At 46.2% G+C, this 288,358-nt stretch overlaps 3 protein-coding genes and 1 pseudogene across 5 annotated transcripts; 2 read left to right on the top strand and 2 right to left on the bottom strand.

The window, feature by feature from the left end:
* Nucleotides 1–14,676: 14,676 nt before the first annotated feature.
* On the bottom strand, nt 14,677–34,277 carry WNT9B (Wnt family member 9B; the record flags this gene model as incomplete). The annotated part of the gene is made up of 4 exons (XM_081110194.1): nt 34,192–34,277; nt 17,191–17,447; nt 15,939–16,204; nt 14,677–15,150 (listed from the first exon to the last, which is right to left on the bottom strand). The coding sequence occupies exons 1-4, from the start codon at nt 34,269–34,271 to the stop codon at nt 14,677–14,679; spliced, it is 1,077 nt and encodes a 358-aa protein (XP_080966320.1). The 5' UTR covers nt 34,272–34,277.
* Nucleotides 34,278–57,136: 22,859 nt separating this feature from the next.
* Nucleotides 57,137–98,097, top strand: WNT3 (Wnt family member 3). Its single transcript, XM_081108828.1, has 5 exons — nt 57,137–57,335; nt 89,155–89,396; nt 92,757–93,022; nt 93,644–94,131; nt 96,060–98,097. Exons 1-4 carry the CDS (start codon nt 57,256–57,258, stop codon nt 94,121–94,123), a joined length of 1,068 nt encoding a protein of 355 aa, XP_080964954.1. The 5' UTR covers nt 57,137–57,255; the 3' UTR covers nt 94,124–94,131; nt 96,060–98,097.
* A 3,507-nt stretch (nt 98,098–101,604) lies between these two features.
* NSF (N-ethylmaleimide sensitive factor, vesicle fusing ATPase) lies at nt 101,605–227,826 on the bottom strand. 2 transcript variants are annotated; one of them, XM_081109411.1, is made up of 22 exons: nt 227,738–227,826; nt 214,226–214,311; nt 212,250–212,349; nt 210,113–210,152; nt 208,847–209,013; nt 205,365–205,472; nt 203,662–203,737; nt 201,232–201,387; nt 172,889–173,088; nt 160,393–160,558; nt 159,439–159,513; nt 159,051–159,238; nt 150,934–151,029; nt 145,672–145,828; nt 143,562–143,695; nt 132,138–132,204; nt 129,837–129,916; nt 107,935–108,069; nt 106,755–106,868; nt 103,653–103,708; nt 103,145–103,195; nt 101,605–102,150 (listed from the first exon to the last, which is right to left on the bottom strand). In XM_081109411.1, exons 1-21 carry the CDS (start codon nt 227,747–227,749, stop codon nt 103,153–103,155), a joined length of 2,256 nt encoding a protein of 751 aa, XP_080965537.1. In that variant the 5' UTR covers nt 227,750–227,826; the 3' UTR covers nt 101,605–102,150; nt 103,145–103,152. The 2 variants fall into 2 exon arrangements, with proteins under 2 accessions (XP_080965537.1, XP_080965536.1); XM_081109410.1 differs by having other exon boundaries at nt 101,605–103,195.
* On the top strand, nt 204,474–204,959 carry LOC308532139 (transcription factor BTF3-like; annotated as a pseudogene). The gene has a single exon. The product of its transcript is annotated as a transcription factor BTF3-like (transcript).
* Nucleotides 227,827–288,358: the final 60,532 nt, after the last annotated feature.

Consider the following 288,358-nt stretch of genomic DNA (forward strand, 5'->3'; position numbering starts at 1 on the left):
AATACATTATTTGTAGGTTTAGTTCTTTATTATCTACCTCCCCTTACTAGAATGGAAGCCCATGAGGGCCAGACCCTGGGCTGTCTTGGTCTCCACTCTATCCTAGGGTACAGAGCTTGGCCTGTGGATGGTGTTCGGTAATGAGTGAATTAATGATCTCTCCAGCTTGGACTACTTTTCTGGGATGAAATGAAAACAAACTAAAATCTGCTGCAAGAGTGCTGATAGAGATTAGCTATAATTAGTGGCTCAAGAGTCTCCATGACAGCTCATTGTCAAGCAGAGTCAGCGAAGGAAAATACACTAGTACAGTGGTTCTCAACCTTGGCTGCACATTAGAATCACCTGGGAATCTTTTTAAAATCCTGATTTCTGGGCCTCATCCTCCAGAAATTCGGTTTCTTTGTTATGGGGTGGGGCCACAACATTAGTAACAAAGAAACCGAATTTCCGGAGGATGAGGCCCAGAAATCAGGATTTTAAAAAGATTCCCAGGTGATTCTAATGTGCAGCCAAGGTTGAGAACCACTGCACTAGAGCATACATGAGGAAAGCCCGTCATTAAGTGCCAGCGCGACCTTACTACAAAGTCCCTCAGTCCAATACAGGTCCAAGGTTGGACTAGACATCAGTGACTCTGTGGCTCACCTTTCTGGCTCATGATGACTCTAGAGTTCTAGTCCATGGAAGTCCTGGATGGGCTCTTCTGGGGTTTTTGGTGCCTGTGTCCTGTGGGTCTAGGGCGGTTCCAGGTGTCAACAGCACCTGGTGAAGGTGGCCCTGGGTTTCTAGGTGAAGGTGGCCCTGGCTAGTAGTAACCTCTGATTCTCAGCATCAATGGCTCTGGTTCTGCCTCTTGGAGGCAGTAGCTCTAGACTTGGGTAGCCCTGTGCAATCTGTGATATTAGTGACAGAGGCCCCAAGGTTCTGGGTGCTGGTAGCCTCTGGCACTAGGTGACCAATGAGTCTGTGAGTATTGGCTGGAGCTGGTCAGAGAAGAAGGGAGGAGGAGCTAGGCCAGAATTGTCCCATGCTCCTGAGGCACAGCTTAAGCCCTGGGCTGCAGCAACTTCTGAGCTGAGCCATCAGGAAGCACTGGGGACAGGCACCATGCACAAGTTAGCTGCTGTAAGTCACTAGGGGGCGGGGTTGGGGGGATTCCAGCCAGCAGTCTCCGCACTGACCGGTGGCTGAACCCAGCTGGGCTCCCTGCCCTGGAAGCAAGGGCGATGCCTGGGACGGATGGCCCTGTGTCCTCTCAGCACGGCCCCATGGGGACCTAGGGCCACCTCCCAGCGGGCTCTGCTGAGGTGCAGGAAGGGGCCGTCACTGAGGAAGGTGGGATCCAGCAGGTCTGGGCAGGTCTGCTCTGCAGAGGCTGGGCTCTCTCCCGGGTGGCTGGGGCACCCAGAGCAGGCAGGAGAGCACGTCCCAAGCACTGGCCCCTGCCCGGGGGCCCGGCTAATGACCCTGCGCACATTCCGGCCTGCATCAGCGGGGAATTGGCTAAGGGCAGGCCCATTAGTTGGAATTCGCCCAATGCTCACACATCAGAGTGGAGGGGGGAGAAGTGAAAAGTTGAAAAAGAGCTAATTATCGCTTTTATCAGAGCGGGTGGGTTGATGGGTCCTGCCCGAGGGCAGCTGGGCCTGCATTAAAGATTAAACACCAGGTAGGGGGGAGCGGGGCTGTCATTCCACAGGAGGGAGGCCAGCAGGCTGCCCTACGGAGACCTGGTGGCAGGCGGCAGCCTTAGATCTGTCAGGCAAGCCCTCTGTCCCAGGGCCCACCATGGCCACATTCCACCAGGGGACCCCCGACGACGATGGGGCCCCGGCACTTCCGCCTGCCTCTGTGGGGAGGGCAGCTGAGGTCCATGTCTGCTCCCTCAAGGGATGAGGGGTCGGGGCAAGCCTAATTATCCAATTGGTAGGCTTCCTGGCACCTGTCTTAAGGGGACTTAAGTTATTCCTGCACATCACCCAGTGACCGTCTGTGTGGAACCTACATTGGAATTATAGGAGGCCTGGCAAGCACCCAAGGTCAGGGAGTCTGACCCTTTTGTTATTACAGAGCAGGAGCCAGAGGCCCAGGGAAGGAAAGGGACTCGGTCAATCACATTGCTGTGTGGTTAGTCCCAGGAGGTTGTAAGGCCCCTTGAGGATGGTGGCTGCATCTCCAAATTTTGTCTTTGAACCTAAAGTACTGAGGTCAAAGGAGCTCAGACGATGAGCAGTCAAGGCCAGGTGACCTCATTATTGTACCCCAACAGCGTTTTGGATACACTGGGTGTCCAGTAAGTATTTGTTCATTGGTTGTATGGATGATAAAAGGGTGGCACCTAAGAGGGCGGCACCTAAGAGGGCATGCTGGTCATCTGGATCATTCTCCAAATCTTGTGAGCTAATGCATTGGTCATGAAAAATGGATGTAGGTGAGTATCATGGTCTTGAGTCACCAGGACAAACCAAGGCACAAGTGGGGACTGGGTTGCTGCGTGCAACAGGCAGCTGTGCCAATCCAGCTATACTAGTCTTCACTGTGTGTGTCTTGACATCAAGACATCTCTACTCCCGGAGAGACCCTGGAAGCATGATGTCCATTCTCTGGCCCCACTGCCCTGTGTGGCCAGCTCAGCTCTCCTGCGGATATGCCCTTACCCAGGGGAATTAATTACCTTCTTGCTTCTTTTCCTCCTCTCAGCCCTAGAAGCCAGAGCCTTTCCAGTTTGGTTTCTTCAGGCTTCCAACCTCAACTCAGAAGCTGATTCTGTTTTCACCTCTCCTCATGGTGAGAAAATCCCAAAATGACATGTAGATAATGACCTGCCCAAGTCAAGAGGGGCCCTGGCCTTCCCAGTACTTCCCAGGAACAGTCCTACAAGTGGGCACCCTCCAACCCCCACAGCCACCCCAGCCCCATCTCTGATAGGCAGGAGTCCAGGAGGGCCGACCTGGGAAACTCAGACCTGCATTTCTCCTCCCGAAGCTTCCTCCAGCTGGGCAGCCCTTGCCCCTCATGGAGCACTGTAGGCAGAGCTAGGAAACCACAAACATTTTAAGCTGAGATGAAGGAACGTAATGGGCTCTAATCTGAAGTGACAGCAGCATTATTAGCCAGCGAAGAGCTGCAGGAGCAGCAGGACAGCAGGGAGGGAAGGGGAGAGAAGAGGAGGAGGAACGGGGACAAAGAGACAGAGCAGACACGGGAATGAGGCAGGGCTTTGGGGATGGAGACTCAGGCAGGACCCAAGTCGTGGTATGAAAGGGGCTGCCTTGGAGCCCAGGGGACAGAGTGTCACAGTAACAGCAGTGGAAATCATACTAAGAGGAGCAGCTGGTGCTTATTTAGAGCTGCACTGTGCCAAGCACTGTCCTAAGCTCCCGTATTAACAAATGTAATTCTCATGCTGCGGGTGTATCACTATCCTCATTTTACAGATGGTGGAGAAATGATAGCACAGAAAGGGCCATCGATAAGAATGCTGATCCTGTCCGCAAGGCTGGGGTCCGCTGCTCACAGAGGCCTTCTCCACTCTCTAAAGGTCAAAAGTCGAAGGCCTCACTCAGGAGCCAAAGAGATGCAACTCCCATGTTCAAGATAAAGAAGGACTGCATGGATCCCCTCCTTCCAGGATTTGGAAGGGAGGAAAAGACATGAGCTCCAAACCACCTCTCAGGCATGGATGACGGGAGCTAGGTGAGTGCCAGAGGAGGGGGCCAGGAACACAGAGATCGGAGGTCTTGATTAGCCTTTGGGAGCCAGAGGTCAGAGGACTATTTAGCCAACCAGGGGCTGTGGGCTGACCACTGACGGGTGGCTGGGACCCTACCAAGGCCATGATGAAGCTTCGGGTTAAGGTGTGACTTCTGATTTCTTCCAGGAAGGAGAGCGGGAACATGGTCCCCAGCTGGCTAGCCCACAGTGCTCCCAGGGTCAGGGCTCTTCCTCTCTGGCCCTGGCCAACCACATGGGAGACCTGCTGAGTGCCCTCCGGAGGGAAGCACTTCCTGTTGGGGTAAGGCTGTCCCATCCCAGAAGGCCTGATTCCCAGTGGGACACCTTTAAGTGAGCTGCGCACCCCACCCCATCCTGCATCTACATATAGTCAACCCCTGACCATCCGGCCTCCCTGGAAATCAGATATTCAAAGTTTTATTGATGTCACCATGGATTCTAAGTCCAGGACACAAATTAGGTTTTAGGCGCGCTTAGTGGGCTGCTGAGGTGAAGGAAATGGTTCTCTTCCTGTTGCAGGGAAGGGGCGGAGCAGGCACACAGGGGACATTTGAGACATGGGAGCTCTGCTTTGCGCCACTAAGTGGCTAAGGGGCCACCTGGGATCAAAGCTTGACCACGTGACCTCATGAATGTGACCTCATGAAATGACCTCATGCAGATCACTTAACCTTTGCATGCCTCATCTGTAAGACGGGGGTAGTGAGTACAGTTCCTCGCTCCTGGTGGGGTGGCTCTGAGGATGAGGCGTTCATGCATCATTAGTGCTCACAACACTGGGCTTCGTTGCTGTGCCATCCCCTTCAGGGCATTCTGTCCCTTCCCCGGATGAGGAGGGTTCTTGGTTTATGATGTTAGTGACACCACGTGGTCAGCCGTCCCCTGCATCAAAAGTTCGAGGTTGTTTGGGTCCTGTGTCTAAGGGGCTGATTCTAGAAGAGCCCACCCCCAAGAAGGGCACCCTCAGCTTAGGCCTTCTCTCTGCCTTCCTGCACCTAGTGCTGGGTCCGCACCAGCTATAAAATGTTGCAGCAGTGCAGGCGGCTCCTGTCACCTAGAGACACCGAGGCTGGGGAGTTTATCGCAGAGTCAGTGACAGCATGAGGGCCAGTGTTCCTAGCCTCTGCCGATGGCAGCAATTGGGGCCTAAGAATAGCAGTGGTCACCACACATTAAGCACCTCCTGTGTGCCAAGCATTCTCTAGGGACACCCTCGAATCCTCCCAATGATCTTGCAAAGTTGCTTTTATCACCGCACACCGGCACCTGCATCCCCCTCCCCCTCGAACTCTTCACCTGACCAAGGCCCCATGAAGCTTCAGGCTGGAGTTGGGCTGAAGTCACTCCTCTTGGAGGGGGGCGTGGGGGGGATGTCTATCCCTTCCCCTAGGCCAGGTCGGCACCTACACTCCCGAAGTCTTCCGGCAGCACTGTGTACTCACCCCTTGTTAACACTCATCACACCTCATATTTATTCTATTTTGTATTTTCTTTAGTTTGAGGGGTAAGTAATGCGTTCACATGGTTCCTATCCAACAGCAACAACAAGGAACACAGTGAGAAGTCTCCCTGCGCTCCCAGCTCCCAGTTCCCCAGTCGTTGAGTTCAGCTGCCTGGGGCGACCAGGTTGTCAGTTTCATCACCCTCAGTAGTGATGACTTGTTTATCCGTCTTCTGTCCTTTAGGAGCCCTGCCTGCCTTGTTAACTGCTTCCTCCCCAGGGCCTGGCACAGTGCCTGACACACAGTAGGAGTACTTTGTATATAACCAGTCTATCTATCCACCGACTTACCTATGGAGGGATTATCTTAGTGAGGATTTTGTTGTTGGTGTTTGCTCCTTTGCTTGCTTGCTTTAATGAACGAGGCTCAGAGAAGAAAGGTAATTTACCCGCTTGGCTCTTAGCTCCCAAGACAGTACTCACCTGGGGACTCTGTTTATCTGACTTTTAAAGACCACCTGTCCCTTCTTCTTGAACATTTGACCATCCTCTGTGAAACAGATCCTGGTTTCATATTTTTAGTTTAATTTTTAAATTGAAACAGAAGTAGTGCCCCTCAATCAATTATCACCAAGCAGTAAAATGGGAAGGGGCCTGTTCGGTCTGCAGTTCAATCTTTATTTTTACGCCTTCCAGCTGACACTGCTTTCCGCCAGCACTAAAGGAAATGATGGCTGTGAAAGCCTTTTGATTAAAGCCACCACTCAGAACCCATGCAACAAATGCATGAGGTGATTCAGGACAGTGTTCTCCACACCAGCCAATCCGGCCATGTCCCTAGCTCTGGCCAAGGGTCAAGTACACACAGCCGTAGGTCCTCTGAAGAGCTAGAAGGAGAGGCAGGAGGAAGCAGCAGGTGGAGAAGCAGGTGGAGCTGGGAGGTGATGACCACCTTGGAGAGGGTGGGGTGGCCCAGGCACCATCTTTACTAGGGGACCAGAAGGCTGCTGTCTAGGTGCATTAGCTCATTCCTGTCTGGGGCTGCAGGTTCAAGTTCCTGCCTAACTTTGTTCCTGGTGGCAGCCAGGAATTCTGGGAGTTGGGAAGGCGAGGCAAGAGAGAGTGAGGAGAAGGAAAGGGAGGAGAGAGAAGGTCAGGGAGCACGGCCGGTAAGGAGCCAATGTGTCATGGAAAGATGTGGTACCTGCTAACACAGGAAGCCTGCTATGATAGGACACTGCTGGGGAGGGAAATGGGAATGGGGGAACGTTATGGAGAGAAAGATTCATAAATTCATTTGTCTTTTTACTCATCTATCCAATAATGGTGCCAACATTGAGATAACTGCTAATCAAGGTACAGTGGGGCCTTGGCTTATGAGTTTAATTCATTCCGAGACCGAGCTCGTTAACTCAAATTACTCTATCAACTCAATGCAAAAAATCGGCCGAGAGATAGCTGGTATCTCAAAGAACTCCTTAGTCGGGACACTCGTAAGTCAAGGCCCCACTGTATATGCGAAACGCTAAGTAAATGTAAAAGGAGCAAATAACTACTTGATGGGTTGCAGGCGTGGGGAAGTTAGGGGAGCAGGCAAATTTCGCTGAAGACATGTAGGCTGAGCCATGAAGCAAGCAAAGGAGAAGCCAGCCCCCAAGTCCTTCCCAGATCTGTGGCCCATCTCTTCTGGAACCTCTAAACCTTAGCCTGGCTGTTACTCTCATGGGTTGAGTCCTAGCTGTGCCACATACTTACTATGTGACCTCAGGTAAGTGGTCTAACCTCTCTGAGCATCTGTTTTCACCTGTAAGGTCGGGATGACACCAACTTGAAGGGTTGTCACGAGATTCAAATACAGAATTGCATGAGAGGCACTTTGCAGGGTGCCTGGCACCTGTCTAGCACACGCTCCAGACAACCTACCATGGATGTTGTCAGTATCGGCAGCAGCAGCAACTTCATTTACCCTACTCTGGGCCTCTGTCTTTGGTCAGGAGAGGAAGGCTGAGGCTGTTCCCAGCATCCCCCACCCTTGGCCCCCGGCCCTTGGGGAAACATGAGAAGCAGAGCTGGAGGATCTAATGTGTGCCCCCCACGCCCCTTAATCCTTCCTGAACTTGGAGGGGGGGCGGGTGCGGCCCTGCTGCAACACCTGCACGGCTCTGACATCTCCTGCCTCTGGGCAGAGAAAGCAATTTCAGAAATGACATGTTGCCAACAAGCAGAAATCAGCTTCTGAATTAAAATGTGTCGGCATCAGGTGACCCCAGGCTCGGAGGGCTGGCTGCATGAAGACAGCTGAGATTAGGGCCTGTCAGCCACAGGAGGGGCTGTTCGAGAAGGGGTGCAGGCACCCCGGGGGCTACTGTTGGCTGCCCCGGACTTGTTGGGACAGGGGGGCAGGAATTCGGATGCTGGGTCAGGTTCTCCTGTGGCTCGGACCAGCCTCTACCTCTCAACTGTCCGCTCCCTGTGGTGGGGGCAGGGCAGGGCAGGGAGAGTCCGGGGCTGGGGCTCCAGCGTAAACACACTAATGGGTCTGAGGGAGAGTCAGGGAGGAATGTGGGCCCCACAGGCCCTGGGGACTCAGGGTGGGATGGGAAGAAAGGGATAAGAAGCCAAGAAGCCGTGGCCTCAGCTCTGCAGGTCTGCAGGCAGGGGAGAAAGGGAGAGGGAAAGAGAGGAAGACAAGAGGAGGACAAGGAAAGGGAGGAAGATGCCCCCAGCCACACTGAATCCCTGCAGTTCCCCCATGCCGCCTTCTCCCTAGTCCCCAGACCTTTGCACAAGCCATGCCCTACACCATGGGAGGAGAGGCACGGAGAGGCTGTTTCATTTCCAGCTCTGTTATGGACTGTGGGGCTGTGGGCATGGCAGGGAACCTCTCTGAGCTTTAGTTTCCTTACCTATAAAATGGGGATGGTCGATGTATGTACCCTAGGGATGCCATAGTGGTTAAATGAGATGACCAGAGGGAGCGGCACTGGAATTTCGGTGCAGTGAGCCGCCTCTCCCACAGCCTAACACCTAGTGACCTCTTTTCCTGTCTGTGACTCCCTGAAGGCCTGGCCTACGTCTGGTCACTGTGGCGCTCTGGCACATGCCCAGCACACATGTGGCCACTGAGTTTGCTGAGTGATCAGTTGCAAGAAGGCACAGCAGGTGAGAGATGTGAGAAATGATAGGAGAGGGTGGGGGGTAAGCAGAGGACCCTACCCCATGCTCTCCCTCCAGAATGGCCCCACCCCAATCGCAGGTCATTCCTCTGGTCTTTTATAGCCTTCCTTCTAGGGTAGGGCTTGGCAGGCTATGCTTGCTAGCTGGACAGGGAGCATATTTCCCCTCCTGGAAATAGGACATATGGGATCATGCCACGTGTCTCCTGGAGTTGGTAGAGGCAGAGTAATTGACCCCAGGCCCATCTCAGGAGCTCCAGGACTTGAGGTCACTACAGCCATGCTCCATAGAGCCAGGAATCCAGGAAGGACCAGAGCAGGGCTGGTGGGGACAGGGGTCCTCAGGGGTAGCAAAAAGGGAGGCTGAGACACTGCTGAGCCTGTAAGGTTGGAGGTGGACCAGGGAGACAGGAGCAAGGCTGCCTCATGGTTTCAAGAGAGGAATCTCCCTCCTCTCCCCCCACCACTGGCCTACACGTCTTCCACCACTGCTACAGGAATTCCGCTGGAAGATGGCACCACTCCCCTCTCCCCACTTTGAGCTAGTCGTCAGAGAAGAAGCCCAGGCATTGGAGAGGATTCCAGAGGGCAGTGGGTGTGAGCTTAGGCATGAGGAAGGCCCGAGTTTGAATCTCGGCTCTGCCACTCACTTGGCAAATGACTTAAGCTCCCTGAACCTGAGTTTTCTCCTCTGTAAAATGGGATAACGGTTCTTACCCTGCAGATTGTGAGGATTAAAAGAAATACCATGTGGGTAAGGGAGAAGGGAAATCTCTTCTTATGGAAGAATGCACCTAAAAATAGGAATGACGGAATTAGAAACAATCACCATTTGTAATCGGTTTGGGCAAGGATCACCGATGGAGGCTGAAACTATTGGGTAAAATATTATTGGGCCACACGATATTCCCAGTCTCAGAGCATCACTCCATAGATGAGTCATACATCACCTGAACCACAAAGGGGAAAAGGCAACTTTTCCTCAGACAGATCTGGCAGAAACCATGTTAACCGAGTGATGAAATCCAGCATCACCGGGGATGTTGACAACCGGCAGCCCACGGCTCCTGACCACATGCACAGAGAAGGACACCCATCGCCCAAGTAAGCGTCTTGCCGAAGTGTTTAGCCAGAATTTAATCATCAGGACCCAATCAGACACATCTCCACTGAGTAACATTCTGCAAGACATCCAGCTGGAACAATTCAGAAATGGCAATGTCATGAACACAAAGAAGGCGGGGCGAATATTCGTGATTACAGGGGGCTAGAGAGACATGACAACACAATGCAATGCCTGATTCTTGAGTGGACCCTAAATCAGGAAAAAACTTAAAAGGACATTTGGAGGGACAATTGGGGAAGTCTGAGTAAGGACTGTGTAGTAGATAATATTGTGTCAATGTCAGATTTCTTGGATGTGATGATGGCCTTGTGGCTCTTTTGGAGAATGTTCTTTTCTTAGGAGATAAATGGGGACATATTTACGTGTCTTGGTGTCTGCAATGGTCTCATAAATGGCTCAAGAAAATACATGCAGGCAGAGCGAGCAAATGTGGCTAAGTACTTTTAAAGGGGGGGTTCCCCTGGGTAAGTACCCACCTAGCGATTGTCTCAGAAAGCACTGATGGATCCCCAGGAAGAGTGGAGCACCGAGCAGCTAAGGGTGGAGAGGCCAGAGGGTTTGATTGAGAACCAGTTTATGGACAAGAGCAGCGAAGGACCTTCCTACTCTATGTAACTTTCAGCCTCCTCCCACCGGGGGTTGGGGGTGGCTGAAAGTTATGTAGAGTAGAAAGAACATACATGGATTTGGAGGCAAAGACCTGGGTGGGCTTCCTAGCTATGTGGCCTTCAGTGAGTCCCTTAACCATTGTGTGCCTCGGTTTCCCTGTCTGCAAAGGGAAGAAGGATGCCCTTCCTGTGAGGCTCGTGTGGGAAATCCCTCAGTGCCCTGGAACCTGCTGTGTGTGGACACACCTGTCTCCGCTCCAGGCCCGGGAACACTGGGCAGGAAGAGCCCACTAGGACAACCATGCTGGTGGAACTGTCGGTGCCCTTGGGGTTGGACTATGGACCTCCCTCTGCCTCCCTCCCTGGGGACCCCTGTGGATCCCAGCGGGGCTGGAGAGTGGGGGCCGGGCAGTGCCTCTTGTCCCATCAGACCCCCCAGGAGCAGTGGCTGGTTGAGAACCTGCATTTCCCAAAGCATTCTGGGAAGGCAGTGTGGCCAGAGGAGGGACTCTTGGGCTGACACACAAATGACCCAAACAAATGCACAGTCATCCCTCTCATTTCTCCTAACCAATTGTAAGTCCTGAAGGTTCTGGCTTTGACTTATCTTGCCCCCCTCCCCCAAACCTGCATTGCTGGCCATGAAAAGAGGGCTCTAGAAATACTTATCCTGTCTGGGAGGGGGCCAGGGTCCAGCCTGATCTGACATGGCATGCAACCTTGGATGGGTTACCCCCTTCCTTGAGGCCTCAGGTTACCAGAATCCATAAAAGGGGGGGTGATCCACCCCTGAAATACCTACATCTGAGGGGGACAGCCAGTGGAGAGAGGAGGGAATACACACTTTGGAGGTTCTGCAGTTCAATCCTGACACCACTGCTTGCTAGTGGCATTTGGGAGCTTTTCCGTCTCACCACCTTCATCTCCTTAACCATCAGATCGTGGGGGTTGTGCCCAGTGTGTAAGGTGATTGCAATAAATCGAGACAAAATGGGTATAGAAGCTGACATGTAGTTTATTGGTTTATTGTTCCCCTCCCCTCCACTAGAGTGTCAGCCCCACAAGGCAGGGACGTCACGGGCGCCCAGTAGGAACTCCCTAAGCAATTGCTGATTGCATGGATGGGCAGAACAAGGTGCTCAATCCATGACAGCTCCATGGCAATCCTAAATGTGCTAAGACAAAAAGCATTTGAAGTTCATGGTTGTTGAGAAAAATAAAACACCTCTGGAAAGCAAGAAATAACCGTCAGGGTTGGCACAGGTCAGTCGCTCTGTCTGCAGGGCAGCGGAGGACACGAGGGAAGCCGGGTGTGTCTGCACCAGGGGATGGACATGATGTGCCCATGAGGTCCAGGTGGAACATCCATAGTAAAGTGGGCTGAGGCAGCTGGTACTTGGCAAACTGGGGAGCCCCGTGCCTTCTGTCTCTTAGGGCTCCCCCTCTCTAGTGGACTGTGGCCAGGTGGCACTGCAGGCCCAGTCTACAGGTGCAGCTGATTTTACAGGAGAAGCCAGAAATCCAACGGCAACAATTCATTTTTTAAAATAAAAACACAAATAAAAGCAAACCCATCTGTAGTTGGGAGGAGCCCTGTGAAGTCGCCTGACCCTCTCGGGCATCCTGGGCAGGAGGAGGGGGGCCCGATGGTGGAGCCCTTGGAGTGACCCCCATTGGGTCCTTGTCTCTCCAGCCTCCTTGGGCAGTCCTGGCCCCCGAGACACAGGAATCCATTTGGAAAAATGCGGAAGTGCTGTCCTGATCCAAATGGCCCATGCCACCCACCGCCAGGGAAGCAGCCGCTGCCTTGGGTCCTTGGGCTCAGGGCGTATCCAGGCGATAAGTCAGCCCGCACAGTGCCTGGCCCAAGAGAAGTTCAGTAAATATTCATTGAAGGGCCCTCTTCGGTGAGACTTTGAACACAGCCTTCCCATCCTGGGCCACATCTGTATAATGGGCACAGTGACATGGTCCCACCGACCTCACAGGAATAATGGGGAAAGCAGGTGAGATTATGGGGACAAAGGTGTTTCTGAAGATTGAAAGTGCTTTACAGATTCAAGGTGTGGTCATCCTTGTTGTCATTATTATTAGGAGCAGGACAGCATTGCCAGAGCAGAAGAGGGGGCCTGGGACCAGAAGAGCAGAGAAGTTCCAGACTTCGCAAGGAGGATCAGGATCGAGCCACTAGGGCTCATGCAGAAAGGGGGGGGGGGGGGAGAGTCATGCCACAGGTGCTGCCCATAGAATATAGAAACTATATAAATAACATAAATATTTTCTCATATATCTTAGCGATATAAATTATTCTCTTTTTGCCCTAAAATCTATATATGTGAGGTAGACAACAAATACCCTGTGAGTGATTCCCTTAAAGCTCTATAGAATGAGGGGTTAGTGGTAACTGGTCCCCAGGGTCCCAGCAGGACTGAGGTGGACCTTTGTGGGCAACTGGAAGGGAAAGGGTGGGAGCCATAAAAGAGAAGAAAGGGCCGGAGAGAGATGACCCCATAGGCTGAGGGGCCCTCAGAGCCTGCATCCAGGCCATTGGCCTGGGTTGTCTGTGTTGGTGGCCAGCCATGGCCTTGGCCCCTCAGAGTCTGCCCTTTATCCTCCTGCACCCCCGGCACTGCTGGCCTTGGAGGGGGGGGGGTGCAGATGGCGTGTTGGGGGATCATGCTCCTCTTCCTGCTGCCGCAGGCCTCGGGCTGAGCCAGCGTGGGGGCAAGTTAGATCTCAGAGGAGCAAGATGGACGGGGCTGGCAGAGCGTCTCCAGGCAGTGGGCATGTGGAAGAAACGAGAAAACCAGCCCTCTCTCCTTTTTGCTCTTTCTGCCAGGTGTGGGCCAGCTGCTTGGGTCAGTGGTCAGTCCAGAAAGGGGTCTCATCAGAGCCTCCGGGGCCAGAGATCCTTCCAGCAGCCTGCAGGCGGCCCGAGCCACTGAAGAGAGGCAGCACGTCTCACCCTCGGAGGTCTCACCCCGGGGCTCCTTCCTGGGGCTCGCATGGTGCTTCTGAGCATTCAGCTGACTCTGAAGTTTCCTGTTTCAGTGGAGGGTCAGCAACTCTGGGTTCAGGGAGAAAGGAAGCTGACAGAGGGCGCGGCCAGGCCAGCAGAGTGGCCAAGGGCATCCCAGAGGAGGTCACTTCCTCCCGGCTGGCACCGAGCCCTGCTCTGGGGAAGCACAGCCTCCAGCAGTGATCCCTGCGAGGTCTTGGTCCTGAACCAGAGGGTAGTGTGCTGCTCAGTGAGAACCCTCAGCCTGGCAGGCCTGAGGGGCATGTGCGTGTGCAGGCGTGTGTGTGTGCACGCATGTGTGTGTGTGTGTGTGTGTGTGTGTGTGTGTACCAGCCTCTCTCTCCTCCTCCCACACAGGGCCTTGGTAGGTATCACTGAAAATGTCCACAGGATTGGAGGAAATCAGCAAAGTTACTTCTGTTTTTTAGGCAGAGGGCCCATTAGTAAATATAGGGGCCCCCCAAGAAACCAGGCTTATCAAAGACTTTCATGTCCCTATCCCTCCCCAGGGCAAAAACCTTAAGTAGATGAGTAGCCGTAAGAGTAGAAATGTAACCAGAATCAGGACGCATAAGCCAACTCTTCTGTGTCACAAATGTCAACTGTGTTGGGGCCTCACAGCACAGGGGGACCCCAGCCATGGGGACCAAAGCCAGCTCAAGGGGAAGCTGAGACACTGAGCTTGCCTGGCACCACATCCCTGCCTGGCACCAGGGGGCTGTCACCCTCTCCTGGGCTGGGACTAAAGGTTCTGTGTCCCAGAGAAAACCGGGAGGGTCCACTGCCTCCCTGCGCAGCCTCGATGCACTATCAGAGCCCCACCCGGGGCTGCGCTCCCTCTGGGTCTTGCTGAGCAGGGCTGGGTGGGTGCAGGTAACAGCTCTCAAGACAAGAAAGAGGCCTCAGCACAGGCAGATTTTAGAAACATAATCAAGGACGCAGTACCTGACTTGTATCTGACTTGGTCCACGCAAGCCCAGAAAGCTTTCTTTTCTCCAAACCGACAGCTCCCATCCCCTGCCTTGTCCCTCCTCTCTAGGCAGTGATGGTGTGTGGTCCCTGGGTTCGCTGAGACCTGAGCAGGGCCCACGGGAGGGACTGACCCATCCCAGCCAGGCTCCAGCCTTGGCTTCCAGCTGACACTGCCTCCCTGTGCCTTCTTCACGCAGAACCTCAATCCCTGCATCTTCCCGGCTCTAGGCCACTTATCCTAGGAACGGAGACGGCGGAGATTTCTTCCGTCCCCTCTGACACCTCGGGCCTGCCCTCCTCCTGGTCTCTCTCTCTCGTTTCCTTCCACATCTTTCTCACTCCGCCTTCCCGCCCCAAGTCCTCAAAAAAGACTGGGGACCCCGGGGTTCAGGGTGGAGCCTGCGCCTCTCACGGCTGAGTGTTGAGGGACGGGGAGGCTGCCAGGCGCGATGGTGAGAGGAGCACGTGTGCCTGGCACGCACGTCGATGAGCACATGCATGCAGGAGTATCTGCCCTGAGGGGCCAGCTGGGCAGCTGGGCGCTGGGCACTGAGGGAGGTCCTGGCAGTGCCTGGCTGGCACACTGGGCAACAGACCTAGTGCTTACAGGTGTACACGAGCTCCTCCTGCACACACTGCTGGCACTCCACGTAGCAGCACCACTGCACCTGGCAGTGGCAGGAGAAGGCCACCAGGCGGCTCTGGGTGTCATAGCCCCGCCCGCAGCACAGGCTGCTGCAGCTGGCTTCCCGGGAGCACACTCGGCCTGCCGTGCCAGGGGAGTACTTGCTGGGCCGGCAGAAGCTGGGTGAGTCCTCCATGTAGACCAGGTCCCCGGGCCGGGGGGCCAGGCCCTTGGTGGCACTGTCCAGCCTGGTGGGTGCCCACAGCTCCAGGCGGCCCAAGGCCTCGTTGGTGGCACTGGACACCTTGACCGCCGAGTCGTAGCGCAGCTTCAGCACCTGGCCCGTCTCTCGGAACGGGGAGAGCTGCTTCCAGCAGGTGCGCACGGCGCAGGAGCCCGACACGCCGTGGCACTTACACGTGGTCCTGAGGCCACTCTTCACGGCCTGCGAGGAGAGGCAGAATGGAGGCGGGTCAGGGGCCCGGGGCGCCAGCTCTGGCGGGGGAGTAGCAGGAAGATGGGAACGTTAGCCAGGTGGCATCTGTGTGCAAACCGGCCCGAGGCTCCTCTTCCCCTGGCAGAAGCGTCCTGTGCCAACACGCACGCCGTGGTGAGAGCAGTGTGGGCTGGACCGCAGCCGCAGCCCCTTCCCCGGGCCAGAGTCCTGTGGCATGGACGGCGTGCACAACTGAATACAGCAGCCGTGGGTCGCACGACTCAGTGATGAGGGCGCAGAACTCGGTTTCCTAAAGCGTTGGAGCCCCGCCTCTCCCAGCCTTCCCAGCCCCATAGGCCGGGACCCTTCACCCCCTAGTCCTCTCGCTATGTGACCTCGGCCAAGTGCCTTCCCTCGCCTGGGCCTCCTCCTCTTCCCGTGTGTAAAATTGGAGGAGGAGTGGGGGTTGCACCAGATCAAAGCTTTCTCACTTGTTTCTAACTCTGTTGGCTTCTAAGACCTCCAGGAAGGCTATCCTTGGAATGGAGACCCCTTTCCAAACATGCTCCTGCCTCACCATGGCCTGTCCCAACCCTGGCTCCCACCCCTGGCTGGGCTCTGTGACCCCCAGGACCCTTCCCTGTTTCCCGGTCAAGGGCCAAAGTCGATGCCCAAGGAATGTTGGCTGAAGGAAAGAGGCGCCCAGCCTGAGTGTATGCTGGGGGCAGATGGGGGAGGACCTCCTGCGGACCTCGGGCTCTGGCTGGAAGGGCTCGGGCCACCAGGAACCTGCTCACCTTGATGCCCACGTTGGTGTTGTGGGCGTCTGCTCGTGCCCGCAGGTCTTTGCTTCCTCTCTTGGGCCCCAGGAAGTTGCTCAGGAACTTGGTGCTGTACTTGAGGTTGTCACCGCACACGCCCCACTGCCAGGCCTGCCTGCTCTCCAGGCCCGGAGAGTCGTCGCAGGTGCAGCGCTCCATGCGCCCGGCACTGCAGGCCCGGGCCAGAGTGTGGGTGAGGGCGGCCGAGGACACCGCGTACAGGAAGGCCGTCTCCTTGAAACCTGGGCCGGGGAGCAGGAGGAGGGGCATGTGAACCCGAGGACGCAGCTCGGGCAGCCGCCCTGCCACCTGCCCTTCAGCTCAGGCTGCGAGTTGCTATTTAAGATGGGACTTTCCAGTTCACGGTGGGTATATGCCCAGATTCCCCCGGCGGCAGGTCAGGGGGACAGGTGAAAACACCGAGATGCAAAGAGAAGTGACGTAGGCACCTGGTGAGGGACAACGTTGGGCCTGAACCACTGCCCCTGACTCCAAGTCCAAGTGTGAACAAGTCGGACTAACCCACTTCTGAAACATGCCCCCATGAATGGGCCTCATTAATCCAGGACTCGGATCCCTCAGGACTGTGCTGGATTCGCAAGGGCAGTGTGGCCTGACCACAGGGGCCAGGGGTGTGGGAAGGGCAGACTCCCCCCCAGCCCTCCGGCCCCAGCCCTCCCCCTCCCAGCCCTCCTGCCCCCAGCCCTCCTGCCCCAGCCCTCCCCCTCTCTGCCCTCCTGCCCCAGCCCTCCTCCTCTCTGCTCTCCTGCCCCAGCCCTCCCCCTCCCAGCCCTCCTGCCCCCAGCCCTCCCCCTCCCAGCCCTCCTGCCCCCAGCCCTCCCCCTCCCAGCCCTCCTGCCCCCAGCCCTCCTCCTCTCTGCCCTCCTGCCCCAGCCCTCCCCCTCCCAGCCCTCCTGCCCCCAGCCCTCCCCCTCCCAGCCCTCCTGCCCCCAGCCCTCCTGCCCCCAGCCCTCCTGCCCCCAGCCCTCCCCCTCCCAGCCCTCCTGCCCCCAGCCCTCCCCCTCCCAGCCCTCCTGCCCCCAGCCCTCCTGCCCCCAGCCCTCCTCCTCTCTGCCCTCCTGCCCCAGCCCTCCTGCCCCAGCCCTCCCTGTCCCAGCCCTCCTGCCCCAGCCCTCCCTGTCCCAGCCCTCCTGCCCCAGCCCTCCTGCCCCAGCCCTCCCTGTCCCAGCCCTCCTGCCCCAGCCCTCCTCTCTGCCCCCCTCCCTACCTCTCTTGAGCAGGCCCGTCCTCCCCTCCAGGCTGCAATTCCAGCGCTCGTGCCTAAATTGGAACTGGCACTCAAGCAGGCTGAGGTGGGCAGCATCCTGCAAGGTCTCAGCCAGGCCAGGTTCCCGCCGACAGAGCTGCTTCTGCCGCCGGGACAGCTTCAGCATGTCGCACTGCTTCAGGTGGGCCCCGCCCTGAGCTGGGGCCACCGCGGTGCCCAGCCCTGGGAAGGGCGTCAGGACCTCCCGTCCAGTCAGGCTAGAGAGGGCGAGAAGGGAGACCTGTGACCCTTAGGAGTCCCGATGGGGCGGCGGGGTGGGGGTCGGGGAGGGAACTAAAGAAGCCAGTTCTTGAGGACATGGGCAGGTGAGGGGAAGGGGCCTTCTTGGAGGGGTTCGTTATTTCTGGGAGGGAGGCCAGCCCCATGGGGTTACATTTCCTTTTTGCAGAGTAGGAAACCAAGGTGCTTCTAACAAGGGCCAGTACAGGACCCCAAGCGTGTTTTCTAGATGCCAAAGTCTCTGCCCTTCTTACCACCCAATTTCCCAAACTTGCCCAATCAGAACCATCACCCAGGGTCCTTAAAACCCAGGTGTCCAGGATCCACACTTAGCAATTCTGCTTCTGTTGGTCTGGAGTGGGGCCTGGGGCAGCCTCAGTGATCAGGGAAGTTTGGGAAATACTGCATGTAGCACTGGCTGCTGTCCAGAGGGGAGGGCCACTTTCATTCCAAGGCGGGGGGGGGGGGGGGGGGGGCGTGGCCGAGTGCTGTAGACAGTGAACAGACACCCAGCCATTCTCCCCGCTAGCCCTTTCTCCCTTACATATATCACCACCCAAGTAATCCCACGCCAACCTAACTTGTTCCCAGATAGATCTTCAACCATCTGCCCACTCAGTGCCTGTTATAAGAAATGCTTGGGGAATATTCCCGTGGATGGAAGAATGGGTGGAAGGAAAGAAAGGAGGGAGGGAAGGGAAAGAAGGATGGGATGGCGGGTGGATAGACAGACTGACAGATGGGTGAGTGAAGGTGAAGGAGCTGAATTTCCATTAGGCCATCAGCCCCTGACTTCTCGTTCTACAATATCTGAAGTTCGTGGGTTCTGGAATCCGGCTGCCAAGTTCTAAGCCTGCCTGCCACTTCCTAGCTGTATAACCTTGAAGGCTTGGTCTTCTCCTCTGGAAAGTGGGAACAGCGATCCTCTCTATCTCCTGGGGGTGCTGGGGGGATTACATGAAAAGTACCAACCACAGAGCCTGGGACAGGCTAGAGTTTCTCAGAATCCTTTCTTCTTGCAAGATGCAAAGGACTTATATGCATGCATATAAGCATAACCAATGGACATAAGACACTGGGGGGTAGGGGAGGCCAGGGGATTGTCAAGGGCGGGGGGGAAAAAAAGGAGACATATGTAATACTCTTTGTAATACTTTAAGCAATAATAAATAAATAAATAAATAAATTTTTTTTTTTAAAAAAAGATGCTTGACTGTCTTAACTGGGGCAGAATCTTCCCTTTGTCCAGATAAGGAAACAAAGGCTTTTTGAAGAGGCAGTGACGGGCCCGCCCGAGTCGCCCAGCAGATCAGCAGCAAGGTGGGGACTAGGATTAGAGCTCACCTCACCCTCCCCAGGGGTTCGCTGTGAAATGGTTCTACTAGTTCAAAAATTCCCTGTCCCATACCCTGGTGGCCCTCTGCGAGGGTGGAAACTACATCATCCCAGATGCAGGCTGGAGGACGTAGCCCCTTTCTGGAACATGCTGGCCTCATGGTCAAGGTAAAAGAACCAAGGTAGAACCACACGATGGCTTTCAAAGCTCCTGCTTGAACGTGGCCCTGGTCATTCCTGCTCTAAGGCAAGCCCTGGCCAAGCCCTGAGGGGTCAGAAAGGCCCATGTCCCACACACACAAGGGCACAGTTCTCCTGTTTGGAGCCACCTGCCCAGCCAGGACATCTGGCTAGAAGCCATGCCCTCCCTGTCTGGGTGGGTGCCGGTCCTGGCCAGGCCCCAGGTGCCCCCAGAAAGTGCCTGTAGATTCCAAACCCATCAGGTGCAGCCAACCCAGCATGGAGCATATCTCTGAAACCTCTGAGCAGAGACAGATGCTATCAGGCTCCTCCTGGCCCAGCCTGGCCCTGGGTTCCCCTCCCAGACAGGGTGAGGGCAGGGACCCGTTAATCATTAATCTGGGGGCAAATGGGTAAATTTCCAGTCCACCAGGTCTACACCCAAACCCCTCCCTGCAGCCTGGCAGGAAACCCTTGGAGCTTGACCCTTGGCTGGTCCACAGCAGAACCCGATGTCAACTCCAGCTGAGGAGGCCCCACCCTGACTGGCTTGCAGGGTGGAGAGCCACTGGGGGGCTGCAGGGAGCAATGGGGCAGCAGCCATGCTGTCCCTCAAATGTCCTCCCCACACCAGGGACGTGCCTATGTTTCAGAAATTGGTACTTTCCTTGTAGCAGCTGATTGACAGATAGCAGAACAAGCAGGGAGTGATAGCGATTTTGATCAATAGTGTTGCACGTCCTTTAAGGCCTGTCTCAAATGCCATTTTAAGAATAATAGCTATTATTGTTGCATCATTACAGGTATATTATGTTATATGAGATGACATATCTACCACTTTGTGAGTCTTTATTACTAAGCCCTTTCAATTACTATGCAGACACCTGAAGAGGCAGTGACGGGGCCGAGTCGCCCAGCAGATCAGTAGCAAGGTGGGGCTTAGGATTAGAGTGCACCTTACCCTCCCCAGAGGCTCTCAGTGAAACGGTTCTACTAGTTCAAAAGAGTCCTGCACCCTGGTGGCCCTCTACATGGGTTGGCTGCCTTGCTGCTCTGGCCTGTTGATTGAACCAATGAGGGTCACATGACCTAAGCTGGGCCAATCAGTCCTTTCTCTGGGAATTTGGAATTTGAATTATGAGAGCATACAGTTGCTTTCTCTCTCTTTTTTGGTGACTGGGCCTGTAACTCAGGTGATAAAAAAAAAAAAAAAGGAAGGAAGCTGGTCTAAAGAGAGAATGAACCAATGCATCAAGAGAGTGGGAGAGAGGATCTGGGGAGCAGGGTCTTCCTGGGGTCAGCTGTGTTCTTGCTTGAGACGCTCCTACCTATAGTACAGTGTCAAGACTTGGAGTTGGTTTGTCTAACCAAGGGTGCCTGCCGCCCCTGACCTGGTCCTTATGCCAGCTGTGGAGAACCAGCGTGCCCCAGGCTGCACCTGTGAGCCAGGCTCTGCACCCTTTCCCCATCACAGGCACATGTTTTGTTTTGTTTTTGTGTGTGTGCTTTTTTTTAATTTCATGTAATAGACCCTGTGATTGATGGCCCAGGAGTCCAGTATAAAGTCGGTTAATTTTATTAGCGGTAATGACACTAAGTAGCGATTAATGGTGGGGAAAGGCAGCCAACCGCACAGGGACCTCAGGCCACACTGGGCCTTGGGCTACCCAGGGCTGCCCTCAGAGAAGGCTCCCTGGCACTGCCCCTCAGGGCCTAGAAGGAGGACAGCTGGGAGCCCTTCCGGGACCCAGTTTTCCCTTATTTGTTTTCCATGTTGCAGTTTGAGATCATATTTCCTTCGAAGAAATAGGGCCCTGACATCAAATTTAAAAAACACCTGAAGGCATCTCCTTAAACGGTGCTTGTGAACTCTTCTCCACGTGCCCGTCCCAGGGCATCCACTAGGGAAGGCTTCTTCCTGGGCCTCGGAAGAATTCTAGGTGGTGCAGGTTCCAGTCTGTTCCAGGTCAGTGGACATAATCCTCTTCCCTTAAAGAAGCCACATTCTCTGGCACCCCAGGCCTGAGAACCCCACACACCAGGCCCCTCTGCAAAAATCTCAACGGCCCACATATTAGTTGAGCCCCATGGGAGTAAACTGGAGAAGATCAAGTGCCCTTCGTTAGTCTAATAAATCCAGACAAATCTGGGGCTCTAATAAAAACACTGCTCCTCGGTGAGGCCAGACTGTCAGCCAAACAAGTGACCAGCGTTCTGAACCAAAGAGCAGAGGACGAAGAATTTGCAAATTTGCTCGTGGCTCTTCTGGGCTGAGCTCCCAGGCTTCCCTGCCTGACTCGTGCTCCTGAGCCTCCTGGGACCTCATTGGTTGCACCTGCTTTGGCCCAGCTGGTCTCCCCCATTCCTGCATCCAGTCCAGCTTCCACAGGCTGATTTCCAGACTCTCCTCTCCCATTAATAAAGTACATGTGACCATCTCCATTCTCCTCCCTTCTTTGGCCCCAGCCTATATCCTCTGCCCCCTTGGCCCATGACCCTTAGGTTAATAATAAGACAAGAAACCCCCACTCCCATACAATGAGATGCATCTGGCTTTGACCCCAGATCATCCCCAGACACTTCCCTGACCACCTCGTCTCCCCATAGAGTGGGAAAAGACAAGGGTGCCCCTCAGGACTCCATCTCACCCCCCAACCCAAATATCTATTCTGTCCACTCCTGGCCCTTGACACCTCTGCCTCCTTTCACATTCCCCAAGGTCACCCACAGTTTTGGCTGAAGCAGCCCCATCTGGGATGACCTTCAAGTTAGCAAAAGAAGGCTCTCCAGGCTTTGGGGATGGCTTCCCAGGAGACTGCTTTGGTTTACCATCAGCAGGACTCAGGAGCCATCAAACCCCTGATAAGAAGTGGGGTTCATCCTGAAACAATCACCCATCACCTGCTGGAGTGTGGGGACCCAAGGACCTCAGGTCCCCAAGGCAGTTCTGATCTGGGCAGTTGGGTCCCAGGTCTGCCCTCACTGGCTGGTGACCATGAGGACATCCACTCACCCCCTGAGCCGTTCCATCTAACAGGTACACGGTGACTAGTGCGAGAGCATGACCGGGGCCGGACGGCTTGAATTCAAATCCCACCTCCACCTCTTACTAGCCGTGCCACCTTGGAAAAGGGACGCCACCGCTCTGTGTTTCATCTGTAAGATGCAGGCCTCACCGTGCCTGCCGCACAGGGCTGTCCTGGGGTGAAATGAGTTCCCACTGTAAAGCTCTTAGAACACTGCCTGGCCCATAATAAGCTCCAGGTAAGTGTCCTTCTTAAGTACCTACTATGTGCTGGGTGCTGGGACCCCCTCCTGCCCTCAAGGAGCTCACAGTCTAGAGAAAACATAGCTGAATGCAAGAGTACCCCAGACTCTCCTGAGGCCCCAAGGGGCAGGGGAAGGAGAAGGAAGTTTTGAACCAGCCCAGCTCCCCGAGGAACAATCAGTAGCTGCTCAGGGACCCAAATCATCTGGGTGAGAACCTGACCGTGGCCAGTCTCCGTCCTGCCTGTAGTGGGAGGTTGGGGTTGGGGGAGTGGGGGGAGGCAGGAGGAAGCTCCCAGACCTGGCAGGTGGAAAACACTCCCCATCACCTGAGGGTGCCCCAGGCTCTGCTTTTCCACTCCCCCCTCCACACTTGTTTCTGCTTGAGAGGGTCTGATGGGTCCAGAGGAGGCCACCCCCAGGATGTGGTGGGTAAGTGGGGGTTGGCACAGGACAAGGCTGGTGGTTTCCAGGGCATCAGGTCATGCCAGCATGTCTGGACCCTTAGCTGGAGGGGCCAGGAGTTGTGCCTGGCACCAGGGCCCATGCCAACTGCAGGCAGCTGCCTGGGAACCAGGAAAGCCTTGCCCTGCCTGGAGCATTGGCCTTGGCCCTACAAACCCCATTAGATGCTCTGATAACAGGCTTCCGCTGCAGGGCCGTTTACATGGTAAGTGCTCCTTTTGTGCTTTCATCTCAAACATCTCAGCCCACTTTCCCAGCCCTCACTGGACGGTCTCTCTCTCTCTCTCTCTCTCTCTCTCTCTCTCTCTCTCTCTCTCTCTCTTTCTCTCCCTCCAACTTGTTACTCCCCTCTACTCCCCTCCGTGCTCGCTCTCCATTACTCACCTCTTCCCAGAAGGGGAGAGTTAGTGAGGGCAGTGACTAGCCCAGGAAGAGAGCATCCATGGTTCTGAGCAAACAGTCCTTCAGAGAGGGGGCCCCTCAACACCCGCCCCAGGCTTCTCTCCCCTCTTCCTGCCCTCAGCTGTCCTGGGCAGCACATCCTTCCCTCCATCCTCAGACTCCTGCCCCCTCTCCTGGAGTCAGCATCCCCTCACACCTCCCCCAGGAAGAAGTCCTTGATGAGCAGCCTGGCCAGTTCAGCTGTCACATGTCCTAGCTTCACTCCCACTCCCTCCTTTCACTCATCCACTCATTTAAAATCAAGATGGAGGATTTTATTGAGCATCAGCTTCATGCCAGGTTTACCCACAGAAGACTGAAATAAACAGGGACCTTTACTACTTTCCTGTCGGGGTCCCCCAGCCCCTCCTGGGTCCAGCCTTTCTTTGCTCCCCAGCTCTCAACCTCAGAACCCACCTTGAGGACTGCATCTCGTCACCACCTCCCCCCAGGAGCCCACCAGAGCCTCCCACCACCCCCACCCCTCCCCGCCCCGCCCAATCCCTGGCTTAGAGGAAAAGAGCCGGTCCCAGCTGTGGGCTTTGTCTCTCCAAGAACAGCTCTGTTTCCTGTTTCCGCAGACTGGGCTGCCCGCTGAGGCTGGCATCGGGGAGACGTGCTCATGAGCTAAGTGGGCAGCAAGCAGCCCACGCAGCAAACATGTTTTGCATCTCAACGATCTCCAGTATTCACAGCGTAACAAGTGCAACATCTGGGAAGGAAATGCTCCCCCCTTCCTCCCTCCCGTCTCCCGCCCTCTCCCCTCAGGCTCAGGCTGAAGCTGAGGGGAGGAAGCCTTCATCACATGCATGGATCAGGTGGCACAGAGGGTCCCCAAAGTCACTCCTGTGCAGAGAGACATCCCGCGCCTCTACATCTCCCCCAGGTCCCTGGCTGGGTCCAAATGTACACCATTTGAATTATTATCTTTTAGGGCTGAATAAACCCTGCAAGATCACCCAGTCCCAAGGTTTTGCCATGATGGCTCCTGGGGGTATCTCAGAGGCTTCTGGGGGGACGGAGGAGGGCAAGAGGTTTGCCAAGGGTCTGCTTTGAACTGCCTGGTGCCTTGAGAATCCTTGTAAGATTGTCCAAGGTGACCCACTGAGTTCGTGGCAGGGCTAGGACTATGCCCCAGGTCTCCTAACTGTTTCTATCAAGCCGTCTGGTGGTCTCCGCTTTCAGTTTCAATGTAAAGCTTCAGGTAATCAAAATCAGACACCACCACAGCAAATGCCTAGGATGATGGCAGTACAAGACAGGTAGGTCTGAAGGGAAGGAAACCTGGTCAGGACTCCTCTGGCCCCCTGGGCAGCCCAAGGGAGGGAAGGTCCCTTTGTTTAAAAGGCTACTTCGCCCTGGCCTAACACTGACTCTTCTTTCAGCCAAAAGTCAGAAACAGAGCTTCTGACGTGAGAGAAGCAGCCTGCTTATTCACACTAAAGCAAGAGAGTCCGATATGATGCTAGTGCCGAGCACACACTTTGCTAGAAAGAAAAATGGTCAGAGGAGAGCCTCTGGGATTGTGAAGAGAGAAACTGGGGGCCTGGGGCAAGGAGCGGGGGGGGGGGGGGAGTAGATAAAAGGGAGGCCAGGAGCCCTAAAGACACGCTTCCCAAGGTTCTTTGGTCCAGAGGCCCAACCCTGGCCCAGGAGAGGAGCGGAGTAGGAGGCATGGAGTGGGGACGGCAGGGAAAGGCGAGCAGTTGCTGAGGCTGCCTCTTCTCATGGCAAGCAGCACCCCCATCCAGCTCTGCCCCAACCACGGGATGCTGGCTCCTGGACTGGGCGACTCTGGCCAACTTACGAATCATGGTAAGTTGACCGACCAACTATAACTAGTGTGGCGTGCTCTTGAGTGGCCACCCTCTTCCCCATGGACAGGCAGGCTCCGGCTGGGCTGTGGGTCCTGGGAGAGCCAGGCCCCTAGGGAACGTCTCATGTGCTCACTCTGTGACAAGGACAGTTCCATTATTTGCAGATGCTCTAGGCAGAGACGTCCCGTGCTGCAGACTTCATTTGTCCTCCCGCAGGTCCCAGGGATGGCCCACGCCCCTCCTCCCAGCTCCAGAAATAGCAGGGACCTCCTCAGCTGGTCAAGAAGTCACTCCCTGAACGTGCCCAGGGAGGGCCAGAGTGGTCCAGGACAGCCCAAGGGGATGCTCCCTCGGGAACAGAGCGGGGGCCTCCAAGCAGGACCACAATAACGTCCCACCTTGGACCATGCTGGCCTCACAGCGAGCCCAGGCTGCAGCACAGGGCGGCTCCTCAGGCCAGGCCAGTCTCCTCCTTGCTCCCCAGCCATGGCTCTCAGTCCAACCTCCATGCCTTTCCTCATGCTGCACCTCCTACCTGGATGCCTTCCAGTCCAAAACCCCGCGTGGATCCCCTGTACCTATGTATGTATGTGTGTATGTATGTATGTATGTATTTTAAATCTATATATGTATATATATGTATACATATATATATACACACCCACATATACATACATATTATTTATTTCAGAGAGGAAGGGAGAGGGAGAAAAACATCAATGATGAGAGAGAATGATTGATCTGCTGCCTCCTGCATACCCCCTACTGGAATCGTGCCCTTGTCCAGAATCGAACCCGGGACCCTTCAGGCCACAGGCTGATGCTCTATCCACTGAGAAAACCAGCTAAGGCCCCTGTATCCTTTTATAGCCACTGCCTTTTCCAACAATGCAGAGAATGAGAAAAGGGACACAGAGGGCCCGTCCAGCTCTAACATGCTATGATGCTTGTCCATCTCTTCCAGGAAGACCTCCTTACTTGTCAGCCCCGTTCCACTTTACCCACCCCCTTCCCCATCTTCCAGTTTTGCAGATATAGTAGCATTAGTTTCGTGGGGTTGGCACTGTTTTCTCCCTCCTAGGGCCACAAAGACAGTCTCTCCACGTAGCCTGTAAACTCCTTGGCAGAGATCATAGTTTCTTTTCTCCTGAGGTCCTCCTGTCCCCAGCCCAGGTCTTCCATTCTAAGCAAGTGTTCCTCAGACACCTGCTGGCTGCATAAATCCCACAGATGTCCAACCCGAGTGTAGCTCTAGGCTCTCCCTCAGCCTCTCCCAACCCTACTTCCTGGCCTTCCTGCTGTCTGGCTCCCAAGCCCAACCTGGTAGATTCTGGGTGGGCGTGGCTCTGAAGGAGCCCGCCTGTAACCACGCCCTCCCTGGCCCTTAGACTGTGATCACTTGTGCGTGCTCTCCTTGGTGCCAGTGCTCAGGGCCACCTGGCTGTGGTCAGTCAGACCCTGAGTCCTCCAGCCCTCTCAGCCCCTGTGGGGGCAAACTGTGCTCAGGGCAGCCCGAGCCTCCCTTTGATACCCAGTGAGGACCAGCCAAGAACTTGGCCCAAGTCTTTCTTTAACACTCAGCTTGCACAGCCTCTGGTGGTGACACGTGCTGAAAGTTTGCGGTAGGTTCACAAGCCTTTACCCACAATTCCAATTTCAGACAGCTCTGAAAACTGCCGAGCGTTTGTACAGTTGGGAGGAACTCACGTGGCAGAGACCTGATCTGAACCAAAGTGAGAATATTTACGGTCTTGATTTATCCCAACATGTAGATGCTTCTCTGCAAAAATGAAGTGTCTGATGATGGGTGCTGGCCTAGACCTTGCTGGGGATGTCATGTTATACACGATGTACGCATTATATCACCTTTCCTAAATCTGAAAAGTCTTCAATTCTGAGGCGCATCTGGCCTCAAAGGGATTGTAACTGTCAAGAGAGCAGACCTTCTCTGCTCTTGTCCTAAAACCAGTTTCCTTGGAAATTCCAGCGCTGACTGGACATGGGGTCTAAGTATTTCCTGGCCCTTTAAGACTCTTCACCCCCCTTCCCTCCTCAGTCTTCATCTCTCCAGTGAGGGGTCTGGCCTTGAGGCCACTGCCCTCCCCCAAGCGCATCTCGGCTGCCACTGGATCCCCATGGGAGGCCACGTGGGGCTGACTCTGGTGTCTAATCAGGCAAGTCTCTGCTCTCTGCTTGGCTTTTAGCTCCTTCCAGATACAGGCCAGATCCTGGCAAAGCAACGTGTGCTCCAGAGAGCCAAGTGTGAGCAGATGAAAGAACAAATGTGATGAGGTAGAGAGGAGGGTTCTGGGGAAGAGGAAGGACCAGGGAAAGGGAGAGGCGACTGCTCACCCAGGCATTCACTGCAGACCAGGAGCAAAGCTAAGGCCTGCAGGGGGGGGACTCAGACCACAGCAGGGCCCCAAGACCTCTGCTTAAAGAGAGCTATGCATGAATTGGAGACATGAGCACATGAAGAATTGGGTAACAAATTAAGAGTTTAAGACATGAAGTGTGCTCAGCAGTTGAGCATCAACCCAGGAACTAAGAAGTCACAGGTTCGATTCCCGGATGGAGTGTATGCCCGGGTTGTGGGCTCAATCCCTGGCAAGGGACGTGCAGGAAGCAGGCACTTGATGACATTTCTCTCTCTCTCCCATCTCTAAAAATTGATAAAAACATGAATATATATATATATATATATATATATATATATATATCCATGAGAGAGAGAGAGAGAGAGAGAGAGAGAGAGAGAGAGAGAAGAAGTACAAGAGATGCCTATGATAGAAGCCAAGTGAAAGGTTGGGTCTCAGAGGGCCTGAGCTGGCCAGAGGGAGGCAGGCCTCAGCTGAGGCTCAACAGGAGTATGAGGCAGAGATGACTAGGTTGGCTCTGGATTCTGAAGAGTAGAATTTAAATCTTGGTGCTCCCAGCCACTAGCTGTGTGGCTTTGGGCAAGGCACTTGGTCTCTCTGAACTTTCCCCCACTCACCTGCAAATAAAGATAATTGTGTCAGTACCTACCTCCTAGGCTGTCACAATGGTTAAATGAGATGATGTACACATAAAGTGCTGACCACAGAAGGATTCCACTTATACAATGACTGAGCACAATTATACAATGGGCTAAAAACGAAGAGAGGAAGGAGCAAATGTCACTAAAAATGCTCCTTAACTTGGATGCTCTAAGACAGATCATGAAATTTCTCAGACTCCTTATACACAGATCGCATTTCAGCACTTTTATATGCATTTATTTAACCCTCAAAACAACCCCATGAGGTAAGGATGAACCCATTTTATAGATGGGAAAAATGAGCTCAGAATAGCTAAATGACTTGCCTGGGCCACACTTTTGCAAGCAGTTGGATGAAGGATTTGAACTCAATTTGTGTGACTCCAAGACTAGGACCTTGGGCTGCCTCCAATCCTACTCAGGCTGAAGCCGAGGTGGTGTCCCCTCACAGTACCTGGCCCGCCTCCTTTTGAGTCCAACATCTACCTGAGCACATAAGCCTAAAGGTACCAGGACCTCTCTTACTTGGGAGATGCCACTCCAGGAGTCCCCCTGACCTGCTTCCCGCCCCTCCTTTTCCCACTCCACAGCCTCAGAAACTTCACCACCATCCACTGAGGAGGCTGGTTTCACCCTAAACCCAACTTTAGAGCCCAACTCTTGGGGGTGGGGGTAACAAGCCTGGCTGAATTCCTTCCCTAAACACAGTGATTCTTATCAGTGATGTTTGGCTTCCAATCCGCTACCCCAAAGCAGTAAAATTTATTTTACCCTTTCTTCCCTTCAACCCTGGTTTTCTCAGTACCCAATTAATTCCTAAAAATGTTTCCTGATTAAAAATAAATACCATCCTTGCCGAAACCGGTTTGGCTCAGTGGATAGAGCGTCGGCCTGCGGACTGAGAGGTCCCAGGTTCAATTCCGGTCAGGGGCATGTGCCTGGGTTGCGGGCATATCCCCAGTAGGAGATGTGCAGGAGGCAGCTGATCGATGATTCTCTCTCATCGATGTTTCTTTCTTTCTATCTCTCTCCCTTCCTCTCTGTAAAAAATCAATAAAATATATATATATATAAAAAATAAATAAATAAATAAATACCATCCAAATATATAAAACACTTAATGGATTTTTTAAAAAAAGACCTGTACACTGAAAATTACAAAACACTGTTTAAAATGTAAAAGCCCTAAATAGAGAGAGATGGCCTGTTTATAAATCAGGAGACTCACTATTGTTTAAATGCCAATCTCCTATAAATTGATTTATAGATTCATTGCAATTCTAATCAAGATCCCAGCAGGCTTTTCTGTAGATATTGACAAGTTTATACTAAAATGTATGTGGAAATATAAAGAACCTAGAGTAGCCAAAACAGTTTTGGAAAAAAAAAAGGACAGACAATTTATCGTCCTTGGTTTCAAGACTTACTTAACAGCTACAGTAAGCAAGACTGTGTGGTATTGGCGGTATTGGCACAAGGATAAGCATATAAATTAGTGGAATGGAAAAGAGAGTCCAGAAATAGGCCCTCATCTATTGGCTCAATCAATTTGCAACAAAGATGACAATGGAGAAAGGATCATCTTTTTAACAAATGGTGCTGGAACAAGTGGCTATCCACGTGAAAAAACAATGAACTTCAAACCTTACCTCACACCACACACACAAAGTAACTCAAAAAAGAATCATGGACTTAAGTGCAAAAGCTAAACCTATAAAGCTTCTAGAAAAAAACACAGGAGGGAAATCTTCACAACCCCTGGTGGCAGAGGTTTCTTGGACAGGATACCAAAAAAGCACAAACTGTACAAGAACATGTTGAAAAATTTTACTTCATCAAAATTAAAAACTTCTGTTCTTCATAAGATACCAATAAGAAAATGAAAGGGCAAGCCACAGACAGGGATAAAATATTGCCAATAGTTTCTGACAAAGGACTTGTACCCAAAGTAATAAAAACCCTTACAGCTCAACAATGAAAAAGCAAATAAGTCAATGAAATAGATATTCAAATGACCAAAGGTCACATAAAAAATATTCAACACAGCATTCATCAATGGAAAAACGCAAATTAAAACCACAGCAAGATACCAAGACATACCCACTAAAATGGCCAAAATGAAGACTGACAGTAGCTGACAAGAATATGAAATACTTGAAATTCTCACACATTACTGTGTGAAACGGTACAACCACTCTGGAATACTAGTTGACTGTTTCTTATAAAGTTAAACACATACATATCATGTGATCCAACAATCCGGTCTTAGATGTTTATCCAAGAGAAATAAAAACACATGTCCACAAAAAGACATGTACATAGCAACTTTATTTGGAATAGTTCCAAACTGGAAAAAAACCACATGTCTATCAACAGGTGAGTGAATAAACAAATTGAGGAACATCCATACAATGAAATACTATTCAGCACAAAAAGGAATGTGCTACTGATATATGCAACAACATGGATGACTCTCAAGACATTATTTTGAGCAAAAGAATGCGTACAGCAGAAGCTATATACCATCTGATTCCATTTATATGAACTTCTACAATGGGCAGGACTAATCTATAATGACAGAGAGTAGAGAAGTGGTGGCTTGGGGGTGGTGGGGGCGGGTTGACTGCAGAGGAGCACAGGGGATCCTTTGGGATGAAGGAAATGTAATTGTGGCTGTGGTTACATGGGGACGGACATTTGTTAAAACCCAAACTGTGCATTTAGAACACGTGCATTTTATTGTATGTAATGTTGATTGGGGGGAGAAGGCGAGTTAAGGTTGTGTTTTGCTTCCTTACAATGATGACGTCCCCATAACCCAAGAAGATGGCTAGAGCCCCAGCAACCACCAAGAGTACTAAGCACTGTACTGAGCACTTAGTATGTGCTCAGTACATCCTTACTATAACCTACCTTTCATTCATTGGCTCAACTCAGCCTCACACCAGCCTTTAGGATGGCTGTTATCATCACCCAAACTCAGCAAAGTTAAGACATTTGCTTAAAGTCACACAGTTAGCAAGAGGCATGATCTGGATTCTAACTCAGGTCTAGCTGTGCTTTTCATAAACTTCTCTGTATCATCTCCAGAGAGGAAAGAAACCAAATAAGCACAGAGGTCATACATTTAAAAATAACCACGGAAGTCAACTATGACTTTAAAAGTTGCATCCGAAGGAACTATTTCTAGTTACAAAGCCATTGGTATGACTTAATAACTGGATTGGATGACAAGGCCTGTCATGGGTCCAGCTCATCACATATGCAATGCGTGTTCATTTATAAAACATCACATCAGTTAATACTTGCAGAATTCTCACACCAAAACATGAGCTGCTGAATAATCCTAGACTCCGGGCGAGGACCAGCCTGTTAGGAAACCTTACTACCTCCAGGTGCTAAGGATCCTGGAGCAAATGACTTGACCACAGACAACACAGAGAATGGTCCAGAAATAGGGCAAACCTGGGCTCCTGACTTCTGGTCTACCTCCCATCCCACCATCAACGTGCCATCCTTTGAGAGGCCACCTGACACACCAGCAGAGCTCCATGCATCCTGTCTCATTATGGAGGACAGGGGAGAATGTCGTGGTCTTACCCGTTCCACTGCACCCATGAGAGTCGGACAGAATTAACTAAACAGGGGAGGGGGGCACCCTATTTGTAAGCTGTGATACTAGTTATTATGTTCTTACTAGAGGCCCAATACATGAAATTCGTGCAAGAGTAGGCCTTCCTTCCCCCAGCTGGCGGCACCAGCTTCCCTCTGGCACCCGGGACCCAGGACCCAGGCTTCCCTTGCAGCCCCGGCTTCATCTGGAAGGTCGTTCGGCTGTCTGGTCTAATTAGCATATTGCGCTTTTATTATTATAGATTACCATCAACAGAATTAGGCTCCAGGTTCATGCAGAAGCCGTAGCAGCAACTGCCAGCTTACTGTGGTTTGGGAAGGATGGTCGTTTCATCTCAAAACTGGGGCTAATAATACATGACCTGCTTGAAGCAGGGAGTTGGACCAGAGATCCTTTGGGGGCCACGTCCAACTCTTAAGTCTATGATTCTAGGATTTTGATGATCCCAAAAAGATTGGCTTCACTGGCTCTCCTGATGTTTGAATGTTCTTTTATCAAGATGCCAAAGCACTTCACCTTATAATCAGAAATGAGACTTCAAAAGCAAGTGACCTGGAGAAGAGAGAAGCACATTGCCTCACATTCTCACTACAGTGTGGATGACTGATACACATTCCTCCCAGAGAGCAAATTCTGATGGGAAGCTGGGAACCCTGGCCTGACTGGTGAGCAACAGGGCTTCCCCAGGGAGAACTCAGGCTCTATGAGACCAAACACATAACAGCGCGAGGCCCAGTTTTAGCTTATTCTCTTAGTGTTTGTCCTGCTTCCCAGACGTGGTGGTGGTGGCTTAAATGTACGTTGCCAGCTCTGCCCAGCCAGGCTCACAACCTGGAAGAGGTGGCTCCAATACTCACAGGACCCCTCTCACCCTTAACCCAGCCTGAATCATCGCCCCTCTCATTTCCAAGGCTGTGGCCGTGCTCAGTCCTCAAACTCTAATCCCATGCACTGTTTCAAACTCCTCTGCTTTCCTACCACGCCAGCCAGAATGGTCCAGGCTTCCTCTCCATTTCGGCTCAGAAACCCTTGTCAGAGCTAGAATATCATCATCATCATCATCATCATCATCATCATCGGCATTAGTTGAGCATATACTATGTGTTAGACATGTTCTGCTTGCTTCACATGTACTAACTCACACAATCTTCATATGAAATAGGACCTATTATCCTCATTTTACAGATGAGAAACCAAGGCACAGAGAGGTTAAGTGATTTGGCCAAGAACACACAGCTAGCAAGTAGCAAAGTTGGGAACTGAACCCCAAATCTGTGCCCTACCCACTATATCCTGCCTGCTGAGGCAATAAGTGCCTTCAAGCCTGAAATCATCAGAAAAAAAAAACATGTTTGTGCATTGCTCTTGGAGTGGGTAGAGGCTCCATCATACCATCATCCCCTTCTTTGTAAAAGGGGTCATTGTAGCCCTAAAGAATAAGTGAGTGGTCTTCCCACGTCAGCAGCAGCTGAGACTGGAGCTAGGGCTTGAGCTGACAAGCCCTTGCCCCTTCCATCTCTTTTAAAAAGAAGCCATTGCCCACAGCCCAGGAGTGTTTTAACCAGAGGTCATGACCTGGAAATTAGCCCCGAGTCCTTACTCCAGCCTGTGAGGGCATCTCAGACCCTTACTCGCCCCTCCCTGGAAGGCCCTTCAGAGCAATCTCTGCAGGTCACTTGTTTGGTGTTTCCTTGCCCTCCTAGTCAGACTGTAGACCTCACCTTGGAGTGAAGATCATGAAAAGTGGCGCGAGTCAAAGTCACAGACGGCACGCGGTCGGAGCAGGCTTTGGGTGGAGGGCAGGGCAGGGCCTCACACCCACGACCCCGGCTCCCACCCCAAGTGCCTGCAATCCAGCGCCAGAGAAGGGGCTACAATCCATTGCCCTGAAAGTGGCGCTGCAAACACCCCCAGCCCGCCCCGTGCTCTAATTCACCCGACGCTCCGTCTGAGTTTTGGTCGGATCTCCCCAGCTGGCAGTTCCCTCTCGGGTCTGCAGCGGACACTCCTCCCGGTCCCCGGTTTCCTCCGCTCTTCTCGGACCCGCGCGATGCCTTACCCCGGGCCTCCGCGACAGCCCCCCGCCCCCTCTCTCGCCTCCACCCGGCCTCGAGGTCTCCGCTCCGCGGGTCAAAGGCAGAGAGTGGAGAGGGAGCCCGAGGCAAAGACGGTGGCCAGACAGAGCCCACGATGGGGAGACGGGGCCCCGAGTGAGAACCGGAGCGGGCATCAGAGCGCCGACAGGCACCTGGACGCGCTGGGCCAGGGTCCGAGATCGCGCGGAGGGAGCGAGATGAGACAGGGAAGGTGGGAAGAGCGCCTGCGAAGGGGACCCGGGCGTCGGACTCCAGAAGGGGCGATGGGGTCTGAGCCCAGGGAGCGAGAGACGCAGTTGGTGACGCGACCCCCGACCCGGAGGTGGGGCTGGGCGCGGCCAGAGTGAGGTCTGAGTTCGATGTCCAGCCTGGGCCGGGCGCAGCGGGACGGGAAAGCGGGCCCTGCGGCGGCCGGGGAAGGGCAGGCAGGAGGGCGGGGGCGCGGCCGGGGGTTCGGCGGACACTGACCCGAAGTAGGCGGCGGCGGCGGCGGCGGGCAGCGCCAGCAGGCAGAGCGCGGCCAGGGCCAGCGCGGGCGCGGGGCGCATGGTGCCGGCGGCGCGCGCCCAGGCGCATCTCCCAGCGCCGCTCCGCGCTCGCTGCACCGGCGCCCGCAGCCCGCGGCGCTTTAAACCCGGGAGGGGCGGGGCGGGGGCGTGGAGGGACGGGGAGGGCCGACGGCCACCCCCCGGCGGCGAGCCCCCCGTCCCATTGGCGCCGCCGGCCTCGGCCCGCCCCGTCGCGGGTGGGTTCGCCGCCTCGGGCCCGCCCTCGCCCCGCCCCCATGTCGCCCTCCCACCGCCCCAGGTGAGAGCGCACCTGACGCCGTGCCCACCCGGGGACGCGGTGGCGGAACGTGAAGCGCCCCCTGTCCCCTGTCCCCGTCCTCGAGGGGCAGGGGTGGGAGGACTGGGTGGGGATGAGGGGGTTTGTGCTCCTCTCTCGGGGCGGGTAGTGGGACGCGCTGGATTCTCTCCCCCGAGGTACGGGGGTGCCGGTCTAGGAGGGAGGCGCGGGCACGGAGGGAGGAGCCTGGAGGAGGGGAGAAGCGGTGTCGGGTCCTCTCCCCGGGCCCCAGGGCCGGGTCCTGAAGCAGAGCTGGTCTCCTGGAGCCACGGGTGATGGCTGGGGGGTGGGTCCCTGAGTCAACGCGGAGCAGGGGAAAGGGCGCTTTCTTCCTAAACGCGAGGCCGTCAGAGGCGAGGTGCGCAGCGGGGGCCTTGGCGGGCGTCTGACAAAGCGCCGCTGACACACATCCAGACTCTGTCAGGCGGGCGGGCAGAGCCGGGGTGGGGGTGGAGGCTGGGGAGGGCTTGCTTCCAGTGTGCAGATGCCAGGACCTCTGTCAGGCAGGATGGGCATCTCCAGGGCTGAGCCACAGAGCTCTGTCTCGCTTATTCTTTTTTTTTTTTTTTTTAAGTTTAATCCTAATTCCTGAAGCGCAGGTGAGCAGGTGGTACCAGTCTAGGCGGGAAACCCAAGCAACATTTAAAATGCTTTTGAGAGTCGTGAACACTGGGTCAAATCAAGCACAACAAACTATAGCTTGCACGGCATGCCAAGATCTGCAGGTAAACTTTCCAAAAACTCTGCCACGCATGTAGAACATCCGGTGACAGCGACCTCGGCTTCGCTGTGGACCCCGCATGATTGCAGGTGGGGAGACTGGTGGGCAATGGCAGCTGTGGCGTTGGGTGTTAGGTGGTTTTGGCAGCTGTGGCGTTGGGTGTTAGGTGGTATTGGCACAGGAAGCACCCGCCCCCCACCCCGCCCCTCAATAGTGAGGCTCTCTGAGTTCAGTTTTCCTGTCAAATGAGCAGCGATTAGATGGGGGAGATCTTTTGTAACAGCTCTGCCGGCCCTATCAAGTTTCATGGTCCTATTTATTGAGGGGCACAGCCCCATGTGCTGGGCAGAGACCTGAAGTCAAATCATGTCAACATGAGGCCCAGATATGAAATGGGGACAACGGCAAACACCTCCCAGGATTTTTGTGCAGGTAAGGGTGGTGCCGGATGCCTAACAGGTGCTACCACTCAACATCCAGTTGCTGCTGTAACTGCAGGCGGCACCAGAGTTGTGCCGATAAGTGTTTACATGCTTTTTTTGGGGGGGGGGGGTGCGGTGTCTGATGTGTATCATTTGCCGATTTCTGTGCGGGAAATAGTTCAAGCTACCAATGAGGTGTCACCCCTGATCTCTGGAGTTCGGAAGAGATCTGCACCGTCGGCTCTACAAGCCAGTCTGAGCCAGCTCCAGCTCACCACTGGTAAGCGCTTGAAGCAGGCTCAACGAGGAGCACCCGTGTGAGTCAGACGGGAGCCCTAGCCACACCCAGTGAGCACTGAGTGTGGGCCAGTGGGGAGGGAGCAGGTCCAGCTTGGGCTACCCCAACTCCCCATCCTGTCCTCATGCACATAAGCACATACCATACACACAAGCATGCACAAGCATGCACGTGCCTGGAGAAGGGGAGGGTGAGGGGGAGCACATTCTCCCAAAGTGACACATTTTCAACATTTCATAAAAGTTACATGTTGACATCTGATGGTTAAGACTTTGATGCAAAGAGGTTGGAGGAAGCACCAAAGAGTCAACAGAGGCATGCGTGGTTAGACAGAGAGATATGCTTAGAAAATGTCCACATGGCTGGTCATTTCTCTTTGTATCTCCAGAGCCTGGCACAGGTCCCGGCACACAGTAGGTACTCAGGAAATGTGTTGTTGCCAGCTTATAGCCTTGGTCTGTGGTCGTTTTAAGGGGCTTCAGGGATAGAAAGAGTCATATTGACACAATGTATGCTCACAGAAGCACCCCCTCTTATTCTCAGACACATGCTTCATTACACACACACACACACACACACACACACACACACACACACACACTCTTTGACACTCTGCAACGCAAGCCCAGGCATTCAGTGACACACAGACTCCCCCATACCTCCCCCATGGTTGTCTAAATTCCTAGGCAGACCCACAGCTGCTCCTGGACCCACAGGTTCACACAGGTATGCAAGAGAAGCATTCTTAGACATCCACATGCAGCTACCTGTCTCCATTAACCAGCCCAAGGCAGCCACGCTCAGGGATGGAGTCCTCCCCTCCCCCTGTGTGTACACACACACACTCTTTGGAAGTTACAAACATGTGGATGAAAGGCTAGCAAATGGTTGCATCAAATCCAGCTCCAAGGTGTCTCCGGAACTCCCCCGACCCAATTCTGCCCCCAGGTCCAGCCACCCTGCCTGAAGCAAACTCTCAGGATCCATCCATCTTTTTTTTTTTTTTTTTTTTAAATCCTCTCCTGAGGATATTTTCCCATTGATTTTTAGAGAGAGTGGAAGAGAAAGGGAAAGAAATATCAATGTGAGAGAAACACATCGATTGGTTGCCTGGAGGAGCCTGCAACCAAGGTACATGCCCTTGACCAGAAGCAAACCTGGGACCCTTCAGTCCGCAGGCCAACACTCTATCCACTGAGCCAAACAGGCCAGGGCAAGAATCCACCCATCTTTGTCAGGTCCCCCAGGGTTCCAAACCCCAGCCAAGCCCAGGCCCAAGGCAGAGCCAGGCGATCACACAACCCCTCCCAGCTCACCACCAGGCCCTGAGCAGTGGAAATGAGGAATTCCAGGCTGGCTATCTCCCTCTAATCACCGGGAGGCTGCACTGGAAATGCTCTCAGCCCACAGGAAGTGGTGCAGGAGGTGCCCCAGCAGCTCTGAGGGAAGGCACCAGTGCCCAGGCCAGGCCAGGCCTGGCTGCTCAGGAGAGCTGGTTCTGGGGAAGACCATGGCTATGCTTGAAAGCAACAGACAAAGATGGCAAGATGGTAAAAAAAAAAAAAAAAAAAAAAAAAAAAAAGTGGGTGCCTTGGGCTTGGGAGTGTGGGTAAAAAATAGTTAGCCTCTTTGTATTTTCCAAATTTCCTATTATAAGCATATTTAACATTTATGGTTGGAAAAGATTTCTTAAAAGGGAGAAAGGACAAATACTCCAGAATAATTCTTTAGTGATAGAACTTGAAGCACTGGCAGAAAAGCTGTTTGGGAGGGGGTGTGGGGGAGAAGAATTTCTGAACATCCTCCTATGGCACCCACCCATCTAGCTTCTGTGGGAAGGGCCCCGTCCTCCCTGGGGGAGCTCACTCCTGAGTTGGCAGAGCTCCCCCCACCCATGGCAATTCTCATTAGAGGCCTTCTCGCCCTTTCCTGCCTCACCTTCCTCACTCCAGAACTACACTCTGAGTGGAGGTTTTGTTATGTAGAGGGTGGTGTGACCTTCCCTTGCCCCTTGCCTGCTTGAGGCCCTGCTCTGAGCATCTTTGAGCTTAGCCAAGGAAGGCCAAATGCAGAGGGTTGCCCTTTAGCTCCGCCCCTGCCCCCTCCCCCCCCCCCCCCCCCGCCCCCAGCCCTGCTTCCATTGTCAAGGCCAGCAGGTGTCCTGCTGTGGGCACCATCCCAACCTGGAAGCCTGCCTTGACTGACCACTCCTGGTTCTGCTAACTTACCACCTTGGCCCTAGAGACTTCATTAGCACAGCTGAATTTTGAGCTAGTGACTACGGGGGGGGGGGGGGGGGGTGATGTTAGGCACCCCTGCCATGTGTAGACTGCAGATTTCTCAAGAACTAAAACTCTGTCTCCTGTTTCTTTGACATCCCACATCTTTCCCCCTAGTGGTACAGAGCTTTAGCTCCCAGTCAAGTAATCATTAAATCTTTGAATTAATGAATGAATGAACACTGGAGTGTGAATAGGTCAGACCTGACTTATTGATGGCTACGGACCCTGCCCTTGATTTTATAATCTTCATGAGGGACAAGATGTTGAGCCCTCTATCACTGCATGGTTGGAACTAGAGGGGGTTCTGTCTAGTAATAATCATAGATAGGTAGGTAGGTAGCAATCCCAATGTTGAATAGTGACTCCGTGGTGACTCATAAATGTCAGGAGGCATGCGTATGTGTGCTCTGCCTGGGCACCGGGCTCACCATGAATATACCCACCGCCAGGTTCCCACTTCCCAAAGCATTAGAACACAGTGGTAGATGACCGGGCAGGCAGCACTGAGCAACATTCACGTGTTTTCAACTATTGTGAATCCCCGGTAGATCCTTCCCACGGGTCATGCGCCAACTAAACTGTACTGTACGTGGGTGTTTTACAACAGGAAGGTCTCCCACACAAGGCACAGCCACTAATATGACCCAACAGAAAGAAAGAAAAATGAAGGAAGGAAGGAAAGGAAGAGAGCAAGAAAAGCAAGTTCCTTAGGAAATAGAAAGGAAAAATATCCCAGAATTTACTATAAGTAACATTCTCAAGATTTGACTCTGAACAGAGGCATTCTCAACATCATTTTAGCTTGTTTCCTCCAGACTAAGTTCTTGCTCTCTGAAAAGGAAGGCGAGAGGAAAGGGACCCCATCTTGAAGTCCAGAATGCAGCTGGTGCCTGGAGGGACGCAGTTCCCTGCACGCACGGCTGGAGGAGATGGCCACCACAGGCCTTTCCTCCAGGTTGCATTTTCACAACTACAGGTACAACTGAGTTTGCAGGAAGTGCTCATTAGCAACGTCTTGACTAGTAGACAGGTGGGTCAGAGCACGTATTCCTAAACTCAGCCTGGGACTCTCCTGGCCCAGCCAGAGGTCTTTCTTTAAATTGGGGAGAGACTCAAACGTTGCTTTATCTCCAGGAAAAGTAAGACATGAGCACAGATTTAACTCCTCAAAAAAAGTCACTAATTTGCCTGGCCAGCATGGCTCAGTGGTTGAGTGTCAACCTATGAACCAGGAAGTCAGGGTTCGATTCCCAGTCAGAGCACATGCCTGGGTTGCAGGCTCGATTCCCAGTAGGGAGCATGCAGGAGGCAGCCGATCAATGATTCTCTTTCATCAAGGATGTTTCTATTACTATCTCTCTCCCTTCTTCTCTGAAATTAATAAAAATATATTAGAAAATTTTAGTCACTAATTCCATTTTACCTCAAAATGTCCATTTTATACAAAGTATCTATATTCTAGATATATAAAAGGCTAAGTGACTGACTATATGTCCATCTGATCATCTAACCGACTGACCAGATGGTACATATGTATGCACTGGCAGTATATATATATATATATGGCTAATATGCAAAGTGTCCCCTCGGGAGTTCAACTGGAAGACCAGGAGTATGATTGCCCCCCACCAGGGGGCAGCGCAAAATAAAGCAGCCTGCAGCCAGGGAAGGGAGGCCCCACCTGGCAGCTGGAAGGAAGGCCCTGATTTACCCTGATCATTGGCCAGGCCTAGGGGCCCTACCCATGCACAAATTTTGTGCACTGGGCCTCTAGTTTAAAAAATAAATGTTGATTTGTGCATAGGCAATACATATAAAGCTCTCACTGGCCCCAATCGCACATGTGTGTTTCGATCTGTCATTGTCAATCATGAATTTGGTTGTTTTTGTTGACATTTCTATTATAGAGAAAGGGCAAATAGCGATATTAAAATATTTCTTCTAATTAATTTCCTTTCAATGTGCATGAATCTGTGCACTGGGCCACTAGTGATTACATAATATTCAATTTAACAAACTTTGATTGAGCATCTGGTACTCAGCCCTGAGAGTAAGAGATGATTAAGCCAGGCCATGCCTTGAGGAGCACACAATTTGTTGGGAAAGATGTGCAAATACATACATATAGCATTTTGATATTTCTATAGAAGCATAAGCTAGGTATTGAGTGCTTACAAGGTGCCAAGCATTTTTCTAAGTCCTAGAAGAATATTAACTCATTTAATCCTCACAACATTTACAGATGAAAAAAACTCAGGCACAGAGAAGTTAAGTAACTGGCCAGCTAATAAGCTTGGAATTGGGATTAGAACCCAGGGTACTGGACCCAGAAGCATATATATATATCATCACTGTGCTGCAGTAAAGAGAAGAAAGTACCAAATGAGGTGGGAATCCAGGCAAGAGGGCAATCCATTCATTGTTCCAGGGAAGGTGTGTCTAGGGCAGGGGTTCTCAACCTGTGGGTCGCGACCCCTTTGGGGGTCTAAGGACCCTTTCACAGGGGTCGCCTAAGACCATTGGAAAACACACATATAATTACATATTGTCTTTGTGATTAATCACTGCTTTAATTATGTTCAATCTGTAACAATGAAAATACATCCTGCATATCACATATTTATATTACGATTCATAACAGTAGCAAAATTACAGTTATGAAGTAGCAATGAAAATAATTTTATGGTTGGGGGTCACCACAATATGAGGAACTGAATTAAAGGGTAGTGGCATTAGGAAGGTTGAGAACCACTGCTACAGAGCATCCCTTTGCTACACTGTATTGGGTTGAACTTTGGAGTGAGGAGTAGATTGAAATGGGGAGTTGGGGACTTCATAACAGGAAATATCTGAGACTTGCTGAACCTTGCCACTCTGTGTTATTGACTCGGGAATCTTATTTTCACCCCCAGCTCCAATGTCATGGTCTACCCCAGTCACTCCCTCCTCATGACCAGGCATTCAGTGTCTACTATGACCAGTCTGCAATACCACATGTCTCCAATAGGGGCCGCTGACTACAATGGATGGAGAGAGAACCCTGGGTGGGAACTTAACCTTGTTCCTGGCTTCCTCTGTGACCTCAGTTTCCTCATCCGTAAAATGGATATAACACTCCCTGTTTGTCTTCCACACAGAACAGCAGTGAGAAATGTGAGGGTGGATGTGGGCACCGTCCAGATGATTTCAAAAAACCAATCATTTCACAAGTACCTTCTGAGCATCACGCACTGTGCCAGGTGCATATGAAATTCAGAAATTATTCCTACCTTTGCATAAAAAGACTTTGGAGAAAGGCTGTAATGGGGTGGGGGGCTTTACCTCCCTAGTAGATGGTAGAAGCAGTACCCCCTGCCCCGAGAAGGATAATGGGTGTGCAGCAGCAGGACACCTACTTGAGCCTCACACAACGCAGTCTGCTCATGGGGAAACCAAGACCCACAAAAAAAGGAAGTGACCTTGCCCAAGAACCTGGATTCCAGGAACCTTCCAGACAGTTAATCCCAGAACGTGGGGTGGGGAGGGGCCGTGCGGGAAGGCAAGTGACTGGAACAGGCTGGGAAGGACAGAGAAGGGATGACCTTCCTGTCCTGACACCCTGGCCAGGAGGATGATGCTGAGCGGCCGCGGGGGCCAGCCTTCTGCAGGAGCGCCCCCTGCTGGTCACCGGCGTCGCTGCTCACAGCGGCCGGGAGTGGAGGAGGAAACTCGGCGCTACAGGGGCAGGTCCATGGGAGACCGGAGACGCCACAAAGTAGATCAGGAAGAGCCCAGAGGGATCGCTCCCAGCTCCTCCACTTTGCACTCGGCAAACGCGGAGCTCAGCGGAGGACGTGATTTGCTTAAGGGCTCTCAGCGCGTCAGCAGGATGCCCAGTCGTGCTGCCTGCTTCACATTGCAGAGCCCTACATCTCCTATTTGGTACCCTCTTTCCCAAATGTGACCCTCCCCCCTTAATCCTCCTCAATCCCTGCCTCCTGTTGTGAGCAGCACCAGGGAAGGGCCCACACAGTGACTATGTAAGATCGTAGGGAAGGATGATGCTCTCAGTGGACGGAAAAGGCAGAGCGAAGGGGAAATGAAGCCACACTGTCACCAGTGCTCCCTATGGGGTGACTTCCAGGTACTGGCCTGCCTCTCTTGCTTGCTCCCGGTGCTGGCTTCCTCACCCTGCACTCTTTCCGAACATATGTCTGCTCCTGCTTCTTAGAACTTACAGCCTGCATGTGGCCCGACATGGCGGGCCTGGCACCCTCACTGTGTCATGGCCATTGGGCCTTGGGGCCCAGTGACAGCTGTGGACTGGCTGCCCGAGGGTGAGTTACCCACACCTGGCCCAGTTGGCTGTGGCCATGGGGAGAGGGTATGCGCTGCAAAGCATGGCCACATGTGTATTCGCATGTCTGATAGAATAAGCATCCGATGAACAGTTGTAAATACAATGTTTGAGACTTGTGGAAATTCACTTGAAATTCATTAGAACAGGAAACAACCCTGTGAACTGTGGTGAATAATCCCCTCTCCCTGCACCGAGCTCCACGCCAATGCATCTGTTTTGCACACCCAGGTTTTTATAAAGTGCACTGAAGCTTGTTACAACAAATACTGCTCCAGGAAATCATCTCAGGGTCCCCAAACTCGACTGATGGTATTGGGAGAAGGGCTTTCCCCGCCCCCCAAAGGATCTGGGATGTTATTTTTTAAAATGAATCTGAGATGTGAAAAAAAAAATAAGCCAACCCCTGTTCTGCATTTTTCCCTTCCACTCACCACCCACTGGGCTCCGGACTCTTCCTCTCCTCTCCCTCCTTCCTTCCCCTCCCCCAGCCCCAATTATGAGGTTCTGCTCCAGCAGGAAGAGCAGAAGCCTGAATCTTCAGCCAGATCTCTGAGAGGAACCAGCAGGACACTGCCCACCCACACAGCCCCTCAGGTCCCTCCTCTTCCAGGCACTCCATTCAGGCTGTCAGGAAAAAGTCACTGCAGATGTGCCTGAGATGCGAAAGGTGTCCTCCCAGGAGGGGTACCCTTCCTTAGGGCACGACCTGCACGCTGTGCGTGTCCGTCCTGAAGATGTATCCGAGGCCAGTCTTCTGTCCTGTGAGAGGGAAACTGAGTCTCGCTGACCACTAGCTATCCCTCCAAATCTTCCCCAGGCACATTCCCAGCAGGGACACTGCCACCTTCCTGTGTCCCCAGCCTCTGTCCCCTGGAATCACCTCTCACCACCGGCCTCTGAGTGACGTGGGTCTGGGTGCTCATCCCAGTTCCAGCCCTTAGGATGGTGACCTCACTGTCCCCATTCTGTGAAGGGAGAGTGGTGTCAGCTCTCACATGGGGACGCGATGGAAACCTTAATGCACCAGGACCAGGGAGCCTCGGGAGCCTCCACCATCAGTCCCCTCCCCCCAATTTTCCCCACTTATACTCCAAACTCTACCCAGGGAAGGACATAAGCATTTGGCTACATGGGTAGGCTATCTCTCCAGCCCCATCACTGCAGGTGAGGTTGGATTATCCAAGCACAGGGGTGCGAGGGGGAAACAAATGAAATGTGAAATCTTTACGAGACTCCTAGACTGGGTGCTTCCTGAAACAAAGGGTTACTTTATAACCTGGAATCCTTATCCCCGGCTTTCTTTATTCACACATCTGGCTTTTTGTTGATTCCAGGGAGTTACTGAATAGCACAGGGTTAGAAGGACACAGGTCAGCTGGTGGCTTCCAACCAAGACATCACCCTGTGGCCCTGGGCAACTCTGCTTCCCTCTAGGCTGGCTCGCCAGGGAGGCCGACGGCTCTCTTCACCACAGGTTTCATTTACCAGTGAATTGGCCCAACATCCTGAGTATTATCAGGGGTCAGGAACTGGGCTAATTCATTTCATGAATATATATATATATATATATATATATATATATATATATATATATATATATATATATAGATTAATTTCAGAGAGGAAGGGAGAGATAGAAACATCAATCATGAGAGAATCCTTGATCGGCTGCCTCCTGCACGCCCCCTACTGGGGATCAAGCCCACAACCTGGGCACGTGCCCTTGACTGGAATCGAACCCAGGACCCTTCAGCTCGTAGGCTGACTATCCACTAAGCCAGTGGTCGGCAAACTGCGGCCCCGTGAGTGTGGCTCTTCCCCAAAATACCACGTACAGTGTGACTGAAACTTCATGGCCACACTCAAGGGGCCAAAGAGCTGCATGTGGCTCGCGAGCCGCAGTTTGCCGACCACTGCACTAAGCCAAACCAGCTAGGGCTCATTTCATGATCTTATTTATTCCTCCCAATTTCTTCAGAAATTGACATGGACTGTGGTCACCTGGGCCGTTTTTAATCACTGACATTTGCAGTGTCACATATTTTCTTCCTTTTGTTGATGCAATACAACACAAAGGTATACAGAGGGCATACTTATTTATTGCCCTTAAAACTCCATTTCACGTGGAAGGGCAAAGAATAATCTCAGACATACTTCTGGGTATATTCCTAGAAACCAGACTCTGTGAATAGAGTTAAAAAACAAAAAAAACAAAAACCACCAATTCTGAGAAATGCGGCTCTTGTCCCCGGGGCCCTGGCTTTCCCTGGAAGCCCCCGTTGGAATTCCATTTCCCCTGTTCCCTCTGCACCTTTCTGTGCTTCTTCTCTGGAAAGTGGATGAGGGTTTAACATCTGGGGTGAATTCCAAGCTCTGTGGTGCGGTGTTATGAATTGCCCTCCCCACCCCCCAACCCTTGCTAGCATCTCTCCAGCTGGTATTCCTAGAATCCCCAGCAGGTGTCACTGTGACCCTGACCATCCTCACAGGGCCCTGTTTGGGGCCTGTGCACACAATACCCTTGAGGGTTGGAGGGCTCCCAGAGGTGGGACCTCAACTCTAAGGAATCCCACAGGGAAGGGCCTGTCCCAGAGAGAAGGTTGCTGTGTCTGCTTCATTATCTCCCAGGACCCTTTTGGGGAAGGTTCGGCCTCATGGTCAAGGGGCTAGGCACTGCAGAGGGTACAGAGGGTAGAGTGAAGCGGGAAGAGGGCGCCTAGACACTCCTCTCTTCACGCCAAGCTGGCCAGGTCTCTTCTTCCATTGCACTGGGAGAGTGTCTCCCTCACTCCCCTTCAACTCACCTGGCCACCAGCCTTGAGCTTTGGGGACAAATCCTGGTGACTGCTGAGGGCCACTAGAGGTCAGGAATCACTACACTGATGAGGAGTCAGAAGGCACGGGGGGGGGGGGGGGCTGTAAGTCAGGGAGGCTTCCTGGAGGAGGTGACTGTGGACCTAAGAGATTAACTCATGGCCCTGCCTCATCTGAAGAACAAGAGAGAGGGGGAGGCAGCCTAGGGGGTCTGGTACTGTCTGGGAAAGGAATGCTGACAGGTGAATTCATCAATGGCCATTTCTGGGGTTGGGGTGGATATTTCTGGGGTTGGGTTGGGCTTTCAGGAAATCTCTCCCCCCATGAGCCAGGGAAGCAGGAACCACAGACTAAGAGAGTGGGAATAGGGAGGAGCCTTGGGAAGGGGTTAGGAGGGAATAACAGGATGCAGAGTTGGGAGAGGGAGAGGGAGACCGTCCTTCCAGTTAAAATTGGGCATCTGGATGGGGGAGGGGTGTGGCAGCAGAGGGACACGGGAGGCAGGGAGTAAGGACTGAACCTGCGCCGCCTTAAGAACAGGGCTGAGCCCAGCCAGGTGTGTTTGCTTCCTTGAGCCCTTGGCCTTTCTTGGGATGAAAAGTCAGTGACAAGCCAGGGAGCTGGGCTTTTCCAGGGAAGGCACTCAACACCTCCTGTTGTAAAGCCCAACAGGACCTCAGAGGGCCCTGCAGAGCTCCCCCTGCCCCCCTCCTCCCCTCACACATCCCTGCTGCCTCTCCATGTCCTAGCCGGGCTGCCCTCCCCCAGAGACCCTCATGCAATCAGTACCGTCACCACCCACCCCTCCAGCCACTGCCCAGACCACCACTACCCCTCCCCTCCCCCTCCCGCCCCTGTCCCCCCTGAGAGTTGGCAAATTTGCCCTTTTGGTTGTCACCTCATGGAGATTTGGCCTTTCTGGAAGCAAGTGTTGACACCTGGGGTGGGGCCTGGCCCCGGGTGGGGATAGGAAAGGCTTGAGAACTAGTGAAAACACATGCTTCAGCAGGAACAAGCTGCAGAGGAAGGTGGGGGGAAAGCCACCCTTCCCAACAGGAGCCCTGACAGACAGACAGCTCCACAGACAGACAGACAGACAGACAGAGCCGCGAGGGCGGTCTCACCCTACTCCTTCCTTCCGAGTGTGGAAACATCTCCATGCACACGTGTGTGCAGAGTCAGAGATGTCTTCGGGGACACGAGGATTTCTCTGTTTTGTCCAGAACGGGCCTCTCCTGAGCTCTGTCCTGCACACTCCCTGGTTCACTCCGTGGGCTGCCTGAGCAGGAAGCGGGGAGGGGGCGCGGGGGGCAGAAGAGCCTCCGTGGTGCCCCAGTCCACACAGCTGGGGAGTTGTTGGGGAGTTGCTCTCCATTTCTTCCCGAGCTAACGCCCAGCTTCAGAGAGGCTGTCACCCGCCCAGGACCGGAGCGCCGGCCTTAGTGGATGCCAGAGGATCCGAAGGGCCTGCTGGTCTCTAATTAAACTGCTACACGAGCAACAGGAATTGCAGCCCGTTTTCAGCAGGTGCAAGAACAGCACGCTGAAGGAGCCTCGCACCAGGGAGCTCACACTCGGAGTCAAATAAAGTACAAGCGGTCGGACTCCGGCCGGCGTCCGCGCGCGGACTCGGTTACTGATGGCCTCTGTGCGGAGTGCGCTGTGGATGTCTCTTGATGGACAGCCAGGGCCTGGGATGCTTAAGTCTTTGTGCTGCCAACAGTCCTCACCCTCTATTTGCCCTGGTGTCTGTGTGGCAGACTCCTCATGGAAACAGATGCCGCCACCCACTAGGCTGCAAGGACACGGTCCCCAAGTGCCAAGGCCCAGCCTAGGGCAGTGATGGCGAACCTTTTGAGCTCGGCGTGTCAGCATTTTGAAAAACCCTAACTGAACTCTGGTGCCGTGTCACATATAGAAATTTTTTGATATTTGCAACCATAGTAAAACAAAGATTTATTTTTTTGATATTTATTTTATATATTTAAATGCCATTTAACAAAGAAAAATCAACCAAAAAAAATGAGTTCGCGTGTCACCTCTGACACACGTGTCATAGGTGTGCCATCACTGGCCTAGAGCAGCCTGTTCCCACCCTGGGATGGGTGACAAGGACCACGGGGCCAGAGTGCAGGTTGGGGACTGTCAGCTTCCCCGCCCACCCTGCTAAGTCCCCTGTTGAGGATTCCTAGACACCTAGACACCCCCATGTGCCAGTGGCCCGCCCTGAGCCAACAGCATGCTTTTCCACGGGCGTGCCTTGCTGGACTGCCCGGGCCTCCTGTCCCCGCCAGCCCCTGCCAGCTTCCTGGGGCGCCTGGCTGCTGAGTCTCAGCCCAGAGGTGGCTGCGGCCTTTTGGTGGCCAGGGCCAGAGCCTTCCCTGAGTCCTTTTCCGTTGCTCTGTAGCCCAGTCTCATTCATCCATAACCCCCAGGAGCGGGGGCAGGGCTGGGGGCGAGAGGGGCTCTCTCCAGGCAGTGGCAGGGGGCGGGGGCCCGGGGCTCCCCTAACTGCAGAGGCTAGCCTTACACACCCAGCAACACATGTCCCCCTTTATGGCCAGGGCTTTCTCTCGGTGCTTAAAAGCAACTGTGAAAAGAGCAGGGCTGATTCTGGCTGCCTAGCCGTCTCCTGGCAACAGGCCTGGCAGGAGGTCTTTCTTTCTCCCCCCCACCACCTCCCTTCTCTCCTCCACCGCCCCCCTCTCTCTTTCCCCCCCTGTGTCTTGTGTTGTGTATCATTAAAACTTCCCTCCCAGCCACTTCGCAGCCAACAGCCAGGCCCTTCTGGGGCCAGTTCCTTTGGGGCAGCTCAGCCAGCCGGCCCTGGGGGTGGAGGCTCCGAGGGGTCAAGCCCCCAGAGACAGGCTTTGTGCACTGGAACCAAGGCTTAAACTCAATTTGGCAACCTTCTGCCCGTTCTGAGGGGCAGCTACTAGGACCGCCCCCACCCCGCACCTCTTCCGACTCTCCTCCCCTCCCTTTCAGGTCACGGTCGCTCCTGTTAGTGCCAATAGTGCCACTGGGCACTGCCCAGCCCTGCGAGGGCCTTAGGAACAACCCTCACCTGGAGGAAACAACCTCCGCTGAAGGCTGGGACAGTCCCAGCCAGAGGCCTGCAGCCAGCTCTGGCCCAGTGTCCTGGTCTGGCCTGAAAGGGGCAGGGACACAACGCGTGGTGGGACCATCCCATCCGTGAGTGTTGGCACCAGGAAGACTCCGCATTTGGCCACTTCTATCTAGAGAGACACCAAGACCCAGAGAGGGTAAGTGCCTTGCCCAGGGACACACAGCAAGATAGGGACCGCTGGGGCTGGCACCCTTGTTTCTGATCTCCCTCTCCTGTGGCTCCTTATACTTGTTACTGGAGGGAAGCAGGTGACTCTCTGAGCGGATGCACCTTCGGGCCCTGACCTGGCTACCTCTAGTGCAGTGATTAAGGGGTGTCTGAACTTGACCAGGCCACCTGAGGCCCCCCCCCCCGCCCCCACTCAGAAAGCCTCCATCAGGCCTGGACTGGAGGAGTGCCCTGCCCAGCTTCTCTGGACAACTGGGAGACAGTTAAGCTTCCTCCTGCACCTCCCAGGACTATCTGGGTCACAGAGGCCTGGTGCCGGGCCAGCCTGTCATCCAATTCCTAAGGCTGGGTGGGTGGCCCCAAGTCTCCTATCTGACAGGTCAAGGCAAGGATGACTCTCAGCTCGTGGCCAGAGTGCCCTCCAGTTTTGCCATCTGTATGCAGCCTAGCTGGCTCCCAGGACCCCAAGAAGATGCCCTGACCACACAGGCTGGCACTTGCAGGGCACCCTGACGGCAGGCACTCAGCTCAGTTGTCCCCATGCTCCAGTGTCCTCCAGACTCTAAGTATTTCCATGCCACAGTCACACCACATCTGCACACAAACTGTTCTATTTTCTCAACACTTTCCTTCAATTGATTTGCTCCGTTCCCAATGACTTCAACTAAAAAGAAAGCTTTCTATTAATTACTATGACTTTCAACAATGTGATTTCATTCTAACCAGGTACTGTTACCCCCCCTACCCCCCCGCCAAAGGCTCTAAAGGACCTTCTCTTTTTATTAGAAAGGGATCCCATAAGCGTGACATTAGCACCAAACAGAATTCCTCCTTGAGGATTCTCAGGAGGATGGAGGAGAATGGGCTAGGGCAGTGGTTGGCAAACTCATTAGTCAACAGAGCCAAATATCAACAGTACAACGATTGAAATTTCTTTTGAGAGCCAAAATTTTTAAACTTAAACTATATAGGTAGGTACATTGTTATTAACTCAATTAGGGTACTCCTAAGGCTTAGGAAGAGCCACACTCAAGGGGCCAAAGAGCTGCATGTGGCTCGTGAGCCGCAGTTTGCCGACCACTGGGCTAGGGAATACCCATCAATGAGTTTCTCACTGTGTTTAAAGTTATTTAACACCACACTCCATCTTGTGGGGGCAGCCATGGTCCCCTCCAGCCCTGGAAATGCTCTCCAAATTCCAACCTTCGGCCAAATAATATTTCAGGCTTTCTTAATTATTATCACCATTGTCTCTCAACTGTTAGACAGTCTGGTCACGATTCTGCCTTTCTTTCTCTGGTTACAAGTTGTAAGTCTTAAGGTCCCAGCATTTGTTGTCTACTGTATGCCCCCGAGCTCTTTGGGTAAATTATCCATTTGCCCCGTGTGAGCTGTGCAATTAGTATTTGCCAAGTAAGGAAACAGGCACAGACGTCTAAATCACTTGTCCGAAATTCACAGCTGAGCAATGGAGCCAGGATTTGAAGTTGTTCTGTCTGACCACAGAGCCCATACCCGCTCCTGCACCTCCCCTCCCCCCCCCCCCATGCCCCCAGCATTATTCTGATTCCCTCCTTGCAACTTGAGGCTCTTTGGCCATCGGGGGACAGACCTTAGGAAAACCTGGCCCCTCAGGTCAGAGGGTGAGGCACATGCACAGAGGCCTGAAAAGGTGGGTGGAAAGCAGAACACAGCCCTGTGTCTCCAGAAAAACCTTCCACCAGCCCCTGGGAGAAGAAGCAGCCTTAGGAACTACTGTGCGCATGTGTCCAAGGCCACTTCTCCGGCGCTCGGCACTCGGGGAGCCTGAGGAGGCGGCGAGCGAAGGGCTGAGATCACAGGTGGAAGAGAGAGTGTGGGAGGAGGGCAGCTGAGCCGCTGAAGCTGTTTTTAAAAATAGAGATATCATTCACACATCATTAAATGTACCATTTAAAAGTGTACCGCTCCGCGGCTTTTAGAATATTCAATAAGTGGCCCATCTATCACCACTATTGACTCCAATTCTCATCGTCCCCCAAAGACACTGCTGTTGGTGAAGGAAAAGGCAGCACCAGCTGGAGCTACATTCTGGGTCGATGCTGAACCCACCTCCAGCCCACACCCTCTCTTGTGTTGCTTCCTTCTCCCCTCACCCCAAGCTACCTCAGAGCGAGTCTTCAGCTCCAGGTTCCAATGACAACCTTGCCCCCACCCAGACTGAACCCCCAAACCAAGAAAACGAAGCTTACCCAGCCCTTATGAAAGCAACTCAACTTGTACCATGGCATCTAACTGCCCTATCCCAGACTCTGGGCAGGAGGACACAGAATTCCGTTAGGAGGACTGCGGTGGGAAGTCCCGGCCAGAAGTGGCCTAACCAACAAGGGAAATGTATTATTTCACATGATGGCAAGTCCCATAGCAGGGCTGCCCGAGAGTCAGCTAGTGCCTCGGCACTGGTGTCAGAGACCCAGCGACTTCCTCTCCGTTTTTCCTCCACCAGGTAGCCTCAGCCTCAGGCAGCTTCCCTCATGGTCACGGGATGGCTGCTGCAGCTCCAGGCATCCCACCAGACACAACAGTGTCTAAAAGCAGGAGAAACGGTATTTCTCAGTCTCATTTTAAGAGTTCCAAAAAATCTTTCCCCAGAAGGCCTTTTGCACATTCCGGCAGACCTCCCTCATGTCTCATTGGCCAAAACAGGGTCACATGCCTATCCCTAAAGCAATCCTTGGTAAGGGGGAGGGATCTTCATGATTGGCTTAGACCAGCGGTTCGGTCCCGACCCCTTTGGCGGTCCAGCGACCCTTTCACAGGGGTCGCCTAAGACCATCGTGCATATCAGATATTTACATAACGATTCATAACAGTAGCAACATTACAGTTATGAAGTAGCAACAAAAATAAGTTTATGGTTGGGTCACAACATGAGGGACTGTATTTAAAGGGCCAGAAGGTTGAGAACCACTGGCTTAGACCAATTAGGATTGATCTCTGAGCCAGGTTGGGGAGGGGTAGGTAGCAGAACAAACTGGGGTCTCTGCCAGCCTGGAGGAAGGGGCCCCGGGAATGTGAGCTATACTACAGTCTAACAGACGACATTGCCCTTGAGCGGCTTCAGCAAGAGCAGCTGATGTCCATAAAGGCGTGGGAGCCCGTTACCTAGCACTGAAAATGTCTCAGGTGCCATTTCAAACACTGCAGGCATCACTCCACTCCACAGGCAACAGCCCTTTGAGGCAGGTGTTATTATACCTTTTTTTTTTCAGGTGAGAAAACAGACTCAGAGAGAGTGGGTAATGTCACCAGTGTCACAAAGTAAGAGGCAGAGCTGGGGTTCACTAGGGTAGTGGTGGTGGCACAACATCTGGGCTCTAAGACAACCTCTCAGAGAGAGGGTCTCCCCAGCTGGACATTTGGAACCCCATTCAGGCCTCACCCAGAAGCCAAGGCATTGGGGCTTCAGCAGTCCCACAGGGTTGATTTCAGAGTAGAAAATGGACAACATTAAGTGAATAACTAAATAGATATATTGGATGTGTCATATCCTATATAATAAAAGGCTAATATGCAAATTGTCCCCTCAACCAGGAGTTCAACCAGGGGCAGGGCCTGCTGGCCAACCACCTGTGCCCCTCTCCCCAGCCAGTCCAGCCTGATGGACCCTGATCAGGGCGGCCAGCAGGACCCCACCAGACCCCATCTGTGCATGAATTCATGCACCGGGCCTCTAGTAGTAGACAAGACCAGTGTTAAGGGCTATAAAGAAAAATAAATTGGAATAAGAGGCCCAGAGGGACAGAGTTGGGGAGCAGCTAGTGGTATTCAGGGCCTCTCTGAAGAGGAGATTTTGAGATGGGTCTCCCGTGGGTGAATCCTGGAGGACGCCCCTGGGCACCTGAGGACCAGCCGCTTAGCTTAGGCTGACAGGGGCAGAAGGGGCACCCAAGAGAGCCCCTTGTTCCTCAGCTCCTAAGAGAGAAGAAAGAAACCCAATATTTATCATTCACCATTGCGGTCTGGCACCGTTCTCATTTAACGCTGACAACTCCCTATGAGATGTAAAGTATTATCTCCACCTTGCGCAGGGAATAGAGGAGGTTCAGAGACAAATGGCAGCTGGCCAGTCCGCCCCCCCCCCCACCCCCATGCTTTCCATTGCTCCCTCCCTTTTAAAAGACTTTGACCCCAAATCACTTTCCAAAATGCCCTTGGGGTACTGGAGGTGACTAAGGCTGGGGAGTGACTACTGTGACAGGGAAAAGCTCTCAGTTCCCATAGAGGGCACCTATATGATCTTGGGGTGCGGGTGGGCCAGGCCAGACAGGACTCGTGCCACCACCCTGCGGTTTGCAGCCTCCAGTACTTCCACAGACACCTGGCTGCTACAGCCGCAGGGCCCCTTCCTGGCGGCGGTGCCCAGGAGTGCAGGCCCCCCGGGGACCTCACCTCTCCTCTGCCTGCCTTTCCAGGGAGCCACCTAGGTTGGGAGGAGCGGGGATCCCGAGCCACGCACACTTTATCCCCAGCTAAGCTCAGGGATTGCGAAGTAGATTAAGGGCATTCACTGACGAAGACGCCTACTTAACCTGGATCCCCAAAGATCCAGGCTGCACACCCACAGAGGCGCGGGCTCCCGGCCCACCGGGGCAGGGCGGGGCAGGGCCCTCTTCTTCGCTGCAGAATTTCTTGCCTTGTTATCCGCACCGCCACCAGGGGGCGCGCCGGGGCCTGGGGATGGAGAGGCTGGCAGGCTTGGGGCGCCGTGGTGTGTCCCACTGATCTTTGTTGCTCACCAAAGTGCTTACCCTGGGCAGGCTATCGGCATTCCCAGGACGCTATCTCTACGCTGGGCAGTGGAAAGAAATCTTGTTCAATGAACTGGCCTCACCGCCCCACGATCTGGGCCTCCTGCCTCTAGGTTGCCCAGCTTTCTAGTGGCCTCCAGGGACCTCGCTGGAAGCCATCTGCGGCTCCTATGGCTCTTAGCGGAAAGTTCGGAGCCCCTTTCTGCAGGTCAGAGCGTGGGGCCCCCACGCGCCCGCTCCGCGTGGCTCTCCGCGTCCTGTGAGGCCTCTGGCCTTGCGCGCCTGCTGCGGCAGCGTTCCCTCTCCCTCCATCCCCAGGCTGGTCCCGGCCCCCAGCACCCGGCAGCCAGCGGCCTGTCCCCGGTAAAAATGAATGGCACGACGCTTGATGGGAGATCTCCTCCTCCCTCCGCGCGACAGACGGGTAGCCCCCTGCGGGCGAACCGGGGCCAGGCCTCCGGGTTCTTTGTCTCGGCGGTGCCTCCGCCGGGAGCGCGGTGGAGCCGCGCGGAATCCACAGCGGCCGACTGCGCGCCCCTGGGGAGCGCACATCAAAAGGAACCCGGGGCCGCCAGGGAGGTGGAGGTGGGGGTGGGGTGGGGGTGGGGGTGGGCCATCAGCCTGCAGATGGGCGGGTCGGAGGTCCCCGAGATTCACACACACAACACAAAGCGCTTCCCCCTGCCGACCCCTAGCCCCCAGACCCCTGCCCGGCGCGGACTCCTTTGCCCTTTTTCAAGAGCCCCCCCCCCCCCCCCATTCAGGGTCCACCGCAGGGAAGCCTCCACCTCCCCACTCTAGCCGGCCTGGATGTAAATTTAACCCTTTCCCCATCGAGTGCAACCCACCCTGAGGTCCGGGGTGCCTGAGAGAGAAGGTGCTTCCGTCGGTGACACGTGGCGCGGGGGCGCCCTCCCCCTCCCGGCAGGGACCGTTCCTGTGTTCCAACCGGCAGCGCTGGGCAGGCGGGAGGAAGGAAATTAAGCCTGTGTTGAAGGAAGGACACCTGGCAGGGGAGGAGAAAGGGATCAGGAATCCCCTCCTCTGGGGAGCTTTCAAGTGGGGGGGAAATCCCCACACATGCCTCCGCTCTCCAGGGGCCATGCGGGGCCGCACACAAGTTCCCACACCGCCTCCCAGCCCTCTACTCCCTCGGCGGTGCGGCCAGCCCAGGTCTGGGTTACGGCTCCCACCCACTTGTTGGCTGGCCTCCTCTCCATCCCCTCCCCGTGCTCCCAGCGGCCTGGAGGAGGCATCATACATGTGCCCCTACAGGGGATGACCAGTCTCACCTCCATGGCCCAGGGCTACTGGCAGGGCACGGCTCTGCCAATCGCCACCCCACATGCAGCCTCAGAAATCTTCCGTCCCCACTACCCAGGCTGGCACCTCTGGAATCTTGGGGTCCCGAGATGACCCCAAAAGGTCACCTACTCCAGCTCCCACTTCCCAGGCACACTGAGTTTGTAGTGGGGTCTTGGTGGCCAGGGAAGGGAGTGTCGCCCTCGGCTCTGGGGCACCCCACATGGTCAGGTGGATTTGAACTCCAACGGACACCTGATCAGAAAACCAGCTGACAGCCCCTGCTGGGGGGACAGAAGTCCGGTGGGACCTGGAAGGCCATGAGGGGGGTGAGAGCTCCCTACCCCTGGAGCAGGGGCGCTGGGGCTCCGAAGTTAGGGACAGTGGCAAACCCACTGTGACCTCCTTTCAGGTGAATGAGAAATAAGGAACCTAGGTCAGCCCACCACACGGGCATCTCCGCAGGCTACACCCCATCCGCTGTCCCTGGGCAGCTTAGGGCTCTTCCTTTTGCTCATCCTTCCCCTCTCAGCCTCTCCTCTTCCCCTTTCCCCCTTCTTTCGCCTTGGGCTCCCTCTGCTTGCCTCCCCTCCCTCTTTTCTGTCTCCGTTTTTTCTTGGTCTCTCAGCCAGCCTCTCCCTCTCTCTCCGGCACTGTCTCTCCCTTTTCTTTCCTTCCCTCCTCTCTTTCATCTCTCCCCCGACCCCACCCCCTCCAGTCGGGCTAGGAACGCGGCAGGAGCCGTGACAAGCCCAGGCGGCTCTCCCGACCCTTGGTGCCCGGGGGCCAGTTCCCCGAGCTCCCGCGCCCGCAGCAGCCCAGTGCGTAGGGAGCTCTCGGGATGCGCAGGGCCAGCGGGTTCGAGCTGTGGGCATGGGTGGCCCAGATCAAAGGCCAGAAATGTCTGGCCCCTGGCATGAACTCCCTCCAGTCGTGCCCTCCACCTGGAAAAGCCCGAGTTCCAGGCCTCCCCAGGACCTGGGGTTGCCCCTTCTGCTTCGGTTCTCTGAGCAGCGGCCCTTGCCCCCACTCACTGGCTTTGCTTGCTTCACCCCAGGCCCAGGGCTGCTCCAGGGTCCCGAGTGCCTCTGGAGGCCTTGGGTGGCCAGCGAGGGGGGTTGGGGGGCAGGCCACCCAGGTGACAGCAGGCAAGTCCCCCCAAGGTCTGCCCTCCATCTCAGCACCACTCCAGGCTGAGACCTAATTCCTTGACTTTGTGGAGGGAGAGGACAAGAAGCAGCCAGGGGCTCGGAAGGACTTTTTAGCTGCGGGGAGGGGGAGGGGGTATGTGGGTGCACTCGGTGTCCAGGCAGGCGAAAGGGACGTCATCACAAACCCCAGGTCGAAACCAAGGGCAGGGGAGCTGGGGAGGAGGGGTGTGTCTGCAGGGCAGCAGGGTGTTCCGAGGACCCCGGCTGCTCTCTGCGTCCCACCCACCCCCTAACAGTCCATCCGCAAGATCCAAATGGGACTGCGGGTCAGGCTTCCGACCGGAGCCGGAGGCCTGGCCTGAACCCCTCCAAGAGGAGAAAGTGACCCGGCTCCGGAGCAGGAAATGCAACTGGCCGCTGGTGTCAGTTGCAGGAAATGCAAAGGCAGCAGGAGGTCCCGATACCGATCTGATCCCTGACAAAAGACTCAAATGACACGGCTCTGTCCCCGGCGCCGCCCGCAGCCAGACCTTCGAGCCTCCGCAGACGCTTCTGCGCGCCCCTCGGACACCCGGGAAGCGACCTCCCGCGGCCGGGTCGAGCGGCGGGTGGCTTTCGGGCTCGGAGGCTGGAGGCCGGGAGGGGTTGCGTTTCCCAACCCCCTCCGCGACCCTCGGCTCCTGTCCTGCCGGAGCGAGGCTCCTGGGAACATCTCTGTGCTTTCTACTGTCGATTCCCCCAGGGCCCCCGTCCCAGGGGGCACGGGCCCCCCGAGGGAAAAGGAGACACCCTCCATGCCCACGCCGACCCGGCACCACGCGAACGCCCCCGTCAGAGCTCCAGCTCCCGAAAGCTGGCTGGCGGGGAGCCGCGGCGGTCCTGGGCCAGCAAGAGGCTCCAACGGGCCGTGTGTCCCCCCCCCCCCCCCAAGTTCTCCCTGTGTCCGGGGCGCGGGCTTTGCCCAAGTTTGCAGGGCGATGCCCTTCCCCGAGCCCGACTCGTGGGCCGGGCGGGAGGGGCGCGTGATTGACAGGCTGAACTACAGACTCATCTCTTACCTTAGGCCGCGGGCGCTGATTGGCTGCTCGCTGACATCCTCAAACCCGGCTGCTCCGCGCTGGGCTCGGAGGGGGCGGCTGCGGGTGGAGGTGCGCTTCTGACAAGCCCGAAAGTCATTTCCAATCTCAAGTGGACTTTGTTCCAACTATTGGGGGCGTCGCTCCCCCTCTTCATGGTCGGGGGCAAACTTCCTCCTCGGCGCCGCTTCTAATGGAGCCCCACCTGCTCGGGCTGCTCCTCGGCCTCCTGCTCGGTGGCACCAGGGTCCTCGCCGGCTACCCAATTTGGTGGTAAGACTCGCCCCTTGTCTGCCCGCGGCCCGATTTCTTCGCCGAGTCCCGGGGAGGTGGGGGGCGCCGGCTGGGGGGTGGGCTCGGCCCGGGCTGGGGCTCCTTTCTCCTTGCCTCCTTGCAGCCCCCCACCCCCCACCCCCCACCCCTCACCCCTGGATTTTCTGCTGGTGTCGCCTTCAGAATCCAACTCCTGGCTTCCCTGATAATCACCATTTTCCCTGCTACTCGCTGCAGAGGCTGGAGTGGAGGACTTGCCCGGTCTCAGAAGGTCTCCTGATCTTAGATCCTCACCCTCCACCCATCCCGATCTGGGGACCCCCTCCCCAATACCCTCCATTTGCTCGCAGTTGGGTTTGTGGGAATCCAACGCTGACCCTGGGGCCCAGCCACTCCTCTTCTCCATTTTGGGGTCTTCCATGGGCAAAATCCTCCTGTTCCTTCCTTGCCGCCCCCACCTCTGCCGGCGCCTCCATCAAGAGATTTCCCCACAATGACCCCTCTTTGCCTTCCTATTTCAGACCCCAGTGGCTTCAGGGACCCCAGGGGCAGGGGGACGGGGGCATTTCATCAGACTCTCCCCACTCTGCTCTAGATTAATCTTGAGCCTCAGAAGTGAATGTGGTATTTGCTGATCCGAGATGCCATTGAATTCGCGTTTTATTCATTTCTTGCGTGTCCATCCTGGCAAAAGGGGGGCTCGTTGAACATGTAGTTGTTCGGAAGGGGGGTGGGTTTGTTCTCCGACCAAAACCCCAGTTCTCCATGTTAAATTCGTTCGTTTTGGAAAACCGAGGGCCGAGGAGAAAGGGAGAGAGGGAGAGAGAATTCCATCCCTGGGAAATGCGGATACAAAAGACATTTTTAGTAAAGAAGGCTGGGAAACCAGGCGCGGTGTTTGGGGGAGATGTGCGTGGATGGGGGAGCCAACCGAGGAACAAACAGCCCCTGGGAGCCTCAATTCCGGGGAGTCCCCTTGTTTTCCAAGCGGCTTCATCGCCCCCCGGCAGGTCCCGGAGGCCAGAGGGGAGAGACACAGAAACCAGTTCTCTAAATTACACCCGCCTCTCCTCCGTCTCCAGCCCCTGCATCCGGAAAACTTTAATTAAAGCATCTTCCCCTCCTGGACATAGGACAGCCTGGGCCTGGGGGTGGGAGGAGAGGGGTGAGAATTTGGGATCTGGGAATAAGTAGAGGGGCTGTGGTCCCTGGGGTGAAAGTCAGAGAGGAGAGCCACCAGGGTGTGGTGCCACCTGCGTGTCCCCCTTTCCCTGTCTTGCCACCCCTTCTCTAGCCAGGAATAGGGGGAGCAGAGCCAGGAGATTGGGGGCAACAGCCCGAGTCTGCCTCCAGGTGCTTGGGGGTGGCGGTGTTTATTTCTGGGTGTTTGAGGGCTGGGACGGAGGCATGGCCGAGGATCTCTGTTTAGAAGGCGCCGAGAGTTGCTCCCAGGACAGACACCCAAGGGGAAGTCTTTCTTCTGTCCAGCCCCTCCTTCCCTTGGCACTGGGCTGGCCCCAGGCCGCCTGTACATAAAGAAACCTGTGGGGGTGGCCTGGGCGGCCAGAGATTCCAGGCTGGGGGCCGTGCCCATTGCAGGGAAGGCCGCTGCGGAAACCGGTGTCTCTAAGGCCCTTCCCGCCCCCCTCCCGCCCCCCTCCTGTCCCCCTGCTAAGGCCATGCTGTTCTTTGCCTTCACAGGGACCCTGGCCGGGGGAGGGCAGGAGGAGAGGGTGTGGAGCCCCACAGGCTGCAGGGATGAGCTGGAGAGACCAGGTTCTCCTGCTCTAGGAACTGGAGGAGGCACTTCCCTGGGCAGTGCCTGTGGGAGGGCTGGGGTCTGGTGAGTAATGGTGTATGGGTAGCCTCTAGATAGGAACCACCCAATAGAAAGATGTTGGGAAAACCTGGAAAGCCATACTGGACACATGGATTGTTTGGGGGTTGGGGGGACAGGGATGCTGCTTTGTCTGAGCAGAGACCTGTGTGTGTGTGTGTGTGTGTGTGTGTGTGTGTTCTAGGTCTATGACCCAGTGTGTTTCTGTGAATAGGAGTGTCTGTGCCTGTAACTGGGTGATCACGGATGTGAACTCGTGTGAGATATGCCTGGGGGATCCACGGCCCGTGACAGGGTGTGCTGCTGTGTCTGCATACAAGTGCCAGCAAGTGGCTGATTCTATGATATGTGTGGTGTGTGTATGTGTCAGAGGGAGAGAGAGAAAGTCTAGAAGTATCTATGCCCATGTGAAGGTCAGCACCTGTGTCTGCTTATGACACTGCATGACTGTGATCATGACTGGGCATGTGAGTGTTGTGTGCGTGTGTGCGCGCATGTGTGCACATGCCTTCGTGACAGTGTAAGGGGAAAGCCCCACAGATGTCTTTGTGCATGGATATCAGTGCTCACGGCCATGGCCTGATTGTGCTTGAAAATATGAATGTGAGGGTTGTGTCTGGGTCTGCCTATGACCCTGTCTTCGCGTGCCAGGGACCATGGCTGGCCTGTGGCTATGGATATGTTTGCACACATATGACCTATGGGTGTGAGTGACATCCTGAGATTGGGTGCTTGGTGGGCATTCATGGTCCTGGTGGGACAGTTCAGCGGGAGACAAAGGTCTAACAAGGAAGCTGCAAGGGGCATGGCTGACCTGGGATCTGGGCTGGGCGGTGTCGGGTGTGGGGTGCAGAGCCTCCCTCGCCACAAGCTGATCCTGTCTGCCTGAGGACTGTGGTCAGCAGCCTTCCCCTCTTAGGCCGCCTGTCTTTGGTGTTGGAGCTGGGATAGGGGGTGAGTCACCTTCTCAGGGTTGGGGCCAAGGCCAGGGCCCGGGCTGGGACAGGGACAGTGGAGTGGATGGGCCTCAGATTCCTGTTCCCACTCTGCCCCCAGGCTTCAGATTCCAGGCCTTTTAGCATCTCAGCTCATTACGGCTGCCCCTACCCAGCTCCCACATTCCCCAGGAGGGATTTACAGGGGAAACCATTTAGCTGGGCTTCCTACCTGTGCTACCTCGCAGAAGGCACCCCGAGTCCCCACATCCTGTATGGCAGGCCTCAGCCCCGAGAGATGGTAGACCAGAAGGGAGAGCTATGAGGGCCTCAGACAGAGAGGGCTCTGGAAGATGATGGGTTCCAGGGCCCTGCAGCCAAATAGTGGCAGAGCTGGGACAGGAAGAGGTGACAGCAAGCACTGGTTTCTATAATTCTTCTTGTCAGTCGCAGTGAATGCCTGCCTGGTGGAGGAACTTGTCTTTCTTCTCCTTCTTGGGGGAAAATGAACTATCTTATTAGGGCCCGGCCTAGTGCCTACTACATTCCAGAGGCAGAGGCCCTGATTGAGGGGTTCTGTGCTAGCGGTTGGGAGGGCACCTCACTTCTGTGTGACCCACCTCTCTGAGCCTGTTTCCCCCCACCCTTTCACCCAGCGATCACCAGCCTGCACTGCCCCACACATGGGGTTGGGGTGGAAAGTGTCCTGCAGAAGTCAAGGGCAGTGAGCTGGGAAAGACACCTGAATTCTCTTTCCACCATCCTGAGATCCATTACCCCACGCAAGCGCTTGCCCTAAGCCCTGCCTCAGTTTCCCCATCTGTCAGGTATCCCTCTGCCTGCCCTCCCCTCCTCCCCACTCCCACCTCCACCCGCCTTTCAGAGGCTTGTGAACATGTTCAGTCAAACCCCGTGGGGGTCAGTGGGCTGGGCCCAGGGAGGCACCTGGAGACTGCGGGGGAGGAAGGCCCCCGGGCCAGGTGTTAACACTTGTAACAGGCAGGAATTACAGCTGGCTGGGGCTGGGGCTGGCGAGGAGCTGAGCTGGCTGGAGGCTGTTGATCTCACAGACAGACAGACAGACAGATGAGCAGATACCAGATCGAATGGCCAGGCTTTAAGCGGGTGGTCTCCCTTCCAGGGCAGGCCTTTCCCTGGGGGGATGTGGCAGGGAAATTAATCCAGGTCTCTTGGAAGTGAATGAACAGCCCTCCTGACCACCCCACATCCATTGTGGGCGGAGCTTGGTGTCCAAAGGAAGTATATGTGGTGGCTGATTTGTTTGTATTCTTCTGATGGGACCACATTTTGCTTAAAAAACAAAACCCCCCCAAAAAAACACGAAACAGGTCAAACGTTGTAATAATACCAGGAGCATGGTGCTGAGTTATGTCCTAGAAGATCCTGCTTTAATGTGGGGAAGGCATGGGGGAAGGGGCAGCTGTCAGGGAAGGTTCTAGAATTTCGTAGCATTTGGTCAGCAGCTCTGGAGCTAAGAGGTGAGCCATGGATGGAGTCTGGTCCTGACATCATTCCCCCCCCCCCCCCCCACACACACACACCCTGCCCCAGGGATCCTGAGGAACTGGGCGTGTGGGGCACCTGCCCAATGGGAAGACCTTTGTGGGAAAGGTCAAAAGAGGCAGGAGCTAGACCACGTGCCCAGTCCTCCAGCGGGCACTCTCTCCTCCCTCCCTGCAGTTTCCCCAGTGGCAAACCCAGCAGAGCCCGCTGGCACCCACACTCTGGCAGCTGGGTGCACACTCAGTCACTGGTGAAGATAGAAAGGGCCCTCGGTGGAAATCCCCAATGAATAGACTCAGCCAAGCAAGCATCTCCCATCCCAGAGCGGAATGCTGATACACCTGAAGGGCACTTGGGCAGCTGTAGAACTGAAAAGGTGACATGGGCACAGGGGGAGGCGGGGGGAGGGAGCTATGACCCTGGGGCTTTCTCTAGACTTTGAATAGGTCCCTCCTTGGTCTGGGCAAAAGGCAAGGAGACTGAGGCTGGGGAAGGAGAGGTGACTTTCCAAGGAGAAAGCAGCCACAGATCCTTCTGAGGAGAGTGGGGGAAAGGAAGATCTTTCTGGCCTCAGCATGGGGTGAGCCATGCATTGAGGGGGCCTGGTCTTCGAATCTTTTCTACCCACGCTGCTGTGAGCCACAGAATCCTTCTAAAGCCACCACGGAGGGACAGGCACTCTCTACCCCTTGTCCCTGGTTCCGGGAGGAGGTCTGTCCCCTTCAAAGGTTAAGGCCATCCGGATACTCCATTGATACGTTCACGTTAGCGTGTGTGCCAGGAAGTGCTGACAGCCAGGAGTCTGAGTTCTGAGCTTCCCACCCACTGACCGAGGATGGGTCCCTTTCCTTCTCTGCACCTCAAGTCCCTGCCTCCCTCTGGGCTTCCTTTCCCTTGACCACACGGCTGGGTCTCGTCTGCCTCTGGGAGTCCATAGGACTGTGACAGGGACCCAATTCATTGCTGTGAAGCATGGAGCTCCGTGTGTCCCCAGTGCCACTCCCCCAGTGAGTCTGCCTCCCCCACCCTTCCCAGGCCACCCATTCAGACATTCAGAGCCTGGCTTGGGAAGCCCAGCGCTTGACTTCTGCAGCCCCATCTGACCTAAATTCCAAAGCTGGCGGCTCCACCACTGCCGAGCCAGCCTGCCTGCACCTCCAAACCTCACTTCCCCCAAATGCTCACATTCCTCTGGAGCCTTCCCAGGTTCACATCTGGCTTTCTCATGTACTACCTAGGGCAAGTTAACCTCTCCGAGACTCAGTTTCCCCATGTGGAAAATGAGAATAATGACTGCTTCTACCTCAAAGGATGGTTGGGAAGAGCAAATGAATGAATACATGCAAAGCTCTCGGAATAATGCCCGACATACAGGAACTACTATAAGTCCTTTAAGTCTTGGATCTAAATTTGCCTCCTCCAAGAAGCCCTCCCAGATTGGCACTACCCGGCTCAGTTTTCTCCTTATCCTCAGAGCCAGCTTGCCCCATTATACTCCCCACTGGTGACTATGAGCCTGTAGCTTTATTCTTAACTTGAGGGAGCTAGGCCAAGCTACCCCAACTCGGCTCTTTGCCTGCCCAGGAAGGAGAAGGAAAGGGAAAGAGAGCACTGGAGTCTCCCCTGACCCGCCTCCCACCACACAGTTTTCCAGACTCTTGCAGCCATGCCATTTCCAGCAGGGTCCTGGAGCTGGGGGCGGGAGGGGGGAGCGGGAGGAGAGGCAAGCTCGTGAGGGAGGGGGGGAGTGGCACTGGGGCCGCCTGGAGCAGCCCGAGCAGAAGTTGCTCCTCCAGGAGCTGAGAGATGATTCAGAAGGTGATTTATAGACGGAAGGCAGAAAGCTTGGCTCCTGGCAGAGGCCTGCTGCTTAATTACATTCTTCGGGGGGTGGATGTATGAGTGGGGCGGCAGCAGGGGACCCACTGCTACACCCTCTTCCTCCAGGCCCTGTTCCTGTGACTGTCCCAAGTCCAGGCAGGGTCCCTCTTTCTCCTGCTGCTGCAGAGGGCATCCCTGTTCTCAAGGAGAGACTCGGGCTAGGTCGGGAGAGAAGGAAGGTCTGCGGGTGGAGAAAAAGGGGCCAGGTCAGAGTCCTGTCTCCTGGGACGCCTCCTCCTTCAGGGGAGTCTGGGTGGCAGAGGGCGCTGGGACACAGGGCCACCTGGGAAAGATCACTCCTGCTTCTGGGAAGGTCAATAGCTAACGCACCTGGCAGAGTATTTCTAGAATCTTCTGGAGGTTGGCAACCCTACACTTCCCCTCTGTGCCCAATCCAGCTGGTGCTTCTGGGTCCTTCCTTCAAGTATGTGCTTTTCTGTTGTTCAGTCTTAGTGGGACCCCCAGCTGGGTGCTGGGGACCAAGCTCTGTGCTAAGAGTCCAAAGTCTTTTTTTTAAAAAAACACATTTGTATTGATTTCAGAGAGGAAGGGAGAGGGAGAGAGAGATAGAAACATCAATGATGAGTGAGAATCACTGATGGGCTGCCTCCTGCACGCCCCCTACTGGAGATTGAGCCCGCAACCCCGGCACAAATCGAACCCGGGACCCTTCAGTCCACAGGCCGATGCTCTATCCAGTGAGCCAAACCAGCTGGGGCCCAGAGTCAATTCTTTTTTTTAATTTTACTGATTTTTTACAGAGAGGAAGGGAGAGGGATAGTTAGAAACATCGATCAGCTGCCTCCTGCACACCCCCTACTGGGGATGTGCCCGCAACCAAGGTACATGCCCTTGACTAGACTCGAACCTGGGACCCTTCAGTCCACAGGCCGACGCTCTATCTACTGAGCCAAACCAGTTAGGGCCAGAGTCAATTCTTGTTGTTAGGCAACCCGTGGTATGTGGGTACACGGCTGCCTTAGAGCCAGAAGGGTGCTCCAGGCAGGTCAGCCGAGCATGCGAGGGAGAGAAAGCTTCCTGTCCTCATATGAAACTAACGTTTCAAGGAGTCACCACAATTCAACTGCTAAAGCCACAATCACTTCAGCGCTGTTGACAAGCAGCCCGTTCTGTTCGGCTACCTGCCGTGGTGGCATCTGGCTCCCTCTGGCTCACGGGGCAGGCAGCCTGACATCTCTCTACTGCTTCTTGGTTCCCAGGCAGCCTCCGCTGCGGCTTTGAAGCCCTAAGACTCCGCCTCTAGTTCTTGCGGCTAGAAAGGTGTGTGGGGGGCAGGGGTGGGTGGGAACCCGGGCCCATGGAGTCTATTTATCTGCTTGCAGATTGGCATGTGCAGCCGGGGGGAGCTGGCAGGGGTCAGGATGGGGACACTAGACAGTGCTCTGGTTCCCCCTGAGGCGGGCCTTCTCAAAATGGCCTCGTTATGTGTGTGGAGTGAATTCCAGAAATGTCAGGCACACCCATACATCTGGGGGAAGGATGGAGCTGTGAACGATGCTCGGAGACGAGAGGGGGTATTGTGGGGTGTGAGGGGACTTGAGCCCTAGCTCTGCACTAGTTACGGTGTAACATGAGGCAGTCAATAACTAGGCCTGCTCTGGGTCTCACTAACTAGAGGAGCTGGACATGCCGTTGGCTTTGGGCTTCCAGCTCTGAGATCTCAATCTGGATTCTGGTCGCCCAGCTATTAGGGTCACCTGTGCCTGGTGGTGGCAGCGGCAGGGTGGGGCGGGGGGGGTCACTGAGAGCTGCCTCAGAGCAAGGTGGGAGGGCTAAACCTTTACATTCAGTCGAGAGATCATGGATGAGTCTCTACCTTCCCCAGGCCTCTATTTTCTCATCTGCAAAATGGGCGATGATAGTAACAACCATTGGCCCTGCCTACTAGCGGGGCTGCTAAGAGCTTCGGGAGGAATGATCCTTATGAAAGCCCTTTGAGAAGCTGCAAGTTGTTCCTAGAGGAGGTAACACCATCGCTGGTCCCACCAGAAGAGGAGTAAGAGCCAGCCCCTGGCCAGAGGGTGCTCAGAACAGACCCGCCAGGACTCTCTTGAGGAGTTGAGATTTCCAGGAAAGGAGGACGGAAAGAGGCACGGACAGGGGAGTTCTCAGCTCCTCCCTGTGGGGGTTCTGGGGCACAGTGGGTAGTGCCCAGGGGAGGGGGCAGAAGTCTGAGGCCAAGTGGGCAACAGGGCAGCCCAGGGTCCCGGCTCAGGGCATGGGGCTTGGGAGCCCTCCCGACCTCATACAGAGATCACAGGCCTGAGCTGGGCCGAGCCAGACACAGAGTAGGATTTCTAGGCGGGGACATACGGTGGGAGATGTGGGTGGAGGGGACGAGGGTTGAGGGTAAAGGGCTGGAGGCAGACGGGCTCTTCTGAGGTCTGTGGTCATCAGGAAACCCTAGTCACCTGGATAAGGACTCAAACTGGGAGACGCTTCACTTGAGCTAGGCTGGAAAAACCGGGAGGACCGTGTGTGTGTGTGTGTGTGTGTGTGTGTGTGTGTGTGTGTGTGTGTGTTGGGGGTAGAGAGGGGGACGTGAGCAACAGGACCCAACACCCAGGTCTGTGGGGCCCTCTGTGAAGCCTGCCCTGGGCACAGAGTCCCACTTACCTGCCAGGCCCTTTAGGAATGCAAATAGGAGCTGTGGCCACGCACAAACCAGCGTCCTGCCCCTGTCCGGCTCCTGCCCACTTATCTCCCTAACCTGGCTTTCTCAGCGTGTCTCCGCCCTGTTCTAAAACCTCCCATGATGCCCTAGCCGGTTTGGCTCAGTGGATAGAGCGTCAGCCTGTGGACTGAAGGGTCCTGGGTTCGAGTCCAGCCAAGGGCAGGTTTTGAGCCTGATCCCCAATGGGGGGTATGCAGGAGGCAGCCAATCAATGATTCTCTGTCATCATTGATGTTTCTCTCTCTCTCTGCTTCTCCTTTACTTTCTGACATCAAATATGTTTAAATAAATAAATAAATAAATAAAGCCTCCCATGGCTCCCCACTTCTTGTCAGGCACCAAGGGTCCCTAGGATTGGCCTCTACCCACCTGTCAGTGGTATGTTTCATGACCCCGATAAGTCCCCCCATATCCTTCTGTGCCTGTTCATTGAAATACTTCTCCAACCCCTTTCTCCCCTCCCCACACTCAACTACTGAAATTCTATTTTGTCTTCAAGACCCAGATCAAAACCCTTTTCCTTTGGGAGGCCCACCTAGATTTCCGAACCACTGCCCTCTCAGGGAAGGTGTCATCCTCCCTCCTTTCTCCCCCGGGGACAGACCTGCCATATATTCCCACTGCCTTTGACCAGGGGCTTTGCGTGTCTTACTTTCCTCTGCTAGCCTACTAGCTGCCCCCCACCAAGGGAGACCCTGAGCTCTAGTCACCTGGGGGCCCCTTTCCCGGTGCCCAGCACACAGTAGGGCTCGGTAAGTAAGAACACAACCCTGTCAAACCCCTCCAGAGGCGCATGGACAACAGTGGCTTCTGAGAGTGTCAGATGCACATGTGAATCATGACAGTGTCATGAGCAGAGTGAATAAGCAGAATGAATAACTCCCCCCCCCCCCCCGCCCTCCAGGAGTGACTCGAGGCTCAGCACATTGCTTCTGCTGACTTTGAAAGGCCGCTGAAGCTGGTGCCGGCTGCTCAGCTCAGGCCCACGTGGCTCAGGCCCACGTGGCTCAGGCCCACGTGGCTCAGGCCCACGGGCTCAGGCCCACGTGGCTCACAGCCGGAGCTGTGGAGGGGCCTCAGAAGGCTGCGGTCTCCTTAGCCTTCTAAGGTTTCTCCATCCTAGCTCTATTTGCAAATGTACCCTACCTGTCCCCCAGGTTCACCAGCTCACACTATACTCAGGTGTCTGTCCAAGTCTTTGGTGTAAAAATCCTATTTGGCAGGACTTGTTTCTCCACCCAGGAACAGGTCAGCATGTTTGTTGACCGTGGTTATGGGCTGGTCCCTATTCGCACATCATAATCCAGAACCAAACTCTGCCCATTTCACAGATGCGGACTCGGGTCCTGCAGCCTGCTCTCTGAACCCATGTCCTGCTGGGCTCAACGCTTGTTCCTTCTGCCACCAATCAGGCTCAGAAGTGGACTTCTTCTTTGGAGCAAGAATTTGCTTGTTCTACCTTGTTTCTCCAGGGATGGCTTTGTGGCGTGATTACATTTGACCTTCAACTTGAGAGCTGCTGCCTGGGGCTCATTGACACTATGGCTGAACCTCTGAGAGGGCTCTTACTTGGGACCACGTATAAGTCACTGGCACACTACCCACCTGTCCTCAAGCTGGGATTGCACAAAGCCGGCCGCAGTGGCCCGGGGACCGTTTTGTTGCAGGGGAGAGTGGTGGCTTTGGGCAAATCACTGCTTCCCGGGCCTCCACTTCCTCCCCTGTGAAACAGGAGGGATGGAGAGGAAATGGCCCCTCATGGTCCTTCCATCAGTGGTCCTCAACCTTCTGGCCCTTTAAATACAGTTCCTCAGGTTGTGACCCAACCATAAAATTACATTCGTTGCTACTTCATCACTGTCATGTTGCTACTGCTATGAGTCGTCATGTAAATATCTGATATGCAGGATGGTCTTAGGCGACCCCTGTGAAAGGGTCGTTCGACCGCCAAAGGGGTTGCGACCCACAGGTTGAGAACCGCTGCTCTATAGGCTTTGTCGTTCTGCTGTCCTTCTTGCTCCTTGGCATCTGGTCCGTGTCATGCGCATACCAGAGAGCGAGCGCCAGAAAGAGGATTCTGCCCAAACCAATTCTTGTGTTAGTGGCTCTGATAGGGATGAGTTTTTACTGGACCTTTACAATGTAATATTTAGCTTTATTTCTCCCCGGGAACGAGCACGGCTTCTCCTTTCAGATAAAGCTTCCTGGCTGTTAGGGAACCCGGAGTCAAGCTTGAAGCTCAGCGCTTGCATCTGTATTAACCTTGACTTAGCACGTTTGTCTTCTCCTTCGCCTCCATCCTGGCTTCCTATGTCATGTTCTTGTTAGTTAATTCCATGTGTTCCGAGGGCAGGCACTGTCTTGCTGTGTTCTCTGTGCCTGGCAAGTACGTAGTAGACGCTCAATAAATACTTGTTGTCTTTACGCTCCTTCCTTAGCAGGTTGAGTGTCTTCTACGTTAGTAACAGGTAAGCGGCTGTGTAGTCTGTTGTCAACTCTTAACTTCAAGTTTCTATTTGTCAAGCTGGGCCCTTGTCTTACTCACTCTTGGCCTCAGAGGATCTTTCTTTGAGTTTGGTGGGTTTTGTCATTTTTAATTATTTATTTATTTTAAATATATTTTTATTGATTTCAGAGGGGAAGGAAGAGGGAGAGAGAGAGATAGAAACATCCATGATGAGAGAGAATCATGGATCGGCTGCCTCCTGCAAGTCCCCCACTGGGGATCGAGCCCACAACCCGGGCATGTGCCCTTGACTGGAATCGAACCTGGGACCCTTCGGTTTGGAGGCTGACACTCTCTCCACTGAGCCAAACCGGCTAGGGCTTGTCATTTTTTAAATGAATGGCCCAATCAGAAGAGCATTCAGCCGGGAGCTCTGACTGTGTTGTCCACGCTCCTTGGCATGGCCATGGCCCAGAGGCCCTGCTCGATCTACCCCCTTCCTAACTCTCCATCCTAAATCATCTCCCATCCCCACATCCCCACCCTGTGACCAGCTTTCACTTGTCTGGATAGAAGCATGGGCTTCAGGGGGCGTCAGTCCTGGGTTCTAGCTGGTTCTGCCTTTAATACCTGAACCTTACTGAGCCTCAGTTCTCTGTCTGTAAAATGAGGGCTACTGTGAGATTTGGCACAGGGTCTGGTGCCCACACGTTCTGCCATTGTTAATCTCGTTTTACTATTTGTGTTGTTTGTATAGTACCTCCCATCTCCAGACCTTTGCATTTGCCCCTGCCTTCTCTTGGAATGACCTCTATGAACTCCCATTCCTTCTTCAAAGGACAGTTCAGACTCCATTTCCTCTGGGCAGCTTTCCCTCAGCACGTGGCCCGAGCTCCGCCCCCTACTCGGTCTATCTGCTTTATTGACTAAACTGTGAGCCCCCCCCACCCCGACCCCGTGGGCAGGACCAGGTTTCCATTATCTTTGTACCCTCATCACCAAGCAAAGCGCGAGGCACACAGTAGGTCCTCTAAGGTGGGTGGTGGGATGAGGGTCATCTGCCATCTCCCAATAACAGGCTCAGTCTTCCAGTTCCAGCTGGATTCCCATGGCCGCAGTGAGGCCCTCCCAGGAAGACCTACTGGCTCTTGTCACTAGTTTACCTCTTCATGGGCATCTTATCTCCCCAACTAGAGTATCAGTCCATTGAGGGCAGGATTCTGCTTTATATGTCTTCGTATCCCCAGTGAGCCTGGATATTGCAGGAGCGCAGTTGGTCATTCTGTTGGTTGTTGGCCAGTGAACCTGGCTTCTTCCCAAGCTAGCTCATGTCCAGGCTCAGCTGGTCCCTGCTCCCTGGGACCATTTTTATTTCCCTCATTCTGTGATTCCCCATAGGGTCCAGACTTGAGCTTCTCTAGCCTCTGTACTGGGAGGCAGCCTGGTGTTCTGGAAAGCGGGTAGGCTCTGGGCCTAAACTGGCCTTGGGGTAAAACTCAGATGTGCTACTTTATAGCTATGGAACTTCAGATAGTTTCTTTAATATGTCAATTTGTTCATCTGTAAAATGGGGGTAAAAATCCTATTCTCAGGGCAGTTGAAATGTGAGGTTGAAATGAAATAAGAAACAGGAGCTGAGTTAAAGGTGTGTCAGCACTGAATGAAGAATTCTGTAGGTCAGAGAGCACAAAACTAGCCTTAGTAAATTTTAGAAGATTTTTTTATAAAAGAAGAATTCTGTAGGTCAGCCCTAGCCAGTCTGACTCAGTGGATAGAGTGTTGGCCTGAGGACTGAAGGGTTCCAGGTTTGATTCCGGTCAAGGGCACATGCCCAGGTTGTGGAATCAATCCCCAATAGGAGGCAGCCAATCAACGATTCTCTCTCATCATTGATGTTTCTCTCTCTCTCTCCCCCATCTCCCTTCCTCTCTGAAATCAATAAAAACATGTTTTTAAAAAAGATTTTGCAGGTCATTCTAATGTAGCAAGGGTTATAAAAACATTCTATCCCAGGCCAGTTTTTTGTGGAACAAAAAGATCTGGATCCCTTCCCCAACAGAAAAGACCACTCAGGAAAAGCCATGCCCTTTATCTTGGTTTGTCCTGTCTAACTAGCCTGGGTGAAGAAAGAAGTGAGTGATGGGTGTGCGGCAGAATTCTGTGACTCGGTGGACCCCAGAGAACGTGGACTCTGGCCGGACCTTGTGTCCTGTTTGGCCCAAATGCTCATGAGGACTCTGGTTCTCAGGAAGGGAAGGCTGAAGCTTTCCCTCTTACCTGCTCTCCACGGGTGCAGTTATCCAGAGGCAATCGCGGTCTAAAACCACCAAATGGCAAACTTCAGAAATAAATGATTCAAAAGATTTTTGGCATATTGATATTTTGGGGAAAAGACTAATTTACTATTTGTTGTTATCTCTTACTGTGCCTAACTTATAAATTAAACTTTATCACAGATGTGTGTGTATAGGAAAAAGCATAGTATGTATAGGTTTTGGTACTCTAGGCAATTTCAGGCATCCAGTGGGGGTCTTGGCAAGTATCCCCGGTGAATGGTGGGGGGGGGGCTGTTATAGATCAAATGTGGCGTCTGTGAGAGTTCTTACTGGGGTTCCAAGGTCTGTGTGGGCTTACTTATGGTCCTGTAATGGCTTAGACACTGGCCATGACAGCCCCGTGAAACACAGTGAGTAAGGTTGGCTGGGTGAATCTCCCCTCCCACCCCCTCCACCCCCGCTGCCTTCAGCTTCCAGTCCCTCATATTGTCTGCCTAAGAGCCAGAGGGCATCACTGGCCATTTGGTGACGGGCAAACTTAGCTAACAGGCAAACTTAGCTAACGGAGCTCCAGACCCACACGGGTCTCCCCTGCCTCACCTCTCCACCTTCTCCACCTCTTCCCTTTCTGCTCCTCAAATGCACTCTCACGAGCCGTGAACGTCCTGTCCACTATTATCCAGAGATAATGCCACTTTTTTTCTGGGAGGGCCCATCCCACTAGAACCAGGGCAAGTTTCCCTCCCGGCCCAGCTCCTGCCCTTTGTTCCCGTGGCCACCCTGCCAGAGCCACTTCAGGGAAGACCAGAAGGTGAATCTCTACCTTAAAGTTTATCCCAACCCTGGATTCCTTCCCTCTGGGAGGAAGGCGCCCAGCTCCTCCGCCCACATCAGAAAGCAGACGTGGCAGCCTCTCCTGCTGGGTCTTCAGGCCTGGGCCCTGCTCACCCTCCCTTCCTGCCCTGGGGCAAATCTCCACTTCCTTGGGCCTCCACTATAAAACTATGGAAAAACTCTCTCCCATCACTTCTCCACCTGCCCATGACCTTCCCAGGATTTTTCTAAACCCAGCTTAGAGCTGCCACATTCCTGGGAATCCTCCAGCCTAATTTACTCTCTCTCTCTCTCTCTCTCTCTCTCTCTCTCTCTCTCTCTCTCTCTCTCCCTCCCTCCTCCCTCCACTCATCTGTACACCTTTGCAGCCGAGGCAATCCCACGTAATCCTGCTGATGAGAGCTTCTAGGGTCAGATAAATTTGAGAAGTGCCACCTGCTACTTCCGGCCTCTTGGTGTTAAAGGTGCTCATTAGCATATTAGCATCTCATTAGCATATTAGCAACACCCAGAGGCTAGGGATGACCTTCGTTTCCTTTCTTTTTATGACCCTTGTTTTCATTGCTTTAATCTGTTTTCCAAAAGCATTTAACCTCTCAGAGCTGAGCCTCCCTCCCACCTTAAGTAACAGCTATTACCCACTTGGAAAATGGGATCTAGAAGATTCACCTGCCCCTCTCCTATGTCCGTTTATCCCTGTTGTCTTATTCTTCTCAGCAATCTGGCTGTGACTCCACTAACTTTTAAATCATCCTGTGTGAACCAGTGCAGCCCACAGCACCCATCCCAGAGGGGTGTGAGTAGAATGCATGAACGAACCAGCGAGCGAATGAATGAATAGAGCAATCAGCCAACAAGTCAGTCATCCAGCTGCATCTCCTCTGCTGTGGGGCCGTTCGCTGGTCTTTGTACCCCGGGGACTCCGTCTGTCCGGCCAGTGTCAGACCCCTCGACAGTATTTCCACAAAGCCTACCCCCTCGCCTCTGGTAGCATGAATCACTCTTCCACACGAGGCCTCCTGTAATTTTCTTTTTGGGCATCTGTCTCCCTGTGAGACGGGAGCCCCTGCAGGGCAGGCACCATGTCACACTCCCCTCTCTGCACTCGCACAAGCGGAGCCGGTCCCCAGCTGCTGAATGATGGATGGCTCCCGGCTCCGCGCAGAGGCAGGCAGGGCTAAGCCTGCAGGCGCTGGAGCCAGACTGGATGTGTCTAACTACCGGGGTGACCTCGGGCAAATGACTTAATCTCTGCACTTCAATTTCCCTGTCCGAAGGGGGGTGATGATAACAGTATCTCCCTCACAGAGTTGTGGGGAGGATTAGATGAGTTCATATGTGTAAAGCACATGAAACAGTGCCTGGCACCCAGAATGGCATTGGCCTGTGTTAGCACTCACAGCAACAGCAACCACCATTTATGAAGCTGGCAACTGTGATAAGAGCTTTACCTACATCCTTTCAGGGACTCCTCCCTCCAGCCTCTTTGAAGCAGGTGAGGTTTACATTTTCCCAATGAGGAAGCCGAGGCCTCCCAAAGGGACAGGGTAGGTGATAGGCAGCCGATAGGTGATAGGCAGCGGGTGGTAGCACTGGGCCAGGACTCAGGCCAGCAGATGGGCAGCCCTGGCCCGTGAGCACTAATGGCGTTGCTTACCACTGGGGGCTGGGTAGCTCCTCTACTTCTTTTCACCTATAATCACCCCACTGAGGACCAATCCAGGTTTGTGTGTGTGTTGTGTGTTTAATCCTCTCTCCTTCCCCCAAAGATGGAAATCCATGTTGCTGCATGATTGGCTCTTATGTGCATGTGTGCATTAGAGAGAGTGGTGGCAGGTGAGAATGGTTTACTTGAGAGGTCCGGGGTTGCCAGAACCTTCATGGTAGACCCCATAAGGTAGACACTGAGGCGGGACTCCCTTTGAGATACATGGCGGGAGAGTCAGCCGGGAAATCACAGTGCTGCAGACCGGGCCAAGAAGCCCTGGCATTCAGCTTGGCATCACCGCCCCAGCACCTTGCCCAGGGCCCTGTGCATGCCCAGGAAATGCTTGAGGCAGGACACCTGTGGCCAGTTATCCAGGTGAAAGACGGAAAACTTCCTGAGGGCTAGCAACCACAGCTTAGGGATGGGCACAGGGGCCTCAGGATAGGGGGCCATCCCTGACTCCTGAGGTGAGCATGCTGGAATCCCTTCCCCGGGGGCCAGCCGGCCTTCTCGGACTCCACAGGCTGACCCCATTCTTCCCCGCTTGGGCGGAAACCCCAGAAGTCACAGGGCCCAGCGTTCTCCTCTGTCCACACTGGGCAGGGCTGTATTCCTGCACCATCCCGGGTCTGGGCGCACAACAGAGATGTGGGGAAGAGGGGAGAATGTGGTGAACGTAGGAGGCTGTTTTTCTTGGAGCAGAGAAAGTTGGGGGACTTCATTCCGTGCAGGGGAGCAGCTACTCCCTCGGCACCTGAGGACAGACACAGAGTCAACGTGGTGGCTCAGAGGGACAGAGCAGGTGGCTGGGTCAGCCTCCCCACCAGGTGTCACAGGCAGAGGCAGGAGTGGAAGCAGCCGGTGCAGCTGGCAGAGGGAGTGAGCAAAGGGGTCGAGACCTCCCCAGCCTGAAGAGGGGGGTCCCAGGAATGCATAGGCTGCTCTAGCATCCGAGGCTTGCCTAGTGTGAGAGTCTGGGAAGGTGCTGCATTTTAGATTCCTATCCTCTCCACGGTCCGGTCCGAATGTTCTGTGAACAAAGGAGGATCCGAGTTCCAGAAAGACTTGGCAGAGCCCTTGCTCACAGCTGATGGAGGTCTTTGGCTCCTCAGCCCCACGGGATCCCAACTGAACTCCCAACCTGGGGCCCGATGCCGCCGGTGTTCCTTCCAGCTCGGACAGGCCCCTTCCAGGGGGACCGGCCCTGCGGAGGGACCGGGCATCTTTCAGGTTGTCCCCACTTCACTGCATGTGGGATTCCAACTCATCAGCTGGGCCCTCAGGCCCTGCCTCCTTCCCCCTTGGCCCCTTGAATTTTGGTGTTTTGTGTCTCCCCAGTAATCACCCTTCCTCTTCCTTTTCTCTCAGGGCACAAAACCACTGCTGAGGTCTCATGGGCTATCTGTTCCCCATCCCCCTGTGCCCTCCTTCCCTTGGTCTCCCTGTGGCCACCAGGACGGTTTGTGAGCTGGCTGGCCTCCTTGCTTCTGCCTTCTGTCCCTGTGACGCGGCCTGCCCATTAGATTGTACCCTCCACCAGGTGCCCATTCAGGGCAGAGCACCCGGGGGTAGGGTGGAGGGCGCTGAATAAGTACGTTCTGCTGGAATGAACCGAGAGCGAAATAACAGCAGTAGGGATTTGAGTCAGACAGACAGGGAGCAGGGACCCCCCCCCCCTTCCTGGCTGATGGTTCTGTCTGAGCCTCAGTTTCCTCACTGGCGATGAGGATTAGCCACGATGCTCTTTGGGGAAACGCTGTGCAAACTGAAAGGTGCTAGAACGTGTGTCATTTACCCCGACCTCTTGGGAAATCGATGCCCACATTTGTTAGCGTCTGTTGGGTTTGGCTTCTTGGAAGAGGTCCTGAAACCACCTGTCCCGCCTCACACACAAATCCCTCCTCAAGTGGAGGTCTGGCCTCGTATGACATGCAGTGGAACAGACCTCAGGTGGAGAAGGTCCATGACAACATTCAAAAGAAAGAAGATCAATAGGCCAGGCCCTCGTGTTGGAGTTTATGGGACTGTAAACCCAGACGGCAGCCCGGGGAGCAGGACAGACCTGAGTCTCCTTCCCCTCCTCCTTCAGCCCTTCCTCAACCTGCTCCTTAGAGACCTTGTCCTAATAAATGCCTCCCCTTATGGCTTTATTAGCCTGTCAGCACCTCCCTTGCCTCGCTGTGTGACCCCAGACAAGTTCCTTAGCCTCTCTGAACCCATGTCATCGCCTGTCAAATGTGGATAATAACCTCATAGGGTTCTTTGGCAAATTAAAAGATACATTCTGTGTAAAGGGCTTTCCATGGCTCCTGGCACTAGTCGGGGCTCTGTAAATGTTAGCTATTATTATTACTAATGATAACCATTCCCAGTGCCTCGCCACCTTCCTTATAGCAGAGTTCAGAAATTATTTCCTCATAACCTTATTAACCACCCTCTACGAAAATAAATGCACCCCGCATGGTATTATTCACCACCGGGTATGCACCTATAAAAGCATCCCCTTACTTCACTTACAGCTCTCAGGCCCATGACCTCATCTCCCCAGAGACTTGTGGGCCCCTCCTCCTGTCTGTGGTGACTCTGGCCTTCTCTTAGGCCAGGTGATTCCTGAGGGATCCCTACCTGGAGCTCATCTGCCCCTTCATGATGCACACATGTCCTTGTCGTAGAGAAATGATCATTGAAATTCTTTTTACTTTAAATGTTTGCTATTTGTGTGCGTGTACGTGATGGTTTTATCTTTTCTGTCCAATGTGTTTCCCCTCCTGGAAGAAATTCCTTTCTGCTTTTGTAATGGACGTGACTACAGCACAGGATTGAAAATACAGACCTTCCCTGTGGCACTGTGCTCTCCCGGGGACCAGCCTGGTCTGGTGGGATGACAGGGTGCTGGGCACAGTGAGGGGAGGGGAGAGAGCAGGCAGTGAAGACAGCCCAAGAGGAGGTGAGTGGACAGGAGGGCTCTACTATGGACTTGTAGAGAGAAAGTATTTCCAGTGAAGAGAGGAGTGGAGAACCCGGAATCCTACACACACACACACACACACACACACACACACACACACACTACTGTGGACAAGAGCCCAGGAAGATGAGCAATCCCAGGAGGAGAAAGGCCTTGGTACCTTGAACCCCAAGAGTGTTTGTTGGCGGCCTGCGTCTCTGCAGAGAGAACTTCCACTGACTCCCAAACATATTTGCGGATTTTCGGGGCTAAGAAAAGTGAGCTGGCCCCCAGGGAGTCGGGAAATCAGGGCAGAAAACCAGGGGATGCATGGGAGGGTTGACAGCTGGGGCTGGGGGGTCAGGGCGTCACCAGATAAAGCATTAGGTTGTAGGAGGAAATGATTTCTTTTGAAAGAGACTTTTTATCTTGTCTTTTCCAATGCACGGTAGCGTGTTTTGTAGTCACAGAAAACGTGAGTGCGCGGCTGACTGGCATGTGATTTAGACTTAAGCTGTGCAGTGGAGGGGCCCAAACGCTTCACTCCATTGCTGTAAAGATGGAGACTTGCTGAGGGGGCAGGAGAGAGGATGAGGGAACGGACAAAACCTGGGTTGGAAAGGATGGACTGATGCTGCACGCCCCCCCTCCCCACACACCTGAGGAGGCCCCCTGTCTCCTTGCCTCCCCCCCCTTCCCCCCCGCCCCGTGTGTGACCGCGGACAGGCTCTGAGCTTTGCCTGGGACCTGGGACAGTGCTTCCCCACCTTGCCTCCTCTTAAACCGGGGAAAGAAGAATATCACAGACTGGAGGGAGCACGCAGACCAATTAAAACTGTTTCTCTGGGGTTGGGGCCCAGGCACCCGTAGTTTCAAGTCCCCCCCGCGCGCCATCTGCCGTGCAGCGAGGGTTGAGAACCAGTGACCTAGCCCTTTGAGTGCCGGAACATTTAATGAGGTCCTGCGTGGACCCGGAATGCAGCTCCTAATAGGTACTGAGTAAACGCTGGCAAAACCCAGGCGCCCGGGTAATGAGCCCTCGGAAGAAAGGACAGAGGGAGCGAGGCGGCGACCCTGCCGAGGACGGCCCGGCAGCAGGCGGGATCGGGCTGATGGATTTGGGGCGGGGGTGGGGGGGCGCAAAGGAAGGTGTCGAGGCTCGCTTGGGCTGCCTCGCCCGCGGATGGGGAGGGGGCGGGAGAGGCAGCCACGGCTTTGAACTAGCGGGGAGCCTCCCTAAGCCGAGCGGGGGAAGCCCAGGTGCCGGGCAGGGCTGCGCTCACCTGCGCGCGCTCCCGGGGATGCGGGGAAATACCCACCTGGGCAGGAAGGCGGCCGCGCGTCGCCCTGAGCGCCCGGCAGTGGCCGCGTCTCCCTGGCCCGCAGCCCCGCCGCGCCCCGCCCCGCGCACGGTTCTCACTGTTCCTTCAAAGTTTTACGAAAATCGTCAATCAGAAAAACAAAAAAATATATATAGCACGACTACACCTACAGAATACATTTCTCCGAGTTCAGCTGCTGTAGCATTTGCCATATTCATTCCTCCACTCTCCCCCCTCGGGCCCCCCAAATCCTGGCCCGGGAACCGGCAGGCTTGGTTCCTCAGAACCCGCAACCGAGCCCTGGAAGGACCTCGGTTCCTCACCCGCCCAATGGGAGACCTGCCCCTGCCTCCTGGAGCTCAGGGCCGGGGGAGTGGGAAGGGGAGAAGGGCTATAGGCTGGAACGGGCTAAAGGTGCACACGTGGCTTCGGAACGTTTAAATTAGAAGGACTGGGGGAGTGGGAAGCAAAGAAACAGAAGGCAGAGCTCCCGGGTAAAAGATGTGCAACCTGAACGCAACTTCCAGGCCCAGCTCGAATGTCACCTCATGGACCTCTTCCTGGCTGTTCAGTCCCTCTGCCCCTGGGCACCCCAGGCCCCCTGGTCTCCACCCCAAATGGGATTGCTCACACCCTGCCCCTGCCAGTGGTCACCTGCACAATGCCTCTCCTGCAGGAGGGCGGGGCCTGGGGAGGGGGGGCCTGGGGAGGGGGGGCCTGGGGAGGGGGCTAGTCTTACACACACACACACACACACACACACACACACACACACATGGGGCATGCAATTCACCTGCACTGAATGGAGCCTCCGCCTCAGCCACGAGGCACCGAGAAGGAATTGCACGTGTGTGAGGGAGTCAGGGTTCTGGCTGGGGGGGTCAGGGGTCTGGCTGGACTCCGGCTGCCTCCAACCAGTGGAGGAGCCCTGGGCATGGCTCATTGTTTCTCTGAGCTTCAGTTTGCCTGAGGCGCCGGACTGGATGATGCCCAAGTTTCCACCCAACTTTGATGATCTATAGCCTGATACTGCGATAGAATGAGCAACGCGTGTGGCGGTTTACAGAATGCTACAGCCTCTCTAAGGCACTCCCCCGCGCCCCCCCCCAGCCCCCCCACACCCCCGCCCTCCACCTAGAGACCAGCAGAAGTTCTCAGGCAGAGCCGCTGGTGCAGCAGGCCTTTGTTAAGCCTCTACCTTGTATCCACGGAACACGCCCGGCACACCTGGTCCCCTGGTTTCTAGACGCTCAGTGCCCCCCAGTTGGAAAGACTGGACCCACTTGGAGGGGACTGTGATAAAGTCGCTGGGAACAGATGGGGAGGAGCGTTGTGACCCCAGGCCAGTCACTGGCCGCCTTTGGGCCTCAGTTGCCTCACCTGTGAAACAGCATATCAACCCTTGACGAGGTCACCTGTCAGTCAGCCAGGCCGCACGTGGCCGAGGCAGAGCTGGGCCGCAGCTTCTCGCTCCGAAGGGCAGGGCTCTTTTGAGCTCATCTGTGAGCTCTCAACTGCTCGGCAAAGCAAGTGCACCTGGAGCGGTCGCCACCTCTCCCTCCTCTGTCCACCTGTGGGCTCAGAGCCTCGCAGGGGCCTTCGGAGGTCTCAGGAGTGAGGTCCCAGGGGCCCACGGTTTTACTAGCCCCCTTTTACTTCTCTCTGGCACCCCCCTGGGCTCAGGCCCGTCTGTGCCCCCTGGTGAGTCTGCCTGGGCCAGTACCCGCTGAAGGAAGATAACCACAGCTCACTGTGTCCTGTCCTCACAGGCCGGAGCGCAGAGCCCCCTCCCTCCCTCCCCCCTTCTCCTCCTTCTGCGCCCCTTCTCTCAGTCCCCCCACCCCCACCCCTTTCTTCCTCCCAGTTCTCATCCTCCCTTCCTTCTCCCCAGGTCTGACCATCCTGCTCTGCACCCGCCTCCCAATTTGGCTGAAGGGGACAGCCCCTCTCTCCCGCCCCCTCCCCTGCTCCACTCTGATCAGCTCCACTTTCCTATGAAATTGAAAGCGGAAAAAAAAACCCCTCGTGCTCACAACACAACAAAAACAGGTTTAAACATTTTACAGGTTTCAACATTTTTCAGGCCGCCTTGTCACATCTTATCAGATCAGCCGGGAGCCGCAGGCCAGGCGCTCTGGGAGCCGCTTTGGAGAACAGAAGCTGTAACATTCCAGCCAGGCTCTGCCCCGCCCTCCGCCCCCCTCCCCGCCCTCCCTTCTTCTCCCCAAAGAAACATCCCACAGGGCTCCCCAGGATGGAGCGCAGGGAACTCCTCAGTCTTTGCCTTTGCCGACCCTTTAGCTTTGAGAGCCGGCCCACCCCTTCTCTTGCGGCCCCTCTCGGCTCTCAGGTGGCCTTAATTCCCCTCTGAGAGCCCTGAGAGGCAACCTGGGAGTCGGGGGAGGAGGGGCAGAGCCACTCACAATATAAAAGCGGCCACTTGGCCAGTAGGGCCAGCGAGTTGTGTTGGAGATTTTAGGGAGGGAGAGAAAGAGGGGACCCCCCACCCCCATGGCCAGTCCTCAGGGGCTGCTGCCCAAGCGGAGGGAATGGCTTTTTACTTCGGTTTCGTCTTTTTCAGGTGTGTGGGTTTTCCTCGCCCTTGGCGCTGTGGGCCCCTGGCCTGTGATACCCACCTTTCCTTCACAGTCACCCCAGCCTTCCTTTCCTGCTACGCTCCTGGTGGCCTTGGCCACACAGTACAAGTGACAGGGAAGAGTGGCCTCAGCCGCTGCTGGGTGGGGGAGGCTGGTCAGGCCGGGAGGACCACCCCTGTGCACAGGAGGGCACGGCTGGGGACCGAGGTCCAGGGTGCAGGGAGGAGGGTGAGGACAAGAGTGGAGGAGGGAAGGCGCCGAGGAAAGGAAGAGCAGAGCGAGGTGACTCACGCTGCCCAAGTATGTTGGCCACATGCCTCGGTGGGACCTGATGAGAATATCGGGAGCCAGCAGCCAAACCCAGGAGCCTGATGCCAGTGTTGGCAGAGCCAGGCCGACCAACCTCCTCCTGCAGGGTTTCAGGAGAGCCCTCCCCACCTCTTGGCCTGAAGTTCTAGCCTGTGGGTGTGAGGTCCTGGCCCCCATCCTGTGCCCTCCCTCCCAGGGGAGCCCTGCATTCCTGGAGCCACCACCAGGGTCCCTCCCTTGGCACGTGGCAGCCAGCATTCCACCACCAGGCTCCGGGTTGTCTCACCCTGTCCCATGTGCCCACTGCGGGAGATGAGGCCTCAAGTATCCTTCTATTAGCTGCAGGACAGAGGTTCCCAAATCTGAACTTCCCGCCTCTTTCTCTGGGGCTCCAGCTCTGTACCTCCAGCACATGGTGCCTGGAGGGCTCACTGGTCCCACAAAATTCCTTCTCTTTGTTCCCAAACCTGTGTCACCACTTACGTTCCCTTTCTTGGTCTCATGTGGCCAGTAGCTGCCCATCCTTATTCACTGCCTCCTCTCCGCTCCCAATGCCACTGCCCTAGGCCTATGGCCACAGACGCTGATGTCCCAGGTGGGTGGTGCTCAGCCCCAGCTGCCCACTAGTCTCACCCCAGACCAGTGGAACCTGTCGCCCGGGGGCTTGTGATGTCAGCCAGGCCTGAGACGCCTTAGCCTGAACTCACACTGGCCTCCCCGCTGCTTTCCCAGCCGGTGGTCTCCAGTGCTCTCTGGCCTGGTGGTCATTTGGGTTTTAAGTGACACGGGCCTCAGGACCTTCTGTCACTCATTCATGGCACCCACGGCACTCAGACCTAATAGGTGCTGCAAAAGGGCTTGCTGGTCTGGTATTGACAGCTGCCTCCTGATCTGGGTGCTCCATGGGTGCGGCTTAATCCACCTGCATGTTCCCAGGCCTGGCCCAACTCAGTCATCACTCAAATGTGTGTTGAGTGAATCGGCAGGGAATGAATCTCTTTCCCGGGAAAGATTTCAACCTGCTCTCCCAAGGGCAGGCACTTCCAGTCACTCCACATGCTTGTTACCCTCGTGGGGCCCCAGGCTGCATGGCTGGGGCTGAATCAAGACGGCAAGTCCAGCAGCAGGCCTGAGCCACCCTGGGTTCAGACGTTCTCACAGTTGCTTCTCCATTGACTCCTGTCTGGACCCTGGGTCCCAGCTCAGCACGTGGACCCCTTCCACCTCACCCTATTCTTCCCTTCCCTTCTCTTCCCTTCTCATACATAAGCAAGGGTGCCCCTAGCCCGGCTGGAGACCCATGAGAACCAGGTGGCCCATCCATGCCTGCTGAGTGAATGACCCAGTGGCTGATGAGGAAGGTCCATAGAGATCTGCCTGCTCCTTTGATGAAAGGCCTCTCTGGGGTATCTAGACCTGCTCAGTGGACCATGGGACCCATGAGCTCCTTTGGGCTCAGAAGCAACTCCCTCCCCGTGGCCTGCACTGAGCCGGGTGCCGGGTTGGGTTGGGAAGTCACAGAGCTGTGCTCGGCACCCATGGGAGGACCAGTGCTCCAGGAAGGACCAGTGGACAAGCAACGAAAGACAGTAGCCTGTGAGTCATGATCCCTCCTCAAGAGCAGGTCCCTCCTCTCTTGCTGCGTCACAGGCACCCTGTGGAGACACCAGGGTGAGTGGCCGCAGGTCCTGGCCTGTCAGGAGCAGTGACTGCCTCGACACTCTAGGGTTCCGCTCTTTGGAAGTTCCAGGATTTGGGTGCCTCAGGGCCCATCAGGCCCTTCCCCTGGCCTGCCCTACTGGGCACATGCCCCTTAACACCCATCAGCCCTGAGTGGCCTCTTTATCTCAATGGAAAGGTAGTAGCCTTAAGTCTAAGGCCAATGCTTGGCTCTTTACTTCCTGCACATTTTTTCAAGCCTTTTCTTCCCCTTTTGTAAATTCCTATCTTGCCCTTGGCCAATGTGGGACCCCTCTGAACCCAGGAATGGGGAGGACACCTGTCCAGTACTGCCCAGGAGCCAGCAGGTAGGGCACCAAACACTGGGCCATTTTAAGGTTTCCAGAAACATGATGGCCACTCTCGGGGAGAGAGACAATGACCACAAAGGAGGTGGTTTCCCACTCCTTCCCCAGTTCTCTCCCTCCCTCCTTCTCAGCCCCCATGGCAGTCATTTTAAGAGACACGAGTTCTTTGGGCTAGAATTTTAAGGTGCCCTGTCTGGGACCAGGTGAGGTTATGCCTCACCGTAGGGAAAGGTGAGGGCAAGGGAACCATGACTCCATGAAAGACACGATCGGGGAGGCTTGGCCGTGGAGCTCACCCCAGACCGGAGGGAGGAGTTCCGAAGCTGGGGGGAGGGTGTGGGGGGGGGGCGAGGATGACAGACCCTTCCTGGGCCTGTCTTCCCATCTAGAGAAGGAAGGGATCAGACCGGTGGTTCTCTCTGCAGAGGGGCCATGGCGAGGGCAAAGGTAAGGCTGAGGGATGGGGCTCTAGGCCTTTGCCCCCCCCCCCCCCATTTAATTATATTTAAGTGTACAATTCAGTGGCATCAAGTACATTTGCAATGTTGTCCAGTCATCAACACTATTTCCAGAACTCTTCATCATACCAGACAGAAACTTTATACTCAATCAATAAATTTCCCACCTCTTCCCCAGCCTCTGGCAACATCTAGTCTATTTTCTGTCATTATCAATTTGCCCATTCCCGGTACCTCATACGAGTGGAATCATACAACATTTGTCCTTTGGTGACTGGCTTATTTCATGTAGCACCATCTTGTCCAGGTTTACCTATGTTGCAGCATGTATCAGAACTTCATTCCTTCTTATGGCTGACGAATATTCCACGGTATGGATACACTACATCTGTGTTTTATTCATCAGTTGATGGACTCTTGCGTTGCTCCCACCTTTGGGCCACTGTGAGTGATGCGGCCGTGAACACTGGTGTACAGGTATCTGTTTGAGTCCCTACTTGCAATTCCCTCGGGTCGATACCGAGGAGTAGAATTCCTGGGTCATGTGGTAATTCTGTGTTTAGCCTTTTGAAGAACAGGTTGCTCTTTTGGTCTGTTTTACGAAGTAGCTATGGGAGAGAAGGGGTGTGTGCATTTGGAATAAATGATTAACAATTAAGAAACATCCTAGATGATGCCTAAGGCCCATCCAATCTCTAAAATCCTACAATGTTGGGAGGGTCCGAGGTAAAAATACAGACACGTTTGGGTGCAGTCCTGCTAGGACTCCAACCTGAATGGTTCCTTACAGGAAAGATGGTGGGGACAGCCCCGTGGGCACCCCCCCTCGCCCCCCAGGCACAGCCCCCCAGCCAGCCAGCAGCAGGGTGGGTCCCTGCTGGGTGGATGACAGAATCGGGGCGTCAGCACTGCCAGCGCCTTGGCACAGGACACACTGCAGGGGCACTTGGTGGAGTCTCACCGTCCGTTCTGTGCACAAGTCAGTTCAGCACCTACGCTGGCCTGAATTCCTTGGTTAAAAGCGTTATCTCTGCTCTGCGCTCACCATGCAGGCCCACCTTCAGCCTCTGGGGACGGGAGGTGTAGGGTCCAGGTGAATAACCTGGGAGGAGTCTGATGGGTTGTGCACAGTATTTCATTACGTCCAGCCTGTGAGGAGAGGGGATTTTGCCTGAGAGGTGGACATGGAGGCCTCCCAAGCAGCCTGGTGCTTGCTGGCACCTGCTGCCCACCCGCCGGCCCGCCTGTCTGTCCTTAGCCCGGCTACATGGTGGGTGGTGGGGGTGGAGGATGAGCTGTCTTTCGGGGAGGGTGGCAGCGAGCTTGGGCAGGGCAGGGCCAGGAGCTGGGTATAAATAGCCCCTGCCCAGCTGGGAAGGCCTGGCAGTGCCCCCTGCCCTCCCCCTCACCAGCTGCCAGCGCCAGACGGGCCCCTAGCTCCCTTGGGAGCCTTGCCATTGTCTCAGGTCCTGACTGTAGGAACTTCCTCAGCGGAACCGAGGAGTCTTGTTCTGTGTGGAGGTGGAACCTCCGGATGCCTGGAGGCCTGGGGAGTGGGGGTGAGGCTGCAAGATGGGGGTGAGCAGACTGGCCCGGGGAAGGGCTTGCTCCTTCATCCCCCCTCCCCTTGAGAATCAGCATGTTCCTACCATGTGCCTGGCTATTTGGTAGACCAAATGTGCTCACGTCTCTGTGTGTGTGCTCGTGCGTGTGCATGCGTGTACGTGTGCATGTGTGTGCGTGCATGTGTGTGTATGTATGTGTGTGCATGTGCATGTGTGCGCGCGCGCGCGCGCGTGTGTGTGTGTGTGTGTGTGTGTGTGTTATGGAGGAGATGTTGAGGGAGAATGGAAACAGCCTCCAGCCTCAAGAAACTTACACTAGGGCAGCCAGAGGGAATGGGAAACAAATCAGCACTCTGAGATAAGAAGGTTGGAAAAAGGTAGAGGCAAAATCCAGAGAGAGGAGAGGCTACTTTTGTGCGGAGCCCACGAAAGTCTTGGGAATGGAGGCGACCCTGGACTGGGAGGTTGAAGGATGGGTAAGATGCTTGCCGGGCTCGGGCCGTGGGCAGGCGTCCAGGTGGAGGGCTCAGGGTGTGCGAAGGCAGGTGGGCATGAAACAGCCGGGCTGCCAGCCACTCACAACGGCCGGGACAAATCGAATCAAAGCCACTCACACTCACTTTGGTGCAAAGAATTGAGGAGAGCGAGGCTCACTCTCTGTGTGACCTCCCTCACGCGATCGTGCCCTTCAGTAACGGGAACAAGGAGCTGTGAGTTCAGTTAGCCTGAGTCTGTGGTGGTGGAATCGCAGACAGGAGTCCCGTGTGGGCAGCTGGCTGAGTCAGGGGTGGCCGGGCACGTCTGGGAGAGGGCAGCCATCCTGCGGAAATCAATCCCGCGGCCACAGCCTTGTTAGCCCAGCACCAGCCCGTGGAGCTAACCCGCGTCCCCAGAGGCCCTGGCTAATTACTGGCAGGATGTCCAGATCGGAGCTGACACCTTGAATGGAGCTTAGTGGGAACATCGTTATGCCCTCCCTTGCCCTCTGGGTCACCTTTACCGGGCAGCCAGATCGTACGCCTGCTTAGCCACCCCAGTGAGAACTGAACTGCCGGGCAAGGGGCCAGCTTTGCGCTGTTCCAAGCATCCTTCCAAGAGATGGATGGGAAGGGGCCCTGGCAATGCGATGTGTTCTCTGAAGTCAGGGATGGGAGGGCAGGAGGAATGAAGTCCATGACCGGCCGGGGACAGACCACGTGCTGGGGACAGCCCCCAAACACATGACCACAACGAGCAGCACTTACTGAGCGCTCTCTACGTGCCAGGGTTTCATACGGCCGATGCTTCCCACTACGTCTACTTTACAAATGAAGGCACGGAGACACCGAGAGGTCAAGTAAATCGCTAGAGATCACCAGCTAGGAAATGGCAGAGCTGGATTCGAACCAAGGCAGCCTGGCTCCCAGCGACACAATCGGTTGGATCGGGGCAGCACGAAGGAGACGGGGTTTGGGGGGGCGAGGGAAATGAACTCATCGTCTCTGAGGCTGGGCGTTATTCTCAGAGGACATTGCACTTGGAGTCAGACAAACCCAGGGTCTGAATTCTGGCAACTTCCTTCTGTAAGTCACCCGACTTCTCTGAGCCTCAGTTTCCTCATCTGTAAAATGGGATGACAGCACCACCTCACAGAACTATTGTGAGGATTAAACGAGGGAAGTGCCTGGCATGTAAGTGCTCAATAAGTGGTTGCCATTATTATCGCTAGTGTTGAATATGAAAATCCGCTTGGGCTGTAGGAAGGACTCAGCCAGCAAGGGCTTGGTCACTCTGGGGGGAGTGAAAGGGACCATGGCATCTCTGAGCGATGCCAGTCCCAGTGCCCATTGCTGGGGTTCTGCTGGGCTGGGCAGGCTGCCTAGGATCCTGTGGGAGTGAAACCAGGAAGCAGGGAGCCCCTTGGAGGGTTGGGGTGAGGACCAGCCTCACCAACTGGAAATGAAGCGCCAGCAGGGACTTCCCCACCCCTCAGCCCTGCTTCTGTGCAGTGGTACCAGCTAACCAGGCTCCATACATCTGGGTGTCTGGCCGGGGGCAAGTCACTTCTCTCTGGGGCCTCTGCTTTCTCATCTGTACAATGGGCTTCACCCTCTCCTCGGGCTTCTCTCGTAGGTTCTGATTCTGATCCAGGCTCAGCCTCCCACTTGGTCTGAGGGTACCCAGGCCTGTAGAGGTGCCGACAGGTGCAAGGCAAAGGCTGGGAGAAGGAGGAGGAAGAAAAGTAATGGGGGGAGGAGGAGGAAGGATCCCTGAGTGCCCCTCGGGCCCTGCTTTCATCTCTCTGGGTAAAGGCAGGCTGGAGCCTTGGGAACCCGGCGTGGCTGGTGAGCAGACCAATAAATGGGGAGTGACGCTGGGCAACTCTCCTGGTGCCAGAGGTGATGTGGGACAGGCCGGCCCAGGTTAGAGTGTGCAGAGGGGACGGGAGGCCAGGCTCATGGGGAGCGTGGGCACTGCGGGGCCAGTCCACCAGTCCACACCTCCAGGACAGGCAGGGACCGAGGCACCTGCGGGGGGGGGGGGGGGGGGGGCGGGGAGACCGGGGAGTACTCTGGCCAAAGAGGAGGGACATCGAGGCTGGGAATTGGGTGCCAGGTCTCCCGGGCTGCTCTGAGATAGTCAGGGACTGGGCCAGGCCACGGGGAGGGGCGGGCAATCACCGCCATACTCATGACCAAACACAGCTGTGGCCATGGGTGGCAGCGCCCTCTATCCTGCCTCAGCCTCCCTCTCCAGCTGTCCCCACGTAGGGCTTTGGGTCCTAAGGGGGAGTGGGAAAGGCCTGGCTTCTTCCCAGGGGGTCTTGCTCCGGAGCCCCCCTCAGGATGTGGCTCTGCTGAGCCACCTGCGCTGAACCCAGCTCAGTTACCCTCCCCAGTGACTGCAGGGCTGCTGGGCCAGGGCTGGACGCGCTGGTTAAATGCACGCGGAGAGGCAGCCTGAGCTGGGAGGGAGGCTCGACTCTCACACCCTGCAGTTCTGCAGATGGGCAGCTTAGCTCCCTGGCCTCAAGTTTCCTCATCTGTGAAATAGGACGATGACAATGTGAGGATTACATAATGGGGACAGTCAGAACCGGCCCAGCACATAATAAGCAGCAGGGACTCGATCACCGCTGTTAGCACGCTAACCTGCTTATAACTATAAACAAGGCAGGGCAGGAGAGGACAACCTGCAGGGCCCTGTCCGGTGCTGTGGGCATGTGCCCGTCAGAGGCCTCTGGGCTGACCCGCTCCATCCCACCCAGGCGTGGGTGGGCTCAGTGTTGAGGCCCAGGGTGCATTGGGGCAGGCCTGCAGCCACCCCACCCCTGGGGACCGAGGCAGGCATTGCCCAGAAGGAAGGGTGGCACAACTGGATTGTCCCATGGGCACTGGAGTCGGAAGGCATGGGGTCCAGTGAGCAACTCCTTAGCAGTTCTGGGGCCCGGGCTCGGTTCCCAACCTGCAAGGCTGAGCCATCTGACACGGGGCTGCTATGACCGCCCCTCCTCTGTCAGAGGGTGATTATCAGGGTTCGGTCAGGCAGAGCCAAGCAAAAGACTCGGCCCACTGCCCCGCACAGAGGAGTTTAGGAATAGCCATTCTCTGTGGTCAGTCCGCCCTGTAGGCCACCCTCCCTTCTCTTTAAAAGAGCTTGATGTTCAAGATCTAGAAATGTCTCATAAATGTTACCATCCAAACCCCAGACCTGGTTCCCCAGTCCCGCTCCCAGAATTAATTAAAAAATAGCGAAGTGGGGGCCGCCTCCTCCCTCTGAAAACCGAGCCCAGAGCAGCCTAAGGAGGCTGGGCACCACGCCCCTCCATGGTGCCCACCACGAGCCCCTGGTGAGAGCTCTTAAGTGGCCGGCGCCTGGTTCATTTTTTGTGGTATTTCCCGATCTGCCCGGGGTCTTCTGTACCCTCTTCCCAAGGCATCCACCATCCTTTGTGTGTCAACTCCCTGTGGGGACGGAGGCTTCCCTGCTTTTTCTGAGCTGGGGCTGGGGGTCCTCCTTCTATTAGGTTTGGTTCCTTCCCATGGGTCATTGACAGTCTCATGTGGCCCCCAAAACCTAGACTCCCTGGGAGGTGGCCCAGACCAATCCTTTCAATGCCCCTCAGGGAAACTAGTCCCGAGCCTGGGAGGGACTTGACCTGGGCCCCAATACCATCCTTCCAGTCCCTGGCTCATTCATGGAATCGCAATGGTCCCCAAGGGTGCCCACTGGAGGTTTCTGCTGGCCCCCATGGCCCCTGCACGTTGGAGATGTCCACGCCAGAGGGCTGACCTGGCCTGGATCAGAGCCCTGCCCACCGAGGGCAGCATTCGGGTGCCGGGTTTCCGGGGCCTGGGCTCGGGCTCACGGGCCCTGTGCTGCTCTACCTACCCTGGAGGGCTACTGAGGAAGAAACGATGCCCGTGATGGGCTCTGTGCTTTGTGCCTGCAGTGCCACTGTCGTCCGTGTGCCCACAGGTCCCTGGCCCTGGGCCAGCAGTACACGTCCCTGGGCTCCCAGCCTCTGCTCTGCGGCTCCATCCCAGGCCTGGTCCCCAAGCAACTGCGCTTCTGTCGCAATTACATCGAGATCATGCCCAGCGTGGCGGAGGGCGTGAAGCTGGGCATCCAGGAGTGCCAGCACCAGTTCCGGGGCCGCCGCTGGAACTGCACCACCATAGACGACAGCCTGGCCATCTTCGGGCCCGTCCTTGACAAAGGTATTGTCTCTGGGCCCACTAGGAGGGGGGTGGGGGGTGGGGTGGGGGACACCATCAGGATGAAGTGCCTCTTCCATCTCAGGGTGACTTAGCCCTGAGCCCAGGGTCCCCAGGGGAGAGTGATAAAGCTGGTCACGACCTGGGGCCTCCACAGAAAATGGGTCAGGACCTTCTCTGGACCGACCCAAGCTGTCACCATGGCGGCCACACCTTCCCAGGTGCTGCTGGGGGCTGGGCAGCCTTGAGATGCTCTGAGGGTCCCGCCTTCCTTCCCCCTCAGCCTCCACTGTGGGCTTAGCTTTGATGTGGACATTTGTGACATTTCCCCAAGGCTGTGTTAAGTGCTATGCAAATATAGCTTTGGGGTGGGGTAGGGCCGGGGCATTGTCACCCCTATACTCCTCCCATTGAGAAAATTCCAGAGCTGAGAAAGCTGCCACCGCTGCCTGGTACCGGTGGCACTGCATAGCTCCCGCGTGCTTCCGTGAGAACCTTCTGGACCCGCCCCTGCAAGCTGGACATGCCCTTGGACTGTGGAGGGGCCCGAGCCGGTGCTGGCCTCTGGGGGACTGCCCAGCCCCCTTGCAACCTGGGAGTCTAACTGGCTGCACTTCAACTGGCCTTAGAACAGGAAGGCACTGATGGGAGGGAGAAGGGGACAACTGCCCCCTAGACGAAGGGGCTTCGGGCCGGGTGAGTTCTGGCCTGAAGGTGGGCGGCTCTCTGAGAAACTGCAGATCTGGGGATTTAATGCTCCCAGCTGGCCTTGGGGGCCACCACCCCTTTCACAGCAACCTGAATCCTCCCGCCACCAACAAGCCTTTGCCACCCTAACGTGAGCCCGGCCCTCCCTCCTTTTAGGGGAGCTGAATTTACAGCCAGAAAGAAAAGGAATCGAAAAAAGAAAGAAAGAAAAAGAAAGAAAAGAGAAAAGGAATCTGAAAGCCTGGAGGGTCTTGGGGGGGGGGGGGTGTTGGCAGGGAATGGGGGAGGGGCGCTGACCACCCCACCCCATTTCAGAGTGCGGTCCCCCGTAACCTGTGCCTCGGGTTCGCAGTCAGTCCGATCCACAGGCTATTGTCATGGGACCGCAGGGCAATTAGCGAATCAATGGATGATGATGCTGTTTACGCTTCTGTTACCAAAGCTCATTATTGCTTGTTTACACACAAGGTTTGGCCTCTAATTGGGGCCCAGTGGCGGCGGTTTTCATTTCAAACCTGATCGCGCTGGCGTGTCAGTCTGTCCGCCTTCCGGTGCCCCACCTCGGGCCAGGCAGCGCCGGATCAGCCGGCCCGGCGTCTAGACGCTCCCCGAACGCGAGGCTCCCCGCGGAGGGCCCCCCGCGGCTCGCGGTGCTCAGGGCGCACACCTGGCCTGCGGGCTCAGCACCGCGCACGCCGCGGTTTCAGGGTTTCAATCACCATTGTGGGCTCCAGGACGCGCCTTCGCCTGGAAATGGCAGGAGGGCAGCTTGGTGTTAGGGAGCGGGAGTCCGGCAACCCTGGGCCTTCGATGGACGCTCAGGAGTCTCGGGAGGAAGGCCCCGCACGCACACGCGCCCGTGTCCGGAGCCGGCCCGCCCCCGCCCCGCTGGGGGGCCCGCCGGGGGTCCACCTCCGCGGACGCTGGGCGCCCAGGGCTCAGGGAGGAGGCCGGCCCCGGGCGCGCACCTTCCGCGCAGCCGGACGCCCCAGGGCGGGGTCCGTGGAGCGGGGACCTGGGCGGGGCGGGGGCGCCGGGGTCGCCGGCCGGAAGGCGGAGGACGCGGCGGCCAGGCCAGCCCGAGCGCGCTCCCCCCGGGCGGGGCCGAGGGCGGGCGCCCCGAGGGGTGAGGCGGCTGGAAAAGGGCCGAGCGCCGCCCCCCACCGCGCGGCCCGGCCCCGCGCCCGCTGCGGCCGCCGCGCCATTCACACGCCCTCTGGCCATTCGGCGCGGCGCGGGGGCGGGGGGCGCCGCTTCAATGGGGATTTCGCGGGCCGGCGCCGGGGCTGGGGGCGCGGCCCGGCCGCGGGAGCCGCCCGTTGCTACGCGGTGGCGGCCGGCCCGGCGGCCCGGGCCCGGCGGCCGCATTATGCGGGTAATGCGGTGTGACACCGCGCGAACAAAGGCGGATTGAGCGGCCCAGCGGGCCCCGCCGGACGGGGACCGGCACAGCGGGGCTGCCAGCGCCGCTCCCAGGCTAATCCCCGCCCCGCCCCCGCGCCCCCGCGTCCCCGCGGCTGGGAACCGAGCGCGGCCCGGGGTCTGGGCGCCGCCGCCGCCGCGAGAGGCCGCGAGCCCGGCCGGAAGCGAGGCCCTGGCTCTCGGAGCCCCCCGGACCCGGGCGCTGATGGATGGGAGGAGGCTGGGGTGGGGGCGGGGGCGGGGGGATCGGGTTGGAACCAGGGCCCAGAGCCGCAGGCCGAGGCCGCCCCCTGTCCGCAGTCCGCCCGGGCTGCACGTCCCCAGCCGGGGGGCGGGCCCTTCCCGTGCAGGTGGCTGCGAGGGCGCCCAGGGGACACGCGAGCTGCGTCTTCCGCAGCATCGGGACGGGAGCCTGGCTCCTAGGCCCCCCCTTCGCCCTGCGCGGCCGCGCACAGGTCACGTCCCTGCTCGGGGTTCTTCCAGAAGGAGATGGTCGGACGGCGTGCCTTTCCGGCCTTGGCCTCTGATCGTTAGTCCGCATCTGCAGAATGGGCCCATCAGACTTCCTGCCTCGGGTGAAAAGGATTGGATGGAATGTAGCCCCTGAGGGAGAATCTGGTGCCTGCTGAGCACCCACAGGTGGACATTACTGTGTAACGAGGTTGGGGGAACATCCCCAAGAATCTCTTTCTTTGCTGGACCCTGTCCTCTCCTCCCAGGAGGGACTTGACCTTCTCAGCCCAGAGAAGGGGAGGGAGAGGGAGACTGAGATGCGCCCCCCCCCCCCCCATCCCGGTCAGGAACGCTGGCGGGTCTGTGACGAGGGAAACCGGGGCTCAGAAAAGGAAAGACCCTGCCCAGCGCATCCAGTGGGGAGCGGGCGGCCTTGAGTAGGTCAGGCTGCAGGTTCCCGGCCTTCCTGCCGAGACCTCAGGCTCTCAGGACTGTGCTGGCGTCTCTGGAGTTTGGGGCTAGGACAGATCAGGGCCACCCAATCTCTTAAGCAACCCCCCAGAGCTGTTTCCACTCGTTTCTAACAGGCTCCCTTCTGGTTTAATCAGCCAGTGGCCCTGCCCTCAGTTTGCTCATCCATAAAGTGGGGATGCCCTCTTCCCGCAGCACCCCGCACCCCCCACCCCTGCTGGCCTGGCTGGGGAGGTTGAGGCAGGGCAGCTGAGTCCCAGGACTGGCCTAAGCGATGCTTCCTAATCCCCCCCCCCCCCCCCCACGCAGCCACCCGCGAATCGGCCTTCGTCCACGCCATCGCCTCCGCTGGCGTGGCCTTCGCCGTCACGCGCTCCTGCGCGGAGGGCACCTCCACCATCTGTGGCTGCGACTCCCATCACAAGGGGCCACCCGGCGAGGGCTGGAAGTGGGGCGGCTGCAGCGAGGACGCCGACTTTGGGGTGCTCGTGTCCCGGGAGTTCGCGGACGCCCGCGAGAACAGACCAGACGCGCGCTCGGCCATGAACAAGCACAACAACGAGGCGGGCCGCACGGTGAGCCGCAGCTGCCCTGGTGGCGACCCTTCCCGGGACTCCGTCCCAGCCCGGTCCCGCCCCGCCCGCCTCTACCCCTCCCGCTCCGCCCCTTTCCCTGGGCCAGGCTTGGCCCCCGCCCGCACCCCAGTCACCCCTTCTGTTCACCCTCCTGTAGCCTTGGTCTGGCCCAGGTCTCCGCCCGCCCGGGGAAGCGCGGGGAGCGAGGTGGCCCCTGGCGCGGGTCCTGCCGCCCATGCTGTGCGTTTGGGCGGCCTGTGCAGGCCGGTGGGCCTGGCTTTGCACTCAGCTTCCACCCCTTCCTGTGGTGGTTTGACTTGGGGCGAGGCGTTTAAGTTCCCGGCCTCGGTTTCCCCATCTGTTACACGTGGAAAACAACCCTATTTATTACAGCTTTGGGAGAGGAATGCGGTTCTGCCGAGGCGTGGGGTGCGAAGGGGGGGAACCATCAACAGTCACCTTTCCTTGGTTCCGAGCCTCGGGCCTCCACCAGCGCTCACCCTGGCCCAGGGGAGGGAGGGAGAAGGCTCCATCCAGGGCTGGGCTGGCGGCAGAGCAGGCGGGTCTCGGTGGCGCCCAGGGGCGTCGGTCCGGGGGCCAGCGGCTGCTTCTCTTCCCCAGACCATCCTGGACCACATGCACCTCAAGTGCAAGTGCCACGGGCTGTCGGGCAGCTGCGAGGTGAAGACCTGCTGGTGGGCCCAGCCCGACTTCCGCGCCATCGGCGACTTCCTCAAGGACAAGTACGACAGCGCCTCGGAGATGGTGGTGGAGAAGCACCGCGAGTCGCGCGGCTGGGTGGAGACCCTGCGCGCCAAGTACGCGCTCTTCAAGCCGCCCACCGAGAGGGACCTGGTCTACTACGAGAACTCGCCCAACTTCTGCGAGCCCAACCCCGAGACGGGCTCCTTTGGCACCAGGGACAGGACTTGCAACGTCACCTCCCATGGCATCGATGGCTGCGACCTGCTCTGCTGCGGCCGCGGCCACAACACGAGGACGGAGAAGCGGAAGGAGAAATGCCACTGCATCTTCCACTGGTGCTGCTACGTGAGCTGCCAGGAGTGCATCCGCATCTACGACGTGCACACCTGCAAGTAGGGATCCAGGTAGGGTGGCGGGGAGGGGAGGCAGGGGGGTGGGTGTCTTGCTGTCGGGACCTGGCTTTGCCCATCTGCTCTTCCTGCCGACCCTGTTCTAGTTCTCAGCTACCGGAGACACACTTCCCCAAGTGTGTGCTCTTGAGGCTGCGAGCAGTTGATTAAAATTCTTGTACCTATTAATTATGAGCCAGGCCACATTTGTGTCCAGCCACTGGCTCTCATTACTGAGCATCTGTGGAGACAGAGGAGGGACAAGGGTTGGAAGCTGGAGACCTGACCTCTGGGGCCAACTTTGCCCCTAACTTCCTGTGCCGTCACTTCTCTGGGCCTGTTTTCTTGCTGTAAAACAAGGACGTTAAAATACTTGAAACAGTAGGCCGAAGTCTCCTCTGCAAACCCTGGGGCAGAGTCATTCTGCACCCACCTTGAACTTCGAGGGCAAGTTTTTGCACAAGCGTAAACCCTACCAACCTCAGGGAGGTGGGTGGGGGGAAGCTGTGTATAAGCCCATATCCTGACACATCTGAAGCTTGGGTGGAGTGGGTGCACTCTCACGGAGTTTATGGATGGGGATGGGGAGGAGGAAGGAGTCAAGTTCAGAGTGACGGTGGTGAGTAATCAAAGGATCAAAGGCTGGTGGATTATGCTGCCAAGCTTCCCAGAGGTGGCCGGCGTGGGAGACGGTGTGCCTGGCTCTCAGATCCATAGTCCCTAGATAGGTCCTGATGGATGCAGGGTGGTCCTAGAGTCCTGAAGATGGAACATTTGAGGCGAGTATGCCCTGAGAAGGAGCCTAATTTACAAAGGCATGAACCCTGGGGTAGCTCCCGCCACTTGCCAATTGTGGGACCCAGACAAGATTGTCTTTACACGCCTGTCTCCTCATCTGTCATCCTCCCTAGAGGTGCTGTGAGGAACACAGGAAGAACACTGGGAACAGTGATTGGTTTACGGCAGAGGACTTGCCTGCCTGGGTCATTGCTGGCTGGGGCTGTGTCAAGGAAGGGCACTCCACTGGGCCCTGCAGTTCTACACAGGGTGCCTTGGAGCTGGGGTGCTGGCTTGTGCTGATGGGACTGTTGTGGGGAACCCGACATCATGGGGAGAGTTCTGTTTGAGGGGTGACTTAACCAGTCCATCTGGGAAGCCCCTCTGTGTAGCTGAAGTCAGGGACAGTCTAGAAGGGTGGTTCCCATTCCACTGCTTAGCAGCCCTGGAACCTTCCACCCCAGTTTCCTCATCCAGGCAGAGGTGGTGATAATGGGAGCCTCGCAGAAGTTTTATGAGGCTCAAATGAGCTAAGAGGTGTGACCACTTACTAATAGAAAGTGTGCTAACTGCCATCAGGGAGCTGTGACTTGAGAGGTCACTGAGCAGTGAAATGGTGTCATCACTTGGGCAAGTCCATTTACTGTCTTTGCTGACTAATGAGAGAGAACTCACAGGCTCACTGTGGCCTGCCAAGGTGGAAGGAATGTTTGAAAGCATAGTGGCTACCCTCCTCTGATGTCCACTATGGCCAGAGGCAGCAGTGTCCCCACTGCCCATCAGGACATGGCTCTGGCATTCACAGAGGGGGCTGCACCTGCCAGGTTCCCCCCAGTCTCTATACAAGACAGGTTCTGCATTAGGGTAGTTACCTGCTACAGGCTTCCTGTCTTCCAGGCCCCAGCTAGAAGGTGAGGGAGATAGGATCTGGATCCAGTCAGCGGATGCTAAAAGCCTTACTGTTCCTGTAGACCACACTCCCTTCCTCAGTGGTGGACCCCAAGTATAGGAGGGAGCAGGGCAAAGCCACTCAAGGTCCCCGTTACCTCCAAGTACAAGAAAAATGTTGAGCTCTCCTGTCATCAGCCTGTGATCTTTGCACCCTAATGGGTGGTCTCCCTGGGAAAGCAATTATGTTTCTAATTCTTCCTCTTTATTTCCCAAAGGGCGCTGGGCAGATTCACTGAAGTCCTGAGCAGGACCTAAGCCAGCTCAGCCCTCAGCATCCGACAGCAAGGAATCCGGACTGTTGCCAGATGCACGTGTGGTAAATTACCTGGACCCAACCGCCCGCTGACTGGGAGGCCTCCCTCTCTCTCTCATCTTAAGTTTCTCACCTGACTCTGGATGGTGTGTGGTGTTTAAAGAAGGGGCTTTCTTTTTAGTTCTCTGGGGTCTGATAGGAACAGATCCGAGGCTTATCTTTGCACATGTTAAAGAAAATAAAAATGGAAAACAATTTCTACTCCAATGGAACAGGCTGGGCTAATGTGAGCTCTTTGCCTGGTGATAAAGACATCAGCGTGGGCAAGACTGTTTGCAGACTGCTTCTCATGGGGACGTCCCAGGATGCTGGGAGGTGGGAGTTACGGAGTAGGACAGACCCCTGCAGCCTCCTTTCCTCTGCCTACTCCCATTCAAATCTGATACACTTTCACGAGCTGATAAAAGCCATAGGTCTAGCGAGGATGAAGTGGTAGGGAGGCCCGAGGCAATGGTGAGAGCGGGGTTTCGTTTGGAAGAACTAGTTCTCGCCCTGGTCGGCTGTTTGAAGGGCAGCAGTGTGTTCTCAGCCCCGTTTTCTCTGCAACCCTGTCCTGCACCAGAGGCTCTTGTGAACTGCAGTCAGATCTCAAAATCTTTTCTACCTTTCTGCAGTTTCCACCAGGAATGCAGTACTTTTTTTTTTGTTTTGGTAGTGGATGTTGTAAATAGGTTGTGTATGGGAGGAGGGGGGAACAAGCCTTCTCCAGCCTGAATGGCTTCCTAGAGAAAGGAGTGGTATCTTTGGAAGAGGCCGCTCAATCCCCTCCAGTCCTGCTCACCTGCAGATTCTCCATCAAAACAACGCCAGGTGAGCAGTTGGCCACCTCAGTATAAATGAGACAAAGGGCCAGTGAGAGAGGAGCAGTCTATTCCTGAAGTTCCAGTTTGGAGACCAGTAGATGGGGAGGGTAGAAATGAGTCCTCATTTCCTCTCCAGTAAGGACATGTCTTCCTGCATCCTTTTCTTTCTTTGGCCCGAGCGAGTTCTGAGTTCTCTGAGGCAGAGCTTCTGGCCTCACCTGCGTGCTGATAAGCATCAATCCATGCAGCTACTGCGGGTGAGGATTAGGTGTTCAAAGGGGGCAAGCAGTCACCTGCTCCTTTGGGAAAAGCGCCTCCCAGCTGAGTTCTCCGTGGTCCACAGTGGTCCTCTGTGTCCTAGAGGAAGCTAGCAAAATGGAGGCAAACGGAGCTGATAGTAGGGACCAATCCAACAGCTCGGTCTTACGGAGAACCAGAGGAGGTGCAGCCTAGGTTAGAGTGCAGAATGGTTTTCTCTTCCTTTTCTTCCTTCTCTCTTTGGTCTGCCTAACACTGGCCTACGAAACCGTGGTCAGGCGATCTCCACGCTTGCTCAGACAGGTTTGCCAAGATGCCGTCTAGAAGCCAGGCCTGCACTCCTGAATCTGCTGGCCACGAGCCCTGCTAAGATACACACCCCACCCATCCCCTCTGTAGAATCTCTAATGCCCCTCCTCATCTCATCTTAGGCTAAAAACTTTTAAATCATGTCAACCGGATAATGCTTGCTTTATGTGAGAATTATTTCAGCAGAATGGATACAAATTTTCAAACCAGTCTTTTCATATCTATGTATTCTATATTAAAAGTGATAAAGTCATGTTTCTGGGGCGTATTCAAGTAGCTGACAAGTAATTATTTAATAATAGTACATTGAGTGCATTGTAATTATTCTTGCCGTATGTAGTCAGGTAATAGTATCCAACGGAAATTTCCTACCAACCTGCTGTATCCAAAGTTTTGTAAAAAGTTGTAGAAGTTGTTGATCTTTTTGATTTTATATTCAAAAAGTCTCTTTTTATAAATATTATTTATTATACAATGTATATACCTTTGAGTTAACTAAGATTATATATTATATAAATATATATATATTTGGAGAAAATATATTTCATCATGCAGTTTTTTTCTGTTAAGTCATTAAAGAGAAGGTCAACTTAAAATGGATACATTGTACAATGTGTGGAGTTTCCAGATTAATCCTCAGGAGTTCAAGAATATCAAGATCTGAATGTGGTAGCTTCAACTCTCACTCTTAAATTAGTGGCCCAAATTAAGTTCATTTCCTCTGTTCTCCAAGCAAGATAATCTGAGACGTCATGGACAGTAGGCCTCACCTACTCTAGGACTTTCTTACAGGCTTACTTTGTTCTAAAACAGCTTCAAACAAAGAATTTCCAGTTTTAGAAATAAGCAATTTGGGCAGTAATTCATTTCATAGACTCCAGCACTCCCAATACACAAATTAATGTCACAGACACTCAAAGATGTGGCTCAAGGCCAGCAGACCTCGATGTTGGCCACTGACTCAATCCTTTCCTCACCCATGTTTTCAACTCCATTTACTGGGAACATAGCATTTGCTCTACTGAAAATGAAACTTGACTGGAAATGGCTCTGCCCTGCTAGCTCTGCTGGAGAGCTAAGCCACACAAGGGCCAGGGTTGTCAGGAAGAAGACATGGTGTCCCCTGAGCTCTGGATTGTCTGGAACAAGTGTCGTTTAAAGTTTTAGACTGGTCTGGGCAGAAAGGACCCCAAGTGGGCATGCTCTAGGTCAGTGGTTGGCATACTGGCCCCTTGAGTGTGGCTCTTCCACAAAATACCACGTGCGGGTGCGCACGTACAGTGCAATTGAAACTTCGTGGCCCGTGCCACGGGGCCAAAGAGCCGCATGTGGCTCGCGAGCTGCGGTTTGCCGACCACTGCTCTAGGTAAAGGCATCCTCTCCTTGGATTGCAGTTTCAAAGGACTCACCTGAGGTCCACAAGTAACACCTTCTTAGCAATGAGATGCCATAACTCGGTTTTATGACAACAGACATAAAATGTCTTCAGACAACCCATATAAAGTCATCTTCAGTTTATTTGGCACAGTAAAAATCTTCCCATCTTTCCTCCCTCCCTCCCCTCCCTATTTACCTTTATTAGGAACAAATTCTATTCATCTAATTTCACAGAAGACAACAACAGGAAAATAAAGCAGTCTGCCTTGTGCAGTGGAGATGGGTTGCCAGACCTCTAACCTTAGATTGGGAATGGCTACTAGAAATTCATGCATTTTATTTGGTCCCTGAAAAGCTTAAACCACAAAAATGGTTGTTTCAGCTGTGCGAGGCTTCGGACATGGAAAGTATACAGATCCCCTCCACGCTCTAAAGCGCTGTTTACCTTTGTATTCAGCTTTTATGTGAAGTTAGGACTCATCTACCCCAGTGTTCTGGGTATGTTTAAGATTGCCAAATATTTAAATGGTCCCTACTCGTACTTACCAAGGCCATTTGTAATCCTTTCTATGATTAATCATATTCTATGATTAAAGAGAATACAGTTTATAGCAGCACCTGAACATTTAGCATCTCTGTAAACATAAATACTAATAAACATCTAAAAACATGAGGAAGTTTTAAAAGAAGATCCAAAAGAAAGAAAAAAGACAATATAATGAGAAGATATCTTTCAAAGCAGTATTATTTTACAAAGAAAGGAGGGGGAAAGTGTGAGTGTGTTCAAGGATGATGGGATAAGGTAAAATTAAGGCAAAAGAAAGAGGGTAAGGAAAAATCGGAGAAAAGCAAGGGAAGAGGTGATGGGTGGTGAGATTAGTCTAGCTGTATCCAGTGATGTATCCAATGATTCAGTGGGGTATCCCTGCCAGTCTTGGGTCTAAGGACTGTACATGCGTGGCTCACACACACACACACACACACACACACACACACACTGAAGTTATTTCAGCAAAATGATGGGCCACCACACTGTTATCATTTCTCCTAGCTTAACAGAGAACTTTCTACGACGCAAAAAAATTATCTACCCATAAGTCGTAAACTCCCCAGATAGTGAAACAAAGGCAGTTGTGGAGACTGTATACTGGGAAATTTTCGAACATGAGTCCTTGCAAATCCTGTCTTCACTACTTGGGAACCTTGCCGATCAAGGCGCTATCTCCTGCATCTCAATGCTATGGTATCCATACACACACAGCCCAAGGCCCTGCTCCAGGCTCTCGTCGCAGTGCTGCTTGCCAGCTGATGAGAAACTTCAGATCATTTTGCAATAACTTCTGAAATTTACATGCTTTTTTGAACTCTTACCCACCTTTCCCTGTCACTACTTTGAAAAGGCTTATGGATCAAGTTGCCAGGCAAGGAAAAATGAAATCTCGCTTTTACCTTCTGTGTTTGGGCTGGGTTGGCTGTTTATAGCTGACTCAATGCTTCCCCAAGTGTGTTTAGCAAGATTTGATTATTATACACACTTGAATCTACTCCATGGCTTGTTGCTGAAACTTCAAGGGAAAGTTTTTAGGATATGAAAAAACAGACTTAAAGCAAAACATATTTCAGGTTTTAACTACCAGTATAGAGTTTTCTGTGTTACATTTAAAAAGTTTCAGTGAAGATGTACAAATTTAGCAAGAATTTTAAAAAAGGATAAACCTCTTTTTTAGGCTTTAATGACATCCTTTGACAAAAAAGAAATAGCCTGTTAACAGTTCATCCGCAGATGAGGAGCAAGGCAGCAGCTAGCTGGAGGCACCTCTGCTTCATCAGCAGGCTGGCTGCAACCTCGTATGCTCTCTGCCCAGCATCGACCTTGGAGAGCTTCCAGACTCCACCTGTTCAAGGCTCTCCAGGGACCAGGGGGTCTCAAGGCCCTCCTCCCAGGAGGGTGTGGACAGCTCCCGGGGAGCTGACCCTGCTCCCAGAGAAGCTCTGAAGTTGGCCTCTTCCCACAGACCCTTGCTGACTTTCTGGGCTGCCTTTAGTCCTAACCTGAACCAACTCCATGGGCCAGGTTTTATTTAGGCTAAGAGATCTGATAGGTCAGAAACATGTAAAAAGGATGAAGGATGTGAAATGAACCATGGGAAGAAATCTCACTGAGAGTGTTTGAGCCCCTTGGTTTGTACATTTCATAGGAAGGAGTAATTCAACTTGAGAAACAATTTTACTTTCTGGTTTAACCCAGTTATGACTTGGGCACACTTCAGGTTTTTTTTTTAAATAAGGTGAAATAAGTAAAATACATATAAAGATTCTTGTTGTGCATTAACTTTTAAAAATGCTATTGATCTCTTTTTTTAATGACTATATTTTCAAAATAATTAAAATCAGAGATTCTTTTTTTTAAGAGAGAGAGAGAGAGAGAGAGATTCATTTGTTGTTCCACTTATTTATGCATTCATTGGTTGATTCTTATATGTGCACTGATCAGGGATCAAACCCTCAGCATTGATGTATCGGGATGATGCTCTAACCAACTGAGCTGCCCAGCCAGGGCCCAAATCAGAGATTTTTAAATAAAAATTATCCGTCTCCTTATGATAGTTATAACAAAACAGCAAGGTCTTTTCTGAGCCCTCTTCTTCATACATATCAGTTACATATATTGTTTTATATAAAATATTGGTCTACAGGATGTTTTCAAGTATATATACTTTATTGCATTCCTTCATTTGCATTAAACAATATAATATTTATATTTTCAATATAGTTTTAGACAAAACACAAAGACATGAACCTCACTGAATAAGAGCCATAAGTTAGTACAATGCATGTTGTCTTCGTGGGAAGAGAAAAGAGGCAAGAAAGAGCTAAGACAGATAAGGGAACCCAGGATACTGGCTACCAGGAATCACAGAATTTCACAATACAGTCCACTTTTTGAAAAGCCACAAAGAAGCCAGGAATGAAAAGTTGAAACAAAGTAGACATGACATACAAGTCTACCAAAAATATGCAGACAGTAAGATCTGGAGATAATTTGCCTTGTACCATGGGGACAGCTGACGGAGTTACACCCAAGTGCCAAGGTGGCAGTGAGCTTCATGGGCAGTTGCAGATGGCTTCTGATTGCTTGTCCTCACATTTTAAGCAGCAATGGGAGAGAGTAGCATGCTCCATAGGTCTCATCACCAAATATGATGACCTATTTAAATTCCTTCTAACTCAGTTATAAGACAAAGCCTTTGGAAGAAACGGGAAGAGGATAAAGGAAATGTATTAAGTGTATTGGAATGGACGTTAAAGGACTGAGGGGAGAGAGCTATAAAGTGATATTTTTTTTTCTGGAGAAGAGTGTTCTATTTAGATGCTACAGTACAGATAATCAAAATAAAGGAAGGATACATTCTAAGTAAGTCATTAAGCTAAGGAAAAAGAAAAGTGGTGATGCTAATAAGCCTTTACTATTATACTAAGGAACTGACCCATTTAGAGTTGGACCCTAATCAATGCTGAGAGGCTTGTAAGTTATTTTAACGACTCCTTTCTTTATAGAGGTACAGGCTTTTCCCATACACCTTTCACAAGTTTTTACCAACACCTGCCAGGTGGGAATGATTAGCATATCTCTTACCACAGAGGAAATCAGTTACATTCAGGGGATGTCACAGCCCACATACCAATACTCTTTCTATTAAGAAAGATCTGATTGCAGCTTGGAAACATCTCTGAAAAGGACTGAGAACAGCATCTTAGAAATCCAAAGCCTGCCCAATTTCTTCAGGCAAAGGTAACAACCAGCTTTCTGGGAGAACTTTAATCAAATGCACAGGGAAGTTGTAAAATAATCCCTGTGAGCCCTCCCTGTTCCTGGTTTACCTGTAGAAAGTCTTCCTACTAATAGGCCAAACGTTGTCCTGCAACATCATTACATTTATTTAGAGCTTTTGGGTGGAGGGGGAGGATGGGGCTTAAAATGAGTAGTGTTCACAAGTACAGTGTATCCCACACTTAAAGACTGAGGAAGAAGGAATCATCTTAGCTTGCAGGGAAAGGTAAGCACAGCATTCTAAAGCAGGTCTGTACCTCCCACAAAACAGTGGACTATCTCGATAAGCACAAGGAGGGGACTTTTATTGCACTGATCATGCAGAGTGAGCACGTGTTGAAGGCAGGGAACAATTCACTTCATTTAGGGTCTTGAGTAAATCCAGTGACGATCCCCGGCCATCTTTACCTTGGTCACTATGTGTTTGCAAATAGTCCATTTTCAAAGTCAAGGGAGCGACTGAAAAAGAAATACCCCAAACACAAAAAACAGATGAGGGTCTGCAAAAAGTCATTGATCACAAAATCATTAAGAGCTTCCTGAAGGCTTTTTTAAACTTTCCACTATGCACTTGCTATGAGATGAGAATGTCACAAAGGGAAATGGTCCCAGCTCCATGCATTTATAAGCAGGTTCCAACAAATATGTACCACTGAGTTTTTCCTGCCTTGTGACAAGGAGGTTTGCGAAGCAGGAGAGGGAAAGCAAACCAACAGTACAACAACCAATTTCCTTGCTTGGTCTCTCAGACCTACAACACAGTGAAGAATTCTATAAGTGGAAAGAGTTGTCCAAGAAAGGTTGAGATTTGAAATTTATATGCACTGTAGAGCAAGCAACTTGTAGAACAGGCACTGGGATTTAAAAGAGTGGTAAGTCTGGTTGACAGTCTTAAGTGTTGTATATACATACTTACGCTCCTTCTTCTCTTAAGAGAGCCAAGAATTTTCTCACACGGTATTCAGGATCCATCTAAATACATCAGAAGAAATAAAGATGATGGGTTAATGGTGCCTTCTAATAACTATGCACTTACTTCATGCCAAGGAAATCCTGAGCTTCAGACTCCCATCAGTGCTCTGCTGAGTCACAGAAATGTGCTACCTGTTCCCTGACCAGTATTGTGATACACAGGAAGCAGATTGCATCATTCAAGAAAAGTGAATGGGATTTCCTAGCATAGAGAATTATTCTATTCGAGGTCCCAAGTGACCCAGCCAGTCATTCACAGGCACCTCAGCTGCATGCTCCCTTAGGGAGAGTTATGTGAGGAGACAGCATGCCCAAGAAGACTAGTGTGAGAGCAGATGGCGGCCATTCATGGGGGCTTAAATGGCGTCCAATTCACAGGACTCATCTAAAGAATAAAAGTGAGACCAAACTTGAAGAAACCAACTGCTGTTGCAATTAATAAAAAAAAACTTATGCTAAAACTAAAAAAATTAAGAGTGGGACTGACTCCTCTAACCCAGGATAATCCAAGTCTACTGTTATAAGAATGGTGTCATGAGTCTAAGAAAAGATGGAGGAGTTCTGGTTCAGGCTCTAGGTTCAGGTCATTATAATTAATTATTAAGTTTTGTTTTATATTCATATTTAACTAATTTATTTAACTATATTCAATTTTCACTGGTCCACCAGAGATGTGAAGTTATCTAAAAAATGCTCATTAAAAACATCTTTAATTCCTTGAGATGAATTTTTATTGTAAGAAACACACCTAACTTTTAAAAAATGTTCCAGGCAGCAGTCTGTTTCCCAAGAGGGAACTCCCTGCCCTCCAGGAATAGCTTTCAAATGCTCAGTGCAGCTGTGGGTAAATGTGCAATTGGATTCCCCCTCTAACTACCTTTCTTTTTTTTAAAGATCTCTTCTATCCCAGAAGTATAGAAGTTTCAAATGTATCAAAGTTAAGAGGTCAGACTACAAAGGACTAAAAAAAAGTGTGAATAGCTAACAAAAGAAACATTTTTCTTCTTTGGGAATAGAATTACATATGAATCAATTGTCAACTTCTTTAAAAAAATGGAACTGGCTGGAGCTCAGTTGTAGTCAGTACTTGCAGGTCTTTGCCCATTAAATATATTTAATATGTGTGAGCAACGACTTACTGACTTGCCTGTAGCTATGGAATTAAAAGTCAAGAGAAAGGGAGGAAAAAAGTAATCTAGATAAATGACTTTATTCCCTCAGGTGACATCCAGTCAGAGCAGATCCTCGGCACTGTGCAAGTTTTAACAGAATTGTGTATAGTGAACAGAGAGGTAACATGACTTATATTCTGCTAGACTACGTGCCTCTTCACTTAGGCCCAGTCTCTCTAAGGCAGATCTAAAGAGAATTCACTCAGCTGCACGAAATCCATTTGACATGAAGGGGTTCAAACTCAGAGGCCTATGAAGTGTCAGTCGCTGAAGATTAGGCCTGAGTGCCCCACTCTCACTTTCTACCCCACATACACAAGAGACATTAACTTGATCACTGACCTGCAGGCATGAAAGAAAGAGGAAGGGGTAGGGATTGGGGGGAAAAACCCCGCATAGTTTCTTCTATGCAATTATTGAAAAAAAGTGTGTTGAAACTAAAAAAATGAAGAGTTGATTATCTGACAGGTTTATCTTTTTCCAAGGAAAGAGCCAATACATCTGTATATGCACTTTTACCAAGAAAAATCCTAAGCAAAGTGATTAGTCTGTAACTTTAACTTACTGCTCAAAATGGGAAATAAATAATTATCGGCTTAAAAGTAGTCTGGCTGACAGTTCAATAGATTAAACTTTAGGTTCCCCAAAACCACAATTTTATTTTAAAATAAATTTACCAGCAAAGATTAAAAAGCATTCATTTTGTCTTTCCAATCTGTTAGTGGTCCAAGAGCCTATTTCATTTTTAACTGACACCACCGCCGCCACCCACTGCTCACACTGATCAAGCGGCAGGGCTGAGCAGTAATACATGCTTAGAATGCAGCCTAGGACCTCAGTAAATTCAATGCAAGTTTACTGAGCACCCTACTATGTGTCTGCCTCTGTTCCAGGGGCTGAATTCAATAGTGAGTGACAGCCAAGGTCCCTGAACTCACTCACAAAGCTTGGTAAGGATACATTTATTATCTAACTAGATAAGCATAAGACACAGGATGGGTATGTGGAGAGGTAGAGTTCCCCAAAAAAGAGAAAAGGCAAGTTGCCAGTAGACGTGAGAAAGACCCAAAGAAGTTTCATCTTTGCCCGAGCAATAGCCTGGAGCTCAGTTTCCCTGTGGGTGCTTAACTATACAGTAGTTTGCATGACATTTTCAGGAGCCCAGGCCAGGGGAAAATAGAGCCCAAGTCCAGTCTGCACAACTCAATTACTTTGTCTCTTAAAACAGCTTCCCAGGCCCCTGTTGGTGTATGTGTGGTAGCTGCCTGACCACTGATGGACAATATCATCCCCCCTCCATCAACTGCCTGTGACCCTGGATAACTCACTGACAACCTGTGGGACATTAGGTACCATCATCTCTAAAATGAAGGGCAGCAGAACAATTGCTCTTTGAAGTTCTTTCTAATTCTGTAATCTAGTGACTCCCACCCAATGTTAAAACTTAAAATAGCCCTAGCTGGTTTGGCTCAGTGGATCGGGCATCGGCCTGTAGAGTGAAGGGCCCTGGGTTCGATTTCAGTCAAAGGCACATGCCCGGGTTACGGGCTCAATCCCCTGTAGGGGGTGTGCAGAAGAAGGCAGCCGATCAATGATTCTTTCTCATCATTGAGGTTTCTCTCTCTCTCTCCCTCTGAAATCAATAAAAGTATTAAAAAAACAACTTAAAATAACTTTATAACCTTTTCTTCTATTTTTGAATTTTAAGAAGTGATAAAGAAAAGTACCAATAAATTATTGTTTGATCTCAGGCTACTAATATCAACTTGAACTCAGAAATAATATAAGGAAATTATAACAAATTAAAACTTTAGCAAACAGAAAGGCATATGAAGTTTCTATGTCTGAATTGTATGGGGAAGGACGCGACTTACCTGTAGGGACATCTCGATCAACATTAGCAGCTTCTTGATTCCTATCCAGACCTTCTTTTCTTTTACTTGCTGTGCAATTATGGTACGTTCTTTATCCTTGAAGTTGCCCAAAAGCTATGAAAACAATAAAAGTAATGAAAGCACTATTATAGTGAATTGACAATATTAGTTAATTCTCACATTTATGCTTAAAAGAACAGTGATAAGGACCAGTTGACTGGTTCAAGTTGACAGGATTCTCTCCTATTTTAAAAAAACTAACCTGACCTTTCTAAACCCATGAGGTGTGATAATGAAACTGAAAATCGGTACCCTATATCCTGTTTTCCTATCGGCCTCTATTATCATTTAGAGGTATGTTTGCTGGGGAAAATAGCTCCACCATTAAGAAATATCAGTTAAAATTTTTAACATTCCTTTCTAGAAACAATCTATGTGTCAAAGCAGACTAAATTTAATTCTCTTATCCAACTGGCACAAACGCTGCTCAAGAAGATAACCTGGAGACATTTATTATATAAATAATTTCTATTTTGTTGGGGGGTATGCCCCAATTTTATGGGTCTTGAGGATTTTAAGGAGCCTTCACACTCGAACAAGTCATAGATAATATTTTCTAACAGATCTCATCGAGTCACTTGTACACATTGATATTAATAAAAGGTTTAATTGAGGATTTATTTTTTAAATTAAAAACTTTGTCATTCTCAAAAAGATTGAAGAAAAACATTTTCATATTATGAACTTGATTATAAAACAGTTTCTTTTACTTCTGTAACTTTCATGAAGTTCCTAAGATTTTAATCATTATTCCAATTTATTAAATAAATACAAGTAAATGGGCTGAAAGCTACTATGAATAACTATATTGATTACCGTCCCTGCCCTCACCCCACGTTTCTGGTCCTTGTAATCTAGGTGCATCACTCATGCTGAACACAGTGCCTCATTGCTGGCAGTTTGTGTGCTGCCCACACCAAGAAGAGGGAAGTTCACTCTAATTTATATTCATCTCTCATTCCCCTAAATCATGAAAACAACTGAAGGGATAGCCCAGGTCGCATATTCTAGGCTAACATAGAAACTAAACGCCAGGTGCAAAGTCTGGCACCCCTTAGCATTATTTCCAGCCCCAACTCCTTTCTTATAAACGGTGAGCAATCCATTGACTCATTTTCACCTCCAAAGCTTCCAACAGCTGCTCTCCTGTGGCAATGTTGGGCACGTGGATGGTGGTGCTGAAAGCGGTAAGCATTTCCATCTCCTGAAGGACATCTTTGCGGCTAGTGGTCCCAATAATAAGAAGCTTGCGGCCCTGACCACAGAGAGAAAACATGTTAAAATGCACAGCATAAGCTGATTCAGAAACTAGAGTAAGCCTGGACAATACCCATTTCTTTAATCGCAGAAATGCAAATGATAAGGCAATAAAAAAAATCAGAATTTTCCTCCTGAAATTAAAAAAGAATAATCAACACCATGATTCAGAAAGAGCAACACTTCCTTCAGGACAGGATTCAGAAAGAGGCAACAACTCTTTCTCCTCATTCACATCAATAAATAGTGGCTTAGTAAATCAGAAGGACATACAAGCCAAGGCACTTCAGTCCATGTTTGTAATTCATTTTTCATAGCCAACATGGTATATGTATAGTGGGAACTGGAAAAAAATGAATGAATGAATGAAAAGTCTGTATCATCCACTTAGCAAAGCTTTATTATGATTTTTAGAAGGAGTAGGGTACAAATATTTTACATGTCATGTAGCTTAATTGTGAAAGGCATGGTGCTAAGTACTGTACATAATTGTGTCATTTAATATTTTTAAATTTCATTTTTATTTCCAACCCCCAAAATATACCAAAAAATGTTTAAAAACTGTACCAGGCTTATGCCACTATTCCTATTGCCTGTCTATAGAGGCAGCCACTTTCTTAGCTTTTTTCTGGTACTTACTTTCTTATCTTTAAATAACAAGGTTATACTACTATTTTAAGAATTTTGTTTTTAGCTTTAAATATTTTTTACTGACTTACTATTATGGAAGATGGTTACTTAATATTAATTTTGCATCCCCCCTCCTATATCCTTTCTCATCCTTCTAATACAGTTATTTCACAGTCTTTGATTAAATCTATATTCATAATAAATCTATATTTATTATTATTATATAAATGCGATTTACAGCTAAGCCATACAAATTTCCTTTCTTGGACGACATTTTGTTTTTAGTGTAGTTAATAACTGCCATTTTCCTCCTTTGCTTAGTTTACCAGGTACTTATCACAAGTTCATCTCCAAACAAACACAACCATGAATATTCTTTTCAATATATTCAAACATGCTAGGAAATTCTAAAGTTGTTTTTTTAAAGACATCTCCCTCCTGAAGTCTCCTGTTCTCAGAGCTCAGTATGAAATGACTGCTCTCTAGGCCTGCTCTGCAGCTGCAGTTCTAGAACTTTCCACTCCCCTCTGTTATAACCCGTTTCCTAGCCTTCCCTTTCCTTCATTTATTCTCTCTTCCCTATGGTGCATATACTCCAAAAGCTTCCTAAGAAGCTTTGGTATATGAGAGTAAAAACTTAAACATTTCTTTGAATGTCTGGAAATGCCTTTATTCAACCCTTAATATTGTGCACACTGTTCATAATTGACAGTTTGGCTAGGTATAGAGAACAAGGTTGGAAATAATTTTCCCCTCAGAATTTTGAAGGCACTCTATTATCATTTAATTTTCAGTACTGTTGGCTGGACGACTGATGCCATTCTGATTTTCTGACTCTTTGTTTCTAACTTGTATTTTATTTTTTTCTGTATTTTAAAATTATATCTTAAAAATATAATTTTAAAGGAATCTTTTCTTTATCCCTATGTTATGTAATTTCAAAATTATGTACCTTGAGATCAAGTCTTTCTTTACTCATTTTGCTGGGATTAGATGGGTCCTTTCTAAACTGGAAATAATCATTCAGTCCTAGGAAATTTCTTTGAGGTTTTCTTCTGTTCTTTTTCTTTCGTTTGTGCTCTGCCTATCCCCACCCCAAAATTTCTATTAGTTGGATACTGGTCTACTAATACTAATCTTTTTCTTTTCTACTTTTTGCACTTGGTTTTCATTTCTTTCTCTAATACTTTTTAGGTTAGCATCAACTTTATCTTCCAACCTTAACATTAATCTCTGTCTATATATATATTTTTTTATTTCTAAGAGCTCTTTCTTATTTCTTGAACCCTTTTTTTACTGCATCCTGTTATAGTTCATGGATACAATACTTAATTTTAGATTTCTGTGAATTCTACAGATTTTTAAAATGTTTTCTTCTTTGTCTCTGTTTCCTCTGAGTTTGTTTTTTCCTATTTGTTCATTGGAGGCTTTCGCAAGAGTGTGGTCATTATTTGATGACTAATCACAATTAAGAGTTAAATTAATATCTGGGAGCTCTGAGTATGAGGGCTTCACTACAGGGTGAGGATCATCAGATAAGACTTGGCTGATGATTAGGGGTCCCTCAAAAGGTCAGGATGTATAAATTTTTTCCCAGAGAAGACTCTTCCAATCTCCTTACTGAGGGCTCTGAAACCTACTTTCCAGCATACTGGAAGCAGATGGGGAAAGGTGTCTGAGTATCTCGCTGTTCAATATGGAGACCTTCATTTACTCCTATTTGCAGTATGGCACCTCTTTAGAGCACACTCTCACTTAATGTTCATTATAATCCTGAGAATTAAGTATTAGCATTATCTCTATTTTACTGATGAAACTATTGAGTCTCACAGATATAAATAATTTGTTCAAGGTCAAAAACTAAAAAAAGATGAAGCCAGGAATGAAAACCAGATCCAGAATCCAAAACTGTATGCTGCCTTTCTTCATGAACAACACATTAAAAAAAAAAAACTTATTTGGAAAATGGAATACATTTTTAACTTATGTCACTGTATTTATATACACTCATTCCACAGACAAACCTTTAACATAATTATTAAAACTATTCACAGATCTTAGAAATTCAGCGTTTTAAAACAAATATGTAAATAAATAATTATGTGTAAATTAAAATAAATATAGGAAAAGATTTTAAGAAGTTGAAGAACAGATGCAAAAACAATTTCAATAAGGCATGCTACTGTCAATAAGACATGCCAGCCTGTCTCAGTCTTATTCATTGTTTTTGTCCATCTACTGTCCTAAGAATAGATAACGCGTCACTATAAACAAAGGCATGTCATAGAAACAAAACGGAACCCTTATGGTAGAATTAGTGATTAGCATATCAGATGACTGTGCAAGGACTATGGGATAGACTTATACCTGTGATGTACACAGATGGAAAGATAATCATTACTATTAGTGAAGAAATCAAGTAGCTACAAATCAAACACATTTATCAACAGAGCTTTACCAAGCTCCTATGAATATGGAACAGACCTTGTATCTACGGATGGATACAAGGGATCATTACAATACAACACGGGAAGGCAGAGATGTTGTCTGTCATGGTGGAGGGAAGAAACATGAACCAGAGGAACATCTCCTTTTCTCGGAGGAGGTAATTCCTGAGCTGAGTCGTAAGGAATGAGTAGGTTGTTTAGGACCATGAAGGGGAAGGTCACCTCAAACCAGAAGGAGCTGAAATATGTAAGTCCAAAGGCAAAATAACACAAACAAAAACTGAGGTGCTGGGGGAATTACAAACGCATAAAGACTTATAAATACCGACTGTAACAGAAAAGTGGTGCATTTACACTACACTGCAGGTATTTTTCAACACTAAATTCTAGTGGTAAACTTAGGAACATATTTCTGAAGGCTGAGAGATGTCAAAGGCCACACAGGCTGGAATATCCTTATTACATTTAAAGATTAAGTGGTTCTTCTCTTTTTCCTTAGGTTTTTAATGTTCCATAACCTGTAATTCAAACTCCCTCGCCTTGCTCCTCTCTCCCAGACAACTGCTGGCCTAGAAGATGGCACTGAGGGAGAAGCTGCTTATCACTCCAGAAAGCTGGAGCTGCCCTTTCCCAGGGGGCCTTTTCCTAGGCTCACAGTAACTGCCGAGGCTCACAGAAACTCAGTGTGGAAAGACTGCGAAATGTAGAGCAACTTATAATAGAGATGCTAATTTATGTTTTGCTTTTCTTCTTGTTTAACAAGACTGCAAACACGGAACAGAGGTCACGACCCAGGCAAGTTCAGGCCTTGACTTGTAAAGCATCATCTTTACGAAAACACCAGAAAAAAACAACCCACACAAAAAACACACAACACCACATTACGAAATAATTAAATTGAGCCGGGTCATTTTGTATATTAATTAGTGGAGTAATGCTCATGAGGAAGCTTTACCATGAAAAAGCAGCTCTGAATGTATTAATATAATAAATCACATTGGAGAATGTTTTGGAGAAAAAGCTGACAGCAGCATAAAACAGGAAGGCCAGCTTTAAAAATAAAAGTAGAGCTCAACCAACCCAAGAGGGTAAATCTAACGTGTTAGTATATGGCTACTAGTCTCAAGCCCACAGTGCCAAAACATGCTCCTTGATGGAAAGAAAAAATAAATTGTTCCCAGCATACTCTTTACTGAGATTTGTTGGTCCTGTTGCAATAAAGAAAAGGCCTAAATAAAATGACTATCTGCCAATCGGATTATGATAAACATTGTTCCAAGGTTAAGTAAGTATTAGTTAACTAATTCTTAGTGCCATAAGAAGCAACTCAGGTGAAAACATTACCATGAAAAAGGCAGGGCTCAGTCAGGTGTTGATCCTTCAAAAAACACTTCTTTACATGATGAAGAATGAGCCAAGTACTAAGCAGTATCTAAGCCTTTTGCCACACAAAGGCCTAACCAGATAATCCACACCCTTTCATAGGTCTTGCCCATTGATTGGCCCCAATAAACTGATTTGTAACAAAAGTTCATATGGAAGAAAGCTTTTTTTCTTCTTAAATAAAAATGCCACCAATATAATACTGCAGTGAAATGGAAGGGCTGATTTTAACCTGTGAACAAAAGTAAAGTCAGTTATGCAGTAAAGAAAGGCCATTCTTTCCATATCATTCAATGCTGAGCAAGTGTAATACATCCTTGGTAAGAAGAATTAACTGTGAACAATTGGGGACTCTGAAATGGATTAAGAAGTTTAAAAGTGCAACTCTAAACTGCTGTGTGCTGGGGGCCTTAAATTTTACTTTCTGATTGTTAGAAGTTGAGGTTTTTGTAAACACAAAGGAGACATTTCAGGACATTAAGAATTTATAAACCCAGTAACCAAAAGATACAATAAATGAGTTGATTAGACCATTAACAAGAATTTTTTCTGTTCAGGTACTTATGGAATTATATGATTTGGTTTGTGCCTTCAAAGTGATTATAATTTAGCCGGAAAGAGCAAATAAATATTCAGGGAGCACTACCAAGTAACACATCAGTACATACAAACTAACAATGGCAGAGGGAGCACAGCATATGGGGACAGTTTCATTGGGGTGGGGTCATCCAGGAAGATTCCTGTAGCACTGTGGAGACGCGACAAAGGAGGCGCCTGAGGAGAAGGTTGAGTCTCTAATGCTACTAAATCCTATGTGGGTGGTGGGGGCAGCTGAGCCAGAGTGCGAAGGGCTGGTAACAAAGTCTCCTTGGAGAGATGGGGAGTGGGCAGCCAATAAAAGGAAAACTCAGAATGCCACACTAAGGAAGGAGATTTGGTATAAAAAGCAACAGGAAACTAAAGAAGGTTCTCAGGGAGGAAGAACTGTGATGAAGAGACAGATGATCCTTGTGGCCAGAAAGCTGCTGCACTAATCGCATGTCAGTTCTACAAGCAAGCATGCCAGGAGGGACGTCTGCATACCTCAGATATACAGTGGCATCCTTTTTAATGCAAGCCCAGGGCTGGCAGAAAGCAAGGGAGGAGAGGCAAGTACAGTCTCCACTGTTCATAGCTGTGCGATCCTGGCTAGATTATTTAACTTCTCAGGACTTGTCTCCTCCCCAACCATAAAAATGGGATTAAAAATCATACCTACCTGTCAGAGTAGAGCAAGAATGAAAGGAAGTGAGAACCTGAATGGTTTTGAGGGGAACCTGAAAAGTCATCCTCTGCCTAGGACGTCAGGAATCTACAGCAGTAGGTCGGGTGGGCGAGCAGGGGGCACCTGAGAATTCCTTTTTCCAACAACACAGGGCACCAGCAGCAAAAGATACCAAGAGCACATTCTCCCACAGGGCCAAGATTCACTGTGTTAGGGGAAGACGAGAGCACCAATCTTCAGCTTAACTAGGGTTACGGCGAGGCCCAGATGAGGCCTGAAGCGAAAGATCAAACACCCCCTCAGAAGAGCCAGGGCAGCTGTGAGAACGAGGGGCCTCAGTAAGAGGCAGGGGCTTCTGAGGGAACAATCAGTTCAGGGCAGAGGGTGTGAAAACACTTTCCTGGTAAGAGGTGCTTTAGTCCATCACTGATCCTAGCTTCATTCTTGAAATGGAAATAATTTCTTTTATTTTACTTAGTTTGTCTTATTCAATAGAGATATTTTAAAAAAATTATACCTAACATAGTGCTTGTATGACTTTATTGCTGCATTTATTTGCAAATCTGAATCTTGTTTCTAGCCTGTCCTCCCTAGGGGGAGGAGCCATGTTTATTCACCTATGTTCTCCTGGTAGTTCTTAGCCCAGCAAGCCTAGCACAGAAGACTCCTATGCTCCCTCTGCCTAGAATGCTCTTCCCTTATATATCCACATGGTTCTCTCCCTCAAAGTCAAGGCGTTGCTTGAATGTCACCTTTCCCATAAGGCCCTACACAAAACCACCCCCTACACCCCATTTAAAACTGCAATCCCCACTTCCTCTCCTTCCTTTTTCCTGATGTTCCCCCATAGCATGAATCACCTTTTAACATACTAAATACTTACTCATTTACTACTTTTACTTATTTATTGTATTTATTACTGGTCTTCCTTCATAAGGATGGGACTTCTATTTGGTTTTATTAATGTATTCAGGGCTAGTCTTGTAGACAGAAGTTAATAAATTTGTGTTGAATGAATGAATGGTGATCTCAGTGTAGCTTTCTAGAAGATCATTCTTTGTTATGTTCTCTCTCCTGGTTCTGGAAAAATGCACATTATACCAAGTGTTCAATAGGAAAATATATTCTGAGCTGCAAGTGTTGAATGCTATGATAATAAGTTTTAAAGAAAATAATCTGCCCTGGCTGGTTTGGTTCAGTGGATAGAGCATTGGCCTGGGGACTGAAGGGTCCCAGGTTAGATTCCAGTCAAGGGCACATGCCCGGGTTGTGGGCTCGATCCCTGGTAGGAAACATGCAGGAGGCAGCTGATCAATGATTCTCTCTCATCACTGATGTTTCTCTCTCTCTCTCCCTCTCTGAAATCAATAAAAATATATTTTAAAAAAATAAAGAAAATAATCTAAAATGAATGGCATGTATGATTCATTTATAATGTAAGTAGATGCAAAGGCCATCATAGCTCTTTTAGCTAATTAATTGATCAATCAATGATCAAGCTATTGATTAGATAATACAGACTTCTCTAACACAGAAAAGATAAAATTCATTAGAAGCCATTAATTTAAGCTAGTGAGATAACAAGTATTAGTAAACATCTATTGCAATTCTTGGTTCTCCCAAGCCAATGGGAAAAATTGACTACCAATAAAAACAACCAGGAATCTCTGGACAGTGAAAGGAGAGGAATGGGGCCTCTTTGCATATCCTGCATGCATTTCTGATTTCTCATGCTCAAATGTCTGCAACTTCTTCTATTTTTTTGCAGGGGCGGGGGTAGGGGGGGGGGTGGTTAAATGTTTATGTTGAATACCAAAGGAAGGATGTTTCAAATAAATCATGCTACAACTAGGCAGACAACTATAGTTAAACTCTCCATTAGATTTTACCCTGAAGCAAATTCTTAGTCTACTGTCTTTGTAACTATTGCAAGTAGGGCTGAGGACAATAAGGAGGGGAATTCATGATGCAGATTGGATATGAACTGAGAAACTTCACCCCAAATAATTACTGTAGGCGAACAGCCCACTTTGTAATATTAAAGAATATTTTAGTACCAGCTTGTGAAAAAGACACTGAGTCATCAGATTTTACCCTTGGAGTAACTCTTAAAGATTACCTAATCCTTGCCTTCTCCCTCTTCTGGTTATTTTGTAGTGGAGAAACCTGGGGAAAGAGGTGAAGGAATCTGTCTGAAGCTTTTATATCCAGGAGGGAGCTGAAACTGAGCTCAGGCCTCATTGATAATCCACTATGCTTTGCTGTCCACTGTTCTTATTTGTGTAATTTTAAACTCATTTCAGCAATAGCTGATCCTTAATTATGAGTTAGTTAGGTTGGATATATTACCTAGACATTCTGACCTCTGAGCTCTTAGGAGAAAGGTTAAAGAAAATAAAGTTATACTCTTAGTATTCTTGTACCAAAGGAATAGATGCGTTCTCTCATTAGAAACTTAACTAAGATGACCACTGATTAATCCAAACTCCTTGACCTTTGCACCCACAGTAATTTTTCCTACTTCTCTTAGCATTTAGCTGCATACACCCTAAAATGACCCCTCTGCTCTACCAGGTCAATTTTCTTTTTCTTTTATTTAATTTCTATCTCTGTGATTAAAATAAATACTTTTATTGTTTTGTGTTTTTTTTTGTGAGAAAGAGAGAGGACGGGAGAGAGAGAAACATCAATGTGCAAATGAAACTTCGATTGGCTGCCTTGTGTACACCCCCTACCCAGTCATGTGTCTGACTGGGAATTGAACCTGCAGAGGACAATGCCTAACCAACTGAACCACATGGGTCAGGGCTACCTCTGTGATTTTTATCCATAAAATTCCTCTTTATTAAAATGCTTTCCAGAGTTTTCTTACAGTTTGCAATTATCTCTCATCTTCAAAATATTTCAAAGCCTGCCCTCATTTAACCCCACACAATCCAGTTTACTCCTTTAGGCCCCACCTTTCAGAACATGGATTCAACATGCCCAGTAATAATATCTCACTTATCTGGAGACCAATTTGCTGGACAATATCAGCTATCCTGAACACAGACAGTCAAACACGAAAACAGCACAAGTCCTCTAACTTCTAGGATGCAAGACAAAACACAAGTGGCTTTACTCACAGGTGGTACCAACTTATCATTAGGCACAGTGGGCACAATGCAAAGGCCCATAAAACTATGAGAGACCCACAAAAGTATTCTTTCTTTTAAAATCAGAAGAAAAAGAACTTTCAGGTTGAAGAAAATGTTTTAAATACCAACAGTTAAAAAAATAATAATTTTTTTTTAACTGAAGGAAGGTACCAACAGAAGGCATAACATGGCCCTGCTTACAGGAAAGCTCCCCCAGCTTTCACCATAGCCTACTTACTCTTACTTTACAAACAACTCGTGAGTCCTAGTGGTTGCCTATCTAGTTCACAGATGACCAGAAGCAGCAAATTATGAGACTGACGCGCTGCCTACTGCGCTAAGGAGGCAGCTCAGAAGCAGCAAATTAGAAGAGGGGGAACTGCCAGAGGCAGGAACTGATACAACTCAATTGGATTCTGCAAGTAACAGCTGATAGCAAAATAATTAAAAACAAGAACAGGTACAAAAATTCAAAAACAAAACAAGGCAAAAACAGGGCATATTGGGCCTACTTAATGCCTACTGTGGAATCTTATACATTCTAATCGTTCTTGCTGTTACTCATATTACTGACCCATGTGATTATGGTATGCAATGATGATCCTTATTCATTAACATAGCGTTTATAATACTTTGCTTTAGACAGATATATGTAGCAATTTTTTCCTTTTATAAAAGGCTAAAGTGGTGGTGAATATACAATACACCATACAGATGTAGTATAGAACCGTACACCTGAAATGTATAATTTTATTAACCAATGCCACCCCAATAAATTCAATAAGAAATAAAATAAAATAAGGCTAAAGTATAACACTTGATATTTAAAGAGGTTAAGATTTAGTCACTTGGAGAAAATGAAGCCTTTGATTTCTTATGAATTCCTATTCTTGCCTCCAGTGAAACTGAGTATGCCATATGAAGTCTAAGATAATAACTGTACATGACACATATCCTTAAGTTCCCAAGAATCAGTCAGCATATAAATAACAAGTCTGCTGATTCTGGCACAGCACACCCTTTGCCATCCCTCCCCACTGTTGCAGAGCAGGGATTCCTTAGCATGGCACAGTGGCCCTGAGAAATCTCCCTCTTACTCATTGTTCAAGACCAAGATCAAGAACTACTATTTGTGAAATGTTTGTAGATTTTCTCAGGTATAATGGACCATGCTTGCCTTTATACTTATATTTTATAAGAGTATATGTCCAAACACTGAATGGGTTGTGCTAAATTATTTGATGTCTTTCTGAAACTTGAATTTAACTGGGCATCCTATATTCATATCTACTAAGTCTGGCAACCCTATTCCGGGCAGATTCAGCCCCACACCAGAGTGGACAGCTTGGTGAGCAGAGTGTGGGCTGCATGTTTACCTCATCCTGCCACTTGACCTTGTGCACAAACTGCACAACTACACATGTGGTCCTGGATTATGAGCTCTTTGAAGGCAGGTAAATGTCTTATTCATCTTCGTATTTCTGTAGTGTGGAACAAATGCATATCCTAGTAAAAGCATATATTTCTTAAAGTAATATTTCAGACTTGCCTGTCAAAAGAAATATTTTTGGATGGAAAGGAAATTTCCTATCTCCCTTCCATGAAACTTAATATAACTATTACCATCTATCTCAGTCACACAGCATTCAACTGTCATGAGTTCAGACTAGAAGCACAGCACTGAGCTGAATGCTGGGTGCGTTTCCAAGGACAACTGTGAGAGCCATTAGGCACTTTCATACTTTACTCTCAGGACCACAGGGTATCTCACAGGCCAGACCTTAAATTAAATCAGCCCTAAAAAACGAAATAAGGTTAAAAAATATTATATAATAAACAAGTTTAGAGACAAAGGTAGAGTTACTTAACTCTGTTAGTCACACAGCAAATTAGTTGGAAGGGTTGGAATTAAAGAATTTTGACAGTTATGCTGTTAAAAAATGAAAATAATAATATATTGTTTTTATTTTTACTGATTATAAAGTAATAAATTCTTATTGTAGAAAATTTATAAAATACAGGAAATAAAGTAGAAAAAAATCACCTACAATTCTACTAAGTCATAGCAGTTGTCTTTAAGATGGAGAAATACTAGAACTGCCTTTTATTTTCATTCTGGAAAAAATTTCCTTTTTTTGTGTGTTTTAAAATAAACATCATATCTTATAAAATAATATTAGTAGATGTATTAAACTATTGAGAAGATGAATTCAAATCTTTTTTACTAATAGGGTATGTGGTCAGAAAGTTTGGAGGCCATTAATATAAAGGCAATCAAAATAGACAATTATGGAATACTTGCTTTTCTTTTTATAACTGAAATCTTTTTTTTCCTTTATAACTGAAATCACACTATAGGAATAACTGAGGATGACGTGCAAGGTGATTTGACAGTTGTGCAGGCAGTTGCTGACATAGGCCGAGTTTACACAGATAACAGGTCACTAGCTGTGTGGCCAGAGCTTTTCATCTGACTGCTGTCACTTGGTATTTCTCCCTATCCTCCCTTCCCATCATTACCCCTCTTCTTCCAGAAACTTCCCCATTCTTCCACTTGCTCCAGAGCTGGCTAAGGCAGGGTCTGTAGGAGCAAGATGGCTGGCAGCTAGAGGAAAAAAGAAAACTACTATGCTCTTTCCTGCTGACATTTTTAGGACTCGCTTCTTTAGCAGTAGGCCATGGAGATTAGCTCCTTTGATGGGGTTGGCCACTTTGTTGGTTTTAGATATTTTTGTGTGTGTGAGGAAAGACAGAGTTTTCTTTGAAGTGAATAATAAACTAATAACTGAGCTGTGCTTTGCAGTTTACAAAGAACTATAATAAACATTTATCTTATTTAATTCTCCCAACTTAAATATTACTATTGTTCCTACTTTACAAATGAGAAAAGTGAGGCTCAGAAATTAAGAAACTGGATTCGAATTCAAGTCTTTGCATTCTAACTCCTGTGCCATTTATACTGCCAATGCCAGTTCTACGTGTAGTTAAGAACCACCATCTTCAGAATATCCATCAACAAATATAATCTACATAGCCCAAATAGGTTGAGAAAGAGAGAGGGAGGAAGGGAGGAAGGAAAGAGAGAGGGGAAGAGAGAGAGAGGGGGGGTGGGAGAGGGAGAGAGGGAGGGAGAGAAGGAGAGAGAGGAAAACAGGGGGTTTCCATTTCCCAATGTGAGGGGAACGTAGATGAAGTGGTTCTAGACCAAGTAGTGACTTAAAGAGATCAAGGCCTGATTCCATCTTTATTCAATAACTATCAGGAATACTGATGGATTGTTCTGGGCCCTTTGTAAGGTTCCTCTTATTGGTTCTTCCTAGCCAATAGCTGTCATGCCATGTAGCATAAAACCCTAGGGAATCTCCAAAGGTTGGTGTACTTGAGGACGGGAGGGTAGGAAAGAAGCTGTGAAATGCTATTCTGTTCCACCTTGAGTTAGAAGAAAGGGGTAAGTTACAGGGAACAGGTGGTTGCAGGGATAAAGCAAGTAGGTGGGCCAGTCCCTGGAGGCTGAGGACAAGTGCAATGGGTAGTGCCCTCAGAAATCTCACAGTGTGGGCCGGCCCTGCACTTCTTACCTGATGAGCTCTGAAATTTGTCTCTATTTCATTTTTCCTTTTATAACTGGGATTCCCAATCCCCAGGTCAGAATATTTGTCTTCTAAATTTCAGCAATGAGAGATGGAGAAGCAGGGTGTCCCTATTTCTTTTTCCAGTATTGCATATGAGTTAAGTTGTGTCTGGGCAAGCCAAGCTGGAACTGTGAACTTAACTTTCCATGAAAAATTTGCTGTATATAGTTGTTACATCCTTTAGTTTTCCTGTCTTACAAGCTAAAGGTTCTGTGGACTATCTAAAGGCACCTCTTTTCTTAAAAAACCAACAACACACCAAAACAAAAAACAAAAACAGGAAAATACATTTCTAGTTTCATACAACAGCCTTAACAAAATACTAGACCCTCTAAGAACTTTTATTTTTAAAAATATATATTTTATTGATTTTTTACAGAGAGGTAGGGAGAGGGATAGAGAGTTAGAAACATTGATGAGAGAGAAACATCGATCAGCTGCCTCCTGCGCACCCCCTACTGGGGATGTGCCCGCAACCAAGGTACATGACCTTAACCGGAATCGAACCTGGGACCCTTGAGTCCATAGGCTGACGCTCTATCCGCTGAGCCAAACCGGTTAGGGTGAAGAACTTTGAAAGAGCAACAAGACAGGAAGAAATAGAGTCTTAGATGTCAACCATTGGGCCCAAGCAATGGGACTATTCAAATCAAGCAGGGCAAACATCCATTCCCTTTTTGAAGATCTTGGAATAAGACTATAAGCCAGTTGTTTATGACATTCTCTATGGACAAGGGCATACTCCTACTTTTCAGCAACTTTATACCTTACATCTGTGTAGTCCACAGGTTTACAGAGTATTTCACTCTATAGTATCTCACTCTACAATGGGGTAGGTGAGGCAGGAGAATTATATCCACTTTTTCGATGACGAAATGGACACAAAGGTCAAGGTTATATGGCCAGAAAATGACTGAGCTAAGATTCAAACTCAGGTTTTCTGAGTCCAACTCCAATATAAAGAGTAAGTTCTGCAGAGATGGTACTCATAACTAGATTCATGGTCCCATGGAGTACTATTATCAACACTTTCCTCACACTGATGTCATGTCACAGTAATAAATGTAAGGCAATGGTGCTAGATAAAGACATTCTGAGAGCACATTCTGTCTCAGAACCGTTAACATTTCTCTGATGATTAAAATTTAGGTATTTAATTTTGAGTTACCTGAAAATGACATATATGTCTTATAATTTTCTTGTATTCATTAATAACAATTATAGATGTGCGCTAACAACCAAACCCTATTTTAAAAGCATGGTTTTTGTTTGGCAAGTATCCGTTGCTATGTTTTATAAAAGCATTCACCAAATTTCTTTTACTGTTTTTTTAAATCTATTTGAAATTATTCTACATATACAGTCATGTGTCACTTAACAATGGGGATATGTTCTGAGAAAAGTATTATTTAGCAATTCTGTCACTGCATGCACATTACAGAGTATACTGACACAAACCTAGGTGGTAAAGCCCACAACTATAATTATATGAGCTACACTTTTATACAACTAGCAGCATGGTAGATTTGGTTCTACCAGCATCATGACAAATAAATGAGTAATGTGTTGTGCTACTATGTGATGGCTAAAATGTCACTAGGCAATAGGAATTTTTCAGCTCCATTATAGTCTTATGGGACCACTGTGGTATGTGGTCCATCATAGACCAAAAAGTTGCTATGCGGTGCATGACTGTATATTATATGAGTTCGATTTACACAGAACTTTGTAAGACAATCTACTACTAAGCAAGGTATATTTCTAAAGAATTATATAAAATATAGCAGCCATATCATGTCATTGACTTAGTGAATGAAAAAATCAGGCCACTAAATTGTCAAGCATCCTACATTTTTTTTTCAATAAAGAAGTCCAATGCAAAAGTCACCACTACATCAGTGATTGCGATTAATGTGTCTGGCAAAATGACTAAACCTCTTTCCTAAAGTGGTTATATATCTTCTTGAGTCATACTGTAGTCATTAGCCAGAGTTAATTTTGAACAGATAGATGGGGAGATACTCATGTTTAGGCCTGCACAATTTGGAGTCTCTTCCATTATCTGCTTATTTTGCTAAAGCAACTCTAAGCTTGAAGAGTTGCTTCATATTACCAAGACTTCCTAGTAACATCTCTGAAGTAAGAGGGTACGAAGATGTCATAAGGGTTACATAAAAAGCAATCTTGTCTAGAGACCGGTAATGTTAAAATGAGAGCATGGAGAAACAAGTATGTCTGCCCGAGTTCCCACTAGGGGTTTACTAACAGTTTCTTTTGGTTCACACATTATGCCCGTCCTAGCTCTAAACTTTACTGCTTTCTTATTAAGTAATATTCCTAGGTGCCAGAGCAGCGAGGAAGTTATTTTTTTAAAAAACAACTTTATACTTTAGCTAAAATTCTGTTAGGTCTGAGCTCTTCAGTAATAGTGCTATGAATTTAGAGTGATCTTTTTTCGTAAAAGTTTACATTTTCCTAAGAGTTATCCAACTGATATGCTGCCTATGAGTTACAGATGGACTAAGATATCAAGTCTCATGTGCACTTGGGAAGGCTGGGGTGGCTGCATCTCTGGCCAGTGAGTGGCCTCATACCTTTACTCAAGCACAACATCAAATGTTACCATTTTCTGTATGCCGTGATCTGAAAAAGGTAGGGAAGCACTGAACTGAACAAGGAATGGTTCTCCATAAATTACAAGGCTATTCTGGTGGTCTTCCCATTTAATTCCTGAAAGTGCCAAGTAACCCTAGTGCTAAAGCAGTCAAGTCAACGGGCCTACCCACTCATGCTTGTTGAGGAAACGGGGAAATCATGCCATTGTACAGCCTGAGGAGCTCCTTTCAGGCACTCTATTCTGTCTCTCCCACCCACTCAAAAAAGAAGGCACCAGAAGCAATCTGTGAGGAAAATAATAACGTCGCTGAGGCTGCAGGTTGCGGGAAGGTTTACCTGGCCTTCCCGCTTCACTCCTGCAGCTTCCTTGACATTAAGACTAAAGCTTTCATCCTCCTGATTGTGAAAAGCACATTCCCCTCAACTTCCATAAATCTGTGAAACTTGAAAAGAGCCCAGTGTCATCAAGTAAAAGAGCTGGCTTTAGGACTCTCCATGGAGGAGGGGTGTCTTCAAGCCTCTCGCTGTTAAGCCGGACATTTCCTAACACTGGACAAATTGTACGTCCAGCTCAGGGAGGGTGAACTGCAGTGGTCTTTACCCTCCAAGCCAATTGTTAGCTTTTCACAGGAATCAGCAGGGAAGCACATGTGAAACCTCTGTGGTGACGGTGAGCACCCCCATGCCTTGTGTGACTCTGCATGTAGATGAAGCAGGCTGGGAGCTTTCTTAGCTGCTGCTGCTGAGTTCTCAGAGCAGCCCTTTTCTCTGGCATGGCTCCCTGCTGGGACAGCCCTTTTCAATTTTTCTATCCCCCCTCGATCTCTTCTCCTGCAGAACACAGGGAAACTTGATTGAAATAAAGACCTAGGGAACATGTTTTATTTTCTCCTGTTCAATCCATTTTAGAAAAGCTTTTAATTGGTTTTAAAAAGATGCTAAACAAAATGTGATGATGTTTTTCAGTCTTCATGAACTACGGATACCACTTTTTATACTTTCAAAGGGCTTATAAATCAATCATGAAATTAACTCTCCAGCTAAATTTAAAGCAAATCCACTGAATACCAGATCATTAAAAATCTATGCATTTACTTAGAAAAATTTTAAATTCAAAGAAAATTATTCTAGTAACTGAAATCTGACTTGAATTTTTAGTCCTACACTGAAAATCCAAGACCAATGCAATCACAAAAGGAAAAAAGGAAGGCTTGTGAACCAGTTTTAATAAGCCAATTTACAAGGAGGCAAGGGAATGGGGGAGGGGAAGAAGTAGAAAAGAGAATATCTTGATACATAACAACATAGTGCCCCTGAAGGGATTCTTTTATTTGAGCATGTGCAAACATGCACACAATCTTTCTGTGTGAAAGCAGGAATTATAACAAATGCAAAGTTAAGGATTCTGTGGCTGATATGATTACTCTATTGTATACATTTACAGTTCCTTTTTTTAAAGAAAAATGCCCGCAACCTTTCTGTTTTCTTGACAGTGTTAAAATAATAGCTTTCTACCAGCCTATGCATTTCTACAACATTCAAATTTATGTACTTTAATATTTAATTAAAAATATCTAAAAAACCTAAATGCTTCTGCTCTAGAATGACAAATATTCTTGAAACTGGATCAGCTTGAAAAATTTCTCCTATTTTCATAAGAGAATGCAAACTAATTTTAAAAAGCAAGTGATACAGAGAAAGCACATTTTCATTTTGTTAAATATGCACCAACAAGAAATATTTCAAACATTAATTTCTTTGGCCACTGATTCACTTATACAGGAGGTCATCTAGCAGTCCGGTCAGAGCCACCAAATTCTGATTAATGACAGGCTGGTATTCCCTTAAATGAGATTCCCTGCCATTTCCAATCACTAAAGCAACCACATCTATCTTTTATTTCTATGTATTCCTATACCCTTTTCATTCCTAAGAGAAATACGTTCCACGTCCCTTTTTAATGATCTAGTTCCTGTTTCTAGGATTTCTCCCAAGCTGGCCCAGGTGTACTGGGTGTTCACTTCTTACTTCTAGCTCTTTATATAATCCTCCTTTCATCACTTAAGTAGTTTCTGAAACCGCTTTCTTTTTTCGGTACCCATTTTATTGAGATATATTTTATAGAAAACACAATTCACTGATTTAAAGTGTACAATTCAATGGTTTTTGGTATACACACAGATATGTGAAATCATTACCACAATCAATTTTAGAACATTTCATCACACAAAAAGAAAGCCTATACCTATTAGCAGTCACTTCTCATTCTCCCTATCCACCCCTCCCAGGCCTAGAAAACCACTCACAAATCTACTTTCTGTCCCTACGGATTTGCCAATTCTGGACATTTCATATAAATGGAATAATACAATATGTGGTCTTTTGTGACTGGTTTCTTTCACTTAGCATAATGTTTTCAAGGCTCAGCCATGTTGTGACATGTATCAGGACTCATTTCTCTGTATTGATGAATAATAGTCCATTGTATATATCACATTTTATTCTATTTGATGAACATTTGGGTTGTTTCCACTTTTTGACTAATGCTGCTATGAACATTCATGTATAAGCTGTTGGGTAGGCATATATTTTCATTTCTTTGGGGTATATACTTAGAAGTAGAATTGCTGGGTCATATGGTAACTATGTTTAACCTCCTGAACAACTGCTAGACAGTTTCCAAAGGCCACATGATTTTATATTCCCACCAGCAGTGTACAAGGTTTCAAATTTCTCTATATGCATTTGTTCTTACCTGACTTATTTGCATTTTCCTGATGGCTAATCATGCTGAATATCTTTTCATGTACTTATTGGACATTTGAGCTTTACTTATTTTTTATTTTTATTTTTTTTTAATTTTTTTTAATTAAATCTTTATTGTTCAGATTATTACATTTGTTCCTCTTTTTCCCCCCCATAACTCCCCTCCTCCCAGTTCCCGCCCCACCCTCCGCCCTCACTCCCTACCCACTGTCCTCTTCCATAGTTGCACGATTTTTGTCCAGTCTCTTTCCGCATCTCCCACACCCCTTTCCCCCCCAAGAATAGTCAGTCCATTCCCTTTCTATGTCCCTGATTCTATTATGATCACCAGATTATTTATTCACTTGATTCTTAGATTCACTTGTTGATAGATGCATATTTGTTGTTCATAATTTGTATCTTTACCTTTTTCTTCTTCTTCCTGTTCTTAAAGGATACCTTTCAGCATTTCATATAATACTGGTTTGGTGGTGATGAACTCCTTTAGCTTTTCCTTATCTGTGAAGCTCTTTATCTGACCTTCCGTTCTGAATGATAGCTTTGCTGGATAAAGTAATCTTGGTTGTAGGTTCTTGGTATTCATCACTTTGAATATTTCTTGCCACTCCCTTCTGGCCTGCAAAGTTTCTGTTGAGAAATCAGCTGACAGTCGTATGGGTATTCCCTTGTAGGTAACTGGGTTTCTTTCTCTTGCTGCTTTTAAGATTCTCTCTTTGTCTTTTGCTCTTGGCATTTTAATGATGATGTGTCTTGGTGTGGTCCTCTTTGGATTCCTTTTGTTTGGGGTTCTCTGCGCTTCCTGGACCTGTAAGTCTATTTCTTTCACCAGGTGGGGGAAGTTTTCTGTCATTATTTCTTCAAATAGGTTTTCAATATCTTGCTCTCTCTCATCTTCTGGCACCCCTATAATTCTGATGTTGGTACGCTTGAAGCTGTCCCAGAGGCTCCTTACACTATCTTCGTATTTTCGGATTCTTTTTTCATTTTGCTTTTCCAGTTGGGTGTTTTTTGCTTCTTTGTGTTTTGAATCTTTGACTTGATTCTTGCGCTCCTCTGGTCTGCTGTTGGGTGTCTGTATAATATTCTTTATTTCAGTCAGTGTATGCTTAATTTCTAGTTGGTTCTTTATCATAACATCGAGGGTCTCATTAGATTTCTTGAGGATCTCACTACATTTATCGGCGGTCTCACCAGTCTTTTCGAGGGCCTTACTAAGTTTATCGGCAGCTTCTAGACAGTTCTTGAGAGACCTTAAAAGTGTGGTTTTGAGCTCTATATCTTCCATTTCTGACATTTGCGTCCTGTTTCTTTGTCTCCGCATTTTTTTATCTTTTCTTGGTGCACCCCCTACTGGTCTTTGTGCGCAGTCCTGTAGTTAAGCCTTGATTGTTGTCGGTAATACCAGGGGTGATTTGACCTCCAGGCTAACTGGCTATGAGAGTCAGCTGTGTCTGCAGTGGGAGAGCTTCTGTGCTGGATCTCTAGGGCGGTGCTAATCTAGCCTTTGCCTGAGGCTATCTGGCAAATGGCGCTGCGCAGGGCTTGGGCAGGGCCGGTCCCCGGGGATTTACAGGGCAGGCCGGAGCGAGCAGTTATGGCTGCTCTCAGTTCCGTCCCTAGGGGCTCTGCCTCTCAGAGTCCCAGCAACTGCTGCAAACCTCGGAGAGAAAGCTGCCTTCGAGTTCTGACCGAAGCCAGACAGTCCCGCTTCTCCCATTTGAGTCTGGGTCCCTAGAGACTCGCCCGGATCTGGAGCTCAGAGTCTGAAACTCCCTCCCGATTGAAAACAACAACCACGCCCTCCGCAGCTAGCCCGCTCCGAGTGCGCACTCCGCACCTGAGTATTTCACTTCAGCACTGCGCCTCCTCTGAGTCTGGGTATGATATTCTCTTTCCTCCTAGTTGTAGAATTTCCACTCAGCCAGCCTTCCTGTGGTTCTGGATGATGTCTGTTCTGTCCTTTAGTTATATCTCTGAAGTGGTTGTTCGAGGCAGCAATCTCCGGCGTTAACCTATGCCGCCATCTTGGTTTCTCCTGAGCTTTATTTATTTTTTAATCTTTTCACTTAAATCATGCTTTGCTAAATATGAACTACAGCAACAGTAAAATAATTAATCCCACCAAAATAAGGGCACACTAAAAAAATTTTTTTGAAGAGTATAACGTTTCTTTCTTCAAGAATCTTACAATTATTTTTACCAAATAGAAACAGTTATGCCTGAGTGTTTAATTAAAATGTTGCAGGTGCCTAGCCAGAGTGGCTCAGTTGGTTGAGCATTGTCCTGTGCATGGAAAAGATGCTAGTTCGATTCCTGATCCCATACCTGGGTTGTGGGTTCAATCCCCAGTTGCAGTATGTATGGAAGGTAACCAGTCAATGGTTCTCTTTCTTCTCTCTCTCCCTCTCTCTCTCTCTCTCTCTCTCTTCCCCCCCCCCCCCACCCTTCCTCTCTCTAAGAATGTCTTTGGGTGAGGATTAAAAAAAAAGTTTCAGGTCATTTGTTAATATGTTCTGTTTATTTCTATTAGTATCTATTTTGGATTAGCTAATTCTCAGCTAGGTGTATAGTATTTAACAATGCAAAGGATGGGCAATTTGAAAAATACCATTGACAAATTCTTCTTCTCCCTCCCAAATGATTTTTACCATACATTCATTTTAGATAAATGTCTGGAAAAATTCTCCCAATCTCATAATTTTTAAAATGCTGATTTTATAAAAAAGGATTTTTGGGTATATACTGAGGTTATTTCTTTTCATTCTACCAACTTTGAATATATCTATTTATATATTTACTGAAGAATCAGAGAAGGAAAAAATATTCTTACTTCTCTAACTTCAGTCTAAGTACAAACTATAATTACTGGGAATAATAGTTTATGGAAAGATGATTAAAAAATCCTTTCACAATGCAAATATGTAATAAAATTTCAAGGTTGTTGTAGGTTATGTTTATTTTCACTGTTCTATAAACTTAAAAAAACAACACTAAAAAAAATCAAGACAAGTCCTTTCCTCTAGGAGTAACACACCCATACAAAACACACACACACACACACACAATTTAAATTAGATTTATCAGTTTAATATTAAATATTTTCCATATAGTGTATGTCTCTAACTTCAAATATGAGATTCCCATAGAGACATTAAGGTATTTTTCAAGTTAGTACTTAATCCCTTTGTATCTGCCTTTGATTGGCATTTCTTCGAGGTTGCAGCACACAGAATCAAGAGAATTCGTGTCATAGCCAAACATGCTCTGGCAGCCTCTACATAATTAACATATTTAACCAGCCCTCATAGGTTAGTTTTAAATGTGTTAAGCTATCAAAATCACCAGTCTCCAATAGCCACATCAGTAAAAATGTAACCACATGAACCAAGATCCTGGCTATAAACTCACTCTTTAAATATGCCATATGCCACAAGAAAATGAACTCAAATGCATCTGTAAAACTGAAAAAAAAAAAAAAAAATCTGCCTATAGGAAATACATTTCCCCAAATAAAAATTCTCAGAAAATCTATGAAATGATAAAGGAAACAAATGAGAACATGTATTTAAACCCTTCCACATTAATATCATAAACTCTCATAGGAAACGAAAGGGAATAAAGATGTGTTGTATGATGGGGAACCTAAAAAACAAAACAGAATACTAATTGAAAACTATGGGATTTTGAAACCTTCAGAAAAGGAATGAAAAACTTCTCTGATTGTTAAGAAAATCATTTACCTTAAGACAGAAGGCCAGACCAGATGACCTTTCAAAATCCCTCAAAAGAATTTTATGCATTTATTATAACCTGCGTATTTAGAGAGAGTGTACCATTATATGCAATTTACTGGAAAAACTCTGTGAAGATGTTCCTTATATTATTTTTACCTGAGGAGGAGCCTTTTTCAGTAACACAAGAAGAGCCTGTAATACCAGATTAGAAAATCGAGGGCCAATAGGGACATAATCTGAAAGAGAAATATTACTATGCTTAGGGATTTGATGCATATACGCACATATTCCAAACATTCATATTTTTCTACATCAAGAGCAAACACAGTTCTAGAAATAGTCATGCAACTAATGATATTAAAAAACAAATATCTGGATAATTTGAATGCATAAAATATTATATAACAACTTTTATCTGTAAATTTTTTTAAAAGCTTCTAAATATACATTTTGAGTTCATATGGACATATTCAGAGACAGGTTTATTTAAGGGAGAAAAAAAAACCCTCAAATGTATTTACTAAGCATTTCTAAGAAATTACTGCAAACTATGGCAATACCGTAAGTACCCAACAACAAAACACCATACTAGAAAATGGGTAGAGGGGGCAATGGTACGTAATAATAATGTAAGAAAGGTACTTCAATGTAACTGAAAAGGTGTGCAGGAGTTCTCAACCTGTGGGTCGCGACCACTTTGGCGGTCGAAGGACCCTTTCACAGGGGTCGCCTAAGATGCTCCTGCATATCAGATATTTACATTACGATTCATAACAGTAGCAACATTAGTTATGAAGTAGCAACGAAAATCATTTTATGGTTGGGTCACAACATGAGGAACTGTATTTAAAGGGCCAGAAGGTTGAGAACCACTGTGTTAGAGCCACTAAGATTGGTCCTCAGGTGGTGAAGAACAAAGAACTTGCTAAAAGAACTTCTTACCTGTTAAATTTCTACCACTCCAAGATTTTGTACCAATGCCAGCTCCTTGGCTTTCTCTGCCTATTGTACATGCACCATGCCCTGTGCTTAGAGCTACCTCCAGGCATCAGCCCTCTGAAGTCAAAAGTGTTCCTTCCCTTTTCTGATTATCCAGAACAGTGGCATACTCTACTTTGCATTAATTTTTGCCAATATATGTTATAACGACAGACAACATCTTACTTTTCTAAGACCTAATAATTATGGCACAGTAAGGACTCAGCAAATGCTTGGTGAATAAATGAACAAACAAGTACAGATAATAACTTCATACAAGTGAAAATATACTCAGAGGGTACACATCCCTGACATAGTAGTGTTGCTATGCCCACACATTTCAATTGTGTTTAGATAAAGGAATTTACACAGATCTAGGAGTATGTGCCTAAAAGCTTTTAAAGAAATAATCCTATAAACTGGGCTAAAATCTATTAAAAATAGCAGACCAAAAACCCAGGTCACTAGATAAAACTATCAATTTAAAAGATCTCACAGACATACCTGTTTTGCCTTTTAACCAATATTGCCTTAGGAAACAGAAAAATAAATAACAGAGGACCTAAAGCAAGTCTGAAAATCATGGGGAAAATGTAGTCAGCATAGGTAACTTGAAATCATTTCTACACCAGTGTGGATAGCTTAAGGAAGAAGGGATTAATTAGGTGTTAGATACTATTTTCAGAGGTTTATTAAGTCACCAGATGGGTTCAATTTCAACAGTTTATTACAACATCCTGAGCCACTGTTATAATAAGTTTATTCCAGAGTTATCTAATTTATGCAATGAAATAAAATGTAAGAATAATACTTTTCTGGAATTTATTTGTAGATTACACATTTTGAGTTGAGTGCAGGGACTTATTCATCTCTGTATTATGTAAGAATGCATATAAATGTTTAATAAATATTTTTAAAAATTACCACAGAGCACTTTTAACTTTCAGAATGTTTTCAACATTATTATATCAATTTTGTCTTCATAATTATTCTATGGGATAAGTAAGGAAGGGATATAGTCCTTTATATCCCTTTTATGTATCTTTTTTAAGAGCAGAAACTGAGGTAACAGAAAGCTTGCAGCTTCTACCCCAAGCGTTATCTCACTCTAATTGTAAACCCTACTTTCATTAGCTCTGTCAAGTTCATAAGTGAAACCTCTGAGCTACAGGCAGTAAATACATCGGTCAACAAAAATTACTAATCATTTATTATGGGCAGGGAACTCTGTAGAAGATAGAAAATAGTATGAGGCAGGAGTCCTTACAGGAAAACAACTTATAACGGAGTTATAGTCATAAGGCATACTTAACATGAATACCATCATTAACTAGAGAGAGAAGAGATAATGTTATATTTCCTTATAGGACAAAGAAAGGTATTTCTATTGCCTTATAATTTATAAATACCTGTTATTTTTCTTCTTATAATCTGTGAGACATTGGCAAAGACAGTACAATAACAAATGCAATGACTCACCAAGCAGTCTCTCAATATCATCCACAACTACACAACTGAGCTGGGATTTGTATGCATCATCGAAGATCTGGAAGAAAGCAAAACCATTTATTATCTCACTGCTCTCCATAATTATGACAATTTCTAAGAAGATTAATTAAATATTGTAAATTTTTGAGCAATACCTAACAAAGCACAGTAAAACACCAATATTTCAGACTACATTAAATTAGAATTTAAAAGATAATAGGATTTTAGAACTAAAAGAGTTCTTGCATTTTAAGAATGAAAAACATTGAGACAAAGCAGTTAAATGACTTGCCCAAAATGATACTAGATCATGGCTATGTCCTACCTGGAATTCTGAGAACAGACAAATCCTGTCAAGTTTATCACAAAGGTCTCTCCTATCTATGTCAGGACCATGGCTTCAGTGTTGTGACTCAAAAGCCAGATGAAGCCACAAGGGATATGTAGAGTAAAATTGGATGTCATTTTATTATCTGTAAGAACTGTGACCCTTTTAAGCAGGAATAACATTGAAAGAACAGAAGCTTGTCGACTCAAATCAGATTATAATGCTCAGTGTTTACAAAAGAATGAAAGTTGGGTATAAAGGACAAAATAGATTTGGTTCTACCTTTAGAATCTGACAAAAGATAATAATACATTGTCTTATGATAGCCAAAGAAATGGTCACTAAACCAAGAAGTGAACAAGTTATACCCTGATAAGGACGTAGCAATTACAAGCCAGATAAGAGAATTCATTTATGTAAAAATTGAATATAAGCACCCAAGGTTTGAGACCAGCCTTTTTATAAATGTTCAGGGCTCCTTTCCAGCAACTATAACTGGGGCTCAGTGCATCCCATTCGTGTCATCTGTAATTAATTCCTGCATCCCAGCCCAAGCTCTCTGGTTGATAAGTAACCTCAGTGACCAAGATGTAACTCTCCCTTCCATCTTGCTTTGGGTGACATAATATTCCTTAGCAGCTATCTTTTAACTATATAAGATTAAGAGTTAGGTATAGAAATAAAGTAAATCAAACCAACAAAAGTAATATTTTTCATACTAAGTTTGAAGACAACCTATGTGTGCTTGGTCTTTAAAATATTTGAAATAATTAAGAGAATTTACCATATTAGATTACTAGATTAGCCTTGCTAGTTCAATTTAAAATATGCAATTGAATAATTAATTTTATGTTGGAAGGTAAAAGATAACTTTAATGGCCTTGCAAATGGTAAAGATAATCTAAGATTAACCATATTTATGATTTAATTTATTATTAAATAAATGTAATTATATACTTACTTTGAAATTTAGAATACTTTTTGTTAGACAAACTAAAGTACTTCAAAGAGAAAAGAAAATATTTTAAATGTGGAAATATAGTTTAAGATATATAAAGAAATTTAATTAAACTGTAAAAGTCCCCTTTTAAGTAATTACTGAATTTTTCTAGACTTACAAATAGAATAAGAGATGTAAGTAGACTTTTTAAAAGTTTGCTTACTTTTGTTTTAAAAACACATACATGATATAATTTTGATATGTTGCATTTTAAACTTTTTAGGCCACAAATTAGCTACAGATGATCCTTTCTGTAGGTAATTGATGGGAATATGTGCCCCAACTGGGGTAGAGATCAAACAAAACCCGGATATATGCCTTGATTGGGCATCAAACCTGCCAACTTTTGGTGTACAGAACTACTATCCAACCAACTGAGCCATAGGGGCCAGGTCTACCTATGGTCTTTTCTATGCTCAAAAGTCACTCGCAAAGATGAAACAAACAAACAAACAAACAAACAAAAAAACACCCAAACCCCTCTTCCCTTAAAAAACCTCCCAAAATTTAAAAAAAAGCAAAAAACAACTCATGTTGACAATCTAGAGATGGTAAGATCCTCCCCAGCACATTATATTCTGTAAGGTAGATACTGTCTTCCCAAGTATTAAGTTTCCAAGGTCTGATACCTCACTGGTACTTAATCCATGTCTGCTGCATGCATGCATAAAAGAAAGCATGCTTGAAGAATAGCTCTGTTGCTTTACTTTGCACCATTCCCTACACCCCTCAGTCATTCTCCCACACTGTCACAATCCCTTCTACCCTCTCTTCCTTAGCTGTCTTCCCATTGGATTGTGAGGTGGATAAAAATGATAAAATGTATCATTTTCTGGAAGGAGCTCCTTTTATGCCGATTGGCTATCATGGAATGACATGTGAGATGGAGCCTCTGCTACTAGCTTGAGTCTCTGAGAAACTACAATGAGCAGAGCTCTGCCTCTGAACCATGATGGACAAGTACTGTGAGCATGAAATAAACTCTGTTGTATTAAGCCACTGAGATTTTGGGGTTGTTCATTATTGCAGCATAACTTAGCCTAGCCTGACTGATACAGAGGCTTATGGAGTCAATGCTGTGTTCCTAAATTTAGCAAGTGACAGTTAAGTTGAGACCTGAAGGATGAACAAACAGTGGAAAACAGGGAAGAAAATGTTCTAAGAAGAGTATACTGGGTATTAGGGGGCAGAAGTGAGAAAATTCAGGAGCACTGAAGGAACTGACTAGTCAATAAGAATTAAAATGAAGGGGTCAGTGTTGGTGTGTGTGGGGAGCGGTGGGTGAGAGATGAAGCAGAAGAGAAATGGAAGAGACAATGGAAAAGTTTGGAAGCAGTTCCCCTGTGGTTCTTTGCTATTTTTTTATTTTTATTTTATTTTATTTTTTTTATTAGTTAAGGTATTACAAATGTGTCCTCATCCCCCCCATTAACATCCAACCTCCCCCCCCCCCCCCCCCCGCACACTCATGCTCCCATCTCCCTGTTGTCCATGTCCATTGGTTTGGCTTTCTTTGCTATTTTTTGAAGACTGAACCAATACAGCAGCCAATGTGGTATCCTATAAACTCAGGTGATTTCAAGGAGTCACTGAAAAGAATGCTTTATTCTTCAAAATATTTTTTTCAGAATTCTACTAAAGACTCTGATGCACGTATTTCATTCTGTCTGTCAAGCTATAATATCATGGATTAGAGCCACAGGAGCCTAAGACACTACATTCTACATTTTCCCAAAATCAGCCTTGACCCTTCTCAAATAAAATATTGAGTTTACATGGCTACAGGGACCTTACTGAGAACACTGCTTGGGTCTAAACCAGCCGTGGGCAAACTACGGCCCGTTTGAAATGAATAAAACTATTGAAAAAAAAGACCATACCCTTTTATCTAATGATGTTTACTTTGAATTTATATTAGTTCACACAAACACTCCATCCATGCTTTTGTTCCGGCCCTCCGGTCCAGTTTAAGAACCCATTGTGGCCCTCGAGTCAAAAAGTTTGCCCACCCCTGGTCTAAACTGATGATAAATTGCTAGGTAGTCTCACCAACTTAGATACTGTGATTCATGAAGCATTACACATCACTTCACAGTTGACTGCATGGGCTACCTATGACATTTTAGGAAAAAAAATACCTACAGCAGTCATTCAATGCAAAGTAGGGTTGTTGTTTTTTTCTGCTTGTTTTTGTTAATCCTCACCTGATATTTTTTTCCATTGCTTTTCAAAGAGAGAGGGAGGGAGGGAGGGAGGGAGGGAGGGAGGGAGGGAGGGAAGGAGAGAGAGAGAGAGAGAGAGAGAGAGAGAGAGAGAGAGAGAGAGAGAGAGAGAGAGAGAGAGAGAGAGAGAGAGAGAGAAACAAAAAAAAAACCTTCCATGTGAGAGAGACACATCAACTGGTTGCATACTGCATGCACCCCGACCAGGGATAGGGAGTGAACCCAGGTATGTGCCCTTGACTGGGAATCGAAACCAAGACCCTTTGGTGCATGGGCCAACACTCTTACCATTGAGCAACACCAGCCAGGGCTAAAGTAGTTTTTTTTACAGACAGCTCTTAATGCATTAATTAGTATCACGGGAAGAGGAGCACTCACAAGTGACTCTTAACAACATACTAACCATGACAAAGACAGTGCAATTCCAGTTGTAACTTGACCAGTTTCAGTTGACCAGTCAACTGAAACTCCTTCAGGTAGCAACTCTGCTCTAGTTTAAATACACACACCCCATTCACTTCATACATACTGTTTTCCTTATCTAGTCACTAGTGTAATATAAGGTCACCACTCTTCCCCTGGATTCATGTTTTCTGCCTAATTTTTCCAGCTGCTTCCATTCTCAGCTTCCTGGTCCAGGCCCCAGCAGAGCATTCACTAAGAAGATACTCAGATTCAACTGGCAAGTATTTGGGATTAGCTGCCAGACTTAAACATAAGTGAGATATTTACATACTAAGCCGGGATGTTCTATTGCAACTTTATGTAGATAAATCCAAAAAGGAGGAGAAATACTAGAAGAAAAGATGCAAAAAAGGTAAAGCTGTACAAACTGCCCAGCTAGAATATTACAACTGGAAGTGCCAAACTTCTCACCAGTACCCGCATACAGCAGATACACAGTGCTTGCTCCAGATCAAATGATGCCATCACAACAGTTAGCCTGGTGGGCTGAAGCTGAGGCTAATGGCTGTATCTTACAGACTCTTTAAAAAAAATAATTTAAATTCTGATCCTCTCATTTAGTAAGATGAAAGTATGATACTCAAGCCTTTTCTTGCTAGAGAGGTTATCACTAGGGGATCACATAAGTTATCATGCAAACCAGGACACTTGAAAGGGGAGAGATGTTAATAATCACACTGGAACAACAGGTAAAAACCAGGATTGCTCAAAGCAAACTGTAGTGTATGATCATCCTAGTTTTATCAGGGAGTTTCCTGTAGAGCAAGTAAAATTATCAGTGTGTAGATATAAGTATATATACATATTTATAAATATAGTCTTAAAGTTGAGTGAGAAGTCTGAAAGAACAAGAGAAAGCGAAAAAAGTAAAGAATTGAAGAAAGAAGAAGTGTGGCCCTGGCCAGGTAGCTCAGGTGGTTAAAGCGTCAGTCATCCTGATATGCCAAGATTTTGAGTTCAATCCTGGATCAGGGCACATACAAGAAGCAACCAATGAATGCATAAGTAAGAAGTGGAACAACAAATTGATTCTTCTCTCTCTCCCCTCCTTTCTAAGATAGAAAGAAAAAGAAAGGAAGGAAGGAAGGAAGGAAGGAAGGAAGGAAGGAAGGAAGGAAGGAAAGAAGGAAGGAAGAAGGAGGGAGGGAGGGAGGGGCATCAGTCAACAAGGAAATAATGAGGACTATTCTAGAAGATGAAGAATGTCTCTAGAAAACAGAGTTACATAGTCTATTTCTAGATGTGGATATAACGAGATTGTCATTAAACTCTCTGGTACCACCTCTCTCATGTGCAAAGGTAGATAGTGGTCCTAAGAGACAACCTAGAATGTGGGGAGCCTGGACTTGAGGCAAGAGCAGGCTGGCTGCACTCTAAGCACTGAGGAAAAGGAGGTGTAGGGCTCCTGATGCACAAGGGGGAGGGACAGGTCTGAATATGGTCCTCAAGGACACTGCAAGCTCTCAAGGAACACAGCACACTCCTGGAATCTTCTGACCAGTTGGGAGCCACCTGTGTGCAGGGGAATGGCAGCAGCTGCAGACCCTGGAGTCCACATGAATATAGATGGGAACACACCAGTATTAGTTCCATGTTAATCTCAGCCTTTCAGAATCACAACCACAGCAAAGTGTGTTCTAAGTAGACTCTGTCCTCTATTTTCTACAACCTCTTCAGTGCTCTGAGGCAAGTGAAGCCAAATTCTCTGCTCCTTTGGGGGCTGAAAGAGTTCATCTTAATTCTGAAGTGGTTGGCGTGAAGTACCTAGTTAGTAGGAATCTGATGACTTAGAAAATCCCTAATGCAGTAAATCTGTCAACAATTAGCTGAAAGCATACTCTAATCATATTTGGTAGCATATAAAAACGTAAATGAGCAAATTCAAATCAGTGCTATCAGTAATAATCTCTAGTTTCTAAAAATAACTGGGGAGAAAACCAAGCAAACATTAGCTGTCTTCTAATGAAACTGCCTCAGGAAGCGGACCTAAACTTTTGGCAAAGCACTAAAGATTCCTGGAATGACCTTAAAATCCTTTATTTGTTCTCCTTGCTTTTCAGGAAAAATTCTTACATTTTCACATAACGGCAAGCCACAGAGTGAGGTATGCTTTAATAATATAAAAAGCCACAAAGTCTGAAAGTTCTACTAAAGATCTGTTCCATGTTCTTCTGTGTGCCAAACAGATACAAATGCCAAAAGACAAAGTGTATTAAACAAAACAACAACAAGCGCCCTGTAATCACTTCCGGAGTGTCCACTTCTCTCGGTTAATACATGCACAAACTTCAACAAACCAGTTACATGATATATTAGGATGTTAACCAAAAACATCCAAATTCTGTTGCTTAGTAACTGCTGTCAAAAGATCCAATTTCCAGCTCTGCTCTTTGTATGGACTAAACCCCGAAAAGGGGAGGATTAGGCACCATGATTCTGTTCTGTGAAGACTACAATTTGCAGTGGGATTTACAGGAGGAGGATATTCAAAGAAGATTATTTCTTTCATGCAAAGCTAGTGGAAAGGAAAATGTCTTCCATTAGTTTTCAATCCTTTAAAAGCAAGACTATATTATATGTTATTAATGGTCATAGTTTTATAAGTCACTCATTTTTACTTAATTTTATTTAAGTAATTTAGTCACATCAGATTGTTGTTTTGTATACTCAAAAAGCATCAAGATTAGGTAATGAGTTAAAATAAAAATTTATTGCTTTGTCCTTTTATTCATTTAATGACACTAATAGAACTACTACAACAAATTTCTTAAAAAGTATAGATGCAACAATAGATACTGGAATTAAAATTTTAAAATAGAATGAAGTTGGGAAAACAAACATAAACGGGGGAAGGATCTGCAAATATTTCAAATATCCGAACGGAACATATGGTACCCCCCAGAATGAGGATAACACCTCATACATACTGGCAGTGGTGAGAAGTTGACCTATGGAGAAAGAACTCATTAAGCAAATTAAGAGCAGTGCAAGGTAAATGTTAAAATAATTGAGAATAAACTACTTTCATACATTATAATACCATCCATATGTGAACAAAAAGCAATAGCTTAATTACAGTGAAATCTTAGCTGCTCATTAAAACAAGTCTAGCCCTAACCAGTTTGGCTCAGTGAATAGAGCATTGGCCTGTGGACTGAAGGGTCCCAGGTTCGATTCCGGTCAAGGGCATGTACCTTGGTTGCGGGCACATCCCCAGTAGGGGATCTGCAGGAGGCAGCTGATCCATATTTCTCTCTCATTGATGTTTCTAACTCTCTATCCCTCTCCCTTCTTCTCTGTAAAACAAGTCTAATGGCCCTCTTTATTAACAAAAACTCTTATCTCTTAGTTTAAGTAATAAAATGGTATACAAAGATATTCTATGAATTAACTATTCAGACCATCATTCTTTAACAAAAATTAATGTTATAATATTTCCCAGTTTCACAAATTATTCTGTTGCAAAACATTTTGAAAAATCTTTAAAACTGAGCATTTAGTCATGAAAATGTGGCTGAAGAAATAGTTAAATGCCAATCTTTTACTTATGAAATTGGCAAAAAAAGTATTTTTATAACATTAAGTGTGGTTGAGAGTCCCAGGAAACTGACACTAAAATGATGGGGCTGCTAGCATAAATTGGTTCAACTTTCTAAAGAGGTGGGATCCTATAAATCATTATTATTTTGGCGTAAGAGTTTTGGTAGCAGTATTATTAAAAATATTTTAATTATTCATATTTTTACCTTAGCAATCCTGAATCTGAGAATTTATCTTAAGGAAATAACCAAAAGTGTATGTACAAGAATAATGACAAGTAAAAAGAACCACCACACTCTATCAAGCACATATTACTAGTATATCACAAGACACTGTGTGATACTTTACATAGATTACCATTTCATTTAATTCTCATAATAACCCATAAGGCAGCTATTACTATTATCTTGATTTTATAGATGAGAAAACAGAGACTTATAGTCAAGAAATGTGGTGGAGCTGGGATTCAAATTCATATCTATTTGAAACCTAAGCCCAAGTTCTCAGCCAGTAAAATATAATGCTCCTCTAAGGAAAATCTAATAAGAAAATGGGGACAGTAATTTCCCAAGTTTGGTAGTTCCACAGAATATCATTTATAATTGGGGGGAGGGGGGGACTGGGAACAACCTAAATGTGCAATAAAAAGGGAATGCTTAAATGGATATTACATAGCTATTTAACATAATAGTGAGATAAATTTCTATGACACTGAAAAAAGTTCACAATGGAGGGGCAGGTGGAGGGACTGAGCAAAAGAGAAAAAAAACGAAAAAATAAATAAAAATTAAAAATAAAACCCAGATAAGAAAAACAAAACAAAACACAAAAGTTAATAATATATTAAGTGAAACAAGACAGTTTAAAACAGTACATCCAGTGTTATCCCCAATACATAATGTATGTGTGTGTCTGAGCAGAGAAGAAAACTGAAGGACAAACATGAACTCATTTTTTTATTTTCTCCTATTTTGGAGGTGGTGTGTGTGTGTGTGTGTGTGGTGGTGGGGAGGAGCACTTACAAAGAAAGAACGGGCCTCTCCAGAATGATAAAAACACTATAAATTACTTGTGCTCTGAAAAAAAAATTAAAAATCTTCCCATCCTCACACTACAAATGAAGGGAAGACAACAGTGGTGGGAGGTAGACTAGAACTACTTAAGAATGGCATTTATATTTCATTTTTAGAAGCAACCTGAAAAACTTAGCACCTTTAGACTGGTTTGAGCCCTCCGGCTTTTGTCAACCTATCATTAGGCAACAATGTGAAAATTATTTGCAGAGAAAGATTCTGCAATATTTCCAATATAGTTCCAAGACACCTATGCTTCATTCTTTCGCTGTTCTGTACTTTAGTTTCAGGGAATAATATCTTTTCCCCAAGGAAAGCCAAAAAGTTGAATATGTATATATTATACTGCTGAAACATAAAACATTTTTGCAATTTTAAGGGTGCATGGATGATCCAGACAGTGAACCATGAATTGAAACCATGTTGAATAAGCTTGTATAGACACTTATTTTCATATTCCTTAGACTTCTACTCATTTAAAACTCTGCCTTGAAAGGCTTCAACAATTTAAAGATTAAATCATAAGTTATTAAGCCATTAATTTAACCATTTAAGCCTCTAAAATCAACACATATTACCTTCTCCCCTCAAGTCAATTTGCAAGAGATTAAAATAATAAAAATGATAATATCTCACACTTACAAAGCAGCTTTGATCTGCAGGAGTCTAAAGTACTTTTTAAAAACTTTTATAGAAAAACTAGGACCATCCACTCACATCTGAGGCAGAGGCTGGCAGCTGGTGAAAAGCAATGGAGTAATTTATAATTTGTACAGAAGATGACTATTTTTTAATTTTTTTACTTTAAAAAAATAGTTTTAAATTGATTTATAGAGACAGAGGGAGGGAGCGGAAGAGAGAGAAACACCGATGTGAGAGCAAAACATAGATTGGCTGCCTCCTGCACTCCCCCTACCGTGGATCAAGCCTGAAAACGGGCATGTGCCCTGACCAAAAATCAAATCAGCAACCTTTCTGTGCACAGGATGATGTTCAACCAACTGAGCTACACCAGCCAGGGCAGAAGATGACTACTTTTGCCAAGTATAAGAAATAGATGGAGTTAGAGACATGCCAGTAGAATTAGCTGTTCAATTAAAAGGAAAATTAAATGACCAGAGATTCCAAGCGCTATTATTTAAATTTTCACCAAAGGATATGGCTTAAGGGTTCCCTTTAGAGGGAGGAAAAAAAAAACACTAACAAAAAAAACAAAGAAAACTAACCCCTATTTACATCAAGGAAATGACTGGTCTCATGATTTTGTCCAGATTTTCTTGAGAATATATACTACTGGTTTCACCTCAGACAGAATAAATTGACTATGGTACTTAAGTTCTTTTGGTATCTGAAAACATTTCCTTCTCTTTCATACTCAATTTCAAATATCTTTATATAGAATATTTTTAATTTATCGATTTTAGAGAGAAAGAGGAAGGGGAAGAGAGGGAGAGAAACATCAATTTGTTTTTCCACTTAGTCGTGCATTCATTGGTTGCTTCTTATATGTGCCCTGACCGGAGATGGAACCCACAACCTTGGTGTATCAGGATGATGCTCTAACCAACTGAATGACCTGGCCAGGGCTCTTTATATAGAATACTTATCTTCACATTTCAGTGTATCGAACTGGAATCCTGCCCCAAGCTCTGTTTTCTCTATCCATTTCAAGCACCCTACACAAATAATTTTCTGCCTCCTGCACTAACAAGACACTAACTTTTCAAACATTTTTTTTTTCTTTTGGAATATGCTTGTCTCTTTCCTAAAGAAAAACTGAAGTAATTCTATCCTATGTCTTTATAAAGTGAGGGCCTCTGAGCACCGTAAAAGAACACCTGAGCTGTCTTCACTAGGTAGCACTTCAATTCTCAAGAATCCTTTCCTTGACTCTGATTTTTCCACATATCTTTAACTTAGAGTCAGTTCTTATCTTGAAAAGATCAAGAATCAAAAAAAGGATAGAAATAAATACTTCAATTAGATACAAAATAAAATTTCTTCACTATCTGGGAGCATACATAATCAGTATCAATGGAAACACTGGCTACTAAGTGAGATTAAACAGTCATTAAAAGTCTTCATCATTGCTTGTTGTTGTTTTTTAAAAAGCAGTCACCTACTATCCCAGATGTCTCACATGACACTTGCTTGAATGTACGAGAGATGGACCAGATGGTCCTTTCAGCTCTAGAAGTCTATTCTATGTTGCAATAACTCACTGATGGCTCAAAGCAGCCATATTGAGAAGATGACAAATGGCACGTGGAGAAAGGAAGAAAGATGAGGACTGCATTAAGTTGTCAAGTAGATGTGATTATTTAATACACTGCCATCCCTTTGCGGGGGGCTGGGGGGGGGGCGGTTGAAAATATCTTTCCAATGGTACACTTCTGTACACAGTCAACTTAACTGACCTCAAATAGTTTGACTTTTGTATATTGATGAAAGAACTTAAGAATTTGGGCCACTCTACTCAAACACTCTTAACTAGGATCTTTCCTTTCAATCAAGTCAATACAAACTTAAGAAATGAAAATTAACCATTATATGTATAAAACAAAGCATAATCTGAAAGATAAAATAGAAATGCATTACAAAGTTAAATATCTAATATAGCTGCTGTTTCTTCCCAAATTTTGCTGATGATCTAGTTCCACTCGAAAAGAACATAGTTGCTATGGCACATAGACACACATACACATACAAAGATAGATATATATGTACATATGTACACACACACATCTAAGAGATATGAAGTTAAAATGAAAGTAAAAATCTTAATACCTTCTTCATGGACTGACACTTGGCTGTCTCAGAAAAGCCAATCATCTTATCAGGAGAACAGATCTTGATGAAGGGGAAGTTGGATTCCTCTGCAATCTTTGCAGCTAACGCAGTCTTCCCACTGTGAGGAGGGCCTGCATAAAGATATGAGCAAGTCAGGGGAAAAAGCCAACCTAAGCAAAGGGAAATAAAACAAGTTTAAACTTTTATCCACAAGGTACTGAGGTCTCAACTAGTTGCTCATTAACATATCCTGACACAATTTCATGGCAGACATGTTTTCTCTTATTTATTAGCAACTAAACTTAATGAACTGATTAGCATTTCTCAAAAGTATGATGAAATACGTTCCTTTTCTCTTTCTCATAGTCTTAATCTTTCAAACTTCTGCCTAAATATATAAAACTCAAGGGTTTTGCTTCTTAAAAAAGGAGTGCATTCAAATACATATCAGTATTTATGTTTAGTTCTACCAAATTATTTGTCTAAGAAAACAATACAATTTTAGGAAATGATTGTGGGGGCAGGGAAAACTGCCTTATTAGAAGCAAATGTGACTTAACAAGCTAGAATTCTAAAGACTCAGGCCACCAAATCTACAAACTTACCTGAATTTAGACATCTCCTTCTTTTTCCCTTCTGTGTAATGAAAGATGTGTACCTCTTCTACCCATAAACCAACCAATTCTTCCTTCCCATCTTTTCAGAAACCCAACGTTATTGATAGTACCCTCTCCCCCATATCTTCCATCTCTTCCTCTTCACACCCCTCAACACTACTCTCTTCTTCCTTCAAAATGGAACCTCCCTAAATAATTATCTGCTCTGGCTGCCTTCACTCTTCACCTTCCATCCACTCTCAAACAAATGCTATGGCTTCCATTCCCATTACATGGAAAGGCTCCCATCAGGATCACCAATGGCTTCCATGTCATCAAATCTAACAGATACTTTATCTGTTGGCCTCTTAAGAATAATTGATACAATTGATAACTCTCCTCTTTCTTTAAATACTTTTCTTGGATTCTATGATAGCATATTCTCTTTCCCCCTCCTCCTACCTCTCTGGTTACTCTTGCTCAGTCTCCTTTGTCAACTTTGTCCTTAACTGTTGACACACTTCAGAGATCAGTTCTAGGTCCATTTTTCTTCTCAATCTATACTCTTTCTGTAAGTGAGTTCTTCCACTCCCATGGATTCACCAACAATCAATATACTAACAACTCATGAATGTATACTGTAGCCAGACTTCTCTTGGAGCATGAGACCTACATATAATAGGCTACTTAACATTTCCAATTCAATTATTCTGTAGAAACCTCAAACTCAACGTGCCCTGAACTGAACTCATGATCTTCTTTCCCAAATCTTTCCACTAATGCTCCCAATCTTAGAAACAGGCATGTATACTAGAAACCTGGGGATTGTATTTGATATTTTTCCCATAGTACATCTAGTTACTTAATATTTCTAAGCCTCAGCTTCTCTACAAATAGGGATAACAGCAGCATCTATCCTTAGGACTGAAGTGGGTTTAAATGAGGTAATATGTGTAAAGTGCTGGTAGAGTGACTGGCAAAAGAAAGAGTTCAAAGAATTATAGCTTAATTATGATTAATAATTATAATAATAATATGGTCTCTTTTATTCTACCTTCTAAATATTTTTCAAAATGGTTTGCTTATCTCCATCTCCACTACCATTGTTACTTCAAACTACAATCAAATTACAACTAAGGCTAATGCAACTGATTCTAACCATTGATTTCTCCTGTGTCTTTTTTTTGCCCTTCCAGCAACTAGTCAAGTACTCAGTGAATATTTATTTAACTGAATTCAGCGCTATTTGGTATTACAGTCTATTAAGTAACATAGAAATTTAGATACAATCCTATAAGAAAATGAGTTGCTATCATTCATTAGTAATATTCTGTCCTCAGTAGGACTTGAATTGCACAATTATTGGTACATATATACTGGATTACTATTTTCAGACGATGAACAGTACTAGAAATGAAAATAATTCATTTTTCTGGAATGTCCTAAATGGCTTTATAAAAGTACTGTTTTGTTTTTTTAACTTTTAATGCCATCTCATCATTTCTTCTCACCTTCCAACAGGACGCTAACCAATGGTGTGCGGTCACTGTTTTTCGTCTGCTGGACCAGCAGCTCTCCATCATCTAGAACTCGAGTAACTGGATCACCCCATTTGATAATACCATTCATAATGTAACTTGCATAATCCTCTTGGTTTGTGCCAAATGCCTATGGAAGAAAAGCACAGTTTAAAACATTTTGAGCATATAAAAGATGCCCAAAATACTTTATTCCTACACAATAAAAATGTTGAGCAATATCCCATATCAGTATAAAAAGCCTGAAAACCACACCAAAAGACCTCCAATGTTTTATAATTTTGCATTTTACTTTTTATCAAATTGGGGAGGGGAGGAGCTACTTTGGGTGACTTAATGGAGAAACAATAGATTCTAGGCTCAGATTCTGCCAGAGCCCAAGCTGTCATAACCCCTGAGAAAGGATATGTCCCTATGTGCTTAGTTCTATAAGGAGTACATGGCTGTTGCCTTCTGTTAAGAACAAAGGGAAAAAGAGATTATGGACTCAGAAATTAGAAACACATGTCTCAGCAGACAAAGACACTATCCTAACTCTGACTGTAGTGTCATGGATTAAAATGGGAATGTAAAATGGTAATGAGGAGATCCTGTCCACATCAATTTGGTGGAAGGGGTTACAAGTTAAATGGCACCAAGGTAAGTGTATATGTGTAAATATAAGATTTTAAATGAGACAGGAATGAGCAGTTGTAAGGAAAGATTGAAGGGTTAGGAAAATAAAATAAAAGCAATTATTATATGTAATAATTTTAATTGTTCTCACTACATATTGGAGTTTAAATCACATTTCTCTTCATTTTCAAGTTCTAATCTAATATTGGAACTCCTATCAAACCAGTTGCCAAAAGTAGTCAATAGCTTTAGTACTTAGTTACTTAATTGAATTTTCATAAGGTTAAAAGGAAAAGAAATGAGTAGGAAGACAAAACCCAATGTAATGTAAAGGTCCTATGTCATGAGAATTCTAAGCTATTATATCCTTCAACAAGTTAATTTTTCACTACCCCGATGTATGGAACAATTTTAACTCTTCTTTAGAACTTGCACCTCACAGAAAATTATTCTTTGTAATGTCTCTAAACAGTATACAACAGTCTCATTGCTCTATTTCTTTGCTACTCAATCATTTCTCAGACTTCTCTTTGGTCCTTGCATACACTAGTCCTTTGATTCCTGAGTACAAAGGGAAATCCTCATTGCCTGGTCTGGATATGGTGCATTCAGTGGCCCTCTAAAAAGTTATAAAGGGAGAGCCTAATAAATACTGCTATAGGAAATATGTAGATTGGCTGACTTTTACCTTTAATTATTCCAAGTATACACTCTAAGTCTTACAGCAGCAGCTTTAAGATACCTTTAACCAGGAAACAGGGACCCCCTCCAGGCTACACAATATGTATGAGTCTTATCCCGCCACTTCATTTTTGTTTTGTCCCCCAGACTCATGGAATAATTTTAAGAAACTTACTACCTACTTAACTTAGTTATCTTAGTTTCCCCTTTCTTGTAGTCAAATTATAAAAAATCTTGAAATAGATCAGTTAGGGTGGGTACTAATATCTTTGGTATCTATTACAAATGACAACAGCAAAAGATTAACCATTTCTATTGCTCAGTAACTTTTGAAAGTAAATATTTATATTTAAAAGTCACAATAGTAATAAAAAATAGAGCTAATAAAACAAATTGATTTTTGTCTTTAAAAGAAATACTTGCAACAAATAATTATTGTCAAAAATATATAAAGAACTTATACAGATAAAATAAAAATAAAGAATAAACAATACAATAGAAAAATAGGCAAAGGCATGAATAGCATCTCTTGAAAGACACTTACATGGCCAATAAGTACATGGAGAAATGCTTACCTTCGTAAGTAATCAGTGAAATGCAAATTAAGACCAAAATGAGATCCCATCTTACAGCCAACTGAATGGCAAAAATTAAGTCTGACCATACCAAGTGTTGTAGAGGATATAAAGTGATAGGATCTCTTTTACAATATTGGGAAAGTACTTATTGATTCAACCACTGGAAAGAGTTTAAAATTCTTACATTTGAAGTTGGGCATTCATATACCCAACAAACCAGGAATTTTATTCCTTAATATATATCTAAGAGAAACTTGTTCAAGAATGCTCATAGCAGCACTTGCTAGTAATATAAAAACCTGGTAATGTCCCAAATGCTCATTGATAAGAAAATAGATAAATTGTGGTAGTCACACAATGCAATGCTCTTCAGGAATGAAAATGTCTAATCACTACAATATACATATGAAACTAATATAATATTTTATAACATCTGTAATTGGAAAATTGTTTTTAATTGAAAAAAAGAAAATGAATGATGTATAGCTACAGAAAATCATATGGATGATTCTTGATTATAAAATATGCAATAAAATAACAATTCCCCCAAAATTACATGCATCGTACTTTATTTTATACCCCATGTAGACTAATGACAACAGTGTGTCACAAACTAAAGATTAAGATTAATACAATTCTGTGCACCTGAGATCCATTTTTAAAAGAAAACCAAACATACACACCTCTTTAAGAGGCCTTTCTGCACTTTGTTTTTTGTACTAATATAGGACTCCAAACAATGGCTACTCAATGAAGAGTAAACAAACATTAGTGGTTATTTTATAGAAAAACTAGAGGCCCAGTGCATGAATTTGTGCACCAGTGGGGTCCCTTGGCCTGGCGTGCAAGATCAGACTGAAACTGGCTCTCTGAGATCCCCCGAGGGGTCTCAGATTGTGAGAGGGGCGCAGGCCAGGCCAAGGGACCCCACTGGTGCACAATCGGGGCCAGGGAAGGACGCGGGAGGTTGGCCAGCCAGGGAGGGATCGCGGGAGGGCTCCACAGTGTGTCCAACCTGTCTTGCTCAGTCCTGATTGGCTGGACCCCAGCAGCAAGCTAACCCACCAGTTGGAGCTTCTGCCCCCTGGTGGTCAGTGCACATCATAGTGAGTGGTTGAGTCGACTTAGCATATCATTTGCATATTATGCTTTGATTGGTTGAATGGACGACCAGACACTTAGCATATTAGGCTTTTATTATATAGGACTAGAGGCCCGGTGAACAAAAATTTGTGCACTCAGGGCGGGGGGCGGGGGGCGTCCCTCAGCCCGGCCTGTGCCCTCTCGCAGTCTGGGACCCCTCGGGAGATAACGACCTGCTGGCTTAGGCCTGCTCCCGGGTGGCAGAGGGCAGGCCCAATCCCTAGGTGCAGCCCCTGGTCGGGCTCAGAGCAGGGCTGATTGGGGAGTTGGGGCGCCGCCCCCTGTCATGCACAGAGCAGGGAGATCGGGAGGTTGTGATGCCACCTTCAGTCATGCTCAGGGTAGGGCCGATTGGGGGGTTGGGGCACCGTCCCCTGTCACACTCAAGGCAGGGTCGATGGGGAGGTTGCAGCGCCACCCCCTGTCATGCACAGAGCAGGGCCAATCAGGGGGTTGGGGCACTGCCCCCTGTCACTCACAGAGCAGGGCCCATCTGGGGGGTTGGGGCTCTGTACCCTGTCATGCACAGAGCAGGGCCAATCAGGGGGTTGGGGCGCTACCCCGTCACACACAGAGCAGGGCCCGTGGTGGTGGGGGAATTGGGGCGCTGCACCTTGTCACACACAGAGCAGGGCCGATCAGGGGGTTGGGGCGCCACACCCTGTCACACAGAGCCGCAGGGTGATCAGGGGGTTGGGGAGTTCCCCCTTATCAGGCACAGAGCAGGGCTGATCAGGGGGTTGGGGCGTCTTCCCCTGTCACGAACAGAGCAGGTGGATAGGGAGGTTGTGGCCCCACCCCCTGTCACACACAGAGCCACAGGGCGATCAGGGGGTTTGGGCGCTGCCCCCTGTCACGCTGATCCCGGTGCTAGGAGGCATATTACCCTTTTATTATATAGGGTAGAGGCCTGGTGCACGGGTGGGTGCCGGCTGGTTTGCCCTGAAGGGTGTCCTGGATCAGGGTGGGGGTCCCCACTGGGGTGCCTGGCCAGCCTGGGTGAGGGGATGATGGCTGCTTGCAGCTGGTCACACATCCTTCAGGGTGGGGGTCTCCACTGGGGTGCCTGGCCAGCCTGGGTGAGGGGATGATGGCTGTTTGCAGCTGGTCACACATCCTTCAGGGTTGGGGTCCCCACGGGTGCCTGGCCAGTCTGGGTGAGGGGCTGAGGGCTGTTTTCAGGCTGGCGGGTGACTGAAGCTCCCAACCGCTCCTTTTTTTCTTTTTCTTTTTTTATTCTGGGCCAGCTTTAGCTTTGAGGCTTGGCTCCAGCTCTTAGGCCTCCGCTGCTGAAAGTAGGTTTCTGGCCTTTGCTTACAATGTTCGATCCTGCTGGCTGAAGCCCGGGACTAAAGTAGGTTTCTGGGGTTTTGCTTAGCTTCTATATTTGTTACATAGTTGCTTAGAGTTGCAGCTCAGAGGTCTGCAGTGGCAGGCAGGGAACGTTGGAGTCCTCTATCACTGAAGCAAGCAAGCCTCATGTTAGTTTCAAGCTGCCTGGCTGCCGGCCGCCATCTTGGCTGGCAGTTAATTTGCATATTGCCCTGATTAGCCAATGGGAAGGGTAGCGGTCGTATGCCAATTACCATGTTTCTCTTTTATTAGATAGGATAGGATGGGTTAATGATCTTATATTGTATTCTAAAGCTCCAACTGTGACTAGTGAGTGCATTAAAAAAAAAAAAACCTGACACCTTTTTTTTAAAGGGCACTTAGAATGGTTAAGAGTCTTTAGAAACTGTAGTAGTTAAGGACCAAAAGTAATGAGTAAGAAAAAGGAATGCCTTGGAGGAGGTTAGAGAAAGGTAGAGAGAGGAGAATATGAGAGCTAATTTTAAATGTAACTAACATATGGAGGATGAATGAATTAAGATGAATTTTGGTTTCAGTAGCTTCATATTGTATAAGAACCAATGAGAAAACTATTTATAGTTCAATATAAAGAATTAATAATTAGAAAGCCTCAAAATGGGATGGTCAGTGTAACAGATGGTGAGCTCCCTATCATGAGAAATATTTCAGTAAGTACTGGCTAATTACCCAGCTATCAGAGTTATTGTTTGAATGTTTCTTATACTGAACACTTCTGATAAGATTTTTTGATTTTTAAAAACTTCATATGATATAACCTCCCACAATACTGGTAAAATAGCAGTTATTTTTTCTCCTGAATTATTATTATTTTGGGGCTTATACATCACTCAATATTCATACTCACTGGTTTGATATCATTCTCCAAAGAAGCGAGGAAATCTCCCCTTGTCACCTGCAGGCTCTCTGCTTTTTCCATGTCCACTTCAACTTTAGTAGTGGCCTAGTTAGAAATGAAAACACAATGTAAGGACTTCTAAGATTTAAGAATATTTTCAGCCTAAGAATGTAACACCTAAAGATTTTGAAAAGCATACTTTCACAGGCAAATAGCATCTCTCTCAAATTCACAAATATATATACCTTTGCCTGAACAATTCCATGTGTAGAAATTTATCCCATAGGTATATTCACAGATGTGTGCAATGTTATATTACAAGGACATCTACTCCAGTGACTTATAATAGCAGAAGACTAGAAGCAAATTAAATGTCCACCAAGCGGGTACCAGTTAAGTAAATTATGACACATCTGTACCAAAGAACATTGGATAGCCAATTCTTTATAAATGAGGCATAAGTAGGAGAAAATATATACGGAGGATCTCTAAGAACTCTAGCTATCATTCTAAGAATAACCTCTAAAGCCTTTACAGATACACAGATACTCAGCCCAGCCCCTTCAGGATTTGATTTAAGAGGGTCCAGGCATTTAATTTTTATAAAGTTCCACAGGTTTGTAAACCATTTTTCTAGGAGACCAAGGACCTACAACTTGGATTTGTACTCATACTTTGTACTTGAGAATCTATGTGCCAGCTCCAAGTATTCTGCTTCCTGCACCTGGAGCTGACACTTAGCACAGACATCTGGAGAGGCATCAAGGCCTTTATCAGCACTTGGAGCTGCCTGGACCTGATGAGTGATTGAGATACCAACACAATTTTTAATGTGACTGGGCTCACTCCCAATAGCAGCAGGCAAGTGAGTCTAATATTTAAAATGGTACTATGATTTTTAAAAAGTTATCTTCAAAAAATCTGATTATAAAACAAAAGTTTGTTAAACAATATCAACCTTCCATTCATTATTATAAAATATGAGTCATGTTCCTTTAGGAATAGACTGCTGAGACAAATAAAATGACAGATATTTGTTCACTGATTTATTTTGGAGAGAGAAAGGAAGGGAGAGAGAGAGAGAGAGAGAGAGAGAGAGAGAGAGAGAGAGAGAGAGAGAGAGAGAGAGAACACATCGATCTGTTCCATCTATCTATGCAGCCATTGGTTGATCCCTGCATGTGCCCCCACCGGGGACTGATCCCACAACCTTGGCGTACTGGGATGACACTCCAACCAACTGAATTACCCAACTAGGGTGACAGATATTTTTTTTTAAAAAGTAAGCCTCATGGGATAACAAGAACTATGTCAGGAAACTGGATCAAGATGGCAAACAGAACACATTTACTTATCTAGCTTCCTGCCCCAAACCCATGAAATGCCAGAAAGTTGAGAGAGAAAGGTTAAAAAGCATGGTATATACAGAATTTTTAACACTGAGCCAGAGGAGTCTGAGAAGGAGAAAAGAGAAAAAAAGATAGAAGAAAAAAAAATTTCCACAGCTGAAGAGAGCTCTGTTTTTGCAGTTTAAAGGGTTCAATGAGTGCTTATCAGGATACATGAAAACAAACCTACATCTGTCTAGACAGTGTTGTGTAGTATCAGAGCACTAAAGGTGAAGAGAAAGTCCTAGAACCTTTATGAGAGACAAAAACAGGTTACCTGCAATGGAACCTCGCAACAGTAGAAACTAGAAGACAATATAATCAATCACATTTAAAAAATACATCTGGCTATTTCCCCTAAAAATGATTTCCATATGTACACAGGGAGACAGAGGCAAGAATTTTCATAACAGTATTATGCACTGTTCTAGGCACTACAGCAGTGATTCTCAATTTCTCACCTGATGGTACACAAATTACTAAAATCCTGCGGCATACCAAAAATATATTTTTACCGATCTGACACACCAAAAAAGTATAAGTTTGATTCATTCACACCAGATAGCTATTGTTGTGTTGTGTTCTCATTTTATTTATTTGACAATCTTTTTTTTTTTTTAAATATATTTTACTGATTTTTTACAGAGAGGAAGGGAGAGAGACAGAGAGTTAGAAACATCGATGGGAGAGAAACATCGATCAGCTGCCTCCTGCACATTTCCCACTGGGGATGTGCCCGCAACCCAGGCACATGCCCCTGACCGGAATTGAATCTGGGACCCCCCAGTCCGCAAGCCGACGCTCTATCCACTGAGCCAAACCGGTTTCGGCGTATTTGACAATCTTAAGGGAAAAGAGGTCAGTGCCCCTGACTAGTCAGGTATTGCATGTTTTAAAAATTCTTGCGGCACACTGGTTGAAAATTGCTGCTCTACAGAATAGCAGTAAGGCCACAAGTTCCTGCCCTTGTGGATCTTATATTTTAAATTGTGTTGTAATAGCCTAGAATATTGAGCATTTGTCCAAAATAATGACTTACATATACTGACATGGAAAGCTAGCCAAGACATACTGTCAAGTAAAAAATATGAACTGCAGTACAATTCCATTTGTTTTTTTTAAAGTGCATATGTATATGAGTGCAAATATAAAGAAAATAGACTACAAAGGCATAGCCAAATGCTGACTACCTCTGGGTGTTAGAGATGGCCTGTCTCACTTTTCCCCTATACTTTGGCATCCTTGAGTCTTCTACAAAGAGAATATATTCATATATGACTTCTATATTTTAAAAAAGAGAGCAGGTAACAAGCAACATTTAAGTAGATGCACAAATATTCTACTTAAATAAAGAGAATAATTAGCATTTAAAGTATTAATAGGGTTTTCATTGACACATATTAGATATTCAATAAATATTGATCACATTTCCTGACATCTCTAAGTTTATTTTCCTGAATTATCTTTATAATATATAAATCTCTTTTAGCTTTATAGTTTATAAAGTATATTCATATACATTATCTCATTTCATCTCATGTCCTTATATAAGCTTGAAAGGTTTCTTAAATTGAGGGTAAAGGTAACCTTATATAAAGGTTTCAGACTCTGATTAAGTCTTTTTGACACATCTAAAAGAATTCTACAAAGTGTAAACTTTAAAGTGAAAGTGAAGAAACCAATTCTGACAGAATCACATTAAAATCCCAATGAAGCTACCAGACTAATTTTAAATATCCTCTCCCTATACAGCCCTAAGTTTTTACTAAAATGTTTTTTTTGTTTTTTTTTGGTGGAGGTGCCGGGGAATGAACCCGGGGCCTCGTGCAAAATGTTTTGTATTTTGATTTCCTCTTATAGTGAAACCAAAAAGACAGAAACATATAGCAATATGAAGGAAAAATCTTGTCTAGCTTGAAACATTTGCCAAAAAATATGACAGATTTCAGTACTGAAGCTGGTGTGCAACTTGTCTTTTTACTACTAAGAAAGGACTCACTCAATGAGTTAAAAGTGAAGTAAGATGGGTGGAATAGAGTTATTTTAGAACAAGTTGTTTTTAGATACTCCTTGAACTTCAAAAGTTAACTAGTTATAAATAACCAATAATAATACAATTGTGAATTATTCCTGACTATTCATTAAGATAATAACAGCTAATCAATATAGAAGAGACAACGTCTTTCAGCTTTTACCTGCTGAAACTAATAAACTTGTATTTCAACACGAGCAAATATCAAGTGGTCACCCTTAAATTTCATAACCTTTTAAATCTGACCTTTCAAAGTTCTTATCATTCCTGTTAAATTAAGGGTAGAATGACCTTAATCAATCAAAATTCTACAGAAAATAAGAAATAATTTTATTGAAGTTCTGCAAACATAAATCAGAGCTTCGATTCAGTTGTAAAGTGTGTGTGTGTGTGTGTGTGTGTGTGTGTGTGTGTGTCCCCGTCCTCAATTTACTTCCCTACAGCAGATTAGAGCAGAAGAAATTTGGGTTATGAATCTTCTCTACCTGAAGCAGAAATTCCTTTCAAGATAAAAACAACCTAATGTCACATGAATTTTAGTTGACCACAAACATGGTTTCAACTACAAATGACATGAACATTGAGGTGTTTATGATGGGATTTTCTACTTGTTTCAGAAAACCTGAAAGAACAATTTAACAGGGAAGACCTGTTTAGTTTAGTCCACCAGTTTTTGTTTAAACCCAAATGTTTTGTAAAGGAAGCAAAAACCCCACTAATAATGGCTTTTTATAATACACAGGAAGAACATCATAACAAACAGTTGAATGTTGTATCTAAGTTTTATACCAAGTTTAAATCATAAGTTTCAAATTACTTATTCATCAATCATTACTAGTAAAGCTATGAACATTTACAGCAATGGGAATACTAAAACTGTATGCCTTTTGTTTGGCCGAGGAGGAGTCTTGTTAGGAAAACAGTATTGAAAGAACTTTTGACAATATAGACTTTTTTAAATGCAGAAAAGGAAATGTTGGTACTATTTATTTTTGGGGGTGTGGTTAGTGTCTTACATATCCTTCCCTCTTTCCTAGAAGTGCCTATAGGTCCCTTGTATTAAATATTCCATAGATACTGTAAAAAATTAAAAGCTCTTTGGTATCAAAGGTGTTGATCACAAGTCAATATGCATCACCTGAAGTTTAAAGTAATTCAACCACGTGGAAAAAGTGAGGGAAATAATGTCCACTATTAGCACTACTTCTTACTTGTAAATCTGAAGGATAATATATTCTATATAGTCTTAACTAACATATTAACTTTACAATTAGAAAAATGATAACTGCAAATAGTCAATAAAACCCAGAAACTCAGATATTGAAAAGGATGTATATGGTATCCTCTCAAATCAGCCAATAATAACTAAACTGTAAAGAACTAATATTGATATTTAGTTTATAAGGCACTTCCAAATATAGTATTTGATTTCATTTTCATAAAAATCCAGATGAAATATGTAGTTATTGCCCTCTGACAGAGCAAAAATAAAAAAGTGAAAGAAGTGTAATGTATAACCACATCTTAGGACTATAAAATATATATTCTTCCCACCATATCTTATCGCTTCATGCATAAAACTAATGTATGCTTAAAGGAAATATGTTTCTTAATGAGATGATGGCTTAGAAACATTTTGGGATAAGATTATTGTGGTAAAAATGGCAAATAACTAAGTAAGAGAAAAATCCAGTGGCTAATGCATATGAAAAATCTGATAACTAATAAACTAGTTATTGTGGATTATATCAAGAAATACTAATGTGGTCTGAGGTGAAGGATCAGTAAGGTGGGAAACAATTTTTACATCATTTACTCAATGTTTCTTGAAGTCACCATCACTTCTTATCAAAACATTTCTTATGGTAGGGAGAGAAAGAAAAAGAAAAAGGAAAAATCCACTTTATAAAGGACCCACAATATTACATTCCCACATTATCTAGATCATTGGCATTTAAAAATGCAATGATACTAGTATCTTCCTCCTGCTGTCTCCAGTATTTTAAAGAGGTTTTTCTTATCTGTCCAAAGTGTCTTTCTCGCCCTAGCTGGTTTGGCTCAGTGGGTAGAGCATCGGCCTGTGGACTAAAGGGTCCCGGGTTTGATTCCAGTCAAGGGCACATGCCTGGGTTGCGGGTTCCATCCCTAGTAAGGGGCATGCAGGAGGCAGCTGATCAATGATTCCCTCTCATCACTGATGTTTCTATATCTCTCTCCCTCTTACTTCCTCTCTGAAATCAATAAAAATTTTATTTTTAAAAAATAAATAAATAGTCTTTCTCCAGTATGGCATTCTTGATCTAGAACAAAGTCATTTCTATTATGTAGGAAAATTATGACTTATAGATAGTTTGATTCAGAATACATATATGTTTACTAACTTAAAAAATATTTACTAAATACCTACTATATTCTCAGTATTTAGACCTATTTGAAATATTGTGGGAGATTCAGAGATGAATAAGATACGGACTTAAAGTCTAGAACAGGGGTTGACAAACTTTTTCTGTAAAGAGCTAGATAGTCAATATTTTAAGCTGTGTGGGCCATGCAGACTCGGTTGCAAATACGCAACCCTGCCATGGTAGGATGGAAGCAGCTGCAGACAATATACAAATGAATAGGTGTAGTTGTGTTCTAAAAAACTTTACTTATAAAAACTGGTGACTGGTTAGATATGGCCCATGGGCCATAGTTTGTTGACCCTTGGTTTAGAACCATTGCTAGAATTTTCCCAAATAACTAGAACATACTCAACCTAGCTGTTCAGGCTTTTATTATTTCTTGCAAGAACTGTTATAAAAGTTCCCCTCTCTCGTCTGTGTTGCCAGCTCCCTAAATACTCCCCTAAATACTCCACTCGATACAGTTGCCAGAGTGATCTTATGTTTTAACACTATGTCACTGCTATTCTTTAAACTCTTCAATGGCTTAGCACTACTCACAGGAAAAAAAGTGCATACTTCTTAGCACAGTATAAAGGGTTCTTTGTGCTCCATCCCCTGCTTTAGTCTCCTCACAATCTCTCTCTCTCTACCACCCTTTCCCTGCTTTTCATGCTGAAGTTATATTGAATTACCTTAGCATATCATGCTATTCTGTGTCTCTGTTACTTTGCGTATGTTGTTCCTTCTACCTAAAAGACCTACTCCACTAATAGACACAGAAGTTTCTCTGTGAAAGTTCTCTCACCCCATGAACTGACCACATCTGACACCTTTCTCTTCCTCACCTTCCATGTACTTTCTATGTGGAGGACAGACTGTGAGCTGCTCAAAGGTAGATGATTTACTTCTTTGCAGTTGTAGTATTAACCCCTAGAACAGTGTCTGACATACAATAGATGCTGAATAAATCTATTTTGAACCAAAGTAAACCGAAGGTACCATAAATGATACACTTATTTCAGAAAGAACAATAACACATTATTCTTGAAAGAAAGAATCAGAAAAGATTTGAAGAAAATTGTGGCATATGAACCAGGTATTGAAAAGATAAATAAAAAGAGATGGTAAAGACTCTCAGTGAAGAAAAAAAAAAAGCAGAGAAATGGAAAAATAAATTAATGTCTGATGATCAGTGAGTACTTCAATTTGACTAAAATGTGTAGAGAATAACTGGGAACACATCCGGGAAGGCTAGCCTAGAAGAAGGTCTAGAGGACCTTAAGGACAAGGCTAAGAAGTCTGTACTTTGTTCTATAGACAAAGTTGCCTCACTGAAAGTTTCTGAAGGGTAAAATGATATGAAATAGGAAGATTAATCAAATAGAAGGTGGACAGTGACAATGAGAACTGAAAGATACTGCCAAGGTAGAGCTGACAAAATTTGGCAAATGAGTTAATGTGGGATACAGTAGAGTGACAAGAATCAAAGATAACTGTGAAGTTTCAAGCCTGAGAAATTGAGATATCAGCAAAATAGGAGCAAAAAGGAAAGCAATAAAAAAAAAAAAGACAGTGGCAGAATGATTCTCTCTCATCATTGATGTTTCTCTCTCTCTCTCTCCCTCTCCCTTCCTCTCTGAAATCAATAAAAGTACATTTAAAATAAACAAAACATCCAGGTAGAATTATTTAATTATAAATGAAAGTGGGAGATATACTTTCAAGAGATAAGACATAAACCTGGGAGTAACTTATCTACAGGTGATAACTTTATCAAAATAAAAGTATCCTTGTATATATTTCTACCAGAGTATTTTCTACCAGAGTACCAATACATTTTTGTACTAATTTGCAAACATGTCCATTCCCCTGACTTTGAATTCCTTGAGGGGAGAGGCCATGCTTTATTATCTTCATGTCTCCAGTTTAATACCTCAAAAATAGCAATTATGCAGTATATTTGCTGAAAGAAGCAGCCCTCATAATTCTAAAATGTAGAAAATCTAACTTCATATGACATATTACAACTCAACACAGCACAAAGATTAAAAATATTGTTCAAAATATTCATCTGCACATGTATCAGATGGAGACAACCGAAGGGAGATGAGTCAGTGGTTAATATGGGGCAGATACTGTTATTTTTCCAGCTACTCTGAAGATTTAGCAGTAGACAGTTAATTACTATTCCTTTTATCATGAATTTTCTCTACCAAAAGTCAGCATCATCCCTAGCCCTTGGTATGCTTGAAAGGAAAGAGAAAGAACCCTGGCACAGTATTTACAGGGCTGCAGACTCCTAATCTATTAGTTACTGACCTTTATGTGTCTGTTCATAGCAGTGGATTGTGCCGCTCGCACCAGACCCTCCAATTCAGCACCGCTGAAATTCTTGGTCTCTGTGGCCAGTTCTTTAATATCTACGTCTGCAGAGAGTAACTGATGCCCTCTCATCCTTGCTGTGTGGATGTGAAGGATTTGTAGTCGACCTTTTTCATCTGGTAAGCCTGATAAAATTGATAATAAGGCAGATATTATTTTATTCCTAATGCTTTCTTATAGGTACTCAACCATGAAAACATCTGCTTCTCATGATATACAACTTCTCTAACAAACATTAAACCATTGAGTTACATGACTTTGCTCCTGCTAATGAACTCTAAATATATTCTCCCACTCCCATGCCATCAGTGACAGGTCTACTTACCTATTTCCATTTTAACTTCTAGTCTTCCAGGTCGAAGGAGAGCTTCATCTATCAGATCTGGTCTGTTGGTCATTCCTGAACATAGATGTTAAAACATACAAATGATCGCAGTTCAAAAATAAGATAAAATGTCCCTTCAGTATATGTAAGATTAATAATTTACCTCAGAAGCTAAGAGGACATTTTATAAGTCAAACAGAAAACCAAATTATTCTCAAATAAAAATATCACTTGTTCTTGACATGTTCTAATGAAAATACCTGGAGACTTTGCTTTAGTTATAAATTATTTCGTTATAAATTTAGTTATTTCACTACTGTACAAGCCAATGGAATATAAATACAATAAAAACTTCAAATATTTAAAAAGAAAAATTAAGATTCAAAGAGGGCAAGTAACCTGTCAAAGTGAGAGAGGGGCCATACGAACATGTTTGACCCAAAGTCCCTTCCCTTTTTTGTAGGCCAATGGTTTTCAACCTTCATAAACAACAGACTCCACCCCTCCCCCCGCCCCCCAAAGGCACCTTAAGAAGAACCTCAGTACCTAAAACAGTTAAAAGACTGTTTTGATAGAGATGCATGAAGGTATGATAGAGATGCATGATCTAAAGCTCATTCCCTGGGCCTCACTGACCTTGAAGCCCCTCTGAGGACCCCTGGAGGCCTACAAGACCCACTTTGAAAACCACTGCATTACACTGTGCTGCCTTTTAAATGGGTGAGCTGTATGCTTAAACCATGGGTCACTAAAACCCACCTTACATTTGTCCTGTTAAGGCTCAACATTAAAATAGTCAAATTCTTCAATAACACTTGGTTCTAATTTGGAAACATTGGCAAAGTAGTATAATTACAATCCATACAGATCTTAATTCCGAACCCATGTGTCTAATGTTTTTGAAATTACAGCACTTTTTTTTTTTTTACAGCACTTTTTTTTAAGCAAACATACCAATGACTAAGATGTTGTTCAGCTGTTCTACCCCGTCAATTTTGGACAGCAATTGGTTGACGACAGTGTCATGGACTCCCGTGCTACCAGCCATGCTCCCTCTCTGCTTGCAGATGGCATCAATTTCATCAAAGATGATGATGTGCAAACCACTGTTAGCACCAAGCTAGTAAGACAAGAAATTATATTATAGAACAAATAATTCAAATAATATGAATACATTAAACAAACTAATCCAAAAAACAAAGCAAAACTTTCCATATATGGACTTCGCTCCATACTGACTAATAAATACAGCAAGTCTAATCATGGTTGTAGCCTTACAAAGGTGTTAGAACTACATTCTCAGAAGTCTGCAAACTGCAACGATATTCTAGAACCTCTTATTTAGTAGCCATAAAACAAACATACACATTATATACTGATGCAAGTGAATAGTCCATCATATAACTGTTCATTTACACTCATTTCTTATCTCACTATTTAAATGAATTCTTATACTTATCAGGTGCATTCTTAAGTCAGTGAATGACAATTCCCTCCCATTTCCCCTGACTTTTGGGGAAGGAATTATCCCAGAAACAAGTAGGGCTAAGCTTGTCACCTTATATTTCTAAGTGGTCACTCTTCCCAGAGGTCCACTGGGAATTGGGATAGGGGAAGGAAATAGACATGATTCACATTCAGTCATGCCACATGAAAACAGATTATTTTCTCCTAACATTAAAGTGAGAACAGAGACACAATTTATAAAAAGAACAGTCAAGGGGGTGCTGTTTCTTCTGCATAGTGATTTCTGGTTTAGTTTATTGGATATAGTCATTGTTAAAATAGTTTATATATTTTAAAACTTTAATAGATGCAAAAACTTATAAATACTAATAATTGGTTAGATTAAGTGGACCTTCTAACAATTTATATTTATTTATTTATTTTTAAATATTTTTTATTGATTAAGATATTACATATGTGTCCTTATCCCCACGTTGCCCCCTACCCACCCCCCCACCCCCGCTCATGCCCTCACCCCCCCATTGTCCGTGTCCATTGGTTAGGCCTATATGCTTGCATATAAGTCCTTTGGTTGATCTTTCCCCCTTACCCCCACCCTCCCCTACCTTCCCTCCAAGGCCCGACAGTCCAATCAATGCCTCTCCGTCTCTGGATCAGTCCTTGTTCATCAGTTTATGTTGTTCATTATATTCCACAAATGAGTGAGATCATGTGGTATTTATCCGCTCTCCAGTTCCATCCATGCTGTGGCAAATGGTAAGAGTTCCTTTTTCTTCTTCCTCTTCTTAAAGAATACCTTTCAGCATTTCATATAATGCTGGTTTGGTGGTGATGAACTCCTTTAGCTTTTTCTTATCTGTGAAGCTCTTTATCTGACCTTCAATTCTGAATGATAGCTTTGCTGGATAAAGTAATCTTGGTTGTAGGTTCTTGCTATTCATCACTTTGAATATTTCTTGCCACTCTCTTCTGGCCTGCATGGTTTCTGTTGAAAAATCAGCTGATAGTCATATGGGTACTCCCTTGTAGGTAACTGACTGTCTTTCTCTTGCTGCTTTTAAGATTCGCTCTTTGTCTTTTGCTCTTGGCATTTTAATTATGATGTGCCTTGGTGTGGTCCTCTTTGGGTTCCTTTTGTTTGGGGTTCTCTGCGCTTCCTGGACCTGTAAGTCTATTTCTTTCACCAGGTGGGGGAAGTTTTCTGTCATTATTTCTTCAAATAGGTTTTCAATATCTTGCCCTCTCTCTTCTTCTGGTACCCCTATAATTCTAATGTTGGTACGCTTGAAGTTGTCCCAGAGGCTCCTTACACTATCTTCATATTTTTGGAATCTTTTTTCTTTATCGGTTGGGTATTTTTTGTTTCTCTGTATTTCAAATCTTTGACTTGATTCTTGCGATCCTCTTGTCTGCTGTTGGATCTCTGTATAATATCCTTTATTTCAGTCAGTGTATGCTTAATTTCTAGTTGGTCTTTCTTCATATCCTCCAGGGTCTCACTAAATTTATTGGCGGTTTCCATAAAATTCTTGAAAAACCTTATAAACGTGGTTTTGAACTCTATATCCAGTCATTTGCTTTCCTCCATTTCTGTCATTTGTGACCTGTTTCTTTGTCTCCGCATTTTTTATGCTTCCCTGTGTTGGTAGAGTGGTTTTGTGTGCTAGGTGTCCTGTAGGGCCCAGTGGCTCAGCCTCCCCAGTTACCTGAGGTGGACACTCTTGGTGCACCCCCTTGTGGGCTTCGTGCACAGTCTTGTTGTAGTTATGCCTTGATTGTTGTAGGATCACTAGGAGGAATTGACCTCCAGGCCAACTGGCAGTGAGAATCAGCTGTGTCTGCAGTGGGAGAACTTCTGTGCTGAAGACACCCTTCTGGAGCAAGACTTGCTTCAGTGGGGCTTTGGTGCTCACTGAGTCTGCGCCCTGAGTGTGTCCCTTATGGATCTGAGGAGCTGTAATCTGGATACTCCCCCTCTGACCACTGGGTACACTGGCTCTTGGATCTAAGGAGGTGCTAATTTAGCCTCTGCCTGAGGTTACCCAGCAGGAGCTACGAAGAGAACTGCAGATTCCCCTTCCTTTTTTGGAGTTTGGAGGTGCCCTGATGAGGCCCAGCTGTGAAGCAATGCAAGCTGCTGTGGGGCCTTGGGCCTTCTCTTGGAAGTTCTGGGTCTGTCTGGCCCACCTGCAATTTGTTAGGTAATTTTCAGGTTGCAAAGGGCCAGGGCATTCATATGCAAAAGCCTCTGCCGCAGCCTGGGTGGGGCGGAGTCTCAGGGAATCAAAGGGCGGAGCAAGCAGCTATGGCTGGTCCTCAGCCCTGCCCTAAGGGGCCGTGCGTCTCAGTGTCCTGATAATTGCTGCAAGCACCTCTGAGGGAAAGCCACCCTCAAGTTCAGAGTTCTGCCTGCTGCCAGACAGTCCAGTTTCTCCCCATATGAGTCCTGGGTCCCCAGAGACTTCCCGGAACCGGAGTTCAGAGCAGTCGGGAGCATGTGACTCCCTCCTGATTAAAAAAGACAGCCGCGTCCTCAGGTACCAGCCCCTTTCCTCGCTCGCACTCGAGCCTCCGTACCTTTGCACTTTACTTCCGCAGCTCCTCTGAGTCTCAGTGTGCTTTTCTCTTTTCTTCTAGTTGTAGAATTTACACTCAGCCAGCCTTCCTGTAGTTCTGTATGATGTCCGTTTTGTCTTTTCGTTGTATTTTTGAAGTTGTTGTGGGAGGCAGCAATTTCCCGGTGTTTACCTATGCCGCCATCTTAGTTTCTCCTCCTATGGAGCAACTATAACTTCAGACTGGAACTCCAACATTAACACATTATATGATCTTGGAACAGGTGCTTGACCTCTTTGAGCCTCCTTTTCCTCACTCGTGGTGAGAAAGCGGGCTTACTGCCTGGGGATGCTCGGCAGCGTAGTTGTCCTGGCGGCGGCTGCTACCTGCACCAAGACCGAAGCCCGGTGGCGGCAGCGAATTGAGCCCCCTCAGCCGGGCGCGAGATGTAGGGCGCCTAACAATTTATATTTAAGTAACTAAAGGGAGAAGTATGCTTTAGAAATTTTCTTTTATAAACGACAAAAACATTAGGGATTAATAAAATGAAACAGGTGAGAATGAACAAAACCTCAATATGACAACATATGGATAATATTAAGATGGGCATAATGAGATTAAGGATTAGATATGGTTGATATTCATTAAAACTCTGGCAAGGATATAATTTAAAAAATAGGTTTAAAGCCTAAAAATGTTTTTGATTTTTTTTTTTAAAGAGAGAGAGAGAAAGAGAAGGATAGAGATAGAAACATTGGTGGGAGAGTCAACATCATCGATTGGTTGACTACTGCATGCCTTCTACTGGGAATTGAGCCTGCAACCTGGGCAGTGCCTTGACTGAAACTCAAACCAGTGACCTCCTGGTTCATGGGTGGATGCTCAACCACTGAGCCACACCAGCCAGGCAAGAAATGACTTAAAGGAAATTATACTGGGTCTAAGTTGTTTTAAAAAATGAAAACCAAGTAAAACACTTTTTGATCCAGCAATTCCACCCCTTGGCTTATAGCTGCTCTGCTCATAAGTACCCTCAACTGGAAACAACCTAAATGCCCTTTAGTTGGTGAATGGATAAACAAACTATAGTACATCCACATACAATGGAATACTACTCAACAATAAAAAGGGATGGTTGATACATGCTACAACTTGGATGAATCTCAAAGGAAATATGCCAAGTGAAAGAAACAAGTCTCAAAAGGTTACATACTATGATCCTGTTTATATGACATTCTTGAAAAGACAAAACTATAGGGATGGAGAACAGATCAATAGTAACCAGGAGCTGTTAACACAGGGAGAGTGACCATGAAGGGACAACCTGAGGGAATTATTTTGGGGTGATGTAAATGTTCTGTCATCTAGATTTTAGTGGTGGTTACATAAAACTATATATATGCTAAAATTCATAAAACTGTATACCAGAAGAAAGTCGATACTACTTCAGAATTATAAATAGAAACACATTACTCACAAATTGTTCTCCTTCCACAAATGTTTTAAAAACTAAATTCCAATGTGAAAAAATTAATTTCTTAATATCATATTTATTGAACAGATGTCTGATGATAAATGATAGCTTGCTGTTTAAAAAAATTAAACACCAAAAACTATTCATCTTTCCATCTGTAGGAAAAACTGAGAAGGAGGAATTGGAACTACAATCTTAGCTTTGCCAAATACTTCTATATAGTAGGGTATTAATTCTTGCTGTCTTTGGTACAAAACAAGGACATTCCTGTTTATGACTGAAAAACTGTGATTCTACATTATTTTTATAAGACATTTTTATTCAAGGTTGTCTGCTAATAGAGCATGAAACAAACAGCTGCGATAATGTATGAATTTTGCTGTCAATGTGCCTTATGTTGCCACTGGAATCATGACTTCCTTCTCAGGCCAACCTCAAATATCATCTCTGTGGAAGGGAAGCCAGAGACAATAAGAACACTGTTTTTGATTAAATGATCACAGAAGCAATCTGTCCTAAACATAATTCAGTACAATTCTGACCTTTTCAGAACCTTACTAATCTTGTGACCTGTCATCAGGTCCCTTCCCCCAACCTAGTCAGTATAATAACATCAATTTTTACAGGTGTGTTACTTAAATAAAGCCAAATTCTTATTGCAATAAATTAGGAGTCAGGTAAGGAAGATGTCAAAATTAATGTTCACAGATTAATGTAGCTGAATCATCAATAACCCTTTACCAGAGAGTTTAAATTTCCACAATGCAATCCTCTTCAACTTGCTGGCTTTAGCTCTGTTCTCACCATCTGAAAAGTATTCCCCCATAGAAACAGAGCTGCTGCTATTGAGCTCCTGGCAACAGCTTCGAAAATCACAGTTCTATATTTAACTAGTTTGACCTATATGCAAGTGCTCATCTCCGTCAGCCTGGACTGGCCACAATCACAGAGGTGATGCTTTTCTTTATTATGTAACACACATATACCGTCCATGGGTTCATTAGCTGAGTGTACCAAGCCATTTTTGGATGTAAGAGTTGAGAAAGTTATAACTGAAAAGGCTGGCTATGAAATTCTCTACTTAGAAATTCTCTGCCAACTCAACTTTATCATTGATTGTGTCATATTTAAACTGTCTGCAAGTTTATTTATAAAGATTGATATCTCATGACTTTTTTTCTTAGAAGTGTTCCACAGACCAAAAAGGGAAATATATTTAAAAAAATAAAATAACACTCATTCTATCTGGCAATTACCATATGGGTCCACTGGATCTTTTTATAAATCTAAGCTATATTATGCTATTTCAACATTCTAGAAATCATGTCATCATTACTGATCAATTACTAGCTATGCTAAAAAATGATTAAGATAATAAAATGAAAGAATGATGAAATTGCTTAGAAATATGCAATAGTGAAATAAATATCGCTATGACATCATCCTTCGGGTTTCTTAGTGTTGTCCAAAGTATTGTATCATCTTTCAAGAAGGTATAAGGGCCGAAACCGGTTTGGCTCAGTGGATAGAGCATCGGCCTGCGGACTGAAAGGTCCCAGGTTCGATTCCGGTCAGGGGCATGTACCTGGGTTGCGGGCACGTCCCCAGTGGGAGATGTACAGGAGGCAGCTGATCGATGTTTCTCTCTCATCGATGTTTCTAGCTCTCTATCTCTCTCCCTTCCTCTCTGTAAAAAATCAATAAAATATATTTAAAAAAAAAAAAAAAAAGAAGGTATAAGGCAGCAATTGTCAACCTTTCGGACCCATGAACCACAAGTGGTCCGCAGACTACGGGTTGGCGACTGCTAGTGTAAGAGAAATCTAGACATAGCGTTCACTATTTTTGTTGCCTGATTTTAGTTTTAATGGAACACAGTTGAGAACTCAGATGTTTTAAATTCTCTGGCCATAATGGCAAAAAGAAAAAGAAAATTTATAGAGAAAGATATTTCACAATTATATAAATCCGAAAGTTAATACAAAGAGACAGAAGCACTTGAGACTCTAATGAAGATGGTGAAATTCATCATTAAAGTAAAATCTCAGACTATGAACTTTCAGATGATGATATTCTACATAAATTTTCTCAAACTCAAGAATGAGTAAATATATTTGTAAGAACAAAAAGAAAATATGACATTTTCATCCAGTTATTTATTCAACAAAAAGTTTTCAGTATGCTGTATTTTGTGACAAGAAACTAGGTCATCTCATTTTTCTAAAAGAACACATGACAGTATTCCTCCACCTTTTATTTCACCTGTGCATAAAAATTTCCTTGATATGGTTTCTAAGTAGACAAATTTGAAGGTAGGCATTATAGAGAGAAGACCAGAAGAAATAGATGACATAAACATAAAAATATTGGATTAACCATTATAAAAGGTGTATGCAAATCTAAAAAAAAAATGTTTTGCAAGTATGGAGCATCAGATGGCCATCCTCTCTTCAACTAAATTATGAGCCAAAGAGTAAAAAAAAAAAAAAAAAATCTTCAAGTATTGTGTCTTGATAATGCCTGTGCAAGAGAACCGGAAGTCATATAAGCCAGAATCTATTAGAGATGTATTTGAAATTTATAAGCAGTATACACAAGTTCATGTATAACAACTGATGGGCAGTGAGTTATATTCAGAAGCTCCTGCCCATTTTGGATACATTTAATATGTCTTCAAAATCAGGAAAACATGGAATAAAAATTTGGTTTGTTATATTTATGTTCTTATTAAATATTTTAATAGTCTTTCACTTCTCTTTAATTTTAATTTGTGATTTATAAAATAACTTAAAATAACTTTTAGAAAAAGTAGTTATTTCAAACCAGATAATAAATGGTTATGACTATTTTTCTTGGTATACGGAGTATTGAAAAGATATTTGAAGCAGAAAATATTGTTAGTACTAGGGATGAACTTTAAAACTGAATTTGTTCTGGGGCTGTCTGAAGAGCTGAGATCAGTGACTGAACTTGCACCATCCACCAGGACCCATGCCTGCTAGAACCAATGGGGCTGAAATGGCTGGAGACCTGAACAGGAACAAGAATTTAATGGAAACCTCCTGTGTAAAGCAAAAATAATTAAGTGCTCAACAAGAAGACTTGAAGCATTAAGGGGTTGTTATAAAGAAAATATTTAAAACTGATTTTTATCAACAACAAAACCAAGAATACGTAGGAAATAACAGGGCATGTTAGATTTAGTAAAGTTTACTAAATTAAAAAAATTTGATATTATGCCTTTGAGGATTATTTATACTGATCCATGTATATTATTCATTTAAATATTTATATGATATTCCATTTCCTACTGAGGAAAAATCAAGACGTTTCTACTTTTTCTCCCATTACAAATAGTGCAGCAATTAACATCTTGATACATGTTATTTTGTGCACAAGTTCAAGAATGTTTCTCTAGGATAGCTGTCTTGAGATAGAACCCATAGGTCATGTATAGCATTTTCATTTTTATAAGATGTTGTCAAATTAATCTGCAAGATATTACCCACTTGGTATATTCTTCTAATTTTACTATGACTAGTAATGTATATATATTTTCACATACACTTTGACTAAAGTTGTACGTTAATTAACATTACTATCTTCTTCTCTAATGATACAAGGATTTTACATGATTTATTCCAATTCCCATATATTTTATTCCATATTTTAGTTCTTAAAAAACATATTGATCATTATTATTATTGTTTTATATAGTGAATGCTTCTTAAATTTACCTCTTTTAAACTTTTGTATTATGAAGTATGGCATAGAGGGAAAGGTCACAAAATGTGAACGTATGTCTCAATGAACTGTCACAAAATGAACAACCACATAGCCATAACAAGAAAAAGCCTTCCACCACCATCTAGCATAGGCAAACACAATCTGATTTTTATGGCAATTATTTCTCAGTTTCCTTTATATTTTTACCACCTAAGCATGCATCATTAAATACTATACTTTGAGTTTTATATAAATGGAATCATCCAGTAAGCATTTTTCTTGTCTGGTTTCTTTTGTTCAACATTTACTTGTGAAATTCAAAACTGTGTATAGCCACGGTCTATTTTTATTACTATGTAGCACTTCATTGTATACATATATGACAATTTATCCATTTACTAGCTATACAAATTCTAAGTTGACAGTTTATTCTCTGTTTCTTAAAAACGGTATTGAACTGATTTCTTGTTTCCATCATTTTTGTTGGAAGATATCTGCCAAGTAATTGTTGGTATTTGAAGGTAATCTTTCTTTATTCTCTGCTTTTAAGATTTCTCTCGCCGAAACCGGTTTGGCTCAGTGGATAGAGCGTCGGCCTGCGGACTGAAGGGTCCCAGGTTCGATTCCGGTCAAGGGCATGTACCAGGGTTGCGGGCACATCCCCAGTGGGGAGTGTGCAGGAGGCGGCTGGTCGATGTTTCTCTCTCATCGATGTTTCTAACTCTCTATCCCTCTACCTTCCTCTCTGTAAAAAATCAATAAAAAATATTTAAAAAAAACACCAAAATAAAACTATGTATTTAAAAAAAAAAAAGATTTCTCTCTCTCTCTCTCTCAGTTTAATGATGATTAGCTATAGGTGTCAACTCCTTTAGTATCTCCTTTGCTTAGGTTCATATCACTTCTGAAATCTATGGATGGACGCTCATTAGTTTAAGAAAGTTCTAAACCATTTTCCCTTCAAATATTGCTTTTGCCCCATCATCTTTTCCTTCCTGAAACTTTAAAGACATTGTTATGTTATTTTCTATCTTTCTTCATTTCTTTCATCCTTTGTCTCTGGTTATTTTTGTCTAATATCTTTCAGTTCACTAATTCTCTCTTTAGATGTGTCTAATCTATGCAAACCTATCTACTTGGGTTACTTTCAGTTACTGATTTCTCATTCCCAGCATTCCCATTTGACTTTTTTTTTTAGTTTCCAGTGCTCTGCCAAAATTCTCAATTTTGTTTCTCTTTGAATGTGGTAAGAATCGTTTTTAAAAGTCTGTATCTGAGAATTCCAATATCCAGAGGCCCAATTTCTATCATCTTTTGTTGTCTCTGTGTCTGATTCCTTCCGATAATACACCATACATTTCATTTGTAAATGACAGAAATAATTTGAGGCCTTCCTCCAGGAAGTATCTACAATTCTACCAGAAACCTGGGGGCACTAGTGATTTAGGAACCCTCAGTCTAATTTTAGAGAATGTCATGATTAAAGGCTGATCTACAACCTCTCTGAGAATGCTCTTCTATTTCCAGTTAACCCATAATTCTATGGTATAGCCCTTCAGGGTCCCAACTCAAAATGAGGCATGTTCATCAGATATTCCCTCTTTGTGGGCCATAGCTGCTAATCTCTGCCCATTACTTCCACTAGCCTAGCAAATTCCAGCACTGACTAATATCTCTAGAAAAACAGTGACCTTTTCCCTCTGAGCCTCCATATACCAGGGCCTTATTATTATTATTATTTTTTTAAAAAACCAGGGCCTTTTTAATCTGGGCCTTTGTTCTTTGATGCCTTCAAGCAAAATATAATTAAATCTTTTGTTGAGCTTTTCTGATAGTCTTCAGTGCCAGGCATGATTCAAATTACCTAATCTGTCACTACCAGAAGTAGAAATGCCAGATTTTCTCCACATTTTCACCAATTTCATTACTCATCATTATTTCTTGCATCCACTGCTTCCTTCTGGATTCAATTTCCTTAATTCTAAAGTACATCATCCTTCATATTCCTCCAGCAAGCTTCTGTGATTAGTTAATTCTATTAGTCTTTGCTTGAAAAAATATATATTTATTTCCGCTTTATTCCTGAATGAGAATTAAACTGTGTATAAAATTGTAAGTTGACAATTATTTTCACTTAGCTCTGTGAAGATATTGCTCCACTATTTTCTGATCTGTTGTCATTGAAGTTTGTTGTCAACATAATGGATCTCCCTTTGTATGTCACTGTCATTTCTTTTTTGTTTATATTAAGACGCTTCTCTTTTTTTCTTTGACATTCTCCAGTTTCACAACAATGGGTCTAAAAATAACCTATTTTTATTTATCCTATTTGGGCTCATGGTACTATGTAAATCTGAGTATTTATGTGTTTTATCAAATCTAGAAAGTTCTCAGCGATTCTATCTTTGAATATTGATTCTATACTACTTCATTAGGACTTTTCACTTTAACTTTGTTATCTCAACTTCTCTTTCATATTTTCCCTTTATCTCTCTGCACTATATTCTGGATGATTTCTTTAGATCTATTCTCCTGTTTGTCACTTCTTTCTTCAGCTGAAACTACTGGCTTATGTTTAACCTGTTTGCTGAGCTTTAAATTTTGATGATAACATTTTCCATTTATTGAAACTATTTTAGCTTCCCCTATGAGAAGCTCATGTGGCCTGGATTGTTGGAGCATTCCTTGGGGTCTGCTCATATCTAACAACCCTATGGTATCATTAGCCAAGGATTAATTTTAAAATTATTTTCTCAGCTCGGGACCCCAGACCACAGATGGAATGGTTTCTGTTGTTGCTGTTTTGCTTTTAAATCCTAAGCATGAGTCAAGGATCCACAGTTTAGAATGGCCATTAGAGATTCCTTAGCTCCTACTTCAGAACCTAGGTTGTTAAATGTTTTTGATATTTCTCTGTGCTGGTAGACAGATATCTTTAAGTCCATTCTTTTCACTGAAGGCACAACCTCTTTGAAGGTTCCAGTTCCTAGTCCATACCTTAAGTGGGTTCAAGGACTCATTTCCTGCCCTCAGCGGGTGCTAACACCTAAACTCATACATTACCAAAACCAAACGTTCAGCTCATTTCTTTATCATTCAAATTTTCAGTTTTCTTTACATTTCTGAAGATTTCATTTTCTTTCCTGAGAGCACAATTATACATTTAAAATGATTTTTTATATTTTACCCAACATATGAAGGTATTTGTAGAAGGAAGGTTTCAAGCTGCCTAGTCTACTATATTGCCAGAAACAAAATCCCATGGCATTATTTTTAAACACACTGTCAATGAAACAAATATAATATTAGAGGATTAGTTTGGGTTTTCCAGTGTAACAGAACCAAGATCCGCCCTATTAGTCACCTGAAAATATACAGATATATATGTAAATCTCTATATCTAGATAGAGATCTAGATCTCTATTTATCAATCCAGCTAGCTAGCTAGCTATAGAGAGATTAATTATAAGGAATTATAATACAATTATGGTGGCTGACAAGTCCCAAGATCTAAAGATATTTCTGTTCTATTCAGGCCTTCAACTGATTGGGTGGAACCCACCCATATTAGAGAGGGCAATTGCTTTACTCAGTCTACTGATTCAAATGGTAATCTCATCCAAAATATCCCCACAAACACACTCAGAATAATGTTTAACCAAATGTCTCCACACCCAGAGGCCTAGACAAATTGACACATAAAATTAACCACCACATAAACTCTGGTTTTATTTTTAATTAATTTTATTATTTTTCTAAGACTCAAATCAAGCTTGCCTCTGGGACCTAACAACTCATACCTGTCACTCTACAATTGAGTAGACTCAATTGGTAAGTAAAGCTAGCTTTCTGCACTATGGATCTAACATACACATAATTCTACAAGTCCCTTTATAGATTTAATTCCTCCCTTTCCAAAGGATCAGTTCAAGTCTCTGGAAGTAATGTGGAATAAAAGTGTCACCTGAAAATATATTCATGATTTGTTTTTGTAAAACTTTTGGCTTATACAATCATCTATCTTTGTATTATGAACATGTGGGTAATGACATCATGTAAATCCCCCATAATCCTGGTTGAGTGACATAACTTGGTATTAAATAAATTTTACCCTCAAGTTTTTAAAAATATAGATTGTTCTAACAAGTTTTCCACCATAATGCTGAATTTCATTCATCCTATAAATGATAATAAACTTTTACAGAAAGATACTTATATTAACATTACCCTCCTTTGCTCCTCTTCAGCATCAGCAAAGAGTTTACGAATGTTAGCTTCTGATTCTCCCACATATTTGTTAAGAATTTCTGGCCCATTGACCACTTTGGGCTCTCTTGCATTCAACATCTTGCCAATCTGTCGAGCCAAGAGAGTCTTACCACAACCTGGGGGCCCATATAGCAGGATGCCTTTAACATGTTTGCAACCTAAAAAGGAAAAGAAAACAATCTTACGTCAACTAACTAAAATCCAAGTAAGACATCTAAAGGAAAGTTTTCTTTCTTCTTCATATGCACGTAATAAAAAGTACAGTGATTCCATTAACATACATTAATAGCCAGGTGTCATGAACAGAACAAGAATGAGCCGAAACCGGTTTGGCTCAGTGGATAGAGCGTGGGCCTGAGGACTGAAAGGTCCCAGGTTCGATTCCGGTCAAGGGCATGTACCTGGGTTGCAGGCATATCCCCAGTAGGAGATGTGCAGGAGGCAGCTGATCGATGTTTCTCTCTCATTGATGTTTCTAACTCTCTATCTCTCTCCCTTACTCTCTGTAAAAAATCAATAAAATATATTAAAAAAAAAAAAAGAATGAACAAGTGAAGCTCCTTTTTTTTTTTTTTTTCAAATTCAGAAACAATTCCTGTACCAGTACCAATATTTGCGGGGGAAGCTGCCAATTAAAGGTCTTTGGAAAAGTATATTTGAACTATCATTTAGAACAAATACTTTTAACTCTATCTCTTTAAACTAAATACCTAATTAGGAACTGGTACTTACTTTTCATTATTCTTTTTATAAAAAATATTTTTATTGATTTCAGAGAGGAAGGGAGAGATAGAAACATCAATGATGGGCTGCCTCCTACATGCCCTCTGCTGGGGATCAAGCCCGCAACCCAGGCATATGCCCTTGACCGGAATCGAACCCGGGACCCTTCAGTTCACAAGCCAACACTCTATCCATTGAGCCAAACTGGCTTGGGCTATTTTTCATTATTCTTTACTTTAAAGTCGGGGGGCAGGGGGAGGGAATCTGGTGTGTTGTTGTTTGTTTTCTTTTTTTTTGTTTTTTTTTGGTAAATTTAACCTAACACAAATCTCTATGATACAGTATTCTATGGAAACTCCATCTTAGTCATAGAAATTATAGGTCTACCTGTCAATACAAGCACTTGCAGAAAGGGCAAACATGTATGAGTTGGATGGTATAGAGCAGTGGTTTTCAACCTTCCTAATGCCGCAACCCTTTACCTCATGTTGTGGTGACCCCCAATTTCATTGTTTCAAATTGAACATAATTAAAGCATAGTGATTAATCACAAAAACAATATGTAATTATATATGTGTTTTCCGATGGTCTCAGGCAACCCCTGTGAAAGGGTCGTTCGACCCCCAAAGGGATCGCAACCCACAGGTTGCGAACCGCTGGTACAGAGCAATCCATAGGATCCAGATGGATATTACAGACTTTGTGGATAAAGTTGAATGTTCTACTTCATGTGACTAATGCCAAGTGAAGCACATGTTTTCTCAGAGACACCCAGATGAAGTGCCAAAGGAAATTTCTTTTCCTAGGCAAGCATTGCTAAATGCCTTAGATGTATCATTAATAGCAAAATAACAAGACTGCCCTGACTGGCTTGGCTCAGTGGACATTGGCCTGTGGACTGAGGGGTCCCGGGTTCGATTCCGGTCAAGGGCATGTACCTTGGTTGCGGGCACATCCCCAATTGGAGGTGTGCAGGAGGCAGCTGATCGATGTTTCTCTCTCATCGATGTTTCTAACTCTCTATCCCTCTCCCTTCCTCTCTGTAAAAAATCAATAAAATATATTTAAAAAATAATAATAAAAAGACTAATAATCTAGGTGTCTTAGGATTTCTTTAGTCAACTCTACATTAGCATTTATTGCATCTTAAGAAAGATTAGGATGACCTGTGGTTTCTGTTTACTCACTCTAGGAATTTTCACCTTTCTAGCAGTTTCACAGTTCAGATGTGTGATTTTTTTAAAGTGAGTTTTATTTCTCCTACACCAAAAAGCATGCTGTGAAATAAAAAATTATTAGATTTCAGTGTTACACACAAAAGTGTAGGTGAAAAAGAAAATTTCTGGAAATGGAATATATGTCTTATGTTTTCAATGATGACAATAGTGTAATAACTTACATAAAAGAAATCACAAGATATAACCAACTCTCCTAGAAATTTTACATTCTGAGGAGGAAGACCCTTTGGATTGCCAGTAAGTTCATTATTTCTATCATTATGTCAAAAAGGACTGACTCCCTTTTAAATCCCTGAAAGTAATGAGATCTGTGCTTATGGTAACGGCTGTGCTTATAGAGACCAGGGGACCTTAGTGGAAACCTTTGAAGGCTTAGTCTTAACCCTCTCATAACAGAGCAAATTCCTGTCTTAAGAACCATGGCCAAAAAAACCCGCAAAAAACCCAGCCCAATAAATTGTCTTGGCCCTTAACCCACCCTTCAAGCATGAGTGGTAGGGAGGTGAGGGGGAAGACTTGAGCTTCTCCTAGAGGTCAATATCACCAAGCCCTACAGCATCCAAGTGACTGGGGCACATTTGATGAGGACTTTGGAACCTGCCTCCTAATCTTCCCCTCCAAGCCAACTGCTACCATCATGATTTGAAGCTATTCCTATTCATAAAACGCCTGCAGAGGCAAGTGACAGTGGTGGTGAAACAGGTACAAGGAGAGGAGAGCCAGAAAGAAGAAAATAAAGATTTGCTGAGTATCTACAAAGTACCAGGCCTTATCCTCATCTCTACTTTCTTAACTTTCTCCAAGTTTATCAACTTCCCCCTAACCATACTTCCTTCCATATTAAGGCATACTTTTTTCCAAGGACTCTCAACTCATTGGCCTTCTTATACTCCTGGAACACCCATCCCATAAGCCCTGAACACAATATGGATTTATTGCACTGGTCACAGAGCACAGCCAGGAAATATTAAACCACTGGCTGATATCCTCACAATTTCATGCCATCCAACTTCAGTTCCACTCTCACTGCTTTCTCAGTCCTGCATGCCATCCTTCACTTGCTTTTGTTAGTTGTCTCCCATTCCCCTATTCAGATGTTCACTGCTCTTCTCATCTCAAGTGCTACCCCATGCCATTAATTCTTAAACATGACATACATTCCTACTTCATGTATTTTTTAAAAAAAGACTATGGATTCCCTTTAGCTTCCTGATTCCGTATCTACAAATTTATCTGCAAACACATCCATTCTCAACATCAACATTGGCTCTCAAAGGATGAGTTTCCTTCCTCTTCTCCAAGGTTTAAATTCCAATTATTTGTATATATATCTTCTTCTCCTTTAGACTGTAAACTATTCAAGGGCAATTACTGTCTCATCAATCCTGAATTGCAGACATGTAGCATAGTGCCTAACACTTAATATGTACTCAATAAATGGCTGAATAAGTAAATTACGGATTTCTTCCCCCCCCCCAAAAAAAAAACCCTCAAAGAAAATGAGAAAGGAAAGACCCTTTTAAAATTTTTATTTAAAACTCTTAATTTATGGAACAGTGTAAAGTAACACAGATGAACTAATTAAAATACCTAAAAAACATAATTGCAATGATAGGGACTTTGCAAACTTAGCAAAACAAACTACATGATATATAAATATTAGAGTCTTAACTCTGTAACTCTGTTTTTATGTGTGGAAAATGCTCAATTTAATGTGTTTTGAATTAAACACAGATTCTAGTTCTAATGCAGACTAGAGCTTCTGTGACATTTCTATTGATGTTATATTGAATAGAGTCTGTCATTTCAGAGATCTGTATTATCCTCCTATATAATAAAAGGGTAATATGCAAATCGACCAAACAGCGTATTTTTTTTTTTTTAAATATATTTTATTGATTTTTTACAGAGAGGAAGGGAGAGAGATAGAGAGTTAGAAACATCGATGAGAGAGAAACATCGATCAGCTGCCTCCTGCACATCTCCCACTGGGGATGTGCCTGCAACCCAGGTACATGCCCTTGACCGGAATCGAACCTGGGACCCTTCAGTCCGCAGGCCGATGCTCCATCCACCGAGCCAAACCGGTTTCGGCGACCCAGATTTTATAAAATAAGTAAGTAAACAATTCACATGAAGTTTGAGGGAGATAAAATACATTTCCATGGAACTTATTATATACTAGAGGCCCGGTGCATGAGACTTGTGCACTTGGGGGGGGGGGCCTCCTCAGCCCAGCCTGCGCCCTCTCGCAGTCCAGTCCCGGAGCCCTTGGGGGATGTCCGACTGACAGCTTAGGCTCACTCCCCGCCACTGTCACTGCACTCGCCAGCCATGAGCTGGCTTCTGGGCTTCTGGGTGAGCGGCACTCCCCCTGTGGGAGCACAACGGCCACCAGGGGGCAGCTCCTGCATTGAGCGTCTGCCCCCTGGTGGTTAGTGCGTATCATAGCGATTGGTCATTACGCTGTTTGGTCGATTTGCATATTACCCTTTTATTATATAGGAGGATAATACAGATCTCTGAAATGACAGACTCTATTCAATATAACATCAATAGAAATGTCACAGAAGCTCTAGTCTGCATTAGAACTAGAATTCTTTTAGGATCTCATAAAGCACATCAAACATATACACGGACATATGAAGATTTTCGAAATCTACTTCCAAAAAGGAAGCAGTTACTTAAACAAGCAGTGGAAATGAGACTTTGTTATTACCATTATTATTACAGCCTGTTCTGACTTATTAAATAAGCATTGGTCCCTAATTTGAAATGAGTCATAAAAATTTTTCATAAGTAATTCCATTCAACAAAAGTGTATTAAGCTCCTGTTTGGGCTATGCATGAAACTAGGTGTAAGGGATACAAACAAGAAAAAGGCCATCCCTACTTACAGGGCATTCTGGGTTTATTGGGAGAGACAGAAATTTAAAAAGGATACAATATAATATGACATTATCAGAGATATGTATAAAATGTTTTTGGAACTTAGTCAAGACAGACTTGATTCTGTCAGGGTGATGGCAGAAAATAGGGATGGACATAGGGGAAGAGGTAACATTCAGGTAACTTGAAGAATAGTTGGAGGTTCATGGCTGGGCAATGGAGAGGAAATGGAACCCTTAAAAGAGAGACTGGAATGATCAAACACACAGAGGTATCGACATAGGAAACTGTCCTCTCAAAACAGCCAGTAGTGCCCTAGCTGGCTTGGCTCAGTGGATAGAGTGTTGACCTGTGGACTGAAGGGTCTCAGGTTCAATTCTGGTCAAGAGACATGCTGGGGATGCAGGCTCGATTTCCATTAGGGGGCATGGAGGAGGCAGCCGATCAATGATTCTCATCATTGATGTTTCTATCTCTCTCTTCCTCTCCCTTCCTCTCTGAAATCAATAAAAATATTAAAACAACCAACAGCTAGTAGTAACCTGTTGTGGCTCAGCCTTGGAGGTGAGGAGAGGGGAGTGCGTGGAAATGAGTTTGACAGGCTCCCAACTACCATAGGCCTTAACAACATGCCCAGGAGTTCTTAATATGTTTTGTAAAAACCCTGAGGTTTTTATAACCAAGGAAGGTGCACAATAAGATATATACTTAAAAACTAAGTCTGTTGGTAGATTGGAGGAAGGACTAGCAAAGAAAGAGGGATTGGGTGGAAGTCTAGTTGAAGAAATGTTCTTAACCTTTTTTTCTGGGGACACTGCCTCACTGGCTAGCTCTGGATTTTCACCAATTAAGTTTTGCATATCCCTCCAAGTCCTTTGGAAGCACATGAACAAATGGGACCAGAGGGCTCAGGAGGACATATCCCTACTGATGCCCCAGCTTTCTCCTGAGCTTCTCCAGGACATTAAAGCATGGCTCTGATGTTGGAGAGCCTCTGATCTCTGGCTTCTGGGCTGTCTGACTGCTAAGCTGTACTGATTGCTATTACTTTCTTATGCCTTACATGCCCCCTCACTACTCAGAGAGCAGTGCCCTGGGTTAGGGAACTAAATAGCAAAGGGCAGGCAAAGAACAATCAGTGAAACTGACTTGTTTAAACTGTCATAGTCTCTCATTCTATCTCTCACTTTCTTTCCCATGGAATAGTCTAATGTACCTCCCCAGAAAAATGCATAGGTACAAAAAATTTATACAATTTTGAGGGGATTTTTAGATCCCCTGAGGGTCTATTCATGGAATCCAAATTAAAATCTCCTAAATATACTTCTGAAATAATCCAGACAAGAGACAATAGTGAAAAGAGGCAATAGTGGTAGGGAATTGTAGTAGGAAAAGAAAGAAAAATGTGGGAGATATTAATCAGAATTTAGACAGCAAACAAAAATAAGAGAAAGAGGAGGCATCAAGGATGTGACCTTAAGGTATGTAACCTTCACATGTATGAAATGAGGATTACCTCAGAAGGTCACCAAGAAGATAGCAAGAGGAGGGCAGAGGAAATCATAACTTTGTTTTTGGCTATAAGGCATTTTGAGATGCAAGCAGTATTGTCTATTAAAAATGTAAGCTGAAAACTCAGAAAATATGTCAGAACTACTGGTTCAATATTTTTGAATGTCTGCTCTGGGCACGTGAAAAGACACAAGAAATGTTAGGCTGAGGAACGTGACAGCAGGGACCGTGCTGCGGATAGAGAGGGTGAAGACTGGGAAAAGAACACTGCATTTGAAAATCAGGAAGTTCATGCTGATCTGGCCAAAGAGTCTTAGATTGGGTCAGACCATTTTAGGATGGGTATGAGAAAGAAGCTGAGAAGCATAAGCAGGAATAAACAGATAGCACTTTCAGGAACTCTGGCAAAAGAGAGGGCAGATTTAGGGAGACAGAGTGCAAGGGAACCTCTTCTTCTGGAACAAGTTAAGTAAACTGGAGAAGAGGAAGTAAATAAGCTGAGGTATGCCTGTGGGGTTCTGTTTACTTTGTGAAGTAGGGGCTTAGATCATCTGCAAAATGAGGGATGAGAAGATGATATTGAGAAACAATGATAAAGGTTTGGAAAGAATTGGGGAATTGGGAAGATGTGTGGGGAAACGTGCTTGAGCAGACAGATGCCATTAGGCAAGTGAATTCAGCATATGAAATTCAGGTCACTGAGGAACTCTCCTCTTTATTGTAATTACTAGTATATAAGCAACTCATACTTTTAGGTAAGGTATAGATTCTTATTCAACTCTACAAATATAAATGTCATCAAAGCTGGTATAAGAATCTCGAGCTTTTTTTTTTTTGGTTTTAACCATCTCATCACCTTTTTTCAATATATTTTTATTGATTTCAGAGAGGAACCAAGAGAGAGAAATAGAAACATCAGTGATGAGAGAGAATCATGGATCGCTGCCTCCTGCACTCCCCCTACTGGGGATCAAGCCCGAAATCTGGGCATGTGCCCTTGACTGGAATCGAACCCGGGACCCTTCAGTCCCCAGGCAGGCGCTTTATTCACTGAGCCAAACCAGCTAGGGCATAAATACTTCTATTGATTTCAGAGAAGAAGGGAGAGAGAGAGATAGAAACATCATGATGAGAGAGAATAATTGATTGGCTGCTTATTTCCTTTTTTCAAAATGGAATCTTAAAGTTTAGTAACATAAGATAAATAACAATATTCAGCTAATTTAATTTGAAATCAACATATGTATAGCTCAATTCTGTTATCTATCTCATTCAAAGTGTGAGGTCAAAACTATCACATGATTTGTAGGCAACATTTTTCCTCCATTTTCCACTAAGTTTGGGGCTTTCACTTTCATTTCTAAGTCATTTCCATCTTTTCTTCTTCCACAACAGCTTACATAAGTAAGAACCATTGTGGGCTAATAGTATAATCAAATATAGTTACAATGTATTACTTTTTTAATTTTCTGTGTTCAGTTACTTAACTGCTTGTTTTACTAACTGCTTCTGTTAATCATCTTTCTTAAAAATAATAACTAATTTTACTTGAATGAGGCACAAACATATTAACAATTCTTGGTTATAACAACATAAAGGAAGGTGGTAGTGAAAAGCATTATCCAAAATGGTCAAAAATAGATTTAAGTTCTGGAATTTAAGTTACTAATTACATTTGAATATAGGAATAAATGAAATCCTGGAATATCATATTATTTCATTCACCCAACAAATGCTACATTTGGTGATGGAAAGATGATTGCTTCTATTTTCTCAGTGAAATGAAGATTCCAAGTGACTGGTGGCTGGTGAAGATGGAAGAAGGGAAGAGGTAGTGTTAAAGATTTGAGGAGAATGGTGAGAAACTAGTAATCTCAAAGAGTAGGAAATTAAACTGACTAGAGAAATACAGAAGAAATACCAGAAACTACTGCTTGCAAGACATACTAATGGCCCACCTGAGATTTGGTTCTTAAATTTAAAATGAGATCAGACACCATGGTTTTGTGTTTTTCTTAAGCCATATTTAATAGTCTGGGTACTGATACAGAGTAGGCAGTAGCTGAGACACTTGGGGCTTTGACACACATAGAAGACGAAGGGTAAGGCCAGTAAGGGTGTGTGTAAGGAAGATATAAATGTGATAGACCATGGAATCTAAGCTGGGTAAAGAGGGAAGAGAGGACAAAACGGTTGGGAAGTGACAGAGCAAATTAACTGGAGGATCCCATGGGATCAAAGTTGCTGGACTTGGCATGGGAAGAATGCTACAAGTAAGCAAGGATCAAATGGAAGGTGGCTAGAGAGCAGGATGCTTAAAACTGAGATTCCAGAAGTGGTTATTGGTAATGGCAGAGTCTTGGGTCTGACCAAACAGTGGATGGCTGAGAAGGAGTGAAAGAAATGAGGAAGTCAAAAAAGTGTAAAGATAGATTGCTGAACAAATTATCAACAAGGACACTAAAGTCACCCAACATACAAATAAATCATACAGGGAAGATTACAGTTAGGAAAAGCAAGTGAGCCAATTTCTTTATCTGGCTCCCTTGTTCATTCCTCACTAGCAGGGCTACTCTTGTTCTCTTTCATTTTGTTCTCCAAATGGTACTGACAATGAAAAGTATTAATGTTTATTACTACATCATTAAGTAATATCTATTACTAAAGGCACAAATAATATAAAATGCTAAAGAAATAAGCATAGCAAATGGTAATGCCATTGTTTACTAAAGATTTAAGTTAATGAGACACTGGAACCTCACGATAAGACTACATTCAGTAAGGAACTTAATATAAATAAGGCTTGTATCTCATTCTAGACTCCTTGCCATAAATTATGTTTAATGATTCCATGGGATATGAACCACAAAGCTGCATTTTAATTATGCTTTACAATAGATACCTGTTAAAGGGAAAAAAGTATGATTTGTGGTCAGGTGCCAAATAAGGGAGGATTGACTGGATTAAATGTATTAAGAAATAAATCAAGTGAAAAACTCCAGAGAACATTAAAAATTACTAATAGCCCCACTTTTCTGACCAATGATTCTCAAACTTGGATATCAAAAACTAGCAAAAGAACTTAAAACAAAATAAAAAACCTAGGGAGACATGCTGTCATTAAGTGGCTCAGTTTTTATTTTGCAAAGTAAAGATTTCTTAAACAAACAAACAAATCAAACCTGACATCTATCACCACCATTTCATATAAAATGTATTTAATACTAAAAGGTAGAAGGACATAATCTCAAAATAAAGGACATTCTTTTGTATTAAATAAACTTGGTTTTATGTACAATGTTAATAGTAAAGGCTTTTTAAGTCAGCTTGCCTGGATTCAAATCCTGGTTCTTCTATTTACTAGCTAGGAGTAACAACAGCAACAACCTCAAAAGGTTATTACAAGGATTAAACATACAGTACTTAGCATTCTTCCTGGCACCTAGTAAGAGCTCATAAATATTGGCTATTAAATAATATTAGCTTATATTTTTTATTATCTTGCTGTAAAGGAGTGATGCCAGACTCCCAACTGGCATGTGAGAATTAGAACTATTAAGTGATTGTAAAACTTGAAAAAAAAAACAATTTTGCTTACAAAATTTTTTTCTGAGAGTGACTACTATGGCCATTTAATATTTTAACTCTATTGTCACTTAAATATTGCAAACTATAGTAACCATTCCATTGATGAACATCTAGCTCCAAATTAAATGAGCAGGAAAAGATATGGATCACATCATTTTCACAAAGACTTCACTAGTGTTTGGTAAGCTGGGAATTCTCCATGGTTACCCTCTTTCCTCTGGGTAGATTACTATCTGTCTCAATCCTGCCTGCTTCTCTTGTGCTGTAGGCAGTCAATTCAAAATTATTTCTCAAGCTTTCCAAGCTCATGTATAGTCAATATGTAGCTCATTCATAAAAGCCAGGCTACCATGATTATCAGTTCCACATGTACACATCCTTCTATCATCTTCTCCTTGCCTGTCTTATCATAATATGTATGTTTCTTTTCCAAAATTTCCTTATTTCCTCCATTGCAACCATTCTCAGAGTCCCCAACTGCCAGATATTAGAAAGCTGCCACTCCCCTTTCTTAGGGAGCACACACCCTGCTCTGTTGGCACTCACCAGGGATGACTTGGTTCTACCGGGATGAATTGGAGCTATTTCTGGGTATGTCATCCAAAAGGGTATTTGCAATGCTACATTACCACAGCCCATCCTTTGCCTCTTAGTTTGAGATAGATTAGTATAAGATGCCTTCTTATCTCACTTCTAGCTACCACTCTCTCACCTGAATCAGCAGTTCTCCCAACAATGTACAAAATGTGTACTACTGTTTTGAGCCTCAGGTTTTGATATCCAGGGGTTATAATCATACAAATTTTTGGTGAGGAAAACTTCAAGAGGTTGTAAGGTTTGTGCTACAAATAGCTTGAAATGATTTCTGATTTAAAAGTCTAAATGGAATAAAGCCTTACCTAATATAATAAGACTTACCCAGCCCCTCTGATGAAAATGATACATGAAAATATTTGTTATCTAATACACTACTTGCAAACTCTTTTCTTAAAATAGCTCCATGAAAACTACACAGCCTTACTTCTGTAGTAATAAAATGAATAAACAGTAATCTTTACTATTTGCAATCTTTCAAACACTATCCAAAAAGTGACGTTTGTATCTTAGAAAGCAGTGAAATTTTCTTTGTTTGCTTGAGAATTTATCAGAGGTCAGCTGCAATGATGAAAAATTGCCAGTCAACTTTTATTTATCCAAAAGTGGAATAATGAGAGCAAACGCTAATTTTACACAATAGTGAGCAGAATAATAAGTCAGAAGTTGATCTCAAATTAACATCAGGATAAGGAGTGTTTAGTTCATTTTTGTAGGCAGCATGATCTATGAAGAGAGAGAAAAGTATGAAGTAGGTTTTGAACGATAACTGATGTTTAAAAATTTTTTAAAATATATTTTTACTAGAGGCCCGGTGCACAAAAATTTGTGAACTTGGGGGGGAAGGGAGGGTCCTTCAGCCCGGCCTGTGCCCTCTCGCAGTCTGGGACCCCTCAGGGGATGACCACTTGCTGACTTAGGCCCCCTCCCCAGGGGGATTGGGCCTAAGATGGCAATCAGACATCCCTCTGGCAGCCCAGCAGCCCTTGGGGGATGTCCACTTGCCAGCGGGGAGCAGGCCTATACTGCAGTTGGACACCCTTAGCACTGCTGAGGAGGCAGGAGAGGCTCCCACCACCACCGCTGTACTGGCAGCCATCAGCCTTGCTTGTGGCTAAGCAGAGCTCCTCCCATGTGAGAGTGCCCTGACCACCAGAGGGCAGTTCCTGCATTGAGCGTCTGCCCCCTGGTGGTCAGTGTGTGTCATAGTGACCAGTCATTCCCAGTCATTCTGCTATTAGGGTCAGTTTGCATATTACCCTTTTACTATATAGGATAGAGGCCTGGTGCACGGGTAGGGGCCAGCTGGTTTGCCCTGAAGGGTGTCCAGGATCAGGGTGGGGGTCCCGCTTGGGTGCCTGGCCAGCCTGGATGAGGGGATGATGGCTGTTTGCAGCTGGTCACACATCCTTCAGGGTGGGGGTCCCCACTGGGGTGCCTGGCCAGTCTGGGTGAGGGGCTGAGGGCCGTTTTCAGGCTGGTGGATGACTGAAGCTCCCAACCTCTCCTTTCTTCTTTTTTTTTTATTCTGGGATTTATTTACCTTCTATGGCTGTCACTGGAACTGAGAGCTGGCTTTAGCTCTGAGGCTCAGCTCCAGCTCTGAGACCTCGGCTGCTGAAAGCAGGTATCTGGGTTTGTTTGGCTTCTATAATTGAAACACTGTTGCAGCTCCAGCTCTGAGGCCCGGCTGGCTGAAGTCAGCTTTCTGGGGTTTGTTTAGCTTCTTTTTTTTCTTCTTTTTTTAAAATATATTTTATTGATTTTTTACAGAGAGGAAGGGAGAGAGATAGAGAGCTAGAAACATCGATGAGAGAGAAACATCGATCAGCTGCCTCCTGCACATCTCCCACTGGGGATGTGCCCGCAACCCAGGTACATGCCCTTGACCGGAATCGAACCTGGGACCTTTCAGTCCGCAGGCCAACACTCTATCCACTGAGCCAAACCGGTTTTGGCATTGTTTAGCTTCTATAATTGCAACATTGTTTCTTAGAGTGCAGCTCAGAGGCCAGCAGCGGCAGGCAGAGAACCTTGGCTTCCTCCATCACTAGAGCAAGCAAGCCTCCTGTTCGCTTCAGCTGCCTGGCTGCCTGCCGCCATCTTGGTTGGCAGTTAATTTGCATATCACCCTGATTAGCCAATGGGAAGCATGTCAGAGGTATGGTTAATTACCTCGTTTGTCTATTATTAGATAGGAGGATTGATTTCAGAGAGGAAGGGAGAGAGCATGAATGATGAGAGAATCATTGATCAGCTGCCTCCTGCACACCCCCTACTGGGGATCGAGCCCACAACCCAGGCATGTGCCCTTGACCGGAATTGAACCCGAATCTTTCAGTCCACAGGCCGACACTCTATCCACTGAGCCAAACCAGCTAGGGCCTGGTCGGCAAACTGCAGCTCGCGAGCCACATGTGGCTCTTTGGCCCCTTGAGTGTGGCTCTTCCACAAAATACCACGTGCAGGCGTGCACATACAGTGCGATTGAAACTTCGTGGCCCATGTGCAGAAGTCGGTATTTTGTGGAAGAGCCGGTATTTTGTGGAAGAGCCACACTCAAGGGGCCAAAGAGCCACATGTGGCTCGCGAGCTGCAGTTTGCCAAGCTGCAGTTTGCCGACCACTGAGCTAGGGCAATGATAACTGATGTTTAAAGGGAAATCTCAAATAGCTTCCAGTTCAAATGCAGAGATTCACTATGTTTGCCAAAGAGCGACGCTAGTGGCAAGTCAGGACATATTCACAAGCCTTGCAAGCTTCTCTCTGCAGTTATGCAAACCAAATTTGAATGCTTCTTTTTTAAGTAGTGCATGCACTTAAAGAAAATATCATCACAAATTAATATTAATATTTAATCTTTCACTTTAAAGTTTGCCTAATTATAATTTCTCCTATGATTTAGTTCTATTCAACTTATCATTTTGGTACTATGATATGATTATTTAAGAAACAGTTTTCCAGCCAAGCAATGAAGACTTGGAGCATAATTTCCATCAACTCATAATGTTTGTTTGTTTCAAAGACAGTCAATCATCATCTAAAACAGGTTATTATCTACATTTGCATAGCTGTGCACTAATCGAATCTTTAGGGAAGGAAACACTTAAGACTAAAAACACAACTTCTGACCTCATTTGAGCAGTCAGATCTTTGATAAGCCTGACTAGGTATCATTTTGTCTAGTAGAGACTTGCTGTTGCCCCACCAACTGTAAATTACCAAGAGTGCTTTGAGTTCCGTTACAATAAAGTGAGAAGGGCCTATGCCTGGAGCTCCAAGCAGCTGTGCAAGATGTCTACCACCTGACTGGTCTATACCCAAATTAGTCAACTGAGATTTAATATAGATCTTCTCATTAGATAGTCTAGAACTAAAGATGGGGTATGTGTAGCAACTCTCCAAACTAATCTTTGCTGACACCCCCACCCTTTTACACTCCCTCCTAGGGTGTGGCCTGGTATTTTGTGAATTCTTGATGACAAAGATCATGCTCTATTAGCAGGTCTTGCCTTGCTGCCACCTGGAAGCATGTATCTTCATTGGTTTCAGAATTTTACAGCTTTTCCTTTCTTCTTTTTTTTTCATCCATCCCTTAGGTTTAAGCTCATTTTACTTGCTGTTCTACAAGGCCTCTGCTTCAGACTAACCAACATCTTGTCATCTATCAGTTCATGTTCTTCTGTTCCTCAGGAATCAGCTCCTTAGTGAATGGCACCTAATTCTGAACACATCTGACTGTTAATACCACCTAGCTCTGATCACACCTTTGAGTTCTCTTCTTTAATACTTACAGTAGTTGTCAAACTTTAACAAGCACCAACTTCCAACAGAGCTTGTTAAAATGCAGATTTCCAGGCATCACTCCTAGAAATTCAAATTCATTAAGTCTATAGTGGAGTTGAAGAACCTGAATATTTAATAAGCCCATCCCTAGGTGATTCTAAAGCAGGCCAGAGGACACCTTGGAAAACATCATTCATAGTTACAACTCACACTATATTAAATTGCTTTCTAAGAGTCCTTAGGTTTTTATTCTATTTAGTGTATATGTTTTATAGTCTCAAATCATAAGCTGGTAAGAAAACATTTTTTATTCCCCGACAAGTTGTAGTTGTAAAACAGCAATGAGCTATTCTAACAAGATAAAAGTTATCAAGAGTAAATGTAAGATTCCTGTTCTTGAGTACAACTGGGCGAGATATGGCTTTGTGAGTTACTCAACAGTAAATTCAATATGAGTCAAGATAGAATGTAGATGTCAAAAATGTTAATGCAACTTCAGTCTGCATTAAGAGAAGACTGATGTTTTGAAAAAAGAATGAATATTTCTGGTCTATTTTAAACAGGGACCACACTTACAGTACTCAAACTGATTTCCTGGGTTTCACAACTTAAGGTGAATATAAACAAATGTTAAAGTTCAGAGAAATGTGAATAGAATGGTAAAGGACTAAAATTCAAGTTACAAAAAGATTGGCTGGAGGAACCAACCAAGTTGGAGATTCAGTTTAGAGAAAAGATGAATCTACAGGGAGTTTATTCTGGACAAAATAATATCTTCCCAAACCTAAAGGGCTTTCATAGGGAAGTAGGGTAATCCTTGTTCTGTATGGTCTTAGGGGGAGAACTGAGTGTGTAGTAGAAGCTGTAAGTATATTCATCCTACATTAACTAAGGAAGATTCAACTTAAACCTCCAGTTGTCCACAAAGAATTGGACTGCAGCATTCAGAGAGAATGATTTTCTTGCCACTGGAGGAATTCAAGCTTAGCCTAATCAACTTGGCAGAAGTTATTCGTCAGATATGGAGAGGAAATTCAAATGAAAGACAAGTATGTGAACTAAATGACTTTTATGATCCCTACACTACTGAGATTCTACAGTTCTTCTGATATTCTCTGACTGAACCAGATAGTTTTGCAAAGTGAGCTTTGAAATAGTCCAGGATGGGAAGAAAGGAGACTGAAGACTAGTAAGATAATAAGGAGGCTATTGCTATTGTTTAAGTATAATTTACTGAGGCTATGAAAAAGAAAAAAGGAATGATCCAAAGAACAAAACAAAGAAAATTAGGAGTATTCAAGACTGCATTTGAAAAACACAAGCACACATAAATACAGCCAACTGATCTTGGTCAAAGGAGCAAAGGCAGTACAATGGAGCAAAGACAGTCTTTTCAACAAATGGTTACTGGAGCCCTGGCTGGCGTGGATCAGTTGGTTGGAGCATTGTCCAGTGCACCGAAGGGTTGTGGGTTTGATTCCCAGTCAGAGCACATACCCAGGTTTCCAGTTCAATACCTGGTTGAGGCGTGAACAGGAGGCAGCCAATCAATGTTTCTATCTCACATCAATGTTTCTCTTTCTCTCTCACTCTCCCTTCCTCGCTCTAAAATCACTTTAAAAAACAAACATATATATCCTCGGATAGGAATTAAAAAAAAAAAAGTGGTTACTGGCAGAACCAGACACCCACATGACAAAAAAAATATTAATCTAGACACAGGTCTTACATACATCACTAATTTAGTGTTCCAATTAGCAATTCTCCAACAAGTAATTGTTGAGATTTGAGAATTCTCAAATCACTCCAATAGGCAATTCTTGGAACACCAGCTGGGTGTCTGATAATTCAACTTAATTCTGGTAATATCTACCTGGAGGTAGCATCAGATTCCATAGATTGTGGGGTCAATCCTACAAGACAAAATATATCCCCCACCTCCAACTTCAGATGTCAGACTATTTATTACCTGTACTTCTGATTGACAGGCTATAGATGGGAGGTTCCAATAACCTCCTCCTTAGCAACTCAATTCAGATGTCAGTCACATTGTTACCTGTACTTCTGATCAACTTGCTATGAATCAGAGGTTCCCATTAACTTGCTAACTCGGCTCACAGAACTCAGAGAAAGACTGGTTTATTATAAAATAACTCAGGAACAGCCAGATGACAGACGCATAGGGCAAGGTACAGGAAAAGGGTGCAGAGCTCCATGCCCTCTCCAAGCACCACCCTCCCTGCACCTTCACGTGTTCAATCCAGAAGCTCGCTGAACCCAGCCCTTTTAGTTTTTTCTGAAGGCTGTTTTACACAACCATGAGTAATGAAATCATTGGCCATAAGGGATTGAAGGCAATCGTTAGCCCCTCTCCCTTCCTCAGAGGTCAGGGAGTGGGACTAAAAGTTCTAATCACAGAAATGGCTCCACTGGCAACCAGCCCCCATCCTTAGGTGCTTTCCTATAGACTTATTATTATTTTTGTTTGTTTGTTAATCCTCACCCAAGAATATTTTTTCCATTGATTTTTAGGGAGAGTGGAAGGGAGGGATAGAGATAGAGAGAGAGAAATTTCAATGTGAGAGAGACATGTCCATTGGTTGCCTCCCATATGTGCCCTGACCAGGGCCAGGGATTGAGCCTGCAACTGAGGTATGTGCCCTTGACCAGGACTGAACCCTTGATACTTCAGTCCACAGGCCAATGAGCCAACCACTGAGAAAACCGGCCAGGGCCAACGGACATATTATTAACATAACACCACCATTATCACTCTCAGCACTTAGGAGGTCCTATGTGTATTGGGAGCTGTGAGTCAGAACCTGTGGATGAAAACCAAATATATATGAGAAATATAATTTGGTCAACTGATTCAATCTTTAGTTTAGACTGTGATAAACTATCATCTTTCTCTCCTATGTTGACACAGTACCTACTGGAGCCATTACCACTTATAAGACAAATCTGAATTTTGAACGGCTGTGTTCTATGTCATTTACTATCATATATGGTCAGTTTTCTTTAGCCAGATAAAGAAAAATCAGACCACAGAAAATCTGTAACTCAGTAAAGTGAGTCTTCCCTATCTTTTTCTAAGCTCATCACAGCCACAATTGGTTGCCTAAATGAAGATTTACAGAGGAAGCCAAAGTAATCAGGTAGCAGACAGAAAAGTAAGAGCCAATAAAGAGAAGTTTCATGGAAAGAAAAGTCCAGTAAAAGAAAAAAGTGTCAGGCAAAAAAGTTGTTGTGGATCACCATGGAAATGTCCCTGGAATGCACTAGTAATCTGCAATTTGGATAATTCTCCTATGTATATTTGAGATTTGACTGAATCTATCTGATGTGTGGATTAGCAGCATACTAATTACAGGTTTATCCTATAGTAACCATTCATTACCAAAAGGCATTTAAGTCGTGCTAAGTTTTCTCCCTCATGACAGGATTCTAGATAGGTTTTTTAAAATCAAAGCACTTCTAAAAAATTATATCATTATGGATAAATTTGAGTAAATACAAGTATAGACAGTATAGAAGGTACAGATGTGTGTGTCTTTATATGTCAGTTTTCAGTCACTCTGGAATAAAAATAGGACTCAAAACTATTACTTGCCCAGAGAAAAGATACTGTGTTAAAGTCAGAGGTATTAGTGAAGAACTCAAAGTCACATATAAATCTCTTGAGTAATGAATACATTATCTATAATAACTTTCAATTTCAAATTTCACACTATTAGTAAAATGGTATAGAAGGAATTTACTGCTGTCTACTCTAACTTTTTTGTAAAACCTGAAAGAATATCATGTTAATTATTAAAAAGTTTCTTGCAGGGTTTTGGTCAGTTTTATTTAATTTAAATTTTGGACATATTATCAAAGGTAGATTGCTCCAAGTAACAAATCAGATTGAACTGCGAGAAAAGTCTTATTGAATCATGGTAGAAGTACTCTCCTAAATAATTTTTTGTTAAGTTCTGGGCAGGATTTTGCTAACATTATTGCTCATTTTTTCTTTCATTTCCCTTCCTCCAACATCCTATTCTCTATTTTGTCTATCAAAATGGTTGTTGTTTTTCCAAGTCAGTATATCACATATAAGAAACTGACAAGATTTATAGAAGTGGTGGAACATTTATCAGCTCCTCTCTGATGGAATGTGATAAAAAGTAAATATAAATCAGCCAAGGTATGAGTTCACAAATTAAAAAAAAATATTTCCAAGTGTCCCCTTGACTACCTTATCAACAAACACTGTTCAAAATGGGTAATTACAAAACAGCATAATATAAGGCGTGTTAACTATTTTCAACAGCAATAAAAGTTTAAGATAAGAGAATATATCTAAACATTTGATTAAAGTAAATGGATTAAAGATTTCTGCCTTCTACAGAGCTATAAAAGCGCCTTTTGGCAATATAACAATACCAATCACATACCATCTAGATAGTGTTTGATAGTGAGCCAGGTACTGTGTTAGAAAATTTATACACATTAATGCTATCTTGACAATAAACTTTTAAAGTAAATAACTTTGCAGGTTGGGGTACCAAGGCTCACAGAATTTAGGGTTCAAGGCCCTAAGTATACAAGTGACAAAGTGGTAATGGCTGACTCAAAGCCAGCTTTGTTTGTTGTGCCCAAGAGTCTTCTTACTGCTGAGGAAGAGATACTAATTTACTATTACAGGGCTTATTTACATAGAATTTTGCTAATGCTATTTATCTTTTTGAAAGATAAAATGTTATCAATATATTCTTTCATGATACATTAAGAAAAAAGTCACAGAATGGTGACTGTTATTCTCTATAAACAGAAAAATAAATCTATACATTATAGAGTTCACAGAGTCAAAAACACATATGGTTATAAATACTTAGAAAGAGGTCTGAAAAGATTCCTGCCAAACTCTTTCCAGCAATTCCCTCTAGGAGAGGGAGTAAAATTGGGGTGGGTAAAATGAAGGGAGATATCAATTTTCACTCTGCATATCTGTGTCATTTTATGAGGATGCATTACTCTTATAATTTGTAAAATAGAAAACACACATGTGCATGCATGCACACACACACATGCACAATACACACTATATTGACCCGATGCCTTTAATTTTGAACACTGTTTTTACAGCACACATACATAAAAATGGCATTTCCTACTGAGGCAGATAGTAGGTGACAAGAACCTAAGCAAATACTTTTCCCCTTATTTCTGGAGTTTAGCTCTATTTCAAATCAGTGCAAGAGGTCTTTCCTAGATTAAGAAGGAATCTAAAAGGACCTACATAGATTTAGTAATGAATTATAAATATCTGCTGTGACCTTTAAAGGATGCGCCTTGCCCTAGCTGGTTTGGTTCAATGGATAGAGCATCAGCCTGCAGACTGAAGGGTCCCATGTTTGATTCCGGTCAGGGTTGTGGGCTCGATCCCCAGTAGGGAGCGTGCAAGAGGCAGCCAATCAATGATTCTCTCTCATCATGGATGTTTCTCTCTCTCTCCCTCTCCCTTCCTCTCTGAAATTAATAAAAATAGATATGTACATATTTAAAATAAATAACTAAATAAAGGATGTGCCTCAAGTCTTTACTGCTTCAACATATCTGCTGCTTCCCCATATTGCCTACTTTGCTACTTTGGTTCACAATGTGCCTTGTTTTATAAGATACTACTTTGGGATGTGCAAATAATAGTGTTGTTCCCAAATACACTGGAAGCATATTGAGGGCAGGAGGTGGGTCTAACTGTCGAAGTGTTCTACAACTGAGGTTAATCAAGTTCTTGGCATTTATTCATTTCTTAAAAATTCATATGAGCAGCCACCATGCCAGGAGCAGAAAATATACTAGTGTCAAAATGAGCAATGTTTCTTCTTCTGGGGGTACAGACATGGGGAGAAAAGTCTGGGTATAGACATGTAATGAGCAATTATATTACAATGTAATAATGCATAAAAGAACATATGGGATTATTGGAACACAGAGGAGCAACACTAAAGCCAAAAACACCCTGAAAAAAGCTGCAGCCTAAAGGGAGGAGTTAGATAAAAAGATGGTGAACAAACAACCTTGGATATAAAGCAGGTAAGAGACAGTAGCATGGCAAATTAGAGGACCTGAAAATAGCACAGGCTGGCTGGAACCCAGAGCAGTGGCTGAACCCAGAGCATGGGGAGGGGCACAGGCTGACAGGCGGGAAAGTTTGGCAGGGGCCATACCACATAGAGCTTCTAAGCCATGGAAGGAGTTAAGGAGAGCTACTAAAGAGTTTTAACCAGTGGAGTGACAGGATCAGACTTGCCTTTTTATAAAAATTGCTCCAGTTACAGTGTGGAGAATGGATTAGAGAAGGGCAAGGCTGAAGGCTTAGGGAGCAATTCAGGCAAGAGATAATGGTGTCCTGAAGGAAGGTAGTGGTGGGGGAGATGGAGAGAATGGGGCAGATTGGAGATATTGAGGGGACTGCAGCACTGACAGTCTATTGTGTGACTGACCGGAAGTGGGAGGTGAGGGGAAGAGAGGAGTTATGGAAAGTTTTCGGCTAGAACACTGCCTGAGATAGACAACACAGAGGTAGAAGCATGTTTAGGGAAGATGGATGGGGGTAGTTGAATGAGTTTAATTTTGAACTCCCTTTGTGATCATGAGACCATATGCTGATAAATATCCAGAGCTCTAAACCGAGACTGAGAGAGAATATGCATCTTTGAGAGTGAATGACATAAAGATACTAATCGAAGCTACAGATACATGTGATCAATTTTGGAGAAAATAATTAGAGTGAGAAAGAATAGGTCTTAGAGAGACTCCCGAGGAACTCCAACATGGTAAAGGACACAAAAGACACTGAGAAGGGACAGCCAGAGAGGTAAAGGAAAATCTGAAATCCCTACAGTGAGAGAAACCAAGTAAAGAGGAAATTTCAAGAGTGGTCAACAGTATATATAGATATAGATATAGATATATAGATATTATATAGAAGCATTTATTTGAGGTTTAACATGAAATCATACAAATAAAATTTGTATAAACACAAGTCCACATTGAATTATAATATAGATAGCAAAAACAAAGTAAAAACAAAACTAATCGGTGGCTATATACAGTTGGACACAGTTGCGTCTTGTACACTAGAAAGTCTTTTACAAAATAATCATCTTAGAGCAACAGAAGATCAATGTTCAGTGTCATCCTGCAGGATGGGTTACTTTAGCAATCTCTTCCTGTTTTCTCCAATGATTATTTTATTTTAACATGTATGTTCCATCTCTAAGTTGACAGTTCACTTAAAACAGAGCTTCTGAGAGAGATCAAAAAGCACATGAAGAAAGTGGGCTAGAGTTATTAGATATTACAGTCCTACCACCAACTCTTCATGTCCCTTGAACTCATGACAACTTGATATATCAGATTACTAGAAAAGTAGCTTATTTAGAAAACCTTAGTGCCTTAGAGAGTTCATTCACTCTCATATATTGAGTACTTAGGCTTCTTACTCAAGGCCAAGGTACTGATTTTTGCCACAGTCAAGTTCCAGAAAACCTGCCGGAAATAAGAAAATTAAGAAATCCCAATTGAGACAGTTTCTCTACTCAAACTTTAAAACCTGAACAGATAAAGAGATCTTTATGCTTTCAATCAATGTTCTCACTGTCTTGGCAAAAATCTGAGGTTTTGGAAAATGCCTCTAATCTTATAAAGAAGAAGAAAGGAAGAGTAAAGAAGACAAAGAAGGAGGAGGTGGTTTAACTATTTAGCAGAGGAAAGTTAAAATAATGGTCTTGTCTGACATCTAAATACAAAGATCAGATTTCTGTAGTTATAACTACCTCTATATACACTCACTATGTAGAATTCTAGCAAATTACTAAAGTACTGAATAACTTCTGAATGCTAAGGTTGTCATTTATAAATGCATATAGGAAATGGTAGGGGGTGAGGCCAGAACTATAGACCTTCAGTGTTTTCATAATTCCTCTCTTCCTTTTCATACCCCAAACCTATCATGGCTAAGTTCTCAGAACCTTTATATATGAAAAGCTTTATAAATATCTGATAATTCGGGAGGAAAGGCAAAAGTGGAACTCTTTACTCATCAGAGGATATTCTTTGTCATAAAATTCAAGGCTTTCCTGACTACTTGATTCTAAGCTTCATCTTTCTGTATCTGGAGAGGCAGTTCAGAATACAGACTCTGGAACCAGACATCCCTGGTTTCCAGTCCCAGCTCTGGTAACTTATTACTGTACAATCTTAGTAAATAATTTCCTCCTCCTGCTTCAGGGTTCCTGAGCCAGGAGAACCAAGTTCTAGTACCAGTTCTGCCTGTGATTTGCTTAGTGACCTTGGGCCATAGTTTTCTGCATCTGTAAGGAATTGCCATCAATGCCCTGGGAATGCTTTTCCCCTGTGCTATTTTCCTCCAAGGAAACTTCATGAAGGGAATGAGACACACCTATTCCCCTGCTCCCTTGCTGTGCTGACAGTGGAGCTACCATGAGAGAGAAATAGCCTGAGATAATATCTTTTTGTTTGTGTTTTTAATTACACAAGTAGAAATCTAGTATCACAGCAAAACACTCAGAGATACGTAGAGTAAAAGAACAAAAATCTCCCCTTTATTTCCCACCCTAACTTCCTTTTCACAGGAGCAAACAATTTTTTTTCAGTTCAGCCTGTGTCTGTAGAGACTTTTATAATGCATTTACTTTTTTTTTTTCATACAACAAATATATCTGTGTATTTAGAGCTATATCACTTTAAGATTTGCTCCACTGTATTCCACAATGAGGATAGGAGAACGTAGCACAGTTTATTTAATTATTTCTTTACTAGGTTCAAACTTAGACTTCAACTTTATAGTGACCAAATTATTGGTCTATACATAGCTCAACTATAGTTGCCATTGGTGACTAATCCATTGGTGACATTATAGACAATTCTGCATCCCCAAAAGATTTTTCTCTAAAATTTGTCTATAAATAAAAAATGCCAGCTGAATTTGCATATGGTTTGACTCTGAGATATAGGCACAGCCACATGATTTCTATTCAAGTGTAAGTAAATTCAACTTTTAAAATTAAAACCAATGGTAAAATTAATTCAAGGTTAAAATTTTCAATTTATACCAATAGTATTTTATTTTTTATTTTTTTAGAATGTATGCTTGATCTCTAAATTCTGCTGTAGAGATTTTGGAAGTCACATGATCATAAGCCATTTTCTTCTAATTAAAAAAAAAACTTTATACAGTTCCCAACCTGAAGTTAGAATTAGTAAATTATTAAACTGTTACATTCCTCATATCCAAGTATCATCTATAAGTACTTTGTGGAAAATCAGACGGGGGAAGTTTTGCATCTCTAACCAGCGAGCAATTGCTTTCTTTTGCTTTCCTAATAAATTACAGGCAGACTTGAACAGATGTCAGGTTGGCATTCAAAATCTAAAATATAGCTGAAAAGCAAGTTATGACTAATACAAGGGAAAAAGATGAATGTCAGAAAGCTTCATTTTTTCTTCTTTTTTTCAAATTTCAGATAAGCTCTTTAGCCTTAGGGTTCCTTTTACAGAGCCCTGGAGTTCGGCTAGCTGTCTTAACCCCCCATTTAAATTGCAATCTCTGCTCATGAGTGGGGGTGTGAAAATGCATTTTAAGAGTGTCAGTGTTTATGTTAATCTTAGCAAGAACTCCCTCTCTCCCTAATAAGGCATGTTCAAAACCTTAGCGCTCTTTCTTCCACTCTATTTTATTTGCACTGTCCTTAGCATCTGAAAGATGTCTGCATGTGATTGAAAGGGTCCTTATCTCTCAGCAGTCCTACTTTATAGAGTAACTGTAGTCTCACATATGATAGCAGAAAAGAGTTGCTTTCCTCTAGAATTTCAAAAGAAACCTTAAAAATACAGATTGAAAATGGGCTTAAAGAGGGAGGCACAGAGGAAAGGGCACCAAAAAGAACACACTGTCTGTTTGGAAGAATGGGGCACAAGATCATAACAAGTGGCTTTCCTCCCACTTGGTGACCTGGATATCTACAAGGTATAGATCTACCAAAGGACAGTATGAGGCTTGAAGACTTAGTGTCTCTACACCCTTTTCCTTCTAGCTCTAAAATGGATAACTTCTCCCAAATCCCCTTTCCTTGGGTACTTGTGAACCTAGTCCTAAAATTACATTAAGGGATGCTGATTCTTTAACAATTATTCCACTGTTCTTTGAACAGGATTTGTACGTGTGTTTTTTTCCTCTGTGACATTTACAGTTTAGAGGTAATTGCCAGGGGTGCTGAAAAATGAAGTTTCTTTGCAAAACCTCTTTGCCAACAAAAGAGCTACAATGAGAACTGAGGAAATCAATCGTTTATCCTGAGCACTCTCCAAAACTGCATGCAAAGGACCAAATGTGGCAAACGTGTATGTTCAACTGACATCTAAGTATTCTCAAGGACGGCAGTCAGCTGTTAAGTTTATTCACCTGTACTTCCAGATACTGGTTCTTGATGCCCATATTTCTACCCTGGCACTCAAAAGGTGTTTCTATTATCCCACAAAGTAGGACTTCAGGTCATTTGTAACTAAACATCCATCATTAAAGGGGCCGGAGGATATTCTGACCAAATAGTTATTTGGTATTCACTAAATGCAAGGTATAAAACTAGTTTTCTTTGTGAATGCTTTTATATACTTCCAAGGAAGAACTGCCCTACAGGGGTTTGGGTGAGTCCAACTGCTACAGACAAGGAAAATGTACATAGTAACACTGATGAAAACAACAACAAGAAAAACAAAACTGATATTCCCCCTATGTAATCCCTTTTCCTATTTCTACACATGGCCTTTCTTCCTCTGTCTGTAGGACGGTATGTGACTTCCTTTCCCATTTAAGGCTTTCCTGAATTAGAATTCTATAAAAATATTATAACAAAAACAGCAAGGTATATATTACATAATTTAAAATACTTCAAGAGAGAAACTAAAAGATTGGAAACTAACATAACAGTAGGTTTGCAGCTGCTCGTATGAAAAATAATACAACAATTAATAAATAATAATGCAAGAATAAACTCTGTTTTGCATACTCATAACTATAAACCTACTTTGCCCATCCTGTATAGGACACTTATTTCATGTATATTACCTCATCTGATTCCCAATTTTGTTCATAACTGTGTGCCTCTCTCTCGTTAGTCCTTTTGTCTTCCTACATCTCATCAGCAACATTCTGCATGTATCTAACTATAGTTTCAATTTTAAAAGAAACATGAAGTTTTACAAGCAAAAAAGAAAGAACTATATTACCTAGAAGCATAATTATTAGTATCATAAACATGACACAATAGAATTCTAAATTTATCACTTTTTGAGCTTCAAACTTTGATGTACAAGCAAAAAGATCCATTTAGTTAAGATTCCTGTTTGCAAAGTAGACATAACTCTAGACTTCATGGTAAAGATAATGATTTGGTCTCAAGCCAAAAGTAAAAAAGTTCTCTGCTTAAATCAAAACAAAACAGCCCCATAATTATTCTTTTCTAATCTCTCTTTTTTTTTTCATTTGAATTGATTTAACTAATCATTCCCAGTGTCCAACTGGATCCTACAACCATACAGGTTTATCTATTTAGTTAACCAAGAGTAAGCAAAATTATCAACCAATTTTGTTTCTACCTGGCAGGGTAAAAGAACACAAGGTATATATAAGAAGGACTTATATAGCATTATTTTATATTCTATCTAAAAGTAGCAATTTGTATTTTTTATATATCTTTACCACTGCCTAATGAGAACTTTATAATCACACTGTTCTTGGAGTGCAATAAGTCCTCAAAATTAAAAGTAAAAAAGAAGCCTCTATTGGAAAATAGGGAATGACACATGCATTGCCAGAGAATTAGTTCACAGCCATTTTAACATTAAAATAAGTAGCTTTAGAACACTGAGAATCTTTATTCAGAATAAAGACAATGTCTTTCAATCCAGCTCGAAAGCCAAGGTAGCTTTGTATTTACTCTCTTTTAAATCAAATTTATAGCACATGCTTCTTGATGGGAAAAAGCCATGAAAAAATATATCACTTACAAAAACAAACAAACAAAAAACACGACAGAACTCTTTTTTGTCTAATTAACTTAGTGTAAAAATATTAGAAAAATAAGTACATAAAAAGAGTTCTGGGTAGTAGCACTCACAAACAAAATTCAAACCAATGGTCCTTAGTCAAAAGGCATGTTAATAAAAATAAAAGCATACTATTATAATTTTAATCATTTTCAATATGGGTTGCAGAAACACAGACTAAAGTCACTCAGAATGCTGTCGCTGTTCTGGTTTAATTTCAAATTCTTTGACAGCTGGCAAAATCACAAATCAACCAATATGAGTTTTACTCCTTTATGAACTTCCTAACTCAGACAGAGGCCCTAATGAGCAGGGTTTAGACAATGCACAAATACAAAACTAGTGTCTGAATAGCTGAATCCTCCACAATGTCCAATAGTGAGAAAATATTCATAATATAGTTTAAAAGCATGGCTTTACAGAAGCAGTTTTTCTTCTGCTTGTTGGCTGGATAGTATAATGCTCAAAGAAACAGAATCATTAGACTTTCTATATTAGAGCTCGCTCTTAAAATCCAGAAAAAATATTCTACAAGAATAAATTACAACATTTGAAATCCTTTTATCTCTGCCTATACTTACAATATACTTAATATTTTCATATCTTGATCAAAAAAGCCTTATGGATTTATTATGCCTCAAAATATACATTGCCAAGACAGTGAACTATCATGCTTTTTACTATTTTCCAAATTAAAATTGTTTTTTTATGGACTTGGCCTTTGTATCTTTCAGATAAAAAAGTATGTTATTGCCATTTCAAGGTGTATAAAACTCAGGTGATGAGGTTCTCTGTCATTTTCTCTTAATCCAATTCCAAATTCGACCTTTACCCAGTGAACAGGTGTGTGCTATGCCTGTAATTTATCAGAGTGAGCGACCAGGCAGAAAAGCTACCAACAATAGGAGGTTAATAGAACCAAGCCCTTAGTGCCTAGAAAGCAGTTCTTATCCCCACCATTATGAATATACTTTTATCTCCCAGTAGCAATTGAAAGATAAAGAATGATGGGGGTGAGAGGAGTAATATATTCGTATTCCTTCAGGGGTTTTTTGGATACTGTTTTTATAGTAATAGTCTGCCAGAAGCTGTTATGTTATAAATTCCTTTCTGAGATATTCTGTGGCTCACATTCCAATCCAACCTATAATATGGATATGAAAACAGTCATGACAGCATTTCCACTAGGGCAAATAACGCCACTTCACACAGATAAGTTAAATAAACCTTCAAGGTGAAAGTGATAAATGAATAGTGCATTTTTTGTATGTAATATGGAAATGCCTATGTATACCTTGCATTTGTCTTATTGGATCAAACTTAACAAACTTAAAAACATACCAAGTATCCATTTACTAGGTATGAAGATGTACTAATTAAGTAATGCAATAGCACACTACAAAGCAGCAGCAGCTAATATTAGAAAATGCCCACAGTCTAATAGATAATAATTATCCAGCAGGCAAGATCTGACCCATAGTGTATCTTTAGAGTTGGGTGAAATTTTTAAATATTCCCTAATTAAACATTAAAATAACTAAATAAAATGATATGTCTAAATATATACAGTAGAAAAACAGACCTGAATAAGTAAATAAATAAATTAATTAATTTAAAAATGGAGCAAAACCACAAATATTTCTATAATTTCTCCATACATTTAAAATGTAATTTTAAACTTCTAACTTGTCAAAGATTTTTTTTTTAGGGAAAAAAAAATTTTTAGAAGAAGTTAAAAGAGAAAAATACTTTGGAAGGTCTGAAGAATAATTTTAAAACATTACTGAAAAGAGACTTCATGACATTTATTTTTAAAAAACAATATAAGGTTTTATCAAGTTCTCCTTTTTAAACTCACCCATCTGTTCCACAATCTCTGGAGGAAACACTCGGGAAGCAAATGCTCGTCGAAAAATATCTGAAAATTCTTTGTCCAGACCTCCTATTCCCATTTTTTCAAAGTTCCAGTCAGGATTGATGATAGACTGGCGATTTTCCTTGGTTTTAGCTTTGCCTATGTTAAACAAAGATAATCAAATGTGAAACAAGAACTTCATCAGTAAGTGTAAAAAGACAGACAGAGCTCATGGGGCATCCTCAATGAACAAAGAGAGGCTACCCTTGTACAAAGATAAACAACATGCTCTTAGCTGCTTTTCTAAGAAGAATGAGTTTTGCTATGTTAACTATTTTGTCTGGTCCCCCTTTAGGGTCAGTAAAAAAACTTTCAAAATGACTAGCTAAACTCATGCTGTAGTCCATTTGTAATCAATCCATGGAATCCTAACCAAGTTAACTAATTTGGTTGATTAGAAGAAACACCATGTGCATATCTGATGAAGACAACACCAGCTGCCAGAAATGTAACTGAAATCTAGCGGTCCCTCAAGGCTCCTATGGCAAGTGTATTTAAAAATACATGTATTTATCTAGATTAAATTTATAATTGAGTATATGAACCCGTCAGCCTGAGAAAATGCACTAAGTTTGGTGTCTTATTTGCTTTTCTTCACTTGTACATCAAAGTCTAAAATCATCCTAATGTCTTTAATGATTTCAAAATTGGTGTTTTCAAATTCTTTCAGACACAAATTATTTCACTTAAATGTCATAGTGCCACCTAAAGTAACTCCAGAGAACCACATTAACTATCACAAATACAAAGAATAAAAGTGCCTTGGAATACACTACTATAAATAAAAAAATTAATGTTATAGGTTTTATTAAATTAGGGTAGAAAAGGTTGCGTTAGAAAAAATTTATCTTAAATGGTAGTTTTATGGTTAGAGTTTTGTGGACTTAACATTTCCTTTACAAAGCTACAGAAAATGTTTTTCTTACACTCTACTGTCCTCTTGTGGCCAAACTTACTGTATGCTAAATCACCACAATTTTATTTTCCACAGGGAAAAACCCATCACACCTTCACAAAAATTACTTAGAAATACTCACACTGTATGAAAGTCACACAATTCCTCTGAGATAAAAAAAAAAAAAAAAGTGTACAAAACATAAAATACACTGTAGAAATATATTTGATCAGTAACAGGAGATTTTGAGTCCAGCCAGCGTGGCTCAACCAGGAGGTCACTGTTTGACTCCCCGTCAGGACACATGCCCGAGTTGCGGGCTCAATACCGGGTAAGGGGCATGTAGGAGGCAGCTGGTCAATGATACTCTCTTATCATTGATGTTTCTCTCTCTCTCTCCCTCTCCCTTCCTTTCTGAAATAAATAAAATATATTTTTAAAATAAAAAAATAACAGATTTTGATATATCCCACACCCATAATATGACACAGTTATTAAAATTAATGTTGAAAGGTGTATTTATTAAGATGGTTGAAATACATTAATCAGAAAGAATAAATTATAAAACAGTATGAAAACAGAATCAAATTAAAAAATTTTAAAAGTGTGAGTTGTGTTTGAGTGTTTATTCATATTTTATAAAATATTTTACTTTATAATTAAGAAAAACAATAAGAGGGAATAATAATTTATGAATTAAAAAAGGCTATACATTCCAAGAAAATTAAATAACCTTGGATATGATAGTATGCAACCAAAGAAAATTCTCTACTTTCTATTGGAGTAAACATCAACTTAGTTATTAAATTAATAAAAAATAATAACTGCTGTAAAGTTAATGGCATTATTATTCTGGTGGGTTCCTCTTCGTAAAGCTCAATCTGCTTTTAAAAGTCGGGCTAATATAAAAGCATAGGACTACACAATGAATCTGTTGGCAAGACTTCCTTTACCTGCACATTCATCATTTAACTCCATCACTAACAAAAGTGACACTAGTATTGCATTTAACATACAACCAGGTGAGGGACGGTCTACAAAATAATTGACCAGTTCTCAAGGTCATACAAGACCATGAAAGTCTGAGGAACTGTCAGAGACTGGAGAAGATTATGGAGACTAAACAACTAAATGCAATGTGGGTCCTGAATTAGATCCTGAAAGAGAAAAAGGACATAACAAAAAACTGGCGAAGTCTCTATTTAGTTAGCAGCAATGTAACCATGATAATTTAGCTTTGGTAACCGTACTATGGTTATTTAACATGTAACATCAGAGGGTGCTAGTAAAGGGTATACAGAAACTCTAAACTACTTTTGCAAATCTTCTGTAAGCCTAAACTTACATTAGCTCATTGTGATTTTGTGAAAGGCTTTCTCAAGGGCGATGCCCCTATTCTCTTTGCCACTTGAAAATCACTGTAGTTGAATCACATATAACAGAGTTATTCAGAATCTTCTAAAAACTGTAAGTCTTACCAATAAGATTGAGTGATGAATTTTCTGCTTTTTCAAATGCAACTTGACTATTTCCAAGAACCAGCCCTAGTTCAATCTGTACAGAAAGACAATAATTAGTAGTCCAATAGCAGACTTCTGGACTTCTTAAAGCAAAGTCAAAAACAAAGAGGACATGATGTCTCTCTGAGCAGAGCAAATCTTCAAACTATCATTTAAGTTACATTTACTTTTGCATAACTACCTTACAATTATTCCAGTTTTCTCTATTTCAATGCATATATCTTTTCATAATACCTGTCTTATTATTATTTATTATACATATTATCAATACATATTATTCAACCAGGATTACAAATTTCAAATTACTAGTAGGTTTGCAAATAAGTGTATTTTATGCCATCTATATATATAAAAACCTAAGCAACCGTTATGACTGGTCGACCGTAATGACCGGTCACTATGATGTGCACTGACCACCAGGGAGCAGATGCTCAATGTAGGAGATGTCCCTGGTGGTCAGTGCACTCCCACAGCCAATGTCCTGCAGCCAGCCAACCTCTGGCGGTCCCTCCCCCCAGCTGGCCGGCCAACCTCCCGTGGGGAGGGATGACTAGGCGACAAGGCCCTGATTAGCCCCGATCTCTGGCCAGGCCAAGGGATCCCACCTGTGCACGAATTCATGCACGGGGCCTCTAGTATTTTAATAATAATACTTGCTGAGCTGCCATCTTGCGTCCCTGCGTGTGTGTGCTTATTCTCAGCTGGTCTGCCCTAGACCCCCTGAGCGTCAGCCCTAGTCCCCCACGCAGCCCCATTTCCTCTCCAACAAGATGAAAGAAACTATCATGAACCAAGAGAAACTCGCCAAACTGCAGGCACAAGTGCACATTGGTGGGAAAGGAACTGCTCGTAGAAAGAAGAAGGTGGTTCACAGAACAGCTACAGCAGATGATAAAAAACTTCAGTCTCCCTAAAGAAGTTAGGGGTAAATAATATCTCTGGTATTAAAGAGGTAAATATGTTTACAAACCAAGGGACAGTGATCCACTTTAATAACCCTAAAGTTCAGGCATCTCTGGCAGCGAACACTTTCACCATTACAGGCCATGCTGAGACAAAGCAGCTGACAGAAATGCTATTAGCATCTTAAACCGGCTCGGTGCAGACAGTCTGACTAGTTTAAGGAGACTGGCTGAAGCTCTGCCCAAACAATCTGTGGATGGAAACACGCCATTGCTACTGCAGAGGATGATGATGATGAAGTTCCAGATCTTGGGGAGAATTTTGATGAGGCTTCCAAGAATGAAGCAAACTGAATTGAGTCAACTTCTGAAGAAGATAAACTTGAAGAAGTTTCTGGGAGCTATTATTTTATATTATGACTGCTTTTTCAAATTTTGTTTATGGATCTGATAAAATCTAGATCTCTAATATTTTTTAGCCCAATGCCCTGGACATTGCAGCTCTTTTCAGTTTTTGCTTATACATAAATCATTCTTTGCAGCTAATTAAGCTGAAGAAGCTTGGGAATAAAGTTTGAAACAGGTTAATAAAAAAGAATAATAATGCTTGCTATAAAAGCAATTTTTTCTCCCCACTATCATAAAAGAGTGCATAATATGAAAGAAATCACTGAGCAAGAGAGTGGGTAGGAAAATTCTATTTATCTGCACAATTCACAGCATAGAGATTATCAAATAAAAATTATAAATAAAACATACCTTTTGTCTTTTACCTGTCCCCTGCTCTCCCTTCAGGATGCTGGGATCCATGGCTTCAATATCCTTTACTACTAAGCTAAAAAGCTTTTCATTGAAGCTAAATACAAGCTATGTAGAAAAGAGGAAAGGGCAGAAAAATTACTTTATGATACAATGACTTCACTCTTATATCATCAGCAATGTTCTCTAAATGCAGAAAAGCAGCTTTGTCCTATGTATTCCTCTTATATCTGCTCCATGGACAAACTGCCGACTAGCCAATGAGAGGAAAAGGGAACTAATATTTATTATTTGCTGTGTACCTAACAATCACCACAGGAGGTTATGTAATTAATATTCACAAACTCTTTTGGAAACAGAAATTATTCCTCAGTTTTAACTAGTGAGGAAGCTGAGAGCCAGAGATGGGCTGAGCAATGTGACCCAGAGTCACAGTAAATGACAGTGCCATGAGTCAGCCTGGGTCTGAGACTGATATCCATGCTTTTCTAAAACCAATACCAAATGCCTGCCACACGAGTACAGAGACAGCGTCTGATGCATCCATTTGCCAAGTATGTACTGAGTGCCTTTCACATGCTAAGCCCTCTTCACATGCTGGGGTAGAACAATAAACATAACAGGCAAAGTTGACTGTCAATCCTGCTACTATCATTTACTTTGAAAGGGAATAAATACTAACAACAGTGATTTGGGGTAAGATATTTATTTCTTCTCTGTATTATGGAGGATTTTATTTCATGAGTTTACAGACATCCACGTTATTAGGTTTAAATTATTACAAGTACTAAAGCATTTTCTATTAAACATTCTTCCAAGCATTTTCTATTAAAATACTAAAGCTAAAGGAGAAGGTAAAAACAATGAAGTTTAGCTCAGCCAGTGTGGCTCAATGGTTGAGCATCGGCCTAGGAACCAGGAAGTCATGGTTTGATTCCCAGTCAGGGCACATGCCTGGGTTGCAGGCTTGATCCCCAATAGAGGTTATGCAGGAGACAGCGGATCGATGATTCTCTCTCAACATTAACCTTTCTATCTCTCTCTCCCTCTCCCTTCCTCTCTAAAATCAATAAAAATATATTTTTAAAAAAAACCACAATAATGAAGTTTAGCAAGATGACTTGAGCTGAACTATCAGTCCAAAAGTATAGGAATCCAGAGGAATATGGTGTAGCCCCAAATGCAATGGATAGGTAGTCAACAAATTTTCAGCTAAAGGTCCTCTTGGAGAGCCTTCCTGGATCAAAGTAGCTCCATAGTGGCTCCCTAGTGCATCATCCAATTTACATCAAAGTACTTCAAGTTCATGGCATTTTTTTCTTATTTCCTGTCTTCCCCAAACTAGAAAGTAAGTTCTATGAGAGTGGGGATTATGTGTATTTTGTTCACTGCTGATCTGCAGTGCCTAAAATGGTGGTCGGAACATATCAGGTATTCAATATATATATTTGTTTAATTAACTGATCACTTGACTAATGGGTTCTTGTCTCAGTTATGCCCCTGGATGTATAGCCAGGGGTATGTAATTTACTTTCTCTGGACCTAAAATTCCTCATTTGCAAAATGAGGAGGTTAGATAAGATAAACTCTGAGGTTCAGACCAATTCTAGTATCCTTAAAAATAATAATAAATGTACTGTATCCTTTCCTGTCTATCATTAATTCAGTTTCTACTCACAAAGGTTTGATATTATAATGTATGGGCTATCAAATTCTTAGTCTTGTTCCAGATCTATGCCTTTGAAAAAGAGGATGAAAATAAATAACACTCTTTCCCTCCAACACTCTTTCCTTCTACCGCTTCTCCTGTTCCATATCTTACATACCTTCCATGTGAGAGACTGCAGGGGAGTCCAGGCTGGGTCATAGAGATCGGAACGCTATAAGCAAGGATTCTCAACTATTTTAGTCTCAGGATCCTTTATAAGAATAAAAATTTTTGCCCAGCCGGCATGGCTCAGCAGTTGAGCGTTGACCTATGAACCAGGAGGTCACAGTTCAATTCCCGGTCAGGGCATATGCAGGCGTTGTGGGCTCTATCCCCATTGTGGGGCGTGCATGAGGCAGCTGATCGGTGACTCTCTCTCATCATTGATGTTTCTATCTCTCCCTCTCTCTTCCTCTCTGAAATCAATAAAAATGTTAAAATAAAAACAAAGCTTTTGTTTATATAGGTTATATCTATTGATATTTACTATATTAGAAATTAGAACAAAAGAACTTAAATTTTATTTATTAATCTAAAATTAACTAATAAATCCATGATGTGTTAACAAAAATAACATTTTTAGTTTATAAAATACTCTCTACTGTCCAAAATAAAAAACACACAAGTTGGAAGAGTGACAGTCACTTTTTCACAAATCTCTTTAATGGAAGACAGCTGGCCCCCATGACTGTTTTAGCAGCTGATGTGCTGCACTAGCACATATCTACAAAACTGCACCATTTGCTCATCCTATATAATAAAGAGCTAATATGCTAATTAGGCCGAACAGCAGAATGACTGTCCAGACAGAATAAGAGGAAAAAGACACATATGTCTTAGTATTAATATGAAAATAGCTGTTGACTTTGCAAACCCCCTGAAAGAGCCTCAGGGACCCTCAGGGGCCTTAGGACCACACTTTGAGGACCATGGCTATGGAACTATGATAGGAGGAAGGAATTAGGAATGGTTAGGAAAAGTCACAAAGAAGGGAACAAATGTAAGGGTAAAGGAGCAATAATTACTTATGTATTTACTAGAGGCCTGATGCATGAAATTCGTGCAAGAGGCTCGGCCCTCACAGCCCCGGCTGCCTCGACCCTCACAGCCCCAGCTTTGTCCAAAGGTCATCCGGATGGTCGTCCAGATGGTGCTTCTGCTGTTTGGTCTAATTAGCATATTAGCTCTTTATTATATAGGAAGTGTACAAACAAAGAGCAATTTATAAATTCACATATTTTTTAAGAGTACAATTTTAAAAGGACAGATTTCTTCCTAGGAAGTTAACGATATGATATTAAGTGAAGTCCAAACAAACAGCCATCATCAGCAATACCATTTTAAAAAAGAGAAAATCAGGGCTTCAGAGGTTCTATGAAAAACCTGAAAATATACATACATAATTTCCTTAAGATTCTCAAAGAGGTTCATAACCAAAAAAAAGTTAAGAACTACTTTTCTACAGAAATATATCATTAAAGAGAAAGGCACCCAAAGACTAAACAAATGCCCCCACAATAAGCAAAGAAGAAATCTGAGACATGTATGTTCCCAATTTACAAATGGAAAAGCTGCTGTAATTATACATTACATTGTAACCTAAGGTGTCTTTAGAATTTTTCTAAACATTTCCCTCACTTGTTACACTCATCTTAGATACACCTGTTCATATGCAAAGCTCCTCTCAGTTTTTTAAAAGTAGAAAAATTTTTGGACAACTGCAGGGATTAGAATGCCTATAAAGAGAAAGCAAGGAAAGAAAATTTCAAGCTACCTGTTGTCCCACTGAGAATGCCTGGTTGTTGAACTGTTGAATAAATTCTCCTGCCATCTTGTCGGTATCATAAGGATTGGAGTCGATGCTTTTTTTCTGCAGGAAATCAATCTCGATGGTCATTGTGCCAACACATTGTTTGGTCTTGTCAAACGTATATAAGGACACTAGGGTAAAAAAGGAAGCATTTTTAAAAATCACAGGGACACCAGATACTTGCTGTGTTCCAAGTAACTAAAAGTTTCGCCAAAATGAATCCTAACAGAACTTAAACAAAAGGGGGCTTTACAGCCCTAGCCGGTTTGGCTCAGTGGATAGAGCCCTGTGGGCTGAAGGGTCCCGGGTTCGATTTCGGTCAGGGGCACGTGCCCAGGTTGTGGGCTCGATCCCGGGTGGGGGCCGTGCAGGAGGCAGCCAATAGAAGAATCTCCCTCATCATTTATGTTTCTATCTCTCCCATGTAAAGAGAGAAGCTTTACATGACTTTCATTAAGAGACACAGGCACAGATTTTAAAACATAGTAATAATCACTAGAGATGTTCTTCCCCATCTGAATCAATTCCAACATACTGAACAACACTCTCCTTCTACTTTTATTCCTCTCTCACCCAACTCTTGTGGGGAAATCACAGCGCCCTGACACTTCCAAAAGGCCTCTGAATCTTCCTCAGAACAAGTTTCATAGATCTAACCAATAACCAATATATATAAAAAGCCAGAGACCATAATGCCATCATGAACATAATGACCTAATGACCGGTCGCTATGACGCCCACTGCGGCCAGCGAACCGGCCTGATCTAGGCCGGTTTGCCCCCAACTCCCTGATCAGGGCGGCCAGGCTCCAATCAATCGGTAGCAGTGGCGACTGGCGAGCAGGTGGAAGGCAGATCTCTTGGTCCCTCCCCCTCGCTGGCCCTCAGGCTTCGATTGATCAGGGGATGGCTAACAGGGAAACTGGGTTGAGTGGAGCAGTGGGGACTGGCGAGCAGACCTCTTGGTCCCTCCTTTCAGCCCTCAGGCTCCAATGGATTGGTGGTGGGGGCGGGGCGGAACTGGGGACTGGCAAACAGGCAGAACATGGCCCTGATCGCAAGCTAGGCCTAGGGACCCTAACCACGCACAATTTTGTGCGCTGGGCCTCTAGTAAGATTATAATGAATGTGCAATGACCTAACAACCAGTAACAGGAAATTGTACAGATCTCCAGAACTATGAGAAAATCATAAAGAAAATCTCCTTCAGGTAGCTAAAATATTTACCTACCTTCTATTTCTTGCCCAATAGAAAGTCCAGCCCATTTTCGCTGTAAAATAAAAGAGAAAAAAAAATAGACACTTAAAGTCAAATCAATCAAAATTAGATAAATGAGGAATTTCCCTGAATTTCAGGAACACATTCAAAGACCAAAACATCGTATACTCTTTTATGTTGAATTGTATCCCACAAACAGATATGTTGAAGTCTTCGTCCTGGAACCTGTGAATGTGACTGTATTTGAAAATAAGCTCTTTGCACATGGAATCAAGTTAAGATGAGGTTATATCAAATTAGAATGGGTTCTAAGCCAAGATGACTGTTGTCCTTATAAGAAGAGAAGACACACAGATACATGGGTAGAAAGTCATGAGGCGAAGGAGGCAGAGACTGAAGTGATACATCTACCAGTCAAAGGACAACAAGGATGGTGAGCAACACCAGCAGCTAAGCATGGAAGAGATTTTCCCGAGGGCCTTCAGAGTGTGGCATGCTGACACACTGATTTCAGACTTCCCGCCTCCAGAACCGTGAGAAGAAATTTCTGCTGTTGTCAGCCGCCCAGTTCTTGGTATAACTTGTGACAGCAGTCTAGGAAAATTATGCACATCCATCCCAAAACACACAAAGCTTGCCTTTTTACAGTAAAGCCGGCACCACTGAGTAGATGCTCATTTGCGTAGTATAACTCTCCTGAAGCTCTTTGTAGTATCAGATAGTTCAGGTTCTAAATGCACTGGGGTTAGTTACACTGTCTGTGACAGTATCACAGAAAGAAAAACATTCAGTTCATAAAAACCAAATTAAAACTGGTCAGACAATGTATACTGAAACCCAAGCAGGGATTCAAATCATTAGATGGCCACAGCTAGTCTCTGTGTACCAGCCAAAGGATTCTCAGGCATTTGCAGCCAGACTTCAGCTTCTCTCCAGGTCGAAAATGGTTACAATGGCAATAATGTATGGAGGCAGACCCAGACTGTGTTTAGGCAGGAATTCGGGACTGGCTTGGTATAGATTCAAAATTAGTAACCACTGATAACACTCCAAAGAACAGTGAGAAAAATAATTTTTGGCTGAAAATCAATAGTTTGTCTACTCATCTGAACATTGTGGGTTTTGTGGTGGATAGCTAAGAGGATGCTGAATTTTAAATGTGTACATTAAGTGCTCTCCCTTACATCATAGGTCACTCTCCCTCCTCTCTGCCCTTCACACCCCTCTTCTGTAATATCCCATCCCACACACACAGCCAACCTGAAATTTGGCTGCATGCTGGTTAAGCCCAGACTTGGGGTCACAGAGAAGCCATATTTAGGTTCTGCACTTCAATTCCAAAGATGGCCTCAAAGTATGATAATAACAGTATCTATAGTATATGGTTGTTTTAGAAGTAAATGAGCAAATACATGCAAAAGTTACTTAGAATAATATCTGGCCTACAGTAAATGTTGGAGGGAAATTCTCTTTAACAACAAAAAGACAAGGAGAAATAGTCAGAAATCATGAGTAAATCACTGCTTATTAGAAAGAGGAGGGGTAGTATTTACAATGCTTAAGACTGTGAGATCAGCAGCATAAGCAAGGTAATAAGGAACAACAGAACACAGACTAGTAACTGTGGTGCTCCTAGATTATGGATTATATGTCTGGAACAGTGCTAGGCAATTTTCCCTCTGCAGAATCCACCAACAGTTACAAATGTGATCACTAACCTCCAGTCATTACTGGAGCCCAGCAAGTTACGTTGTAATTTGAGATAACAATTACTCATATAATATTCTTCAGTCTGACATCAATGCATTTAAAAATCACTATTAATAGATGTCAATTTTATAAGTAAATGCTATTTTTATATCTTCTCTGTTACCGTGGAAGTTAACATTAAAATAACCTAGCACCTTATCTGATAGCTAACTGATAATACTGCAGAATTTTTTAAAATTAGGAAAAAAAATCAAGGTAATAAAAGGCAGACACAGTAAAATTGGCAATTAAGGATATATCTTTAAATTCCCAGTATATTATCTAGATGTTTTTCTTCAGTGTGGCTCAATAGTTATAGGAAGAGTGATGCTTGCTTTAAATGGATTGCTGCCTCTACAACCTTCAGGAATGGAAGAGAATAAATTAACACCTGAGTTACCTGAGGTAAGCTGAATGCAATGCTCCCTGGAACCACTGATGGATGGGTCCTCAGTGTAAATGTGTACCTGTGGCTGGGAGAGGTCCTCACAATCACATGCCTAAAAGACAGAAACACAGACAGTACTCCATGTCAAAGGAGATGAAGAATACCATTTCCAAATGTGTTCATTTCCAACAACTGAGACTTGATGAGTACCAGGCAGGAAAATGGCATTATATGACAGTCCTGAAAAACTAGGAGCACAAATTTCATTTCTAAAAAATGTGAGCCAGTCAAAACGTTTTCCAGGCATAAGGAATACCCTGAGCCAAACACACATCAAGCAGAATGAGGACCAAGTTCAAGAGAGGATATATCACTCAAAATATAAACTTCATTACATTTCCAGTTTACATAGACTGATAACCGTTTTTTTTTAGTTTACTTAAAACTGATAACAGTGATTTAGTCTTTAATATTAAGTAAAAACTATATGAATTTCCTCTCCTGAGAATTATTTTACCTCAAAATAGAATAAAGGGAGGAGAACCAAAGATAGAACCGGATATGGCAGTAAAAAAAAGTTAGTTTTCAGGACAAGTGTTTAAATCTCTTTGCAGACTTTCACAATAGGTTGAACAATAACCTAAAAAGATGGTAAAAATTTTTTTACAAAATATATCAATTTTCATATATATATATTAATATTTACTATTTCAAAACATTTTATGCTAATTCACCCTACTCAGAAGTTACCTATAAACAAATAAAATATAGTCCTTTCATGATAATCTTTTATACCAAGAAACTACCAAGAACTGTGTATGAGATAGAAGCTTCAAACTGTTATGTGCTATCTTTTTTAAATTACCTTTTAGAAAGCTATATTTCTTAATATTAATGGTTAATGTTTCCATACATATCAGTTTGCCACTAAAACACAAGTTCCTTATAGTTACTCTATTTTAAATACCCCCTTCATGAGCACAGTGAACATTTGACATATATAAAAGAATTCCATTAAAAAAATTCTCACACTGATTATCCATACTGCAGTTTACATGTGGAGAGTTCTGTGTTCAACTGAGCATCACAGAATTTTAGGACTGAAAACAATATTAATATAATCATGTAGTACAGATCCTCATCTGAAGCTGAAAAAACCACAGATTATTACCAATTCTAACTCGAGAAACTCATGTATTTCACAGAAAAATTAAAAACAAACAAATAAAGGCTAAGTTAAAACCCTGTTTCATTATTCCTTATCTCCCTAGTCTGCCTTCTGGTACAGCCCCTTACCTCTGTCAACCTCAGAAACACATGGAGGGCACTGAACTTGGTAGCAGGGCCTGTAGAAGTTCTGGCAGTGGGGTGACATGAATCAGTTAAAATAAATGACAATTAAAAATGCTTATAAAGATTCTATATTGGTTGTGCATCTTCTAATTTTCATGCCTTTTAAATATCTTAGCATCATTGATCAAAAAGGCTAATATTTATTGAGGACTTATTAATGTGCTAGGCACTGTCCTAAGTGCTTTATTGTATAACTCAATCTTTACAATTATCATCATTCCCATTTTACAGATTGGGACAGAGACACAAAAATGGTAACTTAACCATGGTCACCAAGTTCATAATTGGCAGAGTCAGAATCTAAACTCAGACAACCTGACTTTGGAGCCAAAAAACCTAATGGCAATGCTATATATGATTCAAATGACCAGTATGTTTAGTTCTGCTAGGAAAATTGATTTTTAAAAAAGTTATAAAAATATATGCTTTTAAAAATGTTATAGTTATGAAAGTTTAACACAGTTAAGACTGAAATACATAACTTTCTCATCTCTTCCATTTTCTAACTCAGCAAGAGGAATAAAAAATTATTCTCAAGTTAACTAAAAAATAAGGGCTCTCTAGAACTTTCTAAAATACCATCTAGCAGGTATTTCTTCTAGCAGGTTAGAAGAAAAACAAAGTTAGGTACTCACTGGCCAGACTGGAAATCTTTTTCATTCACAACTGCACAGTTGGTTAAAGATAATTCGTCTGTAGGACATCTCGCAGCTTGCATACTCTATAAAAAGCAATGATTAGGAAAATGAAATTATCTTTTATAACCTTAAAGACAGTTTATGCCTTCCTGTCCTCCATTCCTCATCACCTGTTGTAAACACCTATTGTTTTTACTCCCAGCACCCCTTCCTTTGTGATAATAGCAAACCCTTCCTTTGAAAAACTGTTCCTTCCTCATTCCACATGCTTTTGTGGGTGTGCCGATCACAGCACACATATGGCCACAGAGTCCTATTCCACCCATGGAGCCTTATGTAGACCTGGAATAAAGGAAAGGAGTTCTCCCTTGCCTCACCACCACACAAAGGAAGACTTTCTGCTCTAAGAATAAACCTATCACAAAGAAAGCAAAGGCAACAGAGACACAAATAAACACCTTGAAACAGAGACCTGACAACCAAGTTAAAGTCCTTGAGTCCTGAATGCTGGTTATAAGCCAATAAATTCTCTTTTTTGCTCAAGCTTATTTGAATTGGTTTTCCACCTCTTCAAAGAGAATTTTACTGATTCAAACACAATGAAGTAGATTCAATAAGTTTGATAAAGTGTATCATGAAAAGTATCTATACTAATAAAAGGGTAATATGCTAATTAGACCAGACATCTTCCGGACATCCTTCCAGACAAAGCCACGGTGGCGGGGGCCGAGGCAGAAGTGGTTAGGGGCAACCAGGCCGGCAGAGGAGGGCAGTTGGGGCGACCAGGCAGTTAGAAGCCAGGATTACGAGAGGGATGTCCGACTGCCGGTTTAGTGGGATCGGGCCTAAACCGGCAGTCGGACATCCCCCAAGGGGTCCCGGATTGGAGAGGCAGGCAGAGGCGGTTAGGGGTGATCAGGCTGGCAGAGGAGGGCAGTTAGGGACAATCAGGTTGACAGGCAGAGGCGGTTAGGGACAATCAGGCTGGCAGGCAGAGGCGGTTAGTGGTGATCAGGCCAGCAGGGGAGCAGTTAGGGGCGATCCAGCAGGCAGGCAGAGGCGGTTAGGGGCAATCAGGCCAGCAGGGGAGCAGTTAGGGGCAATCCGGCAGGCAGGCAGAGGCGGTTAGGAGCAATCAGGCTGGCAGGCAGAGGTGGTTAGGGACGATCAGGCTGGCAGGCAGAGGCGGTTAGTGGTGATCAGGCCAGCAGGGGAGCAGTTAGGGGCGATCCAGCAGGCAGGCAGAGGCGGTTAGGGGCAATCAGGCCAGCAGGGGAGCAGTTAGGGGCAATCCGGCAGGCAGGCAGAGGCGGTTAGGAGCAATCAGGCTGGCAGGCAGAGGTGGTTAGGGACGATCAGGCTGGCAGGCAGAGGCGGTTAGTGGTGATCAGGCCAGCAGGGGAGCAGTTAGGGGCAATCCGGCAGGCAGGCAGAGGCGGTTAGGGGCAATCAGGCCAGCAAGGGAGCAGTTAGGGGCAATCCGGCAGGCAGGCAGAGGCGGTTAGGGGCGATCAGGCAGGCAGGCAGGCAGGTAAGCGGTTAGGAGCCAGCAGTCGCGGATTACGAGAGGGATGTCCGACTGCCGGTTTAGCAGGATTGGGCCTAAACCGGCAGTCGGACATCCCCCGAGGGGTCCTGGATTGGAGAGGGTTTAGGCCGGACTGAGGGGACCCCCCCCAACCCCCATGTACGAATTTTGTGCACCGGAACTCTAGTAGTTTTATAAGAGATCCCAAGTGGCTCTAAGCCATGTCTCTTACAGATTGAGAAAAACCAAATTCCAAATATCTCCCAACAAAGATAATTACAGGGTTACATTTTTTAAAAACAGGGCATAACAATCTTTTGATCAACAGTGACTAGCAAACATTCCTCCAAATAATGTATTTATTAACCAATAATCCTCCACCATTCTCTCAGGTTTCCTGGTTAGTGAAATATGGCACTCGTAGTCAGTCTTTTATAACTACAGTGCCCGTTCTTCAAACCTCAAGCCAAAGCTGATTCTTCTTAACTTTGTCTCCCAAACACAAATTTATAGAGGAAAACAAATTACTTTTTGCTTCGCTTTTGTTTTAACTAAAGGCTAGTTTCGATAGTTATCCCAGTTGTCTAGAGCAGTGGTCTCTAAAGTGGGATATGTGTACCTCAAGTTTGTCTGGTAATCCAAGTATCAAAACAAACTGAATTTAGAAATTGAATAGGTGTATCACAAAATATTAAACCAAGAATTTAAAGAATAATGAAGCTATCACTTTACTTTCTATATTATTAATAAAGAAAATTGAGAATATATTTTTCATCTTTAGCTCATCCTTTTTATTTTGATATGTGTTTTATATATATATAAACTATTAGAGGATAAGTTATAAATATATATACATATAAATGATCAATACATTTTTTACTTACGAGATTCATGATAAACTGTTTGGAAATCACTAATTTAGAACATGAGATGAATAAAGTCTAGGTCATAAGTTTGATTTCTGAATGAGACAGTATTTTTGTCCACGGACACAATTTGACCAGTCATCTGACAAAAATATATCCAGCCTTTTAGTTTCCCACCTATCCTGGGGTCTCTTTCACCTACAAGACATTACCATTTCTTTAAATCAACATTTTATTGAAGAAAAACATACATACAGAAAAATACATACATTGTAAATGTTTGGTTTAATGGATTTCTACAAAGTGAACACACCCAAGGTAACCAACACCCAGTTGAAGAAAGACATTACCAGCATTCCATACTGCCCAGCTCTCCCCCACCCCCATCACTAGATTTTTGCCCCCAATCACAGATAACTACTATCTTGTTTCTATCACCAGATAAAAACCTTAGATTAGTTTTGCCTGTCATTGAAAATTTTATATATAAAGTGGAATCATACATCATGTATTATTCCTGTCTGACTTCTACCCTTCAATATTATGATTGTGAGACTCATCCATGTTGTGGCAATAGTTCACTCATTTTCATTTATCTTATAATATATAATTATAGTAACATACCACCATTATGTATCCATTTAAGTTGTTTCTAGTTTTTAATTATGAATACTGTTGCTATTAACATGTTTGTACATGTCTTTTGAATGATATCTGTATGCATTTCTATTGAGTATATTCCCACCTCACCCCACCCAGCCTCCAGTAGAATGGCTGGGTCATAAACACCCATGGCATATGTTCAGCCTAAGGAGTTTTGTCTAAGGTATACAATGTGGTGTTTTGATATAAGTATACCTTGTGCAATGATTACCACAATGAAGTTACATAGTTACCACTTTGTGTGTGTGTGTGTGTGTGTGTGTGTGCCCACGTGTGCATGGTGAGAACACTTAATATCTATTCTTTCAGCAAATTTCAAGTATACAATATGTTATTAACTATAGTTACCATACTATCTAGCATTTCAATTGTTTCTAAGGGCGGTTTAGTCAGGGTACCAAATCTACTATATGCAAAAAATAACTACACTTTCTTAAATGTTTGAAAATTGGATATAGGTGAAGGTATTAAAAGGAAGAAAAGGCATTAACTGAAAATCTGGAAATAATAAGGTTGAGTAAACATTTGGGAAGAAATCTGGAAAAAAACATCTTCAACAAGTTATAAGGAACTAAATGGGAGAGCTCAAAATGCTATCAATGGTTCTCAATTTTAGCACACATCAGAATCACCTAGAGAACACTTAAAAGAGATTGCAGGGGTCCTGGCTGGCGTGGCTCAGTTGGCTAGAACGTCATCCTGTGCACCAAAAGGTTGCTGGTCCAATTCCTGGTTAGGACACATACCTAGGTTGTGGGTTCAATCCTCAGTAGGGGCAGATAAGAAAGGCAACCTATTGATGCTTTTTTCATACATCAATGCTTCTCTCTCTCTCTCTCTCTCTCTCTCTCTCCCCAATTCTGGAGAGGGGGAGGGGGAGGGGAAAGAGAAGGAGGGGAGGGGGAGAAGAAGGAGGGGACGGGGAGGGGGAAGAGGAAGAGGCGAGGGATGGGGAGGGGAGAGGGAGACTGCACGGGCCTTACCTCAGAGCTCCTAATTTAATCAGCCTGGGGTGGGGCCTGAGAATTTGCATTTTGAACAAGTTCTCAGGTGATGCTAATTAGCTGGTCTGCAGTCTCCACTTTGAGAATCATTGTACTAAGGAGAAATAAACTTCATAAAAAAACAAATACTGACAGCTTCATTCCTTCTACAATAGAAGAGAAAAATGTGGAAAAGAGGCTTCAGTAATGCTCTTAGTCCATTTCATCATTTAACTTGGTAAATATAATTAAGTTTATTTTGATTCTTAATTAGTAGTAAATTGATTAGAAGGCTATATATACAAAAAGAAGTTATCAGGCTCAATATCTGTAGGTGAAGAAAAGACTGTATTGGAGTCCAGCAGCTGTTAAAATTATATCTATACTATCTTATTAATGATGTAGATAACAGAATAAACAACAGTGGAGTATTCAATAGCTTGGCAGAGAACATAACATTAAAATTCAAACTGAAGACACTGTCCAAAATGATTATTTATTAAGGTATTCAGAAATACATATTCATTCATGCATTAAAAGATCATCAATACTTCCATGCCAGGCTCTGTTCTAAACAGTGGGAACTGTCTTTATCCTCTCACAAAATTCTGTTAATATTATTCTCTAGGAGAAAAGTAACTAGGATAACTAACATTTTAAAATTCCCTAACACAGATGTTCTTTGGAAGACCCAGAATTAGTGATTATTACTATATTCATTACTTGTCTAACCAAGTAGGAAAAAGTTCACATGCACCTAACACTAAAAACACCTTACAATTTAAAAAATTCACCAGTGAAACCCTAAATACTCTTTGTTATTTAGTAATTTTAAAAATAAATGTTAGGCCGAAACCGGTTTGGCTCTGTGGATAGAGCGTCGGCCTGCGGACTGAAGGGTCCCGGGTTCGATTCCGGTCAAGGGCATGTACCTGGGTTGCGGGCACTTCCCAGTGGGGGATGTGCAGGAGGCAGCTGATCGATGATTCTCTCTCATCGATGTTTCTAACTCTCTATCTCTCTCCCTTTCTCTCTGTAAAAAATCAATAAAATATATTTTAAAAAAAATAAAATAAATGTTAGATTTCAAAAATGATGTTATTTCTTTTTCTTTTTATAAGCACATTTTAGAGTCACAGAAGTAGGAAAAGTGATTCAGCTGGGCGTGGGCTCAGGAAACAAGTTACAGAAGCAAAAGAAGGGCCGTTGGAGCTTAGGAGAAAGAGAAGAACAAGGAAAACTCATCTGGGGGAAAGAGGGCAAGGAAAGGTGTGGGCGGGCTCTATAGAGCAGCTGCTGATAGGTTCTTATTTTAAATTAATCATTTTCCCATTTTATTACCAAAGATCTATATGGTTAGTGCAAAATACATCAGAACTTTAGCACTTCATTCTAAATTTAGCAAAGGACCAAAATACCCTGCATTACTCATAAACAGCTGATGCAAATTCATTTGGTTTCAAATCTATTGAGCACAAAGTTGTCACTTTTTGGCTTAACGTCAAAATGAAAAATCAGCCCAGCCGGTGTAGCTCAGTGGTTGATCGTCAACCTATGAACCACAAAGACACGGCTCGATTCCCAGTCAGGGCACATGCCGGGGTTTCGGGCTCGACCCCCCAGTGTGGGGCATGCAGGAGGCAGCCAATCAATGATTCTCTCTCGTCATTGATGTTTCTATCTCTCTCTCCCTCTTACTCTCTGAAATCAATAAAAAATATTTTTAAATGAAAAAGTAAGTCAAAATCAATAGCAACAGATAAAGATAACTTAAATTTAAAGATAAAAATGTTTTTAATGAAGAAGGATTAAGTGGCTCCTAAAATTTATTTTAAAAAAAGGGCCAAGAGCCCTGGCCTGTGTGGCTTAATTGGTTGAAGTGTCATCCCAGGTACCAGAAAGGTCATGGGCACATACCTGGGTTGTGGGTTCAATCCCACCCTTCCTCTTTTTCTAAAATCAACTTAAATAAAGAAAAAGAAAAAGGACCAAGAAATGCCAAATGAAGAAAAATAAGGAGCAGGCTTACCCGACCAGACAGCAAGAATAATTTTAAAGCTATGTAATTGTAGAGAAGGACAATATAGTCAATAAGCTATCCTATCTAATAAAAGACAAATATGCAAATTGACTGTACCTTTGCTACACCCACCAGCCAATCAGAGCGATATGCAAATTAACCACCAACAAAGATGGCAGCTAATTTGCATTCTGCAGGCAGGGCAGGACAGCGGGAGCCGCCATCCAGGCCCTCATGTGCGCCCTGGGTGGCGGGGGCTCAGGCGGGCGCAGTGATCGCGGGGGCCCCGCCCCGTGTGCAGCCCCGGAGGGCAGGGCTCCAGCAGGCACCGCCCTGGGGGTTCAGGCGGCGCAATCAGTGAAGCGGGACTGGGGATTGGCGAATGGACGCAAGGTAGACCTCCTGGTCCTTCCCCCCAGCCAGCAGGCTCCTATCAACCTTTAGTTTCTACTGAAAGGAATGTGGCGCCTCCACTGCGCAGCCTCCCAGGACTTGGACTTGCAGGCTCCAGAGTGGAGACTTCAACAAGGACTTCAGCGCCTGCTCAGGGGAAAAACCGCCACCTCCCTACTCCACAGCTGCTTCTGTGTCTGCAAGAAACTGCGCATGCTCCTCCCTGTGACATGGGCGGGGCCAGAGCCTGAGTTGAGCGGTTCCACGATAGTGATAGCAGTTGGACCAGTGCAGGGATGGAGGGAGGGACGGCGGGGAAGGAGCAAGGGGGAAGCCCTGGTTCCCTGCTCCTCCTCCCACAGGCATGGCCCTTGCTGCTGTTACGATAAAAGGAGTTGTGTTTTCTAACTCTGTCTGGGTAAAGAAACAAGTGTCTGTTGACTTCTGATCTTACTCTCAGAGCTGCCAGTTAATCCCTCTGGATGCGTCATATCCAACCTCCAAAGGATCCAAGGGACAGATCAACCTTCGTTCCATAGTTGAGGAAATTGACCAATAAACACATGTGTCTCATGCCTCAGTGTCAACTCCCGCAGAAATCTCCGGGTAATGACTCAGATTCTATATCTAAGGGTATATTTTCTTCTGTTTTCATGTTTAATTCAGCCTCAGAAATCAAATAATATAATAAAGAATAAATGAGTTCAGGGGGCTCAGCATTGTATTCCCAGGGCCTTTGGTCCCACACAAACCGCAGAGCTCAGTTATCCTGAGATGAAAGGAAAGAGAAACGTGAAAGGTTTCCCAGCTCAGTCACAGAGACATCTCATAACCACATATTAAGGACACGACATTAACTTAGGGGTGGAAAGGACACAAATGGAATAGAAGATGGAGCCATTTGGAGTGAGCAGGCCAGCAGGGGGCAGTTGGGGGCAAGCAGGCCAGCGGGGGGGGGGGGGGCAGTTGGGGCGAGCAGGCCAGCAGGGGGGGTAGTTGGGGTGAGCACACTGGTACGGGGGGCAGTTAGGGGTGATCAGGCTGGCGGGGGGCATTTGGGAGCGAGTAGGCTGGCGGCAGGGGGATATTGGGGGCAAGCAGGCTGGCAGGCAGAGTGGTTAGGGGCAATCAGGCAGGCAGGCAGGCAGGCAGGCAGGCAGGTGAATGGTTAGGAGCCAGCAGTCCCAGATTGTGAGAGGGATGTCCGACTGCCAGTTTAGGCCCGATCCCTTCCAGGGGTCCCAGATTGGAGAGGGTGCAGGCCGGGCTGAAGGACACTCCCCCCCCCCCCCCCCGCGCCACCACCACCGAGTGCACAAATTTTTGTGCACCAGACCACTAGTATATATATAAAAGCCTAAGTGACTGTTCCGAAATGACCAGTCAACCAGTCGCTATGATGTGCACTGACCACCAGACGCTCGAGGCAGGAGCTGCCCCCTGGTGGTCAGTGCGCTCCCAGGGCCAGCCAACTTCCCCTGGTCCCTCCTCCCCCTGGCCGGCAAACTTCCTGTGGTCCCTCACCTTGTCCAGCAGGTCCCCTCTGGCAGCTGGCAGGCCCTGGGGCCAGCAGGCCTCAGCTGACCCAGCCCCAATTGGGACTGGGCAAGATTGCCCCGATAGGCCCTGATCACGGGCCAGGCCTAGGGACCCCAGCTGTACACGAATTTTGTGCACAGGGCCTCTAGTATTGTAAAAACTATGTATGGTACAAGTTGGGTACTGAAAATATCAGGGGCAACACTTGGTAAAGTATATGATTGTCGCATCTCTATGCTGCACACCTGAAACTAATATAAAATAATAATGAATGTGAACTGTAACTGAAAAAAATTTTAAGCTTTGGTAATTAAAACAGTGGTATTGATGTACATATAGACCAGCAGTTCTCAACCTGAGGGTCGCAACCCCTATGGGGGTCAAACGACCCTTTCACAGGGGTCGCCTACGACCATCGGAAAACACATATATAATTACATATTGTTTTTGTGATTAATCACTATGCTTTAGTTATGTTCAATTTGTAACAATGAAATTGGGGGTCACTACAACATGAGGAACTGTATTAAAGGGTCGCATCATTAGGAAGGTTGAGAACCACTGATATAGACAAACAGAATAATGAAATGTAACAGAATCCTGACAGATTGAATATAAAACAGAGATAGCATACAAATCAGTGGGTAAAAGGATGGACTCAATAAATGATATTGCGATAAATGATTATATATATACAGGAAAGATAAAATTAGTTTCCTAATTCACACCAAACACAAAAATTAATTCCAGATGAATTAAACAAAATGTGAAAAGCAAAATTTTAAACCTATTAGAAGAAAATCTTTCTGACTTCTGGGTGAAGAAAAATTTCTTTAAAAACATACAAATTCATTAATCATAGAGGGGAAAACTAGGTAATTATAACTATACTAAAATTTAAATCTAAAACTATAAACATGAAATAATCACCACTAAGAAAAGCTATTTGCAACTAACAAAGGATGAGAATCCAAGCAACCCCTATACCCACAAAAAGGGAAAACTCTGCACATCAATTTTTTAGATGCTAAAAGCTCAACAGTTGAGAGATAAAGGGGGGGACAGGCAAAGAATATACAAAGTTTATTCACAGAAGAGGATATTCCAATGACCAATATGAAAAATGCTCAATCTCACGCGTAACCAGGAAAAATGCAAATTTAAACAACAGGATTGTTTTACACCTATCATATTATATAAATTAAAATGTCTATAATATTAAGTGCTGGAGAGGACATAAGTAACAGCTACTACTATACTGCTGGAAAGAGTGCATATGTACATGTCTCTAGAAATATATCCTAAAGAAACTCTTACATATGTATGTTAAAAGACATATACAAATCCTCTGATAAGAAAACAGGATAGAATACTACATAGTAGTTAAAACAGAATTAACTGGCCATATACCAACAGGAATAAATTTCAAATGTCCTTTTAAATGAACAGATTGCAGAAGGGAAATATGCAGTATACAGCATAACACCATTATCCATGTAACAGTGGGGAACTGTAACCCACCCCACCATTCTTGTTTCTGTAAATGATTGCTGACTCTGACTAATATACAGCTTGTAGATAAAAGCATGTTTGTATAAGAATCCCAGGAACTAACTTTAAGGGAGAGAGACTCTGATTTTCAGGTATTTCAGCTCCAGGAAATTTGCTGACCTTCAAACAAAAATCAGGATGCACACCAGACTTGCTTCACCAGTTTCAAGGTCCTTATCAGAATAGACTGTGCTGGTTAACACCAAGTGCCCTCAATGGAGAACTCTCAACCCCCTCCCTTTGATCCTGTTATGCCATTTGCCCCGTGTGCGCCCCGGGCAGGCGGCGAGGCTCAGGTGGGCGCACTGGTTAGGGCATCCCCACTCTATTTCTTCACAACAAATCACCTCAACAGGGTGCAGGAAGAAACAATCCATTGGTTTATTTGCATTAACGTATGTATATTATCAGAAAAGAACTGCTGGATCTCCAGTAAGTAAGATTCCTGGTAATTTTTAAAGACAGATTACAGCCCTAACCGGTTTGGCTCAGTGGATAGAGCGTCAGCCTGCGGACCCAGGGGTCCCAGGTTCGATTCCGGTCAGGGGCATGTGCCTTGGTTGTCGGCACATCCCTAGTGGGGAGTGTGCAGGAGGCAGCTGATCGATGTTTCTAACTCTCTATCTCTCTCCCTTCCTCTCTGTAAAAAATCAATAAAACATTAAAAAAAAAAAAAGACAGATTATAAAAAAGTTCAGGCAATATGGAAAGCCTTTCTTTTCTTTCTTTGCTTTTTTTTCCTTTCAGTAATGGAGTGGTGGTGGTAATATGAGGGGCCTAGAAAGTGATACCAAATAAAGTAGCCTTACTAAGGAGTCTCTCCCTACCTAAAATCAGTCTCCTAAGCTATTAAGGCTGCATTTCAGAATCTTTCTTTACTTCTGATTCCATGATTCCAGAGCAGCTGTAGTGTGAGAATTCTGAAAGAGGCCTGGCGAAGTGGTAGCCATCTGTATGTGGAATTCACTTTAAATAAGAGTCCATATTCAATGTAAATAGTAAGAATAAAACTAAAATCTGCTTTATTACTAGCAAAAATTTAAAATAGCTGAGAAAATTATTACCTAATTTAATCTTTTTAACATGTCAGTAAAACGGACTAGCTTTATGGCAATGCACCATCTATCACTAGAGTACTCAAAGAGAAATTAGATTCATCTTTTAAAAAATGGATTTAGCACCTTTTGGGGGTCCCAGGCAGTGTGCAAAGTACAATGATGATAGTGGGTAAAAAACTAACATGGTCTAATGCAGCGGTTCTCAACCTGTGGGTCGCAACCCCTTTGGGGGTCAAATGACCCTTTCACAGGAGTCGCCTAAGACCATCGGAAAACATATATAATTACATATTGTTTTGTGATTAATCACTATGCTTTAATTATGTTCAATTTGTAACAATGAAATTGAGGGTCACCACAACATGAGGAGCTGTATTAAAGGGTCGCAGCATTAGGAAGGTTGAGAACCACTGGAATGGAAGGTAAAATATAACAGTAGTGACAAATAATCACATTAATAAATTTAAAATGACAGATAAATCTCTAAGGAAAGCAATACAGTTCTTCAAGAACATATAACCACAGGTCCTGACTGAAAGTGTGGTATTAGAAAAGGCTTCCTTTGGGAAGTTGAGTGATCTGAGTAAGAGGGAAATGGTTGGGAGTAAAACATTACAAAGAAAGCACAAGCAAAGACCTTGTGATAAGAGAAACCACTGTAGGTTCAAGGCTTATATATAACCTGAGCATAGAGAGTAAGTGGGGGAGTGGAAAGAAGCAAGAGCAGAACCACAAAGGACCTTACAGGCCTCCTTACAGATTTGGTCTTCTCCCAAAAGTAATGGGATGCTATCAAGGGAGGGGTTTAGTGGGTATGGGAGGGAGCAATCAATGTGGACAATGGTGTAAACAGTCTACTTCCCAGCTTCCTGCAACAGTTCAGACAGACCAGAAATGACAGTGGTTAGGGAAAAGGAGGTGAAAATGAAGATGTTAGAGAGGTGGACAGATGGGAGAGATTTTTAGGAAGTTAAAATGCCAGAACCCATGTGACCAGTCCAGTGGGTGATTTGGGTGCAATTTAAAGCAGCAATGCCCCAAGACAGATTCTTTGGCCCTAAAACGTGTTGTTGTTTTTTTGGGTGGTGGGTCGTAGAAGGGAGCGGAGAGAACTCAGTCAGTGTTGGGGGATGTGGTGAAAGAAAAGAGATATAAAGAATGACATCCCCACCCCCACTCCAGGTTTCTAGCCTATATAAATGGATGGATGGTGGTGCCATTCGTTGAAATATGGATTGCTTGCTTCCGGCATGTACCCTGACCAGGGCCAGGCATAGAGCTGCAACTGGAGGCACCTGCCCTTGAATGGAATTGAACCGGGGACTCTTTAGTCCGCAGGCAGATGCTCTGTCCACGGAGCCAAACCCGCTAGGACTGAGGTACCCAGTTTTGAAAAGGTAATTTGATACACTGACCTGGAACTTAAAGGATAGATCTTTACTGGGAGTAAAATATTGAAAATCATTGACACATGGATAGTATTTGAAGCCGTGGCATTAGAAGAAACTGCCCAAGGAGAAAATAGAGAGTGAGAAGAGAGCCTTGACGAATACCTGCATTGAACAATTTAGGGGCGCATTTCAGTGGGATGACAGGGCCCAAAATCAGACTGCAATGGGTTGAGGGGTGAGTAGGTGGCAAACAAATGGGAGACAATCCTATTACGATGTCTGGCTGTAACTGGGAAGAGAAAAGGTGACAGCTGTGGGGGTGGAGGGAGGGTTTGTCTTAAGAGCGGGGTAGCCTGCGTATGTTAGGATGGAGCAGGTGGATACAGGGGGGGGGGATTCCTGAGAAGGTGCGAAACCAGAATCGGAAACATAGGTGGACAAAGTAGCCACAGATAAAAAGGAGAGGAAAAGCAGGAAAGGAAGAGCAGAAAGAGGCCAAATTAAATGACCTTTAAGGTCTCTTCTCACTCTGGAATCCCATGACAATTTCTTTTAGGTGGAACATTTGCATGCATGCATATATCTACGCAAACGTATTCAAATATTCTGGGAGAAATAGTCAAGCACATCCTGATCCCCTCATGACGCAGTTAATATCCCGGGGTTTATGAGCAATGTAATCTCTGGGCAGGATCCATCCATCCCCCCGCCCCCCCGCCCCCCAGCGCATAGCTCAACGCACACCGCAATACAGCACAGAACCACCAGCCCATCTCCCCTCGCCAAAACCACACTACGCCGCGATCTCAGAGGCCGGGGGAGCACGGGAAATATAAAACCCCGAAGCTACAACACAGACTGCTACATTCGAAGCGACTGTCATTCATAAGAGCAAAAGGCGACACGCCAAATCCCCAGGCCAAGCTAAAGGCATTCCTGCGCGATCCGACAGTGACAGGTCCCCCGAGAGCCGGGCTTTCACGCTAAGTCACGGGCACTTCCTCCTCCTTTCCCGAGACCTTTCATTGTCAAGAACCAGAAATAGGTCCCCGAGGATCCTTCCCACAGCCCTCACCCTAACGCAGCAGACGGATCCCCCGCAGTTTATTCCAGAGGCTGCACCTAATAAGCCCTCGAATGGGGGTGCAGGGACACCCCCCCGCCCCGGGGTCCGTCAGACAGGGATGGAACGGCGGCCACAACCCTGCGGCTGCCTTGAGGGGCAAGGGGAGCAGCCGCAAGGGAGGGACAAGGGGAATTAATAGAGACGCAGGAGACCCAGGTAACGAGGGGTCCACCTCCCCGAGAGCTTTCTTAGGAGGATGGAGTTTGTGAGGAGGGCTATGTCCAAGCCATCGCTCCCCCGACTCACCCTCAAGCCCTTTTCTGGCCTGTTGCCCGCTCCAGCGCCCCGTTTGCTCAGACCCCCTCTCCTTCCCCTGGGGCTGTCCGGACCTCGGGGTGCCCGCAAGCCCGGCACCCCCGCCTTAAGCCGCAGCTCCCGTGGCAGCACTTACCCGAGCCGCCATCTTCGCGGATACGTCCGGCTCCGCGGCTGCAGCTCTGCTTTTAGCCGAGTCCACCCCCGCCGCGCGCGCGCCCGCCCCCGCCCTTCGCGCATGCGCGCTACCACCGCGAGGCTGCGCATGCGCCCAGCCGCGTCCCCGGCTCCCCAGTCCCGCCGGGCGCGCGCCCGCTAGGCGGCCGCCAGGGGCGGGCGGGGCGTCGGCGCCATTTTGAGCAGGAGGGCGCTGAGGGACGTGGCGGGTGTGGTGACTCCGTATTTCTTAGAGCCTACGTGTCCGCCGGCGGCTTTCTCCAGGGCTCCTCTCTCGAGTCTCAGCACAGCTGGCCGTTGGCACTGCACTTTGCAGCGAGGCCTGAGTCACCGAGCCCTTGCTTTCCTCTTTGCCAGCTGCCCTTTGCCCTTTCATAAGCCTTTAGCTTGAATCCTCCAGAAAGACCCACTGACATGTGCAAATGTACAGTAAGAGCACCCTGGGCGGGGACTGCCCTGCCCCAACGAAGATCAGTCACGAGTGGTGGTTCCGAGTTCAAGTTCTGCGTGACTCCAGGCTTTTCTCTGTAGGCGTCCTTGCTTTCCTCACTCCTGGGAGTTGGCATTTATGTTTAGCTTATGTGTAGCATGGAAAACTAAAGTTAATATTGTCTTCTAATTTAAAAGTGAATTATGATTATTTTCATATTTATTAACTATGTTATATTTGTTTTTGTTTATAAAAGTAACTTGTGCCTTTACCAACCTTTGCCATTCCCCAGTGTTCTTCCATTGTAGACAGTGTATGTGGTGGAATTTGAATATCCAAAATGATGGATAAGGCTAGAGAACAGAGCAAAATGGAGAAAGGATACGGAATTTTAAAAGGAAGAAAGACCAGCTGCTGTTGTTGTTGTTGTTTTTGGATGAACATGTCCTTTCTCTTCGGGAGATCAAGGGCAAATACCTGTAGTCACGAGAATCAATTCGTTCTGGGAAGTCTGAGTGGGCAGGAGAGATGATAGAATCCTCCATGCAAGGGAATGAATGTTGCTATGGAAACCAGACCATCCTTTAGTGTAAGCCCCAATGCACTTGCCAGGCTGCCTGACCCTGCATATTAACATTGTGGATCCGCAGAACTGCCTGTATATTAACATTATGGACCCAATCTCTTCTAAAAGGCACTATTCAGATATTGATCCGATGAAACTTTATGACTTTAGAGAAAAGGAAGTTCTCGTCTCCTGGGAGGAGCTGCATTTCGTAGAACCTAAAGGCACTAGAGGCCCACAAACCATAGTTGACTGAGATGACCATACCTGTCACAGTTCTCTGGAGGGCTACTGAGAAAAAGTAAAAGTGTGTCTTCAGGTTTCTTCTAAGGGTGAGTTTACGGGAGGACTGTGTCTAGGGCAAGGAATAGGTACAGCAGGGTTTTCTAAGAGAGGGAGAAGACATTCTTTGAACAGAAGCATGACCAGAATAGAGGGATACATTTAGGACTACTTGGGTGAAGGTGGTCTGGGTATACCGTGTGACATTTAAACTCTCTAAACTTAAAGATTCCATGTGAGAATTAGAGAATTATCACCGAGTACCTAATACACTCAAAACCGGACCCAGCAAGTTACACAGCAAATACTGATTACCACTACCAAGAGTACTATAACTAAAATGACTCTGACATTGCAAAGGTATGTAATCCCAGATGCACAAAGACGATAGACAGGCTCACTTAAGGTCAAGATTGACGTTTGTCAAGGAAGCTACCGGCCTAGGACATAACTGACCGCCATGACCTGCTTTTAATTAAGAATTTTTATGTTCACACCATCCTGTGTGGTGACTTTTGGCCTCTGAGTTTAGTGCACCCCTCTCCCCTCTGCCCCCATAGCTTGTCAATTGCAGTGTGTCACCCCTTTTCCATTCGCATGTACCATTTGCAGGCGTTTGTAACCTCTTTAGCTAACCAAGTTGCCCTTTAAGGGGCTGAGTGCTTGAGAGTTGTAGGACTGTGATCATACTACATTTTAAAAAATATACATTTTTATTGATTTCAGAGAGGGAGAGAGAGATAGAAACATCAACGATGAGAGAGAATTATTGGCTGCTTCCTGCACGCCCCCTACTGGGGATGAGCCAGCAACCCCGGGCATGTGCCCTTGACCATAATTGAACCCGGGACCCTTAAGTCGGCAGGCCGAAGCTCTATCCACTGAGCCAAACCAGCTAGGGCAGGTCCTGACATTTGAAGGAAGGTGCAGGTGGCTAGTATTTTCCCCAGCTGTTGAAATCTGTTCAGAGGCGGGGTTGCAGTCTAGCTTTAGATTGAATAGGAAGGCTTCCTTATGCTTACCTTTGGGGTCAGGGTCAGGGTGTTTCCTGCACAGAACATCAGTCCCAGACTAGTTTCCACTTTTAGCCGCATCCCAGCAAAGTTCCTTAAATAGCACTATGAACTTGGCCCCCTCCCCATGTCCCCACAGGGTAGGTCCAAATCCTCCTAGGGCAGCGACCCAAAGGGGTCGAACGACCCTTTCACAGGGGTCGCCTAAGAACATCGGAAAACACATATATAATTACATATTGTTTTTGTGATTAATCACTGTACTTTAATTATGTTCAATTTGTAGCAATGAAAATACATCCTGCATATCAGATATTTACATTACGATTCATTAACAGTAGCAAAATTAGTTATGAAGGAGCGACGAAAATAATTTTATGGTTGGGGGTCACCACAACATGAGGAACTGTATTAAAGGATCGCGGCATTGGGAAGGTTGAGAACCACTGTCCTATGGTTCTTCAATCCTGGGGATTTTTCCGAGTGAATTGGCAGAATACCCACTAATCCTTTGGCGGTTCTGATTGGTCGCACACAGCACTGGGGCGGGGAACTGGGCGTGTCTCACAGCGACGCGCTGAGCTGTCACTGGTCGGTGAACCCGGTATTTACAAAGCTTCGCGACTGGGCTCGGGTCGCAAAGGGCGGGCCTCCTTCAGCCAGGATCTTAGTGTCCTTTGCATTGGCCAGACATGTCGTCAATCACGAAAGCTCGAGCTCATTGGTGCGAAAGTTTCAACAGGTCCCGTCCCCGCGCCACTCACCCACGGCCTACCTGAGCGGAGCGGCCATTCGGGAAGCCGTGGTGAGGGTGGCGGTGACCAGGGAGGGCGGCCGCGTCGCGGGCGGAGGAGAAGGGACCACAGCACGCAAGGCCGCCTCCTGTTTCCGCGCCGCCTGCGGGAGGGCGGGACCTAGAGGGCGGCGGGCGGCCTGTGCTCAGGGCGGGGGCTCCCGGCCCCTCTCCGTCCTCCGCAGCGCGGGGCTGTCGCCGCGCCCTAAGCTTTCCCGGCGGCCGTCAGGCGGAGAGGCAGCGGCTTGGTGGCTGGGCAGACACGGCATTCGTAGGCCGTCCCTGGGGAGGCGGGGGCACCTCGTGCCCTGTTGGGCCGTTCGTTCCTGTGGTTGTGAATGTGCCAGAGAGGCACTGGGGTCGCCACCGCCGTCCTCCCGAGGTCCGGGCGCCTCTGGAAGATGAGTGGGAAGAGACAAGGAGCAGCGGGAGGGGGAACCTAGGAGGCGTGCCAGGGTGGTTGGGAGAGGAGATGGAGCCTACCAGGAGACTTAGAGGTCTTCCTCTCACAGCAAGCTTCTTATGTTTTTTCTTAACTGAGATTCTTTTGTTGTTGTTAGAAACAAAGACAAATCTCTATTTTGTCGCCCAACAAGATTTCAAGCGCTGCGACGCCCCGGACTTTCCTGGACTTCCTATGTGGACCTTCTACGAAGGATGGGAGCGTGCATTCTTTGGCTGTGGCAGCCTGTACCTCATTTTTATACAGGATAAGTGCTGTGCTCCTTTTCTCTGGTCGTAGCATAGAATGGCCGGTGCCGGACATCATCCAGGACGTTTAGCTACTGTAGGAAGCCTTTGCTTTCAGGTAGGACCTCGGGAACAGGGTGACCTCCCCTCTGAGGTCACTGAGGGCAGGATGCATGGGAGATTGGCTGTCCTGGTTGCCTCTTCCCAGGAGTAAAGCTTTCCTTTGGTTAGGAAAGTCATGCAGAATAAGGATGGGTGTTTTTTTTGTGTGTGTTTTTTTTCTGATTGAAGAATCTCTGTTGCCTTCCAGGAGCTTGGTTAGAGGCATGAACACAGTACCAGTTTCAAGTCTTTAATTAGAATCTCAAGCTCACACTACTAATAGGCTGATTTGTTAAAAGACTGTAAGTTCCTGCAAAACCTGTCTGTCTTTACTATTGCCTTCCTGTATAGAATCTATCCTATGTTCTACTGAAAAATAAAATATGAACATTTTTGCTGTTCGAAGTCAGTATAGTGATGACCTTTTTGGAGGATAATGACTGGGAGGGGGTACAAAGAGTTCTAGGTCACTGGAAATCATCTCTTTTGATCTGGTTCATGACATTTCATTAAACTGTACAGTTATCATGAATGTTTATATCTGTATGTAAATTATATTTCAATAAATAGTTTTAAAGATTGATGGAGAATAAGGTGATAGTCAATATTGGATGCTATGGTATGGCCTGAACTCTTGCCCAGTTAATTTCACTGATTCCAGGGCGGTTTCCCAATGCTGTACGTATTTCTGAAAAATGTTAGGTTATTTTCTGGGTATTGATATGGTCTGCTAGCCACAGGCAGCTAATTACATTTCGAAGCTATGTTGATATTGAACCTACCTTAAGCACTTTGCTTCACATGTGTAATATATATTTCTTAAAAAGACACATGCTTGAAGCCCCTGGTGGTGCTCTGCTTTATTTGGACTGTCAGTCGTCCCTTCTCTTCTGATGGCCCACTTACGCTTACTGGGGAGATTTCTTTTTGCGAAATGGTCCCTGCATTCCTAGAAAAAGTACTCGGGCTTTAATGCCCAATACAGGAAACTCCTTTTAATCAAGTAATGGTTAGAAAATGGTTATCCTGATGAATTTCATTCTTTGGTTGAGAGTTATAGGTGCCCTTGGATAAGGTACCAGTTTTTGAAGAATCTGAATTCACTAAACATTTTTAAACCTAGTGATAATATCTAAAAATCATTCCTCTGGAGAGAAAGAGATGAACAGAGATGGCTGAATCCCCAAATCCCAAATTCCAGCCTCTTGTGTGGTCACAGTCCCTCCCTGCTGTCCTATACTATTCTACAAGTACACGTATAGGCATGAATATCCTGGATTGTTACTATATTTCCTTATCATTGGTTTCTTAAAGATGGGGCTATATCACATATAATGCATAAAATGGTCTATTAGTTGTCACATGAAAAGGTTTTTCTTTGATTGCAAGTAATTTTAACTTGTTAAATGGCAATGTACTTATATGGTTCAAAATTCAAAAAGAAATAAAAGTCCATAATAAAAAGTCATCAGCTCATCACTGTCCCTTAACCATCCAGTTCCCTTCCTGTAGGCAACAATTTTTATTTTTTGTATATCTGCCCAACGGTATTGTATGCAGTATAATTATGCTATAATTACATATTCCTCCCCCATTTACAAAACAAATTACAGTATGCTACTCATGTGTCAGTTTACCTTTTCTAGGTTCTTTTAGTGCAAAAGTATAGTCAGTCTGATGTGAGGTTCTTTGTTTCTCAGATAAGGATCCCTATAAAAATAGAATATGAAAAGGTACCTAATCTTTATAAACTTTTATTTTTATTAGGAATGGCAAAGAGATACTAGTGCTATGCTGGCTTCCCCCTGTCTGTTTTGCATTAGAAACTGATGATTCTAAGGATCTCTTCAAATTTCTGGATAACCTGGTTTGCTTAGTGACGATCACGGTCCAGAACTGCTGGCAGCATTCATATTTTGGGGGGGGAGTTTTGAATGTTTTGCCCTTTTAAAATCTGATGTGCTATAACAGACAAGGACACGTACAAGCCCCAAACCTTCAGCAGCTGTCGAGCTGTCTCCCGGAGTGGGCTGGTCCAGAGCGGCTGGCCCGGCAGCTGTTGGAGCGGGTGGCAGGACTGGGAAGCACGGAGGGATGGGTCAGAGCGCCAGCACTGGCTTTCCCTCCTAGATATAGTCATGAAACCTCCTAGAAGGAACTTAGAGGACATCTCATCTCACTACCCTCTCCTTACCAGCAGGGTCCCTTCTGCAAGTGTCCCCACAAGTTGTGGCTTAAGCTGGGCATGAATACCTCCAGTCACAGGAGGGCCTCCTCAGTAGCTCATTGCTTCAGTTCTGTTGACTCGTTATCATGTTGACTTACTGTAGATTTTACCCACTCACCTTCCATCTACTATATAAAACAAGTTAAATCTCTCTTTATGCCATAGCCCTTTAAATATCTGAAGATAGCGATCAGCAGGCTCCGCAAGGAGTCTTTTCTCCAGGTAAAATATCCCCAGTTATAGCAGTTATTTTTCAGATGACATGGCATCTGATTCCTTTTCCATCCTAGTCATTCTCTTAATCCCTCCAGTTTGCCTGTGCTTTAGGATGTGGGGTCCAGCACTGACCACATAACATTCCCAGGCTATTCTGACCGACATACAATAGAGTGGGCTTTTTATCACCCATGTCCTAAAAACTAAGCTACCTTCACTGCTGTTGATACAGCTGAGGATCAGATTTGTTCTTTTGGCAACCACATTCTTGTCTGAGAGAGGGCTTACTGTGTTGGAGTCCTCCTGGGCACCTCCTTTGGGAGATCCTTGTACCACCTCTTTCCCCAGCCAATGTGGCAGTCACCAGGTCTGTGCAGGTTTCAACGATATTTGCTCAGATAGTGTGGCAGCACCTTTCTTCAACCTGTCTCTGGCTTCCTGGGATTTTTCTGGGATGCCACAAAGACTTCTGACACCAGCTATCTGGAGTTGTGCCAGACTTCATGGGTCACGTGCACAAGGATCCTTTACTTCAGGCACCAGCTGCAAGTTTGGGGTTCCCACTACCCCCTCAGGTTTATCGGAATGACTTCCAGGACACAGGAAAGGGCTATACTTACCATTACAGTTTTCTTACAAGGACACAAATGAACCAAAGGGAGAGATCCGGGTGGTACCAACACACAGCTTCCATTGTTCTCTCCCTGCTCACATGTGTGGTTTCACTAAAAGCAATCAGATGGAAGGATACAGGGTGGGGCAAAAGTAGATTTACCGTTGTGAGTACATAAAACATAGTGTTAATAAAGCTATTGGGTTTTTTTTTGGGGGGGGGGGGTATTTTTCCATTGATTTCTCGGAAGGGTGGAAGAGAGAGGGAAAGACAGAGAGAAACACATTGATTGGTTGCCTCCTGCATGAGCCCTAACCAGGGCCCAGGCTGGGGCAGAGCCTGCAACTAAGGTACGTGCCCTTGATCGGAATCAAACCCGGGACCCTTTGGTCTGCAGGCCAACGCTCTATCCGCTGAGCCAAACTAGCTAGGGCTAATAAAGCTATTGTAATAATCATAATCTGCATGTTTTTTTCCACACAAGCCACTGCAAACCTACTTATGCCCCACCCTGTATATAATCCTGAGAGTTAGGAATGCATTACCCTTCCAGCACATTGATGTGTGATATATGCAGAGTATTGCCAAACCAGGGAAACTTACCTGAATGTTGATGTCCAGAATTTTATTGGAACTTTATTATGTAGGTTTGATGCAGGAATGAAGTGATTAAAAATGAGTGATTGCCCTAGCTAGTGTGGCTCAGTTGGTTGAGTGTCGTCCGGTGCACCAAGAGGTTGCAGGTTCGTTTCTCAGGGCACATGCCCGGGTTGTGGGCTCAATCCCCAGTAGGGGGAATGCAGGAGCCAGTCAACCAATCTTTCTCTTCTCTCTCACATTGATATTTCCATCTCTTTCCCTTCCTCTCTTTCTAAAATAAACAAAAAATGTATTTTTAAAAAATGAGAGATTAAAAACCTTTGTATATTTCTCTGTATATTTTGTATAATCTGGTGAAGGACTTTGATGCTTCTGAAAAAGATAGGTTAGTTGGTGTACAGTACACTTCCTAACTCTCGGGATTACAGATTCTTCCATAGGATTGCTTTCTGTGAAAACACACATGTGAGCAGGGAGAAGCTGTAAGGAGATATAAACGGCTGCCATTTCCAGGTTCAGATTACTAACATGCTTGTGATTTCTCTCCAGGTGTGATTTTTGTGGTCGATAGTAACGACAGAGAACGGATCAGTGAGGCCCAAGAAGAACTAACCAGATTGTTATTGGAGGATGAGCTCATGGATGCAGTATTGTTGGTGTTTGCAAATAAACAGGTAGGTTTTTGGCTTTCTGAATACTGGAACTGGAATTTACTGCTAGTTGATCACTTAAAACTAATAGATATTTAAATTAGATGTCTGCCTCTCTCTCTCTCCAGTCCCTACCATAACCTCTCCCTCCACCTCCTTTATAGCATAGGTCTTATATTCATTCATTCATCCACTCAACAAATATTCATTGAGCATCAAAGTTCCAGTCATTGTTTTAGGGATTGGTGATAATATCAGTGAACAAGACAGACAGAAGTCTCTGTGTTGATGGAGTTTACATCCCAGTGGGAGGAGAGTCAGTGAGCACATATATGTAATGTGTCTGGTGGAAGTGTTGTGGAGGGAGGTAAAGCAGAGAAGGGGCAGAATGGATGTGGGGAGGGGCCAGGATGCCTCTCTGATAAGATGACATCTGAGCAGAGACCTGAAGTCCAGCAGGAAGGGAGCCCCAGGGTTCCAGGAACAGTAAGGCAGCCAGGGACACTGGAGCAGAGTTGGGGGTGGACAAGGGAGGGAATGATTAGATCTCATGGGGCTATCACTGAGGAGGAGATGTAATATAAGCTGTAAAAGAGTGGGAGGAGGGCCCGGTGTCGAACAGGACTCGAAGCTGAACTAAGTATGGGTAAGAAGGTGGAATCATGTGGAATGTACCAGCCTGAGATAACGACAGTTACCTTTGGATATGTTTCCTCCCACTCTCTCCTCCACGAATATATTCATTTTAAAATTAAAATCGTACTGTTTTGACAGTGTTGCATACTGTTTTGTCACTTCAGATTTATCGAAAGCATTTTCTCTTGTCATTCATCTCTTTGTAAACATGATTTTAAAGGGCGAATGGATCATCCTTTACTCAACCGTGACCCTACTGTTAGGTTCGATGTCAGTCCAGAATTTCACTAGTGAACATAGTGGACTTTCAAAAAAAAAAAAAAAAGAACAGATTTATTGTTTTAATTATAAAAGCAGAATATGTTCATGATATAAGTATGCAAACAGTTCAGAATATCAAGTGAAGTGAAATACTTAGCCCCACTCCTCAGGGTAAAACATTGTTACATTCCTTACCTCTTTCCAAAGGTAGAACTTTCTATGCCTATATAAGCAGTTAAATGATTATATTCACATTGAAATTGTGGAGATCATAGTCTGCATTCTGTTTGGCAACCTGCCTTTTTCAATTAGCATATCTTTGACCAACCTTCCATATCAATACAAGGGATCTACTTTGTTCTGGGGACTCTGACCCCCAGAGAGAGTGAGCTGTTGCAGGATTCTGATAGAATGACTTGATCTGATTTTAATTGATTGTTAAGAATAGACTTGAGGGGAGCAAGAGCAGAAGCAAGGAGACCAATAAGGAAGTTATGTAAGTAATCCAATGAGAAATGATGGTGATGGGGTTAGGGTGTAGCTGTGAAGGTGAGGTGAGAAATGGTCAGATGCTGAATATATTTAGATGGTAGAGTCTGTAGGATTTCCTAATGTGGAGTTGTGAGAGTGAGAGAGAGAAAAAAAATTAAGGATGATTTTAAGGTTTTGGGTCTGAGCAGCTGGAAGGCTAGAGTTGCCATCCGCTAAGATAAGTCTGTGGGTTGGGGCAGGTTTGGGGAGAAGAGCATGATATATATATATATATATATATATATATATATATATATATATATATATTTAAGAGCATGGTATTTCATTATATGAACGCAACATTATAAACTGACTTTTGAATATTCTCTTTCAAGGATGTTCCCAACGCTATGAGCACAGCAGAAATAACAGACAAGCTTGGCTTACAGTCCGTCCGCCGGAGAAACTGGCACATTCAGGCTACCAGCGCCACCAGTGGAGACGGGTTTTACGAAGGCCTGGACTGGCTCTCCAGCCAGCTTAAGAACCAGAAGTGACTGGAAGCAATTCATTCCTGTGCATCGTGGCGAAACCAGCTGCCTGTGTGTGTGCAAGAGCAAGTGTGGATGTGTGGCTGGGCGTAGGGCGGCTTTCTCACATGGTGCCTTGTATCTGCTATAAGAAGATCACCCTCTCAGGTTACAGTTTAAGAAAAACCAGCGTTACGTTTTGTACACTACCTCCTGTTTCAGGAGCCTTGATGATCATCTCTACAGCTGATGGAGGAATCCTGAGGGCTGTCGGGTACACAGGAGCCAGGGTGACCTTCATGGTGGAAAGGGGAAGGGTTGCCGGCATGAGGACCAAGTCCAGCTGTGAAGCCCTGGCCCTGGCGTCTCCGCATACTCAGGACCCTGTTAGACTTTAGAGTCTACGGAAAGGAAGGAACTGGCATTCTTCCCCATCACTGCCAGAGCTAGAGGCTCACTATTCGGTGCTTTCGAGCAAAAGGCGCTTGCTTACCACAGGTTTGAAGTTCAGATTGGAACTTTTCCCTTCAGCTGCAGCCTAGCCCAGACTTCCTGGTGGAACATACTTTATTTCAAGGAGTCAGTGGTCTTTTTCATTAGAGTATCCAGACTACAGGAACACTAGAGAATTATCCAGTCCTCCCCTTGTGCTAGTTCCTTCCTTGATTTGCCTTTTTTTTTTTTTTTTTTTGGCCAAAATGGAGACCATTTTGGGTAGTAACCCAGCATGAGGCTAAAGCTCTTTGCTGGGGCCACAGTCGAGTGAAGGGTCTGGAAAAGAAAGCAAGGTGACAGTCATGTTTGTGTCCTTGCACCACCCTCTCAGGTTTCAGGCTCCTGAGGCTGCTGCTCTCGCTTCTCTGCTCTGTGCTAAATGTTCTACCCTCTCAAAGCAGGAGGTTTGTTTGCTCCTGGGAATGAATCATCGCCATGTTCAGTATCTCAATCCAACTTCCAGTTTGGGCTAACACCTGTGAGTTATGAGAGTTTGTGAGAGAATCAAGAGGTTAATTTGGGGGACAAAGTTCCCCCCAACCCCTGGTAGCTATTGCCTCTGAGTTAGTGCAAAATTTTGCCCTCTTGGTAATGTCTAGCTTCCACCGCTGTCCATGGTACTGACTCCCTCTTCTGGATAGTGGTAATGTCTTACATGGAAAACATGCTTTATGTTGTCAAAATGTTAATGAAAATGGCCTGGAGATGGGCTAGGTTCTCTCAGTAGTCTCGAGCTCTTTTGCTCAGACATCTGTTGGCCAAATTTTTACACGTTTCCACTACTTTACCTTTTAAAGTTCCTTAAAAAAAAATCTATTGAAATTACAGGGGTGAATTTTAATAAAGGTGAATTTTAAGAAAAGTAAACCTTGTTTATTGATAACAATGAAGTTGATATTACTGGGGAGAACTTGCATACCATAACAAGTGTAGGTGTAATGTTTTCCTTTAAAATGTTGGCTTTAAAGACTGTTCATTGCAATATTGTCAACTAAGTCCAGTTTTGCTTGTTTAACCACAGAGTAATTCCTGAGAAATGTTTAGATTCTATGTTTAAATTGGCTGGGACTGTGTCTTACACTGTGTATTTATGCTTAGTACAGTGTACTTAGTACAGTGCTAGGCTTCACTGAACACTGTCGATTGGTTGAACAATAAAAAGCTTGCTTTGGAAGGAAGAGAAGGCGGCCATGTGCTTCTGAATGTCTTGAACTACTTTAGAATCCCTCCTTTTCTATCTTAGCTGACTTTCTACTGAAAACTCACGGGGCACTTGCACAAAAGACAACCACCGGGGTACTCCCCTGGCCCTGGGCCTTTAGCAGTACTGGTGCTTTCATGACAATCCAACTGCAGTCTGTCTTTCAGTGATTTTGGTGAGTTGGGGTAAGTGGGGACACATTAGTACAGTGGCTTTCAGCAGACACTTGGGCCCCTGATAGCGATATTCACATCCCAGAGGCGTCCCTCACTAGCTGCTGGCCTCAGGCCAGTTACTCTCCGTCTCCTTGTCTCTGAGCCTCAGTTTGCTTAACTGTTAAATGGGGATAATACCTGTTTCAAAGGGTTGTGGGGATTAAATGTCTCAGGCCTTTGTGTGCCTTGCTCTGGTGTTTCTCTGGGGCTATCTTGATGCCCGAGTGTAAACAGCAGTGCTGGCTTATTTATAGGAAAAGTGGAGTGGGGTGGGGACTATGCTTAATCTCTCCTGCTCTAGTCACCTAGTCCTGCTCGCTGCCCAGCTGGGATGCATGTTTAGGAAAGCCCATTGCTGTGTCCCATCCTCACCTTTTTTCCTTTTTAAAATTCTGTGGTGTTTAGTATATTCACAAAGTTGTGCAACCACTACAACTAATTTTCAATTATTTTTATCATCCCCCAAAAGAAACCCATTCCTCTGTTCCCCTAGGTCCCCAGCAACCACTAATCTACTCTGTGTCTATGGATTTTCCTGTTCTGGGCAGGGGAGGGGTTTGCTGGGTGCTTTAGGAAGTGCTGAGGTGCTGCTGGCCTGACCACAGCGCCAGTTCTGAGGCCTCAATCTTAGTGACAGAGGAGGCAGAGCCCCAGGGAAAAGACTGCCCCATGGTTAGGCAGCCGTGACATTTATTACGTCGAGAGGGAAAGGAGTGTGACTAATAAGACAGTAATAATTTCACAGGGACAGCAGGTGTAAAGTGAGATGTACGGTCCCCTATTGAAATGGCCAGAGCTCTGAGTGTGGAATCAAAGGCTGAGGCTGAGATTAGAGCTCCACCCACCCACTTGCTGGTTTCAATTGGGCTACTGAACCTCTGACCCTTGATTTCCTCGCCTAGAAAGGAAGTTCCCAGGCTCACCTGGGGTACAGCTCTGTGGATACCAAGAATTTGGGCTAATGGGGGGCCCCATGCCTCAATCCTACATATTATAGATCATGTACTTTGATCTATTTTGAATAATGCCTTCACAGGGCTGAGAATATTTGCATGTGAGCTGCTCAGGACATGAGGGTTTACATTTTTCCTGTAGAAGTAGGTCTCAAGTGAGGTATGACAGACACCCTCTCGTCCACAGGCAGGTGGTAGAAGTTGTCAAATAGTACACATAAAATCTGATGATATGCTTTGGAGATACTTTCTTCTTGAACATTTTGATATTCTTTTCACCTTTTTTTTTTTTGGTATTAGCTTTACTGAATTATAACTCACATACCATACAGTCCACCCATTTAAAAGTGTATACAACAATAGTGGTTTTTAGAATACTTATAGATTTGTGCAACCGTCACCGCAATCAATTTTTAGAACATTTTCATCAACCTGAAAATAAACCCCAGGCCCTGTAGCAGTCACTCCCGGTTTCTTTCATACCCCCCAGCCCTAGGCAACCACTAACCATGGATTAATCTCCTTTCTGTCTCTGCGGATTTGGTGGGACGCTTTGAAAAAACTTTACTTTTGCGCCACCTTGTGGTCTCTGAGGAGCAGTACACGAAGAACTTGTCTAATTTGATTTTCATTCGTTTACTCTAACGCAGGGCGTGGGAAAGCCTCTGGGAGGATGCCGTGGCACACGCAAGCACTGGATGGACCACACAAGCATTGGACAAACCACGGAAGTCGGTGACCCTCCAAGGTGTTCAATCTTTAGGCTAGCTGCTAATGTGGCTGGTAAATAGATTGCCACTGGGTGGTGCTACTTACTGCTCCATGCCGCTCACCTACACGCAGCCCTGGCTGGGGTGGGCCACGGGGATTCCCAAGTGTAGGAGAATCCATCATTTTGCCTGGACACCGGGAGCGACTTAGGAAACAGGGACTACAGCCAAGGATATGCCTGGAAGAGAAAGGCAAAGTAGGTACCCAGAGCAGAGGACTTGTGAGTGCCAATAATAAAACAGGCAGCAATAATCATCTCCACAACGCAGTCATTGTTACTATTGATTGAGCGTCCTGGACACTATTCTAGGCACTTTACACAGATCATCACGAACCTTCACCCCCGGAAGGCATGTGTATTACATCTGCTTTGCAGAAAGGGGAAAACAAGGTCCACGAAGGTAAAGTCACTTGCCAAGGGCCACGCGGCCATGATTCAAATGCAGGTCTGGGGCCCTGGGGCCCAGATCCTTCCAGGACAAAGTGCTGCCTTGGACTCTGAGCTGAAAATCTGACCACAGGTCAACATCAGACATACCAGTCTGTCATTTCAGGAATCTACGTCCTCAAAGTTGGACAACATGTCCCCATCTCCAATTCCCTCCTCCCTACCTCTCAGCGTCCTGATTTCACAGGATATTTACCAGTAGGGGTTCCGAGGTCACACTGGGAAGTCCTTGGATATATTTAGTTGGAACCAGCAGCGCTGAGCTCATGCACAGCAGCAGGGCTCTCCTTGAGCACTGCCATCATCTGTCTTGGGTCCTCATTCCTCCATAATCATGCTTATTAACCTTTCCAGGTTGACAATCATTCTCTTTAACAAAGGAATTGGAATAACATTAGAAAGAGAAGGCTTTAACTTTTTTTCAGAGGGCGAGAGAGAGGAGCTTTTTGGCCAGGGAGGAGGTGAGCCTTTTGGCGAGGAGGATGAGGGGGAGAGGAGGATAAGGGGGAGAGGAGATGAGGGCAAGAGGAAGATGAGGGCGAGAGGAAGATGAGGGCGAGAGGAAGTAGAGGGGACGTTTTTAGCAAAGGCCAGCTTAGGAGTACCCTAATCTACACTAATAAAAGACAAGGATGCTAATTTATCATACCTTCACTATGCCCTAAGCCATGCCCACCAGCCAATCAGAGTGACTCTATGCAAATTAACCCAACCAAGATGGCAGCTGGCAGCCATGGAGCTGGAGCAAGCAGGAGGCTTGGTTGCCTGGGAGAAGGAGGAAGCCAAGCTTCCCACCTGCTCTGAGCCGGCTGTGGCCTCTGCTCATGGCAACAAAGTTTCAATTATAGAAGCTAAATAAATCCCAGATACCTGCTTCCAGCCAGCCTCCACTGGGAGCTTGGGTGGCTGGGGGTTGTGGCCAGCCTGCAAACAGCCATCAGCCCCTCACCCAGGCTGGCCACACCCTCATGGGGTGAGGGTCCCCGCTGGGGGGCTTAGCCAGCCTAAAAATGGCCCTCAGCCCCTCACCCAGGCTGGCCAGGCACCCCAGGGGGGACCCCCACACTGAAGGGGCTGTGGCCAGCCTGCAAACAGCCATCAGCCCCTCACCCAGGAAGATGAGGGGGAGAGGAAGACAAGGGGGAGAGGAAGATGAGGGGGAGAGGAAGATGAGGGGGAGAGGAAGACATTTTTAGCAAAGGCCAGCTTAGAAGTACCCTAATTAAGTTAATAACAATGTACCTATCTATATAGTTTAAGTTTAAAAAATTTGGCTCTCAAAAGAAATTTCAATTGTTGTACTGTTGATATTTGGCTCTGTTGACCACTGCCCTAGAGAATCTCCTTTAAGCAATTCAATTTTCTGCTGACAGACCCAAGAGATGGGTTATCTGGGGCTGTTTCCTCTCCCTGACTTGGGTGGGGAGGGGCCTCTCTGAGGGCCGGTGTGACAGAACCAAGACACAAATCCTGCCTCTCTGACCTCTCCAACCAGCAGATTCTTGCTTCATCTTCCACCATCCATGCTTTTCTTTCTTCTGCTATAGGAGGGACTGGAATCCTGCCAGGCTCTACCAACTAGTTAGGTGATTCTAACTTTCTGAGGCCCAGTTTCTCCATCTACAAAATGGGTACAATCACATCAACCCGAATCATTTAGAAGGCTGCTGGAAAGGGGCGCCTACATTGACTGCCCTAAGTGTTAAATAACAGTATGTATAAGTGCTGGTTTTGTCATCCACAACCAGTATCGGGAATGCTGATCAACAGCTCATAGGGCCAGCCCCAGTAGCCTCCGTGTTGTGGGGGGCTGTCCTGCAGATGGCACTGTGGCACAGAGCATGTTCCTAGGGGCTAACCCTGGCAGGTGGGACAGCACTCAAGAGTTTGGCAATAGGTGGGTCTAACCTGGGTTTCTACTTCTTGTACATCCTGGATGTATGCCCCCAAAAGGTCCCCCACTGTCACATTTGGTTTCTCGTAGGGCCAGTTACCTGCTAAGTCAGTGATCCTCTATTTCTCCTTTTCTACCCTCTCCATTGGAGAGAGCAGTGGGTCTCACTGGCCTCCTCTACCCAGGCCTCTCCTGTCTGACCATGACCCCTGACTTCTGGGAACCACTGCAGCAGGAGGTGTGTCTGCAGCCCCTTCAATCCCTTTGGAGCATCTTAGCATTTAAATGACTCCCCTGGGCTCCATCCCTCCTTGTTCTAACTTTGCTCCATCCAGGATGAAGTGAGGTGCTGAGGAAGGACCTAAGCCAGTGCTAAAAGACAGTAGACCCCAGGACCCCCTGGTGGCACTCAGAAGACAAAGTCCCAGGCGAACGGGCAGAGCTTGGCTCCCACACAGCCAGGTTGGAATCCCAGCCCCACCTCCAGCACTGTTGTGACAAGTTGTGGGGGGGGGGGGGGCGATGGCAGTTGTGGGGAGATATGCCCTAAGCCTCCCTTCCCACCCTGCAAAGAGAAGAGAATGACACCTGCCCTCTAGGACACAGACGTGGAGACTATATGAGATGAGCCATGCAACAGGCTTGGCAGAGTGCCCGGCAGACGGTGATATTCAATGGGGTGGCAGGTATCTGACCAGGGAGACTAGGACGGCTAGTGAGGGAAGTGATAGTGGGCTCTACAGAGAAGGGTTCCTTGGTGAAAGCCCTGTGGGAACCCACCCTTACTCTGCTGAGCCCCTGATAGGGATCTGGACACAGGGCGAAGTGGGCCGGCCATCTGGCCAACTGTTTTGCAACAAGAATAGATGGAGTCAGAGGCTCTGAGAACCCAGCTCCTTTGACCCTCAACTGGCGGTGGAGGCCACACTGGACGCTGCCGCACTCCTGCTCAGCAGTTTTCGGGCAGCCCCCTGCAGTAGCCAGTGAGGGCAGGCGCTGGTCTCCAGGGAGCCAGGGCGGAGGCCTGAGACGTGACCGTGGGCAAGTTACTTAGCCCCCCTTGGCCTCGGTTTCCTCAACTGCCAAAGGGAGTCCTTGTGGGGGTTCAGCAAGTTAATGCACGTGTGGAGCTGCAACAGGGCCTGAATTCAACACGGGCCCCTCGGGTGTGACCTGCTAGTGCTGTATGCCTGGTGCCCCAACATCTCAGCTCTTTCTCTCCTTTTTAAAAATCAGTCAATCTCTCCGTCTCTTTCTCTTACTTCCTTTTTTCTTTTTCTAAGCACAGAATTTATTCAACACGCATGTATGAAGCGCTTGCCATATGCCGGGCCCTGGGGAGGTGGGGAGGGTAGTGGGGACGCAGGACTCTCCCCGGCTCCACAGCTTGTCAGCGCTGTGATCTATTCTCACAGCTGCTGCTTTGCCGTAGCTACAATGGAGCTGGTCTCCCGGGCCCCACAGTGTGATCCAGCCCAGCCCCCACAAAAGACAGAGCGCTGGCAATTCTGAGGGAGGGGATCTTCCTTCCTGAGACAGGGGCAGCAGAGGTCAGAGTCTGGCTGAGAGTGAAGGGGCTCCTCATCCAGGAGCTCCTCATTCAGGGAGATTGTGCCTCTGCCCCGCTAATGACAGAGCTGTCACTCGCTGTGGAGTCGTGCAGGACCAGACACTTGCTGTCTTGCCCCACACAAGGTGACAGATGTCACGGGGGCCTGGAGGGCTCTGAGGGGAGAGTTGAGATACCCTCTCCCCCCATCATTTCACACCCACCAGGGTCACATAGAAATGCTCTCACATACCTTACTGCCTTTGCACAGGCCATCCCTTCTGGAGAGCCTGCCCTCCCCCACTCAGGCTTTCTTTCATCTGACAATGGCTCACGTATACTTCAAGGCTCAACTCTCAGGTCCCCCCCTCTGAGAGGAAGCCTTCTTCAGTGCTCCAGGATGGAAGGAAGCCAGCCACCCCTCTGCCCACGCTGCTCTGAGGCCATGCTCATACTTTTACTACCACAGTGGGCACAGTGAAGGGTATGGATTTGTTTAGGTGCTTGTTCCCTCTGCCACAGACAGTGAATTCTTGAGACTAAAGGCCAGGTCTCAGCTTTCTCTGTATCCTAGGGCCGAGCACATAGTTGGCCCTCAGCAACTGTGTGCTGAGGACTGGGTTGTCTCTGCTGTCACCAGCCACCTCAACCCAGTCTTGACACTGAGCAGGATCCAATCCCTGCTGATGCCTGGCCTGGAGCAACAGGCCTGCTTTAAGTGAGAGGTTGGGGTTTGGAAGGCCAGCTGGATAGAAGGATCTAGAATGAGGAGGCCTTTTCCTATGGAGAACCAAATCTCAGCTCGTTTCCCCCAATGAACTAGGAGAGACCAGCTTGGTGTTGTCTCTATACATACACGATGCGTTTGAGCTGAGAACTAGTTAAGCCTCTTATTCCCATCTGAGGTGAGCCATACAACGTGAACTGCACCCACCGGAGGCGGAAGTGAAACAGGGCTTCCCAGGCAGAAATCCAGGGAGATGCCTCCCAGACCACAGAGGGGGAAAAAACAAAAATCGAGTTTAAATTCGATTTTGTGATGCAGAAACATGAAGTGTTCCATGTGTTTGCTTTTAAAATGAAGAACTGAGAACACAAAAGTGACTTAACAAATGAAGGAAGTAATTAGAAAAATATTATTTTTGTTCTATGTGATGAAGAGCCTGGGAGAGTCCTGTGTCCCCAATACCCTCCCCACCTTCCCAGGGCCCGGCATATGGCAGTTAAGGAAGAGAGACAACCAACAGGGAAGAGAGAACAGGAAGTGGAAAGGGAAGGGAAGGAGAGCAGGATGCAGAAAGGATAACATGGGAGAGATGAACAAAGAAACACACACACACACAAACACACAAGTTTTGATCTCATCAAAGACTTGTTTTTAAAATTTTGTTTTTGTTTATTTATTGTTGTTTTTATCATGCTAAGGGGGCAATTTTCAACTCGTTTCTCAGTTGTTTTCTGTCATTCTTTTTTTCTTTTTTTTTTTACAATCTATTTTACCCCCTCTACAAACTTTTAAGATCTTCATTTTTCATACCCCTCACCATGAAATTAGTGTGGGCTTTTATTCATTCACTGCATTTGGTGCTCAATAGGCTTTTAAAATCTGGAAACGCAGGTCCTTCAGTTCTAAAAGATACTTTCGTATTACTTCATTGAGAATGGACTCCCTTACATTTTCTCTATTCTCTATTTCCTTTGTTGGGCCCTCAACATGGATTTTCTACTTACCCTATTTTTCCCATCTCATACTTTCCATGCCTTTATTTTTTCCCACTTTCTGAAAAATTTCCTTGACCTTATCTTCCAAATCATTCTACTGACTATTTATTTCTGATACCATATTTTCAATAGCCAAGGGTCTGTTCCTTTTTCTTCTAATTATTCTCTTTTTTAAAAAACAATTGTTTGGGTACAATTTACAGACCTTAAAATTCATCCACCTTAAGTGTATGATTCAATGCTTTTTAGTAAATTTGAAGAGATGTGCAACCATCACCACGATCCAGTTTGGATAGGTCCTTCCTGTATGCTCCTTCGTTCAAGTTTCACGGGTGAAATGTCTTCCCTTTCTCCCTGCAGATATTAACGACCATTTGATGTTTTCTTTCCTCCAAGGCCCTCTCTATGGTTGTTGGTTTCAGTTTCTGTCTTTCGCGTTGGAGACTTTACTTGAGTTCTTGTTTATCCTTTGCACTCCACTAATATTGAAGAGTAAACTATTTTTAAAACGCCATCTTCTGGACACTTTCTGTGCCTAGGTGTCATTTATTAATCAATCAGTTTCACCATGGGAGTGATATGAGGGCCATATATGTAGGATTCCCACAATGTCAATAGCGTGGGGTCTTTCAGGGGCCAGTTTCTCCAGGGAAGAATCCACCAACCTCCTCTCTGGGGTGGGGTGGATGACCGGGGTAGGATAGTACAGATCTGGTTGCTAAGGTCCTTGGAGATAGATGTATAGCATAGGAGGCTGGGGGTACAACCGTTTGGAGATAGACACTCATTTAATTCTCCCTCTGATGACGCTTACCTACTGTTCCTGTTGATCTGGGCTTGGACCCTCAATTTCTCTACTGAATACACCCCCTGCTGGGGTAGAGGAATGGTGTTCACCCGACTGTACTGAACTGGGGCAGGAACTTGGGGCATTTTTCTATGGATCCCCAGTTTCCAGTTGGGCTGAAGCTGCCAGTTTCCAGTTCATTCTTGTCTTTGCAGTCCCCGGTGTCTTGCCAAGAGTCCGCAGCTTGAATTGGCTGTCTTCTCATGAGCACCTGCCTGTGCAGGCACATGGTATTCGGCTTCCTCAGCTCTGATAATTCCTCCACCAGCTTTTCATCTTCCAAAAATCTGTTGACGCCTTTTGTCTTATGCTGCTTCCCTCCCCCCTCATTCTTTTCATTCTTGTGGGCTTATACCTTTTCTATTCCTTAACTCACATTTTAGTGGAGTTTCAGAAAGAAGCAATGATAGGACTTCACTTAAAAGTGGAATCTAAAGAACAACATAAACAAACAAAACAGAAACAGACTCAGTGACACAGAGAATAGATTGATAGTTGTCAGAGGTTCGCGGGGGGGAGGGGGGGGGGCTGGGGGACTGAATGAAAAGGGTGAAGGGGCTGAGAAGTACAGGTTGGTAGTTACAAAACCGTCATGGGGATGTAAAGTACAGAGAGGGAATATAGTCAGTAATATTATAACAACTATGTGTGGCGCCAGGCGGGTCCTGGAGATATCGGGGAATGCTCCGTAAGCTCTGTGATTGTCTAAGTGCTGTGCTGTACACCTGAAACTAATACAAATAATGAATGTAAACTGTAATTTTTTAAAAAAAACACTTTTTAGAAGAAAGAAACAATGAGAGAACCATGTACTCAATTTGCCAGGTTTAATCTGAAATGTGGCTTTTCAAGCTATACTGTGTTTTTGCAACAACAGACATAAGAAACCAGAGGAGGTCTCCTGTATTCTATACTAAATATGTTATGGATCATCCTCTTATCAGAGAAATCTTTCTAATCTGGGCCACTGGTCCTTAAAAAAGACGTGGGAAATAAAGAAAATCCTGAGAAAGAAGCCTGAGATGATCAAAGGGATAGACCTTGGGTCCTGGGGGACGTTTGAAGGTGTCCATGCTACTCAACTGGGAGAGGGGGCTCAGGATGGGTTCAGTTATGCATTTGAATGAATTCGTTTTCCATAAAGTGACTTCCGTACTGATACATCCCCCACTGTCCTATTTTGTGTTGGTATGAACTTCTAAGTTGCCATAGAGATGGTATCCAAAACGAGAGAGAGGAGGGGTGGGAGAGAGACTCACACTATATTCACTGGGGGGGGGGGGGGTGGTTAGGCTATGCTGTCGTAACAAACAAATGCTGAAACGTCAGTGTCTATATACCGTAAAGGTTCCTTCCTCCCTCCTCTCACCATCTTACTGCTGCTCGGTGGCTCCCTCCAAGAGGTGGCCACAGGACCCAGGCTATGTCGACCTCATAGCTATTCTATCTGAAACACAAAACTTTCCAAAGTTCTGCCAAAGCGGAGAGAGAACTGGAAGGTCAGGCAAGATCTAAGGCCAACATAGGAAGTGGTTTATATCACTTCTACCCAGATCCATTGGCCAGAACGCGGTCACATGGCCCCAAATTACCTGCAAGGGAGGATGCAACATGTGGTCTTCCTGTGACGTCTGGAGGAGAATCCGGGGAGGTAAGGATGTTGCATTGTCTCGGCCAAGGTTTCCTGAGAGAGATGGCAATGTTCTTAGAGGAAGGGGAGATATGGTCTCGGTGTGCACAATGCCTGGTCGAGAGGAAATAATATTCAACTAACGTAGGAAACAGCAGTTGGACATAAAGAGAAAGTTATTGACTTTAAGGAAGTCAAACATCAGCACACAGAGTATTTGAGAGGCAACATCTATCCTTGCATATCCCTAAGAAAGAGTTCCTGGAAACCGATGGATCTGCCTGTTTGAGGGATGAACCACATAATCATTGAGATCCCCTAAACCCGGGATTCTACTCTCCAATATGCAGGCCTCAGAGTTTGCAAAGCTGGTGGGTTAGGACCAGGTGGGGACTCAGATTTTGTGAAGCCTGAAGCTTATACTACATTGGGTACCTTCTGTAAAAAAAAATAATTTCAACTTACGGATACAAAGTTAGATCCAGGGCTTAAAAGGGGCCCTGCAAGTGTGGAACCTCAAACATAAACTTACAACTTTCCTCCTCCGGCCAGGACAGGCCCATTGAGCCTTTGGAACCAATAGATTCCAAAGCATCTTCCCCAACAGACTTGCTCTTCCAGATCCTGGATCACGCTCCTGATTTTTTCCTATTCTTCAGCTCAGCAGAAAGTTGTTGAATGGCTACCATGTCACCGGCTAAGGTGGGTATCAGCCCAGAGAGCAGTGGTCCTGACCCGGCAGCTCCTGAGCCCATACAGGCAGCGTCAGGGCAAAGGAGAGGGAGAATGGGCACAGGAAGCCAGACGGGAGCACACGGCCAGGTGTGACCCGAAGACACAGGTGGGCGTCTGTGGGCGTCAGGCCCCTGTGCTCAGAGGACAAATCCATACTGCTCTCTGTCTTCCTGCAGAGACTGCACAGAGGCCTCAGGAGCCTGCTGTGGAGCAGAAGGCTCCGCTGTCTGCTGCGGCCCCTCTGTCAGACACATCGCTCCTCTCCTGGGGCTGGTGTAGTGTCATTATGCAGAGTCAGCAGCCTGCACTTGAACACTTGGTCTGGAGCCCAGCTGTCAACCTTGTCCCCACCGTTGTCCCCGGCACCGTCTGGGCCTTGTGGAGCTGATGGAACTGCAGTGTCTGGGAACCTCCAGACCAATGCTAGGTCCTGGATCCCACCTCTGACAGCTTTCTTTTCTCCTAGAATTGTTAAGCAGCAGAAGATCACAAACCTGCAGAGGTTTCTGAGGCCCTCTCATCCCTCGTCTGGTAGGAAGACCAGGCCGTGGATTCGCTGGGGGACTTTGCAGGACACCTTCATCTTGCTGGGCTTCTTTTTCCTCATCTGGAAAACTGAGAAAATAACCCCTAAGAAGGGTGACTTGTTGTCTCTGTGGTCAAGGTCAACATGGGATGGACTGGGGTGGGAGAGGACACAGCTGCACAGGTACTAGCCAGGGGTCCCAACCAGTCGGGTGCAATGGGGAGAATTAGGCAGGGCTGGGGTCTTGGAAGCCCTGACTTTGCTTATGGTTTAGGATGGTCTCCCAGGGCTTGCACTGTCTGGGGGTGGCAAGCCCGGGCGGAAGGAATAAAAAAACCAACCTCCTTAAAGTGATTTGTTTGAAAATTTTTTCATAGAGACACATTGTACTGAACACACAGACCTGAAGATGAATTTTAAGAGGCTTTCTAATGAAGCAAAAGCAAAACAACTCACGTTAGATAAACCTCCTTGGCAGAGCACGTTGGCAGGGAGGACGGAGGCTTTCTCGGCCAGAGAAGGTGTGCCAAGGGAGCGAGGGTGGCCAGAGAAAGCCTGGGAGGGCTGGTCTGGCCTCCTCTCTGGTGTTCACTGTGACTCCATTCCTACCCAGAAACCTCTGTTCCCTGCTCTCTGCTATTTACAATAGTAGCTTCCCAAACTTCTCAGACCATCCTCTAATTTTGGGTCTAACTGCCTTTTGGGGATTTATAGATGGACTTCAGGAGATATCAAATTCATTGATATGTGCAAAATTTTACATGTGTAAAAAAAACTTCATGTGCCCGGGCTTCACAGTGTCTCTGGGAAGAAGGGCCTGAGTTTCCATGTGATTCTCTGATGGGTTCAGGACCCAGAACAGAAATTCTCTGCTCTAGACCATGCTGGGGGCAGGATAAGGAGGGCAGCATGTGACACCAGCGGAATCATTGGGAGGATGGAGAACGTGGGCCAGTCCCAACTTTAGAGTGAGTTAGACACCCAAAGGAAAATGGAAAATGGAACCTCAGAACGCATCTGCCTCCATGAGATCTGCCCCCGTGGTGGCCACGCTCCCTGACAAGTAGTGAGAACCTTCTATGGATGGACGCATTCAAAGCCCCCATTTGGCACCTGAGGTGGGACTGGCACTGTGCTGGGTGCAGGGGACATGAGGGAGATTTGACACAGTTCTTATCTGTCTGTGGAACTCGTACTCTAGGGATTAGGTGCCCAGAGAGATTCCAATACAATATGATCTGTGCTATAAAGGAAGGTAAAGGGAAGGTCTGGGAGAGAGAAAAGATTGCTCAGTCCCGGAGGGTGTATTTATGGGTCTTTTGGTCAAAAAGACTGGGGTGTGAGTCCAGGCTATGAGACCCTTGAGTACCTCAGTCTCCTTTTTGGTACAATATAATGATAACTATTCATAGAGTTGTTGGGAGAGTCAGCTAAAATCCCGTTCACACAGCACATCGTGGATGGGATGTGAAAGTGGGATTTGGCTTCCAGGAAGATCTAGGACCTGCATGAACAGAGGCATGGCTCAGGAGGGTCCTTTGTGCCGACTCAGCAATGCTTCTGCGCTGTGACTTGGAGAGACTCGCTTTTAATGGTCCAGCAGCGGGTGGATTCAATGACTCAGCAGTTCTTTATTTGATGATGCAGCAATTTCAACATTTGTGGGTACTGATGATTAAGTGAGGGGGTTGGGGTATGCAGATGGGGCAATGTGTGATCAGGCTATGGCACACCAGTCCTCGTTCCGGGATAGGTGATGCACAGGCTTCTGGATTTACAGTGTGAGAGAGGGAGGCCTCTAAATCATTTTACAGACCTTGAAGCCACCACTGGAGGCATCTCCGGCTGGAATGTATTACGGAGTTGGGAGCACCTCCTGTGGCGTGCCATAAATTATGGGACCGAGGCCACTCTAGAGGCACTGGAAGTGCTCGAGGGGAGGAAGGAAGAAAGAGAGTGGTGTGACAGGATCGTGTGGGAAGGGAGTGCCAGGCAAGGGAGAAACAGGTGGCCTGCCGTGCAGTCCCAAGGTATCAGGGGCTGAGGGAAATGCCTGGCTGGGAGAACTGCTCACGTTTTCATGCTTTTGCAGAAAGGGCTGCTGGGAGTGAGGGATGCTGGGGGCTGGAGGGAGGAGGGGGAGGAGGGCCTGGAGGTTGAAGTACCTTGCTAGGTCCTGGGCCTCAACAGGGAGTGAGGCAGTTTTTTTTTTTTTTTTTAATATTTCTTTATTGATTTCAGAGAGGAAGGAAGAGGAAGAGAGAGAGCGAAACATCAATGATGAGAGAGAATCATTGATCAGCTTCACATCCCGTCTGGGGATCGAGCCCTCAACCCAGGCATGCGCCCTTGGTCGGAACCGAACCCAGGACCCCTCAGTCCACAGGCCAATGCTCTATCCACTGAGCCAAACCAGCCAGGGCGAGGCAGTCTGGCTTCAACTCAGCCTTCTGTGCTGTGCTTCCAGTTGCTCTGAGGCAGAGGAATGACTAGGATGGTTCTGCAGATGTGATGTTCCAGGTAAGGTTGGTCTGAGTGCATTCATCCACCCACCCACCTATTATCTATCCACCTACCCACCCATCTATTCACCCACCCATCCATTCATCCATTCATCCTTCTACTCACCCACCCTCGCATCATTTATCCACCCACCCACCCATCTGTTCATTGAACAGATACTTTGTGAGTCTCCTGTGTACCAGACACTGTACCAGGCACTGAGGAAACAGCAGTAAGAAAGACCTGGCTCTCCCAGCCAGCAGATCCTGGGCCTTCCTGCTCCCTCCTTTCCAAAGGAGAACTGGCATTGCTGTTGCAACTATAAAGAGCCAGATAGTAATATTTTAAGCTCGAGAACCCTGAGGTCTCAAATACTACTCAACTCTGCCAGTGTAGCCTGAAAGCAGTCCCAGATATATGCAAATAATGTGCGTGGCTGTGTTCTAATAAAACTATATTGACAAAAGCAGGCCAGCTGGGGGCAGACTCCTGGAGAAGCGCAGAGCTGGGAAGGGCCTCGGATTCCAGTGGTTTTCAGCCATGGCTGCACATGCTAAAATCACTGGAGAAGTTTTTCAACAATACCCATGTCTGGGCTCCAGCCCAGTCCAATTTCATCAGACTTTCTGGGGGCGGGGCCTAAGCACTGGGTAGTTATTCAAGTTCCCCAGGTGGTTCCAATGAGCAATCTGGATTGAGAACCACTGGCCCAATCCAACTGCATCCTTTTATATACCAGGGAACTGGAGCCCAGGGCTGTAAACAAGTTCTCTAAGTTCACACAATCAGAGTTTGAGACTCACCCAAGGTGGCAAAGTGGCATCGGATCTGGTTGTTTAACTCTAGCCAGCCCTCTATCCATGACCCAAGCGTCCTCTCGAAGCTGGAAGGAAGGTGCCTGCTGTCTGTCATCTTTGTCTGGAATGCTCTTTCCTTCCAACAGGTGATTCCCCCCCCCTGACCCCCCCATTAAGATTTAGGTGGCCTGCTCTATGAGCTAAGTTGAGGGGCTGCTGCTGAGGGCACCCTCGGGGCTCTGTGGAAGGGCAGATTTGGGGGCTCACCCATTTGGGAGGCAGCATAGGGGGCAGCTGTCAATGCAGGCTTTAGCGAGCATCTGATGAGCGCCGTTTACCAGCTGGATGATTTTGAGCGAGTTACCCTGAGACTCAGTTTCTTCATTTCTAAGAATAGGGACAATAGTACCTGTCTCGTGCGAGTGTTGTAAGAATTAGAAGAGATTATGCATATGAAATGTTTAGCATTATTCCTGGCACAGAATTAGTTCTATGAAGCAGAAGCGATTACAGTCTTTTTCTTGCATTCTGATATCAGATCCACTTCTGTGTCTCCCACAGTGTTCTGCGTGGCAGGCTTAGCAAAGGGAGAGGCAGGAACCCATCTGGAAGATAGAGGGCATTCTAGGCACAGGGGATGGTGGAGGAAAGCCCTGAGGTGGGAGGACTGAGCTGTGATGAAGACCCACTCAAATGTTACCACATCTGCCCATCTCCAGACTCTGCCTCCCAGAACCTCTCCCCTACCCTGGCCCCTGAGCTCTGCTCCTCTCTGCCCGTAGTTTTCAATGCATCCTGTTGGTTTGGGGAAAACAGCCTTAGTCTGAGGGCAGGCATGCCGTCTAGGCTGGCAACCTCCAAGATGCCTTGGACCCCGGGTGGCACACAATAGGTACAGCCAGTCAGGCTGGAAAGAAAGCGACTTCTAATAAACACTCAAGTAAGAGAGACAGGGCAGGGGTCGGGGTGGGGAGCATGGCAGGAAGGCTAAGCTGGGCTTGTGAATAAGGGCCTCCTGGGGGTTCCTGGGGACCCTGCACTGCTCTGCCCGGAGCCCAGCTGCTCTGGGAGGAGCGGTGTCTCAGTGTGGCTGGGATGGGAGTGCTTCCCTGCCCATCACTGTCACCCTCCCACGTGATCTTGCACGCAGCAGCATATTCCCAGAGCTTGCAATCCATCTTCCCCCTACTGTCAACCCTGGGCCTAAGGTGTCTGAGCGTGTGGCAGCCACTCTACTCTGCCTGACAGATGCTGGGCAGCCTGCCCGCGGCCCAGGGAGGGGGTGAGGAGGAGGGACAGGCTAGGGAGAGGCAAGGGCTTCTCGGTGTCCTTGCATGTTGGTCTCGGCAATGGGAGAGCCAGTGGGTGAAGAAAGAGACTGGGTGCAGTCGCGTTGGGGTCTACCCATCTAGGCCACAGAATCTGCATTCAGGGCCCTGATGCCAGGCTTTGCATCTGAAATAAGGAAGCGTCATAGCGCTGACAAAGTGCCTTCCGGGGGCATATCCAGTTAGGCTTCTCAAGCCATGCTCTTAGCCTCTCTGCCTCCTTCCTCAGGGCGCAGGCATCTTTTCCTGGGTGGGCCTCCTGGGGGAAGGGTGTTGGCTTTTGGCTGGTGCCGACGTGCTCTAATCTACCCTGCTTGACCTTCCCCAGCAAGGTAAAGGGGCAGAGGGGCCCCTGTCTCCTGGCTCTCCCTGGGATTGGGGTGACGTGGGGGTGGCACAGGGAGCATACTGTGGGTTTTATCTGCAGGGCTGCAACCCAGCCTGGAGGTCCCACTCATTCTCCAGCTTTGAGGCTTGCCCTCCCCCAAGGCTTCTTTCCCAGGCTAGTCTGCTCCACCCTCAGTCCCCCTTGGGGTGGAGAAGCTGTGGGAGCCATCTGGATACGGAGAGCGTGGGACTGATGTGCTGTTTTTAGTGCCTGGGAGAAATCACAACAAGGGGTTGTAATCTCTCTGCAATTTGTCTCCTCGAGGAGACATCTGTTGGCGTGCTGTGCGGGGATTCTCATCTGAGCAGACAGGGCCTGTATCTGGAGCCAGACTCACTGGTGTGACAGGTCTCAGGGCCCTTTCCACCTCCCAGAGGCACTTGACTTTGATCTGAATCAGGACGGCTATTAGGGGCCTTCCCCCCCCCCCCGCCCCCCACTGCTAACTCATATGCATCCTCCAGCCCACTCCACCATGAATGGCACCTCTTGGTTCAACCTCTATTTGAGCTGGGTGGTCTCCTCTTTGCCACCCCTGACTCTCAGCACATCCGGTGAGCTCAGTCACTGCTCCAGCCCTGTGCGAGGCCCTGTGCTATGTCCTGGAGATCCAGAAATGGCACCCCCTCCCCTTGGGAAGCATGGCAGAGACTAAACATGGGATGCTTGTGCTGATAACAGAATGCACAGGGGGCCTGAGAGCTCATGGGGAAACCCTCGCCTCTTGGGCGCAGGCAGCTGAAGGTGAGAAGACACTAACTAGTCAGGCAGCTGCTGGAGGGGTGGTGGGAGGAGGGGCAGGTAGGGGTGGAGTGTTTTGAGGAGAGGTTCTGAATATGATTTGGGTTGCGCTGACCCTGGCCTGGGCACTAGCTCTGTAAGGGCAATCTGAGTGCCCCTGCACCCAGGCAGAGCTCTCCCTCAGGTTACCTTGCACTATCATCTTATTTACTGTATTGTAGCTATTGGTGGAGGGATGTGCTGGACAGTGGGGGAAACAGATTGGATCTGCCCCTAAAGCCTTCTCAACCCCTTCTTCATTGACCAGACGTTGCTCTCCTGGCCACCAGAGGGCATGTCCTTGTGCCTCCCCTCTCATCCCTTTGGCCCATCTCATCTCTTTGGCCCACTTCAGTCGCAGCCGTGTTGAACAGTTCCCTCCATCTCCAGCGGCTGCCACCAGGCCTTGAAGCCTGGGAAGCAGGCTCAGCTCCTGCGTGGGGCAGCCTGGAAGGGTAGGGGCAGGGAAGGGGCAATGCTCAACCACTTCAGCCTCCTGTCCTGCAGGGGTCAATCCTGTGGCGTGGTCCACATGGCCTGTCGGATTGCCACCTGTATCTCCTCTTTGGTGCATTTTTTGTCCATGTAAAAAAATTCACTGTCTGTTGGGTGAACTGTTTTTCATTGCTTTGTTACTGAGTTCTGAGGACTCTTTTATATTCTGGATACCCGTCCTTTATCAGATGTATGCTTGGCGGGTATATTCTGTAAATCTGTGGCTTGTCTCTTTATTTTCATAATAGTATCTCTTGAAGAGCAGAAGTTCTTCATTTTGATATTGTTCAACTTACCACTGTTTTCTTTTATGCTTAGTTTTTTTCCGTGCCTTGGACCTAGAATTTGAACCCAGATTTGTGGGCACCACAGTCCTTCCTCTTATTACTTATGGTCGTGTTTGCTCAAACTCTATCCTTAGACTCGTGCCAGGCAGGTACCCCCCCCCCCCCCAGAGTCACTCGGGGAATATGCTGAAAATACAGAGTCCTGGGTCCCCACCCTGGGGAATCTGCTGCAGTGGGCCCTGGGCAGAGCTGGGAATCTGTATATGTAAAAACTCCCCAGGTGGCTAGGCGACCGGCCAGCTGTGGAAAGGGCTTTAATGCAGGCCCCCTGGCAGCCCTGAACCTTCAGAGCTGGTTATCTCCAGGCTTGTAGCCGAGTCCTACAAAGTGCTGCTGCTGGTGGCATTTCTTAGTCCGTTACTCTCCTCCTTCCTTCCCAGCTCCTCAGCACAGTATCCAACATTCAGCAGATGACCCAGACATGCTTCTGAACTACTCTTTGCCAGTAGGGGGGAGAGGCAGCCCCACTCCACAGCTGGCACTAAATGAAGCCAAGGAGAAACTGTAATTGCTGGCCTTGGTGTGAAGTGCTCCTATTCAGCCCCTCCGAGCCGTGGGTGGCCACTTAAGCCAGTGTCCACAGCGTCCAGCCCAGCCAGAGGGTTCTCCACCTGGAGAGACGGTTATTGTAAAGTAGCTCTAAGACCGGCTCATTGGAGTTGAGGAGGACACTCTGCAAGTGAACAGCTGGGCCAGCCTCCAAATTAAAGAAAACTGTGTTCATGTGCAGCAGGGGGTGGGAGCGGGGAAATGGAAGTGTTTTGTTTTAAGAAAAATAAGCATCTAGACATCTTAGCAACTTCTTCTGGCATGTCAGATCGTGAACTGCTTTCCCTGGGCAGATGGCGTTCTTAGGGGGCAGAAATGATGTTCTTCCTCAAACTATGGGCACCCAAAGAGGGGAGTGAGGAAGAGAGCTAAGATCTCTTGAGCCCCTACTCAGTGACAGGGTTTTATATTTTATTTAATCCTTCCAATAACCTATAAGGTCTATTTATATTTTACAGATGGAGAAACTGAGGCTCAGAGGGGTTACCTAAAGCCGGGAAGTGCTGAAGCCAGGATTTAAAATGTAGCTAAAGCTGAGCTACTATAATAAAGAAGTCTCAACATACGGTGGCTTAAAGAATGCTGATGTTACCCGGCTGGCATGGCTCAGTGGTTGAGCATCAGCCTATGTATGAACCAGGAGGTCGAGGTTCAATTCCCTGTTAGGGCACATGCCCAGGTTGCTAGCTCTATCCCCAGTAGGGGGCATGCAGGAGGCAGCTGATCAATGATTCTCTCTTATCATTGATGTTTCTATCTCTCTCTCTTCCTTCCTCTCTGAAATCAATCATAAATATATATATGTATATACACATATATACATATATATAAAAGAAAGAATGCTGATGTTTATTTTATTCTCATATAACAGCCCCCAGGCCAGTAGGAAAGCTCTGCTGCAGGGAGTTAGTCAGGGGCCCAGGGTCCTACCCTCTGTGTCTCCACAGGTCCCTGCAGGGAAGCCCAGTTCCCTTCCCTCCCCATGCTGTAGGGTTGGAAAACTTCTTCTGTAAAGAGCCAGAGAGTGAGCATTTTAGAGTATGCCAGGCATGTGTCCCTGTCCTTCCTATGCAACTCCCTTGTATCAGAAAACAGCCATCGACAATATGCCAGTGAATGGGCGTGGCCCTGTTTCAATAAAACTTTATTTACAAATATAGGCCAGAGACTGGATTTGGCCCAAGGGTCATGGTTTGCCCCACGGCCTGGTTTGGGTTCTCCTCTCATCGTTCCTCCATCTGTTCACCCGGTGTATTCTAAGCTTGCATGTGTGTGTCTGAGTCACAGGGAGTAGGAGAGCCCATCCTTCGGAGTGAGAAGGCAGCCTGTATTTCTGTTCTGAGCCATCTTGGGTTGGTGTTGGGAAAGTTGCTAAACCCAGCTGACACGCTTTTCCCTGCCAAAGCTGCAGAGTGGGTGGGCAGCCCCAGGGGGCCCCATAACATCAATTTCCTCAGATGAATCTCAGCACCCAAGGGACAGACGGGCATGCCTGCTTTATCTGCCTTAACAACAATCTCTGTCCCCCAGGGAGTTTGCTGAAATTTCTCTCTTACCTCCTCTCTGCCCTGGTCTAGAGCTGAAGGAACCCCAAGAAGCCATTCATTCCAGGTCTTCTTCTCTTGTGACTCAAGGCCTCCAAGCTCTTCCCTGGGCCATGTATGGCACGGTCCCCTTCAACAGCCCCTTCTGTAGACACCCCCCTTGCCCTGTACCATCTCCCACACTAGAAAGAGAGGCAGATGGAATAGGGGTGTCTGCACAGCTTGAGGGGCAGGGTGTGGGGACAGGCAAATAGGGCAGGCCCCAGGATGGACAGATGGGCAAGACATCCAGCTTTCCCCTTTCCTGAGTGGCCACGGGAGGAATAAGGTCGCCGCCCCATGCCTCTCGCAGAGATGCTGAGAGTGTGAATGAGAACAGCTTGCGGGGGGCTCTGATGGGCACTGGTAAGAGGCCTTTTGTAACCTTCTGGACCTGGCACTGAACCAGAGGGCAAGTCACGTGACCCAAGTTGCTCTGCTCTTTTAGCCTTCTGGCTTACATCCCAAATGCCCCTGCACTCTGCAGGCACTCTTTAATCTGGGGAGGGGACATGGATTTGTCTGGAAGGGGCACTTGAATGTACTGTGTATGTCAAATCATGTGGGTTTGTGCGCACGTACATTGCTCTTCCCTGGAGTGTGTGCAGCTTCTCAAAGGGGTCTGGGACCCATAAAAGAGAATAACAGGTTGTACAGACTGGGCTCACAGGGATGCTTACTTACTCCCAAAAAATCTGGTTCCCAAATTCAAAGGCTTTGAGGAAGCACCCTGGAAGTGCTCACCTCTTCACTTTGAAACCCTAACCCTGAACCTGCCTCGGGAGGTCTGAGGCCAGAACCTGCCCGCAGGTGCACCCTCTGTCCTTGCACCTAAACGTGGACCAGCCTCATGGACAGCCACACTCCAGGCGACAGGTGACGTTCCCAGCGACAGGGAAATCATTTGGCCCACGCAGACATCTGCTTTCAGCAGCCCCTTCCCAAAGGCTTTCCAAATTTTTAATTTAAAGGCATGGGTTTCTGTCTTGCAGAGGAGTTTTTCTGTGAGTCTTACACCATGTGGAACTGAACTTGGCTTCTTAACAGAAAGTATACACAGGGTTGTTCGCGTGCTAATGGCCTTGATCGTGTCAAAAATTACTTCTGTCTCGGTCTTGTCTAAATTCCTCCTCAACCCTGCTTTAGCCTGAGTCTGAAAGCTGACCACAGCACACTCATGCAAGACAAGAGCAGCAAAGGAGGAGGTTCCCTCAGGATTGCCCTGTCCCGGTAGACCTTGACCTTAGCTCTTTACAAGTAATAAGTTGCTGACACTATCTCTGATGATCAAATGAGTCAAAGTGGGATGGTGATCTTACACCATGCGAGAGGCAGTGTTGCCTGGTGGTTAATAACAATGGCCCTGGTGGCATGGATATAAACCTGCCACTTCTTGGTGTGTGGCCGAAAGGCCGCTCTGTACCTCTAGTTTTTGAAAATGGGTTTGATTATAGTAACTACCTCACAGGATTCTCATGAAAATTAAGTGTTTTAATATGTCTACAGCACTAGTTAATAACCATTGTACGGTTTAAGGCGGATTCTAGACGCAGGAAACTGAAGAGAATAATCGACTCCCGAATTATATTTTGCCTCTGAGACACAATGCGTGAAAATCTATTTCTGAGACTTTGTTTTCTTTCCCTCGTGAGTGAATCTGGTCAAGTGGCTCAAAGCCAATGAACACTTGATTGACGCCAAAGATTTGCTGCCTTTAGCATCCTAACGATTTTCATCTTAGTTCCCATTGTATGAAGCTTGTAAAACTTTCATTTATTAGAAATAGCTGCACTTTTATCTTCCTGTTTTTGCTCATTTTTTTTTTTACATCAATAAACACAACAATGTATTCAAACAATTGCACCAACATGTTGCATGGGACAGGCCAAATGGAATGGCAATACCTCCAGAACGGGACTGTAGTCTTGTGGCACCTCAACATGTTTGCCAGTGGTTGTGCAAAAGTCCACATTTGGTGGAGGAAAATCAATGTAGGAGTGCCAACGGCCAATGTATGACGGTGGTGATGGCTTGAAAGCCAAAGACCATTGAGGCTGGGACATATTTCTGGGTTCAAGTCATGAACTGCTTGTTGAAAGGACAATTTGTCACCATGAAGTTGGACACAGGCATCCTTCACTTTAATAGCAGGCCCATTCCAAGAGAGCTGGCTATATCGCCCTGGCTGGTTTGGCTCAGTGGATAGAGCATCGGCCTGCGGACTGAAGGGTCCCAGGTTCGATTCCGGCCAAGGGCACATGCCTGAGTTGTGGGCTCAATCCCCAGTGGGGGGCCTGCAGGAGGCAGCCGATCAATGATTCTCTCTCATCATTGATGTTTCTATCTTTCTCTCTCTCTTCCTCTCTAAAATCAATAAAATATATTTAAAAAAAAAAGAGAGAGAGAGCTGGCTATAAAGCAACCATGAGTCATAAATATTTTTAAAATTCTATTATGAAATTAAGCTGGTCTTCCACAAGAAAATGAATGGCTTTGAAAAGTCTGGGTGATAGGGCCAGGTCTATGTCATGTGGTAAGAGAGATTTGAGAGCACTTTGAATAATTGCGGTTCCTTCCTGTAGCAGAAGCTTGAAAAGGGAGGGATTCTTAAGTGGAATTATGGGGAGTTCTGGTGTGTACTCTGCTTCCGAGGTCCCAGGGAACGGCTGATACTCAAGGCTGCCTCCTCAAGGCTGCCTGGACCCCTTCTCTCTTCGGTTCTCTTGGAGAGTGTCTTACATTACAGCTAATAACTCTAACTAACATCTCCATTTCTTTAGCCTACACTTTTATTTTTACCTCCTTTTATGATTGGGGTGGGTTAGGCAGGGTTGGAGTTTCTCCCTCTCTTTGCAGTGAGGGCTTATGTAATCTTGTTATTGTTCTTTGTTTGATGTCTGGGCAGCATGTCTGACACTACTGGTAAAACACAGAGAGAGGCCTGGTGCTGATGGGGCAAACTTTCACACGTTGACAGTTAGGGGGCCTGTATGTAGAAGCAACCAAGGGCCCCAGGGGGAGGGGTACCATCACCAGATAGCACTTCCTAAGGACAAAACACTGAATTCCTTCCTTCTCCTCTCATGGTTATGCCCACTGCTTTTTATTTATTATTATTTTTTTAAAAAAATATATTTTTATTGCTTTCAGAAAGGAAGGGAGAGGGAGAGAGAGATAGAAACATCAATGATGAGAGTCATTGATCAGCTGCCTCCTGCATGCCCCCTACCAGGGACCTAGCTCGCAACTCAGGCATGTGCCCTTGACCAGAATCAAACCTGGGACCCTTCAGTCCACAGGCTGATGCTCTATCCACTGAGACAACCCGGCTATGGTCCCACTGCTTTTTAATTCTGGGATGTGGGCTGTTTTGGTGATGGAGCTTGCTACATTGAAAAGAGATGAAGACTGTTATCATGTCCTGTAGTGTTTTGATCATATAAACATTTGTGAATGTTTTTTTCTATTCTATCCCTTACTCCGGTCAAGCCAGTGAGCATGGGAGGTCAAGAATGCCTTCTAGCTGAAACCGGTTTGGCTCAGTGGATAGAGCGTCGGCCTGCGGACTGAAAGGTCCCAGGTTTGATTCCGGTCAAGGGCATGTACCTGGGTTGCGGGCACATCCCCAGTGGGGAGTGTGCAGGAGGCAGCTGATCGATGTTTCTCTTTCATCGATGTTTCTAACTATCTCTCTCCTTTCCTCTCTGTAAAAAATCAATAAAATATATTAAAAAAAAAAAAAGAATGCCTTCTAACTTTCTACAGGTCAGCCTGGGTGCCACTGTCCTGTACGATTCCGGAGACTCCAAGGAGTTCCAGAGACCAAGGAGAGTCTAGTCCTGTGGTCCCGGCTAGACTGGGACCTCACCATTGAACTTGTCATCCCATTGTTTCTCGAGGCTATAGGGTTTCTCCGACTTTGGAAGGCTTCGCTATGTCCTCACATCTCTCATTAAGGTCTTATCAAGTTCTCAGATTAGGTGGTCCCAGGCACCCATGCCACCTACTCTCTCCCAGAGTCCTGTATGGGTGTCATAGCTGACAGAGCAAGCTGCCATGTCACACGGCACCCGTGGGAGTGGACATGACATGTTCAGTGATTCCCTTTGAAAGTACCTTAACTCCAGAGTTCTAGAAAGTAAGCTACTGCCTACCTTTATCAATCCCAGAAGCTCATATTTTAGTCAAGTTAATTTAGTTCAAAGAAGATGTACTCAAATTGTTCAGGCCTACTCAGAAATCCATTATGTGGGGTTCTGGCATTTATATTTTTTTTTATTATTTTCTTGATTAATGAGTAAACATATTCATTACAAAGGATTAAGAAAATACAGAAAGGTACATAGAAAGAAAATCTCCCAGAATCTGACCTCTCAGAAATAATAATTAGCATTTGAATGTGTCCCCAATTTTTCTCTGTGCACACTGTTCATACAATTCGTTGTGCTTTACACAGGCTTTTTCTTCTTGCTTTTTTCACTTTAAACAACTGGAGCATTTCCCCAGGTCATTAGTTAGTTTTCAAAAGCACCATTTTAATGACTATATAATATTTCATTGTCTGGTTGTACCAGAATTTACTTAGCCAGTTCCCTATTTGCAGGCATCTAGTCAGTTTCCTATTTTTCATGATTATAAATGATGCTGCAGTGAATATTCTTGTCCAGGAAATCTTTATCTGGGTTTCTGATAATTTCCGTAGGAGAAATTCTCAGAAGGGAAATTACAGAGTCTCAGATCCGCAGTGTGCTACCTCTCTCTCCTCGCAGATGCCTGAGGAGGTGAGTGGCTCCTGTCCATCCCCGCAACCCCCCTCCCTCAGCCCCAAGGGGGAGGGTGGCCTTTGCTGTCTCTGAGGCCTGACTGCTGGTGAGCAATGCAAAGGGGGAGGGCCCTGCGGCCTCCCTGTGATATTTACCTGAACCCACTCCATGCAAAGCAGAGCTTCCCCCTACAGGAATCATTTTATAATTAACTTAGAGACTTAAAGCATGTTTAATTAACCATGGAAACCCTCCCAGCCATCTGCTTCTGTTTTTATTTTGAGAAAGATGGCAGATCTCTTTTTCCCTCAGCTCCCTCTTATTTGGGATGGAGCTCATTTCCAGCATCTGGGTTCTGGTGTGGAGCAGGGCCCCAGTTTTACGGGTGGTGGCCCAGAGTGACAGAGCTAGAGGTTTAGCTTGAGGTGGCAGCCGGGCCAGAGGTGGTGCAGGTCCCTGCCTGGGGCCAGGCAAAGACAGCGCCTGCTGGAGCAGAGCACTGGCCATTCGAGGGCCCAGCCTCTGCCTTTTGGCTGCTGTCCTACAATCACAGGCAGGAAGAAAACTTAGAGGAAGAGGCCAACACTCTCATTTCTCAGGTCAGGAAACTCAGCCCGGAGAGGCTCAGGGAGAGTCAGAGGACACAGTTCTGAGGCCCTACTTCTTTGCTCCTTTGCTGCACCCTCTGGGGAGGAGGTATGGCTTTGGTGTCGGCTGCACTCCATGGTCGGAGGATTTAAATGGAACCCTAAGGGTTATAAATGGGCCACAATGTCAGAGCACTTTAAAATGTGCAAAATGCACTTCCAGATCACATCCTCCTGGACACTCACCCAGCCCCTGAGCATGCATGGGAGACTCGGAAGGTCTTGTGACTTGCCTGTAGTCACTCAGCTAGTGAGTGAGTGGAGAGGCCAAGATTGAAACACGAAGTGCTTTGATCAGAATTGCTAATATATTAAAATGCCTTTTATTCTAATGGCATTTCTCAGAGGCTCCTGACTGGGAGCTTACTGAGGAAGCATTCAACAGAACATTAGTGATTTCTCGTGCTATCACCTTCTCCAGGAAGCCTTCCTGGACCCTCACCCCCAGGCTGAGTTGCGAGGGAGGGTTGGTTCTCTGCCCCTTTGCCACTCTATACATACCTCAGTATTAAACGTGAAGGCTCTAAACTTCATGCTGTACCCCCAGTTCTAGCAAAGGGCCTGCTTACAACCAGATAGCTAATAAATGGTGTTGAATTCAATGAGGCTGAATGTAGACACGGGCGTGATTGCTTCGGGAGCTTCTCCTCCTCGTTCCCTTTCACTCTGGCAGGGGGTCATCTGTGATCTGGGGATGTGCGTCATACGTGCCATGGGATGGTCCCTGAGGGCTGCCAGGCTGCCCTGTGTCCCAGATCCTACCTATCAGCAGAGATAAGGATCTAGCCCACAGACCCTGGCCAGGTAGCATTACCTTTCATCGATGTGCAGACGGGCCTGAACGGGGATCTGGGGACATGCCCTTCCAGGTAGCCTTGTGCTTTTGGGCAAATCACTTCCACCCTCTGAGATCCATTTTCTCCTCTATCAGATGAGGCAATTTCATTGGACCCTTTCATCCCCGATGCCCCAGGTCCTATGACTCTGTTTATAATGACTCCTGGCAGGGCTAAGAGTAGCAAGATGAGGGCCAGGGCCAAAAGATGGAGACTCAACTCCCGCAAGAGATTAAGATACTGGACCTGCTAACCAAGCTAACTGCAGCCGGCATAGCAAAGACTCAAGCAAAATCAGGCAAGTGCAAAGCTTTGAGAGCCCCCGAGTCTACGCGAATGTTCCTGCCAGGCTGAAAATCGCTCTCCTTTTAAGAGGTAAAAAATTTGTTCCCTGAGACTTGTCTTCAATCATTTTCTGTCTCTCCAGCCACTACAGGCCGCATTGAAGGGAGGGAATCTGTGGTGATGAATTAGGAATCTATAGCTATTCCTCCAGAGCTGCATGTTAAACCCAAAGCAGGTCTTGGCTCTGCTGAAATCAGATGAACCGAGAAAAGTCCTCGATGGCAGAACGCTGGGGTCTCCCACCCCAGAGCCGAGCGGCAGCCTCCAGCAGCATGAGCGGCCACAGCGCCCTGCACACCCCCTGGGCCAGCTCTTCTCTGAAATGCAGTAAAATGAGGCCGGAGAACTTATTTGTTTTCTTTCAAGGACATGACCCACAGAATGGAAAAATCAATCAATGGAAGGAGATGAAAATAAAGTGCAGCTTCATTCAGGGAGCTGTAGGGTGAGAGAAATAGAAAATGTTTCAGCTTTTAAAAATCAAGTATGGGGACCATGTAATTCTATTTGGGAAAGACAACCAGTAATAAAAATTCACTTCAGCCATATACTGTGGCCAGTTATTGAAGAGAGACGGGGGGGGGGGGGGGGGGGGGAGGGGGGGGAGGGAGGAGAGGTTCAAGGAATGGGGGAGGGGGAGAGAAGCAGACTCAGAAACAGGCGACTAGGAGTGAGGAAAAAATAAAAACAGAGAGAAAGGGAGGGAGGGAGGGAGGGAGGGAGGGAGAGAGAGAGAGAGAGAGAGAGAGAGAGAGAGAGAATGCGAGCAGCAGATCCACCATCAAAGAAACACAGAAAAGGAGACATAAAGGAGAAGCTCTCACACACAACACAGACACAGACACTCCATGTGAAGAGAGATGGACATGGAGAGGCCAGAGCAAGTGGAAGAGACGTGCAGGGACGGGTAGGAGGAGGCGGGCAAAGACTGAGCTCATCCAGGAAAATAGCGATTTAAAATAATAAACAACGGGCCATCAAGGTTGGCTGTTTTTATTCCAAGAGACGAACATTGCCAGAATTGCCTCCTTTTTTCAGAATTACTTTGTAATGCGTGTTCGTTCCTATCTATCTTTGAGACACACACCCTCCTTATTGGCTGGCAGAAGGCCCCTCAGTTAGTCCTGGGAAGGAAGACATCTCGCCTGGTGTGGTGCCCTTTCCCCAGAGGTGCCACTGAAAACCTGTAAAGTACGGGGTGGGGAGGGGTCTCTCAAAGCTTTGCACTTTCCTGATGATCACATTCAGCTTAATCCTGTATGACACCCCACCCCTCCCCGACCCCCGGAATGAAGTAAGCCTCATTTGTTCAGAGATCAACAATCCTGAATTGGGGATGATTTACCCAGAACCAGAGCTGACCAGGCCACTCCGCCTGGTGACAGAGTTTGCTGATCAAATGAATGATGAAAATAAGATGGCAGCAGACATGTTGAATGAATGAGAGCAACAAACACTAGGCACTCCGGCCAAATGGTACCCAGCAATAGCTTCCCAAACCTGCCAAACTAACCTACCATGAGCTGTGGGGGACTCACACCTCGGGGCCAGGAACACCTCCTCTTTCCTCCCCTGCCTCTGCGGGGAAAACCCTTCCTTCCCATCATTCATCTATCAGCTCATATGTATTAAGCATCTCCCCTGTGCATCCTGTTCAACAAGCCCCTACTCCCCGGGGGTTATTAACCATTCTGTCACTGTCACCGGTTGTCGCTGTAAGTCTCAGCACATTCCGTTGGAGCAGGCTTTCTCAACCTGGCAGCTGTGGTTTGGGTCTGGGTGCTGCTTTGCTGTTGGGGAGGGGGCTGTCCTGTGCGTGGCAGGAGGTGTAGCAGCATCCCTCACCTCTACCCACTGGACGCCAGTGGCCCCCATCATCCCAGCTGTGACAACTGAAAATGTCTCCGGTCATTGTCCAATATCCCCTGGAGGGCAAAACTGCACCCAAGGACACTGCATTGGAATGAGCTATCTGGGTGTGTCAGCCCTCAGAGAGGGTCATCCTCTGGACCCTCAGTGCTGGAATGGTGCCTCGCATAGAGAAGGCACCGGGGTTCTGTGGAGGAAGACCCCAGACCCTTGGACTGTACCCGTGGGCAGCAGACACTGAATAGGCCAGTTGTGCATAGTGGCCAAGTAGATCGTTGAAATAGGGGTGTTGGCACGTGAGGTCTGCAACCAAATCCACAGGTCTCCATTGAATGCTAACCTACCGTGAGCTGTGGGGGACATACACGAGGAATAGAAAAGAAAGCTTCTACATTTAAGTCCCTTGTGATGAGCTAGTTCCTCAGAAAAGGACTGCAGCCACAGGACATGGATGTAGGAATACCAGGCAGCTTATCATGAGGTTCTGAAGCAGAGCAGCTTCTCTACAAGGGCATGGGGTTTAGAAACGTGAAAACCAGAGTGGACTGCTCGTCCTGTGGAGGGCATAGGAGACCATACAGAAGTCCACTGGGCCTTTAAAGGGGGCGGTGTGTGTGTGTGCAGGGCGTTTCTTGGATTAGGACAGTGAGTCGGGGTAAGTGTGGTGTGGACTGAGCAGGGAGAGTCCACCTCATGGGGCAGATCCAGTCGGCCAGGCCCAGAAGTTGGGTCTTGATTCAGGGAGGCCAAGTGTCTCCAAGTATATTCTGAACAGCCTTGGATACTGGTCACAAATTGAGATTCCTGGGCCTCCTAGCCTTGGTGGATCAGTTTCCCTGGAGTGAGCCCAGGACTCTGTATTTTTCCCATGCCTCCCAGATGGTTCTGATGGTTGGTGAAGTTTGAGACCTATTTCCTTAGCAGGGGCAGAGGGGATGAAGAAGTCTTAGTAATAACCTTGGCCTTCCATTGTGTGCAGCAGGTTTACACACCGTCTAACACAGTAGATAAGCACACAGGCAGTAGAGCCAGACTGCAGGGTTCAAATCCTGTTCAGTCATTTCTAGCTGGGCAACCTTGGGCAAATAACTTGAAATGTCTCTGCCTCAATCTTCTCATCTGTAAAATGGGATTAACAGAGTCCCTGCCTCCTAGGATCTTAGTGAAGATTAAGTAAGTCAGTACGTGTAAATGCTAAGTATGATGCCTGGCAGATAGCAAATGCTCACTCAATCAATATTAGTCGTTGTCATCATCATCATCATCATCATCATCATCATCATCATTTTAGCACTGGGTGCTTATTGAAGGTGTGAAAGGGCTAAACCACCACCCTTTAAAATATGCTCTGTCACCCCAGCCTGTTCTGCTCCCTTCGCCTCGCTTTCCGTTATGTTACTCGTTACTCCCAGACCTGAAGTTTAACTGGCCACTCCCTCCTCCAGTAGGAAGACTGGCCCTGAGGCTCTGAGTGAGGGAAGGGGCAGTATTGGGGCACACAGGAGTGTCCTGGCAGGGTCAGGCCCCTCGGGTCTGCAGCTCTGAGAGGAGGTACTTCCTGCCTCCCCAGCTCTGGGGTCGACACATGGGAGGCCCAGACCCTCCTGTGTCCTTACCAGATGGCAGTGTCACTCCTCGGCAACTCCCCTCGAGGGGGATTTGATGGCAATGCTGAGTGGCTTGGCCAGAAAGGAGAGAGCCAAGTTAGAGGTGGGTTAGACTGCTTCAAGGATGTGGTTTAGCGAGCAACTGAAGAGTGCTTAAGAGGGAGAAAAAAAAAAAGAAGACAGAAAGAGGAGGGGAAAAAGAGGGCTGGTCAGTATAATAATACCAAATATATATCTTCCATTTAGTGAGCACTTCAGGGCTGGGCACTGTGCTGAGCACTGTGCATATCCTACAAGGTAAATCTTAATTTTTTAATTTTACAAATGGGGAAACTGAGCTCAGAGAGGTTAAGTGCTTCAGCTAAAGACACACAGCTGGTAAAATTCAGTCTGACTTTAAACCCCATTCCCATAATCACTCAAATATCCACCGAGTGAATAACAGAGCGCCTATGGGGGGACGTGCTGTCAGCGGCACTGGACAGGGGAACCCACTCAGCCTCCCCTCTGGGAGGTATTTGAGGAAATAAAAATGCCCTGGAGCTGATGGCTTTTCTGGTCATGGTTTCAGCCTGTTTGGGCTTTCACGCTTCAGTTTACAGCCTCAGCGGCTGATGTTTGCTCACTTATTTATTCTTTTTAACAGGGAAAAAAGCCAATGAATTTTTAATCAAATTGAGCTTGATTATTTGGCCAGTGACTCAGAAAGGCTTCTAAGTCAGAGGATGGTGGCGGATATGGAGATAGAAATATTCATGTCCATCTGCCCAGAAGAAGCGCCACAGGGAGTGAGGGTCTGGGGACTCCCCTGGGGTCTGGAGCAGGACGGCAGATCAAGCCTGCAGGCCTTCAGTGGCAGGATCCCCAAGCTCTCTGGGGATCAGCCAGTGCTCTCTTAGGGGACAGCAGCTGGTGAAGGCATTGCTGGCGGATTAAACACACACCTGCATGAGGATGGTCTAACCCAGGGCTGCAACCTTTCCCTGTTAAGGGACGGATAATTTTAGGCTTTTGTCACATCGTCTTATCCTTTCCCTCCCCGTTCTCTTTCCTCTTCTTTGTCTCCTTCTCCTTCTTCCATAACCATTTGAAAATATAAAAACCATTCTATGCTCACGGGTTATACAAACATGGACTGTGGACCGTATTTTGCCAGTCCCTGGTCTAGGTGTATCCTGAAGAGTAGCTTGGATGAATGCTTAACTTCATGTAATGTATTCACTGAGCACCTACTGTGTGCACACTTTCATGCCAAAGAACATTCATGCTGTTTACAATGGAAAGAACATGAAGATAAATCAAGAAGCTTGGTTCTACTTGCTGTGGGTGGGAGGTAGGAGGAACAGTGTGGACCTGGAGCAAGAAGCTCTGGGTACCTGGCGTACTTTCGTCCCCTAGGAGCCTGCAGAACCACATCTATAAAATGGGGACAATAATGCATTATTTTTTGTAGAATTAAATAAGCTTAGGAGTAAAATAATCTTGAAAAGCATATATAATAGGAGCTATATTTAGAGAGGTGGGGTTATGCATAACCATGAATAGGTAACTGACAGTATAAAGACTGTATAAAGCTATAATACAAGAGCTCGTTAGGAGCATGTCCTATGTTAGGAGAGAAGAGAGATTGATTGAGACGCTGTCATATGGGAGTTCCTATGCCGGGTGCTTTCACCAGTGTTAGCCTGTGAACAATTTAGGTGGCGTATCAATTAGGATTAGGTTTGGCTGCTTCCTACAGGGAACCCAAAGTAATAGTGGCCTAAACAAGATAGAAGCATGTCTCTCTCTCTCTCATTCAAAATGCGGAGGTATACAATCCAGAACTTGCAGGGTAGTCTTACATGCTAAGCAAGCAAGCTATAGGGTGTCCCAAAATTCATGCAAGAAGTAATTTTGATAGAAAACACAGGTTTATAATTAAAAATTGTAAATTTTTTATTGATTCATAAAGTATACAGTACAGGGTTATGTATGGAATAGCACATCGGGTAAATGGCCTCCACGGCTTTGCTGGCACATACGCAAAGCCGTGGTCTTCATTGGTGCTCCTGGGCCATAATTGGTACTTGGTAATGCTTATCAAATTGAAGGGATTGAAATCAAAGGGCAACAGATATTAGAATCTGATTCAATAAACCCAGGAAAATTAGGATTTTATTTGTTGTTGTTGTTGTTAATGCTCACGCAAAATTTTGGGACACCCTATACTTCTTTCGCTCCATCATCCTTGCATGTAGCTCTCATTCCACAAGGTCATTTCAAGGTCCAAAATGGCGGCTAAACCTCCAGCCATTCTATCTACATTCCAGGCATGTGAAAGGAGGAAGGAAGAGGGGGCTAAAGGACACACATCAGCAGCCTTTTAAGAAAGTTTCTTAGAAATTGGCTCCATACCTGGCAGCAAAGAAAGCTATGAAAATCAGTCTTAGTCTTGAGTGGCCATGCACCCAGCTAAAACTAAGAAGCTGTTTTTCAAGAAGAGGACAGTGAATATTGGGATAAGCTAGACTACCACAAGTAGCAAATTCACAGAAAGCAGTCTTTGCTTCTTCTCCTGCATTCTTCTCCCATCCTCCTCTTCTTCTCCCTTTTGTCCCATTAATTGTTCCCTTTCTTCTCTGCTGCTCCTTACTCAGCTCAGCTGGGAGCCCTGGGGGCTAAAGACTTTGCTGACACCTCCACACCTCCTCCATGTGCCTGTGGGCCAAGAGCCAGCCTTCTAAATTGCTTTGACATCCGCTGAGGAGCACGTTCCAGAAATATCAGCTGTCCACCAGGTCTGCTAAAGGACATGGCCAGAGCATCTGGCTTGTCCTGGGGGGAGAGGCTTCTGCAGGCCAATGCCTCTTCCTCCTTATGCCAATTTCCCGATCTTTAGTCCAAATGGTGTCCTTTTTAGTAAAAGGAGGGAGAGAGAGAAGAATGTTATCACAACCTGCCCTCTGGTTTCACAGAAGGTAATCAGGAAGGAGATGAGGGGTGAAGTGGGCTCTGTGGTCACCACAGCTATTAGTGGAGATTATTTGCCCATCAGCCTGTGCAAAGTTCCCAGCCTTGGCTGAGGTAATTACCAGCCTAGGTGGCTGGCTGGGCTGGGGCACCAGGGAGGTAAGGCTATCATTTCTAATTCACCAGCCTCCATTTGCTGCTTGGTCAAGGGGTTCAAATGAAAAGGTTAATTAAGAACCAGGGGATTTGCTCATCAGGTTAAGTCATGTATACTCAGCACAAAGGCCATGTCTATACATGATAACTGCTTTTAAAAAAAACACCAATTCAATCCTGCATGCATTATTAACACACATGCCTCCTCCCAACCTCCACCCCCAACATATCCCCATCTTCTCTGGACCAGGTAGGTGCTAGGCTTTGCTCATTACAGGGGATCTCAGCATTGCCCCAGGTGGCCAGGTGTTCTGCCAGCCTTAAACCCCCTGACCACAGGCCAAGTTCAGCATCATTGGGAAGGGTATCTGAAGCTCTTGGGGGAAGTTGGGGACTATGGTTCTGGTTGGGGCACAATGAGGGGATCTAAGCACAGCAAGAAAAGCTGTGGGGAGAGGCTTCTGCAGGCCAATGCCTCTTCCTCCTTATGCCAATCTTCCTGATCTGTAGTACAAATGGTGTCCTTTCCAGGGTCCTTCATTTCTACTCCCACCTGACATGGTGTGGCTTCTGGCTCCCAGAGCAGTCACCCCAGGAGAAAGACAGATGTGAGTGGATCTGAGCCCTTAGTGAAACAGCTGGATGCTTCTTGAAGGAAATTAGAAGAGAGAAATGAGAAATAGAAAGCAGCCTGGGAGGAGAGAGAGAGAAGAGGTTTTGTCCACGGTGCTGAACAACAATCTCAGAATTACCCAGTTGCTACGTTTCTAATCCAGGCTCAGCACCTGGCCATGCACTTTGAAGAACCCAAAGGAAACCCAGTTCCAGTCATAAAAGGTCATTTAATCAATCCAGAGACAGTAAAACACCCACGTGTGAACACGTGGGAAGAATCCTAAGCAGTTCACATAATGACTGGTCTCAGAAAACAGCCCGGGGCGGGCAGAGAAGCGCTCCCGCTCCCTTGAGAAAGGGTCCCTGAGGAAAGCCACATTTTAGGGTCTCTGCCCTTTAAAGAAAAAAAACTTCATAATGAAATGTTCTTTCTTTAGTCACCATACCATTCCATAGAGTATTTAAAGCCTCAAAGTCTTGGATATAAAACTAGTCCATGTAATTGCAGCAGTGTAGTCACTTAAATTTCGGTGCTGATGTTATGTTTGAAATGTAAGCGTGTGGTTGGCTTTTTAGTTATGCCTCTTAAAAGGATTGGTGAGTCATTTTCGTCTGGGTGCCTATCCCCAGCCATAGGCCCTGGTCTCTCAGCCCCTGCTTGTTACAGTCACACCCAGCTGACCCGTAAGCAGGAGGCCCAGAGGCTCGAGCTGAGGGAGTGCTGTCCCTCCTCAGCTCCTCTTCTGCCCTCAGCATTCTCAGGACCTGAGCCTGTTGAGACTCTGCCCACTTCCTGTCTCCACTCTCAGCACGAGCCCTTCCTTACCTTGAAAGGGGAGAGGCTACAGCCGTGGACTCCCTGTTTAGCTAAGGAGAACCTCCTTGCCTTGCCCACTGGGTCCCAGGAGGGACAGGAGGAGGCAGCTTGCCTGCACTTTCATTCAGGCTGTATCTTTGTGAAGGTCCATACTCACAGAGGAAAGGAACTGCTTCAGCTCTATCGTCGGAACTGGAAAAATTAATATTTCATCAGACCAATGCACTGATCCCTGACTCACCTGCTGTATGAGGGGCAGGGCACCTGTCTATTGGTCTCAGATTCTCCTTTAAAACAAGAGGAGTTGACTGGATGGGTTCCTTCTGTTTGAGTCAGAAGGTAATGGCTGGGTCCTTACGTACCATGGACACATGTGCACCCCATCCATCTCCTCACTTCCTGGTCTGAATTCCCTGAGAGCTAATCCTCAGGAATTCTCCATCCTTGGGCACATTCTTCATTCCCATGTGGGACAGCTGCTTTGTTTTATTTGGTTTCCTGCCCATGGAGCTGGACTAGACCACACGGACCCTCAAGGAACCCTTCATCCGTCTCTCCCCTGAGACCTTAACCAGAGCCAGCCTCATTAGCAAGCACCTTCTTTAATTTTCATAACTCTCAAGAGAAAAGGCAGGGGGCATGACCAGCCCAAAGCCTCACCACCTTGGAAGGAGAAATAAAAAGTGAGAAGAAAGGGTAGACTTTTGCTCCTCCAGACAAAGGCTTTGCTCTCAAGGCTTCAGAAAGGGCTGTGAGATACCTAGAAGAGTTTGGTACAGAGGGGAAAGTGGGGATAAGACATAACCCCCAATTCTGTGTGTGATAAAGATTTCCCAAGAAGGTTTCTCCAGAGAAGCTTTTAGAAGAGGCATTGAGTCTGAATTTGCAGAGATGGGAGTAACAATGTGTTGTAAAGACAGAAGCAATAATTGGCATGTCGAATGTGCTTGGGGAGCAGGAGAGTTCAGTGGGCTCCAGGGGGCCAGGTGAAGGGAGTGTGAGATGCGTTTGGTGAGATGTCAGACTGTGGAGTGGGAAGATGACCAGGGCCTTGCACGTTGGAAGCTAGAGTTGCTTCAATTTGAACAAGAGGGTTGGTGGTCCTGAGGGTGGGTCTCTGTGGGTTGGGTATTTGTCCTGGGACTCCCAAACTTGAGGAGACTTTAGGCTCAGATATAAATTAGTGGGAGTGTGTGAATATGTGTGGAGGAGACAATAGAAATGGAATTCATCTGGGTCATTATAGTTTGATCCAAATTAGTTTTAATTTGGTCCAGAGTGTTAATTCAATGTTTATTAGTAATTGGTAATTAGCTCCAACGCAGCCCGGGCCCCAGGGACTGGCTGTCAGGTTGTGTAATCGCTTCCCTGCTAGGAGAAGGGAGAACAAAGCTTCAATGTGTGGTAAATACTGGGTTGAGGAAGAGAAATGAATTTTTTTCTGTTCCGTCCATCAGTTTTATTATTCTCTATTGCTGTCCCAGTGGATCCTCCATCCTCCGCACAACCCTGAACATTCTGTCACATCTGGCAGGGCTGGGACAGGAGAGGGTATTTGGGAGGCGGAGGCAGGCAGTACCTAGGGGAGAGTCTGGGGCCCTTTTCAGAAGGATGTCCAGCCATATCTGGGTGGGCAGTGGGACTGCACCAGCCATGTGGATCCAGACACCTCTCAACCCTTCTCTCCAGCCCCATGTCTTCCTTCCTTTCCAGATGTTATATTGCCTTTAGCAGAAATCCAAGTGCCTTTTCTTTCAGGGCCTCTCCTGCCGCTCCCTCCCCAGTAGCATCAACACGGAAGCAAAATTGCTGGAGTTTATCATTAGCTGCCCCCACTATCCCCATCTGCACCAGGAATCAGTCTTGGGAGCCTGGGGAAGGGTAGGAAAGATGTTGGGTCTGTTGACATGAGTGAGTCACTCAGAGTGGGAGTAGATGACAGAGGGAATATGACTCAGTGAAGGGAATACAATGTGGGTGAAGGCAAGAGGTTTGTCCATCTTTACCTGCCCAAGGAAATATGGAAACTTGGGGCCTTGGCGTGGGAGTGGTTGTGTTGAGAGACTGGGGCCTTTTTTTTTTTTTTTTTTAATCTTTCTCTGACTTATTTTATTTAGCATAATATGCTCAAGGTCCATCCATGTTGCAAATGGCAAGATTTCCTTTTATTTTATGGCCAAGTAATATTACACACACACACACACACACACACACATTATATATTTCACAACTTCTTTATCTATTCATCTATTGATGGACACTTAGGTTACTTCCATATCTTGACTATTGTAACTTACGTTGCAGTGAACATAGGGGTAACTATTTCTTTTAGAATTGGTGTTTTTGTTTTTTAAAAACAATTTAAAAATGGGCAGAGAACATGAAAATACATCTCGTAAAGAAGACATACACATGGCCAACAGACATCTGAAAATATCATTTCTGATGTTAATTAAAGACACAGGGACCAAGGCTGTGACCAGGACTTCTCAGGCTAGTTGCCCGGGCTGTGCTGTGTTCTACGTAAGGCACGCTTGTTACCAGGCACTGGGTCCCATTGTATAGCCCAGGGGTATTGCTGGTTGCCCTCAGGGCAGTATAGGGGGCCTCAGGGGCTGGAGCTGGAAGGTCAGGGACTCCGGCCCTTCTCTTGAAAAGTCAGGGACTCACACTGCACAAGGACCAACTTAGCTGCCCCTGCTTCTCCATGTTACAGCTTTTGGTTTCAGTCCCCATTGAGGACTATAGTTTCCGTGTGTATTAGTGACATTCTCAAGAGAGCATTTCTGATGCCCTTGAATCGGTCTATGAATGGAGCAGTCACTTGCCCACCTCTCATCCAAGCCCATGTGGCCTGGAGGGGGACAAATTCACATGGCACATGGTAGGAAGGTACAAGGATTCGCCCTTTAGGCTGGGGGTGGGGGGCAGGGAAGATGGAACTAGAAAGGCAGTTGGGAAAGCCAAATGTGGTTGAGTTCAAGTTTTCAATACTATCTTGTAGGCTGGGGCTCCCAGGGTGGATTCTGAGAAAGAAGAAGGGCTGTTCCCACCCATAGTGACCCTGCCTGAACTTTAACTTCACCTTCATTGTCCCTTCAACTCACTCACCAACCCCCAGTGCCCACCTGTGCCCATGCTGTCTCCCTGCCTGGCTCTTCTCCATTGACTCAAACCCCACCCATCCTTTTGAGCTCAGCTCTGCCCCCTGTTCCTTGACAGAATACTTCCTTAACCATGTCAGTCCCTTGATCTCTCCCTCCTCGCCAACCTCTCTTTCTTACATCTCTTCAAGGTCATTCCCAGACCAATTAGCCCTTAGTGTGAACTTTCTGGTGACAGATGGACTTTGTAAGGTTGTCTCGTATTGCTGTTTAGTTCTGGTAACTTTTCATGCCTTGTCTTTCCAATTGCCAACAGCACCAACATCAGGCACACCCCAGGCCTTTGCTGGGCACACAGATCCTCAGAGAACAACACAGTCATTTACCTTCAGGGCTGAAGGGTTTTAACCATCCTCTGGTCAAACCTCCCCATTTTTGAGATGAGGAAAATGATTTCCAGAGAATAAGAATGTTTTGCCCCAAATCACATAGTCAGGGTCAGAGCTAGGATTGGAACTCAGGTCTCTTGGCTCTTTGCCCAGGAGAGAAGGAGAAGAAGAAAGGGGCTGTGGCTGTGAAGTTGGTATCACAAGGCTACAAGGTAAACCAAACTCAAGGTGGCCAGTGGCAGGTAGGGAGGCCTCATGCATCAGGGAGAAAGTGGCTGCCCACCTGGGCTGACGCAGAGACACCCGAACCCCACTCCTGCCCACAGGAACCAAGAAGCTGATATCTTACCAGGAGCCCTCTGTACCTTTGGGGACAGGTATTTCCCCATTTCCTTTGTAAAATGCAGACCCCTGAGAGATGGGCTGAAGGGCACCAGCTGGCAGAGGGTCTGGCTGGGTCCACTTGGCAAGGAAAGGGAGGAGTGGTAGTGAAGGAGGCTTACAAGTCCACCTATTTCTCAACCTGGCTCTGGCCATGGCCACACGTGTGTTTCCCGACTGACAGGTAAGCTGAATAAAACCCAGACCGGGGAGCCAGGGAGAATAAGTTGCAGTGAAATGTGTATTCTCAAGGTTCTGCTGCTCTGTGAGGCAGAAGCAGGTTAAGCTGACAAATAGCAGGCTGCGTGGGGGCTGAGCTCTCCCAGCTCCTGGGGAGGTCTGAGCTTCAGGGCCTGGGGATTGCAGCCTACGTGCTCGTGCTCGGGCCCAGCAGTGACCCTGTTCAGTTTCACCTGTCTCATATGCTCCCTGTGGAGAGCTCCCAGGAAGACCTGGCGGGTGGGAAGGGATGTATGATTACCCCCATTTTGCAGGTGGGAAGAGTGAGACCCACAGTGGCTAAGTGGCTGTGGAGAAAATGTGGAAAAAGAAAAGAAACTGAATTGGGATTTGAGCCCTGGTTCAGGCATCACCCTAACTGGCTTTTTTATTTTAGCCAAGTTTTTACCTTTTCTGAATTTCTTTACTCAGTGGTGAAGGTTACACCCCGTCAATGACTCAGACTATTTTTTTCCATTCATTAGTGCACATGCTCGCCCCTCCACAGGCTCTTCAGCACCACTCCAGGGGCTGTGATCATGAAAACCCTTATCCTTTCTTTTTTTAAAATATATTTTTTAATTTATTTCAGAGAGGAAGGGAGAGGGAGAGAGATACAAACATCAATGATGAGAGAGTCACCGATTGGCCGCCTCCCACACATCCCCCACTGGGGACCGAGCCCGCAACCTGGGCATATGCCCCTGACCAGAATCAAACCCAGGATCCTTCAGTCTGCAGGCCGATGATCTATCCACTGAGCCAAACCAGCCAGGGCCTTATCCTCACTTTCCAAAAACTTCATCAGAACAATGACAAGAAGGCCAGTGCAGTCATACCCTTGCACCTTAGTTATAGAACAAAACTCAAAGCTTTTGCACTTGCTGTTTAGGGACGAACCAGCACCTGGGTCACTGTCCTGAGAAACTCCAGCCTCCCCATGTCCCTCCGCTCAGGGGCTAAGCTGCCCTGGTTCTGGGTTTCTGGGTGTGCCTACGGACTCACGCACAGCGGGAGGCAAAGCGGGGTCAGGAAGGGGTACCCAGCATCCCTGCCCCTCAGTGATCAGGGGCTGCTGTGGCCCCTATCACCACCTCCCCTCCCATGGACACCAGATATGGCTGGGAAGGGGGGTCAAATCCCCAATGGGCTTAGGCAGCTCCTGCTTGGTGACCCCCGGCCCCGCTCCCTGGGGCTCTGAGCAGCCTTTCCCACACCTCCAAGTCCCTTTCCCTCTATCTCCAGCGAATACTGCCACACAGAATACCCTGCACAAGGAGGCTGATTTACCAAGCTGTGCACAAGTGTGAGATGCTAATAGATCCCCTGGGGATGAGGCTGGCACTGGGAAGGCAGATTGCATTGGCAGCTCCCACCGGAGCACGGAGCACGGAGCACTGCAGCCTGCGGTGGCTCCGAGACACCACTGAGATGCTCTGATCTAGGTCACTCCTGCCTCCAGGGGACAAGTTGGGCTCAAGGGCACTGCTGGATTGCCCTCCAGGGTCCTCCGGCAGCACAGAGGGCCTCCCCGGGAACCCAGGATGGAAGTTCTTCTTGCCCGAGGCCCATTCCAGCACTAAGCTCAGAGTCTGAATGAAGGTTCTGGGTGCCCCCGTTCCGAAGGAATTTGAAAGCAGAGGAAAATGACCACTTATTGAACCTGGTAGGTGATGGTTCTTCAGGCATCGTCTCATTTATTCTTCACTTCCCAACAGCACTACTTGATTTATAGGCACAGAGACTGCAACTCAGAGAGACCAAGCAACTGGCCTAGGGTAACCCAGCTGGCAGGAGGCAGAGCAGGAATTCCACTGGGCCCATGGTCTCAACCAGGGTGAGGAAGCCCAGGAATAGGAACCCCATTTAGGGGTGGACAAAAGGGGGCCCTGTTTCTTCTCCTCTTGCTCTGGGTGGGTGAAGACCCTCTTCCTACACTCCCCACACCCCGGTCCCCGACACTTGTCTGTCCTTCTGAGATCCCAGCCAGGGCTGTGTCTTTTCTGCTCCAAAAGAAAGAGAATCCTCATCTTCCTGCCAGCAGAAATCAATCATTTATGAGCTACTGTTCCAGCCAGAGCAGACAATGATTTTTTAAAATGCTTCTTAAAATACGGTATTAACAAGTCTTCTAAAGGGTGAAAATATTTGAATTAGGAGAAGTGAATGTTTTATGAGCTAGTGGGGGAGCGATCCCCCGAGATGGGCAGGGGTGGCTGGGGAAGCAGGAGAGAGCCTTGCATTGGGGCTGATTCAACTGTCCTGAAGCTACCATAGCTCTAAGGGTATGTATACTGGGCCGAGCGGGTGCAGAATCAGACTCAGCAAAGGGCTTTGAAGGGCCTCCGTTGCTGATGCTTGTTAGGTGACGGCCATGTGTGCCAGGTCTAAGGCTACTGTAGGTTTTAAAGGTGGGCCTTTGGGGACCTACTCCCCTAGAGTGGTCTTCTAGGCCTTCTGCCCAGGTGGTTGCAGGCAGCCTCGGTGGTAGACTTGTTACTGTTCAGCAAATATGCATTCTCCTCTCCTTGCTGTGCAGCCGAGGATACTGCCCTGCCCCGCTGACTTTGGCTTTGCTAGTGGAATGGAGGTAGACATGACTTACAGCCCATCGTGCTTGTGTGGATGGCTGGGCCTCTTGAGATCCAGCCTTGCACCCTGAGAAGAGCGGGCCTGTGTAGCCACTGCTCCTTCAACCTGGATCCAGGGATGACAGACATGGGGACAGAGCTTAAGTCCCACCCACAGCCAGGGGCAGTCACCACAGCCCAGACTCGTGAACTCATCGTTATAAGACACCGAGGTTTGGGGGTCGTTTGCCACACAGCATCATCACAGAAAAGTGACTATCCCCTCCTGGTCCTTTCTGCCCCTACACCCTATTGGAGAAGCCTCCTTAGCCAGACACCCTCCCCCCACCTCGCCCCACCCCCACCCTCCCCCCCACACACACCGCCCTGCCATGGTGAAATTCATTCCCTTTGAAAAGTACCCACTTTCCAACCAAACCTGCTTCCACCAGGGAGGGAGAGCAAGCTTCTCCTACATTTTTCATGATGAAAGCCCTTTTACAGCCTCGACCCCTGTCTCAGACCCCTGAGATTCAACGGTTGTATTTTGTAGCCATTGATTGGGACCAGGTTGTGGGGAGGGACACAATATTTTTTAAAAGTAACTATGAATTAATTACCCTTTAACATTGATGATATTGTAATGTATATTTTAACCAATATAGCAGCAGTGGACGAACATTCGGAAAGCAGCACACAATCGTAAAACATCTGGTATGTATGCCATCATTGTTTGTTTGATTCACTACCGATGTGTGGATTCCTTGCCATGCAAGACTCCGAGGTGCTGGGGAGAAGGAGCATGAATCATGTTGTAAGGCAGACCACCCGCCAGCAAGCCACTTAAGCCCTCGGGAACTCAGTTTCCTCTTCTATAAAATGATGATAAACACACTTCAGCTGCTGGGTTTTGAGCAGTATCAAAGTAAAAACACGAGTGATAAGCACTTGCCATACGTGGAAAGCGTTTGGCTAATCTTAGCCTTCTTTCTGTTCTGTCTTTGCTGCTTGCTTAGCTGTGACCTCAGCCCTGACTTAGAGCTGACTCTCGGCCTCAGTTTCCTCATCTACAGAATGGGAGCACAATTCTTATCTCAAAGCATTGTGGGGGTGATCCAGAGTTCTGAGGGTGATTGAACATGGTGCACAGTTGGCAATAAAACAGTTTTCCCCTTTCTTTCTTCTCCACTATCCTCACTTATCTTTTTTCATGGCCATATGCAAGTCACATCTTCTCCAAACAGCTTTCCCAAGGCCCCCACTCTGCCCAGGAGCCCCCTTTAGGAGAAAGCTCTTGCCCAGGAATGTATTTATCACAAGCTAAAGACCTGACAGCTGACGTCAGTAACAGAGAAGACCTAATCACAAATTCATTTAAGATCCTGTTTACACTCCTTGAACGTGATCATGTGCTCCTGTGACCTACAGGCCTGCACCTTAATTAAACCAATTAGTGCATGGCCTTGAGTGACGGTCTGGATTTCTCAGGCCTCTGTCAGTTTCACACTTGCCTGCACTACCCAAGGCCAGGCTGATCAGCCTGTCAACACCTGGTGTTCCTAATGTGGCCAGGCTCTCACCTAAGTGACACGATTCCTCCTCATAGTGGAACTAGAAATAAGATCCCACCAGGCCGGGCAAAAACAAGGCGGGAGGAGCATTTGGCTGCAGTAAGGACCACACCATTTTTTTTTTTTTAGCACAGACCTCCTATTTTTCCATCAGTAACTGGGCCACAGTGACCTGCATCAGACTCCTGGGGGCAAGAACGTGCTCTCCCCTGCCGTGCTTTGCCTGGATCCTCTTGGCCTGGACTTTGCTCTCTGTTCTGAGAACAGTGGCAGGATCGTTCTGACAGCTGGGATTGGCTGAGCGTTCATTTGTGCTAGGCATGACACTAAGGGTGGTGGTTAAGCGATCTGGTTCTGGGTTTGGGTTCCAGCACCTCTGTGTGAACTTGGACAAATTACCTCTCTGAATCTCAGTTTTCTCATCTGTAAATGAGGCAACCACTAACCTTCTCACAGATCCTTCCAGGGACAGTCTGTGTCAATAAATACACACTTCTGTTTTCCCCGAAAAGGTAGCATACTACACATACACTTTCCCCTGAATTTTCCCACTTTACTTACTTGAAGATCTCTCCATATCAGCACAAAGAGAGTAGGCCCATTTTTTAGACAATTGTTAGTATTTCATTTTCTGAACAATGCATTTCGTTCATCCTCTAATTTGCCATTTAGGTCATTTCCCAACCTTTTTATAAGAGTTGTTTCGATACAATAGGCCTGCAAGTATGCACTTTTCTGCTTAATCTGTAGGATAAATATCTAGGAGTAACATTTCTGGACCAGAGGACATACGAATTTTTTTATTTTGATAGGACCAAATTGCTTTCTTCAGAGATGGGACCAATTTACGCTCTCACCAACAATATATAAAAGTTGTTAGCTATTATTTTCTTATTTTTGCTGATGTGGTAGGTGAAAAAGTACCATCTTCTTGTAGCCTACTTTACATTTCTTCTATGAGAGAGTCTGAGCGTCTTTTCATGTGTCTAAGAACCATTTGCTCTTCTTGCCTCGGGACTGTCTGCTCATCTTCTTTACTTGCTAGTTTTGCATCTGGATTGTTCCTGTTTCTTACGGATTTGGAGGAATCTTTACATATTAAGAAAACAACCGGAGAACCAAGATGGCGGCATAGGTTAACGCCGGAGTTTGCTGCTTTGAACAACTACTTCAAAAGTGAAACCAAAAAACGGAAGGGACATCACCCAGAACCACAGGAACGCTGGCTGAGTGGAAGTCCTACAACTAGGGGGAAAGAGAAACGCATACGGACACTCAGAGGAGGTGCAGTGCTGAAGTCAAAGTCTGAGGTGCGGAGTGCGCGGAGCGGGCTGGCGGCGGAGGGCGCGGTTGGCGTTTTCAATCGGGAGGGAGTCGAAGACTCTGAGCTCCAGATCCCGGCGAGTCTTTAGGGACCCAGACTCAAACGGGAGAAGCGGGTCTGCCTGGCTTCCGTCAGAGCGAGTGCAGCTTTCTCTCCGAGCTTTGCAGCGGGTGCTGGGACTCAGAGAGGCAGAGCCCCTGGGGACAGGACTGAGAGCGGCCATAACTGCTCTCTCCAGCCCACCCTGTTGATCCTGTGCGACCCGCCCCGCCCAAGGCCTGCACACAGGCATTTGCCGGATAGCCTCAGGCAAACGCCAGATTAGCACCTCCCTAGAGGACAGAAGTTCTCTCACTGCAGACACAGCTGATTCTCATAGCCACTTGGCCTGGAGGTCAAACCCTCCCTGGAATTAGCTACAACAATCAAAATTTAACTATAAGACCACGAACAAAGACCACTAGGGGGTGCATCAAGGAAGCATAACAAAATGCGGAGACAAAGAAACAGGACAAAATTGTCAATGGAAGATATAGAGTTCAGAACCACACTTTTAAGGTCTCTCAAGAACTGTTTAGAAGCCGCCGATAAACTTAATGAGATCTACAAGAAAACTAATGAGACCCTCGATGTTATATTGGGGAACCAACTAGAAATTAAGCATACACTGACTGAAATAAAGAATATTATACAGACTCCCGACAGCAGAACAGAGGAGCGCAAGAATCAAGTCAATGATTTGAAATGCGAGGAAGCAAAAAACACCCAACCGGAAAAGCAAAATGAAAAAAGAATCCAAAAATGCGAGGATAGTGTAAGGAGCCTCTGGGACAGCTTCAAGCGTACCAACATCAGAATTATAGGGGTGCCAGAAGATGAGAGAGAGCAAGATATTGAAAACCTATTTGAAGAAATAATGACAGAAAACTTCCCTCACCTGGTGAAAGAAATGGACTTACAGGTCCAAGAAGCGCGGAGAACCCCAAACAAAAGGAATCCAAAGAGGACCACACCAAGACACATCATAATTAAAATGCCAAGAGCAAAAGACAAAGAGAGAATCTTAAAAACAGCAAGAGAAAGAAACTCAGTTACCTACAAGGGAATACCCATACGACTGTCAGCTGATTTCTCAACAGAAACTTTGCAGGCCAGAAGGGAGTGGCAAGAAATATTCAAAGTGATGAACACCAAGAACCTACAACCAAGATTACTTTATCCAGCAAAGCTATCATTCAGAATTGAAGGTCAGATAAAGAGCTTCACAGATAAGGAAAAGCTAAAGGAGTTCATCACCACCAAACCAGGATTATATGAAATGCTGAAAGGTATCCTTTAAGAAGAGGAAGAGGAAGAAAAAGGTAAAGATACAAATTATGAACAACAAATATGCATCTATCAACAAGTGAATCTAAGAATCAAGTGAATAAATAATCCGATGAACAGAATGAACTGTTGATTATAATAGAATCAGGGACATAGAAAGGGAATGGACTGACTATTCTTGGGGGGGAAAGGGGTGTGGGAGATGCGGGAAGAGACTGGACAAAAATCGTGCACCTATGGATGAGGACAGTGGGTGGGGAGTGAGGGCGGAGGGTGGGGCGGGAACTGGGAGGAGGGGAGTTATGGGGGGGAAAAAAGAGGAACAAATGTAATAATCTGAACAATAAAGATTTAATTTAAAAAAAAAAAAAAGAAAAAGAAAACAACCCCTTTGCCGTGCTAAGAGATGCCAGTTTATTGTTTGCTTGGGGTATTTTTTCCATGGAGAGAACCTTGACTTATATGTAGTAAAATTTATTAACTTTTTTTTATTACTTCTATGTTTTGTATCAGATTTTAAAAGGTCTTCCTACCTCCAAATTAACTTTTAAAATCTTTTCATCGTATTTGTGTGGTTTCATTTTTGATGCTTCTGCGATTTATTTTCGTGTAAGCTGTGAGACAGGGCTCCAACTTTTCTCCAGGTGTTTCATGCCATTTAATAAACAACCCATCTTATCACCAGTGATTTGAAACACAATAATTACCACATACTGAATTGCTGTTGCTCTTTGTTTTCATTCCAGAGGGTTGTTGTTTTTCCTGTTCCACTGAACTGTCTACTCCTGTTGTTTTAATCGCCATAGCTTTCTACTATTTTAAATATCCGGTAACTCTGGGACCCCTCACTATTCCTTTTTAGGTTTTTGCCTCTTCTTGCTTGGTTATTTTTCTCTCTGAACTTTGGAATGAGCTTGACTAATTCCAAAAAGGAAGACGTGTTGGGGTGGCGTGCATGGGCGGGGCACGCTGCTTGCCTCCTTTGGTCCAGCAGAGAAGGCGAGAAGGCAAGATGGTGCTGGGCAGAGATGTTCTCCCCCCACTCCCCCTTAATCAAGGGGGGCTTTCTGGAAGAGGAAGAAGAGGGGGTGGAGAAGGCAGAGAAGGGGGAGAAGGAGCCAGAGGAAAAGGACAGGTGGACGAGAATCTCCGAGCAAGGAAAACCAGAGTCCTCCTGGCAGCGAGGATTAAAGACTCCACTCTCCAGAACAGAAAAGACAGTGAGATGAGGCTTTTAGGAAGAGGAGCCAATATCAAAGCTGCGGGGAGGTTTCCTTTCAGAGATTGGAAAGGAGTGGGTGGGCGAGGAGGTGGAGGCCAGCTGGGAGGCCTGGAATTGATGAAAGACGCCGTGGTTAGAGAGGCGGTTAGCCTGAGTCATGTCTGCAGGACTTCAGCGAGGAGCTGCCCGAGCTGAGCGAAGACAGGCAGAAATAGAACCACAGGCAGAAACGCCAATGACCCTCTCCGGGGCCAGCTGGCTCCCACAGGTCCCATTTCCTATTCCTTTTGGTGACAAAGGGTCCCTCCTTCCAGGGGAACCATGGGTTTTGACTTGACTGCTGTGATCAAGTGAGTAATATGCTCATGGACAGGAATCAGAAGCCTGTCTGGAGAGCTTGGCTGTGGCTGTGCATCCTGGGCTACAACCAGAAGCACATCGAGGGGGTGTTGCAGTTTTATTAGAAGTTGTAAATTCTCTAGACCAAAGAAGGCGGCAGGAGCTCACTGCAAGGGAGCCTGGTTAATGTGATCCCCAGATAGGCTCTCGTGAATTCAGATTCAACTTTATTACTACTGAGAAAGGAGGAGATATAAAATTTGATGGATCACGAGCAGTCTCTAGTCTTTGAAAACTGTCAACCCAAAAGTTGATTTTCCTTATCTGTGGGAATCCCGTGAGGCCTGGGTTAAGAGTGTCAGCTCCAAAGAGGATTAGCATTAGTACCCGAGGTGCTAAGATTCTGGCCTCACTTTAAATACATTTCTTGGTTTGGGGTTTTCCAAACCACATAAGCTGTGTACACTTGAACCCCAACTGGCAGATGGGAGGAGCCTTTGATTCCAAGTTCTTAGGAGAGACTGACTTTTTTCAACACAGAGCGCAGGCCAAGACAGATGTGTTTCTTTCCATCTCTTAGCTGATGGGCCATCTTTTCACTCCAGATTTAGCCTTCAGGGATCTAGGTTTTATGCTTGGATCTCAATTCCAACTTCCTATCTTGCTTGGGTGGATTTTACAACTTAAGATCCGATGTTATGAGGTAGGCTAATACCCTGAGAGAAACTGCCACCCTCAATACCATCTTAGCATTCTGGGTTCTCTCTTCATCTGGGGCCCCTGAGGATTGCCCTCACCTGCCCGAGAGCTCAGTGCTTCATTGAAAGGGTGTTTGTTATTTTGCCCAGGATTTCCAGGTGTTATTCATGTAGTGGGAGAGGTTTCAGGGTGGCCAGTGGACTTTGAAACCCCATGTCTTTCACATCTTTTTTAGCCCCTTCTCCTCCCTCTCTTTCTCCCTTTCTCTTTTGTCTTCCCCCTAGTTCACTCCTCTCCACACCGAAGCCACACTTATCTACTAGATCTCAACTGTGAGCTTCACATAACAAAGTGCCTCATGTAAAGCTCACAACCACTCTATAAGCTACGTGACACGTGACACGATGATCACCACTTTGTAGGAAACGGAGGCTGAGGGAACATTCTGCAGGTTTCCTTCACTGCTCCTAGTGGACCCTCCCCAGCTCCTCCCTTTGGTTCTCTAGTTCCAGCCCTTTATGTGGCCAGTGAGCAACCCCAAGCACTCCACCCCCAAGTCTGCACCCCTAGGCTTTATCTCCTGCACAGACTTGTCACGATCCCTCTTCCTTCTTTCAGAGCCCTTTAACCCATCACTCTTCAACCTGTCAAAATGTGCTCCGCCAGGAGCAGGTTTAGGTCAGAGCTTTGTATAACCTCTTTGGAGCTTTCCACCTTGGAATCAATGTGAACACTGGCATCAGGAAAACTCTAAGTTTTGATCCTCAGAGATTCAAACGTCAATGCCAAGCCTTCACTCCCAGCTCCTCACATTGGCCAGGTCCTAGCCTGGGAGCTCCAAATGTGAGCTCGGAAGGGCCAGATTTTGGCCAACTTCTCCTTCCCAACTGGACTTAAGGAATGTGAGAGGATTCTGGGCTGGGAGAGCAGCAAAATTGTCCAAGAAGGAAAAAGGGTCTTTGGCCCTCATTTGACAGTAATTTTTCTTCTGGCTG

This window comes from Myotis nattereri (genome assembly GCF_964212035.1).
Source record: "Myotis nattereri genome assembly, chromosome: 16".
Lineage (NCBI taxonomy): Eukaryota > Metazoa > Chordata > Mammalia > Chiroptera > Vespertilionidae > Myotis > Myotis nattereri.

What these genes read in the sequence shown, in the direction of transcription:
- NSF (XM_081109411.1), bottom strand. An exon ending in TTGCATTCAGCTTACCTCAG is followed by an intron (nt 210,153 to 212,249) that starts GTAACTCAGGTG and finishes TTTATTTTACAG; the next exon opens with CGAAAATGGGCTGGACTTTC. An exon ending in CTGAAGAGGAGCAAAGGAGG is followed by an intron (nt 160,559 to 172,888) that starts GTAATGTTAATA and finishes TTGTCTTACTAG; the next exon opens with CTTGGTGCTAACAGTGGTTT.
- WNT3 (XM_081108828.1), top strand. Translation starts at nt 57,256, where the DNA reads ATGGAGCCCCACCTGCTCGGGCTGCTCCTCGGCCTCCTGCTCGGTGGC. An exon ending in CGGGCCCGTCCTTGACAAAG is followed by an intron (nt 89,397 to 92,756) that starts GTATTGTCTCTG and finishes CCCCCCACGCAG; the next exon opens with CCACCCGCGAATCGGCCTTC. An exon ending in ACAACGAGGCGGGCCGCACG is followed by an intron (nt 93,023 to 93,643) that starts GTGAGCCGCAGC and finishes TCTCTTCCCCAG; the next exon opens with ACCATCCTGGACCACATGCA.